The 258008-nt window shown below is 28.2% G+C and overlaps 24 protein-coding genes, 1 non-coding gene and 1 pseudogene across 33 annotated transcripts; 12 read left to right on the forward strand and 14 right to left on the reverse strand.

Moving 5' to 3' along the window:
- The first annotated feature begins 4582 nt into the window (after positions 1–4582).
- Jef (major facilitator superfamily domain-containing protein 6 jef) lies at positions 4583–14465 on the forward strand. 3 transcript variants are annotated; one of them, XM_074239899.1, is made up of 11 exons: positions 4583–5523; positions 5764–6283; positions 6850–7353; positions 7419–7540; positions 7626–7851; positions 7970–8104; positions 8188–8457; positions 8524–8782; positions 9483–9773; positions 11692–11813; positions 13167–14465. In XM_074239899.1, the coding sequence occupies exons 1-11, from the start codon at positions 5093–5095 to the stop codon at positions 13281–13283; spliced, it is 2997 nt and encodes a 998-aa protein (XP_074096000.1). In that variant the 5' UTR covers positions 4583–5092; the 3' UTR covers positions 13284–14465. The 3 variants fall into 3 exon arrangements, with proteins under 3 accessions (XP_074096000.1, XP_074096001.1, XP_074096002.1); XM_074239900.1 differs by having other exon boundaries at positions 5785–6283; XM_074239901.1 differs by having other exon boundaries at positions 11692–11766; positions 13167–13293.
- A 3291-nt stretch (positions 14466–17756) lies between these two features.
- On the reverse strand, positions 17757–27370 carry LOC141525632 (adipocyte plasma membrane-associated protein Hemomucin-like). The gene is made up of 5 exons (XM_074240185.1): positions 27291–27370; positions 23345–23480; positions 23060–23262; positions 22221–22506; positions 17757–20944 (listed from the first exon to the last, which is right to left on the reverse strand). The coding sequence occupies exons 2-5, from the start codon at positions 23452–23454 to the stop codon at positions 20224–20226; spliced, it is 1320 nt and encodes a 439-aa protein (XP_074096286.1). The 5' UTR covers positions 23455–23480; positions 27291–27370; the 3' UTR covers positions 17757–20223.
- A 6154-nt stretch (positions 27371–33524) lies between these two features.
- Adar (adenosine deaminase acting on RNA) lies at positions 33525–57845 on the reverse strand. Of its 3 annotated transcripts, none has more exons than XR_012478879.1 (9): positions 57331–57845; positions 56868–56899; positions 52550–52604; positions 49355–50182; positions 47622–48010; positions 46678–46972; positions 46325–46515; positions 44715–44934; positions 33525–37509 (listed from the first exon to the last, which is right to left on the reverse strand). XR_012478879.1 is itself a non-coding variant. In XM_074240184.1 (8 exons), exons 1-8 carry the CDS (start codon positions 57380–57382, stop codon positions 44836–44838), a joined length of 1941 nt encoding a protein of 646 aa, XP_074096285.1. In that variant the 5' UTR covers positions 57383–57845; the 3' UTR covers positions 44088–44835. The 3 variants fall into 3 exon arrangements, 1 of the variants encoding a protein (XP_074096285.1); XR_012478878.1 differs by having other exon boundaries at positions 33525–37556; XM_074240184.1 differs by lacking the exon at positions 33525–37509 and having other exon boundaries at positions 44088–44934.
- LOC141525451 (uncharacterized) lies at positions 52753–55544 on the reverse strand. The gene is made up of 6 exons (XM_074239965.1): positions 55534–55544; positions 55326–55438; positions 54800–55252; positions 54411–54731; positions 54066–54341; positions 52753–53948 (listed from the first exon to the last, which is right to left on the reverse strand). The coding sequence occupies exons 1-6, from the start codon at positions 55542–55544 to the stop codon at positions 53392–53394; spliced, it is 1731 nt and encodes a 576-aa protein (XP_074096066.1). The 3' UTR covers positions 52753–53391.
- A 590-nt stretch (positions 57846–58435) lies between the features above and the next one.
- On the forward strand, positions 58436–60187 carry LOC141525319 (uncharacterized). The gene is made up of 3 exons (XM_074239755.1): positions 58436–58739; positions 58897–59015; positions 59837–60187. Exons 1-3 carry the CDS (start codon positions 58570–58572, stop codon positions 59986–59988), a joined length of 441 nt encoding a protein of 146 aa, XP_074095856.1. The 5' UTR covers positions 58436–58569; the 3' UTR covers positions 59989–60187.
- A 13860-nt stretch (positions 60188–74047) lies between these two features.
- On the reverse strand, positions 74048–78468 carry Rtp (MORN repeat-containing protein retinophilin). The gene is made up of 4 exons (XM_074239966.1): positions 78459–78468; positions 78131–78314; positions 74639–74748; positions 74048–74551 (listed from the first exon to the last, which is right to left on the reverse strand). Exons 1-4 carry the CDS (start codon positions 78466–78468, stop codon positions 74403–74405), a joined length of 453 nt encoding a protein of 150 aa, XP_074096067.1. The 3' UTR covers positions 74048–74402.
- A 51-nt stretch (positions 78469–78519) lies between these two features.
- On the reverse strand, positions 78520–87316 carry Mms19 (MMS19 nucleotide excision repair protein). Its single transcript, XM_074239626.1, has 7 exons — positions 86703–87316; positions 86384–86622; positions 83534–83866; positions 82826–83420; positions 80713–81965; positions 80475–80639; positions 78520–78867 (listed from the first exon to the last, which is right to left on the reverse strand). The coding sequence occupies exons 1-7, from the start codon at positions 86809–86811 to the stop codon at positions 78673–78675; spliced, it is 2889 nt and encodes a 962-aa protein (XP_074095727.1). The 5' UTR covers positions 86812–87316; the 3' UTR covers positions 78520–78672.
- Positions 87317–87497: 181 nt separating this feature from the next.
- LOC141525235 (ubiquitin domain-containing protein 1) lies at positions 87498–96683 on the forward strand. 2 transcript variants are annotated; one of them, XM_074239628.1, is made up of 5 exons: positions 87498–87606; positions 87693–87807; positions 90448–90807; positions 93020–93138; positions 94128–96683. In XM_074239628.1, exons 2-5 carry the CDS (start codon positions 87726–87728, stop codon positions 94284–94286), a joined length of 720 nt encoding a protein of 239 aa, XP_074095729.1. In that variant the 5' UTR covers positions 87498–87606; positions 87693–87725; the 3' UTR covers positions 94287–96683. The 2 variants fall into 2 exon arrangements, with proteins under 2 accessions (XP_074095729.1, XP_074095728.1); XM_074239627.1 differs by having other exon boundaries at positions 87506–87807.
- An 885-nt stretch (positions 96684–97568) lies between these two features.
- LOC141525453 (heme A synthase COX15) lies at positions 97569–100013 on the reverse strand (the record flags this gene model as incomplete). The annotated part of the gene is given in 6 exon segments (XM_074239967.1): positions 97569–97890; positions 97965–98434; positions 98437–98603; positions 99578–99644; positions 99647–99709; positions 99866–100013. Coding segments are annotated over 6 exon segments (1170 nt in total), but the record flags the coding sequence as incomplete, so codon positions are not given.
- Positions 100014–103341: 3328 nt separating this feature from the next.
- Positions 103342–106948, forward strand: LOC141525347 (8-oxo-dGDP phosphatase NUDT18-like). Of its 2 annotated transcripts, XM_074239802.1 has the most exons (5): positions 103342–103534; positions 103651–103866; positions 105549–106092; positions 106167–106272; positions 106366–106948. In XM_074239802.1, the coding sequence occupies exons 2-5, from the start codon at positions 103758–103760 to the stop codon at positions 106603–106605; spliced, it is 999 nt and encodes a 332-aa protein (XP_074095903.1). In that variant the 5' UTR covers positions 103342–103534; positions 103651–103757; the 3' UTR covers positions 106606–106948. The 2 variants fall into 2 exon arrangements, with proteins under 2 accessions (XP_074095903.1, XP_074095902.1); XM_074239801.1 differs by having other exon boundaries at positions 103342–103866.
- LOC141525346 (transmembrane protein 39A) lies at positions 106719–109824 on the reverse strand. Of its 2 annotated transcripts, none has more exons than XM_074239799.1 (7): positions 109323–109824; positions 109092–109231; positions 108506–108604; positions 108323–108432; positions 107958–108210; positions 107301–107508; positions 106719–107187 (listed from the first exon to the last, which is right to left on the reverse strand). In XM_074239799.1, exons 1-7 carry the CDS (start codon positions 109680–109682, stop codon positions 106936–106938), a joined length of 1422 nt encoding a protein of 473 aa, XP_074095900.1. In that variant the 5' UTR covers positions 109683–109824; the 3' UTR covers positions 106719–106935. The 2 variants fall into 2 exon arrangements, with proteins under 2 accessions (XP_074095900.1, XP_074095901.1); XM_074239800.1 differs by having other exon boundaries at positions 108323–108429; positions 109323–109822.
- Positions 109825–112252: 2428 nt separating this feature from the next.
- LOC141525322 (leucine-rich repeat-containing protein 47) lies at positions 112253–114913 on the forward strand. The gene is made up of 4 exons (XM_074239757.1): positions 112253–113019; positions 113082–113570; positions 113657–113981; positions 114232–114913. Exons 1-4 carry the CDS (start codon positions 112434–112436, stop codon positions 114425–114427), a joined length of 1596 nt encoding a protein of 531 aa, XP_074095858.1. The 5' UTR covers positions 112253–112433; the 3' UTR covers positions 114428–114913.
- Positions 114914–116220: 1307 nt separating this feature from the next.
- On the forward strand, positions 116221–124587 carry Sln (monocarboxylic acid transporter silnoon). Its single transcript, XM_074239756.1, has 4 exons — positions 116221–117246; positions 118749–119805; positions 122410–122630; positions 122715–124587. The coding sequence occupies exons 1-4, from the start codon at positions 116622–116624 to the stop codon at positions 122894–122896; spliced, it is 2085 nt and encodes a 694-aa protein (XP_074095857.1). The 5' UTR covers positions 116221–116621; the 3' UTR covers positions 122897–124587.
- Positions 124588–129611: 5024 nt separating this feature from the next.
- LOC141525454 (uncharacterized) lies at positions 129612–135821 on the reverse strand. The gene is made up of 2 exons (XM_074239968.1): positions 135402–135821; positions 129612–131003 (listed from the first exon to the last, which is right to left on the reverse strand). Exons 1-2 carry the CDS (start codon positions 135708–135710, stop codon positions 129612–129614), a joined length of 1701 nt encoding a protein of 566 aa, XP_074096069.1. The 5' UTR covers positions 135711–135821.
- Positions 135822–136096: 275 nt separating this feature from the next.
- On the forward strand, positions 136097–139008 carry LOC141525455 (uncharacterized). Its single transcript, XM_074239969.1, has 8 exons — positions 136097–136226; positions 136328–137257; positions 137396–137499; positions 137582–137834; positions 137938–138081; positions 138189–138289; positions 138368–138620; positions 138887–139008. The coding sequence occupies exons 2-8, from the start codon at positions 136396–136398 to the stop codon at positions 139006–139008; spliced, it is 1839 nt and encodes a 612-aa protein (XP_074096070.1). The 5' UTR covers positions 136097–136226; positions 136328–136395.
- Positions 139009–147351: 8343 nt separating this feature from the next.
- On the forward strand, positions 147352–148215 carry LOC141525318 (uncharacterized). The gene is made up of 2 exons (XM_074239754.1): positions 147352–147770; positions 147898–148215. Exons 1-2 carry the CDS (start codon positions 147460–147462, stop codon positions 148184–148186), a joined length of 600 nt encoding a protein of 199 aa, XP_074095855.1. The 5' UTR covers positions 147352–147459; the 3' UTR covers positions 148187–148215.
- A 1315-nt stretch (positions 148216–149530) lies between these two features.
- Positions 149531–151185, reverse strand: LOC141525456 (uncharacterized). The gene is made up of 3 exons (XM_074239970.1): positions 151174–151185; positions 150959–151085; positions 149531–150868 (listed from the first exon to the last, which is right to left on the reverse strand). The coding sequence occupies exons 1-3, from the start codon at positions 151183–151185 to the stop codon at positions 149616–149618; spliced, it is 1392 nt and encodes a 463-aa protein (XP_074096071.1). The 3' UTR covers positions 149531–149615.
- A 3832-nt stretch (positions 151186–155017) lies between these two features.
- On the forward strand, positions 155018–162849 carry LOC141525602 (serine hydrolase-like protein). Its single transcript, XM_074240153.1, has 3 exons — positions 155018–155136; positions 155247–155338; positions 156801–162849. Exon 3 carries the CDS (start codon positions 156808–156810, stop codon positions 157702–157704), a length of 897 nt encoding a protein of 298 aa, XP_074096254.1. The 5' UTR covers positions 155018–155136; positions 155247–155338; positions 156801–156807; the 3' UTR covers positions 157705–162849.
- Positions 155042–168878, forward strand: Gip (hydroxypyruvate isomerase-like protein Gip). 2 transcript variants are annotated; one of them, XM_074240155.1, is made up of 6 exons: positions 155042–155189; positions 162831–163059; positions 163145–163256; positions 163325–163497; positions 163567–163686; positions 165484–168878. In XM_074240155.1, exons 2-6 carry the CDS (start codon positions 162864–162866, stop codon positions 165669–165671), a joined length of 789 nt encoding a protein of 262 aa, XP_074096256.1. In that variant the 5' UTR covers positions 155042–155189; positions 162831–162863; the 3' UTR covers positions 165672–168878. The 2 variants fall into 2 exon arrangements, with proteins under 2 accessions (XP_074096256.1, XP_074096255.1); XM_074240154.1 differs by having other exon boundaries at positions 155050–155189; positions 162845–163059.
- A 1571-nt stretch (positions 168879–170449) lies between these two features.
- On the reverse strand, positions 170450–189740 carry LOC141525484 (palmitoyltransferase ZDHHC15B; the record flags this gene model as incomplete). Its single annotated transcript, XM_074239999.1, is given in 13 exon segments — positions 170450–171234; positions 171446–171502; positions 182594–182677; positions 187418–187448; positions 187451–187543; positions 187627–187671; positions 187674–187755; positions 188190–188413; positions 188643–188763; positions 189065–189144; positions 189147–189158; positions 189526–189552; positions 189632–189740. Coding segments are annotated over 13 exon segments (1032 nt in total), but the record flags the coding sequence as incomplete, so codon positions are not given.
- On the reverse strand, positions 186685–186756 carry Trnae-uuc (transfer RNA glutamic acid (anticodon UUC)). The gene has a single exon. It is a non-coding gene; the product is annotated as a tRNA-Glu (tRNA).
- Positions 189741–194638: 4898 nt separating the features above from the next.
- Positions 194639–197186, forward strand: LOC141525207 (annexin B9). The gene is made up of 5 exons (XM_074239599.1): positions 194639–195048; positions 195555–195707; positions 196318–196491; positions 196661–196842; positions 196915–197186. The coding sequence occupies exons 1-5, from the start codon at positions 194700–194702 to the stop codon at positions 196966–196968; spliced, it is 912 nt and encodes a 303-aa protein (XP_074095700.1). The 5' UTR covers positions 194639–194699; the 3' UTR covers positions 196969–197186.
- Positions 196919–200969, reverse strand: Ast (single-strand DNA endonuclease protein asteroid). Its single transcript, XM_074239592.1, is given in 6 exon segments — positions 196919–198310; positions 198539–198953; positions 198956–199201; positions 199204–200166; positions 200169–200600; positions 200603–200969. Coding segments are annotated over 6 exon segments (2328 nt in total). The 5' UTR covers positions 200856–200969; the 3' UTR covers positions 196919–198291.
- On the reverse strand, positions 196919–209399 carry LOC141525212 (uncharacterized; annotated as a pseudogene).
- Positions 209400–211094: 1695 nt separating this feature from the next.
- Positions 211095–212671, forward strand: LOC141525342 (uncharacterized). The gene is made up of 3 exons (XM_074239793.1): positions 211095–211784; positions 212244–212352; positions 212427–212671. The coding sequence occupies exons 1-3, from the start codon at positions 211528–211530 to the stop codon at positions 212655–212657; spliced, it is 597 nt and encodes a 198-aa protein (XP_074095894.1). The 5' UTR covers positions 211095–211527; the 3' UTR covers positions 212658–212671.
- A 15848-nt stretch (positions 212672–228519) lies between these two features.
- On the reverse strand, positions 228520–232222 carry Cyp4g15 (Cytochrome P450 4g15). The gene is made up of 8 exons (XM_074239594.1): positions 232099–232222; positions 231702–231962; positions 231421–231618; positions 230132–230384; positions 229794–229998; positions 229522–229710; positions 229195–229432; positions 228520–229093 (listed from the first exon to the last, which is right to left on the reverse strand). The coding sequence occupies exons 2-8, from the start codon at positions 231931–231933 to the stop codon at positions 228729–228731; spliced, it is 1680 nt and encodes a 559-aa protein (XP_074095695.1). The 5' UTR covers positions 231934–231962; positions 232099–232222; the 3' UTR covers positions 228520–228728.
- Between the last annotated feature and the right edge of the window lie 25786 nt (positions 232223–258008).

The following is a 258008-nucleotide window of genomic DNA, read 5'->3' on the forward strand; positions in this document are numbered from 1 at the left end:
CAATAGAAATATTAATGAAAATTTAATATCAAGATATTTAATTTTTTGGAGCAAGAGAAAAATTTTCTCCAGGCAAGAAAGTTTACTTCCATCAAGAACAAAATTTTTTGGAGCAAGAGGTTGAATTATCTCAAAACAAGATTTTCTTGACTTAAATAAATTTTCTTGGATCAAGATACGTATTTCTTAAAGCAAGAGAATTAATTTGTCAGAATAAGTGAAATTTCTTGTGTCAAAAAAAAATTTTTTTTTCTCAAGAATATAATTAGGAAGAAAGATATTTTCTTGGCTTAAGTGAACCTTTTTTTCTGTGTAAAAATCATCGTTTTAAAATAAACGCGTTTAAAGTTTTTGAAGCCAATTTGTCGAGCCATTTCAAAGATATTCAAAAAATTAAAACCAAAAATAAAATTTTTTTGAAGTTTTTTCAAAATAACTCAAAATATTTGACTAATCAACTTCAGTATTCATATTCAGAGACAATTATCGTTTTTTTTTTTTATACAAATTTTGAATTTTTGCGCTCGGAGAGGGAAAGAAGGAAATTATTGAACCAAGAATAACATTTTTAAAAATTTATGACCGTCTTAAATCAAGTAAAATTTACTTGAACCAAGAACAATTTTGTCGATCAAGCGTTTTTCTACTTGACTGAAGATGACCAAAATCTTTAATTGTTCTATTAATGATATTGTTGGTCCAAGAATTTTTCTCTTGAATTGTTTTATCAGTGTATAAGCTAACTTCTTCACAAGGGTGACAAAAAAAACTGAATAATAAGAATTAAACGCAAAATTAAACTATTTTTGCTTTGAATATTTTTTCCTCGTTATTCTAAAATCTTTCTAAAATTCTAATAATTTTTTCAACTTTTCCAGATGTTGATTGGTGGTGCAGTCAGTTACGTAGCTGGTAAACAAGCAGCAAGAACAGTTTATTGGCGTACACTGAACAATGGACGTTTGTTGAAAACAGCTAAAACATGTATGTTCCAAGGACCGCTAAAACCAGCACCATCGTCTACCTCAGCACTAGTTTCACCATCCGTTCAATCGACTATTGATGTTCTACCTAAATCAATCTTCAAATTGTAGACATTGTTTTTGAATCATGTAAATAATAAATGCAATTTTTTTTATCTTATACATAGTTATTTTTTGTAATTAATGAATATTAAAAGAAAATTTGTAACTGAAACGAATAAAATTTGAGTACCAAAGAATTGAAAGTTTTTTATTGGTCTAGTCATAAGTTATTAGAAATTGTTGGCCACTTTACGTCATCATCAAATTTTTCGCTATTTTCAAGCTCGAAATATATTAATCGGTAATGCAGATTTCTGGTGGTTGTTGAGCGCTTTAAAGTAACACTCATAAACTTTTACATGTTCTGATATACCCTGTTAGCACAAATGAAACGAAGTTCGCGTAAACCTACAGCCGGAATTTGACGTAAAGTTTTCGCTACACGGAAAAAAAATTTAACTTGAATCAAGATGAAAATTCTTGAACCAAGAAAATAAATTTGAAGCGTTGTCTTGAATTAAGACGAAAAATTCTTGAATTAAGTAAAATTGACTCTAAGAAAAACTTCTTAATTTAAGAATTTTTATTTTCAAACCAAAAAAACCAAGTTCTCCAAAATAATTTAATTGATTCAAGTTAATTTTTTTTTCTGTGTAACAGTAGAGCAACAGTTGTACTTATGACTGTTGACGTAAAGTTAACGTTAATTTTCTGCAACTTCGTATTAACTTTAAGCGAATCTTTCGAAAAAATCCGGCAGTAGTTTTACGCTAACTTGATGCGTAAGTTGAAGTCAAGTTCGGGGAAATTGTTGCAAATGCAAAGGTTGACGCGAAGTTAACGTAAAGTTGATGTAAACCATGGAACATCAACTTAGTTGATGGTCAACCCGTGCTAACTGGGATTATAGCCACACACAAAAAATAAATTTCTTGCGCCAAGAAAATTTTAAGGAAAATAAAAGTTATTTTGGAGCAAGAAGAAATTTTGTTGGCTCAAAAAATTTATCGTCTCAAGAGACTTTGACTTCATTCAAGAAATTTTCAATCTTCCTTGATATTTTCTTGAGCCAAGAAAGTTTACACTCCAGTCAAGAATTTTTTTTTTTCAGTGCAGCACGTTCTCAGAAAGGAGTTGACTTCCAGTTACGGTTAACTTAACATCAAGTTGATGGTAAATTCTTTACTAAATAACAGTTGCAAGCGAATTGACGATAATCTATGGCCGTAACTTGAATGCAAATTAACAATCAAACTCGTAGTTAAATTTCCGTTCAACTTTTCTACAATTTGACTGAAATACTTGTACAGCAAGCTTTGACGTCTATTTGTAGAGTAACTTATAGGTAATCGCTTGCTTTGCCAACTCATTCCATCAAGTTGGCTTCAAATTGCGGTCGTAGATTGAAAGTAAGTTATAGGTAAGGTGGTTATCATCAGGTTAGTCTTTTAATTTTTTTGTACCTCATGTATTCTTTCCATATTTCAGAATTTTGGTAAAAGTATAAAAATACATGTTATTTGATTTTATTTTAACAAGAGATTGATAAGTGTGAATTAATAGTATTCGATGCAGTTTTTCAAGCACAAGATAAGATTACATCTTCGCGAATTAGCTCTAATTAAACAGATATTAAAAAATCGAGAAGTTACTAAGATTTTAATGTGTTTTTATGAAATTCGAAAATTTACGAAACTTGCTGGAAATTTTAAATCATTCGATTAAATAGTTCAGAAATGAAAGAAAAAAAAATATTCAATCATAAAATATGAACAAAAAATCTAAACTTCTGTAAAATCTGGACCTTATTAGGTTTTGTTGTTTTCCCAATAAGAATCTGAGTGGGACCTAAAAGCGATAACGAGTTAAAGAGAGTTTTCCCTCTATACTGTTAATACATCGATGGGTTTTCTTAATTGGAATCAAAATAGAACCCAATTAAAATCACTCAACTTGAAAATAATATATATATATGAAGTAACAGTAGTTTTTATTTTTATTTGAGATCTATTAAAAAACTTGGAAGAATTTTTAAATTCAGCTAATCGTTTACATGAAAATTTATATGAAAATTTTTGAGCTTACGCATTGACCGCTTTTCAAAACTGTTCCCAGATTTTTCGTTGCTCGAATTTTAACCAAACATACACTTTTTTTGCTTTAAAAAGTGCGTAGAATTCCGCAAAATTCATAAAAACTTGTCCAAAAGACATCACAGTTAAAAAATAATAAGATAACCGTTTCCTTCAACTAACTGCCATATTTCTGAGTTAAAAAAGCTCAATATTACTAAGAAGAGTGTTTTGCACTCGAAAATAGTCGGAAGTTTTATGAACGACTCGCAGTATCAACAGTGCGTCTTCCGACATTTTTTTTTAATTATATTTTGAAAATATATTAGAAATACTGTGGAAACGTAGTAAAATTGCTATGGAATTACTGCACGGCGAAAAAAACATAGGGATTTTTCCTATTTTTCCAATGTTAAAATGGGAATTTTTTCTTTATCAACATGATAGAAATATCCATGTGACATAGGAAAAATTCATTTATTCCTAAAATTTATGTAACTTAATTTAAGAATTACAAATTTACATAATAATTTAAAAGTAAAACAGTGATATACAGTCGGTTTGTGATAAAAAAATTCGAGGAAATTTTTTTCAAATTTTGCTTTACATTTCGAAAAAATTAAAAATCCAGCAGATTATGGACGGTGTGGCTTAAATTGCCATAACTTTTTCAAAAATGGACTTATTGGGAGGTTGTTTTTTCCAAAATTTTTTTTATTAAATGATTTTTTTGGGAAAAAAATAGAAAAAAATTATTCGAACCTATCTTTATCGTTATTTTTTAGATTTTCCGAAAAAACTCCGAATCTCTCGATGATAAACATTATTAATTTCTTTTTTCTTTCTTTCATATGAAACTTTGACATTTTCTACAAATATCCTGAAAATTTCAGAATGGTGTTTTTTCGATTTTTATTTTTTTTCAATTGAAAAAAAAATTTTCTTTCATGTCATAAATGAATTTTTCCTATGTCACATGTCATATGTTAACATTGGAAAAATTCCTATGTTAATATTGGAAAAATTCCTATGCCAACATAGAAAAAATTCCTATGTCAACATAGGAATTTTTCCTATGCAAAAATAGGAAAAATCCCTATGTTTTTTTCGCCGTGTGTGGATTCATCGTGTAAAAATGGAACAAATCCACGGTGTTTCCACAGTGCATTAATGGTGAGTCTGTAGAGTTTTCACGATGACGTCAAGATTGCGAGGGAATTAATTTAAATCATTCGAAGTGACTTATTAGTGATTTATAAAGAAATTGAAATAACAAGAAAATTTCTGTGGAATCAAAAAAAAAGTCCTATAACAAAATCACTAAGAGATGTAAAAATTTGAAGAAATTAATAATTTAGAAATTGCGAAGATTTTTCGAATTTTATTTTTTTTCAATGACATTCTCTTTTTTTCTAGAAATGAAAATGCATAAATAAATTCAAAAAGTTACGTTAAAATAATTTCAAAATTAAATAAAAAATTTAAGTCACTTTAAATGAACAATAGCAATCACGCGTACAAAACATCAATATAATAGGAAATCGGTTTGTGATCATTATTATTGCGGAAATACTTGTCATAAGTTGTAATTTCCACCTGTCTATTATATCGACAATAGCTTTTGTGAATTGTAGATGTCAGTAGTAAGTTATTTCGGTAGTATACTTTATCTCTTGATGTATGAAATTCAAATTAGTATAACACTCGTTCGATAGGTTGGGGTGAAGTTACGATTCGGCGCAAACGCTTATCTATCGATTTCTTCCTTCCGACTAAAGAAAACCGTGGCATATTCGGTCATCGATTTGACACAAAGCTTAAAGAGATTTTGTGTAGTGACGAGGTCATTTGAGTCTTCCACAGCCTTTGAGAAAAAAAATTGCTGTAAAAGTTTTGAAGTTTACAAAACATTAAATTTAAAAATAAATCCGTATCCGTACACGGAACAAGAATTTTGACGTAAATATTCTAAATTAAAAAAGAGAACAAAACAAAATGCAAAATTTTGGCCACGAAGACTATAACTACGGTGGCGGTGGTGGTGATGGTGGTCGAGGTTTTAATGACGGAATGGGAACTAATGAAGGAAGATCATTACCACAAGTACCAGGTGCAAGACCAATGGTTGATCCAGAAGCACTTGGTGAAGTGGATCCGTCGGTTTATGGTGCCCCTAAAGAAGCAACACACAAAATACGTGGAAAAAATGATTTTTTAGAATATCTATTTGGTACTGTTGACCAAGAACTCTTAACTGTGAAAACATTTTACTTTTTCTTTTACTCGGCATTTGGATCATTATTTCCACTCATGGGTGTTTACTTTAAGCAAATGGGTATGAATGCAGGACAGTGTGGTCTATTAATTGGATTGAGACCATTTATCGAATTTTTAAGCGCACCATTTTGGGGTTCACTCGCTGATAGGTAAGTTTTATATTTAAACACTTTTATCGATTAATAACTGTATATATACAGTCTTTTAAGAATATTATAGTTTGTCTTTGAAATACTTTCATTGAAAAACAACTATCCTATTCCTTTTTCCTATTTCTTTTTGTTCATTGTTTAAAAATCTGGGTTGGCTATTTCTTCTTCGCATGTGAGTGTTAGAAATTAGTTACAATGATGTAGAAGTAGTGGAACATGTTCTTTGGGTCCGACCAGAGAACCATTTAAATTTTACAGGTGGCAGAAAGGCAAAATTATTTTGTTGGTGTCATTGGCATGCTGGATTATATTTACGTTACCTCTGGGTTTTGCACAACCGCCAGCTACGTCATGCATTGTTGAAAAAAATGGTACATGGAGATTGGAAGTGCCTGAAGTACCTGGCCGCAGCAAAAGATCCGTTGATAATAAGGATTATCATCAGGAAAATAATCATGAAAATGAGGAAGAAAACCTTGAAGTTGCTGCTAATGTAGTTTTTGAAAGGTTGAGACGAAGTGCTGATGATGATAAAGTTATCAAGAAATTACATACCCGAAGTAATAGAATGAGAAGAGATTCAAACGCTGCGAGTAGTACTACTAGTGGTAGTGGTGACAATACTGATTTGAAGTACAAACAATTTGTCCCGCAAGATGCACCGGAAAATGATCCTATGGCTAAGGAAATCGATTTTCGTGTTATTGCAAAGCAAAATCGTCCAGCTGATGTTCTTGAGTACAAACGATTTTTGAAAGTAAGTAGTCATAGAGTTCATAGCAGAATGCCGCAAAAAATCGACTAATATGTCAATTTATCATATTTTGAAAGAATACTTTGAAGATCAGCTCGATAAAAGGTTGTTCAACATTTTTAAAAGTTTCGAAAATCATCAAAAACTGAATTTTTATTTTATTCATCTATTTTCTAGTCACTCTGTGATTTTTTAGGTCAAATATTATTTATATTTTGAGAAGCTTGAATCGAAATTTTGATTTATAGAGGTCATATAAAATTTTAAAAATAATTTGAACAATCCATGATATTAAAAGAATATATAATAAGTAGAAAAAAAACGAATTAAAATATCAATTGTAAAACAATTACGGTTTATGTAACTGATAAAAAATGTATTATTTTAAAAATTTTAAAAACATACTACTTAAACAATTTAAATAGAGCTTTTTTAAGCCACGATAAACTAACATATTTTTATAAAAGATTTGAAAGAAAAAATAGTCCTTTTTTTGCGTACCGTTAGAAATCATAGAGTAGATACTACGATAAACAAGTATTACTAATGAAAATTTTTGACTTTTTAAGAATGAACCACTCGACGAATCAAGGCCGCCAAAAAAAGCTCACACCAGAACAAAAACTCGGTCAAAACCAGTTCGTCCTAAAGTCATGGTAAAACGGCAAATCGAATTACAAGATGATTTCTTCACTGGGAACCAGGATAAGCCTTACGAGACTGACAATCACGTGAACATAAAAGTTAGAAAATATTCTAAAGCGCCAGTCTACCCGGATGACAGTGGTAAGCACGAAAAATTGAACGACGAAGACGAAGACGAAGAAGAACAGCAACGAGAAAGAGAAATTGAGGAAGAAGAACAAGAAGACGACGATGATGATGAACTAGATGAGGATTCTGATGAAGAAGAAGTTGACGTTCCACTGATTCGTAGGCGTAGAAGTTTACGTTTTCCTCATTTGCCTTTGGGTCGCAGTCCCTTGCCTATAAACTTCGCTGTCAACTATGATGAAAAAGAAAACAAGGATTGGGTTAAGCCACAATTTAGTTCAATTGTCTACCGACTACCGGTAAGCATCAACAACTTCGGTCTATTTAACGACCATCATTTTCTCTGACACGATTACTTTTACAGGACATTCAAAAAACCTTCTTTCTTCTGCTGCTTTTGGTTATCGTTGGTGAATTTTTCTCCGCACCCGCAATAACTTTGGCGGATTCTGCCGTAATTACTCTTCTCGGTGAAGATGCTGATCGGTAAGTACTTTCAAATATCAAAGCATGAATCATTCAGTGCTTATGAACTCTTGAACTCAATCATGTAACTAGTCATTAATCATAGATACGGACATCAGCGAATGTTTGGAAGTTTGGGCTGGGGATTAGCCATGTTCTTTGTTGGTATTGCATTGGACCACAGTACATCGTTTCCAGAACACCCTTGTGGTCCCGGGCCAAAAGAGAAAAACTATACAATATGTTTTGCGATATTCAGCGTGTTGATGGGTGCTGCGTTAATAACAGCTACTCAGATAAATTTTAAATATGAATTTATTGCTACTGAGCCTGTGAGTCTCTTTAGAAATTAGTTTCATTTGTTCAAAAGGTCAAGAGACTATTGGACAGTCTCATTAAAATACGTTTCTACTCGTAGGTTATTGATTAATCGAATTTCATTCATTTCAGGAGGTGGACAAAGGACCGGCAGAACCAACTCGTGAAGAGCAGCTGCAAAGTCAACTATCTCAACAATTAAATCTTCCAGGATTACAGGATTCATCAGCGCAACCATTACCGAAACCTCAACCACCTGAGGGAAAAGTTAGTATTAACGATTGAAAAAGAAAAAAAAATCCTGTTGATTACTTACCAGACTCGAGTAATTCAATGATAATTATTTACAGACTAAAATGTTTGCTCAAACAACTCGAGAAATACCAGAATGGGTCACAGTTATAAAACAGTTCAAAGATCTCAAGTGCGCCTCATTTTTATTCGTCGCTTGGTTCATGGGTTTTGGAATTGGATTAATATTCACATTTTTATTTTGGCATCTCCAAGATTACGGTGGCACACCGACACTCTTCGGAGTTGCTTCAGTTATCAATCACATTTCAGAAATTTTTGCTTATTTCTTCAGTTTCAAATTAATCCGCCAAATCGGACATGTTAAGGTTAGCTTCTTAATAAGTTGCAAACATAATAGCGCGGGATAAAAATGAAGTTTCCTTAATTTCCAGGTGCTTTGTCTTGGCCTAGGTGGTAATATCATACGATTTCTGTACATATCCTGGTTGAAGAACCCATGGTGGGTACTACCGTTTGAATTCATGCAAGGAATAACTCATGCTGCAGTTTGGGCAGCTTGTTGCAGTTATATCGCTCATAACACTCCCCCACAGTTGCGATCTAGTGCCCAAGGTGTTTTGCAAGGACTTCACCATGGCTTGGGACGTGGTTGTGGTGCGGTTATTGGTGGAATGTTTGTCGCCAGCTACGGTAATTTACTTTTATAGAAACGTAATACATTTGTTAACCCTCTATGGTGACTAAACGTTTCCCCTTTTTGTTCTGATCCGCGAGGCAAGAAGAGTGCACTATACTATCCCTGGCGAATCTGAAATATTGTAGAATTACGGTATTGTACGGTAAAAATACGGCCGATATACCGTATGACCACCGTAAATTACAGTAGCATTCTACTTGCACAGTAGAAACGGTAAAACACCGTAACGTACAGTAAAGAACGTTGAAAATACGGTATAAAACGGTAAAATTACGGTAGCGTACGGTGAAAATACGGTAGAATATATACTTCTGAACTTTTCGCATTACCGTACTCCAATGGTAACCTACTGTCAAATATACCCTATTTTAGCGATAAGTTACCGTACAATAACAGTAAATTACTGTACAATCGCGGTACTTTGCCGTAAAATTTCCGTAATTTACGGTGTCATACTGTATTACGGTAAATCACTGTATGTACCGTACTCTACCGTAAATTTGCCGTACATTACCGTACGCTACCGCATTTTGGATCCGTCAGGGATTCAATCGAGTAGTAGACGTATGCCGGCATATCCGACGGATTATCCTTACCCCGCCAACAGAAGTATGATTCAGGCTGACTTTCACATGAGAGGGTTAAATGCATTAAATTAAATGATTGATTGATTTATTGATTATTGGGTTACAGGAACAACTGCGACATTTCGTGCCTATGGTCTCATTTGTGCTCTTGTACTTGCTGCCTTCATCTTCATTAATTTCTACAGAAAAGATACAGGATTTGTTGCGGACTTACCACAGACTGAAGATCCACACCAGGTTGCTGAGGCAACACATTTGGCACCACATGGTGTACCCAGTAATGCAATACCACGAGCTTTAAGCTCGAGTAGACTTCATGAACTTGCTCAGGATCCTGGTTATGGTGCAACTTATCAGACTACTGGAGGAAATCTCAATGTACCGGGTGGCAATGGCGGTAAGTTTTTACAAAGTGGTAATTTTACCTACGAGAGATGTTTCAATAATATTGTTGATGCTAGTAACAATTTTTGTCAAACTTTAACCAAAAGCTTTTGGATCAAGAATTTTGATTAAGTAAGTTACTTTGCATCCAGATTTCGACGGTTCTAACGCAAGATACTCAAGACAGATTCTTACTCAAGAATTGTTGAAGAAATGCTTCGGCAAATCTTAAGCAACAAAACGGCAAGAAATCTGATGCTCCGTATAATACTACGAAACTTTGAGGTTTTCTCATAAAAGTAGGGATTCTCATTCTACGTAAAGTATAAATCGTACTTGTTGATCGAACTGTGAACAAGATACCAAATAAGAACCACTGGAGTGTTATATATTCGATATTTTAGTGAGACATGCGCGCTTCTGAACTCTTGCGTTTTTCGCGCAAGAGTAGGTCAAGATTCTTATCAAATTCTTGTTGCAATTCTTGTTGCAGGCTTGATAAAGTACTACTGAAATCTTTGTTTCTAAAATTTTGCTCAAATCTGACGCTAGTCTGGCTATGAAATCTTGATTAACTATTTTGCTCGAGAACTGTCCGGTTCGTTACAAAGAATTTTGCTCAGCACTCTGGTCACGAAACTCGTACAAGATAAATGTTACTGAAAGTAATGATCTGGGCAAAATTTCAGCGCGATTTAAAAATAACTTTTAAGTTATTACGCTCGTTGATTTGAAAAATATAGTTTTGAAAAAAATGTGTTTTATATTTATGATGGGGCTTGGACATAATATACTGCAGGAAAAATTTTGCAATTTATAACATTAGAAATACGCTGAATTAAGTTTTGAAAATTCGCTGACATATTTTTCAAGTTTTATACTAACATTATGAGAAAAAAATTGATTTTTTGAAAATTTTACTTTCATTTCTCCCCTAAATGAATGTTAATGTAAAAAATTAGTATAAACGTTTAAGCTGTGGACTTTTCAATTTTCCAAGTTTGTTTTTTTCCTCTATGAAGAAATCTATTTTTTATATTTCCATAAAAATTTTTTATTTCTACTGTAGCCAAATTGATTTTAAGGAAAATATATAAAATTCTGTTGTTTCTTAAAGGGGAACATGACTGTGACAATCGAAAAAAAGAGATGATTTTCGGGAATTTTTTTGAAAGGAAAAATAAAGGAATTCGGGGATCGGATTTTTTTTATATTATTAAGGGTACATTGAAGATTATTACTCTAAATTTTTATTCACAAATATTTAATTATTACCAAGTTATTAACAATTTCGTAGAGCACTAGAAAAAATTTCCCCCTCCATGGTCGGTTCGATAACTCAAAAACGGATCATCTGAAAATAAAAACCCAAATAGCTTTTTAATCAGTTAGAATGTAGTTATCGTCACCCGTATGGAATTTTGAAAATTTTTATTTAAAAAAAAATGGCGACTGATTGAAAAATTTTCTCACTATTCTTACTGTTTTTTTTTTTTATTTTAACCCCGCTAAAAAAATATTTAAATAAAAAATTTTTAATCTTTAGATTAAAAAGCAATTTAATTTTTTATTTTCAGATGATTCCTTTTTGAGCTATCGAACCGACTATGGAAAGGAAAATTTTTTCTAGTGCTCTTACGAAATTGTTAATAACTTTGTAACAATTAAATATTTTCTAATGAAAATTTAGGGTAATAATCTTCAATGTACCTTTAATAAAATAAAAAAAATCCGATCCTCAAATTCTTTTATTTTCCCTGTCAAAAAAATTCCCGAAAATCACCTCTTTTTTTCGATTGTCACAGTGGTGTTCCCCCTTAATTTTAGATGCCTAATACTTCAACAGTGTCGAACCTTTAAACTATTGATGTTTCTCGAGGGCAGATTTTCAATTTTTCTTTATTGTGTACTAATATTAACTTTTCTTTCAGGCTCGAATCCAACGAATCCATTTTTGGGCGGCGGGGGTAATACAGGTGGAAATGTTGGCGGAAATTACAATTACGGTAGGACCGGTAAAGGAGAGGACGAGTTCATTCGTAGGAGCTTCCAGGTATAAATAACAATTAAAACTGGAAGTCAATACTTGTGTTCAAATAAGAAATAAAATTTTGTTGAAATGAAAGAAAAAAAAATTAATACTTTGAATTTCAAACGAGGTAGACTTTGTCCTCTACTTACCAAAAATAGAATATTTTTAGTTATAAGTAAATAGAAAAAGAAGTTTCATTTGATATTTGCAACTCTTCAAAAATTTTCGCACTTTTTTACGTATAAATATGTTCAGAATATTTCCAGCTCATCAAAGTAGATAAAACACCATTTAGATAATTTGTCGGTGGTTATTTCTACCATAATCTACAAAAAATTTATTGATAAATAAATAGAAACAAAAATTTATCCCAGTGACGTCAATTAACAACTCGTTATTAAGGAATACAGTAGCTGTTGGCAAACATTAGTAATTGGTCCCATTGTTTTTTTAATAGGTTCACAATTATTCGAAAATAATTATGAACCTATTAAAATGAGCTTTACAAAAAAATAACATTTTAATTTAAATAATTTCTTTTTTTTATACAGTTAATTATAATTTATTTTATTATCGTATATTAAAAACTTACTGAATATTTTAGATTATCTTATGGATTAATAACTAGCTGCAGTCATTATGTGACTATTTCTTGCTCCAAAAAATTTAGCTCTTGATAGAAGTAAATTTTCTTGCCTTGAGAAAATTTCTCTCTTGCTCCAAAAAATTAAATATCTTGATAGAAGTAAATTTTTATTAATATTTTTATTGATTAACATGTCAAACGGGAAGATCAAATAATATTGAATCATTTTTTTTCATTTAATATATATAATTGCACGCTAAAATAATATAAAATGGTTATCAAATATTCAAGAGAAAAATTTTCTCAGGGTGAGAAAATTTTTTTCTCAGCTGAAGTAGGTGGCGCTGTTTCCCTAAAGTATCTAAAAATTTTGATCAAATATAAAAATTTATTGTATCAAGTATTTATGATAATTTGAATTAAGAAAAAATTACTTCCACCAAGAATAGAATTTCAAGAAAAATTTTTACTTCGGCCAATACAACTTCGGTCTTCCTTCAGGCGCCCGAAAATTTTCTTGAGCCAAGAATTTTGTTCTCCGCAGTCAAGAAATTTTTTTTTCTGTGTAGGATTGCACATTAATTTTTTTTTCTTTTTTGTTAACAATGATTAATATTTTTTTTTGTTGTCTACTATAACACACTAGCAGGATGCTATTCTGGATTTTCCAACTTTTTTTTTACTAAAACTAATAAAAATCATTTCATCTTTTAAAAAGTCATTTTTGCGAATAAAAAACAATATCTAAATATTTTTACAATAAACAATATTTTTATTTATTCTTACAGATTTACAGTGAAGTAGTAGGTAATGAGTTGGATGTAATAAAACCACCTGCAATTACATCTCACCACCATCAGCAACCTTGTACTAATCCATTTCACCAACACGATTACGAATGGTAACCATCACAATTTATAAAAATGGTTTTAAAAAAATTATCAATAATAAAATAGAATTTATAGTTACATTATATTATTACTTGAACTATTTTATTAACAAAAAAAAAATTTTATTCCATTATAATTATTACTATTTGAAAAAATTTTAACTGTTCAATGATTAGTTAAATCCAATTCATTTTTTTAATAAAAATAGAGTTTTTATAACTCCATTATTAAGAAAAAAAGTTATATAAATGAATAAGTGAATAATAGAAGAAACAAATCGATGGAAGGGACTAATTTTTATAGTTTCACACATTTTTTCATTTGATTTAGTCGCTTTCGTCTTATCATTGATAAAAATAATTTTCATTGAAAATTAAACAAAGTATCAACTAAGTACATTGTAATAGTCCATATTATAACGAATCTAATGAAGAAATGCCATCCGTATTGTGGAATAATACAAAGTAAAGGAAGAAATAAATAAATTTATTATTTATAACACAGTCAACATTACTGATGAAAGTTTAAATTACTTAATTCACAAAAAAGTTGTTTATGATTATGCAATGTAGTTCATTTAATCAATGAAAGTTATACTTAATCTGCGTTACATTGAATTTTTTCGAGCTCGTTTATGTAAAAAAGTATTGATTCACTAATCACTAAGATGGCGCAAAAATACCGAAAATTTTTATCATTCTCATTAGAAAAATAGTTGAAACTGAAATATTTATTTTAACAAATTTGATTCGACTAAATTTTATTTATTTTTTAGTCGATTAACTAACTTGAAAGAAAATATTCGATTTTCTTGCGCGATTTTAGTGTAGATCAATAAAAGATTTGTAAATAATCGGAAAAAATTTTTTATTCAAAGAATTGAATTTCTAATTTTTTCGATGAATATCAATGAATATGGAACATAAAAACGATTAATAAGTTTTTAAAAAAAATGACTATATTTGCCAATTTATTGTTAGTTTTGTGTTAAAAAAATATCATAAAAGCGTGATTGTAAATAACAATAATACAAGATATAGCATAAAAATAAAAATTTATAATAAGAAGAAGAAAGATAATAAAAGAAAGGATTAATAGAAAAAAGTAAAAAAACGAATTGGATAATCTTTACAACAATACGCCTACAAATTATTGATTACTAAATAATTTATTTAAGGGTAAACAATAAAAACTGATTATTAATTATTGTACTTAATAACTAAATTATTATCAAAAAATAATAATATTATAATTATAAATATATATATATATATATATATATATATATATATATATATATATATATATATATATTATGTATATTATAAATGACGTATTAATAGTAATTAGATATCAATATTAATGAGCTGTTTCTTATTTAAAAACAAGTTTGTTAATTATTTGTTAATTGACTATTATTATAAATTATATTAATTCTGTAATTTATTGAGGGTGATGAGTCAGTAAAAAAAAGAGCCTTCGCACTTCTAAAGGCACAAAAAATTCAAGTTATTACTAACAAATATATCATTCAATAACATTTATTTTCATTTCTTTTCATAATTGTGGTAAGATTGAGTGTTTTAATGGATTGAAGATAATTTTTAAACCATAATAAATAAAATCTAAAATTGAAAAAATTTTTAAAAATAAAAAAAAACCATATATTTTGTTGCAATTTGGTCTTAATGAAGTATAAATTATAATTTGTTGGGAAAAATATTTTAATGTTTGTTAAAGGTAATATATTACATTCTTATAACCACTCGACGCTGTAAAGATAAATAAATCGAGCAAGTTGAGGCTATTTTTTGGCAAAAATTTTTTATTTAAATTATTACAAAAAGTAAAGCTAGATGTTTTTTTTTGTCGTTTTTCACGCGTATCAATCACATGTGTTTAATTATGTTGTTTAAAGTATACAATACTCAAAATTCAACTGAAATTGAAGTAAAAATTTACAGTTAAATGTTACTTCTTATAAGAAATTGAGATTGTTGGTCACATTTTTTAATTAGGTATAGTTTTTTAAAATGTTTAATAACTGACGACTAAAGAGTTTTAAACAAAAAAAGAAAATAAAGTTAAAAATTTTGTTTTATAAATCACATAATTTCATTAAGCGCATTAATTATTGCCATCTTTACTACTAAAAAGTGTTTGAAAAGATTAAATTTCGCAATGGTCACCGTTACTATGCTAACTACGGCTATAATAAATATTGTCATGATAACCGTTTTTATAGTAACAGTTGCTAAGGTCTTTTTAAATATTTTTTCGTAATTACGGTGTGTTTAAATCAGTAAAATATGTTTTTGCGATAATTAAGCAAATGTTAGCAGAACACGGGCATTAATTTAGAATTTTTCTTAAATTTTCAGATTTTTCAAGCAAAATTTTATGGAAGAAAAAGTTTTTTCAACTCTTTAATTAAAAATTGTTTTACGGAAAAAAATTCATCACATCTACGAATATTTTCATGTTAATTTTAATAGATTTCTTCAAAATTCGAAGAAAAATATATTTTTTCAAATTTGAGATCACTGTGATATTGAATTAATTTTTTTTTGTAGTTTAATAGCAATATTTTTTCAAAATTCCGAGTTTAAATTGTGTCCAGTGATCGGAAAATTATAAGCAATAAAATTTTTTTTAATTCTATTGATAATTGAAGAAAAATATGCTGTAAACAATTTTTTTTCATGCAAAAATTTTCAAATTATGGTTGAATTAAATTTGATTCATTTTTCTTCATAAAATTTGCTGAAATCTTTTTAAATCCATCATTTATTTACCAAATGTTGAAAAAAATTTTGATTTCATCTCACGTGTGATTAAAAGTATCTAAAAAATACATAAACACCTAGCGAACGATCGATACATATCAATTAGCAATTAAGTTTAAGCTTTAATTGTCATGATGTAAAAAGGTAAAATAATGATTGAGTAACAAATTAAAAAAATAATAACACCTTAATATTATGTGTTTATTGTCATTATAGATAATTTTCAGTATTTATTATCTGATAGTGCAAGACAATAGTTAAAATTGCATGTACATGTGTTGATTAAGACCGAAGAATTCCTGATCGATGTCCCCATCAATTCCGGTTGACAAATTGTAATAATCCAAAAAAATTTTATCTTGGTACCTGAGGTGTAAAATGAATAAAATTCTCATTTTCTTCCCACTTCTATCTTTTAAAAATATAAAACATTCACTAATTTTCTTTGATTGTGTTAAGAAGATAAAAAAAAAATAGTAAGAAAAAGAGCAAATTGTCTTATCGTGCAGTAACATATGTTATTCAAATTTTTCAAAATCCATCATCAAGATCTTTCATTAATTAACTACTTTATTTCTTACTTATAGAATATTTATTGCTTAAGATTTTATAACTAAATATACATCAACTGTGATTTTAATTAACAACATTTTTATAAATATTGGATTCTATCAAACCATAATAATATAATATCAAATCTATTCACGCGTCATGATTTCACAGGGAAAAATTTTTAAATCTATGCATAGAAAAAAAAATCAATTTGATTTGAGTAGAAAAAATCTTAAACTAAGAAATTTTTTTTGATTTAAGTAAATTTTACTTTTTCAACAATTTTTCGTCTTGATTCAAGACAATGAAACTCTTCAAAATTGTTTTCTTAGTTTAAGAATTTTTCCTTGATTCAAGTTAATTTTTTTTTTTTGATTGTATTTTTACGGATGAAAAATTTTTCTTATATGCACAGTACAAAATTTTATAAAAATTAATTTAGCAGATATTTGATAATTTTAAGAATTTTTTAACAAATAAATTATGACAAAAAAAATTGACATTTAAAAATTTTTAAAAATTAAAAATGCAATTTTTCAAAAATAATTTTTTGAACAAATTTATTTACTAAAAAAAAACTACAAAATAATCAAGTGACTGCTAACTTTAGTGTCATAAAATTTTCTGTAAAACCAGTACAATTTTTGTATCAAATATGATCGACACACACTTGATACAAAGTAACACACTTCATCTTATTTCAACACAAGCTTTGTTGTTTTAACACAAAAAATTTTTACCACAGACCGTATTCTCCACAAGTACAAGATTTTTTACGGTGGTATATGACTATAGTCATATATATCCGAACAAAAACAGTTTCACTGTAAAAAAATCGCGCCAAGTCCACGTTCATAAGACTATTAAGAAAAAAAAATTTTATTTTCTTACAAAAAGATATAAAATAAAAAATTAAAAAATCCAAGTAACCGATATGGTTGTATATGATTTTCGAAAATTAAAAAAAATTTTTTTGTAAATTTAAAAATTAAAAGAAACAATTTTGGAACGTATTTAGTGTGCGTAGTTACGAAATATTTCACTTTTTATGAAATTCCTAAAATGTATCTGCTAGGACACTTAAAAAAAATTCAAGTACACAATAACGCACACCAAGTACGTTCCAAAATTGTTTCTTTTAATTTTTAAATTTACAAAAAAATTTTTTTTAATTTTCGAAAATCATATACAACCATATCGGTTACTTGGATTTTTTAATTTTTTATTTTATATCTTTTTGTAAGAAAATAAAATTTTTTTTTCTTAATAGTCTTATGAACGTGGACTTGGCGCGATTTTTTTACAGTGAAACTGTTTTTGTTCGGATTTCAGTTTTTTTTTGTAATTATAATAAAAATTGACAATTTTAATTTAATACATTTCCGGTGACAAACTATCCCCTTTAAGCTATAGTTCATGTAAAAGTTATTCTTGCGCTGCCTGGCGTGTGTAATTGCAAGCTGTCAAATATCTTTTTTTCACTGTAGTTTCCTATCTATCATAAGATTAGCATGCATCGTTATATTATTTAGTCTCTGGCCGTCCGCTTTTTACATAAGAAAAAAGTTAAAATCTAAAAATCTGGGTCGCTATAGTTTGTGCTGATTATTTTTAATAATTTTAAATAGAAATTATAAAGATAATTGATAATAATCAAGTAATACGCGTAATAAAAAGCATGAACTACTATTATAAAATATCATATAAAAAAAAAAATCAAATTAAATTTGAAAAAAAACTTGTAACCTCAAAAAACCGTTCTGCTTACGGTATATACACACTCGGTAGTCTGGCTTGAGAACGGAACTTGGCGCCAGATTCTACCGAATCTGTTGATCCATTTACAATTTTTTAATTTAATTTAGTGTTGAAAGCCTTCGGAAGAGGGCCCATGATCGCTAAATCATCTCCTTACAAGATAGTTCATTCTAAGCTGCTAACAGAGTTGTTTCATCAAATGCATTTCTTTAGTAATTTTTTCCGCACAATATTGTTATCAAACAACAAATGGTCACATCATAATATAGAACTAACATAATACGGAACAAAAAAGTATCTTTTATCAATAAATATTTGGATCAATTAATTTTCATATTATAATATGACCATTCATTTTTTTTTACCACGATATTGTGTGAAATATTGTATTAATTACGTTAATTAATTACATTTATTTATGCAAAAATTGAGCGTAAGAGATTTCAGCCTTGGTAAAAATTTTTCGGACTTTTCTCTCAAAAACTCTGAAGAAGTCTTTAAAAATCTTTTAGAACTTAAGATGTCTTTTTTAAAGTTTTTCAGAGAAAAGTCTGAAAAATTTTTACAAGGGAGGCACTCGTGTGCCTGATGCAAGCAATCCAAATACCAAATAACATCTTAGATAGCCTTTCAACACAATTAAATATATTGTTCTCAGATATTGTGAACAGGCGGCCGCCTGATAAAACAAAAGGATTCAAAAGAATTAGAAATAACTTGATTTTTAATGATTTCTAATCCTTCCAATTCTTTCTCTTATGGGCGTTTAACACGGAGAAATTCTTTTTAATTCTTTTTTTTAATCAGAGGGTACATTTTTATGAAAAACATTTTTACTCATTTTTAATAAAATCTAAGTAAGGTAAAAGCTCCAGTACCTGCTCATTCCATGTATTTATATATTTATATTCATAAATGCAGATATATAAATACATGCACAGAAAAAAAAAATTTACTTGAATCAAGTAAATAATTTTGAAGAATTTCATCTTCTTAATTTGAGTAAAAAAATTCTTAAACTAAGAAATTTTTCTTGGTTTAAGTAAATTTTATTTAGTTCAAGAATTTTTTGTCTTGATTCAAGAAAATGAAACTCTTCAAAATTATTTTCTTCGTTCAAGAATTTTTCTCTTGATTCAAGTTAATTTTTTTTTCAGTGTAGAGTAAGCAGATACTCTTACCTTAGATCTAAAAACTTTTTCCTGACATGTACTGTGCATAAATACATACATTAGTACTTAATTCAACTATTATTATCCATAGCTACCATTCACATCTATATTTTATATTAAAAATAACAAATAAAAAATCTAACGTAAACTCGACGGCTGTTCCATTTCAAAACACAAAATTTAACTGTAAAATTTTTACACCTGTTTTTTTTTTTTGGTATTGTTAGATTTTTTCGTACCTTAAGTTAACAATCTGATGTTTTTTATTACTGATATTCTTGTTAATACACTTTATGTGAGTAAATTGGATTCCTTATCATTTTAAAAAGTGTACATTTTTTTATATCAGGCAAATTTCAAAATATCTAACAATGTCAATTATACACAGAAAGAAAGAAAGTCTTGAGTCAAGCGTAAATTTTCTTAAATCAAGAAAATCTTAAGGAAGATTGAAAATTTCTTGAATGAAGTTAAATTTTTTTAAGCTAAGAAAATTTCTTCTTGCTCCAAAATAACTTCGATCTTCCTTACAGTTTTCTTGGATCAAGAAATTTTTTTTTTCTTCTGTGTAGTGTTTCGAAATGAGGCAGCCGTTTAAATTTATTAAATAAGGTCATTTAGTGTAAACTAAAGTAATAGCATTATCTTTTCCAGATTCCATTTTCACAATTCCACTTTTTTAGAATTCTATAATTCTACCTTAACTTTTGATTCTTTTTTTGAATTTGGTTTTACTTGTTGCGTGTTAGACTTTTGGGAAGGTTTTTTATCAACCTTATTTTTTAGATCGGGTAATATTTCATCGATATGAACTCTGGCTAGATAATCATTAAACGGACTTCCAAGCCACATATAATCATTCAAGAAAAAAGCAGAACTTATACTGGAAATCTGACTGTTGCTAGTCGCCATCGCATTGAGAATTTTTCCATTAGCGTCGATTCTCAGGACAATTGCGTCCATCGGAACTATCATTGGAGAGTTTTGGAATGATCCGACCCAATAATGAATTCGCTTGCAATAATCATTCGGATAAATTTTATCGAATAATTTGAATGGAAGTTCCAATAAAGATAAAAACCGGACACACATTTTGCGTATATTCGGGTGAGGTAATAGAGATTGAATAAGATGGGGGTTTTCTTCATCCGCGATGAGAACTAAACTTATTAGGAAATTTCCGTGGTTATCTGAATGAATGTTATCGGGAAATCCTGGTAAGCCCTCAATTATGATTTCACTTTGTCCAGTTTTTGGTCCCTTTAAATGATACTTGATTACTCGCGACATTACCAGTTCATTAACAAGTACAAAACTTTCATCGTCGCTGAGTTTTACACCATTAGCGCATCCCAGATTATCTAATAGAACTTTGTTTTTCTTTGTTTTTGCATCGAAATGTATTAACCTGAAATGCAAATACATTGAGTCTGTTTCTAATAAAAACCAAAATCGAAATCTCCAACGTTATTCCAAATTTTTTCAAAATGGGATTCCTTTATTTAATATCTTTAACTTCCCGCTAAGAAAATTAAAAATTTTCAAAAATCGGGAAGTTATTGGTTCCACCTTGTTTTTTAAAAATTGAGTTATCATCAGATCTTTACGCATTGAGGTCCTAGGAAGCTAATTTGACTTTTTCAAAGTGTTGTTGTATTTTATTTAAAATTGTCGGTTGTATGAATGTAATTTTTTTAACAAAGAGATTGAATTATAAATCAATTCATGACTTAGGTTCCAATAATTAATTATTAAATGTGATTTCAAGTTCGTTTTTTTTTTTTTTTTTTTTTTGTATAAAAAGAAAATAATATTACGTCAAACAAGTGCACACAAAAAACAAATTTCTTGCGCCAAGAAAATTTTAAGGAAAACGAAAATTATTTTGGAGCAAGAAAAAATTTTCTTGGCTAAAGAAAATTTTCTTGACTCAAGAAACTTTAACTTCAATAAAGTTAGCAAACTTTAACTTTAATAAGGTTAGCAGTCAGAGTAGGTTCCTAGGACCTCAAAACGTAAAGATATGATAACTCAATTTTCAAAAAACAGGGTGGAACCAATAACTTCCCGATTTTTGAAAATTTTCAATTTTCTTAATGGAAAGTTAAAAATATTAAATGAAGAAATCCCACTTTGAAAAAATTTGGAAGGGATCGGGTTCAAAGGTGGTCGATTTGACGTGGAATGATCACATACATCACTATACATTATATAAATTTTTTGTCTTCTATGTCTAGATATATTTTTATATTTATTTATTTTATATTCCCGAGTCAGAATAATGAACCTATATGAGCCTACAGGACAATTTTTGATTGTTATGATCGATATTTTTATCTTTAATTGTTTTGATTGATCAATGCAACCTCACAAAATACACTCATACTAATATCGAATAGTACAATAAAAATAAATTTAAAAAGTAACTAAAAAACTATTAATAGAAGAACTTAAAAATTTAAATTATGAATTGAATAATATCAATCAAAAACAATTGAAAATTGTTCTGTCGGCTCATGTAGGTTCATTATTCTGACTCGGGTTTATTTATCTGCAAAGTTCAAAACATTGAATTAACGCTTGTAACGTTGGAAACGTTGGAATCACGTTTGAGACGTTGGAATAACGTTGGAGATTTTGACTCGGGAATCTACCTTTTTTTTCAGTAAAGTAAAAAGACTTACCGTCCACTAGGATCACTTAATATTGAAAATATTCCGTCATTGAGTTTATAATCAGAACTCATATCAGTCCAATAAAGATCACCATTTTTAGCAACGTCAACGCTGTTAGGAGTCTTTGGTAGATTGCCTTCGATAGGCTGGGATGCGTCGATAACTTTTTCATAACTTCCTTTCTTCACGTCAACTTTATAAATACCATGATTTGTGTCGACGACGTACAGAGTTCCTTTTTTATCGAATTTTAAACCTAGTGGGTGGCTACACAAATCTTTTTCCAACTTGTTTTCTACAATATAAATTTTGTTACAATTTTTTAAAAGAAAGTGAATTGTTTTTAACTTCCCGCTATGAAAATCAATGATATTCTCAAAGAAAAAATTTCGATTTTTTTCTACGAGTATCAAGGTATGACTTTTCAAGAACATTCATAATTTTTTTGTTCTTTAAATGTTAAGTAGTATAGAGTAAAGGCTCCAATTATTAATCAGTTTAGACAAAATTAACATAAATACATAACTTTTAAATTTCGCATTACTAATGCCAAAAAAATTAAATCAAAAAATTTCACAGGTGAAAATTAATAAAGATCACCAGTGAAAATTTTCAGAAGCATTTTTTTATTGTAATTAATTTATTAAAAAAATTTTTAAAATTAACAGCTGCCGGCTAACTTCAGTGTTATTAATTACGTACTGAATATGAAATGAAATTACTAAATTTTTTAAAATTAAGTTGTTATCCTGCTTGGTCAATATTCAGAGCCTGATCAATATTTGGTTCCTTTACTCTAGTTCCTTATTTACCTTTAGAAATTATTTAATGTAATATTTTATACTCACTACAAGTCTCTTTGAACTTGACAACTTCTTTCAATTCATCACCAATAATTTTATGAACAGCACCATCGGCTGTTGTGAAGTATAAAATACCATCATAAGAATCAAAAGATTCAGGACCACGTACTTTTCCTTGATAAAGTTTTTCCGCTTTGTTTAGATTTTCATTCAGAAGTTCCTTTGGAATTTTTTTCGGCAACGTCAGACTAAAAAATAGATAACAAAAATTAAAAAATACTTTGAACAACTAAAAAAGTTGTAAAGTAAGATCTTAGAAAATTTTTATACTTATGGGCAGTGAAGTCGACGTTGGGTGGCAATCCAGGGATAAAAGTAATGATTGCTAAAAATGTGCAAATCCATACAAATGAAGTAGCAAGAGATTTTAAGTATCCCATGTTATCAACACCGTTTATGATTTAATCTGAAATGAAGGAAAAAAAAATTTATAAATCTGATTATTCTCTGTGAAAAATAATTCTTAAAATACTTGGATAACCGACAATTTTGCACTATAGAAAATTCACACTCGAATTAAATTCGATGATTTAATAATTTCATTCAGGGGAAGAATAATTAATTTAGTTTTTTAAAAAAAAAATTATTTTAGTTATTATAGGTGGATTTATAAGATCAATATTTGAAATTTTTGATTTATTGAAGTATTGCAATAGCACGTTAGTTAAACGAGCGTTAAAAAAAAATGCCATCATTAAATTTTATATCATACGTATTTTAAAATCAAAGAAATGCAACTTCTTTTTAATTCCATACCTAAGCGCTTAAAATTTCACATGACGTTTTTAAGCTCTTCTTAAGCTCTTAAAAAATTTTATCATGCAAGAATTGCATTGTGTTATTAATTAATTTCTATTATCCATACAATAAGGTAAAAGCTCAAATTATTGACAGAGGTCTAAATATTGACACCCTAAATTATTTTTAAATATCATATAAATTTTTATTAAATTCTAATTAATTAAAAAATTGAAAAAAATTACTGCCAATTCAAAATATTAAATATTAATTATTAAAAAAAAATAAAGTTAGCACCAGTTCATCAAACCAGCTTACGAGCGTCTATTTTCTTAACAACTTTGGTTAGAAAAGCATTTTTTTAAATGTCGAGTTTAAATTAATTTCTTCATCTAATTATGTGATCTTTTTTTTTTTTTTAATTAACAATATATGAAAAATTTATAAAATTGAATAATCGAAATTAATTGTATGCTTTATAATATTTAAATAATGGGTGTCAATAACTAGTTCATAATTTTTAAGTTGAATCTCATATTGACAGCCAGTCGACAGCGCTATGACGCCTTTTTTTTACTTAAACCTAAAAAATTTACTGTAAGAGTTTGAAATCTTCTGATTAAATAAATTATTTTTAAATTAATTTTTATATTTTTAAAAGTAATTAATCATTTATGGAAATTATTATTAATAAACTTTAATAATATTGATTACTTAATAATAAGTTTCGATAAATAAGAATAAGCAGATGATTCGACGCATGCGCAGTATAGGTGTCAATAATTGGGGCTAAGGTATGTCAATAATTAGATCAATCAGTTTTTTAAGCTGTCAATAATTGGTGTATCCGGATAATCTATTTAACTATTTAAAATTAATGAGTAAATATCAGTGATTATCATTTTAAAAAAAGAAATTGATTAGTAAAAACATTACTTGAGACATTACCACAAACAAAATTCAACGATATTGATATTTGATTGCTTAAAAAAAATGAAATCATAATTTTGTCTCTTGTAGTGTCAATAATTGGGGCTTTTACCTTAACTCTTTTAAAAGTTATTCAAGATTAAAGTACAATTCAAGAAAAATTTTCCGTTTCTTCATTTTTGAAACAAATTTTTAATCAAAACGAATAAAACAATTTGACTTTTTGTTTCTGAAATATTCTTCTAAATTTTCAGGTTCACGAAAGAATTAGAAAAAATTATCAGCTCGAATTAAAGATAAAAGTTATTTCTTTATAATTAATGAAATTTTAATTTTTATAAACAAATGAATAAATTTTTTAAACAGCTAAAGTTCTGAATTTTATTAATTCTATTTATTTTCCAAATTGATTCAGATATTTGTTTATAGAATTCTTTCATAATTAATTTTTTTGAACACATTTTTCTGCTATTAAAAATCACATAATTAATAAATGATAATTAATTAATTAATTAATTATTAAATAATTAATAAATGACACCTTGGTTACAGAAGAATTTAAAACAATCGACAATATTAATTCTTCAAAAGAGAAGAAATATAAAAATATTGAAAATATTCAGAAGTATTGAAAAGAATTCAAATTTCGTTACTTCCAACACTTTTTAATTCATTATTTTTTTTAGGGTAGTATTGAGTAGTTTTTTTTTGTCTCCGTCAATTACACAATTATATTAGGATCAGTTGAGAACTGTCAGTGTAATTTATCTTACATACCGCGTTATATTGCATACACATATATCAATATAAAAGTGTATTATGAAAAAATGTTCTACAAATTGCGATAAAGAAATTAACTAAATTTATTTTCGCATTTATAACAATTTTTAATCACTAAATTTTGTTAAAGTTAATTGGTTGTTTTATTTTCTTATCATCAAAAACTTTAATTTTAAATATTTAAGTAAAAACGTTTATTATTTACACTTTTAGAGAAATTGCCAGGCATTTTTTTCTGACATACTTAAAATTCTAGTGCAATTTTTATAATATTATATTAAATAGTCTTTTAACGTAAAAATTCATAACATTTTATGGTAATTTCTCAAATTTAATAATTTATTTCAACTGATGGACTCAACCACCCGAATACACCAATTATCTAACTAGTAATAATAACGTTCTACCAATTATTTACACTAAAGTCCATAATAACCAAAAGTCATTAATTTACTCAACTGCACAGAAAAAAAAATTTCTTGACTGCGGAGAACAAAATTCTTGGCTCAAGAAAATTTTCGGGCGCCTGAAGGAAGACCGAAGTTGTATTGGCCGAAGTAAAAATTTTTCTTGAAATTCTATTCTTGGTGGAAGTAATTTTTTCTTAATTCAAATTATCATAAATACTTGATACAACAAATTTTTATATTCGATCAAGATTTTTAGATACTTTAGAAAAGCAGCACCACTTACTTTAGCTAAGAAAAAAATTTTCTCACCTTGAGAAAATTTTTCTCTTGAATATTTGATACCCATTTTATATTATTTTAACGTGCAATTATACATATTGAATGGAAAAAAATGATTCAATTTTATTTGATCTTCCCATTTATCATGTTAATCAATAAAAATATTAATGAAAATTTACTTCTATCGAGATATTTAATTTTTTGGAGCAAGAGAGAAATTTTCTCAAGACAAGAAAATTTACCTCTATCAAGAACTAAATTTTTAGGAGCAAGAGGCTGAATTTTCTCAAAACAAGAAACTTTTCTTGACTTAAATAAATTTTCTTGGATCAAGATACGTATTTTTTAAAGCAAGAAAATTAATTTTGTTGGAATAAGTGAAATTTCTTATGTCAAAAAAAAAAAATTATTTTTTCGCTCAAGAAAATAATTAGGAAGAAAAATATTTTTTTGACTCAAGTGAACCTTTTTTTCTGTGTGACTTTAACAAGATAATAAATATTTTTAAAATAGATCTATAAAATAATAATAAAAGGTTGCGGCGCTGTTTAAATTTATACCTGTCAGTATGACCCAGCTTAAATTTTATCGACCAATTATTAACACTCATTATTTAAAAATTGATAGCCGTTAAATAGAATTTATATATTTAAAATTTTTAATTTTTCAATACTTTATTTATTTATAAAGAAAAAAAAACTAATATTTTTCACAAATATAATGTAATTGAATAAATTATGAAATAAAATAGGGTGTCAATAACTGGACCCGATCAATAATTAGTGCGTTTATCTTAAAATTATTCTAGAAGAATATTTTATATGCTCATAAGTAGAATTATTAGATCGATTCCCAGTTTTTGACAGATTTTTTTTTATCATTCTTTGGTCTATAAACTGTGAAGACAATTACTTGGATATTTTATTATCATTTTAAAAGTAACAAAAACGATACAGTTTATCGTTCATGACCACTTTTAAGTTACAACTGTATTTTTACTAACAAAAAACCGTTTACTCGTATAAAAATGAGTTCGCATAATCTTTAAACAGTAATAAATATAACAATGATAAACTTACCCGGTTAATAATTTAAAAGTCTTTAGAGTCTTAGCTTCACAGTAGTTTTAAATGAAACAATTTAGATTACTTGATTTATAATTATTTATTAAAAAAATTATTGTGGAACTACTTGTTTAAAATAATATTTGCAATGATGAAAATCGATGGAGAGTCTTATGAAAGACATGAAATACCGAGTAACAGACAACAGCGTATGTAATACTCGTCTTAACTAACGGTTATTTCTGGTTCCCTGGCAACCGGCGATTTCAATGAGACTTCTAGATAAAGCAACTATCGCAACAACGAGAAAAGTAATAAACGATTATTTTTTTATCTTTTTATTGATTTAAATATCATTATTTAAAAATTACGATAATAAAATTTCTTGTTATATAAATTATTTTTTTAAATAACAAATATTATAAGTTTGAGAGTAAGAAAAATTAAAAAATTTACAAGAGAATAATTAACATACTACTTAGTACTTAAATTTTTATAGCTCAGAAATGAAATCTTAGAAAATATCTAGGTACTCGCTTGAAAATAAACAAAATCAATTTAATCACATGCTGACGGAAGAAAATTTAAAGGTGTAGCTCATGGAATCTAACAGAAATTTTGAATATTCTTTCTGGAAATTCAAAAAAAAAAATTTAGCTATTTTAGTTGTCAAACAGAAAAAAAGTATCGATAGATCTTGGTCCTTTAAAATGGGCGGAAATAAAAATAATGTATGTAGATAGTGGTGTTTGAGTTTTGGTGGCCGAGTCGCGGGCAGGTGATAAAGAAACTTTTACTGTCTAATATAATTGAGTTTGATAGAGATTAGAATAGCTTTTTTTGTCTTTTTTTCTTTTTTTAAGAAACTGTCCGTGAAAATTTATTCTGATCAGACTTGATATGTCCTGATATGGCCAATGGCCATATCAAAATTTTTGATAGGTCCTGATATGACCTGATATGAAAATTGGCCATATCAGACCTGATATAGCTTGATCAGACTTGATTTGTCCCTATATAATTTGATAAATGTTCTGATATGATTTTATCAGACCGGATCTGATTTAATAGTATCAAATAAAGCCAAATATGAGTGATAGTTTTTTTGTACTGAAGGATTTTTAATAAGAATCGGCAAATTTAGGTTTTTAACTTTTTTTAATTAAAATATTTTATGGCAGATTTACGGTATAAATTATAAAAATGGTAAAATGTATAAATTGAAAAATAAAATTTCAAAGTTACTCTAAGAACTCTTTAATTAATTCTTTACTATTCAATTTTTTCACAAAATATTTTTTAATTGAGAAATTGATATTTTAGAATTTTTTATTTACAAAATTGATTTTTTGATTAATTTAGTAAAAATAAATAAATTTTAAATATTTTTTGAATTACTTAATATTTTCAAGAAATTTTTATAAGAAAGAAAATTACTGTTGTCGTAGAATCAATCGGTTACCGTTTTTTATCCGGTTTAAAATTTACAAAAAGTAAAATTGTATTTTTAATTTTATAAATACAATATGAAATTGATAATATTATTCTTTTTCATGCAGTATTATGCCAAATGAAAAAATCTTCTGTGTATGATTTATATATTCATCATGAAATGTAATTTTCAGGTATTTATTCATGTATTATTAAAATTATTTGAAAATTTTGGAAAAAATTTAAATAATCAATGAAATATTTATAAATCGAACAACATATGCACTGCCGAAACTAGTATTAAAAGCCGCGGAATTGTTCCTTTTCTAGATACTTGACTTGAAAGTGTTAATTTCCAGAAAGAGTAAGATTTTCGTCCTCTATTACAGAGTGTATCTGATTTAAGGGGGATAGCCACTGTGACGCTGGAAAAAATAGGCAATTTTCGGGAATTTTTTTTACTAGGATAATAAAGGAATTTGGGGATCGGGTTTTTTTTGTTTTATAAAGTATATGTTGAGGATAATTCTCCTAAATTTTTATTCAAAAATATTTTGTTATCACAAAGTTATAAACATTTTTGTAGAGCACCCAAAAAATTTCCCCCTCCATTGCCGGTACTGTAACTCAAAAACGGATTATCTGAAACAAAAAAACCAAACGGCATTTTAATCTATAGGAATGTCGCTATCGTCGCACGTAGGGGATTTTGAAAATTTTGATTTGAGAAAAAATGGCGCCATATTGAAAATTTTTTCGTCTTTTTCCTCATTTTTTTGGACTCAAACAGCCTTAAAAAATCTTAAAAATTAAAATTTTCAAAATCCCCTACGTGCGACGATAGCCACTAAGTAGACGAATACGAGGAAACAAAAAAATTGAGAATCGGTTCATATTTACGAAAGTTACAGCACCGGAAAGTTTGAAAAAGTCGTTTTGAGAAAAACGCGAGTAAAGTTTTAAGAAGATTCTCGCAACTTTAAAATCTAGTCTTTCACAAAATATTCATACTCACATCAAACTATCAAGTCCTGGGCCATATGAGGGTTCTTCCTCCTTATCTTTAGTATTGACCTTGACTTTTTTATTTTTTACTGGCCGTTTCCATGCGGCTTTCAGCAGCTTTAACCCGAGTAGCGTCGCGCTCAGCGCAGTATGAGTAGAGTGTTGGTCCTACTTTAACATCGAGATTCTCTAATATCTTCAGAGTTGCTAGAGCCCCATCATTGAATGTAATTGTTGAAATATATAAAGCTATTTCAACAATAAGGGAATAAGAAGAATTTGTTTTTGGGGCGAGCTGCCACACTAATGCATTGAAGCTTTCATTATTATTTTGTGTAAACCCACCGACACATCGTTCCAATAACTCTGGATTCGATAGATCTTCATAAATCGGTATTAAAGCTTCCGCAATATCTGCAGGAAGTGGTGGTTTTTCAACTAATGAGTCCAAAGTATTTGTTGCCACAGCTTTTTGAAATTGACACCACGAATTTGCACCTTCAGGACAAAGAAAATGCTGCGGATCTTCGGGTGATGAAAACTTGTGATAAAATGTTTGCCAAATAGCATTATACATCTCATCAACATCATTAGAATGACGTCTGATTGCTAAACCATAATACTTTGTAAATTCATTAATTGCTTTGTCCGTTAATCGACCTTTCCCACCTAAACTTTTCTGTGTATTTTCTTCTTTTCCTGTTTTTGTCTTCTTGTTAGTTCGTTGCTTCTTCAAAGCCCTTAGTCGACTGCCCATTCGTTTTTGCACGTGATTAATACATTCCTTTTTTTTATCTTCACCATGTCCCCATACGGTTTAGCATCACAAATATTTTTATACGTTTTAGTGTCACCATCACCTATATAGTTTACATACTTAACGTTATGTAATAACTCTGATCGCATAAACATCTCTTTTATTCCATCTACCTCCATTTGTCCAGAAGAATTTTCATGGTTTATTGGACAGTCTAGAGCATGGTCTTGCATAAATTGATCGTATTCAGCTGTTCCTTTTTTGAGCTCATTAGCGCACACATCTTACAATAACTGGATTTCATACTTACATCTACGATTTTGCCAGTGAAGTAACCAATTAGAGAAGATATACCAAATGAAGATTTAAACCCTCTTTTCTTCCAACTACCGTCACCGGAGACAGAAATTCCAGGAATGTCATTGGATTTTAAATGCTTGCAGGTTTCTTGGATTTCTTCTTTAGCAGCTTTTTTCAACACTAAATCACAACAGTTTCTAGCTGCATTTCTGATTTGTGTGACCAGACGATCGTAAAAGCTATGGAACATTGGTCGTGGTAAATCCATGAAAGCACAAAATCTTTCAGCTCCAGATAACCCAATACTAATTATCCGCATTGCAAAGATGAAACGGCGATTAATTTCATACGCATTCTTGATGAGTGGACATGAATTTATCAAAACTGGATCACATTTTTGCAATTCACAACTAGTTTAAAACCTAATTCTCGAATACTTGTCTCAGTAAAGTTTACATCACGACCACACTTTTACACGATACACAGCCACTTAGTAAATTAAATATCGAAAAAAATTTATAATTTTGTAGCTAATACTCGAATCAATTGTACAATCAGATTTTTGTGATAATTTCCTCTTGGAAGCACTATCACGTCGTTGAGAGCCAGTATTTTTTCAGTTTCATATCTGTTGAGCGGTCGATTAAATTTTTCCTGTCGTTTGGCAGTTTTCTTTCGTTTTTAATAACTTTACTTTGTTTACGATCCATTATTTAACAAATTTTTTTGTTAAATAAACAAAAAAAAAAAGATCAGAAGATTTAAAAAAATAAGTAAGTAAACAATAACGAGTACACTAAGAAACTCAATAAATTAAAGAACGAGTGTGTATTCATACAAAACAACTAAACTATGAGGTACAGTATCTCAACAATAAGAAAAAATATACGTTAAAAGTCAAATAATTGTAACGGTTGACAATCGTGAGGGAAAACAATCGCCAACCCGTACGAATCAAAGACGGAGCGAGCAGGCGACGTTTTCGTCGAAGCGCCGCGCGTAAAACGGTCAATCGACGCGCTCTTATAAAAATGACTATAACTCGAAAACTATTCGGAATTTTTCTATAAAATTTGAAATACATAATTTTGAATATATAAACTTCAGTTTAATGAAAAAAAAAAAAAAATTTTTTTTCCGAAATTTTACAGTGGCTATCCCCCTTAAATAAATTTATACAAACAACAAAAATAAATTTTGTATCAACTACAAAGTAGTGCCATTCATATTTTCTACCCAACAGAATAAAATCGTAAATGATAAATTTTTTATATGTTTCAGATTTGTCTACATCTTGATATGGCCATATCGCCCCTGATCAGACCATATCAAGTCTGATATGACTAATTTCCATATCAGACCTGATATGAACGGTCCATATCAGGCCATATCAGGTCTGATCGAATAGTTTTTCACGGGCATGCTTTCTAGATTTCGAGCTCAAATTAAAAGATCAAATCAAAAATGTATAAAAGTTAAATAGATGAGCTCAGGGAGCTCAAAACTTTTCGTAGTAAGATATTTTTTGGACTTGAAAATAACGGAGTTCCAGGGAAGGTCTGCATATTTGGACAATCATTTCTTAGACTTTTTTTTCTGTAAAAACTGCTTTAGTAATATTGTACACGAAAAAAATACAACAGGATTTTTTTATGGGAGCTCAAAATTGAAATTTTTCTTAAGTTCGAATGTTTTTTTAAAATTTGAATTTCTCTTCAAAATTTGATTTTATTATAAATTTAGTTATTTTTTCAAATTTGAATATATTTTTAATCCTGCCGAATTCACTCCCGATCAGTGTGGCCAGATCGTGCGATTTTTTTACCCCCACTTTGTACCGCTTTCAATGTAGTCAGATGAGAGTGTCCTACAAAGTGGGAGTAAGAAAAGAGCACGTTCTGGCCACACTGCTCCCGATTTTGTCGAATCTAGAATTGCGAAAAATCAATGTTATTTAAAATTTTTGATTTTATCCTGTATTTCCTACAGGAAAAATTCTGTTACTGCAACAGGATTTTGTCATCCTGTTCGAACAGGAAAAGTCCAGTTGCAGCGCTCATTTTCTTCCATTTAATATGCTAATTAATAACTACTTGAAACAAATTTTAGATTATAAACTTGTGATAAATATATTTATTACACGATAAATATATTTCCAAACGTCGATAAATTTATTTTACTCTAAAAAAATTATATTTCTCAGGTGTTATAAATAATAAAAATTAATTTGAAAAAATACAAATAGTAGTTTTTTTCTGTTTGAAAAAACTTACAATTTCGAAAAATTGCGAAAAGTACTAATGACTGGAGGTTTTCTTTGGAATTTTTTCCGGGACTACTTTTTCCAATTACCTTTTTCTTGATTTTAAAGCATTTTTCTAAACAATGCAAATTTTAAAACCATTCATCAGTTGAACTTTTTTTTTTTCGAGTCTTCACAGTCTTATAGAATAAAATTGTCAATTAATATTAATTAAGATGAAAAAAAATTTTTCCGTTTTTTTTTTTTTTTTTTTAAATTTGAAATATAATATTGAAGTTATTCAAGAAAAATTGGAAAATGGTTAACCCTAGACGTCATTTAGGAATGAGCAAATATTAATCATTATTTGTTGAAGAGACAAAAATTTTTTAGGTAATTGATTTATAAGAACTTATGAATAAATTAAATCATCACATAAGAAGGACAAAGGAAAGGGGAAAATTGCAACAAATATAATCTACATAAAAAATAGTAATTTCATTTGATATTTACTAGTAAATAAAACATTTTATTAATAATTACTTAATTATTATTACTTTAAAATTGTCATAATAATTTTAAAGTGAAGTTTTTTTTATTTTTTATTAAATTTTTTTTTTTTCATGATTTTTTCTTTTTTTATTAATCGAAGTACGTCTAGAGGCACTATCGAAGCTTATATTACTAGCAGCGATTTTGTTGCCTAGATTACAGTTTTTATATTTATTTCATTCAATAATTTTTTCAAACATCAATTTTTACAATAAATCATTTAATAATTATTAATGTAAGCAGTGAATTTCACCGATATCGATAAATGTTTTTACGAACGAATTGATGTTTACAAATTTTGTAGTTTGTTTTCCAATTAATCACTTATTTATTAATTCGTTATGATTTCAATTACCAAACTCCTAATTCAAAAAAATTATTGCTAAATATACGCAAGTCTTTCCAAAAATTTAAATGGAAGAACTCTAAATTCTAAAATTCTAGATTTTAAATATTTTTCGACATTTTTACACTTTAATTTATTGTGAATAATAATTATCATTATTATTATGATCAGTTGAGCAGTGCTTTATTATTTAATTAACAAAGATTTACTAATTGTAAGTTTTTATTGATTTCAGTGATATCAATTAAAAATTTTTTTTATTTTTAAACGTGTCAAAAATTTTCTTCAATATTTTGACTAAATCAAAATGTTTATTGAAATAATCTACAGCGCTATTACTTTCATTAATGGATAATGATAACAACAGTTTTTCGTGGTACTAGACAACACTGAAAATTTATTTGATTTATTGGTCATGTCTTAATTAGATTATTAAATATGCTTCTATTTTTCAAAAAGGATATTTTCAACGGTTACATGAATTATTTAATTGAAACTTTAGATTCTGTTTGCAATAATAAAAACGCAGAATTAATATTTAAAAATTATAATTGGTACTTGATTACACTAGCAATTCGATGGAACATTGTTATATTGTTAAGCATATTAAAATTTTTCAAAAGATATTTTTTTCACATAGAATCTAAAATTATTGTTTTGATATGGTATCTACGACTTGAAAAATAATTTTCTTTTTAAAAGAAAATTTTAGTGTGTTGATAAAAGGATTCACTAGAACATGTGAAAATTTTAATCAACCATCTAGACGTTTTCCGGTTTTAAATTTAAGGGATATTTTATGTCGTTATTAAGTTGATATGACATTATAATTGTTTATTGAGATCGAGAATAATTTTGCTGGTGTTCGATAACTAATTTTTTGGAATAAAAATCGCATAAACGGATAAGAAGAAAATAATAACAATCAGATACAATTTTAGAAAAAAAAAAAATACTTTCTTTCTTCAGATTTCATTTTCTTTTATTAAGAAAATTATTTTTTACAAAACCTATGTCTTAATTCTACAGACAAGAGTACTAGATTAACAATTTTTCGGCAAGGTAATATCTACAATTCTATGAACGGTATTATTCAAAAGCTTATATTTATCAAAGAAGGCAAGATTTTATAGTAGTACACTTAAAAAAGAAATGTTTTTGTCATTTTTGTCATTTTTGTCAAAAGAAGTTTTTGTCATTGATTAAAATTGCTTGCAAAATAATCTATAACATTAATTTTATTTTGATTAAAATTTCTTCAATGTAAATCACATGATTTATTAAATTTAAAAAAAATAAATTTCAATAATAAAAATATTACAAAAAACTTTAAATAAATTAAAGAGTCATTCTGGTTTGTAGCTTTAAAAAAAAATTTTTTTTTTTTTTAATTTTTCGAAAGTAAAAAAGTAAAATATAAATATATTTAAATGTATTGTGTTAAAATTTTTGGTGTTCGGACTACTGCAACTATATTATTTTACAACGTTTAAGCTTCGCTGATTGCCTTTAGGTCAATTTTTTGAATGAAAAAAATTTTTTGAAGCCTTTAGACCTTTTTTGAGACGAGAAAAAATTTGGAAAATTTTTTTTTGTAGTTTTTTTTAGGATTTCTCAAGATCCAAACATGAAAAAAAAAAAATTCTTATGGTCGTATCTGAAAACTAGACGCTTGGAGCTACAATTTTCTTTATTTTTTATTTTGCTGTACGATCATTTTCCTCGGAGTAAAATTTTTTTTATATTTCTTAATTTTTGTGACTAGTGGCATTTTTTGATATGAAATTAATGGAATTTTACTCATGAAAATGGTTGATCTTATTAAAAAATTTTATCAAGTTATTTAGAACTACTAATTCTATAAAATTAATGATTTCTCAACCGAAGATCAATCATTTTACGAACTTGACATGTCAATTTTTCTTTTCTTATACGTAAAATCTTCAGAAAAATGATTAAAAAAAATGTGAAAAGCATGCAATTACTCAAATATTCAAACTATTCGAACTATTCCAACAATTCGAATATTCGGATCGAATCTCAACTCAAATAATTCGATTTGATTCGCTTCAAATAATTCGAAATCTCGAATATTCGCACACCTCTAAAAAAAAAAAAGGCTCATCTTTCAGTTTTTTTTTTTTTTTAATGCCCAGAATTTTGTTATTTATCAATAAATCTTCATCAATTTTAAAAATTTTAATAACAAATCAATTACAATAAAAAAATGCTTCTAAAAATTTTTACTTGTAATTTATATTAATTTTCACCTGTGAAATTTTTTAATTTAATTTTTTTTTATAATAATTGCATTATTATTAAATTTAAAAATAATTTTTAATGTCTGCTAACTTCAGTGTCACTACTTATATATTGATGGTAAATAATTTTGGTTTTTGTGTTATAGATCAACTGTTATCAAGTTATCATGTACGTTAATGACATACCAACGTTTTAGAGAAGCTCCCTTCACCCGCCGTTTATTCGTATAAAAAATAAAAAAAAATAAATTTAGATATTTGATGTGTTATTCAAAAGTGTATTTATTGTGCTGAGTAAATTTTATATTAATTTTTGTTTAAAAAAATCATAAATATTGGCTTTTTTTGAGCGCTAGAACCAGAATGACCCTTCGAAATTAATCACACTTGTTATAGTATTGATTTTGTCTGATATTATATTACAATTTTATATACTAAATCTTTAACAAGGAAGAAATCGCTATATGCAATCATAGTTGTAAATTATCCTATGTTATCACAATATTAAAAAGAGATTCTATGCCAGAAAATTATTGTTTATTAATACTGTTGTACAGAACACTTTTAATTTTAACGTTAAAATTTTCAATAAAAAATATTTATTACTTTCTATGGAATTTTAAATTAGTTACTCTATACGTAGCCAACTACCGAGTTAAATTGAATTATTCTTTATCTTAGTTTATTTTTGTTGAAAATTTTTTTCAGCGCTTTTGCTTAATACCGTCCATACTCATATACAATGAGCTAAAACATTAAATACGATGTAATTATTGTTAACTCTAGCCTGAATTAAAAAACTAATAACATTATAACAACAAAATGACTTTTTAAATACAAATGGTTTGAGTGATCGTGAGAATAAATTTATGATAAAGATAATTATTGACTTATAAAAAAATAAAAAATATGTAATAAATGAATGATACATCAAAGCACTGAAATATCAATTACTTAATAATTTTTAGATTATTTAATTTTTTTATAGCCAATAATTTACAAATAAAAGTTGTTCAAATAAGTAACAAATTGTTCGATCAAATTTTGTTCACTCGCTGCTTATTTTTTTATACTATTGATAATTAATAAATAACAATAATCATGTGCGCAATTAATAATAGATAGTTGTATAATTTCTACATTTTTTTCTAAATAAAAGTAGTTTGAAAGGCTACTCTTTAGATTTATCAATCGTTAATCCTCTTCTAAAAAGTTGATGGCCGGATGTCGTATCGTTTTACGTCACTTCTGTGACTATTTTATTCGGTTGTTGATTTGTCGACTGAGATAGTGGTGGGATTTTTAAAAGAATGAAGGCGAGCGAAGCGAGCGTGTTAAGTCTAGTTGCAGTAAAACTTTGATTTATTTCCGCAGATTGTGTTTTAGACTTTTTGTTTGTGATATGAAAAAATTGAGTTATAATTACTGCATCTAAATCGAAATATTTTACTGTATGACTTAAATAACTATCATCATTGTTTATTATTGAACATTAAATACTAATTATTGATTCGTAGTGTTTATTACAATGATTGATTATGGAAGCAAATTCAAAAAGGCAAGAACTATTTTCATGTCATTCAACAATTAATGAGTTTTTTTATTTTCTGATTTTAACCCATCTCACATAATTTTAACGTTTTTTTTTTTTTTTTTTTTTTATTATTTACGAATTTTCTAAAAAATCAACTTATTCTCTGTTTTAAAACAAAAATTTGGAAAAATTCAAGGTTTAAAAAATAAAAAGTTGTAAAATGGTCGAGGAATGTATTACATATCCAAACAATGATAATTCTAAAATTAAACGATTTAGTTTGAAAAAATTTCACAGCGGCTGAGCACAAACAAATTTTTTTTCTGGCGATATAAGCATGTGCAAAAATTTTTTAATGGAAATGTTGACGGGTTAATAACAAAAGTATTCTTAGTTATTATTCGTGAGTTATTAATTGTAAAGATAATTAATATTATTCACAATACAATTATCAATTGATTAAACTTAATTGTTAAATTACTCTTGAGTGTCTTCAACTTTTGTGTTTTGTAATTTTAATTCTATGAGTTATGAGCTCGTCATAATAAAAGTTGTAGATACTCAATTGTCTTTTTCAACTCACCGTTGAGCGAAAAAAAAATACATAATTATAAAATAAAGATTATTTTAATTTTGTTTTAATTAACAAAACTAACATTGGCACAAAAATTCTGAATTAAAATAAAATAATTAAAAAAATAAAAATTAATTTTAATTGTAAGTTGATTTTATTTTAATTCTTAATAATTTGTTAACGATTAATTAATTTTTGATATTGCGTTAAGTCAAATAATATTATTGACATATTCTTTGTTTCATAAATAATACTTGTAGGCAGTTATATTTTTCTAAGGTAAATAAATAAATTAACTCAATGATACAAAAACTGGATAGACATCGGGCAGTGTATCACTAACGGCAGAGTTAATCCACAAATTATTTATAATCATTTTACTCAACAAACTCTTAGTTTTGTGAAACATAATTAATTAATCAAGTACATCTAAGTAGAGCATAGTGAGGCAATGATCTTAAGATTCACAGAAGTTAATTATTATCATTATTAATATCAATTGGTCAACTATTCTAAGTTAAAAACTTTCGTAAATTCATTATGTATTTTCGATAGTATTTTTAAAAATACAACTAGATAACTATTAATTCTATTTTACTAATAACTTAAGGTAGTTGTCATGGTGCAATATTGTCAAAAAATCCATAATTTTTACGCAAGATTGTACCCGTGGAGACGCAACCCATACAATTGTTTCTGTCCGATTTCGTAGATATATATTTTTTCATAAATTGTTAAACTTTAATCCGTTATTTATAAACAATTAGACGGTCAAAAATTTTTTTTCATTTTTTTTTTAAACTCACAATAAATACATCAAAAGACTGTCAGTTTTTTGAAAGTTTTTTGACAGTTTTTTTTTTTTTTTTTATAACTAAAAAACTGGTACAGAATTGCAGAGTGCGTATGCAATTAATGTTAAATATCAAATTTTTAATTGAATTCATCTCGGCTTATAGAGAGTCAATCGACTTAAAATTTTTGGGGTAATTGTATCATTATGTTCTTGATAAGTACATAGAAATTTAGAATTTTCTGATGGTATATCTTAACCACGACAACTACCTTAAACAAAAAATTGTGCGTGTGCCTACACGCACGACAGAAGTGAAATTTTTTCGTCATTATAGTTGTCACGTAAGCGTTACAGAATCAGTCAATTAGTCCATGATTGTTACTATGGCAACATTTACTGTAGTAATAATTATAATAGCAATGATTATCATGAAAACAGTTACCATAGTAGCGGCAATCATAATTTTTCGTAACGCTTGAAAATTTCACATCCGTCAGCAAAGAAATTTCATTTAAATAAAAACAAAACATTACTACTTTTAACTATTGTTTATAAAAATTTCGATTTTTTCAATTTCAACTTGAGGTCACAGCCTTGAAATGATGCAATACGTTGATAAAATACATCAGTTATTATAAGCAAATTATGCATAGAATACCTTGTTTATTATTAATAATTATTATGCTACGATACTTGGTAGTGACTTATTAAAATTTTTAAAATTTGATATTCATAGAAAACAATATGTAGTTAAGCCAAATAATTTTATTGGTAATTAATGTTTTCAGCAATTCGTTCCCTTTTTATATAAGCTTTGTAATTTTATTTTAATCAAAATCGAGATTATAAGCAAAAAACATTCTTTAAAAACTCCTATAACGTAATAAAAAGTTCAAACATTATTAATAATGATGGAGAGATTTTTTTATTTTTTCGTATCGACAGCAACCGAAAAAATAACTCGGATTTTAGTAACTTTAGTCAAAATAGTTTAAGTGAAAATGTGCCGCAACTTTACTTATATTTTTATTTTACGAAGCAATAGAAGGAAGAATACATCAATAACAAAAAACTATTAATTAAAACAACACTAAATTGTCCAAATACTCATATGATACAATTTTAAACTTTTTTTTTTTTTTTATGATGAAAATTTCATTTAGAAAAATTTTTCAGAAAAAAAGTTCTTTTGTGAGAAAAACAGATAGAGACAATTTTAGATAGTTTTTTTAACTTTCCGCTAAGAAAATTAAAAATTTTCGAAAAAAAGGGAAGTTATTGATTTCGGTCCGATTCTCGAAAGTCAAGTTTTCATCAGATCTCCACGTTTTGAGGTCCTAGGAAGCTTCTCTGACTATTTCCGCAATAGTGTGTGTGTATCGTATGGATTCTCAAAAACGAATCAACCGATTAAATTCTACGATACGACTTTCGAAAGGATTTCAAGATTTAGATCTGATTAGATTTGAGAGTTAATCTAAAAAAAAATTTTTTTTTTGGTATTTTTTCAAGTTAATACTTAAATTTCTTAACCAAACGATATTTGCCCGTACATACACTTTTTTTACTTTAAAAACAGAATTTTTAACTTTAAAGTAATATTCCCGAAATCAAAGATTGAAAATATAGATAGGTACATTTTGAACTTGAAATCTTAAAATGTGAATAAAATTCTAAAGAGTGTAAAAAACTATATGTTGAACTAGAAGAATTTAAAACTTTATGAAAGATCAAGTTTTTTACCTTTAATTATTCAAAGTATTCAATTTTTTATTTCTCCTCGTTATGAACTTCACGCTAAGAAAATTGAAATCGTTGAAAAATTAGAAAATTATTGGTTTCACCCCGAATTCCAAAAATGGAGTTTTCATCAGATTTCTACGTTTTGAGGTCCTAGAAAGCGATTCCAACCATTTTCCCGATGATGTTACTGTGTCCGTATATATGTGTATTAGGGTGGTCCTTATGTTGGGTTTTTTGAAATTTTTTTTCACGATAGTTCAAAATCGGTTCAAAATCTATAAAAAAAAAATCATGCCAAGTTATAGCTCTTAATTTTAATATTAACCCGCGCCCCCCGACGGTCAAAGTTTTAAAGGAAAATAACATGGGAAAAGTTATATATTTACTTTGGAATTTTTTACGTCATAAACTAACCAACAAATCACATCAAAAAATATTTTTTCTAATGCAAAATTTAACGGTCTACAAAAAAGGTCTCTTATCATTTTTTGATAATTCTAACGGTTTTGAAGTTATTCGAGGTCTAAATTGAAACTATAATCTTTTTCATAGTTTTTTCTGGTCATTTAATAATTTAACAATCATAGACGGGTTATTATTCATATTAGATTAATTTTTTTACTTGTGCATATAATTTTGAACTATAATTTACGTGAAAAGTATTAATCAATTAATGAAGTGTATTATTAATATTTTAATGAATCGAAAATGTACAAACATTACCATTTTTATTTTTAATTACAGATACTTTCATGAAGTTTTTACATTAGTTTTTTTAAGTGCGTCAGGAAACATTTGACGATGATCTTTAACCAATTGTAACACGTATTGCATTTGTTTTTCATCCTTAGTATAACGATTACAAAAATCTTGCACTAGTTTAACTCCTCTTTCAGCACAGTCATTCACAACCGATAGTTTTTTAGCGAATCGTAATGCAGTTTTATAGTGTTCATTATGAGCCCATTCAGAAGGATGAATCTTTGAAAATTCTGTTTGTAACTCGAATCTATTGAAAAAATTGATCGATTCTGCAGTTACGAAAAAGTCAATATCATTATATAATAATTCAGTTATGCTCTTAATTTGAAAGCGTTTAACACTACATTTTTCACTAGTATAATCCAAGTCTTCTTCCGGAATATCATCAATCACAATTGTTTCTTCTTCTTTACGCAGCTTAGCGACAATTTTTAATTTTGTTTCTTGTGAAACTTCCTCATCAAAAATAGCCATGATTGCTAATTCTGGTGATAAATACCACAAGTGATTCATAAATCTACTAATTGCCACAGTAGCAAGATTACTGTTGATTGCCTTAAAGTTGTTGAGTTCTTTTATGAACTGAAGATCATGGTACGGAGCTTTGACACTATTTGACGACGAAAACCAAGCTTTAACATAAACCATTGTCACAAAAACACATATTTGCCGTAGTTTATTATCTTCACCTTTTTCAATGACAATTGCTCCCGAAGCATGTACATTTTCAATATATAAATAGCTTTTGCCATCCATCGTGCAATAATTTCATCAATCACTGCAGCAACACTATCTGTGATAGTATTATTTAAAATACGTGTATAAAAAAATAACACTTTCAAAGCTTGCAATTTCGATGGTAATTTGTTACCTACGATTTGAACGTTAACATCACCAATCAAAAAAATGTTTTGACGTAAACGTGATAACTCCATATTTAACTGATTACTTAAATATCGGATAAATGAACTCAAAAAATTTATTTATATATCAAAAAGGCATCAGTACTAGTAATTGAACGATTTTGATCAAGCTGAGAAATAAATGTAGGTTATGAGTAATCTGAGAATTAATTTTAGTGTTAGAGATTGAAGTAAAATCTAATAGATGGCGGCATGATCGGTTTCTAAAATGTTTTTAACCAGAAATCAAAATTTGAAATTGGAGTTTGTTGATATTTGTACCAATAACAATAAAAATCGAGACAATAGGTCCCGAATTTCTTTTGTATCCAAAAAAAGTTAAAAATCTTTAAAATGTTCGACAGTTCAGGCTAAAAAATGAATTGGTGTTACTATTATTCCAACGTTACAGTTACTTTGAAAATTTTCTAAACAAAAAAATCCAATGAGATTATAAAGAATAACCGGTTCATGATTTATGAACTATTAAATGACCAAAAAAACAGAAAAAACTATGAAAAAGATTATAGTTTCAATTTAGACCTCGAATAACTTCAAAACCGTTAGAATTATCAAAAATGATAAGAGACCTTTTTTGTAGACCGTTAAATTTTGCATTAGAAAAAATATTTTTTGATGTGATTTGTTGGTTAGTTTATGACGTAAAAAATTCCAAAGTAAATATATAACTTTTCCCATGTTATTTTCCTTTAAAACTTTGACCGTCGGGGGGCGCGGGTTAATATTAAAATTAAGAGCTATAACTTGGCATGATTTTTTTTTTATAGATTTTGAACCGATTTTGAACTATCGTGAAAAAAAATTTCAAAAAACCCAACATAAGGACCACCCTAATGTGTATGTATGTATGTATGTAACTCTCTCATAACTTTTGAACGGTTTATCTGATTTGATCGCTGTTGACGCAATTTGAAAGGGTTGACCGAATTTAGACTTTTAATACAATTTGGACCGATTCGGACCGGTATATTCTAAGAAATATTAAAAAAAATTAGGAAAAAAATTTTTTCAAATGTGGTTTTTTTGGAATAACTTTTAAACGGCTTTACTGATTATACCGATTATACCGTGCCTAACCAGTTTGGAGACCGGGTCAGTAAAATGCCTATATCTCCGAAAATAATTCGAATTTTCAAAAATCCTTTCGTACACATATTCTTAGATAGTTAAACTTTGAAAACATGAAAAAAAAATCGATTTTTTTGAAATTCTAGACTAGAATACCCCCTCCCTTAAACATTTCAAATTTATTAAAAAATACCCATGTCAGCAATTGAATTTCTTTTTTTTTTTTTTTTTTAAAGCAATCGATTTTTTATCGATTTTTAAAAACTTACAATTTCATAGAGCTTTACCTAAAAAAAGAACGAATTACAATAAGTTCGAACTATGCACTTCTATTTTTTAATAAATGTAATCCAGTATTACACTATTAATTATCAATATATTAACTATGAATTTTAAAATTTATTTAATTGTTTATTTTAATAGTAGTGAAAGATTATTTTAAAAATTAAAATATTGAAACTTTTAATTTCTAATTTTTTACAATCCGATTACTAGAAAATTTTTTATTTAACTCTACATATGCTTGATACAATGCAAACGATTATTCATTAGATTGTTACTTAGTTAAGTAATTAATTATATCTAATTATTATATGTATTGCTATACATATTGAACAAACGATATGTTAATATAATTTTTACGCGAATTTTATATTAATGGCTATTATTGTTACGAGTTATTACTCATTTTTTATCATGATGAAATTTAAAAAATTTTAATTCTAATTTATCAATCGTTAAACAATAGTTTAATAAAATTCTAATGGTGCTATATGTTTTTACTGTTTTTGATTAACGTTGAAAGAATATGATTTAAAATTTTTCATTATTAAATTTTCATAAAACATTTAATTTAAAATTATTAGAAAAAACAATATTTTACGATAGTTTTTACAATTTCAAAACAATTTTAAATCTTTTTACTGTAAAAACATATATTTGAATAAATAAATAAGAAAACATGAAAAATGTCAATTTTTAATTAATAACTAATTAAGTGCGAGTTCCTACGATTAATGCTTTACTAACGCCAAACTCTGCCGTGTCGTGACACGCCGAACGTGCGATCTAGTTTGCATTATGAGCTAAATACTGATACTGATAATATTTATGAGGCCTTTCATTATTAATATCAATATAATCACCTGTATAGTTAAATGCCGGTAGGTTATTACTGTTGTTATCAGAAGTATTGTTATTGTTATTATTGTTGCTGCTGTTAGTATTATTTCCGCTGAAATTATCACTGTTGTCATTATTAATTAGTCAGATATCAACTTCGAACATGTCTTGCTCAATTGGTTTCTTCACCCAATTGCCTAATTGTGCTCGCACAAATGCTTCCTTTAATTGACGTTTAGCGTGCTAAATAAAAATGAACAAAAAAAAAAAAAATATTAAAATGATATACGTGCAAGGTTTGAAGTTGTTAATAAAATAGTTTTAAAAAAATACAGAAGAATTGCGAAATTTGTTTTCTAGATTTGATAAATTAAGAATATATGATGATTCCATGACAAACTTTGTCTAATAATCTGTCTTTTTTTTTTTTTTTTTTTTTTTTTTTTAAATCAAAAAGATAATCGTTTTATACCTATGTAACCAAAAGCTTTAAAAATTCAATAGTATACGATTCATGAAGCTCATTTAATTTTTCATAAAAAATAAATTATAATACTGATTCATAAAATTACTTAAAAAGAAATAAAATTTATTATTGTCGAGAATTTACGAAATTTTTATTTCTAACGCTGGATGGTATTTTTTTTTACAAAATTGAGCATGTTGTGTAACTGTTCTGGATTTTATGTTCAGGCGTGTTGTGATAAAAATTAACCAATTTATCTAGATTTATAAACTAGATTTTTTTCATACCTCATAATCAACCGAATATATCAAATTCTAGAGAAATACTAAGAGCGCTCTTAATTAGTTTATGAATTTTAGGTAAATAGAAAAAATGTAAGTTTTGAAAAAAAAAATTCTCTCCTATAAAAATAAAATTTTCAACAAACGTTTTGAACAAATAGGTCTAGAAAACTGAAAAACTATCCGTTTGCTTTAAAGTTTTTAACCACTTATTCGTATCATAAAGACGAACTAATTGACTAACTAGTGAAGGCTTGGCAAAATTGTTTTTTGAAGTCAAAGACTTTATTTTTGGAAGCAGAAAACATGTTTAGACTTTGAATTCAGAAAAAAGTTGTTAATAAATCAAAAAAAATTTCTAACGCGAACAAAAAATATGATTCGGAAAGGATAGCAATTCTTTATGAGAACTATCTTAGCAACAATTTGGAATAAGCTTCGTAGAAGTCTGGGTCAAGATTCTTGGTCAAATATTTACACGCAGATTTCAAATTCTAACTCAAGATTCTTTTGACACATTTTTGCTCGAGAATCGTCAAAGAATTGCTGCAGAAACTTGACCAAGATTTTCGGAGAAGACTTGAACGAAAATATTCTTTATTCCTCAGTATCAAAAAAAGAAGAAATAAGCGGATTTGATCAAGTACTATTCAACACGGCTCGAAAATATTGTCTAATTTTGTTGCTAGTATAGGTATAGAATTTTTGTAAACTGTTACAATCAAGAGTTGTCTAATTATGTATTAAAATTGTGTTCAAGTATCTTGTTTAAATTCAATGCTACTGGAGAATAAAGTACTCGTTCGTGTCATGCTTTCGCATTATTAGTCGTGTAATAACAATATCCTTATAAACTTAATTAATAAAACATTAAATTATCAATTACCGAATAATCTTGAACTGTAGATTTAGCATCAAGGTATTGATGGCATATATCACGATCTACATCATCAATTGTACTTATCTTTCCCAATAAATTAAAAAACATACGAAATAGACCCTGTTTTGAGATTCTTGATGGTTTCCCCAATTCATCTTTTCCCGTTGTGCAATTGATTACTTCAGCTTCAGTTTGTCCTATAAAATAAAACAAGTTAAAATGGAAGGTAATAAATGAATATCAGTAAGTATTAATTATTTAATTTTAAATTCAACTTACGTTATAATTTATGAACTAATAATTATACTAATAGATATATGTAATAAGTAATAAGTAAAAATGAATAAATAAATGCTGACCTGTTGTCCAATTGACACTGTAATTAGGCGCCTTACCCGGCTGTCTAACTTCGGAAGACGTAATTAAACTCATAAGTGGTTTATTTAATCGATATGGTGGCGGCAATCCTTGAATTGTATTTTCAATTCTGCCGCACACCGCACGATACATATGACTAGGATTTAATAGGCTGCCGAGAACGATGCTGTGGAAGTAAATAGGCTCGATGAAGTGGCTGAGTAATGCACCTTGCACACCTAGTACGTTCCATCGAGCTATTTTATCCGAACACGACATCGTCAGCAGTCTTTGTCCCTAATGAAAAAAAAAATTTTTAGAAATAAAAAAAAAAACAAAACCCTATAAGACAATTGTTGAGAGCGCTGAAAAATGAAATATCGTTATTTGTTTGTGAATTTATTGCAAATTATGCTAGAAATAATAGTTGATAAATCATTTGTATGATAGTATAGTTTTTTTTTTTTTTTTTTTTTTTTTTTTTTCAATCTATTTTTATCGATTGGAAATAGTTTAAACATTTTTACGCAGAAAAATTCTCGTGAAATGATCATTTGATAATAAAACACTCCCTAGCGTTCACGCTAGTAGTGTGCAAAATCAAATTAACATTTATAATTAAATAATGGTAAAAAATTTGATTATTGAATAATTAAAAAAGAAAAGTTTCAATTTAGACTTTATAAGAGGAAAAGATGTTGGATTGTAAAAAAAAAAAAAAAAAATAGATATCTCATTTTTTAGCGGCTTTATATATCTACAGTGGAATCTTGATAATTTGAATTTTTGTAAGAAATCTATATTATTCATAGTAAAACTTTTTTTTAGTTAAATTTAAATTATTTATAATTTAATAATAAGACCATAAAGTTTTTAAATAATACTTCCAACAATCAAGTTTCCGCTTTGTACATTATTAATTACTGTAATAAATATAAAAATTTACCATAAGTACACCGTCCCATGTTTGAATTCCTTCGCTACTTTTAACAGGAATAGTACCTTCACCGGATTCTATTTTTGTTCTCAACTGCCCGCGAGCACGTCTATTAGGATGTTTGTCAACAGACTCATTTTCTTCATGTGGCGAAAATATTCTAGCATCCCCACAGGGTGCTGTATTTATATATAAGTGGAATTGTATACCCTGTTTTAGTTTGAATCCTTTTTTATTTTTTTCTTCCAATATAGATTCTTCGCTACGGTTTTCTGTATGAAGTTTCAATTGTTGATACAAGTATTCACACAAACAACGTCGTGCCACTACTTCAGCGTGACAGTCATTCAATGCTCCACCTGTTACACTTAAATGTTCTCCAGATATACATTTTGTACCTTGAAGAATAAGACTTGTTAAAATTGGTCTATTACTATTTTTATATTGTAATATTCTTGCGTGCATGCATGTAATCTGACATTGACTATTAATGTTAACCGTTTATAATAAACGTATAACTATTAAATTTAATGAATGGGCCATAAATTCTGCTTTTACGATTTAATAACATACAAAAAATTTACTAATGAATTATTGATTAATTTGGATTATATGTTCAAATACTCAGTTATGTTAATAGCCACCAAACAATTTAATTTAATTGGAATAATTTACTGGAAGAATAAATATTCGAATGATAAATTGAAATAACTTTTGCAATAAGTAATATAAATTTTATCAGTCTTAAACGGTTGAATTAAAAAACATTGATTTTTTGGTTCTATAACAATTTAACACAATTAAATAGTTAATTTAACAATTTTTAAACCCTCTTTAGACAGCCAAACAGATTAAAATTTTCACGGTTGAACTGTCATTCGGTTGAAATTTTCACGGTTGAACTCTAATCCGGTTGAAATGTCCGCAATTGAACTGTTACAGTTTGTGTCGCGGTCGAAATATCGTCGGTTGACTAACCGATTTTCTAACAGACTAGGAATTCAAGAAAAGTAAATTTTAACTGAGTTAAAACTTTTTGTTGTGAACACAGCAAAAATTTACTCTCTCAAAAATTAGCTCTTCTCACTAAATTTTAAGGATTTATTCCGACTCGTTCAAAAAATCATATTTTTCTTTGTTTTTTCGCTCATAATTTTTTTAATAATGAACATAATTAAAAAAAAATTTTTTTTTCATATACTTTTCAGAAAAATATGCAAAAAATTATTCTAAAAATTTCAAGTTTCAAAATTTTAAAGTTTAAATCTTTTTTTAAACGCAACGTTTAGTTTTTTTTTTTAATTTTTTATCACAAACTACTATATTTTTAACAGCTTTTGGCTTCTAAAATTTTTAAAAATTCGAGAACAATTTTCATTGCTCTATGATCTGTTTTATGTTATTCTGAAATAAATGTCTATCAATAACAGTTGTTCAAAATCAATCATCAATTTTTGAAGACATTTGGAAACACTTACAACAAAAGTTTTTATCTATCTGTAAATGAAAGTTAAAAAAATTTAGGAAATCAAAAATAAAAGTTTTTTAAACCATCCGATTAAGTCTAATATTGAACGGAATTTAACTATCTAACAGTTATTATTAACTTATGTAGTTTATCATTAAGATTTTCACTGAAACGTTAGTTATGTGTTATTAAGTGACCCTATTACTAGATTATGGATCTTTGGATAAGTAATTCTAGTCATAAATTGCTTAGTACTGAAAATAAAAGTATTTACCTGTAGTAACACAAATTAATTCAGCGTCATTGCCCTTTGTTTGTACGATCCCGGCTAGTACTTTGCGTCTAGCATGCTGAGGTTTATTTTGCATCAATTCAGTAAACTTTGAATTAACCATCTTGCCAATCTTATCAGCTAACATTTGTGGCAGACTCATTGACTCGTGAGTTGATGAAAAGTTTGAAAAATTAGGTAGTACACGTACAGGCAAAGGTATACAAAATGTTGAACTGTGAACATTGCGTAATTTAGCTAAAGCGGCTTTACTGGCAGCAGCTTTAGCCAATTTTTTACTTGGTCCAGTCCCTTCGAATGTTTCACCATCAATCGTTACAGCAATCGTAAATTTAGCATAACTTTCACCATTGTCTGAGACACAATTATAAATAACACCGGGATACAATTCATTGATAAGCGCAACTGGACCTTTGTCAATAAATTTTGATGGGTTTTTAGGTTCTTGTAATAATGGTTTGAATGCATTAACAAGATGATTGTCCTTTTCTGTAACGTCAGATGTAAAATCCGGTTCGACTGTTGTCAATGCCTGGCAGCCAATTGCTTGGTGAATTTCAGGTGTATTACGAAATTGAACAATATTCCGTAATGCCAATTCAGCAGCAGCGTGTTTAGCCATTTTTTTTGTGCGACCTTTGCCCTCGTACAATTGACCGTCTATTTGCACGGCTATTGTAAATATTGGAGCGTGAGTTGGTCCTGTTTGTGATACCACTTTATACACAGCACCGGTCTTTAATTCGTTCAATGCACAGACTGCGTTCTTGGGTTGCGGATTTTTGTGACGTTTCTTTGGTATTGGTGCGCCTGTTATTCAATGATTATTTTTATTATTATTCGAGTTGATAGATTACGGAAAATATTTGACTTGATTAAATTATCACTTTAGGATTTCCCGGATTCATTTTATCTTTTAGTTAGAGAGAAGAGATGATAATTTAATTTTTTACTGATAATTTTTAATGAATATCAAGATCAAAATATTTTTTTTTTTTTTTTTTTTTTTAATTACTTTACAAATTTAACAACTTTACGGATCAATTAGAAAATTTAATTAGTTCTCTTCTTTACTAGCCGCATCGATTGCCGCAAATGAAATAAAAGTTAATTGATTCGTTTGAGTTATTGTATGAAAAAAATTAAGAAAACGATTGACCCTAAAGGCCATCCCTGCAACTTTCCGCTACTTGCGTAATTGAGTGCTCAAAATTGAACTTATTAAGTTTTTAAGCTCTTCGAGTTCAAAAATACCTATTATGTGTTATTTTGAGCTCTCCGAGCTGGTGCCTGTGTGTGTTACTCGCTTTTAACTTTTGAACGACTAAACCGATCGGAAGCTACTAAACGGCGTTCTAAAGAGTTCCCTCAAACTTAAATTGCTTGAGAATTTGAACCGGTTCGGACCGATAGATTTTGAAAAATCTCAAAATTAATAAGAAAAAAGGTTTTTTTGAAAGTGATTTTTTTCGAATAACTTTTAAACGGCTTTATCGATCACTTTCAAAAACTAATCCACCCTTAAGCTTGAAAAACCACGTCAATCGCCGCTAATCCGGTCAAAATCGGTCGATTCATTCGCGAGATATTGTGAACGAAAGAAAACCGAAAAAATTGTTTTTTCGGAGTTATGCTGAAATTTCTAGTTTGATCAATTTAAACTCAAAAATTTGTTATGAGACTGAAAAAACTGCCTCGAATGCCGTCAACCGCATGGAAATCGGTTGATTCATTCAAAAGTTATTGCGGTTTGAAAATTCGAAAAATAGTGTTCTATGAAACTTCTATCAGACTTTTGAGCTCGGAGAGCCCAAAATAACACATAAATTGTATTTTTGAGCTTGAAGAGCTCAAAAACATCATCAGTGGAATTTTAAACGCCTTGGTATGGATTTAGCGGGAAGTTGCAGGGATATCTATAATGGTTAACCGTTTTCTTAATTTTTTTATTGTAATTTTCATCGAAATAGAACTTTATGACGATTACAGATGATTAAAATGCGATTGATTATATCTGACAAAAATATGGAATGTTTTGTTTTTTATATATAATAAATAACAATCTTCAACATTATTTTTATAAAATTTAATTCAGATAAACATCGTTTTTTCATAAAATTTCTTTGATCAGGTTTCTTCTCCTGCACATTTAACAATTTACCCGTTTATCTTAAGAATAAATGATAAAAATATTTAAAATTAGAAAAAATAGTATAATGGTGATCGTAAATCTTTGTAGTCGCCACTATTTAATATTTTTAACAAAAAATATTGATAAATAACAAACATTTATTTTGTAGCAGTGAAATTGTTGTTGTTAACAAAAATTCAGACAATCATATTTGTTAAGCAGTTTTTAAAAATCAATAATGTTTACAATTTTCTATCTCAGAACTCTACAAGACCTGTAATACAATTAAATTTTTTAGTTCAGTTGCCATTACGTTAAATTTAATTGTATGGTTAAATGATTTTAATCTGATCGTATTCACGTAATCAAATATAATCTGTTCCGTATTATAGTCAGATAAGTCAGAATTAAATTATGAATTATGTTGTTCGAATGTAATATAATAATAATAATAAAAAAAATAGTTGAGACCTAATACATTGCTAAAAAAATTCAACAATATTGATTCTAACTGTGTAAAAACATTATAATCCTAGATATGTCTCTGACGGCGATTGTTGCGTATATTTTATAAATTATCGAAAATAAAATCGATATGTATTAAATAATCATGGAAATATTTTTTTATATTGCATATTTACAAAAATAAAGGATTAGTAGAAAAATTATATTTCGTGTAATGACGATGCAAAAAGAAGTAATTATATTAGTTTTCAATGTAATAATAAAGCTCCAGAATTTTCGTTTTAATGGAATGAATATTAAAATTTTTAAAATTTTTTTCATTATTTGTTGGAACTCCAATTTTAATAACATGTATATTTTCTATTCACGAGTCAAAATTTTAAATAATTTGCATTTAGTCTTTTTTTAATTGTCACTGGTAAATTTTTTTTTTTAATTTTTTCTATACGAATTTACTTTTCATACAAATCCCAATAATTTTCAAATGTTGATTAACATTAACGAAGACTGAAAAATTTTGATAATATTTACTGACAATCTAAAGTTTAAGTATCTTGACATAAAAAAATTATCAAATTTACCTTCGATGATTGGGTCACCCGGTCTTTTAGTTCCAGAATTATTCTTTTGCTCCATCTAAAAATAAAAACTAAATAAAATGAACTGCATATGGGGTATTCCATGCCAAATCGACCACTTTTAACCCCGACCCTTTTCGATTTGGCCGAAAGTTTTCCATCCTTTTCTACCCTATAAAAAACGGTTCAGAATTTTTTTGAATTTTTTTACCTAACTCCAAAAAAGTTATGAATTTTTCAAAAAAATGGCTTTTTTATTTTCAAATAGCCATAACTTTTTCAAAACTAAACATTTAGGTACCTTTTTTTTTTTTAAATTTTTGTTTTTAGATGTACTTTCCGATAAAAAATATTAAAAAATTTTTGTAAGTCAATACATATGGAATTTTTCAGTTTTTTGACAAAAATCAATGATTTTTCGAAGTTCGACATTTTTTTTTTTAATTTTTTTTTCTAAAATAAACTTTAATCAATTCCACAGTTATCCCTGTAGAACCCAGATTGGGCCGATTTCTCTTTCTATTTTTTTTATTCAATTGAAAAAATATTGTTAAATTTTCAAAAATGGAAAAAAAATTTTTTTTCATAAATTTTATTTATATAATGAGATAAATACAATTCAACGATTTTACGGCATTACATTCACAATTTAGAGGCTTCATCGATGACTGTAATTAGTAAGATCAATAATTGAGCAGCTAAAATTAATTACTTTTCTCTCTGTCGTTTAAATATTTTACAAATTCTGTGTTCATTCGAATTCGAAAAGTTTTTAACTAGTAAACAACCATTTTTGTCCGGAATTATACAATGTAGTTGTTGAGTTCCTGTAATCGGTTTCGTTTTCAAAATCGATCATTTAAATCATTTACTGCTGTGTCATAATCTTCTTCTGGGGAAAACTTCACTATAATATTCGGCAAGTTATCCGGTGCAGAAGCCCATTCAAAAAGTTCTTCTGGTGTCGTTATTTGTTTGTCTACCGCGAGTTGGAGACTTGCTTTCGCTGCAAGTCGTTTGAGAATACCACCGATTCCATCACACGGACCTTTCCCATGGGCAGTCGCAAAAAAATGCCATTCAGCAGGAATATCAAAATCATCTTCGTGGTAATATAAATTTACAAAGTTTTTAAAGTTTTTAAATTGTTGAGGAGCTCCATCAGAAAAATAATAAATCTTGTTACAACGTTCAGGAAGACTTTTCACGTAATCAGTTATTATTTCGATGAAAACATGAACAGCAACGGCATCATGTTTATTAGAATCTGAGATAATTACTAAACTTTTGTGTTCAAGTTTGTTATTTACTGTATAATAAATAACGACTGGAAAAACTGTTGCCTGATTATTATTCCAGTGAAAACCAGCTGCCGCATTTTGTACTACGAAGGCATAATTTTCTGCAAAATCACAAATAATAACGTATTCGTTTGGTTTCAATGTTTCTTTCAATGTCTTCAAGAATTGGGCTTGCTCCTTAGCAATGAACAAATGAGGTAGAAGAATTTCTAACTCACTACAAAATTTTTCCACAAATTCTTCTGTAGGCTTAATAATAGTTTCTAAACTACTTCTCGGTTTTGATATCCAATATTTATATGTAATATTCTCGATTTCCCGGTCCTCAAAACATTTTAGTAAAATTTTACTCAACTCATCGACCCCAGGACAGTTTTTAAATCCACCTAAATAACACTGAAAAGATGGATTTTCACATATAATCATGCTCAAGTAATCGTTGTAGTGTTTAATGGGCTTTTCTGTGTTCCTTGTCAAAGAATAAATATTTGCACCTAAAATAACAGTAATTTAGTAAACTTAAAATTCACGCATTTATAATTATTAATTAATTTAATAATTACCAAGCATCATTAACTTCACGTTTTGATGAATCGTACACACGCAGATGGTGTGTGTTCCACTTGCCCCTGCTAACACACAATGTTTTGGTCGCAAAGAAGCGAATTTTGAAAATCCAATTCTCTCAGTAGGATTTATTTCACAGAAACATTGGTATAATTCTTTTAAGTTAGACAGGATAAGTCTTTTTTGGACGTGTATCCGATTACCATCATCACTTCGAATTGATACAAAGTCTTTCATACCGGGAATTTGAGCACTATATTCATCATCGTTGTAAAAATTTTCAACTTTTAATTTTACCTGATCAGTAATTGTCCTCCCTATACAAAAATGTTGAGTAATTTAGTTTTCAAGTGTATTTAAAACATCGATTTTACGCTACCCATACCTAATTTCGATTCAGGTGTAGAAAGTAAACCCGTTTCTTCAACCAAATTTTTTGCTACTCTTGACAAATGTCTTGATGTATTCATAGTTTCACAAATACGTCTCTCACTCCATTTTACAGGTAATAATGTTAAAATTTGTATTTTCAAAGACTTATCAGTTTCTTTATCGTTGAATTTATCATACAACATTTTAATTAGAGAGCGAAAATTTTCACCATCGTCATCAATCGATTCTTCATCTGAAGAAGAAAGCAAAACTTTTTTCAAGCTGTCGGATACCCGATTTATTTTATTGTTCAAAAATTGATTATCATTCAATTTCTTCGATGGAATCGGTGATTGATTTAACAATTCTAATGCATGGTTTATTACGGGTAATTGAGTTGCAGCGCTAACTTGGGATCCTGAGCTTGATTGTGATGCTTTGGGTTCACTATCAAATGACATGGAACCTTAAAAATAATAGTGAAACATATAGCTACTAGAAATGTATTCAAGTAACGTATAAATAATTAAAAAACTTACGGAATGATAAGGATAATGGGAGATCCATGGCAGTTGTATTACTATCATTATCAGCCTGATCATTGTTGTCATTATTGTCACTATAGTTGTCTTCACGGTCACTTACATCAGCACTAGGATCATTACGAGCATTTGTTTGTTACTTCACTAACTCTGAAGCTTTTTTCGACATGAACTGCATAATAAATAATTATCATCTAATCCTAACGTTACTTTCATAATATCAGTCGCCGGACGTAAACCAATTTTTTAAAATGAGATTCCAACTCAAAAGGATTACAACACCGATCAAATACCTTTTTTGACGCCATAAAGACAAATTAAAAAAGCGCTTATAAACTAGAGAAATTATTTATTTATACAACAAATGTAATGACAATCTTTTATAAAACACTAGATTGCACAAAAGATTTATAGGTTATGTTTTAGATCTCAAAATGAAAAAGCCGCACTTTTAATCAAAACATACTAGCTTATAGCATCTAGTTTACTGGCTATAGGTAAGTCGATAATTGTTATCCCTAGTTTATCGATCTAATTGATTTATTAAAATTTGAATCTTACTACCCTGATAGCCACCTTATCTATAACTTACTGTCAATCTACGTCCGCAATTTGAAGCAAACTTGACGGAAAGAGTTGGCAAAGCGAGCGATTACCTATTAGTTACCTATAACTTACTCTGCAAATAGACGTCAAAACTTGCTGTACAAGTATTTCCTTCAAATTGTAGTAAAGTTGAAAAGAAATTTAACTACAAGTTTGATTGTTAACTTGTATTCAAGTTGCGGCCGTAGATTTCCGTCAATTTGCTTACAACTGTTGTTGAGAGAAGAATTACCGCCAACTTGATGTATAAATTAACCGTAACTGCTGGAAGTCAACACTTACTGAGAAAGCGCTGGCTATCAGGGTAAATACAGTCATCGATGAAGCCTCTAAATTGTGAATATAATGCCGTAAAATCGTTGAATTGTATTTATCTCATTATATAAATAAAATTTATGAAAAAAAATTTTTTTTCCATTTTTGAAAATTTAACAATATTTTTTCAATTGAATAAAAAAAATAGAAAGAGAAATCGGCCCAATCTGGGTTCTCCAGGGATTACTGTGGAATTGATTAAAGTTTATTTTAGAAAAAAAAAATTAAAAAAAAAAATGTCGAACTTCGAAAAATCATTGATTTTTGTCAAAAACTGAAAAATTCCATATGTATTGACTTACAAAAATTTTTTAATATTTTTATCGGAAAGTACATCTAAAAACAAAAATTTAAAAGAAAAAAGGTACCTAAATGTTTAGTTTTGAAAAAGTTATGGCTATTTGAAAATAAAAAAGCCATTTTTTTGAAAAATTCATAACTTTTTTGGAGTTAGGTAAAAAAATTCAAAAAAATTCTGAGAACCGTTTTTTATAGGGTAGAAAAGGATGGAAAACTTTCGGCCAAATCGAAAAGGGTCGGGGTCAAAAGTGGTCGATTTGGCATGGAATACCCCATATATAAATAGCAAATAGTTTGAAAAAATAAATAAATACGTACATTTTTTGCTTGTCGCCTCGCAGACTGCGATCCTGAAACATAAATGATAATTATTATTCAAATTTATCAATTTTTATAAAATTCTTACTATTAAAATTTCAAAATTTCTACCAATTATGAGAATGTGTAGAAAGCATATCTTTTATTTTTGAAACAATCTTTTAAAAAAAAATTTAGTAAATGCTCAATAAATTATTCAAATTTAAAAATTATCATCAAACTTAAAAAATTTTCACAAAGGAACCTAATTGTTTGTTATTTGATAAAAAAAATACTTTTTTATGAGTATCGATGAGAACTTATCTATTATCTACCGTTTTTTTTTAAATGTAAAACAAAAATAAAGTGGCTCAAATATGCAGTTAAAAAAATCAGTGATTGATTTATTGAATGAATTAAAATTACTGAAAATAGCTTCGATAAATTCTAAACATTCTTATATATTATTTAATATAGTAATTACCTTTTTTTATTTGCGACTGATTATTATTTAAAACTTGCACCCCGTTAGACATTTTGAACTTAAAAAAATTACAATATTAAAAATTTTTATTTTTAATCAAATTCTATTATCACTAATATTGACAATAGTAATAATAATAATAATTATGTTAAGAAGGGTGCATTAAGCATCTGCAAAGCAACCCCCAAAAAGTACTGCACTAATGCATTGATTTTGATTATATTTTACTCAACACAACCAGCGCCACTGACGTTATTTTATTCCATTTTTTTATAATAATCCTCAAGAAAACTAATCCGAATGTAGATGTATATACATATTTGCTATAGATGCAATTCTAACCTTATTTTGAAACAGTAAGAAATTAAAAAAATATATAATTTACTTTCAAAGAAAGTTGGTGTAATAATTTATGAAATTTAATATTAATGAAAAATAAATTTTGTACGAAGAATTGATTGATTTAAGTATGTCACTTTACTTAAGGATTGTATAAATAATATTTTTAAAATCAAGTATGAAATAAAAGCGCTACAGTAGCGTAACAATGATACTTTTGTTATTATTATTATTATTATTACAATTGGCTCTGGGAGATTACCCATTCGGGATACTTTTGTTGCAAGAGAAAGTGCGCAATGCAGCTTGTTGTTGTTTTTGATTGGTTGATCTTGGTTGGTAATGTAGAGAAACTTACTTGTCTGTATTTTTATTTAACTAGAATTTGAATTTGCGCGCGCCTGAATATAGAGTTTGCATATGTTTTCAGGCTTATGATATATTCGACCAATCACATCACGAATTAATTGATGCCATATACATTTTATCTTAATTTTATATTAAGGAATAAGGAAATATAGTTAATATTTATTTTCTAACGATTGATATTCTTAATTACGATTATCAGTTGTTCGATTTCCTAAAACTAAGAATGAAATTTTGCGTACTATGACTACTGGATTGTTATGTCGCAATAACTATAATGCTTTGGGTTGCATCTGGCAGGTGACACTACTTGTCAGATAAAACAGAATTTGAATGAAGACACGTGTCTTCGAAAGAGAAACTTTAATCTCAAGAAAATAATACAAAGGAATATAGTATAGGGATTGAGAAAGATGACCTTGACGCCACCTGCCGGGAAAAATGTAAAGCAAAGTGGTGGCAAGTGCTATACAAAACAATAACAAATTTATTAAATAAATTTTTTTTTTAATCTAATTGAAATAAATTTTGATAATGTCTTCGTCAAAAGTTTCTTGCTGTATCCGTGGTTGTTCCAATATGCCATATAAAAACAAAAATCAAAATACAAGTGTTAAATTTTATCGTTTCCCTGCAAGTACTCTGAACTCAGCGTGGATAACCCTTAAACGTCAACAATGGATAAATGCAGTGAAAAACTATGTGTAAGTAAATTATTTTAATGAAAAAAATTAAATTAATCACGATCAAATTTAAAAGGCCAAGTAATATGAAATAGAATATTAAATTATACAATGATTATTTTGTAAAGTAAATAAAAATGTACTAAGGAAAAATGAAATTTAAAATAATTTTTTTCAGGAAATATCCAAATGATTGGGAACCAACTCAAAATACTCGGATTTGTAGTGCTCATTTTGTTAATAATCAAAAGTCAGAACATCCTCGGCATCCTTCATACATACCAACAATTTTTCCTGGTAAAGTAAATATCAAAAAAATCTACTCAAGCATTTGAACGTTTCGAACGATTGCGACAACGAAATTTACGAAGTGAAATGAATATCATTAATAATAAAATTAATAATACTAGTAATAATATTATAAGTAATAATATAAATAATCTGTCAAGTTTTTTTATTTCATTAAAAACTGGAATAAAATTTACTTCTATACTTCGAAACTTTTATGAAAATTAATTTAGCAGATATCTTATAATTTTAAGAATTTTGTGAATAAATAAATTAAATCAAAGAACATGAGAAAAAAATTGACGTTTAGAAAATTAAAAAAATAAAAAATCAAATTTTTTAGAAATAATTTTTGGAACAAATTTATTTATTAAAAAAATTAAAAAATGGTTAAGTGACTGCTAACTTTAATGTCATAAACTTTTTACTAGGTTTATATTTAATTATAAATTTTGTAAATTTATGAACATTAAAAATAATTTTAAATAAGCTTCGATGTAGCCAGATTTGTCATATTTTTAATATTGTATAAAATAATTGTTAGAATAATTAGTAACTAACATGAATTTTTATATTGTACACCTCGGAAACTTTGGTTTGAGCGACAACTGAGCAGGTTATGGTTGAGTGTTTATTTAAATCTTCTGTTTCCACAACGTTTAAAACGTGTCCTGACTCAAATAATTTTTACCCTTGATGTCATTTTGACCCCTAATAAGGGTATTTTTGACCGGCAAGAACCCGAATTTAATTATTTTTGCATTCTTAATGTCAACTAATACTGATTATTACATTGTGTACATCACTAAGCTTTATATTTATAACACCAGGGCGCTCCACTTTCAGCAGTAGTGCTGCCTCTACAGTTCTCTCTCAATCCCTATTAGGTTCTGAATTCTGGAGGGTAAGAGGTAAGGAGAACCATCTCTATATATCAAAAAGTGTCCACGGAAAACAGCAAATTAAGATGACGCCACTGTAGCAAGTGGAAAGTATTTAAAAATACTTAACACAAATAATTAGAGTAGGATACTAGATTAAAAAAGGAAAAAAAGACTTCCTCTTTGTAACCGCGCTTTTTACAAAAATGTTCATTATTTACATTAAAATCAATCAGGAATAAAATAAAATTAATAATTAATTCAAATAAACCAATTTGTTACCCAAAAGCCCTGTCGATAAAGAAAATGGAAACGTATTTGATATAATTCAACGAAAAAATTTATGAATCCATTTGAATGATTTTTTTAATCAGGGATTTTATAACAAGATAAAAGTCATTTATTGATTAATTTTTAACATTATATAACATATAGTATAACATTTTTTCTTTAAAAATAAGTCGTACATTCAAGAAATTAATTTTGCATTTTTTCTATTCATTTTTGTTTTCGTTTTTGCTGCGTCGTAGCGCTTATTTTCTGATTTCGCTAAAAAATGCGCTCGCATTACAATATAAATGTCAATAATCTTCCCTGGTTAAAAATATTGATTGAAAAGGATTGAAAATGATGAAATTAGAATACTTTTGAATAATTTCAATTCTTTTTCATGTATATATAGATATACAGTTCACATAGGGTGACTGATTCCCAATACTTTTCAATCAATATTTTTAATCAGGGTTAACAGTTAATTCTTTTTCATGAATAAAGCACCCAACTTTTATCAAGTACTCTTTTTTAAGTTCATCTGATATTTGAGTAATGGTTTCTAGATTTGTCAAATTTTTGCTTACAGCTCTTAAAACACACTTCTCTAATTGTTTGGTCAGTTCAAATAACTCTTCGCTAGGATAAATAAGCCCACCATATAAATCCATTTTTAGAATTACATCGTTTCTATGTAATCGTTGGCCATCTCTTGGATTCATATGAATATTTTGTAAGCAATCTGAACACTTCACAATTTTTTGCAATTTATGTAATTTACTTATGTAACCCGCAATGTATGATTGCACCGCATCACTGGTTACTGCCTCATTATAATCATGATCTTCATCAATTGAAGAATTTTCCACTTGCGGTTCAGAATTTTGTAGCATGTCATCAATATCTTGAAGCCATAGCTGTCGCTCTAAATTTGAAGAAATTGACAATTCAGGTTCGATTAAACTTCTCAAAAGATTTTCCCCAGAAACATTACATCCTTTCGGAGGACGTATGAGTGAAAATGTAGAAGCCAATCTGTAAACTTGAGCAAACATTTTCGAATCAGGGTGATCATTTCCTCCACATGAATGTCGCATGACAGAAAAAAATCTCTGAAATAAAATATCAATGATAATTTTTAACATGTTATAATAAATATAGTCAATAATAATTATATACAATTACCTCTAAAGGATCTTGTGATAACGTTGCTGTCATTAAATATTTAAATCCACATTCGGTTTTAAGCATATCTAGGATTTCAAGGGTAGCTCGCAACGTCACTTTCAAACCAAGTAAAGTGCTCTTCGATATGGGAATTTTTTTTTCTAAATTTTCCCAATTTTGCAAAAACTGCAGGAATTCTAAAATTGATTAAAAAATTTGAGAGAGATGATTTAAAACGTAATTACGTAGAATGGCAAAGATTAATTGTACAAAGTTATTAATCTGTATCATCATTTATTGCCATTAGAGGCAGTTCACATGCTAAGAAAAATCTTTGTAGTTTTGACTTCACGGTGGAAATATTGTTTACGCGGAAGCATTCTAAAATAACTGTTTAAAAGATATGTACTAATTGAAAATATCCACTGTTATATTTATCACGATTCCAATGTCTCCACTGTGTTTTTACTATGAAGTCAAGATCACAATGATAAATAAACTGGACCACAAATGCAATCACAACAAAACAAAAATCAAGAATGAATCTAAAAATATTTTTTACTTAAGAAATCAACGATAAAACATTATTTTATTAGCCCATGTACATGAAGTAATCATAATGTATGAAGTACCTTACAGTTTTGTAATAGAGAAGTATTCTTTGTCATTCCGGTATATGTTTTTTTCAACTTTCAAATTTTTTATGAAACCTACAAAGTTAAAATTTTAAATTATTATATTTTACTAAATAATTCTTACCTGTTTTTGACGACAATCTTCTCTTGCATACAGGGCATCTCTAGGTATGCGAGAAGTCATAGCTTGGATTAAATTAAAAACAAGATATATGAACTTTTGTGTCGGAGTTGAATCTTTCAACTTCCCTGGTTAAAAATATTGATTGAAAAGGATTGACAATGATGAAATTAGAATACTTTTGAATAATTTCAATTCTTTTTCATGTATATATAGATATACAGTTCACATAGGGTGACTGATTCCCAATACTTTTCAATCAATATTTTTAATCAGGGTTATCACACATAGGTTGGTAATGAGCCATCGCGACAGATACCTCATGACCAAAAACCTATAACTAAAATAATAAAAAAATTATTGTAAATCTATTGAGAATAAAATTTTTAAAGTGTCTGAATATTTATCTTATTAGTTTATCAATCGAAAATAGTATGTAATAACATATTCAAGTATACATACTTCAGTTGCAAGAGGTACATTCATTACTTGAAAACCTTTTGGTTTCAAATGTGCAGGTGTTAATTTATAAGCTATTTTCATATTTGGTTGACGATAGTTTTCTTCCTCTAGAAGAGCTTCCCAATGTTTTTTTTTAACGATTCCATAGGGCGTCTGAAAAATGTATAGCCTTAGTTAATTATATTATTCTGGATTGTCGGAAATAAACTTATATTTGAACGTTACCATAAATTCGTTAATCTTTTCATCCAAAGTTGATGTTCGGAAACATTTTACTAAATGATTAAAATCAGAAATCATCCACAAACGTCGTGAACTATCTGAAGGGTGTTCACAGCTTATGTTATTTTCGTTCACTCCTAATATTTTCCATACCCCTCGGTTCCATGATGCACCGTCCATGACAACTGCGTCTATAACAAAATAGGAAATTGCATTTGTTTCTGTAACCTAAATCGTTAACATTCTATAATTTATATATTTTAGATATAAAATATATCTTTCTTACAATAATACATATATATTTTAAATAAAAAGAACACTTGCTTAAAAAATATTAATTAAAGAAATGCTAATCCACCGGAGGCTAATTTTTTGAAGAATTTGAATAAAAATCTTCAGTAAATTCCATGCTCTTCTTTCTCTTTCTCGATGGTTCTGAGGTAGATTTACTTTTTACTCTCTTTCGAGAATTTGCTGCCTTCAGTGCACTTTTTAAGGCTTCATGATATTGTTGCACACTCAAAGTAGGGTACATCACTCTTAAAGCCGCTGAAATGATGTGAAATAATAATGAATGAAGTAAATATTAATTCAAAAAATTATAAGAAAATAAAAATTTCATAATACTTACTGAGAAAATCACGATCGAACGTGGAACCAGCCAAAGTGTTAGGTTTCCCTTTACTTGGTTCAAAGTAATTGTATGTGATTAACAACTCCTTCATAATAAGTAAATTGTTTTTCAAAATATAACGCACGTTGTCCATTACAGATCTTCCTCCTCTGAAAGCACTAATGTAATTTCTCTGTAAAAATAAGTAATATCAATTATGAGCTATTTATTAACTGTTTATAAGTATCGAATTCTTACATTATTATGTTAGCACTGTAATTAAAATCCGTTAATATTTTATTTTTCAAGATCATATACTATTTATAATCTTATACTTACTAATTGAGTTCTATCTTCTTCTGAAGCATTATTATATTCATTAACTCCCGCCACAGTACAGAACGGTATAAAATCAGGTTTGGCTATTGACGAGGCAATCCTTCGATTCCAACGCTGATCAACTATTTCCGACAGTTTAAATAATTGCTCGCCTTGCTCATTCATTTTTTTTGATAGTTCTCTGAAATCATAATAATCATATTAAATTTTTATTACTTAAAATATATCTTTTAACGGAATTTTTTTTTTACCTGTACCTTGCGGCAGTAGATTGGTCTTCTTTTTCTCAGAAACTTGTGGCCAACTTGATGCCAACGATTGCAAATTCCGAATCTGACCGCAAGTTGTCGCTAAGTTGGCGGCAACTATCTGACACCAACTTAGTTGGCACGGAGGCTAGATATAAGGAGGACGATCGACATAGGTAAATGTACAGTTAGTGCGTCCGGAAAACTGAGGATAGATCATTTTCAAAAAGAAGCCGCTAGGGCGTCACTACGTTCGCTAATGTCCGGATCATGGCGTCCGTTTGTTATTGTTTATTAATAACACCAAATTGACATTCAGTTAGTTAATTAGTTTTTTAATTAATAATCAAAGTGATAATAGTTTAAAATGGTAAATAAATGTATAGTTGATGGGTGTTTGAGTGGCCGGATAAAAGATCGTAATAAAAATTAAAATTAAATAGTCGAAACACGTCTTTATTTATTGTGCCACAGGTAATATAACCTAACTTAGTATTTTTGTAAGAAATAATTTTTATACTAATTAAATTTATATTAATTAAATGATTATAAAAAAATTTTACCTATAGAAATTAAAGGAAATTATAAGTGCTCTTTTTCAAAATATTTTTTTAAATAATTTATGTTACAAGAGTCCCAAAAATTTTTATATCAGTAGATTTTAGTATCATTTTTGATCAAATTAAAAAAGAAATTGTAAAAAGGTATAACGTAATTTTTTTCTTCTTAGAATTAGTTTTAAAAAATTGCATCGTTACCATTTTTTTGGAGCTAACGTTTTACTCAAAGTAACTTATTAAAATTATTTCCAAATATAACTTCATGTCAATTTTTTGTTTGTTTATTCAAGTGTCCAGACTTGTTAAAATTGTGGTACTGTGGATTAAAGCAAGATCTCACCCCAAAAAAAGATTATGTCTGTGAATTACATTTTAATGATCAAGATATTATTAAAACTGATAAAATATTATTGACTACTGGAATTTATGAAGAATTACCTCGAAAAAGATACTCGCTAAAGCCTGATGCTATTCCGACGTTGAATCCGAACCGTGTAAACAAAGCTTGCAACAATGAAAATAACGAAGCTCAGTATATGCAATGCCATTTATTAATTACAAATGACCATAAAACTAACTCACCACAAAACCAAGAACCAATAATTAGTAATGATCTCATAAACATAATTAATTGTGAGTCACCAAAACGCATTGACGTATTTGAAAATTTTGAAGAAAATGATAATTGTGAGAACGAAATGCAGGTAAGAAAAATTAAAATTTCGAATTATTACTCTGCAACTTAAGATAAAAGCACAAACAATTAGGAGGCCTAATTACTCTTGTTTGTTAGAATATTTATTTAAGTACTTGAGATATTGAGAAAGTGAAGCTCCCTGCCTTCGTGGAGCAAAAAAATAGTATACACTCTACGGGAAGAAATAAAAAGCCTCAGATCACATATTTGTCAACCTCGGCTTCGCCTCGGCCGACAATTACATGTGATCTGAGACATTTCTTACTTTTCTTCCGTAGGTGTGTAATATACTATTATAAATAATAAGAAACATTCACTATAAAAATTATCAAGTTTACTCTGAATTTATTATAGCAGTGTATGAGAGTTAAATTTGAAAAATATTGTTATAAAACAAATAGTCTTTCGAAAAGAAATTATTAATTATTTTTTTTTCATATTCACGTTCTTTTCTCTATTCAATTCTTTAAAACAAAAGTAAATGAAATAATTAAAGAATCATGTTATAAGATATTTCAATAAGTCAAACAATCTGAATTATGAATATGTTAAAAAAGTTAAGTCTTTAGACATGTCTCTTATATCGTCTCCTATAAATTTAGAACTATTATTACAAAAAAATAATCATTAATTTTTGTTTATTTAATCATTTCAAGCCACGTGAGTTATCTACTCCTGAATTACGTCTTGAGAAATGTTCTTTATTAACAATTATCAACGTGTTGAAATTCAATGCTTTGCCACAAAATTGGAGTTGGACAACAGATTTAGTTAATCCAAAAATATAGTTTTATGTCATTTAGATAAAGTATCCATGAATTTAAAATTTCGTATAAAAATAAGTGAAGACTTCAATATATCAGTAAGAATTTTTAGATCTTGTAATTTATTTTTCACAGTATAAACATAAAGTTCCGAACGTTGGTTGCTAACGAATGTTCAAATTTCTTCGAAGCGAACATTACACAGAAATATATCAGTTCTCAAAGTTATTTTCTCGATTTTTTTCGCGTATTTTTGAAGATTTTGATAGAATAGCTTTCAAGAATTTTGAAAATTCATAAGAATCTAATGTTCGAACGTCAGTTTTTTTTTTTGTGGTAATGTTAACATTATACTTTTGATTAGTTACTTAACTTGAAAACGCAAGAGTCGGTAGAATTCAATACCAATTTTTCCCAAATATCTGATTTTTGGGAGTTTTTGAAGGAATTGGAAAACTGTGAGTTATGTGAAGGGACTGGATTACTTTTCCATTTTTTGGCTACGGACATTAATTTTTTGTTATTAATAAATTTAAAAAATTTGCTATCGATTTTCCATGTTTAAAAAATCGATTACCAAACTTAATAATTATTGTGTATCTTAAGTACGGAGCACATTAGTATACTCTACAATTGCCTAAAAATGATAATTCTAAGGTTTTTATTACTTGTTAAATGAACTTTACTAGTATCATTTCTCATTAATAATAGATGTTCATCGGCGTGTTCTGGTGTGTCATTGCCTGACGAACAATATAAGAAACAAATGAATCTTTTTCGATGCTTTGCTTGTCGGCAATTGAGACGGAAATTGCAAAATCGATCGTACAAAGTCAAACCCGACATTAAAAGTTCGTACACTGACTTGAAGTACCAGGAGAGCCTGAAAACTAAACAAATTCAGCGCCTCAAACGTAAAGTAGGTATTTACTTATTTATCGTTTCTTCATGTATACTTGATTATTTACAGGTTGTGAGTGTTTAAGATCAATATTCTTTTATTTTTTTCAATAAACTTAAAAGTTTGATACAATGCTCGTTACATTACATTATCATTTCGTCAATACGGTTTAGTTTGTGAATACAAATTTAATCAACTACAATCTGAGAACTTAAATTAAATCACCTGTAAATGCCTATTTAACTATTTAACCCTTTACAGAATGAATCACTCATCAAAATTATAGAAACGCAACGACTTAATTGTATGGCAATTAAAGATGAAGCTCTAAGAGCGGAAATTTCTATTTTGCCTCCCGTGCAACAACTAGCAATTCGTGCTTGTTTTAATGCAGTAAAAGCTAAAAATGCCAAACAACGAAGATATACGGTTGAGTGGGTTTATGAATGTTTGCTACTTGGTATAAAAAATGCTGCGGTATATGAACGACTCAGAGAACGTCAAATCCTCCCTCTTCCCTGCAAAGACACCCTTAACAAATATATCCAGAAGTTGGATAGCGCTTTTGGTTTCCCTAAAGCCATATTCGACACTCTTCGTATTAAAAGTTCACGTATGGAACCACATGAAAAACGGGGTATCCATGCACCATTCCTGTCACACTTTACTACTAACTGCAAATCTTAAAAATGCAAATCTTAAAAACGCAACCATTTTAACTATATCTAACAACTCTACTTAGCTATCGAGTATGATTATATTAACAAATCCGAGCGCATAAGTTTTTAGCTGAAAAAGTAATTCGTATTTGATATTTTTAAATAACTCTTTTAAAAGCTTCATTAACTTTTAACAGTAGCTGGCTATTATTGTTAGACTACATCTGATTCACATTTATTTCATTCTAACAATTTTTTATTTTTTCTCCTAGGTACCCTTTTAATAGATGAAGTAGCTTTAAGTGAAGCCGTGAAGCTAAATCGGAGAACTATGCAGCTTGATGGTTTTGTAGACTTGGGGGCACATACTCCGGAAAATTTAATCAACAGTCGGGCTGATCATGCCTTAGTCTTCATGTACCAACCTTTTCAGGGTAACTGGGTGCAAGTAGTTGGTAGCTTCCTGAGCAGAAATTCTGTCACGAGTGCCATTCTTCACAAATTACTCATTGAATGCATCGTATTACTGGAGAATGCTGGGTTTTATGTTGATGTCGTTACTTCTGATGCAGCTCAATGGAACAGAGGAGCATGGACACTTTTCGGTGTCAAAGATGGACAATGTAGCTGTGATCATCCATGCAATTTTGACCGCAGACTTTGGTTTATTTCGGATTTTCCACACTTAATAAAATGTTTCAGGAACAAAATTATGAAACGATTGTTTTTTTGGGTAAGCTTCTCTTATAATATGATTTTTAACACCAGTGTACTGTTATTCACGATTGAATTTTCAATTTAGTTAGCATTGGAATGAATATATTCATAAGTGACCTATTTAATTTTACAACTATCAAATTTTTCAATGATTGTATTTAATTATTTATGAAAATGTTATTTATTTTTAGACTCCAGATGGTTTTTGTAAGAAAAAGTCATTAGGAAGCTTTATTATTGCATGAAATTTATCTGAAAGCCAATCTAAAAATAGCTTATCAACTAACTCCCCAGCATTTAAATCCAGAAGGATATCAAAAGATGAATGTCCCGTTGGCTTATCAGGTAATTATAATTATAAAGCTGCGAGAGTAAGTTAAAATGAATTTAAGATTATCATTAACATCGAGGTAACTGGCCTAATATTTATCTTTAATTTCTAACAATTCATATTATAAATAGCTGATTCAGTTAAAATAAATAATAAGATGTATTTATTCTTATTTTGATAAAAAATTAATTTTTATAAATTTTCAATCATAACAACTGCTTATCTAATTTTAATGAGAAAAATTAAAACTTTTTGTTTTTAGCTTTTTTCGAAAAATATACAAGTTGCAATGGCGACTTATAAGAACGCTACTCCTGAGCTCAGTGATTGCGATCCAACAGTGGTTTTTATTAAAAGAGTAAATGATTTAATTGAAGCCATGAGTTCACGTACTCCTTTGAATGCTTTACGTTTAAATGATAATTGTCCCCGAAAAAGGTAATTTTTAATATATACATTAGGTCTTTTGATAGCTTCATACAATTTTTTCGCAATAATAAAGCGAAAATTATAGTTCTAAACGGAGAACCATTGTCAACATAAAACCATCATTATACCATGTGTACATGATCACATATTATAACCAATATTGGAAAATATTTATAAAGTATATATATGTAAGTATATAACTATAAAAATAATTTAAGACACTCCAATCTTATCATGACATTATTCCTACTAATGTTTGCACATAATCCAGTCTCGCAAGTTTACTTACATTTTCAATATGAAACTTATTAAACGAAACTTCAAATGATAGTCAAATTCAATGAATTTGAGTTTATTAGTTGCGGAAGTTCCTAATCTTTATCATAGCTGATATTCTCTTGGACTATGTATCCTATTTTCTGAAACATGCATTTTTCTAGAGTAATTTCTACTACCATAAGATAGAGGATAAATAAGTAATGCTATTTATTTTTGCTAGGTAATAAGTGATTTTATTGATTATCTGAAGATTTGGGAAGCCAAAGCTAATGAAGAAAGAGAACTTTATAAAAAGAAGAAGAAAGGCAAAAACAAAAATCAAAAAATGAAAATGAAGTTGATGATAAATTTTTTTCGCAATTACTCCTAGTACTCTTACTGGATTAAAAATTACGTTACAGGCTACTTTAGAGCTAAGTGAATTTTTGCAAAAAGAATGTAATTTTGAGTACTTGATGACATCGCGGCTTAATCAAGATCAATTAGAAGTATGTATTAATCGTTGGATTTTTATCAAATGAATAATTAAAAATTGTTATAGTAAATATTCTTTTTTTTTTTTTAATATTTGAATCTTATTTAATTTATAGAAGTTCTTCGGTATAATGCGGAGTGTTTGTCGTTGCAACGATCATCCGGATACAATCCTTTTCGGGCAAGTTTTTCGATTATTGTGTTCATATTCATTAGTCACGCCGCCGAAAGGGTCCAATGTCACAGCTGGTGAATTACTACAATCTTTAATGCAGTCCAAAGATTCTCTGGCTACAGCTAATGCATTAAAAAAATTGGCTGAATGAAATTGACGCTATTGTTGAAAATGGTATTTCTAGTAATAATTATTCGTCTAGTGATGATAATAATAATACATTTTCTCATCCAAATACCTCTGTGGCTAAAAACCCTTTGAAAGCTTGTTAGACGAAGATAGTGATGACGATAATGATGATACTATACCGTCATTTATTAGAAAACCATTCGAAAGTTTATTAGACGAAGATAGTGAGGATGATATAGAGGACGATGATGATTTGTATCACGATAATCATTATCCGTTCGAAAATTTAACTGAGGTTGACGATTCTTCTACTGAAAACAACATTAATCATCATAATCAAAATAAAATTAATATTGATTCAAATGAAAACTTTTTACAAAGTGAAAATGATTGGGAAGGAAGTAATAGTTTTCGTGATGACCAGCATTACCATCATGATTATGATGTTGTTTCCACCAGTGATGGTATAGTTGCTTATATTGCTGGATATGTTGCGAGAAAATTTCAGCGAATGACTTCTTGCTGTGAATGTATTGAAACATTACGCTCTGCGAATTCCTCTGAACGTGATCGGGTCATATAATTAATGAGCAATGGTGGATTAATTTTTCCCAGTGAAAATTTATTCAGACTAATTAAAAAATTGGAACAAATAGTTTTAACCGTAGTTGGTACTAAAACTGTTAAAATAAATACTATGCACCAAGTGCTAGAGAAAATAGCAAAAGCTAAATGCCTCCCCATCCTAGGATGTGATGAACACAAAAAGGAGCTTACGGCTAAAATATTGAATAATTTTGTAATTATGAGAGGTAATTTTTAGCTAATCTTATCAACCGAACTCTTAACGAACGAAAGATGATGGCCAAGAAACATCGTAAAATTTCTAAACTAGCTTAACTTATTAAACTCTTCAGTAATATTCTACTTTCAACATATATACGCTTATTAATTAAGAATAAAATTACCTAAACTATTTGAATACTTTATTATTATTATTATTATTATTATTATTATTATTATTATTATTATTATTATTATTACTATTACTATTATTATTATCCCAATTCGCAACTAAAAATGAAATTTTAATGTTTTCTTTTGATAAATGTGATTGTACATTGCATTCCGCGTCATTTATTTAAAAACCTGACATTAGAGACACTTGCGCACTCTAGTGGTGAAAGATCTGTCCTCCAATTTTCGGACGCTTGTAATACATTACGATCGTCCTCCTTATATCTAGCCTCCGTGGAAATACCTTAGAAAAAATATGAATTTTTAAGTAAAATGCAGGTTATGTGACTCGTGCAATTTTACAGGTGTGGATTACAGCTACGTCATAATGGATACTTTTGTAGAACATTTAATCCAGAGTAAATTGCACTTTCGTACAATATGATAGCAGAAAAAGCTGCTGGGTTATATACATTCAAAAAGACACTAAAAAGAATCAAAGATTTCGTGTGATTTGAATAGAGAATCTTTTCATGATCGTAAAAACTACTAAATAGTGCGATCAAATTTTCAGGGATTTTTTTTTTTTTTATCATTCTAAACAAAATATTCAGTCGGGAGTAAAAAGAAAATAGTCGTAAAAAAAAACTATGCTATGTATTTTTTTAATTAAAAATATCGGAATATCAAGGAAAAGTTTTTTTTTTTTTTTTTTTAAATTGAAATTTATAATTTTCCGCAGCTACATATTGATTACAGGCTACTACTAAATTATTATTTTTTTTTAACTTCATGTTTCGAAAATTAATAACTTTAAAGAATAGGAAGTTATTGATTATTGATTTCGATGCGATTAATTGTTTAATAATATTCTTTACAACTTATTACGAATCGAATCAACTATTAAGGTTAATAGTATATTGTACATCTAATGCGATAAGCTATCGCATATATTGTCCCTAAAAACAAATAAGAAATTAAAAAATAAGAAGGAACAAATATTAATTAGCAAAAAATAAATTTATTTGAAACAATCAAGACAAAAAATTAAACAGCTCAATTTTAATTAATTATTTTTGACTTCGTTAAAAATATGAACTTTGTAATGTCAATCTCACTTCTTTAATATTAAAAGTTAGATTGTGTGCTCTTTGTTATTTACTTTAATTTTAGAAATTTTCACAGTCAATTTGCGTGCGATAGGATATTTTGCGTGTGCCAAGTATAATTTTCATTTAAGTTTAATTTTCATTAATAAGAGTTTCATTAGAGAAAAAAACCCACACGTAATTTAAAATTGGGCAAACACCTTTTTTTTAACCGCAAAAGCGAGCGCTAAGATATTATTTATTCAAGATATTACTTTATTACAAATTACAAAACACATTTAATTTAAAAAATTTTTGAACGATTGAATTTTCTGATAATAAAATACTCAACTAAAAATTATCAGTTACTAAAAAATATTTAATTATTTTAAGAAAAGCTTCAACTTCAATAACTAAGATTGTCTAAAACAAAAAAAAATTTTTTTCATTTTTTTGCCGTAAATTATTTATATTACATTTCTTTATTGTTAAACCCACTCATATAATTTAAATAAAAAATATGAAATTATATCATGTGAGAAAACTATTCGTAATGTGATTGGTCAACTGTTATTCAAATATTAGTCAAATATTGGTCAAATAATAGCACAAGCATGAAAATATATACAAACCCTGCGCGCGCAAATTTGAATTTAATCTCTATGAAGTTTTCAATGTTACCGAATCAATCTAATTTCATTAGCCGGTTAAGCTGTTAGCTCAAAAGTTAAAGCCTTAATAATTACATTGAGAAAAAAAAACAGAATTAGTTGATAAAGAAAAAAGTTAATGATTAAAAATGACAACAGGATTCCTCATGGAGTCTTAGGACTAGGAACGAGATGGTAATTACTCATGTGCCGACGGCGGTTCAAAGCACACCCCTTAACGGTATGGAAGCTGCATTACTTCTTCCCCGATAAGGGCCCACCTCCCCGAGGCTGTTGAGTTTCAATCCGCTAGAGTACCCCATTTACTCGTAATTGAAATCTCAATTGCATCGTCGAGCCTTTACAGGTTTCCAACCATGACTTGTTGGACCGCCTTGAGGGTCCCTGGTGTCAATTCTTATATATTGAAACTACCCTATGCATAAGCACATGCGAGAAACTTCTACTGTGGCGCCACCCGTCTTCGTTAATGGTCACTACAATAACTATTAGATTGTGCAGTATTTACTTATGCACTAATTCGCATGCTTTTGAAATTCTACTATTCAACAATGTGTATTTGTACAAGTAAACAATATATATGAGTCATTCCATGAAAGATACAGCCTGTTAAAAATTATATCCCAACAAACGGAAACGGATAGAAACGGATTTGACTTTCTATCCGTTCCAATCCGAATAAATCTTTTTTTTGAGGGCGCTGTTTTTTAATTCGTTTAAATTCGTTTCCATACGATTCAATCCGATAAGCAAGTTGATAAATAATCCTTCTATACCGACGGTAACATTTAGACAATTTCAAAGATTCAAACACGAATTTTCATCACATATAAATTTTAAAATAATTATATTGTTAGTGTTAGTTCTGAATTAAATGACAGATAACTACTCTGAAAAAGAAAATTTGATCGTGTTCAATGAAAATAATTAATCGGACTTAAGAATGATTTTCATTGTTATTATTATTTACTTAAAAGAATGATTGTTTGATTATATAAGTACCTATTCTTTAGTAAAACTTGAATTTAATAAGCCTTTTATTCATTAATGTAGTAAAAATATTTTTCATCGAATTTTTATTTTCTATTTTACACGTATAAAACCCTTATTACATCCGTTATATTTTATTATTTTTTTTTTTAATAAGGAAATAATTTAAATCGCAATAATAACTTTAATATTTAATTTTTCACTACTTCATTTAAATTTAAATAGAAGAAGAGGTTTATAGTCTTTAGCATGAAGTGTTTCATAGTATAAAATTCGGAAGGAAAATATTGAAATTATCAATTTTTTGACGAAATGCTTTACCAACAACGCTACTAGATTTTTAAGCTCGAAGATTTACATTTCTCTTAAGGTAGAAAACTAAAAGTTCAGAGTGGAGCAGCAAGAAAAACCATTGTGTAAATTACGGACACCCTACTATATAGGCAACTAAATTTTTCCGAAATCACCGGTTTTTACAACAACATATTTATTAATATTTAATACAATACTATCACAATATGACTGAATCAAAAATTTGGATTGATGTCATTCATAGACAAGAATAATGTTTCTTATTAGGGTATATATTATAATAGATGACTATTTTTTTAATGTATTCAAGATGCTTGAGCTCGTGCTATCATAGATATTTTCTGAGCTTTTAAAATAACTTCTGGACATCGGCGTCGTCGGACTAAGCGACAATCTTGGAAAAATCCTTCGTTTCTCGGAAAACCATGCGTTCCATCAGAATATGTAACAAGTCCTACAACAAAAGAATTTCGTTATCACTTAAAGAACATTAAAACGGATAAAAATATCACAAAAAATCAAAATTGGAAACTTTTTATACCTAAACCCCAAATCCTTCCACCACGAAATTCACCTTCAAATTTCATACCATCAGAACGCCAAAATACGCCATGGCCATGAAACCAACCTTGCATAAATTCTCCTTCGTACCTTACAACAATTAATTAAAAAATCTAATAAAGTAATGAAATATTCGGTTATTATTGAAAAACACATAGATATGATGGAGATAATTTTAAGAACTAAAAAACTACCACGAATGTATTTCGACATTTTAATTAGCTTGTTTTCATTAAAAATATTTGGCTGCTAATATTATTAATCCAAGTTATAATTTTATTGATGCGCTATTTTTGAAAAGTATGGGAGAAGGAGGTCAATTGAACCACGGGGCAATTGAAACATTCGAATTTAAAAATCGAAAAAATTGAAAAAACGCTTCATGCTCTTAGAATTAGATTCTAATATGTTAAACTCGGACATGATCAAAATTTGAAATAATTGCGATTAATATATTTTGAAAAATTGGGATTTTTTTATTTTTAAGCATGTAACTTTTTTTTTTGGCTGGTCACAAATTGTTTAATAATATTTCAATTTTTGAATTAATTGATAAAGTTTGAATTGTAGTCGTTGTGTATAATTATATTTTATAATCCTCAGCTTTGTTTATAGTGATATAATAGTTTTTTTATTTATCATTTACTATTAATTGTTATAAAATTATATGGGGTCAATTGAACCAGCAGTCCCGGGGACCATTGAACCATACAGAGAAGCATGGGACATGCGTGCGCTTCTTGACTCTACGTGAAAAACTCAGGAAAATAACTTAACAATTTGATGAACTGAATTTATAATGAAAATTATTTTTAAATTGATTTTTAAGGTAGAACCCTCGCGACTTCCGTAGTCAAAAGTTTATGTTAGAGTGTACGGTACATATATTTGAGAGTCATTATTGAAAAGCCTAAAACTTTTTGCTGTTTATGTACTTATTTTAGCCAATTACGAACGAGAAACTGATCGTTTGAAAAGTCTGGCAACACTGCATGAACGTTAAGATATTTTATGGTAATTACACTCAAGTGTTTTGGACCAGCTATAAACGAATCTCTGTTTTGATACATGCGTTTATTTATTTATTTACATACATTTATTCGGAAATATAATTACAATGTCTGAAAAAAAATAATTGACAGTATTGTTTTGTTTTTTCAGAAAAATCAGTAATTAAATTTTTTGTGTTGATGTATTAACTGATTTTGAATTTTACTGTTTTCTATTATTTCATCTGACTATTATTTTTATGACTTATGAAAGATTAATATATATTATTAAATTAAAATTGTTTATTCTTTTGAATTTTTAATAAATATAGAAAAATACTTATTTTTATAAAATAATCATTGTTATTTCTTTTTTTAAATAAATAAAATTAATAACTATAATATTCCACATAACGCACATTAAACTTTTCAAATTTTTCAGCGCTAGCGCGTCTCATACTTTTTCCGCGGCTCACAAAATTTGCGTTGTTGCCATAGCTTTATTAACGTATCCCTTCCTCGGCTAAAGTCTGGTAAATTTTTCATTACTTATTACTAAATATCTCTGAAACTATGAAGCAATTATCAATGAAATTATTTTTAAGAAAATGTTTAGTTGTTAATTAACGTTGCTCTAGTTTTTTAAAAAGATCCTAAGAAAAGTTTCTGAGATATAAAAATATTTGTAGGTAAACTTTTGGATGTCCCGTATACCGTAATGTATAAGAGCGTTCAAAACTCAAACTTTGAAATTAAATATCTCTGAAACGAGGTGGTCAAAAATTTTCAAATTGCGCCAATCGATGCAGAATTATATGAACATTAATCTGCCAAAATTAAAAAAAAATCCTAAGAAAACAACTCTGGGGAGGATACTACCTTAATTTATTTAATATAATATCTTTACATTAAAACGGTGCAACAGTAATATTAACAAGTAACAATTGATATATTGTTATTATTTATTAAAAGTTCGGGGTTAAGTTTTAAATATTATTGGTTCAATTGACCTCAAGCAGTGGTTCAATTGCCCCCGAGCGGAGGTCAATTGAATCATTCGACGCGTTTGGATAAATTAATAATTTTTAAAAATTCACGTTGCTTATTGACTAATTTATGTATTGATAATGATAGTAGACATAATAAACCAGCATTCCAAGAAAAAAAAATTATTATTTAGTTTTAATTCGAATAGTAAAAAATTACTAAACTTTTTTTGGTTCAATTGACTCCCTTCTCCTCTACTGAAAACTGAGGAATATTTTTTAAAGATTATTGAGATTTCGGATTCGGAAATAAGGTAAAAACCCTAATTATTGACATTGGTCTAAATATTGACACTCTAAATTATTTGTAAATATATTTAATTATCTGTAATAAGAATAACTATCATATAAATTTTTATTAAATTCTAATTAACTAAAAAATTGAAAAAAATTACTGTCAGTTCAAAATATTAAATATTAATTATTAAAAAAAAAATAAAGTCAGCACCAGTTTATCAGACCAGCTTACAAGCGTCTATTTTCTTAACAACTTTGGTTAGAAAAGCATTTTTTTTAAATGCCGAGTTTAAATTAATTTCTTCATCTAATTATATGATCTTTTTTTTTTTTTTTAATTAACAATATATGAAAAATTTATAAAATTGAGTAATCGAAATTAATTGTATGCTTTATAATATTTAAATGATGGATGTCAATAACTAGTTCATAATTTTTAAGTTGAATCTCATATTGACAGCCAGTTGACAGCGCTATGACGCTTTTTTTTTTTTTACTTTAAACTAAAAAATTTACTGTAAGAGTTTGAAATCTTCTAATTAAATAAATTATTTTTAAATTAATTTTTATATTTTTAATAGAAATTAATCATGTGTGGAAATTATTATTAATAAACTTTAATAATATTGATTACTTAATAATAAGTTTCGATAAATAAGAATAAGCAGATGATTCGACGCATGCGCAGTATAGGTGTCAATAATTGGGGCTAAGGTATGTCAATAATTAGATCAATCAGTTTTTTAAGCTGTCAATAATTGGTATATCCGGATAATCTATTTAATTATTTAAAATTAATTAGTAAACATCACTGATTATTATTTAAAAAAAAAAATTTATTCGTTAAACCATTACTTGAGACATTACCGCACAAACAAAATTCAACGATATTGATATTTGATTGCTTAAAAAAAATTAAATCATAATTTTGATTCTTATAGTGTCAATAATGGGGGCTTTTACCTTACTGTTTTCTCCGAAAAAACTCTTGAAATTAAAATGTTCTTTGTTCTGTAATTTTTTGATTTAAATATTCGTAATTATGTTCAATTATAGTTCAATAGTTACCGTGATAAAAACATATAAATAGTTATATTTAATTCTATAATATTTTTTTTATAATTTTATGAATACATGTAATGATTAATCTTACATAAAATATTTTTCAAGATTATACAACATTGTAAACTCAATACTCACTTAGCGCCATCAGGAAAAATAAGAACTCCGAGACCAGAACACAAACCGTTTTGGAAACCTCCCTCGTATCGAGTTCCATCAGCTAATACCATAGAACCCGCACCATGTTTCAATCCTCGTGCATTCCAATCTCCATAATATTTCGTTCCATCTTCGTATGTGTACCCTCCTCTTTTTACTACCCCTTAAATAAATATACAATTATTTTAGTTGTAGCAAGTTGATAAAATTAAACAATAATCAATAATTTTACAAAAGTCATCTCTAATGTAGAATAAATTATTCTTTTTATATTTTAACAAAAAAAAAAAAAAAAAAACGTTTTTACCTTGAGCCATTGTGATAACCAACTAACTACAACTACTCTTAACAGTATTAAAATCACGTAATTCAATTATTAAAATCAATATTTCTTTATTGAATTTTCCAATTACATGTTATCATTTTTATTATAAACTATACAATACAAAGAATAACTGTAAAAAAATTTAATAGATAAAGACAATATTTTTTGAACTTTTTTTTATTATAAAAAGCTCTCATTATTCAGGTTCACCGAGTGATCCAACTAAAAACCATCGAGTTCGTGCCTTTACAGATGCTTGCCGTACTAAGCGTTTGTTGTCGTCAATTGTCTCTGATAATTTTTCCAAAACATCCTCGCGGTATGGTTTAATGTCAATTGTAGAATAGTTACAATAACTATGTAAACAATTATGCGCTGCTATTTTAATGTTCTAAAAGTCATGAAATAAAATTCAATTAAAAATAAAGCTTTTGTTTATTTTATGACTAATTACAAATTTGCACTCAATTTTTATTAAAAAAAAAAAAAATGAAGTCTGGGTCAAGTGCGTACGGAAAGAGTTCCGTACTGTTCTTTTCTTCTATAAAAAATGATTTTTATTTTAATTATAAATATAATTATTATGAAAAAAATATATATATAAACATAATTGCAGATTTTAATATGAAAATACAGAAAAATAATTTCAACACAATCCGCGGATCTGCACTTACTAAAAATTTTGAGAAATTTAGTTCGGAAATTTTAAACTTGATTTGTCTTAGAATTAATTCATGAATCTTTTTATTAAATTTTGAACTAAAATGTGTATTTGATTTCGTATAAATTTAACAGTAAAAATGCATCAATTTTCTTGAATAATAAAAACACTATTTTTAAAATTAATATATAATTTGTTTAATTTAAAAACCTTGTTAGTAATAAAACCTAAGGTAGTTGTCGTGGTTAAGGCATAGCGTCAGAAAATTATGAAATTTTTTTTTATCGAATTTTCCGAAAGTTAACTTCACGTCAACAGTTATAAGAATAAGGGGGATAGCTACTGTGAGGATCGAAAAAAATAGATGATTTTTGGGAATTTTTTTGACTGGGATAATAAAGGAATTTGGAGATCGGGATTTTTTGTTTCATAAAGTAGACATTGAAAATCATTCTTCTAAATTTGGATTAAAAACATCATGTTGTTACAAAGTTATAAGCATTTTTGTGGAGCACCAAAAAAATTTCCCAGCCACGGTGGGATCTCTAACTCAAAAACGGATTATCTCCAACAAAGAAACCAAACTGAGTTGTAATCTGCATGCATGTGGTTATCGTTCCAAGTAGGAGATTTTGAAAATTTGGATTTAAAAAAAAATGGCGAAATAAATTTTTTTTCATTTTTTGGATTCAAACAGCCCTAAAAAATCTTAAAAATCAAAATTTTAAAAATCCCCTACGTACAACTATAGCTACTGAATAGACGAATGCGGAAAAAAGTTGTAAATCGATTCATATTTATACAAATTATAAATCCCACCAATTCAAAAAAGTAGTTTCGAAAAAAACGAGTTTTTGTCGGAGCGCCGCGCGTGCAATGATCATTTGACACGCTGTCACAAAAATGTCTATAAGTCAAAAATATTCGGAATTTTTATAAAACTCTAGATATATCTTTTTTTATGTATAAACTTTAATTTAATAAAATTTTTTTTTTTTTTTTTAAATTTCACAGTGGCTATCCCCTTTAATTACTTAAAAACGGTGTGGTGAATTGACCTACAATTTTGGTGGTGAATTATTAAAATATTTATCTTTCAATAAAAAAAATTTCATAATTTTCTAACGCTATGCCTTAACCTCGACAACTACCTTAAAGAATAAATTCGAATATTTCAAACTCCGTAATAATTTTTTTTTTTTTTTTTGAAATTCAAATTTCAAAATCATTCTATTAAATAACTTAGTTAAGGACAATCATGTACTTCAAAATTTGGTTAACTAACTATCGATGGAATATTAAAACAAAATTATTATAAAAAAAACTTGATTAATTACCATGTCTGGATATGTTGTCAATTTCAAACACGCAGTTATAAAACTTTGGATTTGTTCAACAAAAGCCACATTTTTAGTATCTAATAAATCCTTTAAAATTTTTAACGTAAATAATATTACTTCTTTATTCCCCAACGAAAGAGACTCAATAAGTAGAGGTAGCACCTGAAAAAAAAAAAGTTATAAAAATTTTCGGTTTTTAAATACTCGACTGACATAAAATATAACTTTAACAAACCTTAGATAAATGCATCAATAGAATGTCTCGTGGAATTTCTTCGAGTAAAAAAGTAAAAGCAATTAAATAGTTTTGTCGTGATTCACCATCAAATAATGAATTTTGCTGAATAACATTTTGGAAAATTCTTTGTTTGTAAAATAATTTTATAATACAATAATTATCAACATGTAATGTATCATCAGAACTATCAACGAGTATTCGAAAATGATTTGCCGTATATTCACCAACTGAATGATTTTTAAGAATATTTAACTGACAATCGATAAAATCTTGTGCTGCTTTGCTTCCACGAGTTACTAAAGTTTTAGTTACCCAAATATTCAGTAGAACAGCAGATTTTTTAGCCATCAAACTGTAATTATCTGATTCTAAAGTTTCAACTATTAATTCACGTATAAAATTTAGTAACTTTTCTAAACAATATTCATTATCAATTTTATTTACTAACGTCGACACTATTTTACAACAAGATAATTGAATATTTTCGTCTAAATTCTTAGTCGAAACTTCTATCAAGCTTTTTATTAAATCAATAAAACGATTATCATTACTATTAATAATACACGGCATTAAAGGAATTAAAACACCTTCTAATCTTTCAATGTTTTCACTCAATCTGTCAAAATATTTATTAATAATTTCTCGCTGTTCTTCAGCACTCAACTTTTGTACTATTAACCGTAATATACTTGATACCATTTTTCTGTCATGGTAACCGTTCAATTTTGTTTCTAGTAATTGAAAAACAATATCACACTGTTTGTATAAAAATATATGAATATTAAATTCACAATTATTCATCAACAATATTTTGTGTATACAATATAGCGACATGTTTATCATGTCATTATCAACTGATACTGCAATTTGAACTAAAATTGGCAGAATAGTTTTTCCAATATTTGAAATGGTCGAAATTTCTGCTAAAGCACGAAGTCGATTTTTTCGAATTTCCAAAGATTCTTCATCATTAACTTTTAGTTTATTATCCATTAATCCAAGTATTTCATTTGCATACAACTTCGCTAAAATTTTCATTATGTTATAACACGAAGTTATTAAATTTTCACTTTGATTTTTATCAATCTCACTTGATATTTTGTCATAAATTAAGTGACGTTGATTTTCTGATAATGATAATTTTTGCATTGCCAAACCGTCAATTAGTTTTGATTTCAGTATTATTTCTTCAATTACTAATTCATTTAGATACAAACCGGGTATATCTGCCCATGTTAGTTCAGGAATGTCTGCAATAAAAAGATTTTTCTTTAAACTATTTTGAAAATTAATAAAAGTTAAGATTTTTTATTGATTTTGTAAGTTGAAAAAAACGCTTACTCCAACTTTTTCTAACAAATCAACTATTTAAATTAAACTTTTTAAGATGTCAATGGTAAACAATTGACAAATATTTCGGGAAATTTTTATTTCAAAATTTAAAAAATTTTGGCAGCTATTGAGACCTGATTTTCTGTGACCCTTCAGAATAGAGTTCCCTTGGCATTTTCAAGTCGTGATAAATTTATCTGACATGAAAATATATAATTATTTCTACTAATAGATATATTTTAAAGTAAAAAACTTCAAAAAATACTTGTCGAATGTTTTTCTTTGATATATTGAAAAGTTTGAATAAAATGTTTCACTTATTATACAGTCGGACCTCATTAAAAAACTACACAATATAAGACTCTTTTCTACTACTTGTTGAAACTCGCTTAAAATCTTTCCTTCACCAACTACTGAATAAAAGTTTTGCACCGAAACCTCACTATAAGTCTATGAACTGAAAAGTAAAAATATACAAGTAAACAGTACATATTATGAATATATATGTTGATAAAAACACTTTTTAATTGAACTAAAGAAACAATTATGATTTTTATTAATAAATACTATTTATTTGTATATTTTAACTTTTTATTTGATAGTTTTATAGCGAGGTTTCTGTGCAAAAGACAAGAGTATACTATAGAAGAAGAAACTTTTCCCAGAAATTTTTTCCCCTGAATTCCGAACTAGTCTTATAACGAAGTCTGACTGTATATTACATGCTTAACAAAGTGTCATCACTTAATTTATTATAAAAAGATATTGTTGAATTTACCTGATACTCTCATTCCTAAATTGTCCAAAGTATGTAAAAAAATATTCATCGTCTCAATTAAATGAATTTTATCATTAATAGTTGTTTTTGTTCCGTATTGTCCTAAACAAAGTGGTACAATAAGCTTCAGAACGTAAATAGCAGCATCAATATGAGCTTGTGCAATAGTTTCTAATACTTTTATTGACGGCCAATATAAGCTTAACTGTACATCACCCAAACTTGACTTTAAATCAACTATAACTCGACTTATAAATTTTTCTAAATTTATTTTATCATCACTAAGTACTTGTGTAATTTGGGTAATTACATCGTAGTTCTTTAATTTCAGCTCGTTATCGTTTCCTGGCAATACATCACGTCTTATTAGTGGCCACAGTTCATCGACATGTTTTGCCAATACTTCGGATTTGTAAATTTTCGAACCACGAATTAATAAGTTTAAAGCATCTAGCCGGGCAGTTTTTAAATTAGAATCAAGTTTTTCAAGTACTAACGGTAAAACAAATTCACCAAATTCGGGAACTTGTATTAAACAATTTTCTAATCCGTGTGCCAAATCTTCTCGGGTTATTTGTTGAGCATCTTTACCAGCCTATAATTAAAAAAATAAAAATAAATAGTTTAATATTAATACAGTAGTAACAATATATATCATTTTATGAATAAAATATATTCATGAATAAATAAATAATAATATAAATTTACCGAATTGAAATCGACAGGAAAATAACAAGCCAAAACTTCAAACATCTCTTCAGTCAAATGACCCAATGAAAATTCTCGTAAAAAGGTTGGTAATGTATCAAATAAAATCATCAAATTACGAGGATCACTTTCTCCGTCCATCGATGATATCACCCCATATATAAAATCTGGACCCATTTTTTTCAAATTCTCCAAATCGCGCGATAACGCTATTTTTAATATAAAAAATATATTCCTGCGCGTCGCTTGCAATTCAGATTGACAACGTAAATCATTATAGAGACCATGAAATATTTTCGGTAGACATGTTTTCGGTAAATTTTTCATTTGTATCTGAAAATAATTCATCATTTTTAGTATTCATTATTTATGATATATTTTGAAAAATGTATCTTTTAAAAATCAGGATATAAACAATAATTTCCTATATTGAAACTGGTACGTCAATATTCATCTTACTTTGGATATTTCCGGCCAAATTTTGAAATTTCAGCGGAAATGCACAAACAAAGCTCATATTAAAAAGTTCTCTGAAAATCAAATAAATCCCTTACGCTCAAAATATGTCAGAAAATGCCCTAACACAACTATTAAAAACGAAACTCAAAATTCCAATTTTAAGAGGTCCATCACGGAAGTTACATTTTGACATACCTTAGTGAATATTCTATATGAAAGAGAATTTTTTATAGGCATACTAAATAGTTATCATTTTTCTACGTATTCAAATTGCCAAAATTTTTTATTAAACTGGATCTGATATAATTAAGCAAAGTTTCAGGATTTCAATGATATTCCACCATTTAAAGTTTCTAAAAACTTGAAAATATTTATATACAAATTTTTAACATTTAAAATTCAAAAGTTGATGCTTTCCTTGAAAAAGTTATTAAAAATGATTTCGTTATAATAAGCATAAAGCTATTCTTTACATAAATCTTAACATTCACACATCTGATGAGATCGACATAGGTGTTGACATTTTGTTTCAATTGAATCGTTAACATTCTTAAAATATTTTTACTTTTTAACTCATTTTCTGGCCTGATCATTTATATTATTTAAACACAATCAATTTTTCTGCAGTATGCATCAAAATATGTAAATTGATTTCCTCTTTTAAATCATCAAGAAGTCCACATTTCATTTCGAAATAATAATTAAAAAAAAAAAATATAAAATATTTTTAAACTTCCCGCTAAAAAAATTGAAAGTTTTTGAAAATCGGGAAGTTATTGTGTGTGTGTCATCACGTCGATCGTCACCAGTTCGGTCGGAATTGGTTGATTCGTTCGTGAGTTATCGTTGAAAAAAATCGAAAAAAAGTGATTTTTTCAAATTAGTCCGAAATTTTTGGTCAAATTAATTTGTGTTTAAAAGCCAATCATAGGATTCAAACAACTGCGTTGAAAGCTAGCAACCGCGTTAAAAATCAGTTTATTCATTTAAAAGTAATTGCAGTTTGAAAATTTAAAGAATAGGATTTTATTAAACTTTTATCAGACTCTTAAGCTCGAAGAGCTCAAAAGCAGAGAATCTAACTCTGTGAGCTCGAAAAACTCAAAATGACACATAAAAAGGAAAAAAAAAAATGTGGTTTTTTTGGAATAATTTTTAAACGGCTTTATCGATCAACTCAAAAACCAATTAGCTCTTAACATTGAAATACCATGTCGATCGCCGCCAAGCCGGTCAAAATCAGTTGATCTGTTTGAGAGATATCGTGAATTCGTTCGATTAATTGAAATTTAAAGATCCTTTATGAGACTTTAACAACTGCATCGAATGCCGCTAGCCGCGTGGAAACCGGTTCATTCATTCAAAAGTTATTGCAATTTGAAAATTCAAAAAATGGTGTTTTATCAAGCTTCTATCAGGCTTTTGAGCTCGAAGAGTTATGCTTCAAAATCATATAACAGCTAACTCTTTGAGCTCGGAGAACTCAAAATAACACATAAATTATAATTTTGAGCTCGAAGAGCTCAAAAACATTATAAGTGAAATTTTAAGCGTTTAGGTATGAAATTAGCGGAAAGTTACAGGGATGGCCTTTAGGGTCAACCGTCTTCCTAATTTTTCTTTAATCGATATCAAACTCAATTTCTTTAGCAGTCTAATAGCTTGTGCTTTGCTCTGTGCTATAATTTTTGTAAAGTATTTATTATTTAATTTATTGTTATTATAGAATCATTTAATGTATAATTATAATATAGCAGTTATAATATTGTATAATTAATGTATAACAATGATCTAAATGGGAAAGTGTTATTGCTTTAGAAATAAGATATTTAACGTAGTTGCTAACAAAAAATCTGAGTCTTCACAACAGATTAATTTTATGCCTTAATAAAAAATTAAGTTGATTCAAGCAAAAACCCTGAACTAAAAGAATCATTATAAAAAATTTTACTGTATTTAATAAAGCAAAAAAATTATTGAGCCATATAAAATTTCTTGGTTCAAGAATGGACTTTTTTTTAATTAATTTATGCTAGCATTAATAGATATGTTTACCACATTACTGTTAAACATTTAGGCTATGATCAACTATAACCAGCTATCGTTAAAATTGTATTAATTTCTACGAAATTGAATAAAACTTCGTCTAATCATATGTAATTGCAGTTTATTCTGTATAATTACCTAGTCAATTTTTACATAAAATTGTGTATCAATGATATTTAATCACATGTTATCTGTTGTTACTCGAGGTTGGAAAACTTGACCGGGTAAAATTAATTCTCGAAAGTCCCTTAGATCAAAGTTGTAAATTTGTTCTTAATCTTAAAGAAGTATTTAATTTTTACCTATCTTAATTAGTATTATATATAATAATTACCAGTAACTTACGATTGATAAGATTCCTTGAACAACAACTGGAATAATACTATGATGATCTTTAAACCGTTCGCAATAGAACGTCGATAGTAACTCAACTTCTTGTTCATTTAAATAATTTTTATCAATATTATCGAGAATCAGTGACAAAGTCTTTATTCCATTTTCTCGTGTGTGTACATCTGTATTTGTTAAAAATACACCCAAGTGTTCAATTATTTGAAATAATTTAATTTGTCCATTCTCGATATCTGTAAATAAAAAAAAAAAAATTCTTATTCGTTATTAAATATGAGAAAACATAAGAAGATATTAATTAATTATCACTTACCATTAACGATATCAACACACAACTTGTTCAATTTATTTTTCTCGCAATCATTATCAAAAATAGTTTTTAATTTTTCAACAAAAAAATCATTTGTTTTAGTAGGCGTCATTCTTGATTTTTGAAATAAATATTTGACCGAAAAATAAATCAATAAATAATCTTTATTACAGCTAATATATTATTGATTTAAAACTTTTTTGCCGTATTTAAGAGGTTATTACAAAATGTGTTGTATGTTTCTATTTTCCATTAAGAATAATGAGCACGCTGGCCATATGTAATAGCTTGACTTTGGCTATCAAGAAATCTTATCTATCTTATCAAGTTAACTTATCAAAAGTTGATAGTGTAAGTGATGACATTACCAATTAAAATAGAAACGACCCTGATAGCCACCTTACCTATAACTTAATGAAAAAGTTGGCAAAGCGAGCGATTACCTATTAGTTACCTATAACTTACTCTGCAAATAGACGTCAAAACTTGCTGTACAAGTATTTCCTTCAAATTTTAGTAAAGTTGAAAGGAAATTTAACTACAAGTTTGATTGTTAACTTGTATTCAAGTTGCGGTCGTAGATTTCCGTCAATTTGCTTACAACTGTTATTGAGAGAAGAATTACCGCCAACTTGATGTATAAATTAACCGTAACTGCTGGAAGTCAACACTTACTGAGAAAGCGCTGGCTGTCAGGGGAGAAAGTAGCGCCATCAAGTGGGACAGCGGGATAACTCATGAAACTAAAAAGAGAAAAAAGATGATAAACTTGGTAGAATATAAAGAATCGAACAATCATCACCCTGCGTGAATATTAAATGTTATACATATATTTCATTTATTTATATCGTGATAATTACCATTATTTATTGATTAAACAGCAAAACTGTAATTAAATGATCAAGAAGTAAAATCTTAAGTATAAAAAATCCAAATATGGATAAAAATGGAAAAATTTGTGATAAAATTATTATTATTATTATTGAATTACAGTAGTGAAATGTTTGGTTATTTTGATCGTGTAGAATGGGTGGTTGCATTGGAATAACGAGGGCAAGGACTGCCTCTGTAGATGATACATCAGCTAATTCAACTAGAACACAATCAGGTAATTATTATATTTTATTATTTATTTACAATAATCATTGTAATAATATATAAACATTAATAATTCATCCAGTAAAAAATTTATAAGGCGACAAAGATTTTTTTAAAAATTATTTGGTTTTTTTCATTCACACGACAAAATGAAGTGAATACTTTTTTTTTTTTTTATTTTAAGATAAAAACATTTTGCAGAATATTATTATTGATAAATTTTTTAAATCGTTTTTGCAATTAAATCATGTCAAAATTTACAAACTATTAAAATATAGACATTCAGACAATTTTGAACGGTTATCTTAACTAACCCCTCAAAACAGTAAAATTTTGTAATAAAACTATATAACAATTGTTTTCGTAAAATTTATTATCATGTCAAAGATAAGAAACATATATATGCTATAATGTTTTTATCCTCGGGCAACTAAATTAAATATTGAAATGATAAAAATTATATTAAAATTAACAGACATCTGAGAATTTTTAAGACAAGTTTTAAATAAATAAATTGTTTAAAAAAAATTCTTTGTGAAGGAACTGAAAAAAATATGAATGCAAATTTTTTAAAATTTTGTTTTAGATCTAATGTAATGGATAAACAGGACCAAAATATAATCATAACTCCAGTAATTACAGTATCATTGATAAAAATCTTTACATGCCAAATCAAAAAAAAAAAAATTCTGTAACATCTTTATTTTTCTACTCTGAAATAACTTTACTCTGCAAGTTGATCACTTTGAAATAATATCTTCTTAAATTTCATTGTAAAATTAAAAATATCTTTTATTGTAATATTTTTGGTTAAAATCTGTGGGGACGTCTTGATGAGAGCAAAGTTTAATATTTCTTTTACGTTACATCTTTCCGAAACTTTTTCCGCTAATACGAAGTAAATAAAAATTTTCATTGGTTCATGCGTTTTTGGAGTATGTATTTTTGAAACACAAAAAAAATGGGTTTTTATTTCCCAAAAGTTATTTTTATCATTTTTTTTTTGTTTGACAGCCTTTGTATATATATTCTCAAATATTTTGTTTTTATTACCAAACTATTCATTAAATACACCACAAAATTTTTTTTTTTATTTTTTAAACACGTTAAGCATTTTTAAGGTCACGACTTTTTGCAATTAAAACTTTTTGATGATGATCTTGCACTGTTATTCAAAACTTAAACGCAAGATTATTAAGTAATCTCATATTATAGTAAACTAATAATAAATTATATGATTAGTGTTCAAGATTCAGTTCGTTTTAATCATTATGAGTAAATTAAAAATTGTTTTAATTCTATCCTTAATTTTCTCGGTGATTCTCAAACGGATAAAGTTAGTCTTAAAAATCCAAATCCGCTAAACTTTAAATATTATTACAATAAAACTATTACTGAATAAATGAAATTTTACTATTTTTATGGCCACTGTAATCAAGCTAATTTAAAAATAGTATTTAACTCTGTAATCAAGTTTAATAAGAATGAACTTCAGTTTGACAACTTTTAAAATTTAGATTCGATGTACATGAGCCGTGAAAATGAAGTATGCAGTACAAGATGAAACTCAACTCAACGAAAGGTTTTATTAGATGTAGAGGGATTTACCTAATTGTTGTAGATGGATAAATTAATTTATTTTATCAAGATAATATTTGCATAAAATTTTAAATTAATTCTTACTACAAATTTTATTTTTTTTTTTTTTTCTTAATGAATTCAACAAAACGTTTTTTGACTTCTTATATTTTAATATTTAACTTTCAAAAAAGTAATTTTTTTTAAGCTTATATATTAATTTCTATTACATATTAATTTATATATTAATTATCGACCTCTAAAAACTTTGGGTCGATAATTTTTTTAATTAACTTTTACAATCATATTTTAATCATATAAAATTAATTTATCTTTTAGTAAAAGTACGATTATAACTTTATCAATAATTAATTGAGATTTATTATTTAAATCTTTTAACTTTAATTCTAATTCTAATTATAACTTACAGATGAAAGTAATGCATTGATAGAAAATTTAACACTAGGTTGAACTTCTTAGTTGGAAAGAAAAAATTAGGACGTAAAATTTTCTGAATATATCATAATAAAATTTCATGCTTTTTCCATAAAAAATAAAAAATGGCACAAATTACTCTTTTTTTTTTTTAACATTTTTTATGTAGCCCTGTGTGGTTAATACTCTTATAAAATTTACTTATCATTTGAAGACCTCATTTAAAAAAAAAAAAAATTCGAAAATATTACAGAGGTATATTTGTTTTACAATTTTGGTAATTTGTGTCGCATTATTTTACCACACTTGACAAAAATCGTTTGAATCTCTATCACACTCTATTAAGTAATTTTTAAGCGAAATAAAGTATTTCACTTAATATATTCAAATTGTGTGACATCTATCTTTTTTATAAAAATTGCAGACTTATGATTTCATTCAGATTTATCCAAAACTTTATCGTCAAAATTTAGAATTCTAACAATTTGTTATCGTTTATCGATTCCAAGACTGGATCTTTCAACATTAAATTGTTTTTTCATACAATTATTTTGCTTTTAGTTGTAAGATAATAATACGTTAAATCTATTGATTTCATAATAGACCTAAATTAAATCAATTTAACTTATTTTTTCAGGTAATTCTCGCAAAAATCATCCACTTTGCCATGAAATAATCAGATGGAAATCAGATGTACCATTAACTGAAGGACAATTACGCAGTAAGCGTGATGAATTTTGGGATACAGCACCAGCATTTGATGGTAGAAAAGAAATATGGGATGCATTAAGGGCCGGTGCAACCGCTGCAGAAGCAGCAGATTATCAATTAGCACAAGCCATACTTGATGGCGCAAATATATCCGTACCAAATGGATTTTTAACAGAATGTTATGATGAACTAGGAACTAGATATCAAGTACCAATTTACTGTTTATCATATCCGATAAATATTGTCAAAGAAGATAGCGGTAGAGATTCACCAGCTGATTGTTCAGGTAAAATATACACTGTTATTAACCTTATTTTTGTTTTCAATGTCATATTGGTTATGATAATTAATATCTTTGCTAAGTATTATTAATATTCTGATGATAAATATCATTTTTACAGAATTAAAAAAAAAGTTAATACTGAGTAAAAACACATTTAATGTATTATCGAATTTGTTTTGATAAATTATATTTGAATTTTCATAAATCATTCTTTGCATTTAGTTGGAAATAACTAATAACTTTTTATTTTCGCATAACGTTTCTTTTGAAAAATTACGCATTTTAGATTGTTGATTGAACAAATAAATTTTTGTAATCTTATAAAAGTGTAATTCTCTGATAGAAAAAAATTATATATTTATAATTTATAACAGTTATTAAAGTAGCGGAAAAAACCAGCTATTTTTTCTGATTTTCTAGAAATATATTAGTTTATTGTTAAAAACTCTCCCGATTTCAGCTCAATTAAAAATTTTTAAAGATCACTCAAGATTTAAAAATTTTTAAAATCGTCAAAAATAGATTGTTTTTTGGTGATTCTATTCTACCATTCTCTACGTTAAAAAAATAATCTATACGTTACAAATTTAAAGTCGATATTCCGATTTCTAAGGGTCGTTCAAGAAATGAAATACAAGATATCATTAAAAGAACAAATAATACTCCTACGTTTTAATAAACAAACATTTAAATATTTGTTTATTTAAGTACCCATACTAAATCAAAAACTTTTCTTGATACATGAATTTATAAAATTCACTTAAATTAATAGTAAATATTCATTAATTTTTAGTGGAAAAGAAACCTTAGTTATTCAATTCTTAGTTCAATCACGTCAGAAAATCCTTAATTCTCTATATTTTTTTATACTAAAATTTGAACAAGTTATTGCATTCAGTTTAAAAAACTAAGTTGAACTTTGTTTACTTGAAAATATGTTAAGTACACAAAAATCGTCAACAGCCTCTAAAAATTTGATATAAATAATTATTATAAGACAATGCTAAAAATTTTATTCAATTTCATTAAAACAATTTATTTATTTATTTATTTATTTAAACGTCAATCAGCTTTGTACATATTAGTAATACAAAATGTTTATTTTTATTTTGAGAGAATATAATATGAATAGAATTATAAAAGAAAACAAGACTAATCTACATAAGGATAAAGGATTGAAGCATTTCGGAAATTACAAGATTTCTTTTAATTTAGCTAAGAATGTTATATAGGAACCATCGATAAAATTTATGTCAGTGTGATATCTATTAATGAGAGCTGATATTCTGTTTTTCGGACAGTTGATGACATAGTTTTTACTGAACTTCGTTGTTTTCAGTATACGATTATGCCTGAGGTTGAGATTTTTGTCGGTGAAGCAGGTTAGTAAGTCCGGGGCCTCAATTAAGCCTGTGAAAAGTTTGAAGAAGATAAAGCAGTCAGAGATCTGTCTGCATTTTTCAAAAGAATCTAATTTTTAGTGTTTTAATGCATCGTCTGGTGTCCGTATTTCTCGGCAAACTTGTATGCCAGGATTTTGGAGAACTTATGACGGACTCTTTTTACTTTATTGATTAATGAGGCAATAGAGGGTGATGACCATATGACAGATCCGTAGTCGAACAGAGGAGATATGTGCGAGGAAAAGATACGCACTAAAGTGAGTGGGTCAGTGAAGTCTCGGCTGGTCCTGGTTATGAAACCAAGAAGTTTGAAAGTTCGTAGACTAATATTGTCAATATGTTTGGAGAAGGAAAGTTTGTTATCAATAGTGATGCCTAGGTCCTTGACTTCTGTTTGCGATTTAATCCTATGGTCCTCAAGTAAATAGTTTGCAGCCATATGAGAATTGGAGCGGGAGTAAAATACTGCAAAACATTTCTTTGCGTTCAGATTTAGCTTGTTAGTGTCACACCATTCAGAAAGCTCATCAATATCATTTTGAAGTGTAGCTGAGTCCAATGCATTAGATATTATTCTATAGATCTTAAGATCATCTGTGTAGAGGAGAAAATTAGATTTAAAGTCATCACTGATGTCATTTACGAATATATTAAAAAAAGAATTTAAATAAGGATATGTTTTATTAAATTCATTTTTATAGCTAACAGTGCAGTTAACACATTAACTGATGGTTATTTTAAATTATTATTTTTCATTTATTTATACATTATAGTATACATATACTCAATAACTTTTTTTTTTTTTTTTTCAGAACCTGTTGATGGTGGTATAGAAATTACATTAAAATTGAGACTGTCAACGACTCTTGCAGACGTTAAACTTCCGGTTTACAGTAAAGATACTATTGGAATTGCTAAAAAAAAGCTACAGGTAATTTTTATTCGACTAATTAACAATAGTTTTTTTTATGATAGAACTAGAGTCAAAATATTTATTTAGTGAAAATACACTGTCAAAAAAATTTATTCAAAAATTTTGATTAAATATAATTGTTTATTACTTATCACATTACTATCCACATTGCGCTTTTAAAAATCAAAGAATTATAAAAAAATTTTATTTATTCTTTAATTTCAAATCGGTCATTCAAAACGCATACACGAAAAGAACAAGATGACACTGGATATCATCCCAGATTATACTGAGTGAAAAAAATTTTCAGATAGTAGCTAGTATAATCCAGATTATGATGAATATAATCCAGATATCGGCCAGTATAATCCAGATTACAATGAGTATAATCCAGATATATCACCCAGTATAATCTGGATTATACTAGCTACTATCTGAAATTTTTTTCACCACGGATATCACTGAGTATAATCTGGGATGATATCCAGTGTCATCTTGTTCTTTCCATGTAGAATCGTAAAAAAATTTTTTTAAATAATTTTCAAGTTCAAAATATGTTGAATAATAAATGGATAAAAAAATGTCTCCCTGTAACATTAAAAATTTTTAAATGACTTACAGATAAATAATTTAAAGCTTATTCTCTTCTAGCTTAGAAAATTTTTTATACTGTCAGAAAAAAAAAAAAAGGTAGACCATAATTAACAAGAATAAAATACAAATTTTACGTTATTTTAGCTAAAAAAAAAAAAAAAAAAAAAAAAAAACACTTTGTAGTTAAGAAAGTTTAAAATTTAAAACTCGCGCTTTTTTTTCATTACGGATTTTTTTTGTGTCAGGTATTTTAAGATAATAGATTATTTCGATGTAAATAAAAAACAACAATGGCAGCTTGAGTTAATAGGTTGCATTTAATTCATTATTTTTATATTAGTAGAAAAATATTATAATAAACAAATAATTGGTTTTTATCAATAACAATAATAATAAATTTATAAATATTATAGAGTCAAGAAGGACTAGAACCTTCAAAGCAAAGATGGTTCTTTGGAGGCAAATTACTTGGTGATAAAATGCATATAGAAGAAGCTAAAATACAACCTGGATACGTTATTCAAGTAATTGTTAATGCTGAAAAAGATGAGAGTCCTACGAGGAATAGTTGAAAGATAATGTTAAAATTAACAAGAAAATAATTTAATTAACTTTATTTTTTACTAATAAATTTATTAAGTGAAGTATATAAAATGAAACAAATTCAACACTTAATGAAGGATTATATGATATACAAATTAATAGAAACGGATTACAGCATATGTATTTTAGTTTTTAATTATAATGTTATAAACAGCCATGAATTGAGAAACAAAATCCATATATATATATTATATACAGCGTCCTTAATAATATGGGAATAATTAATAGTAGTGTACAGTACAATGGACTGAAAATTTTTAATTATAATAAAGTAATATTTCTATAAATAAATAAAAAAAAAAAAAAACAATTTTTTTATATTTTTTTTAAAGAAGAAATATATCTATTAAATAATACAGACGGAGACAAAAAATTTGAATAAAAATATCATTTTTTTAATGTAAAAAGGATATATGCACATATTTTTCTGTTTTATAACTATTACTATTATTATCATTTAAAGAAAAAATAATCAATTCAACGTTTTGAAAATGTAAAGAAAAATATTTTTATTATAAAAATATTGTACGTAGATTATACATTAATTATTAGATTTAGATGATAAATTTATTATTAACAATAAAATTTATAACTATACTATATTGTATTTTATAAGTGCAATTTTTAATAGTAAAATAAAATTGAATAGTCGAATTAATGATTTATTATCAAACTAAAATAAATTTAAATAATACTACAAAAAATAATATTAACGACTAAGGAATGTGTTAAGTGATTTTATCTTGACTTAATTTAAATTATTTATGCTTCAACTCTGAATTATTAAAATTTATCGAACGACCCGTTTAAAAACTATGAATACATTTATTTGAATAGAAAATAAAATCATGAATTTACTGTATGCGAGTGCAAACACTTATGTAATTATAATTTTAAATCATGATTATTTTCTAAATTACAAATTTTCTACGTAAATACCATTCGAATTCACTGTATAATACCCGCGTTTAATAAGACCCGTTGTCAGATATTTGTAATGAAAAGAAAAAAAAATTTCTTTAAATTTTGATTAATCATTATTTGAGGACATTTTTTAAAAAATGTAAACAAAATGTGGTAATTTTCACTATAAACTTAAATAAAATTTATTTTCCGTCTAGTCAGAAAATAAGGTCTATGAATTTAGCATATCTACTGAAATAATTAAATTATACTTAATATGTTTAGTATTTGAGATCAATAATCATAGTTATTTTTAAATAATACTACGATTATTGATTGATCTTAAATACTATAGATGATTAAAATGCAGTTAAACTATTTAATTATGTTAAAGTAGGACTTATAATCTGACTACAGGGAGTAAGGTATAATTATAAGTTTTTTTAAGGTATTTAATTTTATTTCTGTTCAAGATAGAGGTTACTATATTTTTTTCTATATTTGAAAGACGTAAGTGCTTAAATAATGATTAATATTATAAATAGTTGATTAAACTGGATATTTTTCATTTCATCACAAATATCCTGTAGCAAAACCTTGTTATTACTCGTCGGTACCTTAATTATATTATTGTGTGTACGAAAATAATCGTGTTTTTTTCCATCATAGTAGCAACAATAGCCATGGCTATTTTTTCATAAATTGTATAAAATTGTATTCCAAAATATTTATTTGCAAAAAATAAGTGAAAAGAACTATGTTAAATTTTTTTATTATCTTGTGGTTTTAAAATTCACACAAATTTTTTTATAAAACAAAAGTTTACAAAATTTAAACAAAAACAATGATAATAATAGTAATAGCAGTCAATCAATAATACAAAATGAAAATTTTAGTAAATAAATTGTGACTGATTGGAAAATGACTGCCAGTAATAATTAATTTAGTAATCAAATCAAAAGTGAACTAGTTTGACCCTTCAGCAGTCACGTTATCAACATTTCGCTTACGCTCATTTAAAAACGCTAACAATCTTATCTTTCAAAGGGAACCAATAACTTAAACTTTTTCTATTTTTACATAATTTATATATTTTCAATTTACAAAGTCTAGATGGTTTATTTTGTCTAAAATTTATTAAAAAAATATTTTCAACACACTCCTCAAGAAATGTGATTTTTTTCCTCATTTCGAGATAAAGAATTACTTAATAGTTAACGTGAGTGCTAAGGGTTAAAAAAATAATTAATAAAAATAATAATCATAATAATAATAATAACAAAAATATTAATGATAGGAATATCGACCTTTAATGATAATCAATTAAACAAAATACAACAAATTGAATAAATATCGTCTATCCAATCACGCCCGAACATAATATAAATGAAAAAACTTTTGTACACTTTTAACATGTGAAAAATTTCCTCACGAATTATTTAATATATAAAAAACGAAAAATACTCAAATTGGTCGATTTTTTTACCTGTCTTTTGTAAATATTAATTACACTTCAAGAAATAATAAATTTTCTGTTAGCATAAATTAAAAAAAAAAAAGTTTCTAGAACAAAACTACTTATTATGTGTATTATTAATTAAAAAAATTAAGTTTTTTTTTTTATACGTGAAAAATAATATTGCTATTATATTTTTATAAACCCTGATATGAGATTTTACTATATTAATAAAAACTACTTTTATGGATTTATACTATATTTATCAGAGCGAAATCTAACCGTGTACTAAAAATAAAGTATCTTATAAGCTCATTCAAGGTAGGTGATCACGTTGTAAATTAAAAACAATTGATAAAAATCAATTGTTGCTGCATTTTCTCCATCCTTATACTCTTTTAGTTACCTCTAAAAATTCGAAATCTAACATAGTGAAACTTGTGAAAGTGCGAGCTCTACAGAGCTCTTATATATAATAGCAAGTAAAAAACTTTAAACCCGTTTTTCTCTAAACTACTTTTTTCAAATGGCGGACACTTGATCTCTAAAACTACTCAACCGATTTCAATGCTTTTGTTTTTAGTCTTGTTTTGTTTAGTGTGGTCAAAATCGGTTGATTCGTTCATGAGTTATCGTTGTCGAAAAAATTCGTAAAAAGTGAATTTTTTTAATTTCTCCAAAATTCGATCTGATCAATTTGTATTCAAAAGTAAAACTTAAAATTCGAAAAAATGCGTCTTTAATTCAGTTTTAATCTCAATTCTTTTAAAATTTTTCTTAATTCTGTTAAATTATAGCATTTTATAAAGTTAAAATTGTTTAAAATAATAAACCTTTTTTCCATAATTTCATAATAATTATACTATAAATCTAAATACATAACACTTGATAGTAAATTTTTAAAATTTTATTTACAATTATAAATATTTATCAATTAAAAATAAATAAACAAATTAACTTTACTTTGGTAGTCGATGAACAAATTTTAACTCATGACAAAGCCAAACTATCGAACTGAGTAGTAATAAGCTGCCAGATTGATGAGACGCTGCTAAAGGAATGGGGACATAATTTAATAACGTAGTAATGCCCAATAAAACTTGTAAATAACCAAAAGCAACCAGGGCTACTACTGCTTTGGAACCACGACCTGGAATAGACAATTTTCTTGACATGCAACCTACTAATGTGATCATTGTTAAAGTTGTAATTCCCTAAAAAAGAAAACAAAATAATTAATACCTAATGTATTTTTATAATAACTGCATCTAAAAAAAACATCACTTACCAAAATTCTATGGTCAAATTGAACAGTAGTTGGGTTTTCTGTAAAGTTCCGCAAAAAAGGATAAAATGCAAGAATATCATCTGGAATCCATTTATCGGCCATTTTCGGAAAACTGTTATAGATTAATCCAGCATCTAAGCCAGCTACAAAAGCTCCTGAGAGTGCCGTTAAAAAAATTAATCCTTTGGTAGCATAAACAAAATTTTTCAATCTGGCTAATTTTGAAGCTAGTAATGAAAATTTTGATAATATGTTATGTTCTCGAAATAAATTAATTGGCATCGATTTAGCAGGTACTAAGTAATCCAATGCATTGTAAAAGAATCCAGCATAAATTCCTAATGCCAAACCTAAATGCGCGGCCAACCGATACTGTGAAACACGAGGAACATCTCCAGGACCATCGAAACGATCTTCTAATCCTGATTTAACCATGTACCACCCTATTAATCCTTGCAAACCAATTAAGCCCCTAACACTAAAACTTTTAATTTCATTCTTGGACTAAGCATTCCTTTCAGCCAAAAATATGAGGCCGGGACTATAAATGTTACTCCAATCAATCTTCCCCACATTCGATGAATATATTCCATCCACCAAATTCGTTTGAAATCTTCTAATGTCATATCTTTATTAAGGCTGCAACAAATGAAATTAATTACATAATTTATGGGGAATACTTATTAATCATTGTGTACCATATCAATAAAATTTAAGTTGAAAATTAAAGAAATGAATATTTTTAAACAAAAAATTAAAAATGACTAATCAGAAAAATTTATTAGTATTTTTATAGAAAATTAATAAAAAAAAAAAAGTATTACTAAATTATTCAAAAAATTAGTAATTAAGAAAAAAGTATCTAGTTTCTTTATAAATTCGCAATTCAAAAAATTTTGATTTCTGAAACTTTATCGCATTGAAATTTTTTTAAATAAAAAAAAAAAAAATTCATATTTTTCAAATTTTTAAAGATTAAAAGGTAAAAATTTAGAGGTAAGCTTTTTTTATTATTTCTTTATTTATTTAAATCTTCAATTTAACCGTATGCCATGGCAAAAACCGAACGGCAAAGATACATAACAGTTCTATAGTCACATGAGTACTATGACATATGTAATTATATAAAGTTTATTTAATAAATTTGAAAACACAAAAATCAATGAATAAATTTCAATACATTATTTAGAATAATCAAACAAAGATAATATTTACTATTTTTAAGATCATTTGAATTAAATTTATAAAATTTGATATGGATTTTGATAATTAATAATTAATTTATTTATTTGTATGTAAGCTTAATGACAATTGTTTATTTGATGGTTTAAGAAAAACTTGAACGCTTACTTTTAAAATTTTTAAGCGAAACTTTCGTTTTTTTTAACATTTACAAATTTTTTTTATTGCATTAAAAAAATTACAAAAAAATAACTAAAAAAAAAAAAAATGATTTTATAAGGAGACAATAAAGTATAAAAATAATTTCAGATTTAAGATAAAAATTTTCAAAGAGCCTTCAGCAGCTTAAAAAATCAGTTTGATAAAATATCCGGGGAATATAAGTAGGTAATTTTATTTTAGTAAAAAATTATGAAAAAATATTGACTTACATTTTAAATTCAGGATACTGTTGATATTTTTCAAATTCTTCTTTCCATTGCTGTTGAGTTAATGGCATTTTTCCCCTAAAAAACGCCAGTTTACCATTGATAATCCTGATTCAGTTAGTCTAGTTATACCTCCTAAAAAAAATTGTAATTTTTTAACAAAATATAGTAAAATAACAAGAATTTTTTTTATAACAATTCAATAAACAGTTTATTTTCCATAAGTTTTCTCAATTATTTCTAATAATACATTTTTGATAACTTCAAAAAGTGAAAAATAAAAAATAGTACCCAGTGATACTGCAACAAATACCATTCCGCTGCATAATAATAACCAAGATCCAACCAATTTTTTAGATTTTTTACATTGTGTTGATGAAAATCGTACTGCGATAGTTTGATTTGATCGAGTTGCATTTTTTAAAAATGTCAGTTGATTTTTTTTTCAAAGTATTTGTAAATAGTTTTAGACTTGCAGATAAGCTTCTATTATTGGACGGTAACTTACAGAAAGTATGTGTGTTTAATACCAATAATTTTGAGGTTATTCTGTTTTTTATTCCTGAAGTGCACAATTTTGATAATACTAACATTCTGAAAGTAATAAATAAAATTTTAGCAAGAGAAAAAAATAACTTCAAGTTATCATCTTTTAAATTTTAGTTATAATATAGTTTTTTACTTGGTAGATGTCCCGCTAGAAAATTATAAAATATTTTTGCATTTATCAGTTAATAAATGATTTTTGTTAATACATAAAGTAACTTATTGCTTATAATAATTATTAATATCACTGTTGTAATCAATTAATTATTTTTAAGAGTAATTATAATTATTAACTCTTATGATATTCTACAAAACAAATTAAATTGCGGTACATAGATTTTAACTCTATTTCACATGAGCATATTATACTTGGAGCTGCAAGTTGTTGCACACGCGCAAAACGATCGAGTAATATGATGAAATATTACGAAAATTAGACTGCATGGCAATAATTTAACTTTTTAATTCAATTTCTAATCAATCTATTAAAAAATTTGAAAAAGAGCTCGTTATAAAGTAAAATCATTTTTAAATATTAATAAAATTAAAAAATTATTTTTAGAGCAACAATAACAACTTACTAAATAATAATCTTCAATTATCGGAGAAAACTGTATTTTTCAAAAATTGTCATTCAAAAAATTTATACTTGAACAAAAAATATTTATTTATGTGTTTTTAACGCGTAGAATGCAAACATTACAAAATGTGAATTAGAAAAAAACTGTTAGTTATTTAGTAGATAACAGTTAATTAACGTTACTCTAAGTATATATATGTACGCATATAATTATAATAATCAAACATATTTACAAAATTCATGACAAAAAAAATTGAACAAAATTCAGTGTAAATAGTTAAGTAAAATAAAAATTTTATAGTACAATTTGTTGACCATGAGTATGACAAATTTTACAATAAGTATATTTAATTAATAACAGTAGTTTATAAAAGAAAATTAGGATCAGAAAAAATACATGAAGCTTCCAATCGAAGCACACAGAAAAAAAGGTTCACTTGAGCTAAGAAAGTATTTTTCTTCCTAATTATTTTCTTGAGCGCAAAAAAAAAAAAAAATTTGTTTTTGACATAAGAAATTTCACTTATTCCAATAAAATTAATTCTCTTGCTTTAAGAAATACGTATCTTGATCCAAGAAAATTTATTTAAATCAAGAAAATCTTCTTTTAAAAAAATTCAGCCTCTTGCTCCAAAAAATTAAATATCTCGATAGAAATAAATTTTCATTAATATTTTTATTAATAAACATGTCAAATGGGAAGATCAAATAATATTGAATCATTTTTTTTTATTCAATATGATTAATTGCACGCCAAAATAATATAAAATGGGTATCAAATATTCAAGAGAAAAATTTTCTCAAGGTGAGAAAATTTTTTTCTCAGCTAAAATAGGTGGTTTCCCTAAAGTGTCTAAAAATCTTGATAAAATATTAAAATTTATTATATCAAGTATTTATGATAATTTGAATTAAGAAAAAATTACTTCCACCAAGAATAGAATTTCATGAGAAATTTTTACTTCGGCCAACACAACTTCGGTCTTTCTTCAGGTACCCGAAAATTTTCTTGAGCCAAGAATTTTGTTCTCCAGTCAAGAAATTTTTCTTTTTGTGCAGTACACATTATTATATGCACAATATTCACTAAAATTATACATACAAAAATTTTTGATATTCAGAAGTAGATAACAAAGAGTGCAAAAGTTGAATAATTAAATCACGGTTATATTATCATCTATATGTATATAGACGACTTTCTATAGATATAGTCACTCATCACGATATCTCAGGAACTATAAGACCTAGAGACACTTAAAATTTGGCAAGAATATTCTTTTTGCCGAGTAGAGGTCAACTAAGAACGGATTTTACACCCAAAAGGGGGGTTGCGAGGGCGTTAACAATGAAAAATTCCCGTTTTTAAACTGTAGCTCTTATCGACTCCAAATTTGGTAGGAATTTTCTGTAAGAGATGCAGAAAAAGTCTATGGGCAAATTTTACAATAGCTCATCTCACAGGAGTTTGGGAAGGTGGGTGTTAACATTAAAAATTTTTAATTTTCAAGCTATAGCTCCTATAAACTCCAAATTCTCGATTCAAATTTTTTTCTTCGTGTCAATTATTATTCATTTTTCAAAAAAAAGCCACTCAAACATTATAATGATTGCATATTGAAAGTTACAATGAATATTAGCTGGAATAATTACATGGATATGCTAATTCGATGAAATTTGGAATTTGTGAAAGTCAAAACAATATTCTAATTAAATTTCAAATTTAGATCTAAAAATATAATTCTATAAAATGCCCAGCGAAGCGAGCGGGTAACAGCTAGTACATAATATAATTCAATAGTTAATAGTATGATTAATATAAATCTATTTATTAATAGCGGGTAAAAAAAGGTACTTTTCGGTGGACACGAAAACTCATTACTGGATGATTTGAAATTACAAAATAAAAAAAAAACTTTTATTATTTCATTTTTAGATTTTGAGTAGCGCTTAGTTTTTTTTCTGATTGACTTTGAACGTTTATCTAACAAATTTTTGAAAAATAAAAAAAGATACTTTACAATATTTATCGTATCTGATATAGATATTCTTTCATGAGTCGTATTACCTTTCCTTACAATAGCAAATTTATACATCTATATTTTTATGTTTATATTGTAACATAAATAATTAATAATTATAATAAAATTCAAGCTAATTTATTGCGATATAATTTGGTGCTTTTACAGAAAATAATTCAATAGTTAAATATATTGTCTAAATTTAAACTTTCATAAAATTATAATTGATAAACAATTTTAGTTTCTTATTATCTGAAATTCAAATACTCCCGCTCTTCATATGTTAATAAATGATAATGCTGAAGTTAGCCGTCAGCTGTCAATTTTAAAAATTTTAATAACAAATCGATTACAATAAAAAAATGCTTCTAAAAATTTTCACTTGTAATTTTTATTAATTTTCAGATGCGGAATTCTTTGATTAATTTTTTTTTTTAATAATTGCATTATTATAAAATTTTAAAATAATTTTTAATGTCTGCTAACTTCAGTGTCATTAATAAATGGCATCTAAAAATTAAAAATAAAGCACCGTTGGAAATCGTGTTTACATATTATGTATAAACTTACTGAAAAATATAAAATTTATCAGTCATGCGTATTTAAGTATTTATGTATCATGTATAAGATGTATTTAGATAGATTGAATGTATCTTATGCATGAATGCTGAATGTGATGACCTAGAATGCAGGCAAACCTAAAAAAAGGCATGAAACTATGAGTTTACCTTACACCGATCTACACCCATGAGCATATAACTGTATTTATGCATTATAAATTAATTTATCCATCTCTACGTGTCGGTTGAATTTTAAGTAAGAAGAGCCGAAATATGTGTAATATAATATCCATCCTGATCAATAATATTATTAGACATTTGTCAAGCTGAACTTATATTAACTCAATTTTAAATTTTTATTGTTTAAAGTAGATGTTTATTATTGAGTGAGTGCTGTAACATTCTTCAAGAAGCTAAACAAAAATTTTTTGTTCCAATGGTTTATTTTTTAAATAATAATTAAAAAAAAAGAAGATAAAATGCCTGACAGTATTGAAGAAAACATACGACAAGTTCTAGACGGATTAAAACTAGATGAAGATGAAAAATTTTGTGACTTTTCTCTAGCACAACAAAACGAGTCTAATGGTAATTATTTTTATTTATTTATTTTCATATCTAATATGCAAGAATACGTTTCATGATTTGATGAAAAAACTAAAATATTCCACTATAGTCAGTTGTAAGTGACATCAACTCATCTTTGATGGCAATTTTAAATTTGAAAGGTTGTTAGACAGTTAAATTAGAGTTTATTTTACACTCAAATTGATGTAAATAATCAATTTTATAATTGCTATGAATTACACAAACAAACGTGAAGTAGACGAGTAATTTTTTATGATACACATTATAATGTTATTATGAATAAATAAAACACATGATATAACCTCGAATTTCTTATATACTTTTAAAATAACGTCAGAACGATTGTAAAAGCAGAAGTTAATAAGGACCAGTTTTTCAATCTGGAATAAAATTTTATCTTGGATTGAACAACTAGCCCTTACTGAGGCTCAATTTTTTAATAATAGCTCAAAAATTACCATCGGTAGCAGACACTAGAAAAAAATTATTACAGAAGAAGAAGTAGACAAAATTCTCTATAAAATAACTTAAAAAATACTGATATTCAAGAAAATCCATCAAATAATTTTTAAAACAATGTGTTATCGATCTATTATGTTTTTAAATAATAGAATGCGCCAAATTTGCTTTACAAAAAAGCCACCACCACCGAAAAGTGGATTTATTAAGTCAGAAGTTATAAACAACTAGCTGTTACCTGTCCGCTTCGCTGGGCACTTTATAGAATTGTATTCTTAGATCTAAACTTGAAATTTAATTAGAGTATTGTTTTGACTTTCACAAATTCCAAATTTCATCGAATTAGCATATACCTTTTATCCATGTAATTATTTCAGCTAATATTCATTGTAACTTTCAATATACAATCATAATAATGTTTGAGTGGCTTTTTTTTGAAAAATGAATAATAATTGACACGAAGAAAAAAATTTGAAATGAGAATTTGGAGTCAATAGAAGCTATAGTTTGGAAATTAAAAATTTTTAATGTTAACACCCACCTTCCCAAACCTCTGTAAGATGAGATATCGCAAAATTTGCACATTGACTTTTTCTACATTTCTTACAGAAGATTCTAACCAAATTTGTAGTCGATAGGAGCTATAGTTTAAAAACGGAAATTTTTCATTGTTAACGCCCCCGCAACCCCCCTTGTGGGTAGAATTTAGTAAAATCCGTTCTTAGCTCACCTCTACTCAGTGAAAAGAATATTCCTGCCAAATTTCAAGTCTCTAGGTCTTATAGTTCCAGAGATATCGTGATGAGTGACTATATCTATAGAAAGTCTCCTATATATATATTGAACATAAAAATACAATAATATTAAAACCAATGGCCATGTCTGCAAAAAATAAAAATAATTACAAACAACTACTTTTAAAATCGATTTATCCATCTGCACAAAAATTAAGGGAGCGAAAAAAATTTTTAGAATCTCATTACTATTTTTTTTCAATGTAACTTGTTAAAACAAACTAAAACCTTTTTTTTTTTTGCTCCCCAAATTTTTGCAAAGAATGTATCAACATATTATCAATGTCGTTCAAGTTGTTCAGAAGTTTTAATAGTAATAAGTTGATAATAAAGTTGAATGTTCCCATAGAACTTTTGATTTATGTAGTAAAAAAATGCTAAAAGTTATTGGATATCTATTATTTTTTGTATTATTAATACAAATTACAGAAGCTAAGGGTATAAAATCAACATCCAGCTCCAACTATTTACCAATCTGTCAGAAAACAGTAACATATATAGTTGCAGCAGTAATAATAAATGAGAAAAATGAAGTGCTCATGATTCAAGAAGCAAAAGCATCATGTGCTGGCAAGTGGTATTTGCCGGCTGGTCGTGTTGAACCAAATGAAACTTTAATAAATGCAGTAAAACGTGAAGTATTAGAAGAAACTGGTCTGGCAATGGAACCAAAGTCATTGATAATGGTAGAATGTGCCAGTGGTTCATGGTTTAGATTTGTTATGGTGGGAGAAATTACTGGTGGAGTACTGAAGACTCCTGATCAAGCTAATGAAGAATCCCTGCAAGCATCATGGATTAGTAACGTTAATGATTTATCACTCAGATCTTCTGATATTTTACCACTCATACAGCGTGCAAGGGATCGTAAAATTGCTAGTAACCCACCGTGGCATTCACCATTGCTACCAGTTGAGAATTCATGGAACAAACTTTTTATACGGCTTATTGTTTGTATAAAAAAAAAAGCAACGTATGTTTTTTTTTTAATTATTGAAAATGATTGTTTTTATTTTTTGGTATTAAATAATTATATTATAATTATAGGAATCGAATGCATGTTCTTATATCAGAAAAATCTTGTTTGCATCTACCGATATGTGAAATAAATCCAAATAAAAATTTACATTCAACTTTACATAAATTCATGGTTGTAAGTACCAATTGAATTTACTCATATTATTATAATTATTTTTTATTATTCGTTTAACTACTTATAATGTTATTATTTATTTATTGTTAAAAGGAAATTTTTGGTAACGATGTGCCTCAACACCGACCACACGGACTTTTGTCAGTAGAGTACAGCGGTGAAGAGTCGGGCGATGGAATTTGTTTTACAATATTAGTATTATTTCGTCCAGCTTTAGAAGAAGTAACAATTATGGGTAAATATATTTGGCATGAAATGAGTAAAAATATTACTGATTCAATTGGTACGCGCTTACCTCGTAACATGACTATACCATTGAATGTTGTTCGATAATCTAACTATTACTTAATTCATACATTAAGAATGTTTATTCATAATTCATAATATTTAATATTGTGAAAGAAGAAATTACTGCTGTTTTTTATAATAATAATAATTATTATAAATATATTTGAACTTTTATATTTTGTCTACGTATATAATACAAGATTAATCATGAAAGAAAAGTTTTAGACAACAGTTATTTTGTTTATAGTTTTAAATAAATTATTTATTAACAAAAATAACATGACACTCAACTAAAACAAAAATAAATAAAAATAATCCACCGAAGTTTTTGTAATAATTGTAACAATATTTCAATACATTAAATCAAATAATATTTTATTGATTAGTACTTATGGCAGTTTGTGCTTTTTCCTGTATTATCTGTTCCGTACGATAAACTTTCCAACACACTAGAAAATCTCGTGCTAATTTGAAAAGAGTATAGTAGTTTGTTATTAATAATAATGTCATTGACAGAATTTGATACCATTCAACAGCACGTAACAATATCAATATTTGTACCGATACTAATAACAATTGTAATCCTAACAATGAACACAAAAGCATTGTTGGATTATTAAAAAGTGTCTGAAATATAAAGTTATTGTTTTTAAATTGTTAAACTAATTGATATCTATGTTTATGACAACCCTAATTATAAAGTAACTTATTAAAAATAAAATTTTTAAATTAATACTTACATAAAATCGACAATGACTTGAATTACCAGGTTCAGCAGTCGTACAAAGACCTTTTGAACGATAAAATTCTCTATTATGTTTAACTATTGATCCATGAGGCCAAAGTGTATTTTCATTCCATAATTGTGCTACTAAATGAACATTACGGCTGTCTATTTTTGACCATTTACCTAGGTGTAATGCAGCGCGATGTAATACATCGCAATATCTGTAAAGAAATATTATTATATGATTTTAAGAAATATATATTGTGTTAAATTCATTTATAATGTTTGTACATATTGTTAATTTTAATTTTTTTCAACTAATGTAATTCATTTTAAGTAATTTATCTAATAAAATATTTTTTTCACTTTTGTAACTCTGGTAAGTATTTATTAAAACTAAAAATGATATTGATGTGTATTACTAAATTTGAAAGATAATAATTTGGGGACTCTATCAATTTTAAAAGATTTCTTTTTTTTTTAATTTTGTACATATCTTTTTTTTTTTTTTTTTTTTGGCTTCTCATAAAATTTCAAGACCATACGTATTTTATTTTTTTTTTTTAATTTTCAATTTTACTAAAATTTCTTTAAAATCCAAATGGTATATAAGCTCTTGCATAATAAACTTTAATCATTTAAATTACAAAAATAAATTTTATACATTTACCTGACTGGATACGCTTGAGCAAAATGTGCACTTAATCTTCCAAGCCAAAAAAGAACAATATGTTGAATAATCCAGGATATATTAAAATGAAGATATTGAGGAACAAAAATAATTGGTGCTATTCCACAAACATAAGCACTACCAGATGATGCAAAAAGAGCGCGTTTCAATCGGCGATTAAAGTCTGATCGTAAGTTTGATACTTCTGCTCTTATTGCTGATGCGTTCAATGAACAATTATGTAAAGGTTTATCTAGAAAAAATTTGTCACATTAATATAATAAATTAAAAATAAATGTTTTATGACATTGATTTTTTTTATTACTAAAATTATATGTATTCATATATTAAAATTTTTACATTACCTAATAAAAACTTAGTTTTCCGATCTTCTTTAACGTATAATGGTGGACTTGTTATGTCGAAAAATGGATCAATACTCATACCAAACATGAAAAAATACACTGATATACTTCTAGTGCATAATAAAAATAATTTTAGTAAGCAGCAATGAAATAAAATTGTAATTAAGAAAAAACAATACTTACGGATAACAAAGATAAAAAACTTTCATAGAATTGTGACGTTCATTAATTAAATAAAGACAAAATACAAGTATTGCTAGTATAACTACAAGTAAGACGATCCTAAAACAATAAGTTTTAATTATTAAATATTCTTGTTAGCTCAACAAATTGAACAAAATTGTTTCAAAGTAGGGAACATTTTATGTTTGATCATCAAAATTGAAAAGTAAACAATTTCGGAATTTTTTTTTTTTAATTATTCGTTTTTATGATGTGTTTAAAATAAGAATCATAAAAGGAGTCAATATTTAATTTTTCAATTAGTTTTACAGTTTTTAATGTTAAAAAAAATTTTTTAAAAATGGTTAATAAAATTTATCTAGATCAGTAAAACGATTTCTGATTTTTTTTTTTTTTTTTTTCATTTTACATTCAAAAACAAACATTGAGAAAAAAAAACATAATTTTACGTAGAAAAACTGACATGTAAAAAAAATAAGTTAGTGTTGAAATAAATTTAATCCTATTTATTTTATGAGCAGCAATAATGTAACCTTCCCTTAAAACACAATCAACAAAATAATTCACTTGGATTGATGTAATATACCTCATTACTTTTTGTGCCATAGGTATCCATCTAGCTGGACTTAAGGAATCAACAACTCGCCTTAACAATGCATAAATAAATCGCCTTGTTATTATTGTTATGATAAAAATGATAAAATAAGGATCTATAAGATAAAAATTCTGGAAAAAAACAAAATAAATGAAGATTATAGCTTAGAAATTTAATTAAATTCTATTTTTAATAAAAATAAATTCATAAAAAATGGATTACTATGCTATTGTCATTGTAAGATTGTGGTAACCACCAGACAGTACGATATAAATTGAGCAACTGTAAGCATGCAGCGATGACAGATATACCAAGTGAAATAGCTTCAAATGTAAGCTGTCCATCAACTGGTACCGTTGGTATTGGTACATGTTTAGGTGCTAAAAGTCGGTTTACGTTATTTACATTGTCACTATATTTTTTTTCATCATTTAATAATGATGAATTTGTTGATATATTTGGGGTTATGTTTGTTGTTGTAACTGTTGTTGACAGTGATGACTGAGAAGATGGTACTTGGTAAATATTTAATGGTACTCGGGCATTAAAATTACGATTAGAATTACGTCTAGCACTAGGCATACCGAGCAAGTATGAATTTTATATTTTCGTTCATTTATGAATTTAAAAATAATATTCTTGTATACAGAAATACACGTAACATGTATATTAAATCCAAAGAATACAGAACAGGTATATAGAGTGGAGAAGCAAAAATATTATCGTCAGTGACATCTGAATTTTGCGGCAGCCAACAACAGTGTGATGGCCTTTTGCGGGGAGGGGAGGGGGGGGGGCACGACATACAAGGATTTTTTAAATATTTTGATATTTACCCTTGAGTTAGTAACCGTTGTTTTGATCTGTTAAAACACAATAGTTAAAAAATTAATAATTTTATAATTAAAAAAAAAAAAAAAAAAACATATGGGTTGTTGTGTGAAAAGTTGCACAAAATCACAGCCAAATCTAAAAGTTGTTCGTTTTTCAATTAGCTAATAATCATTAACCATAATGATGTACTTAAGTATATTTCAGTTAAGTTAAATAATAATCACACTGAAGTTAGCAGACGTCTGAAAATTTTTAATTTTTTTTATTAATTAAATTACAACTTAAAAGATATTTAAAAAAAAATTACACTTATAGTTTTTCAAGTTTTTTACAGGTGACATTTTGTTTTTTAATTATTTCATTGAAAGTTTTTCAATAAAAAATTTTGAATTGTCAGTTAACTTCATTTTCATAAATAATACTGAAGTTAGCGGTCAGCTGTCAATTTTAAAAATTTTTTTTAACAAATCGATAATAATAAAAAAATGCTTCTAAAAATTTTCAATTGTAATTTTTATTAATTTTCACATGTGAAACGTTTCAATAAAAATTTTTTTTTATTATTGAATTGCTACAAAATTCTAAAAAAATTTTTAATGTCTGTCAACTTCAGTGTTATGAAATTAACTTTATATTAATTAATATAAACAATATGTAATTAGCGATGCATTCAATTTTATTATTCAATATTTTTTTAGAAGTTGAAAAAACAAAAAATACTCGTTCAGCTTTAGTTAAAATATATTATATTATATGTTATATGTCAATAGTATTATTCGGAACACTGCTTTCATGCCTACGTATACACAGTCAGTTTATTTACTAATTTATATGATTATTGTAACAGGTATAAAATGTTGTGGTCAAAATTGACTGTAAATTAAAATGAAAATGAAGTTAGCCGACATTTCAAAATTAAAAACAATTTTTTGTTGAAAAAATTTCAATTAAACAATTAAAAAAAAAAAAAAAATGTCACATGTAAAAAACTTGAAAACCTGTAAGTGCAATTTTTTTAGAAATATCTTTTAAATTGTAATTTAATTAATAAAAACACTCAAAAATTTTTAGACGTCTGCTAATATCAGTGTCATAAATTAAAGCACTTAAAAAACAAAAATGTTGTAGTGTGATTACAAATACAGTGTCATTGAATGTTAACAACAACTGTATTCCTCAAAATTCATCAAACCTTTTTTACTAATGACGAAAAAAAAAGTTTAAATATTAATTCTAACAAACTTGTCATTCAAATTAAATTATTCGCTTTGTTTATTTTATATTTATAATATATTTCTATCGATATTTGATGACTTTCTTATAATTGTTATTACCATACAGAGAATTTATTTTATGATAACTAATAAGAGATGTATATTATTATTATTTATTTATTTATTTATTTATTTACATTTAGGCCCAACAGCAATTGCCATTAACAGGGCCACTAACAATAATTTTAATTGCAATGAGTTTTACACAAGAGAGACACATAAATATAGTTAACACAGATAAATATTGTTAAATTAACATAATATATTCATTAAAATGTAATCTGATTCATTAATTACTGTGCTGTTATTAAAAATTTATTTTGAATTAATTGCGCAAGTTTACTAGAATAGATGCTAGGTCATTAGTAGTTAATATTTGAGTAAATTCTAGTAAGTCGCATTCATAGACGCTATTTTTTACAATTAAATAATTAAAACAGTATAAATATAAATGAAAGAGATAATACAGGTTTAGATAATAATTTATGTAATGATAATTCGTTGAGTTTACAGTGCGTATAAATGAAAAATAGAAAAATTGTTAAATTTAAGTGACACTAAAGTTGACAGATGTTAAAAATTTTTTTAGAATTTTATAGCAATTAAATTATTATGAAAAAAATTTAACTGAAAAGTTCCACATGTGAAAATTAATAAAAATTACAAGTAAAAGTTTTTAGAAGCATTTTTTTATTGTAATTAATTTGTTAAAAACATTTTTAAAATTGATAGCTGACGTAAAAAACTTCATTTTTTACGAGTAAAATTTATAAGCTTTCCACAGTTTTTGATAAATAATAATTAAAAAATGAATTGATCATATTTTTTTATTTTAATTAAATAATTTTTTAAATTGAATTTTGGCGCTGATTTCGAATTTTCTTGAAAACAAGTTTTATTTGGTAGAGGCGCTAGTAGTCATGTGACTGGTTTCAGAGACCTCTATGTATACACATGTAAGAAATTTAAATTGATTTAAATACATACATAAAAATATGTAAAAGGAATATAACCATATAATTCGAGTTGAGAACACCCTGATTAAATTGTACTTGATAAATTCTGCGTAGCAAATCATATGGTCAAAATTTAACCTAGAATACCGGTTTGAAAATTAATTTATCGAAACACATTTAACTATCATACATATGATAACAATCGTTATATTGAATTAGTAGATTGTTGATTAAACTTTTGAATTGTTTTTAATTTGAAAATTTTAAAAATGAGTGCCGAAAATTGGAATGAAATAGAACAAGTCAAAAAAGAAAGACGCCATGAATTAATTTTGTCTGGTGTTTCAATATCAGAAAAAATTCAATCTTTTGGTTTAAGTGACGAATTATTTAATTGTAAAACATTAAATTACTTGAATATTAATCAAACATGCCTTGAATCAATATCTAATGAAATTGGAAAATTATCAAATTTAACAACACTGGTATTGCATTCAAATAAATTGAAACAAATACCTGTAACAATTGAAAATTTAACAAAATTAAAAATTTTTGACTGTTCATTTAATGAATTGACAACAATATCTTTCGAAATAAGTTCATTGACAGAATTGACAACGATTAATTTAAATTCTAATTTATTGACTAAAGTACCGTGTCTGAGCGCAAATGTTAAATTAAGCTCTTTGGATTTATCAAATAATAAATTTCAAGTATTTCCTGATGTTTGCTACAGTAATTTGAATCATCTAGCTGAAATTAAAGTCAGCAAAAATAGTATCAATGAAATACCAGCGGCTATATCTGTATTACCATCATTGAAACATCTTGATCTTTCTGATAATTGTATTAAAGGTAAGTTTTTCTTTCGATTCCAAATTATCTGGTCCACTAATAAACTAATTTATTATTCACAGGAGTACCCGGTGAACTAGCTGATTGTCAAAAATTGAAAGAACTCAATTTAAAGGGTAATAAATTGAATGACAAACGCCTCGAGAAACTGATTGATCAATGTAGAACAAAACAAATAATCGATTACATCAATCAACATTGCCAAAAATCGAGTAAAAATCAAGGATCAAGCGGAAAAGATAATAAAAATAAGAATAAGAAAAATAATAAAAATAATGGATCTAATAAAAATACTGATGATGATGCAATTGACAATATAACACACAAATTGAAAATAATTCACGTTAATAACGATAATCCTGTTATTAAAATAACTGAAAACATTAAACAAGTGCGTCCTTACATTGTTGGCTGTATTGTCAGGAATATTTCATTCAATGAAGAAAATTTTAAGAAATTTATACAGCTGCAAACTAAATTACATGATGGTATTTGTGAGAAAAGAAATGCTGCCACTATTGCTACACATGATTATGATTTAATTGCCCCAGGTATTAATTAATTAATGATTGAATTTTTATTATTTTACTAAGCTCAAATCGTCACGTATTTTTAATTGTTTCGTTTCAAATTGCAGGTGATATAACATTTACGGCAAAGGTTCCCACTGAAATTGAAATAAAACCATTGGGCCGTGCCAAAATGTTTACAGCAGCAGAATTATTCAAACGTCTTCAAGTAGAAGCTGATAATTTGCGACGTGAAAAGAAACGAAACGTTTATTCTGGAATTTACAAATATCTCTATTTAATTGAAGGAAAACCGTTATTTCCGTGTGTAATTGATTCAAATAATCAAGTAATATCATTTCCACCAATTACTAACAGCGATATTACAAAAATGAGTGTTAACACTAAGAATATGTTTATTGAAGTAACTGGTCTCTCCCGACAAGTTTGCAGGTAAATATTTAGTTTATAAAAAATGAAATATTTTTTCATTAATTTTGAAGTAGGTTGAACAAATATTTTTTGTGATACATGATTAATGAAAGCAGAAATTTGTTAAGAATAATTTTAATCTAAAAAATGGGTCATAATATCATTGTCTTGTTTAAAATGTTATAAATACTGACAATTTCAAGAATCTCTATTTTGTAAAAATGAATAATTTATAATATTCTATCATTTTATTTCAATTTTATGTTTACAGGGATGTGATGGATGAGTTGTTAAAAGAATTAATTACCCAAGGGCTGTGCACATCAACGGAAAATTCAAATCAAAGTGGTCATAATTTAGAAGTGGAACAAGTCAAAGTCGTCGATATGGAGGGAAATTTAAAACATATTTATCCATCACGAGTTGATTTAAATTTTGATGATAAAATAAAAGTTATAAGAGATTAATTTACGATCGAGATGATCTTTTTTCAACCACTGGAGCTTAAAGTAAAATTATTTTTTTCTATCACTACTTTTTAAAGTCTAATTAAACACTTATATTATATATTAACTTGTTGTGTATTGTTAAAACGTAAGTAACAAACTGTACGTTTAATTAAATTTCATGATTAAGCTATATTAAAAATATCATTTAGTAATCAATGATCACTAGATATGTTTGTAAATTTGATATTTTTTAATAGAGTATTTCTTTATGATTATATAAATCATTCCAAGTTATGATTGTATAATTTTTCAACTTTTTACGAAGAAAATTTTGAATTTTCAAAAATTTTTTATTGATTTTCTGTTATTTTTTTTTTTTTTTTTAAATATCTGATACAACTTTTTTTAATTTAAATTTTCAAAAATACAATATGGAATAAATTCTTCCAAAGTTTACAAGTTTTATTAAACTTTTAAATATGACTGTAAGATAAAATGTACAAGTAGAAAAAAACTTCAATTATTTTAATTTAGTTACTTATTAATTTAAATAAAGAATTTATAAATTTAAATATACTTATGTTTTTATAATGTTATTGAATATTTATGGACTAGCTAGCTGTAACTAAGCAGTATAATAAGAAAGTAAAAATAACAATTATTGACACTATTTCAAAGTAACAATTATTTGACCTACTATGAGATTAATTATTTTAATATAAAATGGGATTTTTTAACAAACCAATTTGTAATTCTTTTCTTGATTTTATCTAATTAAAAAAAAAAAAAAATCTCCAGTGGTAGTCTAGAATATTATCACCAGAAAGTGTATGTATTAACCATATACTATAAACTTGCTAAAGAATTAACCAATATTTTTATTATATTTTTTTATTTATACTTTAAGTGTCAATTAATGCTTTCATCTTAATCTCAATTATTTATAATTTTAAATATTTTATTAAAAATATTTAATAGACGGCAAAAATCAGTTATCTTTTTTTCATAAGATACATCGAAAATATTGTGCAAGATAATGAAAAAAATATTGTAAAAGTTTGATCTCGCAACAGTTCTATTCTCACAATTTTCTGTTTTTATTTCGATTGAAAATTTAATGGACTATAAAAATAGTCTGCAAATTTATGTCAGTCATAATCGTCTCCACGATACTGTGAGTTGAACATGGATCTACTTTTTAAAACTTTATTCTTCAACTGTGGAATTTCATAACTAGTTTGATTTGATTCAGCGAATCAATCTTTAAAGAATATAATTTATATTTTGTAAGAAAACCAGATTTTTTATAAAAAAATTCCTTAATTTATATTTTATAAATTGAATTTCTAAGATTTTTTTCAAGTAGGATGTTTATTGTGATATCTATTTTTACCTTGAATAACATAAAAATTAAAATTTTAAATGCCACTGAGCTATAGAAATTTAAAGATAAAAAGATTAAAGTTTCTGTGTTTTTTTAATGGGAAATCTTTATACGCCTTGGTCGAGGACTTAATATTAATATTAAGGGCCCAAACTTTCAGGGAATTTTTTTTTTTTTGGGTACTTGCAAAAAAATTTCACGATGAGACCAAAAAAAAAAAAAAAAGTATTTGAACAAAAAAAAAGCACCCTCATATATATAAATATATATGTACGCTCTTTGATGGCGAGTGAAGTATGTAAAAATCTGAATCTGTATACATTTTCATAAATTTTCGAATATTTCACCAAATTATTCCGATTGTTTATTTATTTTTTTTGTTTGTGAATTTCCAGTCGCATCATATAGTCTATCCACACAGAATAGACAATCGATTTTTTGCTCAATATGGCTAAAGAGCAATGATTACGCCTGCGTGAGAGTTTATTTTTACCTATATTTTACCACTTGTCTTCAGTCATTCATTAGAATTCAAAGTGTTTAGTTTGTTATTAAATAAAAATTATAATAAATAAAAAAAAAAAAAATTATTTTATACAAGATTTTAAGTCAACAACAATCAGAAAGAAGAACATCCAGTAAAGTATAATTGTTGAAACGATAATAAAATCAAAAAATTTGAAAGCATCAGTAATATATAAACGAGTTTAGTATTAATAATTTATTATTTAATAAATAGATTATCGGCATTATTTAATAAAGTTAAAGCTAAAAAAGCCCATAAGCTCCAATGTATAACGGTCGCCGTTTCGAGGCGAGAACGAAAGTATGTCGTTACCCCGTGAGTGGAGCTTCCTTCAACAGGAAGCGAGATCCTCAGTGGATGTACGACATTTTAAAATGGGATCACAGGAGTATAATATCAGTGGCAGTACATCGGCAGTGGTCAACGACGAAAATTTGAATCAAAACTTATTGGGATCATTGTTTTCAATTCATTCAGCGCCAGTTTATGATTTAAATACCCATAAAGTTTCACCAACTCGGCCATCTGCATCATTAGTTCAAGCGACAGCTATATCGACGCCAGTTGTTCCACCGCATTTGAGTCCCGACGTTGATGATGAAGATAATGACAATTTATTAACCATTTCAAGTCTCACAGCACGACCTCTAATTGCCAAATCTCGTGAAATACGATCCTCCAAAAAATCTGCCAATAGAAAAAAATCCAAAGACCATAAAAGACCTAATAATGCTACTTTGGTTCCCTTGGATGGTGGTTACGGCTGGGTTGTTGTCGGAGGAGCTTTTTTCGTTCAATTTTGGGTCGCTGGACTTGTTAAATCTTATGGTGTTTTATACGTCGAAGTAATGGAAACCTTCAAAGATTCAACAGCTGCAGTCGCCTCATGGATTCCCGCTATTCTCTCTTGTCTTTGTCTTGCTCTAGGTGGGTTTCATTAATTAATAAAACTATTAACGGAATACTAGTTATACACAGAAAAAAAAAATTTCTTGATCCAAGAAAATTATAAGAAAGATTGAAGTTATTTTGGAGCAAGAAGAAATTTTCTTAGCTTAAAAAAATTTAACTTCGTTCAAGAAATTTTAACTTTATTCAAAAAATTTTCACTCTTCCTTAAGATTTTTTTGATTTAAGAAAATTTACGCTTGACTCAAGACTTTTTTTCTTTCTGTGTATAAAAAAATAAAATAACTTATTACATTTTCAAAAACTTTTCATTTTTCACCTTAGATTATTTTGATCAAGGTCAAGGTTCTGTAACCAATGATTTGCGTTTAATTTTCTGGCATTGAAGCTCTCGCCGCGCATGAGTCTTCATTAAATACGTCATGCATGTCATGTTCTTTATACTTCATTGATTATTCGTTGCTTTACAAAAATTTTATTTTATTCGATTTTATACATTTTATACATTTATGTCATACCACAATATTTAAATGTTCCGAATTACTAGCTTCACTAATCTAATTAAGATAATTGAGTGATTTCGTATGATAAAACAATCTTCTACGATATTAAACAAATTTGTCCTTAAAAAAATAAAATTTTATCAAGTTAATAAACTTTTCCAGCACTAATGTTCTGTAAAGTCGTATTATTCAAAACTCGGTAAAATTTAATTATACTCTACTCCACTGAAAATTAAATCAAGTTTTATTTTACAATTTTCCAGTACTAAAACAAGTATTTAATAAAGCAAGAATTTTAGGAAGATTTTTTTTCACTCAACAAGTTAATAAATTTTTTAATTATTTTTTAAATATATTTTCTATCGATGTTTAAAACTTTTAGGCGGTAAGAAAAATATATCTAAAAAATGATTAACTTTGTAAGCCATCCCTATAACTTTCCGTTACTTTCACGCTTAAAACGTTTAAAAATATATCTGGTTATATTTACACAGGAAAAAAAAATTAATTTGAATCAAGGGAAAAATTCTTGAATGAAGTAAAATTTATTTAAACCAATAAAAATTTTTTAGCTTAAGAATTTTTCTATGCAAATCAAGAAGATGAAATTCTTCAAAATTATTTACTTGATTCAAATAAATTTTTTTTCTGTGTAAAAGCTATAAAACTCTTGAGGTCAAATAAATTAGACTTTTTCTGCATTTTAAAATCTTTATATTGAAAACTTCTACAGTGGAAAATCGATATTGCGAATTTATGCTTAGTAAAAAACTTCCTACTGTTAGATTATTTTTTTTTTTGTACTCTACGTAAATTGTATTGTATACAGCAAAAAATTTTTCATTATAATATCAGAAAAATTTTGCGCTAAATTTTGAGCTATATTATTCTAAGTTTAGATTTATTAAAAAAAGCTCCTTATTAATTTCTTTCGTTCAAAATTTTTTTTAAATTAGTAGATTTATTTTTATATAAAGATTCTTAAAATGTTTAATAATTTGAATTTTTGTGTTACAGCTCCAGTAACCAGCATACTATGCCAAAAATACAGTTGCCGTTTAGTTGTCTTTATAGGTGGTTTATTCTGCGCTCTCGGATTAATAATAACATACTTTGCTACAAGTCTAATCCATTTATTTTTTACATTTGGAGTATTAACTGGAATCGGAGGTGGTTTATCAACAACTCCTGGAATAATAATAGTTTCACAATATTTTGACAAGCATCGTGCATTGGCAAATGGAATTTGTGTTTCTGGTACAGCTGCTGGAAGCTTCGTATTTCCATTGCTGATTGAAACACTTGTGGCTAATTTTGGATTCCATGGTACTATTTTATTACTGGGTGGTTGCATGCTCCACGTTTGTGTGTCGGCAACACTATATCGCCCATTGGAAGATAATCCATCTGCAATAGTTAAATCAAAAAATTTTGAAATAAAAGAAGAATCAATCGCCGTTACAATGCCAAAACAACAAAAACTTGAACTGATTTTTGCAAATGAAAAAATAGAAAAAAATTTATTGAATGATTTATTTCATCAAAATGTTAATTCTGTTGAGTTAACAGACAGTGAAGAAGAAAAAGATATACTGGGTGAAGGTCTAAAAATGAAGCCAATATCAAAAATACGAAGTTCTAGTATTTTGCACAGCGTTGAAGATTTATCAACAGATTCAACGTGTGTGTATAAAGCCCGAGTATCATTAAAATCTTTGAAGTTATCATCTGCTCCTATTGTGAATTCACCATGTACTAAGGAACCACCAGTTACTGATGATAAAATCATCGAACACAATAGTAAATTATATCGAAAAATAATGAGATATTTGGACATCAGTCTGTTGAAGAATCCACAATTTATAATGATGTGTCTCTCTGTTAGTTTAATGAGTACTGGAAGTCCGTATATGTTATATTACTTGCCAGCTTATGTGCATGCTGCAGGATATACTAAATCAGAAGCTGGATATTTAGTTGCTATTTCTGCAGCGCTCGATCTTTGCGGGCGCTTAGGGCTTGGTTGGTTGTCCGATTTACAACTTTTTGACCGAAGAAAAGGTTACATTGGAAGGTAAATATGGAAAATATAATAACAATTTATTGAATTAGAAGTTCTCATTAAAAAAAAGAATTAGAAAGAATTCAAAATGATTTGATTTTTAATGAATACTTCCTAATCCTTTAAATCCTTTTTAATACCATCTCTTATGGGCATTTAACATGTGAGATCATTTTTAATTCTTTTTTTTAATAAGAGAGTTGCTGATTTTAAATTGCAATAGTTTTTAACGTTCCACGCTTAACTTAATTACAATTTAGTTCTTACACAGAAAAAAAGGTTCACTTGAGCCAAGAAAATATTTTTCTTCCTAATTATTTTCTTGAGCAAAAAAAAAATTTTTCACTTATTCTAACAAAATTAATTCTCTTGCTTTAAAAAATACGTAACTTGATCCAAGAAAATTTAATTAAGTTAAGAAAATCTTCTTGTTTTGAGAAAATTCAGCCTCTTGCTCCAAAAAATTAAATATCTTGATAGAAGTAAATTTTCATTAATATTTTTAGTGATTAACATGTCAAATGAAAAGATCAAAGAATATTGAATCGTTTTTTTTTCATTCAATATGTATAATTGCACGCTAAAATAATTTAAAATGTGTATCAAATATTCAAGAGAAAAATTTTCTCAAGGTGAGAAAATTTTTTTCTCAGCTAAAGTAGGCAGCGCTGCTTCCCTAAAGTGTCTAAAAATCTTGATCAAATATAAAAATTTATTGTATCAAGTATTTATGATAATTTGAATTAAGAAAAAATTACTTCTACCAAAAATAGAATTTCAAGAAAAATGTTTACTTCGGCCAACACAACTTCGGTCTTCCTTCAGGCACCCGAAAATTTTTTTGAGCCAAGAATTTTATTCTCTAGTCAAGACAATTTTCTTTCTGTGTACGGATTATTTAAAATATCTTTCAAAGTATTCAAAGTCTACTCTAATTTTTTATAAATTTGAAGAGCTCGTTATATAAATCTTTTGTAAATTAAATATTTTCTTATAGAGCGTGTTTTTGCATGACTAATGTTTAAAATTGATCAATTTCAAAGAAATCTTATCAGGTTCGAAAAAATTCCCATTATGTAGCCCCTTCCCTTTTCCCTTTATTTTTTTGTCTATATTTTCCCTAAAATCACTATTTAAATTATTCGTAGAACATTTTCAGCTTTTATCATTTATTTATAAATGCTTGTCAATTTAAATGTGTACATTAGGGTGTGTCAAAATTCAATTTCCGTGAAAAACCTTTTCAAATTGGAATTTTGAGTTCCGCTTTTAGCAGGAGCTGTGTTTACGCATTTCCCAAGATATTTTGAGGTGAGACGATTTATTTGATTTTCATAGAATTTTTAACAGGAGATTTAGTTCGGCACTTCCGGCCAAAATTTGAAATTTTAGCGGAAATACCGCCATTTTCTATAAAAATCAAATAAATCGTCTCACTCCAAAATATCTTAGGAAATGCCCAAACACAGCTCCTGCCAAAAGCGGAACTCAAAATTCTAATTTTAAAAGGTTCTTCATGAAAATTGAATTTTGGTACACCCTAGTGTACATACAGCAATTATACACTATCCTTTATTCTATATTCAATTAACTTAACGTTGCTAACATACTAGTTATGTTCGTATATTTATTTATACTTAGTTCATTTCATCAAGCTCATCAAGCTCATCAAGCTTATTTTTACTGAAATTCAACATTGATAAGTTAGAGTAGCCAAAATATAGCGCAATAGCTGTTTTATATATGGTATTTTTTGCATAACATGACACCGTATGGTAATACCTAGTCTATACGTAACATTTAATTCCCTAACAACTTTTCTAGAAATTACGTCAGTATATTCATATAATACCCAATAATGTAATGTTTGGATCATTCTACAGGAATTTATTAACTTCGCGTAATATATCCATAACAATATTTAATTTTTAAAAATATCCATTTTTAGGTAAAGTTTATCATTTTAGTGTACAGAAGTTAAATGGTAAATTTATCCGAGGACTGAAATTTACGCTTGTTTTCGAATATTCGCGTCACAATCATTAAAGAGAATATCGAAAAAAAGTCGTTGTCAAAATTGCCACTTAACGGCCGAATGACATACAATATTTGTTGTTATTATCGCTCCATAAGTTTAACTTTTGAGAGATAGAAGGCAAATAATGACATTTAAATTTTATGAAGTTTCACAAGAGCAACAAAACTTCATTTTATATTAATTATCTTTTTATTAACATTTATTTATGGCGTAAAAAAGAAGTTTACATGCTTAAAAATAAAAAAATCTCAATTTTTCAAAATTTATTAATTGCAATGATTTCAAATTTTGGTCATATCCGAGTTTAGTATATTCTAATCTAATTTCAAGAGCATGAAGCGTTTTCTCAATTTTTTCGATTTTTTAATTCGAATGGTTCAATTGTCCTGTGGTTCAATTGACCCCCTTCTCCCTTAATCATAAAATACTCAATTTCGAACTTTAAATGAGTCAGTCTCAGCTAACAGCTTAGACAGACTTAGCTTTATGTAGTTTTTCTCTTGTTATATAAATAAATTGTATTGTATTGTCGGATTTCAGATATAAAAAAAAATTTGTTTTTTTTTTCTTTTTTTTAGCATTGTTGGTGCAGGAGTTGCTGTATTGGCAATTCCAATGGCACATTCGTTTTACGTACTAGCTTGTTCAGTGGGAATGTACGGATTATGTCTTGGATGTTGGTTTTTATTGGTACCTGTTCTTCTTGCCGATCAATATGGTACCGACAAAATATCTTCAAGCTATGGGCTTGTTAGAATGTTTCAAAGTGTTGGAGCAATTTCAGTTCCACCACTTGCTGGTAACAAACATTATCAATTTTTATTTTTAATTTCATGATAACAGTTTTATTATAATTTTTTTTAATGAATATTTTTCTTAACAGGTTATCTTCGAGATGTTACTGGAAGTTATAGCGTTTGTTTTTTCTGCATGGGCACTTGTATGGTACTTGGTGGTTTACCTTTATTACTTGTGCCTGTTGATACTCAAAAACTGAGTAAATTAAAAGTAAATGCCCCGTCGAATATTAAAACTACACAAATAAATCAAGATCAAGACAACTAATATTCATTTTTCATATTGATTGATTTAAATATAAGTGGGAGAAAGATGTCTTATTATCAATTTCATTATTTCAATGTTGATTTTATCATTCGAAAACTGAATAGGAAGGTTTGAAATATGAAAAAATTACTGGCAGTTAAGTTACTTTGCTTAAAAATTTTATAATTTGTTGTTTGACAACAAAAATAATCGATTTAAAAACGATTACACGATTAACCGTCAATGGCATTTTCAAACATTCATTTCAAGCCACTCCAATCAAAGCTAAGAAGTTTTTAGTTCACGAATATTTTACTGATATTCACGTTATTTCTTTCTTTTAAATTATTTTATTTACTTCGAGCTCAACTCGTCGTACATTTATCTTTAACGTGTGTATCTGTGATCGATTATAAAGTTCCGCCTTTTTAGGCTGCGAATACTGGAGTAGTATGGTGGCACAAAAAACCGACTATTTTTTTTGTCTCTGATGAAAATGTTTACCGTGTATTGAGGATTCTCATAAAAAGTCAGCTTGATTGAATAGTTTTTAGAGACCAGTAAAAATTTAAAACATTTAAACTCTAAAAAATTTTTAACCAAGCTGAATTTTTGAGAGTGCTTTTTAAGTATAATAAATAAACATATTTTTTACAGAAGACTCGAAAATAGTCATTTTTTGCACCTAACGAGTAGTAAAATGCTACTTAGATACTTGTAAATAACAAAATTGTTAACTTGAATTCAAATTAATATGAAAAAATCGATATTCATTAATTTAAAATTTTTAGTATTTATCATCTATTCTGAAAATTTGAATTTAATAGTTGTAGCAATAAATAATTATTTTTTTATGAAATTATGTTAGAACTGTATAGAAATTGAAATTTTTTTGTTACAATATTTTGCAAATTTTCTGTAATGTAACTTTGAAGTTATTTGTTTGTAAGCAAAAAATGTAATAAAAAAAAAATTATTTAGAGCAGTGCAAAGCACACAATTGAAAATGCCATATAAGTTATTAAATTAGTCAATAGATTCATGGAAATTTATAGAAAATCATATATTTTTTAGTTGTGCAAACGAATAAAATAAAAAGAATTAATAAGTTAACGATATTAATGAAAAATAATGATTTCTCTTGTTGATTTAAACAATGAAAATATTATTTCATTATTCGTTATATACTTTTGAATTGTAGAAATTGAGGAGGATTCAAGAAAGATAAGTTATATTTGTAAATTAAACAGTTAACCATTTATCGTGAAAAATATGAATGAATGCACGAAAGTTAGGGTGAAAAACAATAAAATAATTATATTAAATTAGTAAATAGAACCTAAAGAAATGCTGAGAAATTTTTTTTTTTTATTTTGCTAAGTTATTTAATACCAGTTTTTTTTTTATAAATTTATTTTTTAATTTCAATTTACAAGTAGACTAAGTTTTTATTTATTAAAAAAAAATTAAAAAAAAAAAAATTAAAAAAAAGTGATTCACTACAAGACTCATAACAACACGAAATTGTTTTTTTCGATTATAAACGATTGTGAACTTTTTTTCGAATTTGATAAATATATATTTATGTTAGCCGTAAATCATATACTATTAAACATAAACAATAATTGTATAAAAAAGTAAATGGTCAATCGCACGACAGACTGTGATTGAGACATATAATATAAATAATAAATAAGAAATTAATAAAGTAATACGTGAACATTTTTATTTTAACGTAGTTCCAGCGTGGTATCAGTATTGCCGATGGGTGAAATCTCGATTACCCTTTCTTCAAAGTCTGATTACCCGTTTTTACCCAATACTGCTACCAACTCTATTTATATGAAAATTTATTTATAATCTTATACTCTTACAGTATTGACAATATAAAATGAATAAAATTATTAATTATTAAATAAAATTCTTTATTTCATATGAAAGTTTTATAATGTTTGTAGCAACATTATTCTAAATTTAACATTGAAAATTTTTATAAAAGTCATAACGTAACATACATAAATATTCCAATATTTAAACGTCTTTCTTATCCCAAATGTTAGTAATTTAACATTTCTTCATTTAGTTCAAAGTTAATAATATCACTGCCTTGGGATAAAAAGTTTTTAGTAATTTAAATAGACTTTAATGTATCAGTTGATAAGTTATTTCTATGATCAGATTTACATTTTTAATATCACTGAAAATTCTCTCAACGGTTACATTTGAAAATGGTCAAACTAGCAGAAAGTGTATAACTATTTTTAGATTCTTAAACAATAGTTCACCATTAGTTTTTTTTATATTAAAGATTTCTCTCCAATAATCTTCTAAATTTATATCAATATTGAAATCAGTCAAATCCAACAACTCGTATCGCTTCCATTCATTGTCTAACTCTTGCAATACAATATTTTTACAATATTCCATCTTGATTAAGGGGGATAGCCACTGTGACGCTGGAAAAAATAGGCAATTTTCGGGAATTTTTTTTACTAGGATAATAAAGGAATTTGGGGATCGGGTTTTTTTTGTTTTATAAAGTATATGTTGAGGATAATTCTCCTAAATTTTTATTCAAAAATATTTTGTTATCACAAAGTTATAAACATTTTTGTAGAGCACCAAAAAAATTTCCCCCTCCATTGCCGGTACTGTAACTCAAAAACGGATTATCTGAAACAAAAAAACCAAACGGCATTTTAATCTATAGGAATGTCGCTATCGTCGCACGTAGGGGATTTTGAAAATTTTGATTTGAGAAAAAATGGCGCCATATTGAAAATTTTTTCGTCTTTTTCCTCATTTTTTGGACTCAAACAGCCTTAAAAAATCTTAAAAATTAAAATTTTCAAAATCCCCTACGTGCGACGATAGCCACTAAGTAGACGAATACGGGGAAACAAAAAAATTGAGAATCGGTTCATATTTACGAAAGTTACAGTACCGGAAAGTTTGAAAAAAGTCGTTTTGAGAAAAACGCGAGTAAAGTTTTAAGAAGATTCTCGCAACTTTAAAATCTAGTCTTTCACAAAATATTCATACTCACATCAAACTATCAAGTCCTGGGCCATATGAGGGTTCTTCCTCCTTATCTTTAGTATTGACCTTGACTTTTTTTATTTTTTTACTGGCCGTTTCCATGCGGCTTTCAGCAGCTTTAACCCGAGTAGCGTCGCGCTCAGCGCAGTATGAGTAGAGTGTTGGTCCTACTTTAACATCGAGATTCTCTAATATCTTCAGAGTTGCTAGAGCCCCATCATTGAATGTAATTGTTGAAATATATAAAGCTATTTCAACAATAAGGGAATAAGAAGAATTTGTTTTTGGGGCGAGCTGCCACACTAATGCATTGAAGCTTTCATTATTATTTTGTGTAAACCCACCGACACATCGTTCCAATAACTCTGGATTCGATAGATCTTCATAAATCGGTATTAAAGCTTCCGCAATATCTGCAGGAAGTGGTGGTTTTTCAACTAATGAGTCCAAAGTATTTGTTGCCACAGCTTTTGAAATTGACACCACGAATTTGCACCTTCAGGACAAAGAAAATGCTGCGGATCTTCGGGTGATGAAAACTTGTGATAAAATGTTTGCCAAATAGCATTATACATCTCATCAACATCATTAGAATGACGTCTGATTGCTAAACCATAATACTTTGTAAATTCATTAATTGCTTTGTCCGTTAATCGACCTTTCCCACCTAAACTTTTCTGTGTATTTTCTTCTTTTCCTGTTTTTGTCTTCTTGTTAGTTCGTTGCTTCTTCAAAGCCCTTAGTCGACTGCCCATTCGTTTTTGCACGTGATTAATACATTCCTTTTTTTTTATCTTCACCATGTCCCCATACGGTTTAGCATCACAAATATTTTTATACGTTTTAGTGTCACCATCACCTATATAGTTTACATACTTAACGTTATGTAATAACTCTGATCGCATAAACATCTCTTTTATTCCATCTACCTCCATTTGTCCAGAAGAATTTTCATGGTTTATTGGACAGTCTAGAGCATGGTCTTGCATAAATTGATCGTATTCAGCTGTTCCTTTTTTTGAGCTCATTAGCGCACACATCTTACAATAACTGGATTTCATACTTACATCTACGATTTTGCCAGTGAAGTAACCAATTAGAGAAGATATACCAAATGAAGATTTAAACCCTCTTTTCTTCCAACTACCGTCACCGGAGACAGAAATTCCAGGAATTCCACAAAATCTTTCAGCTCCAGATAACCCAATACTAATTATCCGCATTGCAAAGATGAAACGGCGATTAATTTCATACGCATTCTTGATGAGTGGACATGAATTTATCAAAACTGGATCACATTTTTTGCAATTCACAACTAGTTTAAAACCTAATTCTCGAATACTTGTCTCAGTAAAGTTTACATCACCACCACACTTTTTACACGATACACAGCCACTTAGTAAATTAAATATCGAAAAAAAATTTATAATTTTGTAGCTAATACTCGAATCAATTGTACAATCAGATTTTTGTGATAATTTCCTCTTGGAAGCACTATCACGTCGTTGAGAGCCAGTATTTTTTTCAGTTTCATATCTGTTGAGCGGTCGATTAAATTTTTTCCTGTCGTTTGGCAGTTTTCTTTCGTTTTTAATAACTTTACTTTGTTTACGATCCATTATTTAACAAATTTTTTTGTTAAATAAACAAAAAAAAAAGATCAGAAGATTTAAAAAAATAAGTAAGTAAACAATAACGAGTACACTAAGAAACTCAATAAATTAAAGAACGAGTGTGTATTCATACAAAACAACTAAACTATGAGGTACAGTATCTCAACAATAAGAAAAAATATACGTTAAAAGTCAAATAATTGTAACGGTTGACAATCGTGAGGGAAAACAATCGTCAACCCGTACGAATCAAAGACGGAGCGAGCAGGCGACGTTTTCGTCGAAGCGCCGCGCGTAAAACGGTCAATCGACGCGCTCTTATAAAAATGACTATAACTCGAAAACTATTCGGAATTTTTCTATAAAATTTGAAATACATAATTTTGAATATATAAACTTCAGTTTAATGAAAAAAAAAAAAAAATTTTTTTTCGGAAATTTTACAGTGGCTATCCCCCTTAATAATTATTATTATTGTCATGAAAAAACTGAAAAAATTATTTTTTTTTAAATAAAACAAAATTGATTTGATAAAAAAAAACTATTTTTTAAATAAATTTAATATTCTTTAATTATTAAATTAATTAATTAATTATTTAATTAATTAATTAAAAAAATATATTGATATATTGTGAAAATTCAAGTTGATTTTGTTGAATTGAAAATTACTTTTTTTTAATCAAACTAATAATTTTTTTTTTTTACGTGATGCACACAAAAAATTGAGTGGATTTTTATTATCTGATGATCTTATATTAAACTATCAAAAATTATTTTCCAAATGAAAAAATATGCCCGTTTCAAAATTTTGATCATAATTTCAAAAAATTTGAACCTTTTTACTGAAAAAACACAAGAATTTTACGGAAAAAAAAACTTTACAAGGATTATTATTATTATTATTAAATTATAATAAAAAAAAATTAAATATTTCTTCAACAGAAATTTTAGTAGAAATATAATTTTATTAGCAAAATAATTTTGATTCTATTCAGTATTGTTAGAATTTACAGGCATCGCAATATACAAATTGTTGTCAATTTTCACTTCAAAACAAACGGCAATCAATTGGTCGATAGGAATAGACACAAAGTTTTCCACTCTTGAACATTTATAGATAAATGAAAATTCGTACTGTAAATCATGGTCACCTTTTGCGTTGAATGCTTTTTCACTTGATAACATTTGAATAATCGCCTGATGAGCAGGTGGATGATTCAAGCAATCATCAGGATTCAAACATTGACAGTAATCTAATTTTACGAAGCATATAATTGAACCCAAATGATACCCAGCATGATCTTTGTACAGAGTAAACGACGATGACATTTGTTTTGCTCGAGTGTATCGTTCAGACACATAAAGCTTCGAATCTTTTAATAAACGGAAATACTCTGCGATTTTTCGTACTGGCAATAAATTTCTTAGAGCTTGCTGAACACTCTCAGGAATTCTATGAGTCTCATTGAAAATTTTATAAGTGCCTACAGTATAACATCTGTCTTGTAGTCGATCACAAATTTTACTATTATGTTTTTGCTTAGTGCAAAAATCTTTCATTCTTCCTTCTGGTAGCTGCTCAAAAAATTTTTGAACCTTTAACTGCTGGTTATGAGATCTCACCACTTGTGAATCAATGTGACGTGTTCCGTGAATTACATTTAAATATTGACCGTTCAAATCTTCGTATCGAAAACAATCGTTAGCCCACAAAGGTCCAAGAGCAAGTACACATTTAGGTAGATGTATTAGAAGATGAACATTAATGGAACAATTTTTTAAACCATATAAATTTTCAAATTCACGTACAAATTTGTGTAGAAAGTTCGACGCCATATTTATATCAGCATTTGTAATAGAATCTAAATTTAAAAGCGCAATTCCAGCAACTAATAAAGAAAAATGTTCTAAATACTCTTGTTGCATGACTTCTTTCATGACTGGTAAAGCATAATAAAAGAACCAATTCTTAAGCTCAGATGCTTTCCAGTGTACGAGATCTTCCGTGGAGCGAGGCATACGATGAACAAAGCTGGGTGGTTTAATATTAATTAATCGGTTGTTAATGATATTTGACATATCAATTAATGAGTAACGTTCACCTCTATTGCTCGGGTCAAACCATAATGATAGTAGTTTTTAACCACACCACCAAAAACACAGTGCATTTGATCTATAGCAGTTCCAATGATGAAATCAGGCATTAATTTAGATAGAGCACAGGGTCCTTTGACACCCATATGAGGAGAATCATTATTTAATGCGAGTTGAGCAAAGGTAACACATTCTCTTGAAGTTCGCATTTGAGGATCCGGCGTGTACCGATAAATATGAGTATGAGAACTGCCATCAGGTGGCAAGTGATAAGTTTCGCCTGGCCATAAACATGATGGACAACCATAATTGCCCATAAAATAAGTGAAATTAAAAAATTGACACTTAGCTGGAAGGTCACAAGTTCCTATAAGTAATACTGCTTTGACTTCTATGATCTGATTATCAGCCAAAGTAATTTGAATACCTTCAGATAAATTTTTTAATTGTTTATAGAATTTATTGAAATAGTTATTAGCGTTAGGTTTCTCAGATCCAAACCACAATCCAAGTAGTAATAAATTTTCACGTTTTGTCCGCTCAGCAAAAGGTAACTCATTTATAGATAAATATACTGGCCACATGCTAACTTTAGAGGATTTGTAAACGGGTATCCCGTCGGTGTACCAAGTTAAAGAAATATTATTTCTGTCCGCTAAAAATCCAATTTCAATAAATTTTTGATACAAACTTCCTTTGTACACATCATCGATATGAGGATTACCATTATCTACATCAGGATGAAAACGTTGTTGCAAACATTCGTAAAATCCTGGTCTTCGATATAATTCTTTCAGCTGACTTTTAACAGGCAATTCGATGAAATAAGTAGTTTTAGTTGATTCGCAGTTGTCACATACTTCATTCTCTGTTTTTAAATTTTTTTGACAAATGGAGCAGTAAAAATGTTTTTTTTTCTTAATTTTTCCTTTTTTTGATAATGAAAAAAATTTGCGGAATTTATGGAGACTATTTTTGAAGCAATTATTATCGTTGTGATTACAGTGTAAATTGATGACAGTAATAATATCACCCAGACAAGTTTGGGTAACATTATGTCGGGTAAGTAAAGATAATATCAAAGTCATGCTTTGACTTACTGTCAACGGTGCTCCAGGATATAACAGTTGTTCATAGTCTAAATTTCTGAACTCATCATCTTCCTCCTCATCACTATCACTCTCCACTTCATCTTCACTGTCCTCATTTTCTTCATTCCTATTTAAAACTTCATCATCAATTTCATCTTGATCACTTTCCTCTATAATGTCATTTCTATTTAAAATTTCTTCATCAATTTCATCTTGATCACTTTCCTCTGGAATGTCACGTGCATCATGTATATTATCAGCTACTTCATCCACATTCTCTGCACCTTCAACCTATAGTGAAAAAATTCTTTTAATTACCTTTTAGTTAATGTACTTGATAAAATTATATTTTATGTTAAATTTTAATTATGTTTTAAAACTATGATATTGAAAATTGTGATATTGAAGTTAGCCATCAGCTGTCAACTTAAATTTTTATAACAAATCAATTACAATAAAAAAAAATGCTTCTAAAAATTTTCATTTGTAATTTTTATTAATTTTCACACGTTGAACTTTTTAATTAATTTTTTTTATTAATAATTTAATTATTATAAAATTATAAAAAAATTTTTAATATCTGTCAACTTCAGTGTCATTTTAAAATTTCATTTAATTTAAAAAAAAGTTAAATATTTATAACGATCAAATTTACAGCTTTATGTGCAATTAGCAATTACATAAATATCTAAAGATGTTACAACTTATTGGAGTATACGTCAGATCACATGACCTCAATAATTGTTCATAGCAAATCAATTGTTCATAGACTTGCATTGACAGTATATTTATGATTTTGAATTTAGCTGACAGCTATCAATTTTTTTAATTTTTATAAAATATAAATTACAATAAAAAAATGTTTTAAAAAATTTTCACTCATAATTTTTAATAATTTTATGAAGTTAGCCGACATCAATAAATTTTTATGATTTTTTTTATTAAAAAATTATGATAAAAACATTAAAAAAAAATTTTATCATTTGTTAAAAATTTCAAAAACTATAAGTGCAATTTAAAAAAAATTTTTTTTAGTTATAATTTAATAAATTAAGCAAAATAAAAAGATTAACAATGCTGGCTAACTATATTATTATTATAATTTTCACATGTAAAATTTTTAATGAAATTGTTTTCATAATAATTTAATTGGTATAAAATTATAAAAAAATTTCGAATGTCACTAAACTTTAGTATCATGTATATTTTCTTATTTCATGCATGTAATTTTCCGTTATTTTATTGGTAATTAACAATAAATATTAATATACACTACTGGAAAAAATTAAGGGATCAAAAAAAAATTCCAAATTTTTCGGTAGTTTTCAACAGGCCGTAACTTTGAGAGAAATAGTCGTACAGGAAATAAAACAAAAGGAAATAGTAGCTCCAAGTGTCTAGTTTTTGGATTAGAACTTCAAAATTTTGTAGCCTCCGCGGTTTCTGAGTAATCGTAGAGAAACCAGCAACAAAAAAATTCTCAAAATTTTTTTAGTTTTTTTTTTGGTCTACGGGCGTGGAAAAAATTTTTTTAGCTTAACCACCATAAGGATCGGATACTTTGTTCATTTAGCTTTAATTGCTTTTTTTAAACACCGTGATACGTCCACTCCTCGCTGAGATATCGGTCTTCAAATGGAAAAGGATCTTTTTGTCTTTGATTATCGATATCTCAGCAACCAATGATCGCACAGAAAGTTAAAGGTGGGTTTCAAGAACTTGAATGAATTCCCCTTAACGACTGTCCATTGTTTTTTCGAAAAAAATTTTTCTTTCCGTCACATGAATTTGAAAATGCAACAAAAAAGGGCTTTTAGTGGTTTTTGGAAAATCAAGCGCTGGATCGAAAATATTGAGGAAACCACTAATGTTAAGTGTGCCTTTTACAGTTCAATATGTCCACAAAAACCCTACAAAGAATCAAATTAATCCAGCGAGCCGTTTTTTTGTTTCACTTGATCGAATTTTTGAAAAAATTAAAGGATCACGTTTTTTGCTCTGAAAAGCTCATAATTTTTAAAAATGAGAAAAAAATTGTTTTTTCGAGCTTTTTCCACATTTTCGTTCCAAAAAGTGCTTAAATTTTCAAAAAAAAAAAAAAAAAAAAAATTTTTCGAAAAAAATTAAAAAAAAAAAATTTTTTGGAAAAATTTTTTTTTAACAAGTTAAGGAAACTCAAAAACCATCGCCCAATGATTTTTATCACCTTTCCACCGCTGCATTCCTTGATTCTACTGATCTCCTTTTAATTAAATTAATAAAAAAGTTAATACCCCCAATCGAATTTCGATTTTTTCATACGCTTTTCGGAGTTTTTTTTTCTTTTCTTTTTGTGAATCCTTAGAAAATCGCTTCATTCAACAGTTTTTTCAAAACTAATCCCTCTGCGCTAAAAAAATTTTTTTAATTTTTTGGTCAAAATTGAAAATTTCTGACTTTTGATTCTTAATCATGGTTAGACGACATTTATCGGAGGTGGAAGTCGCTCGGTTAGTGACTCTTATCGACGAAGGTTACACTCAACATGCAGTTGCTATCCGGATGGGTGTAAGTCAATCTGTCGTATCTCGAGCTTATACCAGATACCAAGAGACGAATCAATATCATCGTCGCCCCGGACAAGGTCCCCATCGAGTCACTAATGCCCGCGATGATCGGACAATTGTTAGAGAAGTTCGACGACAACCTTTCGTCAATGCGAATATTGTCGCTCGAAACTTCCCCAATCGTAGACAACAGCAACTACAACAGCAACAGCGACGACGGCATCAAGTGCGAAACATTTGCTCTCGAACAATCATCAACCGTCTTCGTGAAACTGGGTTACACGCACGACATCCTAATCGTGTACCCCTGTTGACAGCAAGACATCGTCGAGCTCGTTTAGCGCATGCTTACGATCATCGAAATTGGAACTTGAGGGAATGGACAAATGTTTTATTCACTGATGAGTCTCGTTTTAATCTGTATGGCAACGATCGACGTCCTCTCGTTTGGCGCCGTCGTGGAGAACGTTTTCGCCAGAACTTTGTCCGTCCAGTCGTTGCCTACGGCGGTGGATCAGTTATGGTGTGGGGCGGCGTTTCACGAAATTGGAGAACACCTTTGGTAATTGTACGCGAAAATTTGACAGCTAGACGTTACATCGACCAAATTTTAAGGCCCATTGTTCTGCGCAGACGACAACATCTGAGGTCGTTCATATTGATGCACGATAATGCACGTCCACACACAGCCAACATTACCCGGCGCTTCTTTGAGCGGCATGACATCACATTGTTGCGACACCCAGCAATGAGTCCAGATCTCAACCCCATAGAGCACGTTTGGGACATAATGGGCCGTCGGTTGCGCAGAGAGTATCCAAATTTGCAGAACTTAGCTGCTTTGGAGCGCGCGCTTCAGCACATTTGGAATACCATTCCGCAGCCTCAAATTACCGTCTGCATAAACATGGCTGAACGTTTGAGAGCCGTTATTGAAAACAGGGGTGGTAATACCCGGTATTGAACCAACAAAAACCTTCAGAGAATGAGTTTGGAGTCATTAAATACGGTGGAACTGACGAGCCACCGGGTCTCAATTCTCCTGAAATACCACACACACACACACACACACACACACACACACACACACACACACACACACACACACACACACACACACACACACACACACACACACACACACACACACACACACACACACACACACACACACACACACAAGCGTAAATCCGACCGCGCGACCTCCACGTGGTACGCTTTGGATAACGCTAATGCCGGCGGTAATTGTTTTCTTAAACTTTTCAGAAGAAAAATTTCAAAAAAATTTTTAAAAAATTTTTTTTTTTTTCAATTTAAGCACTTTCTGGAACAAAAATGTGGAAAAAGCTCGAAAAAACAATTTTTTTCTCATTTTTAAAAATTATGAGCTTTTCAGAGCAAAAAACGTGATCCTTTAATTTTTTCAAAAATTCGATCAAGTGAAACAAAAAAACGGCTCGCTGGATTAATTTGATTCTTTGTAGGGTTTTTGTGGACATATTGAACTGTAAAAGGCACACTTAACATTAGTGGTTTCCTCAATATTTTCGATCCAGCGCTTGATTTTCCAAAAAACCACTAAAAGCCCTTTTTTTGTTGCATTTTCAAATTCATGTGACGGAAAGAAAAAATTTTTTTTCGAAAAAACAATGGACAGTCGTTAAGGGGAATTCATTCAAGTTCTTGAAACCCACCTTTAACTTTCTGTGCGATCATTGGTTGCTGAGATATCGATAATCAAAGACAAAAAGATCCTTTTCCATTTGAAGACCGATATCTCAGCGAGGAGTGGACGTATCACGGTGTTTAAAAAAAGAAATTAAAGCTAAATGAACAAAGTATTCGATCCTTATGGTGGTTAAGCTAAAAAAATTTTTTTCACGCCCGTAGACCAAAAAAAAAAACCAAAAAAATTTTGAGAATTTTTTTGTTGCTGGTTTCTCTACGATTACTCAGAAACCGCGGAGGCTACAAAATTTTGAAGTTCTAATCCAAAAAGTAGACACTTGGAGCTACTATTTCCTTTTTTTTTATTTCCTGTACGACCATTTCTCTCAAAGTTACGGCCTGTTGAAAACTACCGAAAAATTTGGAATTTTTTTTTGATCCCTTAATTTTTTCCAGTAGTGTATATTAATTTTACCTCATAAGCATTGACTTGGTTGACTTGTTCATTTAACCTAACATTGTTTACATCGTTGTCATTGATTACATGATCTTCATTAACAATAAAGTTGTCCAATTGTCCATTTAACCTGTTTTCAATATCATCATTGTCATTGACTTCATTAATTACATTAACAATTTGGCGATCTAACTGATTATTGAATTCATTGTCATTATTTTCGTCATCACTGGTGTCATCATCATCATTGAGAATACTCCTCAAGCAATCAAGTTTTCTTTTTTTTGAGTAGTCATTATAACACTTTCTAGAATTCCTTCTCACCATTTTCAGTGTCGTATTTTCACTTTAATAATTTTTAATTATCGTTTTCCACTAAAAAATACTCTAAATCATATGTTTGTTGCACAACAAAATAAATAGTAATCAACAAAAGAGGTTGAGTGCGCAAGTATTAAAAAAAAGTATGGTAAGGTAATCTATCCTGTTACCGACAGTAATTCACGATTCTACGTTACCTAAAGGAAACTTAGTGGGGATTGGGGAAGTAGATCGTCAGTCCCCATTTTGAGATGTAGTTTTCGTTGTATTTACTTCGTCGAAGAAATTGTTAAAGAAAAAAAAGTTGAAATTAAATATTATTATGGCACCAAAACGACCGAAAAAAGTTAATAATAATAAATATGTCTTGATATGATGAATTGTCGAAGGTACAAAAACAATTACAGAAATTGTCAAAAATACCTAAAACGAAGCGGGAAAAAAATGTCAACATCAGAATTAGGTGGGAAGGAAGTGACGGAAAACGAAAATTTTATTTTGCAAAAATAATTGAATTTGGTGGTAAGTTATGGAAAGTATACATTCGATTTGATAAAAAATAACTCTAGGTAAAAATGATTAATATTTGAAAATTATAAAAACAAACTTTTCTATTTTAATAGCTACGATTGAACAGCTAGACCAAATCAAGTTAGATAATAAAGGCAATATTTGTGATGAGAACACGAAAATGTTCAGTGAAACTATTGTACAACAAAAAAAAGTAATAGATGTTTCAAAAAAAATTGAAAAAGAATTTGAAAAGAAAAACAAAAATGAAACAGAAAAAGAAATTGACAAACAAGCTCCTATTTTCTCGATTGATGATCCGCCATTTTTCACCAACCATGACAAAAAAATTAAGGTTAAAACTACGCAAAAAAACAAGACACGAGCTATTGAATATAATGACTCCAAGATCCAACCTTACATAGGATCTATTAAGAAAGACAATAGTCCTGTAAATGTTGATATTGATAAAAGTGATGATGTTAATACCCAATATGACGCTCAATTTTCTACAACTGCTTGTGAAAATCAATATTCAAATCTTTCAAGTGTTAAAAGATCAATAATTGATGAGACTGATTTGCAAGTTCCAACAGAAAATGGGTTAGGTTTATCTTCTATTTGGACTAACGATTATTTCAGTAACTGGGCAGTTCCAAATACTCCAGTTATCAAGGATTCTCATCCTTTAGTTGAGGAATCTAATATACCACCAGTTATGTCATCAGATCTATTGGAGTTGAAGAGTTCAAATGAAGATTGTAATAGTCCATTGCTGTCATATTCTGATCAAACACAAATCAATCGAAAAGAAAATGCTGGCATTTTCCGACCATGGAGTTTGTTATCCAATATTAGCACTACCTTTCACCCAATTACGGAGAATAAATCAACCAAAGAATTATACTTGGAGCCATCAGTACTTGCTAAGATTGACACGAGTGGAGATAAATCAAATGTTTTTGAGAGCACAGAGAAGAATTCGAATATTGGATCGATGGTTGCTTTTCTAAAAACGAAGGTTACTTTTAATTTTATTTATAGTGATTGGGTATTATTATTTTTAAAAATTAAAATAAAATAGTCGTAATCTATCAATAAATATTAATAATTTAATAGATGTTTGTAATAAATATTAAAAATATTGGTATATTTATTATTGTGATAATTTACACTTTCAGTACGGGAAACGGATGTAACTTTTATGCAAATGGTTGCAGAAGCCCTAACCCGGATTTATGAGTCGAATGAACGTTACAATAGACAGTCTTCTAAAGTTTTCGAAGTAAAAGAAATTAATTTTTATATTTAAAAATTACTTTTTTATTTTCTATATTTTCATAATTATATTTCTTTACTTGATACAGATTCCTGAATTTTATACTCAGCCTGGAGATGGTATGGTTGAAATAGCCAAAAACTCAACAATTTTCTTTCCATTACATGTAAAAAAAAGAATTGAAATGGCATGTCAAGGAAATGACGATTGGGAGACCATCGTCAAATCAGCTCTTTTAGAAATTTATGGTGATAATATTTCTAATTATTCAGCAAGGGGAACTCTTGTTAATGGTCATAGGCGTCCAAAAATTGATGATAGGCTGTATAATTCTATTTTTGGTATAATTGTTTTATTTGATTGTTATATAAAAATATTTATTATTTATATTTATTATTAATTAATTTTTATTCATGAATTAAAATTACTCTGATTTTTTTATAGATTGGATAAAAGAAAAAGTTGGGCCCAATATTATTATCACGAGTAAAATGTATAATACTACGATTAACAAATTGTCTTATAATAAAAGGGCTAATGTAACCATAATACCAAAGAATTTCAGCGATTCTCACCCACCAGATAGGAGTAAGTTGTCTAATTTCAAAAGAAAATTATTTTCATCTCTGTCATTGTGTGTACGTTAAGATTAAAACAACTAATAAAATTAAACTATTTAATTTCAAATTATTCAGTTAGTGAAGAAGATTTACTATTTTTCAAAAAAATGGTAAAAGTCGAGGTATCTTATGAGATTAAGAAGCGAGAATTATTACCTCAAAGACAAACGCATGAGGTATTATTTATCAATTTTTATTTGTCCATTTTCATTAATTCTTTTATGTTGTAAAATAATTTATTCAATAACTTTCAGATATTAAGTAAATATACTGAGCCCGCGAAATCAAAAATGAAAATAAGTCCAAATTATGAAATTTATCTTTCAAAAGGTACTTATGCTTATATAGAAAGAAAAAGTGAAATCATAAAAGGAAATTACGATTGGAAAACGTTGGTAAAAGAAACATTACTTGAGGTATACGGTGATGAATTGAGAAATTATTCTGCAAAAGGGACTCGTGGCGATTTTCCTGGTATCAACATTGAATTATATCGGGCCCTATATGGTAAGTCAAAAATTGTTTCTATTTTAATTTTTTTTTACACGGTCAAGAATTAAAAAATATTCAAGCCAGAAGATGATACATTTATAAATTTTATAATGAAAAAATTGCTATTTTAACGCTGATCATAAGTATAATATTAGTTGTAATTGACATGTATAATGCGATTAGCTAAATAAACTGAATGCTTAAATTTTGATATTGAGAATATAAAAAAAATAAAATGCTAAGTCAATAAATGAATATGTAATGAACTCAAATTATTTCAGATTGGGCATGTTCAATAAATAATTCTATAGTAATCCCGGATAACGATTTTGCAGAACATATCAATATACTTACAGCAAATAAAAGAAAAGGAAAAAAAATACCCAGCACAAAAACTTCTTAATATTATTTTTTTATTTACTATTATGATTATTATAATTATTCTTAATATAATTAATGTAATTCTTAATATAATCTTCAAGATAATTTAAAATTAAAAAATATGAATAAATGAAACATTTCAAATATAATAATTATAAAAAATTAAGATTTAACTCGCTGAATAAAAAATGAACATAAATATAACAATTTTTAATTGTCAACTTAGTTTTCAGAAAGTGTCAATAATAATAATAATAATAACAATAATAATAATAATAATAATAATAATAATAATAATAATAATAATAATAATAATAATAATAATAATAATAATAATAATAATAATAATAATAATGGATGATCTGAAGCTATATAGTGCTGATGAAGATCATCTACAAGCAGCCCTCAACATCGTAGCAGAGTACACACGAGATGTCGGAATGTCTTTTGGGTTGGACAAGTGTGCGGTCGTACATCTGGCGAGGGGTAAGTGCTCTGATACTGGTGATGATGTCGAATTAGTGGATGGGAGCGTCTTAAGCCAATTAGACACCGGGGAGTTGTATAGATATCTAGGAATGGAAGAGCACCGCATGCATGCGGTCTCTGAAGTCCGAACAACTCTCCAGAGCGAGTATGTTAGGAGACTCCGGAAAATTTGGTCCTCCGAACTTTCCGGCAAAAACAAAGTCTCAGCTACTAACATGCTCGCTGTCCCAGTCTTACTATACTCTTTCGGTGTCCTGAAATGGACCCGAAAGGATTTACGAGATCTCGACATCAAAACCCGTAAGATCATTAATATGAATCGGAGCATGCACCCCAATTCATCAGTCGCCAGATTATACCTCTCCCGGTCCATCGGTGGGAGAGGTTTGCAGAGTTTGGAGCGGCTTCACGACCGTTTGGTCCTGGGTTTAACTCACGAAGTTGTCAATTTCACTGCAGACGAGGATGACTTTCTTATGCAAATTGTACATAAACATGAAAATGCGCATAAGGGGTCATTCTTGTATAAGGCAGCAATATATGCGGCAAGAACCCTTGGTCTTGGAGAAATAAACGCTCTTATGGAACTCCGAAAGGAGGAATTTAAGAGCGTCATCAGGAACGCCGAGGAAAAACTACTCCTTGGCGAACTGATGGACAAGTCCATGCACAGCGTGTTCTTTAAACACGTGCGTGATCATGGCTTGTCCATCCAGCTGACGTTTTCCTTCTTAAAGTCAGCGGGCCTGATGTCCGAGACTGAAGGGTTCATATTTGCCTGCCAAGATGGTGTCATTAACACTCTTGAGTACCGTAGCAAGGTGCTCCAGGTGCAGCTTCCGGACACGTCCTGTAGGAGGTGTAGACAACATCCGGAGACGCTTATGCACCTTTTGTCGGCATGTCCAGTGCTGGCGAGAGGTGCATATATCCAGCGTCACAATGCTGCCCTGAGAGTACTGTACTACTATCTTCGTCATTGCTACGGTATTGACGTGACACCAGTGCTGCCTTATTTGCCAGGAGATATTCCCCAGGTTGTTGAGAATGACAGTTGCAAAATTTATTGGAACATGCCATTTGCAACAACCCGGCGGATAGATCACAACAAACCTGATATTGTGCTCTTCGACAAGGCCACTCGTGACATCTATGTCATTGAGTTCTCGGCCCCGGCTGAATACAACATCTCAGCCAAAGAAGAGCACAAAAGACAAATATATCAGGATCTCCTGTTTGAAATTGGCAAACTTTACCCAGGTTACCGTGTCAAGCTCGTCGTTTTGGTTGTCGGCGTCCTTGGAGGGATGAAACAGTCTTTTGTGTCTTCACTTGCGAAGATACCGGCTTGCAGTTCAGCAGCCGTGTCTCTAGCAGTGCGGATGCAAAAGGCTGTCATTTTGGGATCCCTGCGTCTACTTAGGCAAATGAATTTGGCCTGCTGCACTCACTAACCGCCTTGTTGTGTGGAGTGGTGCAGCAGTAATGGATGGCGCTCAGGCTGGGCCCTCGGAGAATCGGACTCCGGGGAAAACCCCCCTGAGCAATTAATAACAAATAATAATAATAATAATAATAATAATAATTATTATTATTATTATTATTATTATTATTATTATTATTATTAAAAAAAAATTCTGTTCCTAGTAGGGTTCGAACCTGCGTCCCTAGGCACGGTATAACAAAAATAATAATTATTATTTGAATTATTATTATTATTCAACACCTGATTTGACTGTAATTCTGTCAGAACGGGACAAAACTCCACTATTTACAGTCAAACCAGGTCTCCGGTTTATATAGCGTTTGATCGAGCAGAGTCTTCCCTGACCACTCAATTTTCTGAGAATTGCTGGAAAAAAATACATTTTAAACGGGTCTGAATTTTCGACTCGGGTTGCAGTCATTATGTGACTGCCGTGATATGTGAACTACACGGAGAAAAAAGAATAGAACTTATTCCTATGTAGAATGGTAACCATTACCAAGTTACATAGTAACGGAAATTTTTGCGAGAATCCTGTATGAATTTCCTAATAAAAATCTTAGAAATTGTGATAAAAATATGAACAATGCCTCATTCGATGTGGAATTAAATTCTGAAAATAATGTTGTTTTTTGATAAAAATTTCAAATTGCTATTAACAAAAAACATAAACAAAATAAAAAATCTCAGTTTTTTGTAAATAACTCAATAATTATTGGTGATATCAAAAATCGGAAAAAAGATCCTTAAAGAGGAGGAAATTTCTGAAAAAAAATTTCAACTCCCGGAATTCCAGCTTGAAAAACAATAATTTTTATTTAATATTGAAAACAGGATTCCGCGCAACTGTTGTCGTATTTTATAGAAGACTCCACCTGAATTTTCCGTCTGTAGGATCTACAATTTGAAAGTTAAAAATTTTCATTGTTAATATCCACCCCCGCAACCCCCCTGTGGAGCAAGCTATCGTAAAATTTCGTTCATAGATTATTTATATATCTCTTACGGAAAATTTCTAACAAATTTGGCAGTTATAGGAGCTATAGTTTACAAACGGGAATTATTCATTGTTAACGCCCCCGCAATCCCCTTTGAGGGAGGATTTTTCAAAAATTTTATTATATACAAACCTTCTCCTAAAAGTTCTGAAAACAAAAAAAAAATTTAGCCCAATCGGTCCAGCCGTTCTCAAGTGATGCGTGGACATACATGCGGCATTTTATTTTTATTTATATAGATAGAAGATGTTAAAACATTAAGTTCCAGGTCAAAACTTCAATGAGGGGGAACTTTTGAGATTGGAACTCGTTTTGAACTTTTTTGGGCTCAGCAGAATAATACACTTAAATATTGAAAATATTCATTGGTGTACGCCAGACTCGAACCCGGTCCAATGCATTTTGGAACGCAAGGGCCGGATCCGATAGGCTACTGCGTGCCTTACTGAAAATTATTCATTTAAATTCAAATAAAATTTTATAAGCTTAGCCAATTTTTTTGCTTATACAAGACAATAAAAGCTCTAATTAAAAAAAAAAAAAAAAAAAAATCGATGGATTTTCTGCGGAGTTACAGCTATTTGTTTATAAGCGCTCGAGCGGAAACGCGTTTGTTTTCATAAAAAAATTAATATCCCGTAAACTATTGGTCGTAGAGACATCGGGTTCAGTTCATTTTATTCCCTATTCAATTCTCTAAATTTCATACGCCACATGTCTCGACTACTTCTCTATTTTAATTTAAAGCTTAACGCTAAAACGCTGTTTTTTAAACAAAAAAAAAAAACAACACTTCCCACATACACACAAATGTTCAGAATATTTTTCTGAGTATTTGAAAAAAAAAAAAAAATCCAAAATCGGATCATTTCGTCGAAAAGTTTCTAACAAACCCCATTTTATTTCCACATCGTCTGGACTATAGAATTAACTTAAAAGAACTAAAAAGTTAAGTGCTTAAATATTATGACTTGAAAAATTGAAAATTGTTAGGATAATTTTACCTCGCTAAAATGACTAGATTAAAAATAAATGAAAGTAATTGAGGGGGAAAATTTTTTAACCAATAAAGCTTTTTAAAAAGTATAAGTGTATTAAATAAAGGTAAAAATATGTAAAAATTTAAAAAGTTCTACTTTAAATACTGCACAATTTAATAGTTATTGTAGTGACCATTGACGAAGACGGATGGCGCCACAGTAGAAGTTTCTCGCATGTGCTTATGCATAGGGTAGTTTCAATATATAAGAATTGACACCAGGGACCCTCAAGGCGGTCCAACAAGTCATGGTTGGAAACCTGTAAAGGCTCGACGATGCGATTGAGATTTCAATTACGAGTAAATGGGGTACTCTAACGGATTGAAACTCAACAGCCTCGGGGGGATGGGCCCTTATCGGGGAAGAAGTAATGCAGCTTCCATACCGTTAAGGGGTGTGCTTTGAACTGCCGTCGGCACATGAGTAATTACCATCTCGTTCCTAGTCCTAAGACTCCATGAGGAATCCTTTTGTCATTTTTAATTATTAACTTTTTTCTTTATCAACTAATTCTGTTTTTTTTTCTCAATGTAATTATTGAGGCTTTAACTTTTGAGCTAACGGCTTAACCGGCTAATGAAATTAGATTGATTGAATGACATTGAAAACTTCATAGAGATTAAATTCAAATTTGCGCGCATGCCTAAGTTTAGGGTTTGCATATATGTTCATGCTTGTGCTATATTTGACCAATCACGTTACGAATAGTTTGCTTACACGATATTATTTCATATTTTTCATCTAAATTATAAGAGTGGATTTAATAATAAATAAATGTAATAAAAATAATTTACGGCAAAAAAATGAAAAGAAATTTTTTTTTATAGACAATCTTAGTTACTGAAATTAAAGCTTTTCTTTAAATAATTAAATATTTCCCAGTAATTGATGATTTTTGGTTGCGTTTTTTATCATTAGAAAATCGAATCGCTCAACAATTTTTAAGATTAAATCTGTTTTGTAATTTGTAATAAGTAATATCTTGAATAAATAATATTTTAGCGCTCGCTTCTGCGATTAAAAAAAAAGCTGCCCAATTTAAAATTACGCGTGGGTTTTTGTCACAAATGAAACTGTTATTGATGAAAATTAAACTTATTAATAATTAATTAAAATTGAACTGTATGAGTTTTTGTCTTGATTGTTTCAAATAAATTTATATTCTGCTAATTAATATTAATTGATTTGTATTCATTATTTAAAATGTATTTGTTTATTTTTTTTTTTAATTTTTCATTTGTTTTTAGGGAAAATGTATGCGATAGCTTATAGCATTAGATTTTTATTTTAGAAGACTTCTAATGACAAATAATCTGACTTAATTCCCGAAAATAATGTTATTGTTCGGGGATTTTTGTTGAAATTTAATAACCTAGTATTAAAAAAACAGTGTTCCTTTGTGAGTAATTTTTTACTCGGAGAGATCAAAAACATCATTAGTGAAGTTTTTAGCGATTAGGTATAGAATTAGCAGGAAGTTACAGGGATGGCCTTCAGGGTCAACCGTTTTCCTAATTCTTTTTACTTACAATGATGATATACTGTTTTTTTTACTGAAAGTTCGGTTTACGATTTAGTTAATTTTGTCATGAAAAAATATCATCTATCGGCTATTTTTGACATGTCAACCTTGCAAGTTATTTATAATTGAAAAAACTTACAGAAATCAATTACTGTATCTTTGAATAATTATAACATGCACATATTACTCATAATAAATATTCGGATTTCTTGTTACAACAATTCGAAAAGTCTGTTCGAGTACTGGTCCCAATTTTATGTGTTCAAGTAATGGGTACTTTTGCTTAACTTGTTTGTTCCATTTTTTTTATTATATGGAAGTAAGTCTGTTCATAAAAAAATTATTAAAATATACTTCCGTTATATATACCTATTAATAGAAGTTTCACAGGGAAGTAGAATAGTATTGATCGTAATTATATATATTTAACTGTCATGAAGAGTATTGTCAAGGTAAAAATGATAGTACTAAAATAAGCATTCTCAGAAAGTTTAGTTTCAATTGTGAGGAAAAATACGCACGCAAGTTATAAAAAATTTTATACATCTATCCATTACTTTAAAATTTAAATTTTGTAATTTTTTTATTGATCAAATTATTTTATATTTTTTAAGAAAAAATTATGTTAAGAAGCTTAAAACTTTATTCAGAATTTTTTTAATGAAATTTAACAAGTTTTTATGATAGATATGTTGAATAATAAATAATTTAATTAACAATCTGATCAGTTTATTAACAATAAAAATTAACAATTTTAACAATTTAAGCGCTCACTCACACACTATGATTAACTTAGTATCTAACGAAGCGGAGAATAACTGCGAAATAACCGATATTTACAAACGAACCTTCCAAACGACGATACGATGACTAGACGGGCTTTTTCGAACAAACGGTCTCCCACACCTGGCGTAAAACTAAGCTTAAAATTACAAGTCCACCGGACTACCAAAACGAACTAACTCTACACACTTTGTAACTTAAAATTAAGTCCACCGGACTACCAAACTTAACACTATTAACACTCTCTATCACGCATAACCCGTACAATTCTTCACACACATAACCCACACTTCGCTTAATTGAATTTTACAATTTTAAATTGAAGCAAATGATTTTAATTTAATTACAATATTATTAATTTAAATTATTCAATCATTAGTATTTAATAGTAGGATAACTTTCAATTAACAACCAATTTCAATTAACTTTGAACTAATATCCAACTTTCAATTTCCGATTGTTAATTTTCTTTGAATTAAAATATTAAAACAGCTTAAAATTCCTAAGTCATTATTTCGAACGAGAGGCTTAACATCTTGAATTAACTTTTGTTGAATAAATTAATCACAATATAAATCTTTACAATCAAGTTCAAAATTATTAACACAAATTTAATTAACTAATTCTGACTAAGTTTTTACTGTGACAATTTTTGACTCAATAACTGATTCCTTGGACTTAATGTCTACGCCGATAATTATCAAATTCAGTAATTTTAATTTAACTACTTCACGGACTTAATTCCCAAAATTACTTAATTTCCACGTGACGACATAAATTAATTTCGATAATCTTCCACTATATATTATTTTCAATAATTAATTCTTAATAAAATATTATCAATAATTTTCTATTCGTTTTATCACTTATAAAAAATTCGGCACAAGTCGAAATATTCAAATTTTAATTGCTAGAATATTCGCTAGCTGTTTTGCTTGACCTTGGGTATTGGAATTTACTGCGACACAAAAATTGACGCTTGACCAAAATTCCACGAACAAAAGTTTGCCGATTTTTTTCAATGACAAAAATCAATCAATTTTACTAAGTTAATTGTTATAAAAATTACAACAATAAAATTAACGAAATTTTCGGATGTTAATTAATTGATTGATAATTTTTAGTTATTAAATTTTCCCGCAAGGTCGATTGAGAGATTTTCGGGTATAAGCCCCCATGAAAATCACTAAATCCAAAACTAGCAAATGTTCCACTATTAATTTATTAATAATCGTCGATTAAACGATCTATAATAATTAAATAGGAGAAGTAACTGGGTATTCGGTAAACCGCGGTCCACTTCTTTCCCACAGAGTAATAATTGATACCTTGACGAACAAAACGATGATCTAACTCACTCGTTGAGGATGAAGTCCTAGTTGTAATTGGCTTCCTTCGTCTCGTAACTACTCCGGGGATCGTTCCTTCTTGATTTCCGTGGTACTCAGTCTGGCGGTCACACTACTTCTCCCTTTTCCACTGCACGGCTCACCTATTTTAACCCAAACTCACCCCCTCCTATTCTCCCTTTAGGCCCGAAGATCGAGACGCGCCAGTGCTATGTCGAATAATTATCGATATCCGGTGACTTATCGATTAAGGGTAATTTTACCCTGTTACAAAGTCTAAATTATTATTTAAAATGTATTTTTAAGTTTTACTTTAATTGAAATCACTGCCATCATTCGATTAGTTATCCGGCAATTGCTTGTTTTAATTTAGCTTCATACTCGAAATTTAGTTTTTATATTATTTATTATTAAAATTTTATTTCACATCAAATTGAACATCATTGAATAAAGAAATGTTCATTCAAATAAATAATAAATCAATATTTAAATTTTTATTTTCATTTCAAATGAATGACAAATTAGAAATTTACAATGGAATTGTTTTCGGGTGAAGACTAGTGCCAGAGGTGACAGTTTTAAGAACTTAGCTCTCAATCAATTTCATATAATTTTCTATAAGACACGACTTTTTCATAAAAAGCTTATTGAATTGTATTGGGAAATCAGCCGGGGGCGTGGCTTCTCCTTGTGGCAGAAGCAGTTACTACTGTAAGACGCATTTTTAAATCAAGTGTCGGGTGTTTACGTTTGTGTTTAAGTAAGAGTTTGATTAAATTAAAATTTTTAATTGTATTTATAATAAAATGAGGATTTCTATCCAAGAAGTTTGTAATTTCGCATGTGCTGAGCCTAGCCATAAAAGTTTTGTAGGTGGAGAGAGTATACTTGAAGCAGGACATCTCATTAAATGTGGGTTACAATCATCAGCCAGCAGTGATGATGTGTACAATATAATTGCATTTTGTTTACAAACATCTCACTTAAAAGATGATCCACATGACATCGTGGGAGCAATTTCCAAGGATGGACAAATTCTAGGAATGTCATGCTCATGTAAGGCTGGTTTGAGTGGAGCATGCAAGCATGTAGTTGCTACGCTTTTATTTTGTAATAGGTGAGTTTCTATTTACAAACATATTTATGTCAAATATTACTGAAAAATAATAATAATAATAATAATAATAATAATAATAATAATAATAACACAACTGATGTTCTTAAGCTTGTTTTTTTGCTTTCAGAAATGATGTTGATAAGTTGTCAATTATTACGTGCACTGATAAAAAGTGCATTTGGAGTGCTCCTCACAAAGCAGCACTTGAAAAGTATGAGCCTAATCCTTTAGGACAGCACAGCTGCTATGAGTTGAAGAAACAAAAAAATTTAGAAGCTTCCACTAAAAAGCATAAGAAAACTGAATCTCAGGTAGAAAAGGATTATCAACCGATAATACTTACTCAAGAAAATAATGATAAATTATTAAGTATCATGGTGTCAAACATGCATTTTAGTGCATTGTATGGAGGGTAGAGATATATATCTCTACCCTCCATAGTGCATTGGCAGAACACATGTAATTCACTACATAATAATAAAATTGCCTTTAAAAAATTTTTTTTATTTTTTTTTTTTTCAATTTACTGTTTGCCTTATATGTACAATGTAATAAAGTAGACTAACTTGTGATTATTTATTCTGTTTAGAGCTGGAAGGCATGACGTTATTGAAGAAATTAATAATAATTCTACAAGTGATCCTATTAAGATAAATGCTATTTTTCAAAACCAACGTTCTTCTAAATTTCTAAACGAGCTCGAGCAAGTAAAAGTTAATCCTCTCAAAGAATGCTGCCAAAAAATAATTTCAAATTTAAGTGGTGACGTAGTTGATGTCTGCTTAAAAACTATGGAGTTCCACTCTACGTGGCTTAAAGAAAGACAATTAAGAATAACTGGCAGTGATTCTTATCAACTCTTTACATACAATAATAATAAAAACCCTGATTGGCGTAAAAAATCAATCAAATATTTTTATTCAGAGTCGGTTGTTAATTGCTACACTCAGCATGGTTTAAAAAATGAACCATTAGCGCGTAATCTCTATGACGAGTCAGAGCCATCTTACACCGTAATAGAATGTGGTCTTGTTGTCTCACAATAATTCGTGGCTTGGTTTTTCACCTGATGGTGTAGTATTTGATAGTAATAATATTCCTGTCAAATTAATAGAAATTAAATGTCCTTATGAAGGAAAGAAAAATAATTTTCAAGAAACCTTGCAAAAAGTCAAATGGTTAGTTATTGAAAATGGTCAAATTACTCTAAAAAAAAAACATTTGTACTATGCGCAAATCCAAATAGGAATGGCTGTTTTAAATTTACCTGAAACTGATTTCATTATTTACACTTCATCTGATAACAGTTTAGTTGTATTAAACATTAAATTTGATGAGACTTACGCTAAAGAACTACTACACATTCTTTGAAAGCTATTTATTTTAAGCATATGATTCATAACATATGTGAAGTTCAAGCTTCAGATGATGTTAATAATAATAATTAAAAACATTTTCTTTTAATCAAAATATTTAAATAAATATTCTTATAAATATAAGAAGTTTTAACTATTGTTTTTTTATGATTGAAAAATTTAAAGCTTAATATCACTATTTTATTTATTTAAAAAATGTTTAAATAATTGTAACTTAGATTTTTGTGATTACTAAAAGACTTTTAATTTAAGAACTCAGATAATATATGTAAAACTTGAGACTGTAAGTGTAATATTAACAAATTAAAATAATTCTTTGCTGTGATTATAAAAATATTTATATTTGTTAAAAAAATACAAATACATGTCTTTATAAAAAATATTTTAAAGTTTGAGTAGTTCTTCATGATGATTCTTCGTTATGATTTCTAAACTATCAAATTTTTTCAACTGAAAAACTTGTCTTTCTTCAAAATTGAGCACTCAAATTTACTACAGCACAAATAATTGTAAATATTTCTTCAGCTTTATTTATTAAACACCCAGGCATAGTTGAACCAAGAACCTCAAAAGATTTTAAACGTTGATTACTTCGTTCTACATGAACACGAGCTTTAGCGACGTACCGGTTCATATTAGCTTCTGACTGAGAAAACTGTCGTTTATCTCTAAGAAAAAATGGTGTGCAAAGCGTGACATCATATTTTTTACAATAGTCATGCATGGTGAATCCTTTGTCAGCTAATACAATGTCTTTTTTATCCATCATAGTAATTATTTTACTTTGTTCAAATATTATGTTGTCTGATACACGTCCACCGTAAGCAGGACTAATAAATGAAATCAAGCCAGCTGGTGTTACACCTGTCATAAATTTCACAGTATAAGTGCTTTTATAATATGAGTATGTTTGTAATTGGCAGCAGAGCTTCGAAGGTTTTTGAATTTTAATTTCGGTGCAATCAACCACGACTCGAACTCCTTCGAAATTTTTAAAACATAAAGGAATATTTTTTAAAATATTCTCCTTTGTGGGCCAATAAATACTTGGTTTTAAAGCCATACACAAGACATCTATCATTTTCCAAATTTGTTCCTTACAAGATTGTTTGGAAAAATTGAAAAAAATTGCTAAAATAGCATAAGACATGTTCTGTTTCAATTTCATAAATGTCATTACTATTAATTCTCGTAAATCAAATTTAATTGAGGTATGAGACATATTATAAGTCGATTGAACTTGGATCACCAATTTTTCGATTGTGTTCAGTAAATTGAAATTTGATAAGCCGGTCAATGTACTGAGCTGTTGATCATTTTTGATGAAACTTGAAAATTTCGGAGTTAAAAAATCACTTTCTACTTGGATAGCAACATCTTGAAAATCTTTGACTCCATACGTGATATTTTTGTTGCTCAATTTCATTTCATTTTCACCAGAAACTTCCACAGATGATAAGTCCTCAGCAGCAAATTCAGCACGAGATTTATCTTCATTAAATTCATTTTCTACCTTGTCATCATCATTAGATATAACAGCTGTCTCAGACCTACTCATAAAGGCAGAAGATTGTTTTTGGAAAGATCTTCTCCGTCGTCTCTCTTCTCTGCTGTGAATTTGACTCAAGTTTGGCTGGTTAAATGATGACAATGACGTTTCAGGCACATTGCATGAAGGAACACTAACTTTCTTCAAATGAATACGTTGTCGATTAGGATTAGCTGCAATAAAAAATTAAATTATTGTTTTTTATAATTATTTCATTGTTTTAAAATGTATTTAATCACAATAAAGACGTATTGGCAACTTACCTGATGGTAAAAAATCATCTTTGGTGAAATGTAATGAGCACACGCGTTTAGATTGAGTGATTTCATTTCCTATTTTTAACTGTTTTATCCAGGCTAATCGGCGGTCTATCACTTCGTCTTCGCCAAACTTAAGTTTGGCGAAGACGAAGTGATAGACCGCCGATTAGCCTGGATAAAACAGTTAAAAATAGGAAATGAAATCACTCAATCTAAACGCGTGTGCTCATTACCCTGATAGCCACCTTACCTGTAACTTACTGTCAAACTACGTCCGCAATTTGAAGCTAACTTGACGGAAAGAGTTGGTAAAGCAAGCGATTAACTATTAGTTACCTATAACTTACTCTGCAAACAGACGTCAAGACTTGCTGTACAAGTATTTCTGTCAAATTGTAATAAAGTTGAACGGAAATTTAACTACAAGTTTGATTGTTAACTTGTATTCAAGTTGCGGCCGTAGATTTCCGTCAATTTGCTTACAACTGTTGTCATGTAAAAAATTACCGCTAACTCGATGTCAAGTTAACCGTAACTGCTAGAAGCCAACTACTTACTGAGAAAGCGCTGGCTATCAGGGTTATTTTTTATAGTAACAAAATTGCTATTAGCTGTAGGAAAACTATAAAATCGAACTGTGTCATCCCGACAAGACTTGCTACTGCATCCGAACACACAACACGAAGTTTTGTTTTTATTATGTCGAGAAGGAAACTCCATAATAAAAAAATCAAAATGAAATTTAAAATCTGAATAATTATATAACTGATGTAATTATATAAAATTATTCTATTAATTTTAAAACGTACAATAATCTTTCACGTGTAATAAACACCAGCTGTTTTAATAGCGACCTGCTTAGACTAGTTTATATTTTATCCAGCAGGTGGAGTATCGAAGGGGAAGACTTCCCAATATATTTTTTTAATTGATCAAGCATTTTACATTTATTTTAACGTTAATAACTATATTCTAAAATTTTTGCTCTACATACAATTCGTTGTTATTTGTAAATAATTATGGTAATGACAACATTGTAATTATAAGTATAAATAAACAAATAATATTTAAGAGACATAATTACATTCTTTGTTTTCTTCTTCAACAAACTGAATTTCATTTTTAATTCATGCTGTTAAATTAAATTAGATAAGACCTCGATGAAAATAATCTATTTTTTCTGCTTCAGAACTAAGAATTAATACGTACAGTAGGTTTATAATTTTTAATCATTGTTTCATATAAATGCTGCCATTTTGTATTTGTTCTGTGCACTATGCAACCAGTGGCATAGATTACATTTTCTGGATTTTAATGCTTAATAGATGGCGTTTAATTTTCTGTAGTCTTAATCTTTGTTTAAAGTTTCAATAATTTCAAAAGAATATAAATATTTTTTAATTTTTTACAGTTTTATTTTTAAATATTAAATTTTGATTTCTTCCAAGTAACTAATGAAGAAAATCGTAAAGTTTTTTTGGCTAAATTGGTCGCTTTTGTGGAGACAAACGAAAAATTTTTAATTTGAAAAAAAAAAAAAAACCTATTAAAAATTGCAATTGAATTAATTATTATCATAGGCCAGTGTAACTTTTATAGATGTGACAACAAATTAATTAATAGTTTAAAAATGCGAAGAAATTGATATTTTTAATCGTTTTCTTATATTCATCTAAAAGATTTCGTATCGCCCTGGTGGAAATAAAATTCTGTCAGTATAAGTCGTCTGAATCATTATTGTGGGACTCTAAATCTCTCTGAAAATATTATAATAAATATTAGAGTCGGTAAGTTGCATAAAAGCAGATAGTATGAGTGACATTACCCTGATAGCCAGCGCTTTCTCAGTAAGTGTTGACTCCCAGCAGTTACGGTTAAGTTATACATCAAGTGGGCGGTAATTCTTCTTTCAACAACACTTGTAAGCAAATTGACGGAAATCTACGGCCGCAACTTGAATACAAGTTAACAATCAAACTTGTAGTTAAATTTCCTTTCAACTTTATTACAATTTGAAGGAAATACTTGTATAGCAAGTTTTGACGTCTATTTGCAGAGTAAGTTATAGGTAACTAATAGGTAATCGCTCGCTTTGCCAACTCTTTCCGTCAAGTTTGCTTCAAATTGCGGACGTAGATTGACAGTAAGTTATGGGTAAGGTGGCTATCAGGGTAATTTATCCCTCTTCGTATTGCTTTTGTATTATTGGAAATCATTGTTGCCGATGGGTGAAATCTTGATTACCCTTTCCTCAAAGTCTGATTACCCGTTTATACCCAACACTGTTACGAACTCCATTTATATGAAAACTAGAATTTAATTTGTGCGCGGTCAAAAATGATGAAATTTTAGGAATTCATAAATAAAACTATTTTAAACCCATGAAAAAAATTTCAACCGAATCTATTTCATGCTGGAACTACCTTAAAAACCGTAAGATAAAATCAATGGAATAGTATACTTGCTATTTCAATAATATACTCATTGCCGTAAATTTTGGATTTCCCGGCTCTAGTTACTAACGCCGAATTGAATGCGAAACATGGTTGCGGCAAATTTTAAATTCCGAAAATTTTGAATATTTTACATCGAAGATAAAAACAATTATTACGTCTATAAGCTATCTATTTAAGACCCATGATAATGGTAATAAGAAAAAGAGTCTGTAATAGAAAGTTCCTCAATGCTTTAATTAATTAATTAATTAATAATTAATAATTAATAATAGTTAATAGAATTATAATCATAATCATGCACAGATATTATTTAAAATTAGGTTGCATATATGACCAGTGTCAAGATCCATTCAGCATTGAGTTATGGTAGTCGTTGTGCGATAAGCATTTCAACAGAAAATTGAGATATAGAGAAGATTTCATGCTAACTTCATAATCTCTCTATACCTCTACATGTAAAAGATGCAATTTCGAAAATTAATTACTCAAAAATGGCGCGGTCAATTGATCTGAAATTTTGGTAGTGAATTATCAATATATTTATCTTTCGATAAAAAAACTTTTGTAATTTTTCTGTTGAAATGTTTATCACGCAACAACTATCTTAAGTACTATAGTTTGAATATTAGAAAATTTTTGTGATGCTGAAGTTAACTGACAACTATCAGTTTTTTTTTAATTTTTATTAGGAATTCAAATTGCGCGCGTACGCGCGCGCTTTAATCCTAACCAATAAGGAGTCAGTGACCATTCTTTCGAGATTTTCGATACTAAACTAACTTCAGTTCAATCATCAATTTTATATTATAGGATAGGATAGGATAACAAATCTTTTAAAATAAAAAAAAAAGCTTCTAAAATTTTTTACTCATAATTTTTTTATGGCAATAAAGTCAGCAATCACTTGATAATTTTTTAATTTTATTTAATAAATGAATTTTTTCTGAAAAATTATTTTAGAAAATTGCATTTATTTTACAAAATTTCTACTCGTCGATTTTTTTTGCCATAATTTATTTGGTAAAAAAATTCTAAAAATGATCAAATATCTGCTAAATTAACTTTCATAATTTTCTTTCATTTTTACAAGTGGAGCTTTATTTTTATTAAACTTTTTTCATAATAATTTCATTGCTATAAAATTCTAAAAAAAATTTCTGTCAATTTCAGTGTCAGAAATATTTTTATGGCAAAAAAATGAAAAATAAAAGAAAAACAGTAATTTTGATTGATCAATCAAAATAAATTCATCAAGAATCGAATTTAAGATAACAAGTTTTGATAATGCTGTCATCTCATGAACACGAGATGAGAATTGACACCTGAGATTTATTCAAGTCAGTATTTAAATAAAATTAATTAGTTATTAAGTAAGGTGATATTATCAGACATTCAGACAGATGATATTAGCACAAGTCAAATACTAAGAATCGATTCTTGATCAACTTTTAAAACTAAAAGTCGATTTTCAATAAATCATTTTGATGTCAATAGTTATTGCGTTGATTCTGAAGTGAAATCGGATTTGACTTTGCCACCCGACAGTGAGACAGCATTGTAGTTTGTGAAATAACCACACTTTGTGAATGAACCATGTTCTAGTTGAGTGAATTGTTACAAGTCAAATGAAACAACAATTAATAGAGTAAACAACTTACATATTTAGTGTCAAACTGACCGATGGACTTTCATTTTTTGCATGATAACACTGTTTTGGAATAAGAAGTAATTTATTCTCTAAGTTCACATAAATTCACCATCAATTAACTCAAGTGAAGGTGAAAAAATAATATTATAAAATTTTACTATAAATTATTTTGTAATTATAAATTTAGTTTTTATGAGAATTCCCATCGAACTAAGCCAGAGTAAACAAGTGAAATTCTATTGAATTATTTGTTATTTATTGTTCTCTGAATTTCTAACCGTTAGTATTCTATAATTTAACATAAGGTAAAAGCATCAATTATTGACACTATAAAAGACGTGGCTAAAATTACAATTTTTTAAACATATTTCAAATTAACATCCAGCTCAAGTTTTATGTCACAACTATTGACACCCGTTATTTTAAAATTAATAATCATTAACTTGATTGTAAATGTCTAATATTGTTGATTTTTCATTCTTTATTTATTCATAAAAAATAGAATGTGAATAAATGAAAAAATAGTTAAAAATTAACTGTTTAAACGAGTGCTTGATAAACAAAATAGTTTAAGAAATTTTATGCTTAAGAGCTATTTCAATAGAGTCAAATAATCTTTTTTTTATCAGTGAATATTTAATATTTTTTACAAACATTAAGTTTATCTAAACACTTCAAGAGAGCATTCTACTGTACGGCCACAAATTTTACATAATTTGTCAAGTTCAATATAAAAAAAAATTTCAAGTATTTTCACTGCTCTTTTTTTTTTTTTTTATATTTTTCGAATTATCTCATAATTTTTTGTAATTTTTTTTTCGATATCTCACAATAAAATTTTTTTAAGTTTAATTATAAAATTTCAATAAACATACACAGAAAGAAAAATTTCTTGACTGGAAAACAAAATTCTTAGCTCAAGATGATTTTCGGGTGCCTGAAGGAAGATTGAAGTTTTGTTGGCCGAAGTAAAAATTTTTTTTGAAAAATTCCATTCTTGGTAGAAGTAATTTTTTCTTAATTCAAATTATCATACATATTTAATACAATAAATTTTTATATTTGATCAAGATTTTTAGATACTTTAGGGAAGCAGCGCTATCTACTTTAGCTGAGAAAAAAATTTTCTCACCTTGAGAAAATTTTTCTCTTGAATATTTGATACCCATTTTATATTATTTTGGCGTGCAATTAATCATATTGAATAAAAAAAATGATTTAATATTATTTGATCTTTCCATTTGACATGATAATCACTAAAAATATTAATGAAAATTTACTTCTATCGAGATATTTAATTTTTTGGAGCAAGAGAAAAATTTTCTCAAGACAAGAAAATTTACTTCTATCAAGAACTGAATTTTTTGGAGCAAGAGGCTGAATTTTCTTAAAACAAGAAGATTTTCTTGACTTAAATAGATGTTCTTGGATCAAGATACGTATTTTTTAAAGCAAGAAAATTAATTTTGTTGGAATAAGTGAAATTTCTTGTGTCAAAAAAAATTTTTTTTTTCACTCAAGAAAATAATTAGGAAAAAAAATATTTGTTTGGCTCTAGTAAACCTTTTTTCATGTGTATGTTAAGAAATTGATCTTGAAAATCTTCTTTATTTTTTTTTTTATAGAGCTCAAAAATACGCCTAAAATATAATGCCTCTATAATAAGACTTCTGTCATTTATTGGTGCTTTTACCTTATTGAGATAAATCTAACTTTAAATAAAAATATTAAAATTTTTTAGAATAAAAATGGGCAAAAAATGTACAGAATTGGAACTGAAAATGCCTTGGGGTCAAATATCAGCCAAAGCTTGGGGATCACCTGAGAATAAACGTGTTCTAGTAGTTCACGGAACTTTGGATAACGCTGGATCATTTACTAGACTTATTCAATTATTACCGGATAATTATTACTTTGTTGCAATAGATTTACCGGGCCATGGATTGTCTAGTCACTTTCCAGCAGGAATGAATTTAGACTTTTTTAATTTTATTCTTGCTATCAAATTCGCATTAGATGAATTAAATTGGAAAAAATGTTTATACATTGGTCATAGTTTTGGAGGACAATTAGGGATAATTTTCAGTATATTATTCCCAGACATACTGGAGAGAATTATAAGTTTCGATGCCTTGCTGCCGCGAGTTCTTGATGATGAATTTTTGCTACCAAGAATCAAACAGACTTACGAAGCAACTTTATCAGATTTACACAAGAAATTACCGGCTCGTTTGTATACAAAAGATCAGGTATTAGATGCTTTGCAAAATCGACGTCAATTTCCTTTGAATAGAGAAGCTGCTCAGGCATTGTTTGATCGAGCGGTCACTCAAATTGGTGATAAGTATCAATATAATCGCGACATTAGAATTAAGCCAATGTGTTTTCCTAATTTTAATCGAGATCAATACATTGAGTTGACGAAATTTCTTAAAGTACCAACAATGATCATTATATCCAGTGAATCTTGGTTTCACTTATCACAAGACAATCTTAAGAATTTAGAATTTTTTAAAAAACTTGTTCCAGCCACTTGGATTTTCAAAGTTGTTGAAGGAAATCATGATCTGCATAATAATAATCCTGAAAGAGTATCGACGATTGTATCGCCATTTTTAGATAGCAATATAAAAAGTAAACTTTAAACAGTATTGAAAATTTTTAAATAAACAATGATTATATGTAATAGTGAATATCGAGTCTACAAATATTTAGGAGAGAGAACACTTTTGATTGTAAAAAAATAAAAGGTTTTTTATATTAGTGCGAATTAAAATTCAATTCATAAAATTTTGAACCATTCGTAAAATTTTAGAGTTTTTTACTTTTTAATCACGAGTTTATACGGGCTGTAGAGGTCAAAAAAGTGATTTTCAAAAATGTATTCTTTTGTTTATTAAGCGTCTATGAGCGAGGGCATGCAAAAATTGTGAATTCTGATGACTAAGAATAAGTTAGGATGGTTTTGGGGCCAAAACTCAAAAATTCACATTTTGGAAATTAAAAAAAAAAAAAAACAAAAACACTTTAGAAAATTTCAAAATATGTTAAGATCATTTAAAGATATTAAAAAATTTAATTTCGAACGCCAATTTTGACAACTTTTCAACATTTAAAATTCTTAAAATTTTTTATTATTTTTTCAAAACATATTTTTTCTACAATTCCAAATATTCTCCTTAAAACAAACAAAATTTATTTCTGTATCTACAATAGTTTTCGAAAGTTGAAAAAACACATCTTCAGAATTCTTCGTTTTATGATGAAAGAAAAACTTTTGACCAAATTTCTTTCAAATTGAAAGGGGTCGATTTCAACTATTAGTCAATTTAGTATGAAATAATTCATTTGCACGGAAAAAAGTAAATTTATAATAAGTAATGATCAACTGCTAAAAATGACCATTTCATACAGTAAAATCGTGATTTTAATAACCACTATGTAATATTTATCATTTAAATGCTACAATTTATTCTTTACATGGAAGAAAATACAATTTCAAACAGTAATATTCACGACGTGAATGTCTGAAATGTTAAAGTATAATGATTAAGAATTTTGACTTTGATATTTATCATTTTGTACCTAAAAAATGATCGCATGATATATAAAAAGTACAAAATACAGTTACTAAATTTCTAATACAAGCAACGTCAATATTTACAAAGTAAAATGGTAAATTTTAAACGCAACGTTTAAAATGAAACTATAATTATAATAATTGACTTGCTTGGACTGGTAAAATGTTTATTTTAAAATTTTTACTGTTTGAAACTGTAATTTTTTAAGATGAGAGAGTCGTTATTTACTATAAAGACAGCTACTAATCACTTATTTTCGATATTAAATTGTAAATTATGGCTTTTACATTTTCTACATCAAGTTCTGTAATATTCATATTTTTGCGACCCCGATGCCCACTTTACTCTTTGAAACTATAAAAATTAACCAGAATCCGAGTAAATTTTACAGTTTACTTGTTTCCGTGTGTTAATTTATGATCACAACTACTTGACTTATGATCACTTGACTACTTGAGTTATACGTGATACATGACTTTAAAATATAAACGGTTATTGTGAAATTTTGCCAGTTAATTAATTGAAGCAAATTTTAGACAGAAAAAAATTTTTAGTCCCCTTTTAATCAAAAATTATTGTTACGCTCGTACATCTTTAACATGAAAATTTAATACCTTATTGTGATAATTTTCGAACTTTAGTTTAAAATTCTTTTTATTAATGATTATTCAACCCGCTGAAGTAGATTTGTAGGTCTTGTAAAAAAAAAATATGTTATTTATTATTGATCTGAAATAGATATTAGTGGGACAATTTGGTCAAAGTACAGGAGAGTTGATAATTTTAAAGATTCATTAATTTGATTAATAAGTTTTAATTTATGTTGGTGGTGAATAATTAAGTTCATTTTTCTTTAAGCAAACAGTAAAATAGGTCTCGGGATTTCTTAATTAGATTGAAGGAAATCTGATAATTTTATGACATTATGTGGTTAAAAATAAAGTACACAGAAAAAAAAATTTACTTGGATCAAGTAAATAAATTTAAAGAATTTCATCATTTTGGTTTGAGTTGAAAAATTCTTAAGCTAAGAAATTTCACTTGATTTAAGTAAATTTTATTTAATTCAAGAATTTTTTGTCTTGATTCAAGTTAATTTTTTTCAGTGTAATATTAACGATATCATAATTATATTGCGTCCAATCAACCCCCAGATTTGTCAATATGGTTTTATTTTTTATTTATACCATAATTTAAACTAATGATTTTTTTTTTTTTTAACAAGATATATTATAAAAGATAAATATCTTAAGTATTCATTGGGGGAAAAAAAGTTTTAATAATTTCAGAATACTTAAAGTAATGAAAAAATAAATAAATTACGTCCAAAGGAATCGCCTCTCTGCTATTGTATTAAGAGTATATATTGATAATTTATACAAACTTTTTATGGTAAATATAATATATTTAGAAATTGAAAGGAATAGGGAACAAAAATTAGATATAATTGTAGAGTAAATAGTTATGGTGGTGATAAAGAGTATAATTGTTAACATATCAAATACGGGAAATAAAAAAAAATCTCTTTTTTGTGTAAGATTTTGTTCAATAACTAATAAATAATTTATTTTACAAATGTACTTATTAAATTTTTAAAAATATATTGTATTATTTTTTCAATAACTCATATTTTTTATACATTGTTAATGTTAGATTTCTTTATATAGGACTATAGTTTTATTGTAATCAGCTACTACTATATTTACGGTGTTGTTAGATTTTTAGTTTGATGCTAATTGAAAATTCAACAATAAAATTATGTTTAATTTATTAAAATTAAGTTCACAAATATGAACAAAATGGGAAAGAAAATTTTGAGAAAGATGAAAATTATCTTGGATAAAATGAAATTTCTTCTTGCTCCAAAACAACTTCGGTCTTCTTCAATAATTTTATTTATTCAAGAAAATCTTTCTTTAATGGGTGTCACTGAATTTTAGAATATCGTAATCTGATCATTGTAATTGTCACGTAAAGTTTTTTAACGACAATTTGTTCGGAAGTTATTTGGTTGTGTTAATGTTTCCTTTAATTCATTTTAATTTAAAGATTAACGAAAATATGTTAATTTAATTTTCTTTATTGACAAAAACAAATGAAGATTAACTAATTCACAAATTAATACACAAAATAGTAAAATTGAATTTAAAGTTTGGGAGCAAGAAATTCGTGGAGACGTTGTATATGTATGTATGATCTGTTTTACGGTTACCGGTAGACTGACTGTAATTTGTCAAAGTTTAAGTTTGTTTCTTACTGTCTAAGTCACTGCGTTTAGAAAGGATGTTTTTACGTTATTTGATTGATTAAGAAAAGTTTTAGGCGTTTTAAACGGTGTTGTCAATATGAGGATAGTATAAATTTACTAAAAACCAAAGCAATGGTATTAGGTTTAAATAATAAGATAAAATCTCTTCTACGTGATGGTATTCCGCAGCTTGTAATTGATGGTGTAGCTCTCCTTTATGTAGAATCAACCAAGTGCCTTGAACTTCACCTAATGTATAATTTATCTTGGAACTTACACATCTCAAAAATAATAAGTAAAATCAACTCGGCATTATACAGTTTGAAATTACGTAGAAACATTTACACCTCCTCAATTAAAAAATTACTTGTATCGGAAACTATTCTACCATTAATTGATTACTGTTCCATTGTATTATTAAATTCAACTTATGATAATGACTGTAAACTCTAACGTTCCTTAAATTCAGCAATTCGTTTCATATTTAATTTAAAGCGTGATGAACATGTTTCGCCTTATAGACGTAAATTGGGATGGCTGTCAATAAAGGGTTGTCGTATTTATTATGCTTCTTGCTATTTTTATAAACTATTAGAAATTGGTAAACCCTGTTATTTGCGTTAGTTATTCCAAGAAGATCTTAATATAAGACGCTGTGAACGACTAGCAGCGAAGAAAAATAATATCCTCTTTAAACTACCGAACTTCAGTACAACTCAATATGAATATTCCTTCGTTGTCACAGTGATACGATTATGGGAAGAATTACTAGAGGATATTATAAAATCATCTAGCTTGGAAATTTTCAAAAACAAGATGTTTGATTATTTATTTAATCTTGATGTATGATCCTAAACTAGTAGTCAATTCTCTTGTTTTTTTTTTTTTTTTTATAATTCTAACTCTCTTATCTGTTTACTTTCTTCTCTATGATTCTTAAATTTGTTTGTTAATTCTTTATAAAATCTTAAAATTGTTAGTTAATTTTTTATAAATTCAAATCTTTCTTGAAATTTAATGGGTATCAGGCTTATTGATCCCTGGACAAAATATCCCCGACAAGTTATCCTTCGGATTCGTTATAATTTTCGAAAGTTAAAAAAAAAAATTATTCAAGGGCACAGCATGGTTAAAAGTGTATGTGTTTGTCTAATATCGAATAAACGGTATCAATTGTTGGGGATATTTTGTCCGGGGATATTTTGTCCAAGGATATTTTGTCCAGGGATCAATTATCATGGAACCAATCAATGTACTAAATTTAATTTAAAATGCACAATAATGTAAATAATGTAAATATTCTTTTGTATATTTTGTCTTTGCCATTTGGCATCAGCCTTGGCACAATTATTAATAAACTAAACTAAAACTAAATAAAATAAAAATATTTTTGGAAACAGTAAAATACTTGTAAAATTATAAATTTGAGAGCGTGAGAGAACGTTCTTGTACAGTTGTTTTGCAGATGTTCTAAAAGTTATAAAAATTTTGTATTTAACAAACTTTTTATTTTACCGTACGTATTGTTAGTTATTTGTGTCGGTCTCGAACAGTAATAAATGTCAATCTGTTTAACTATCAAGAGAAGAATACATCATCAGCAGTAGTTGTTGATTTTTTACTCAGAAGTTTCCTCGTTTTTCTTTTCTAGCTATAATATCCTTTTTTTACAGTGAGGTAACTCCGCTTACTTCTCTCCATCAAACATTCGATAAATGATTACTTATATAATACACGTTTTATTGTAAACAATCATATCTTATATTCTTGATAAACAGAATTTTAAATTGTTTATCACTGAGAAAACATTGAAAGTCAAATGATAAGTTTTTACTTCAATCTAGTGGGGTTAAGATATTTATTATCGTATAATAAAAAATAAAATATTAATAGTTTTATAAAATAACACGACTAATAAGCATCGATTATTTTTTTAAATAAGCCTTTTTTCTGTAGACAAGAAGAGTATTTAAAAATGGCATTTAAATTAGCCGCAAATCTTAGTTTTATGTTCACTGAATCTCCAAACTTGATGACTCGTTATCGATTAGCCAAAGAATCAGGATTTCTTGCAGTAGAAAGTGGATTTCCTTTTGGGTATACTGTTCAACAAGTTCAAAAAGCTAAAAATGATGCTAATATTGATCAAGTTTTGATAAATGTTTTCACCGGTAAACTTTATAACTATTATGATTAAATAATTAATTTTATTTAATAGTTCGTCCGGATAATAAACTATAAATTGTTAAATTTTAGGAGATGTTACTAAAGGCGAGCTAGGTTTTGCTGCTATACCTGGTGATGAAGATAAATTTAAAAATAGTATTACACTTACTATTGATTATGCCAAAGCATTGAATTGCAAAAAGTTGGTAAAACCTATTTATACATATTTAAGGATTGCGAATTTTGACTAAATTTGCATACCTTGTTTAGAATTCACGTTATGGCAGGAATTGTTGAAAATCCGACAGCAGCAAATGACACAGTTTATGAGTCCAACTTACGTTATGCTGTTGATCAATTTCAGAAAGAAGGAATTATTGGTATTATTGAACCTATAAACCCTTACTCGGTGCCAAATTATTATTTAAATTGTTTTGATAAAGGTAGAGATTGTTTATTTGAACTAAAATAATTAAATGTAACTTGTTAATTTAATATTTATCTCTAACTAGGAATTGAAGTTGTCAAAAAAATTAACAGTCCACATTTGAAAATAATGTGTGATATTTTTCATCTTCAACATATTAAAGGAAATGTTACAAATGTTCTGAAGGATTATTCTCAATATATTGGTAATTAATTTTCGAAACACAATATTATTTAAAAAACTACAATTTTATCAAATTTCATGCAAAACGATTTATCAATTTTACTACACGGCGAAAAAAACATAAGGATTTTTCCTATTTTTGCATAAAAGAAATTCCTATGTTGACATAGGAATTTTTCCAATGTTAACATAGTAATTTTTCCAATGGTAACTTGGGAATTTTTTTTATTAACATGACAGAAATATCCATGTGACGTAGGAAAAATTCATTTATGACTTATTTTTTCAATTGAAAAAAATTTGGAAAACGGTTGACCCTAAAGGCCATCCCTTTAACTTCCCGCTAAGTTCAGTTATCACGCGCTTGCAATTTTGCCGCTTTTACGATGTTTTTGAGCTCTTCGAGTTCAAAAATTTATTGTCATATTTTGAGCTCTCCAAGCTAAAAAATAAGCTGTTTGATACTTTTGAGCTCTTTGAGCCCAAACGTCTAATAAAAGTTTGATGAAAAACGATTTTTTTTATTTTTAAACTGCTATAACTTTTAATTTAGTAACCCGATTTTGATATGGTTTGCAGCAAACTGAAAAAAATTTTTTTTGCAGTTTTTTTTAGATTTATTGGAATCTACCCGTCCGAACCGGTTCAAATTTTCAGGAAATCTAAGTTTGGTGGAACCTAATCGAATGCCACCAACCGCGTTTCGATCGGTCAAGCCGTTCAAAAGTCACACACACACACACACACACACGCGCGGTGACACCCTCCCGGGAATCCTCGAAATGGCTTCCTAGGACCTAAAAACGTCGAGATCTGTTGAAAACTCGATTTTTACAAAACGGGGTAAAACCAATAACTTCCCGATTTTTGAAAATTTTTAATTTTCTTAGCGGGAAGTTAAAAAATAGAAATCGAAAAAACACCATTCTGAAATTTTCTGGATATTTGTTGAAAATGTTAAAGTTTCATATGAAAGAAAGAAAAAAGAAATTAAAAATGTTTATCATCAAGAAATTCGGAATTTTTTCGGAAAATCTAAAAAATAACGATGAAGATAAGTTCGAATAATTTTTTTCTATTTTTTCTCAAAAAGAACATTTATTCAAAAAAATTTTGGAAAAAAAAACGTCCCAATAAGACAGTTTTTGAAAAAGTTATTGCAATTCAAGCCACACCGCCCATAATCTGCTGGATTTTTAATTTTTTCGAAATGTAAAGCAAAATTTGAAAAAAATTTCCTCGAATTTTTTTATCACAAACCGACTGTATATCATTGTTTTACTTTTAAATTATCTGAAATTACTCGAATGAGAAAATTGTTATGTAAATTTGTAGTTATTAAATTAAGTTACATAAATTTAAGTGATAAATGAGTTTTCCCTACGTCACATGGATATTTCTATTATGTTAATAAAGAAAAAATTCCCATGTTAACATTGGAAAAATTTCTATGCAAAAATAGGAAAAATCCCTATGTTTTTTTCGCCGTGTACTTAATTTTTGTTTACGATTTGTAATTTTTTATTAAAGCCAATGTATTTCAAAACAGTTAAATTTTTTAGACGTAGGGTTTTAAATATTTCCTATTTCTACACACAGGAAAAAATAATATGCAAGGATAAAATTTTTCAAAATAGTAAATCCTTACATTTTTTTAAAATATTTTCTTCTGAAATTATTTTTTTCTCAAGAAACTTAAAAAAATATGATTTTTAAATAAAAATTCTACTTATCATTTATATAGGTTCAAATATTGTGGATCCTACTTCTAAAAAATCATCATAATCCATAATATATTTATTTATAATTACATTTTTAGGACACATACAAATTGCGCAAGTACCTCACAGAAATGAGCCTAATACAGAGGGAGAGTTGAATTATAAATATATTTTCTCAGTGATAAAAGATATTGGATACAGCGGTTACATAGGTTTAGAATACAAACCCAAAACAACAACAATAGAAGGATTAAAGTGGATAGAAAATTTTGGTTATAAGCAATAAAAAAAAAAAATATTGTTATTCTGTATTTTTTCTGTAAACATATATATTTTATAAAATTATAAATTTTTATAAAAACAAAATAATTAAATACATTTGACATAAGTGATAATCATAATTTCCATTTTTACATTGAAATCGATGAAATGGCAGTAAAGAATAAAAAGAAAATATATTTTCAAAATATTTATGTTTAATTTGTGATAATTTGTCACAGTGCGCGCTTTTTTTTTGCATTTCTCATATTATTTTAACAAAGAATAAATGAATTAGTGAAAAAATTCTTGTAAGACAGAAATCTTTCTAAGGTACTGAATATTAAGAGTGTTAAAGTTTAATATTTTATAAGGAAGCATTATAAAAAAATGTAATCAAAACTTGTAAGTATTTAGCCAATAAAACGCAGATAGATGTTACATTATAACTTGTCTACTTTCTTTTTTTTTTACTTCAATTTTTAATTTAAAAACTATATTTAATTAATTCACAATTAATTTTAAATTATTATTTTACCTTGTTTAGCGCTTTAATTATCGTATTAGCATAAAAATTTGAATCTTTAATGCAAATATTAGATTAGATGAAACATCATACATAATCTGTGTTAAGAACAAAGTATCAGTTTTATTGAATAAGACGGCAGCTTCTGTAGAAAAATTTCTGATCTGGCCTAATCAACTATGGTTTCATATAATGGTTATATAAAAAAATTAAATAAAAATTGATGTGACATTCATATTTTCTTTACATAACATACTATGACTGAAATAGCTTGATTGAGCTTATACTCTGACATTATTGTACACACTAAATAATAACAATAACTTATTGATTAATAAGTAACTAGAATTCAAATTTGCGCGCGCATGAATTTAGGATTTGCATATATTTTTATGCTTTGATATATTTGACCTATCACGTTACGAATAGTTTGCTTACATGATATATTTTCATATATTTTTCATCTAAATTATAAGAGTTGATGGCTACTTTTTATTAATATTTCAAAAAGATTATTTTATTTAAAAAACTATCAATTAATTATGTAAATAAAAATTTTACCAAGTAAAGTATGATAATAATTTTTTCTTTATAATTTTAGCTATTAGCTATTAAATTTGCTATTAAACCAATTAAACGGTTAATTGATTAATCGATTAATGCAGATTAGCTAGCAGACTGACAAATTAATTTACCAAGTTAAATTATAAAGTCTTTCAATTCAGACAAATTGTACAGCGCTACTGTTTATGCTCGTATATTTCTTTACACTTAGTACAAATTACGCAGTATGATTATGATGTTTTTTCGAACCTCATCAAATTTATTTGAAAATGTAACGCAATGGCTGTCTTATGTATAATTTTTTTGGTATAACATGACACTGTATTTAATCATTAGTTAAGTTATATAAAGAAAACCTCAAGAGAAATAATCTTGAATCAAGAAACTTACATTGAAGACAACCGGTGGTCGCGCTTCACGAATTTTTTATCTTGAACTAGAATTCAAATTTGCGCGCGCATGAATTTAGGGTTTGCATATATTTTTATGTTTTGATATATTTGACCAATCACGTTACGAATAGTTTGCTTACATGATATATTTTCATATTTTTCATCTAAATTATAAGAGTGGATCTCTTCATCTTGGCTTAACAACCGGTCCCTACAGTTGCAGCTTTGTAGTTCTTTTCTAAACATAGAAGAATTTAAAAAAAAAAAAACGCTCTAGATTTTTTAATTGTCTGTTTCGTAGCAGAGCGTTTATTTTTTTAAATTCTCATTTGCTTAGAAGAAAAACGTAAAACTGCAATAGCTTTATAATCATGAGTGCAACAAGGATAGCACCATTTCTTGCAGTAAGCACTTTATATTCTTGATTCAAGAAAAAGTTTATTTATTCGAGATAGCAAAAAAATATCTTCACAAAAATGAAATTTTTGTAAAATATACAAATTTTAAATGCTAATATTTCAAAATTCAATGCCGCAAGGACTATTTAAAAAAATTCCTGCGTATCGAGGATACTTATGAGTATAGGAGTACTCAAAATTTCAAAAAAATTTTAAGAAAACGGTTTTTTATCGGAACGTCCTTAATTATAGTCAAAAATATTTTTAATTTATTTCTTTGATGATAAAATAGATATTTATGTCATAAGGCCGGGAAGTGGCAGTTTTTTGACAGCGACGATATTTCGGAAATTTACGCTCGTTTTCGAACATTCGCGTCACAAACATTAAAGCGAATATCGAAAAAAAATCGTTGTTAAAATCGCCACTAAACGGCCGAATGAATTACAATATTTTTTATTATTGTCGCTCCATAAGTTCAATTTTTGAGGGATAGGAGGCAAACAATGACATATTTAAATTTTATCAAGTTTTACAAGAGCAACAAAACTTAATTTTATATTAATTATCTTTTTATTAATATTTATTTATGGCGTGGTTGTTATTTTATTAACATTAGGTCCACTTCATAATAAACTACCAGCAGAGAAATAATTAGCGCCACTCAATAGTAACTGTTTAAAATTAACTAAATAAACGTATTTGATCCTACTTTTAATATATAGAAAGATGTAATTATTAGTTCAAATTAGTGTTTTTTACGAAAATATAAACGATTTTGAATTGATTAAAGAGCAAAATAACGCAAATAATTGAATAATTATATTTTTACAACGTTTTTAAGATAGACTATGAAAGAAGTAGTAGTTGAACGATCAATTCTGACAAGCCGCAGTTGTTGAACACTCCGGGAGCAGTAGTTGAACAAATAAAATATATGGCAATGGGCCCACCATAAATTATCAACGTTTCATTGAAATATCAAAAGAATTATAACATATTATTGATTAATATGAAAAATAACGCTGAGAATATTTGATATATTGATTTTAAAATGAGAAATATTTGTATTTAATTTTTTAATGACATTTTTTATGAATAACAAAGCAAATTTTCAATTATAAATAAAAAACACTCAATTCAAAACATTCAATAATTTTTAACTACATTTATTTTTAGCTATAAAACTTATTTAATTTGCAATAATTGATATAAATCACAATGCTGATCACTAGTCTATAAACCTATTAGAGGTTAGAGTGCGGTTAAAATTATACGGCCTCAGCTTGTTCAACTTCTAGGTACCGTTTGGAAAATTTGGAGGTGTAGTTGAACGCTAAAATTTAATATAAAAATTTTAGTTTATGTCTTTGCAAAAAATATTTAATATTAAGAAAAAACTATTTTATTGGGTGGTACAATTTTTTTTACTTAAAATGATGAAGTACCGTTTTTTTTTTCTAATTGTTCGGTTTACGGTTTAGTACCTTTTTCATGAAAAAAAAATAGCATCTATCGGCTATTCTCAATATGTCAACTTTAAAGTTAAAAAAAATATAATTTTTTTGATTTATAATTGAAAAAACTCATAGAAATCAATTACTGTATCATTGAATAATTATAACATGTGAATATTACTCATAATATATACATGGATTTTCTATAACAACAATTCTAAAAGTCTGTTCAACTGCTGGTCCCATTTTTAGAAGTGTTTAAGTACTAGGTACTTTACCTTAGAATGTGACTTTTTTTGTAGGGGAGGAGGGGGTCAATTGAGCCAAAAAAAGTTTAGCAATTTTTTTATCACTAAATTAAAACTAAATATTAACTTTTTTTCTCTTAGAAAGGTAGTTTGTTAAGTCTACTATCATTATCAATTCATAAATTAGACAATAAATAATGAGAATTTTTTAAAATTATTAATTTACGCAAATGCGTCAAATGGTTCAATTGACCCCCGCTCAGGGGCAATTGAGCCACTGCTTGGGGTCAATTGGACCATCAATATTTTAAGTATGAAATCGAACTTTCAATAAATAATATATTAATTATTAATTCTGCAGCTACTACAATAATTATGCAGTTACTACAATTCACACTTTATATAATACTCAAAAAGTGTAAATTTTATTAAATAATTTCTTACATGGAAAAAAGTAAACTGTAATATTCACTCGGATTCCGGTTAGTTTTTATAGTTTCAAACAGTAAAGCGGACATCGGGGTGGCAAAAATGTAAATATTACAGAACTTAATGTAGAAAGTATAAAAGCCACAATTTATAATTTAATATCCAAAATAAGTAATTAGTAGTTGTCACTATAGTAAATAACGACTCTTTTATCTTTAAAAATTACAGTTTCAAACAGTGAAATTTGCCATTTCAATATATAGTCCATATTATGAAGAGAAGGGAAACTCAGATGAAAGAGAAGGGGGTCTCACTCTGGGAGAATTTAATATTTCAAACAGTAAAAATTATATTTTTAAAATATACATTTTACCAATCTAAGCAAGTCAATAATTACAGTTTAATTTTTAGCGTTGCGTTTAAAATTTACCATTTTACTTTGTAAATATTGACTTTAACATTTTACTTTAACATTTTAGACATTTACATGGCGAATATTACTGTTTGAAATAGTATTTTCTTTCATGTAAAGAGTAAATTGTAAGGTTTAAATTGTAAATATTACAATGTGAATAGTAAAATCATGATTATACTGTTTGAAGTGGTAATTTTTAGCAGTTGATCATTACTTATTATAAATCGACTGTTATTTATTACAGTTTACTTTTTTTCCGGGTACCAGCCGAAAAAAATTTGCATACCTAAAAATACAAAAGTCTCAATTTTTCAAAATTTATTGATTGTAATGATTTCAAATTTTGATCAAAGTCGAGTGGCTCAATTGCCCCGTGGCTCAATTGAACCCCTTCTCCCCTGCAATCTCTCTCAATTTCGTCTAAGTGTACTCGAAAAGTTTGTAAAAAAAAAGAGGGGGTAAAACTTCACGGTCTAGGTCGGGAAAAAAAGACGGTATGGTAGAGTCTCTAGAAAGGAATCCCTTTACGGACGCCACCCAGCGCTAAAAAATTGAACTTTTGGAGCGAGTATAACAAAAATTCAATTTATAACTAGTTTTTTACTTACCGTAACTAATTGCAGAGCGTATAAGGCAGTTAATGTCGGTCTTTCGGTCATTAATTCGTGTTTTTGAATCCAGAAAAGAGCGTTTCAGAGATATTTAAGTGTTTATTTATAAATAAACATAAGGATTTGAAATATAAAAAAGTGAAATAAGAAATCCACTTATTATACGCGGCGAAGTAATCGATTTGAAAAGATCTTTAGTAATGCTTGTTTATATAGTTATCGAATATTACTTTCGAGTTATAATATTTAAAAGTAGTTTGACTTTACTCTACAAGCCTAATTTGGCTAACTTTCATATCAGGCCTGATCAGAAAATTTTTCTTATGACTATGTTACTAATTTGAAATTTCCTGTTCAAATCCGATTCGTTTTATTATTATTTTTCACAATGTATTGTTCATTTACAGCATTATTAAAATACAAATGTAAATTTGTTTTAAAAATAAAATTTAATGTTTTCGTGATAGTTTATTTGAAATAAATATCAGAGTATTTCGACTGAATTCACCAAAGGTTCACTGGCTTCCACAATAGGTCCTACAACAGCAGTGCTAAAAAATTTTTAATAATTAGTAAGTTACATTTAATTTCTTTAGTTGATAAATTTACCTTTGTTATACTTGATTTTATTTTATTGTATTAATATAGTAACGGTAACAAAAAGTGGTTATCTTAAATTTGAATGAAAATATTAATACATAATGTATTGCCAGTAAAATAAAAGAAAAAAAAAGTGCTAAAGATAAAATTAATATTAGTTACCCAGCACCAAGTGCAATAATAGTTCCTCCTTCTATCAAATTCATCTCAAGGCCACACCTATGATAAAAAGATACGTAGAAGTGCGCGTTTTAGTCGTGAAAAAGAAAATTAATTTGAAAAAATAAATTTTAAAAAAGTAAGAATAAATTGAAAAAAAGAAAATCATCAATGGATTAGTATTTTTTATTAGTTCACTTTGAAAAGTACATAATTAATTTGGATCTACTAGCTTGATGCTTTGTTAGACTTTAATGCTGATTTTAATTTAAGAGTTAAAATTTCGAAGGATAAAAAATTAAATTTTGACATTAAGTTTTAGATTTTTAATTTTCAACGAAGCAATAATTCACAGTTTGATTAAATAAGTTCTATTTATTTCAACATGTGACTAATTATCCGTAAAAATTAACTATAAAGCAAGGTACTTTGTGTAAAAACTAAAACTGACCATTATTTTTTTTTTTTTAATCATCAATATAGATTCTTAATTAGTACTCGAATGGGATGGGTTATTACTTATTACTAAAAATATTTTCTTTTTTTTTTATATTTATGTATTATTCATTTTTTTGTTTTTATGAAAATTAATCTAAACAAGAAGTTAACATTGTTTGACTTTTTAGTAATTTAGTTGATAAAAATATATAATTCACCATTTTTATTATAGTTGAAACTGAGTGAACTTTTAAATTTAAATTTATTTTATTGGTTGTACCAATATAACATACTATAATGTTTTCTTTAAGTTATTTCTCGGTATGTTTTTAGGTAATTCAAACTTATATAGTATACTGTCTAACGAAATGTTTATATGAAATTAAAGAGTTGAGACAATACTGTTGATTTCAGAATTACACAGAAAAAAAAGTTCACTTGAGCCAAGAAAATATTTTTCTTCCTAATTATTTTCTTGAGCAAAAAAAAATTTTTTTTGACACAAGAAATTTCACTTATTCTAACAAAATTAATTCTCTTGCTTTAAGAAATACGTATCTTGATCCAAGAAAATTTATTTAAGTCAAGAAAATCTTCTTGTTTTGAGAAAATTCAGCCTCTTGCTCCAAAAAATTAAATATCTCGATAGAAGTAAATTGTCATTGTTATTTTTATTAATATTTTCATAGTATTTTTATATTAATATTAATATTAAAATTTTCATTAATATTTTTATAATAATATAAAATGGGTATCAAATATTCAAGAAAAAAATTTTCTCAAGCTGAGAAAATTTTTTTCTCAGCTGAAGTAGGTGGCGCTGCTTCCCTAAAGTATCTAAAAATCTTGATCAAATATAAAAATCTATTGGATCAAGTATTTGTGGTAATTTGAATTAAGAAAAAATTATTTCCACCAAGAATAGAATTTCAAGAGAAACTAGAAATTAGAATAGCGCGCTACGCGCGCGCCTAAATTTTAACCAATAATGAATCGTGGCCCGATTTTTGCGAGTTTCGACCTTTGACTAACTTGAAGACTATCATCCTCTAAATTAAAATACATGATGATAGTCTTGAATTTAGTCAAAGGTCGAAACTCGCAAAAAACGGGCTACGATTCATTATTGGTTAAAATTTAGGCGCGCGCATAGCGCGCTATTCAAATTTCTAGTGTATTTTAATTTACAGGATTTTTACTTCGGCCAACACAACTTCGGTCTTCCTTCAGGCATCCGAAAATTTTCTCGAACCAAGAATTTTGTTCTCCAGTCAAGAAATTTTTCTTTCTGTGTACTGTTTGTAATTCAACTAATTTTGGCATGTTAAATATCAGAGTAGTGTAAAAAAACGACTTCATTTTTTTTTTAATTAAAAAAATAAAAATAAAACCAGTTTTTGACGATTAGATTTTTTAATTTGACTTTCGCAATGTTGACAGTACTACCTCAACTAATAGTGAATTGGTTAATTATGTGAATCTAATACTAAGTATTCAAAAATTACATATTTATTTAAAAATTTCAACAAAAGTACTTCAATAGCTGATGTATTTATGATATATTTATTTATACCAGATTCGATATGCAAATATACATAAAATTTTAATGTTATTTACTTACACTATTTACATTAATAAATCAATAATATAACTCTTTTTTTTTTTTTAACAGTCATTACATCTAAAATGCAAGTATCAAGTCTGTCTAACTTTTTTAGACGAGTAATTTTTAAATTAATGTACGTACAACTTTGAATGTATGTCAGGACTATGAGTATTATATTTTTTATTTTAAATTAATTGGTTTTAACTAATTAAGTAAGATTAAAGTTTTATAATTGATACCTACATCACAACTTTAATTTTTGATAATTGCGGATAATTATTAGATTAATTTTAATGAAAAAAAATTTGACAACCAATAAGTAGCTCCGCCATTGTAAATGAGTGGCAAAAGATAGTCCAAATGCTGTTTGATAATTTAATTCAATACTTTTTCTATTTGATGTAAGAAGATATAAACAATTTCTTTCTAAATTAATGTCTTATTTACTGTAAATATATTCTTATTAAATTTAAAATTTTAGTCGCCAAATGTTGCTGAATCTAATTGCTAAAATCATAACTTTTTATTCTTAAATCAAAATATTATTTTTATTACAGTTGTGAGGATTATTTTTTATCCCACTGAAAAAAATGTTTAAGTCCTATCGCAATACGTTTAAGCGTATAGTTTTATACAGATGGCACATTTAACACGCGTATAAGTTAGGGTAATGACACCAATAGATAGACACCCCCCAATAAATGAACAAGTCTCATTATCAAAAGCAATTACATTAAATTTAGGAACAAAAATGTAAAGTCATAATTTTTTTAATAACTACAAATAGTTTTGAGAGTGAAAAATAATTCTTTTGATTTTTTTATCGAAAATAATAGTTGAAAAAAATTTCTTTAATTTGACATGTCGAATTTTTGTTTCGAGAGCGCCACCACTAGTAAGCATGTGACAGATAGCCGGTGGACGTTATTTGTTATAATTATTGAAAATAATCAAAAAACTAAGGTATGTATATTTGATTATACTTATATTTCACTAAAAAAGTTATAAATATAGTGAATAAATAATAAAATCGAAAAAAAAAAAAAAAAAAACGAAAATTGAGTGTTTATCTATCGGTGAAAAATTTCTAACGTCTACCCAATAGATACACATTGTGTTTACATGGTGAATTTTCTTACTTTTTTTAAAAAGCTTTAAAACAAAAAATCAAGAAAGAAGAAGACGAAAAGAAGAAACAGGAAAATAAAAAATACGAGAAATGAAGAAAATAGAAAGAGAAAGAATAAAGGAAGAGAAATTAAAAATTAGATATTTTTACATGAATATCATTTGTTTTATTACAATTTATATTTTACTAAAAAAACATGAAAGTTTGTTTAACCGTTCATCTATTGTGCATTAACCGTTCATCATTGATTGGTGCATTTACCCTATCGCGATAGGACTTAAAATTTTTTTTTTCAGTGCAGTATTTAAAATAATGAAATATTTGAGGTAAATAAATTTATTTTTTAAGTTTTCATTTTTTTTTTTAGTGTACATTTGTTTAGCTATTGTGAAATTAGTTATCTAATAAATATCCCCTAGGGATATTTATAAATTCCCCTAATTTTAAAAAGTCAATTATGTATGTAGTCAACTACTTATATGGTATTATTAATAGCAACTCATGACCTGAGACACATGTTATAAGTTACCTATACATTAATCTTAAAATAGCTCTTACCAGGTTAATAATTATTGAAACTTAAAGCATTGATGCGAGGAATTGTAAAAAATATCTTGATCATAATTAAATGCGACTGCATAGAGGTGATATATATTAAAATATCTTTCGTTGGTACATAAATTATTATTTAAATATAATGGAATGTATTGATTTTTTTTTCAATTAGTCGCTTTATCATTATTTTATTTTAATTTTCTACATAAAATTTTTTATCAATTGACGATGCATATACTTTTATTTTCACTATGCACATAATAACGAATAGAAAAAAATACCTTTCTTATATTACAATTTCGTCTTTTATTTTTTTAGTTTATTTAACTGTTAAGTGCTATGTGATTTAATCATTATTGTCTTTATCAATGGATTAAATTAACGAATACTTTATGAACGAAATATATTGAAACTGAAAACTGATATGAATGAGCGCTTGAACGTACAAATTTGAATTTATTACTGTAAATAACTAGTTATAATATCGCAATAATTTTTTATATTTAATAATTATATTTTTAAACTTTCAGTTTCAAATATTATCTAGCATATAAAATTTTAATTTTTTTGAATAACAATCAGAGCGATAAGTTAAAATGACTTTTTTTTTTGTCAAATAAACGGCACTAAATGTAATAGAATACCTGAGTACGCAAGACTTGAGTGAAATAAAAAAAGATAAAATATATATTTTGTAATTACACTCTTGTTCCAATATTCAATCTCTTTATGATTTTTAAGGCCCATTATCACCAAGTAGATTGTGAGTGTCTTCATCGTAAGTCCTCTCAGGGAAGCTGATCCCATCACCGAAACTGTAATCCCGAACATTCAAAACCGATTTTTCATTTCATTTTCTAACTACTTTTATCAAATTATATTTTTTTAGTTTTCTATATATTTTTTTATTTAAAAACTTTATTAACAAATTTTATGCGCACGATATGAATAAATGTAAAATTATATTAATTTGAATACATTTATTTTAAACTATTTAAGAAAAACAAAAATGATTTCAAGAATTTTATTTTCATTGGATTATTAATAAACTTTTTAATCAATTTGCTGAATAATTAAAAAATTAAATAGTTTCATTTTCTTAGCACTCACACTTTAAATAATTTGCTTACGCTCATTTTAAAACCTTTTGTTTATTTTTTATTTTCTGTTGAAACGGAAGCTTCCTTGAATTGAACTAGTGGAATTTCTTTGGTTCTCATGTCAAACTTTACTGATTCGGTCGAGAAAACTGATGGCCATTTTGGTTCACTGATTCAACCAGTGAAATTTTAAACGACTGTTATATCAACTGTAGGTGTCATCTGTGAACTATGGTATGTGTTTAAGTTAGCTGATTTTCTATTCACGAAAATTTCATCGATAATAGACATTCACAACTAAAGTTATTTCATTTCAGTAAATATTAAAACTTGAATACACTATCAATGACATTTTCGTAGATTATAAGACTAAAAAAGCCGAATTAAATGCTGTAACGATTAAAATATTTGAATTTAGAAATGAATTAGTTAAATAAAAAAAAATAATATATTAATATATACATTAATATTTTTGATGTTAATAATTATATTTTTCAGTGAAAATAATTCAGAAGAATAAAGAAATTCAATTTTACATTAAAATTGACTAACGTGACTCGATATTAAAAATAAATTGAAAATAAATTAGTAAACATTTTTTTTTATTAGAAGTTATTGAATTTCCTACTTTGGTGAAAGCTTAACAATTTTGTTTTTGAATGTTGGATTTTAAAAAAAAATCTAAAGTGTTCCACAGAAAGAAAATCAATTTTTTTTTTTAAGCTATAAAGCATTGCAAATCCTTTTTTCTTAAAATTTTGAAAATTTTATTTAAAAAAGATGACGTCTCACAAAGTTAGAATATATTGATTCTAGTAAAAATTACAATTACTTTAAGAATATCTCTATATATTAAAAAAATAAATAATAATCAGAAGATCGCCGACAAAATGTCGCTACACGGAAAAAAGTAAACTGTAAAATTTACTCGGATTCTGGTTATTTTTTATAATTTCAAAGAGTAAAGTGGGCATCGGGGTCGCAAAAATATAAATATTACAGAACTTGATGTAGAAAATGTAAAAGCCATAATTTATAATTTAATATCGAAAATAAGTGATTAGTAGCTGTCTTTATAGTAAATAACGACTCTCTCATCTTAAAAAATTACAGTTTCAAACAGTGAAAATTGCCGTTTCAATATATATAGTCTATACTATGAGGAGAAGGAGAACTCAGATAAGGAGCAGGGGTCTCACTCAGGGAAAATTTAACATTTGAACTTGTAAAAATTCTACTTTTAAAATAAACATTTTACCAGTCCAAGCAAGTCAATTATTATAATAATAGTTTCATTTTTAACGTTGCGTTTAAAATTTACCATTTTACTTTGTAAATATTGACGTTGCTTGTATTAGAAATTTAGTAACTGTATTTTATACTTTTTATATATCATGCGATCATTTTTTAGGTACAAAATGATAAATATCAATGTCAAAATTCTTAATTATTATACTTTAGCATTTCAGACATTCACGTAGCAAATATTACTGTTTGAAATAGTATTTTCTTCCATGTAAAGAATAAATTGTAGCATTTAAATGATAAATATTACATAGTGGTTATTAAAATCACGATTTTACTGTTTGAAATGGTCATTTTTAGCAGTTGATCATTACTTATTACAAATCGACTATTATTTATTACAGTTGACTTTTTTCCGTGTAAACGAACATTTATTTATTTATTTATCAAATTTTTAGACCCTGAAGCCTTAGCTTCCCAAGGGCCTTACATATAAATGAATACATAGTAATAATAATAATAGTAATCCAACAGTAATGGAAATGATAATTATTATCATTTTATAAAACAGTATAAAAAAAAAAAAGAAAATTAAGAAAAATAACAAAAGTAACGTTGTCTCCAAGCAAAGTCTATCTAAGTTATATAAGTTATCATTTAATGACTTTAGCTAATAAAACCAAAACTAGAAATAATGAGAATTTAAATATGTAGTATTTGCAATAATTAATCATCTTTATCTAGAAAAAACTTATAGCATTTAACTCAAAATTCATTGTAATCAATATGGAATTTACCTATGTTTTATTTACTCGCACATTTTCGCTAAATACAAAATTTAACAGTACTCCAAAAAAAAAAAAAAAAATACGATGGCATGATCTGTATTCACTGTCCAGATCAATGAATTCAAGTGACCGTCAGCCTTACTAATTGATTCAGTAAAGTTTCACAGCAAAACTATCGAGACTCCCCGATTTCTTACTCCTCAGAAAATGTGAGTATTTCGCTAATTACGAGTCCTATGGTGTAGATATAAAAATTGAAAGATTGATTCCTTATATCAAAGACTGTTGTGTATTTTTAATATAGTATGAAAGTAGAGTATTAGCAAATTGCCCGTGACTTATTACGGTGAAGATTACCGAAAAGTTGATGTGAGTGCTAAAGAGTTGAATTTTTAAATTTTATTTTAAAGTGGAGAACCAGATGCACAATACCTATCAAATTCTGATTTGAAACAAAGACGTTCACTGACAAACTACTTTATTTTGCATTTTTTTAACATAATAATATTAATAATAATTTACAGTAATACATACATGCATCACAATATTTTTATATATAGGTATATATTCTACTTAATTGGTAAACTTTTTTTACGCTGTAGTTATTTAAAAATAAAAAAATAGATATAAAGATTACAGAATGAGACAACTAAGAATTAAATTGAATTACCTACACTCTTTGACAAGGAAATTAAATAAATTTTAATTGATGATTAATGATTAAAATTCTCCATAAGTGTAATAGAGGCCGTATAAATTTTAATACACTATAACGATAGGAAATGAATGTCTACTTCTCATTTCTAAATTTAAAAATTTTTTTTTTTAACTTTTATAATTGTCTAACAGAAAAGTTTTACACTGAAGGATTTTTAAATAAAAAAAAAAAATAACTTTAGAAGAACGCGAAGCATTTTAAGTATAAATTTAACACTCATTAAATTTGGTTCTATAAATCATGCTCATGCATATCAGATAATTTACCCAGTTTCTGATTTTTTTAAGCTTGAGAGTTCAGGTTTTGTTAGAACAAATTTTCAAAATTTAACTTGAAATAAAAATTGATAGTTCTGTCCATTTATTTCGTAATGATTAAAAATGTAAATGAATTGAGTGAAATTAATAATTTGAACATCGATGTTTACTGAACAAAGATCCAGTTTTTGATCCTCAAAAATTTTAATGTAATTTTCGATTTTTAAATGGTCTATTAAGTGACCATAAATAATAACAACGAAACTAATAAATATAACAGAGGATTAATAAAGTAATTTGTAATAACTGTTATTAATAAAATATGAAATAAAGTATTTGTGTAATTTATTAAGTAGTTCAGAATAAAACTGAGAGCCAGAAACTGAACCGTGTTTAATCACTCGATTTTTTGTACTAATTTATTTATTTACAATAGAATAATATAAAGTTATTCTACAGCAAAAAAATCAACTTGAGCTTGACTTCTCGATTATTCTAATTTTTTTAAATGTCTTAATTTAAAATCTCTTCATTTTGATGTTTATAACACCAATCTTTGAAAGTTAGTTAGACAATTGAAATTCAAAAGTACTTCTATATTTTTCTATTTCACTCCTTGGCAATGGTTTACTGAAGATTTTTTAATTATTCTCAAACGTTTTTAATTTATTTTACTATTTAATAAAAGTATTATTAAGGTAGCTGTAACATCGGGTTCATTTTATTGATATTTTATTAAAATTCATGCAAATTATTTTTCTATAATTCTGCACCAAACAGTGAAAAATAAAATTTATGAATAATGGATTTTTGGAAAATTTTTATTTCAAAATTCTAGTTCTTCAGACTCTTATTGTACTACACGGGATATCAAAAAATTCACTTTCATATTTAAATATCATTAAGAAGCCCTTTTTAAGATTGTCATTAGAAACGAAACAAACGTTTAACTTATAAATGGAACTGAGTAAAAGATAGTCAGTGAAAAATTAAAAATTGTATAAACTATATCAAAATTAGTTTATGTGATACAATACATAACGAAAGAAACTTGGTTATAATTAATTATCCTATCTAACTCCTCTCTTATTTTCGTTTAATTTAAAATTTCGTTAATTTAAAAATCGTTCAAATGAATTAGGCCAGTGAAATTCATAAAAGTAGCTAATTTTGGTACGTTCTGCACAGAAAAAAGTTTACTTGAACCAAGAAAACAATTTTCTTCCTATTTATTTTCTTGAGCGAAAAAAACAATTTTTTTTTGACATAAGAAATTTTACTTACTCCAAAAAAATTCTCTTGCTTTAAGAAATACGTATTTTGATCCAAGAAAATTTATTTAAGTCAAGAAAATTTTCTTGTTTTGAGAAAATTCAGCCTCTTGCTCCAAAAAAATTTAGTTTTTGATAAAAGTAAATGATCTTGTCTTGAGAAAATTTCTCTCTTACTCCAAAAAATTAAATATCTCAATAGAAGTAAATTTTCATTAATATTTTTATTGATTAACATGTCAAATGGAAAGATCAAATAATATTGAATCATTTTTTTCCATTCAATATGTATAATTGCACGCTAAAACAATATAAAATAGGTATCAAATATTCAAGAGAAAAATTTTCTCAAGATGAGAAAATTTTTTTCTCAGCTGAAGTAAGTGGCGCTACTTTCCTAAAGTATTAAAAATCTTGATCAAATAGAAAAATTTATTGTATCAAATATTTATGATAATTTGAATTGAGAAAAATTACTTCCACCAAGAATAGAATTTCAAGAAAAATTTTTACTCCGGTCAACACAACTTCGGTCTTTCTTCAGGCACCCGAAAATTTTCTTGAGCCAAGAATTTTGTTTTCCAGTCAAGAAATTTTTCTTTCTGTGTGGGTATTCAATCAGGAACAATTTTTATTTTTTTTCATTCTTTAAATATTTAAATATCGACCCAAACCTCAATAATATAGTAGATAATTAAATTAGCTCAATTAAAAAGTTTCCCTTGAAATGTTTTGTTGTCTGTTGGTATTTTTTTTAATTAATAGAATATTCATCATAGAGTGGTATGACTATGCTTTATAGTATTTGTAGTATTTTCTTTCCAAGTCAACTTTAGTTGGTGTAATAAGCTTTGTGATTCGCACATTTTTAATACCAACTCACTGTAACAGTGTTTATAGCATGAAGATAAGCGTTGGTCGTAAACAAACAGGTATTTGGAGACAAATAGCTCTAGAGCTAGATTTATGATATGTTCATTGATACTCATTCAAAGATAATCTTAATTTTTTTATTGTAAAATTTTTCGACCCAAATATACGGTCATAAGAATTAAAAATTTGAAGAAATTCAAGTTTTTTGACAGTTATTTGGCTATTGAAGAAATTTTCAATCTTTACAGGTTGAATGGAGTGACCGTTTCTCAATTCTTTTCAATCAGTATTCTTAACCAGGGGTAGCTGTCATTACATGTTCGGAATTGTTCATCATATTCAAACGTGTTAGAAGAATATTTATATACTGTCTCAATTTAACTTTCAATGATTAGTGTTACTCGAAATTACAGAGTTCTTAGTTAAATAATCATCAGTCTCCATGCAATAATTTCTAACTTAATTATTTTTATAGGTTACAAAGTATTGTATAAATCGCGTTCTTTAATTCAAATCAGTTTCTATGTAGAGATTTATGACCATCCTTATAACTTTGGAGGTTTGTAAAATCTAAAACTGGAAAATTTTTAATTTAGCTGTTTATAAAAAAAAGTAAACGTAAAAAATGATAATATTAAAATAATAAAAATATAAATTATGTTTAAAGTAAATTAAGCGAGTAGGAAAACATGCAAATAGAAAAGACAGTCAACTGTAAAAATGAAAAATCTCTCAATAAATTCAATTGTAAAATCAGAAATTAAAAAAAAAAAAAAGAGAATTTTTTTAATTTCACAAGTCTGAAAATTACCGAAGAAAAAAAAGGAAATAAAAGAAAAATTTGAACATCGAAAATAACGGAGTATTAATAAAGAGGTTATTAGTTTAGTCAAGAAGTTGATTTCCTGCGAAAAATAGTTGTCAGTCCCCTTACAAACCTCCAAATTGAGGGATGGTCATAAATCTCTAAAGGTCTATAAACATAAAAACTGACTCGAATTAATGAACGCGATTGTATTTAATGTTATGTGTAATAGCTTTTGGATTGCTGTCAGTATTAAGCTTTTTAATTTTAATTTGTTAATAACACAGAAAAAATTTTTATTCAAAAACACAACATAAACAAAACCAAAGAGCGCGGGTTATTTTTTTGTTTATAAATTATGCTAACCTGTTTTGCGTATTTCCCATTGAGTTGTATGTACTCGGACCTTGATGTTGCGCGCGTACTGGATATACCACTCCATTTCCAAGACTAGAATTTAATTTCCAAAGTTTTTCTTTTCTACTTCTACCCGAGGCAAAAATTTTAAACATGAATTGAAACTGTTCAAGTTGAATTGAGCTTTACGTTAATCTTTTGAAATTGAATTAAACTTCATAAACAACGAACCAAGCAGTTTTGCAGCCTAATTAAAACTAGATTTATAAGTTGAAAGTTATTGGGCAATTTCTGTACATAATTTAGACCAAACGGCTTTAATTTGTAATTTTAGAACCTTCTGATGTTTAAATGAGGCATTCTATGCCAAATTATTCTACTGTTAAATTGTAAACTCAGCTGATGGCTGGCTATCATTTTTTACTTCTTGAAAAAGATATCGATAATTTTTTTTTTTTTTTTTTTAACAACCGATCATGAAAAACAAATTTTTAGAAAATTAATCTGATTTGAAACTTTATTTTTAATTGTGCAAGCTTTAAAATTGTACAAGCAAACTTTTAATATTTTAAAATATTTGAAAAAAAATTTTTTGTGGCGTATGCACTTTTTCGGAGATAGAAACTCTTGAGTTGTTAAAGAAATGCAAAATTTCCCTTAGGGAAATTTTTCACTTACTTCCACACAGAAAAAAAAAAATTAATTTAAATCAAGAGAAAAATTCTTAAACCAAGAAAATAATTTTGAAGAGTTTCATTGTCTTGAATCAAGTAAAATTAATTTAAACCAATAAAAATTTCGTAGTTTAAAAATTTTTCTACTCAAATCAAGAAGATTAAATTCTTCAAAATTATTTATTTGATTCAAGTAAATTTTTTTTTCTGTGCACTCACGTAAAATATCGAAAGTCACTCACATCAAACACTTTCTATAAAAAAAAAAAAAAAAAATGAATACCGCTCATTTATATTATTTTGATAAAAAATATTTGTTATATTTTCAATTAATGATTCTCAGTTTTTAAAACAATCCCGAAAAAAGTACAATTGACATTTGACAAAACGTTCGCTTAAACGTCGGTCAACATAGGGTTTGGAAGTAAAATATACAAATTTTAAATGTTAATATTTCAAAATTTAGTGCTGCAAGAACCATTTAATAAAATTCCTGCGTATAGAGGATACTTATGAGTATAAGTACTCAAAATTTCAAAAAAATTTTAAGAAAATGGTTTTTTCTCTGAGCGTCCTTAAGATACACTTAATTCTAATCAAACCGTTTCAGAACTTTCAAGTATAATTCAATTTCAATTTTGAAAATATGTTTTTAAACTACATGATTTTTAAGATCGCAAAATTTATTGTTAACAGATTTAGCAGTTTTATTCCAGCTTCAAACTTTTCGCCTCGGGATTCGTCGTAACAGTTCAATTTCACATATTTAACAAACTATTTAATATAATCATTGTTATTTTTAAGTAAAATGAAAAATTTCGTTTTCATGAAAACAATTAACAACGAATTTTATCTCATATCTTTCGTCTTCTTCTCCAGAATTTTATTTTATGGCCCTTGTGAACTTGATCGTTGCGAGTTTAAATTTAATCACGATGCGTTTAATTCAAACTCAGTAGTGAGCTTCGAAAGCCATTTGTTTGAACTTATTGGCGATCATTTGATTACACCAACCATGTGGTTATAGATTACTTTTAGTGAACATTGTCTCACCCCTTGTCAGTTTTATTTCTTAAGTATTCAATGAACTAATTGTAGTTCAAATGTCCAATGATCTTGAATGTATCTTGACATTTTATAACTAAGCCAGCAATAAGTTTTTGTTATAGTTTTAAGTTAAACCGAAAATTAAAAAAATAAAAAATCTAAAAAATAGAAAATGTCAAAGATATCTTTACATATTGTATCTAATAAATAAGTTATAATTGCCGAAAGCTGTTTAAAAATAAATAAATAAAACAACGGATAATTCTACTAAATTCAATTTTTAATTTTTAACTTATCTGAAAAACCTGAAATATTTTTATACCGATTTTTCTACATTTCAGATAAAAAAATTATTATTTGCAATTCTGAACAATTACTCAGTCAAATAGTAATAGTAATAGCATTATATTGAAAATAAAAATTTATCTTTCTATAAATGGTTATTGTTTTAACAATTAATATTTTGTATGAAAGGGTATTGTGCAATTGGCTCGAATAAATTATTTAATAAATTAAAATTTTTATTTCTACTTAAAAATTGTTTATTTTCAGCTAGAATTTCTTCATCACCCATATGAAAAGAAATATTCTATGTTGATGTATTTTTATTTTAACAAAAACTTAATATGATATTGTATGTACTTACTAAATAAAAACAAATCATATCTATGACGAAGATTTAAGAACTATATTATTTATAAATCTTATTTACATATTTTTGTGCAAACGAATCATAAATTGGATGTTAAGAAATGAAACATTTCGTACTATACGCTATTAATATTTTTCATATTACTTATGAAAATTACGTGTGCAATGTTTACAACCAATCAAACTGAGATACATAATACCGGAAGAAGATCTATTATCAAGTTATTTATTTTAAAATTCATACAAAACAAATCTGATTAACGAAGCAAAATTAATTTATTCAGAAATTATGTGATACAGCTGACAAAAATTAACGAGTTTTTTTCATAAGAAAAATCTAATCTGTCTTTGTCAGCAAAAATTTACATTGGTGTAAAATTATCTTATTTTGGTGACGGCTAAATAGACATTGAAACCCGAAATTTCGATACAGGTGATATAAAAAAAGTATTTTTTTTTTTTTTTAATCTCACAGAAAAAGTATTACGTATTATTTTTGTAATAAATTTCACGGCTCTATTATTAAATCTTTATTTACCATTGACTGTAAAAAAAAAGGTTTAATTATGCTTTGAATGTTCAGTAGAAGAAATTTTAATAGTTAAGCAACAGATAAAACATTAATATAAGTCAAAACGGTTAATAAGGACTGAAACGGACAGTTGAATTGCAGTCATTTTAAGCTGTTACATAGGTTTAATGATTTTCATATTTTTCGGGACCAATCTAAAATTGAGATAATTTTAATGCATCTGACATCTCACAAGAAGGTATTTAAGGATGCCATAATACTGCAATTCCAATAAATTCGATTTATTTTCTTATTACATTCTTAAGAAAATTAAAAAGAAAAAACGTTCTTTATGTTATGTGCATTTCAATTTCACACTTCTTTTTTAAAACAAAGACTGAAAATCAACCGAAAACTCTTTGATAGCATTCCAAATGTTATGAATTTTCTAAAAAATTTTTCAATTTATCGTTTAAATGCTTCAACCAAACATCTTTTTGTATTAAGTAAAAATACATATGTACTTATGAATTATGTGGTATCTGAATTAAGATTAAAAAACTTTAATTGATGATACAAAATTACAAGTGAAGTATCAAGTTTTATATACAACAAAAAACGATGAACCCGAAATTTTATTTGTAATCTTATAATTAGTAATGTTAATTTATTTTTTCATTAACTTAAAATGTTTAAAAATAGTTAGCAAGAGTTCGTTTGTGAAAGATTATTATCATGACGTTATTTGTTTTTCTATTTTAAAAATACGATTTTTATTCTACATCTAAATTCAAAAACTTGAATTTAATAATTTGAAAATCTGTTATAATGATTATCGAATGAATATTTTTTCAATTATTTTATATACCCTAATCTAATGAAATGTATATCTTATTTGAAAGCAAATTTTTATGAAAAATCGAAATTATTTGTTATGACTTAGTACAGTAAAACTCCTATGAGTTCGATGTCAAAAAGAGAGAGGGAAAGCTATTATTATCGTTTTCTTTACTTGTTTATCAGTACACAATTAAAGGAAAACGAGAATAGCCTTCCCTTACTATATTTAGACTTCGAACACATAGGAGTTTTGATGTAGTTAATTTTAACGGAATTCGATTATTTTTATAATTAAAAGTTAATAAAATATTTCTTTATTGATCGATAGTGTTTGAACAAAATCAATTTTTATACTTCTACAAGTATAAAAAAAAAGTTTCCGATACCGGGAATCGAACCCGGATCTTCTGGGTGAAAGCCAGATATGCTAACCAGTACACCATATCGGAGATATTGTAAATAAAATGAAATTATAGTTAAAAGGATAAAATTAGTCTACTGTGAAACTTTAAAAAATCAATATCCTCTTTCAATTTTCCAAAAGCTAATATTTTCAAAAATATTCTCTGAATATTCTTAACATTTTTAACCTTAAAGGAGCTGATTCTTAAAAACTACAGAACCGATCGTTTTTAAATTTTAATCACATTACTAAAATGCAGAAGTTTGTCTTGAACTATAATCACCTCATAATTTAATTTTTATTATATTTTTGCTGTAATAAAAGCTACGAAAAAATGTAAAAATAGCCATTTTTACGTCTAAAGTACTCTAATTCCTCAAATTAATGAAAGAGCTAAAGCTCACTGAAAGAATTCTAATTTTTTTCAAATAAACAATTTCATTTAAAATTTATTTTGACTAACTTTACAACTTGTAGTAATTAAATATAGCAAGTAGTTTAGTTTAAAAAATTTCATTCATTTATTTTTTTTTTCAAATCAATTTTTACAGTCAATAGTTTTTCTCTACTAAATTTTATTATTTTTGCGTGAGATTAAAAAAATTCATTAATATTTTAGCCTGTCTCATTACAAACGTTTTATTAAACAAATTAGCTGAAATATCGATTAAAAAGCGTAAAAATATAATAATAAAAACAAAACATACCTTGTAAAAATAGGAAGAAACCAAAGTTTTTGTTTTCACCAAACACTTCTTGGAAGTTGTTATATTTTCCAATATTAAATCCATCTTTATCTTTTCCCATTCGGAACATGGGTGGTCGAAATGCTTCTGTAATAGTAATGAATAATTGATAATAAAAGTAAAAATTTATGTATTATATTATATGTTAAAAAGAAAAAGATTCAATTTACCTAATGTTGATCGATTATGTAAAATAAGGTAACAATGGTAAAAAACAAAGAATTCAGACTGACGGCAAACATAAGAGCGATGAAGAACAAAAATAATATGTGGAACTTTCCCATACCATCTAATTCACCCTATAAACAAAATAATATCGGTTAATTCTTTAGAAGTAATATAATATTGTTGAAATAATTAATGACAATATATTTAAATTTATGAGCGTGTTTCATTTTTGAAATGACTATTTTTTTTCGCCGAAACTGAGTAGTATTGTTCTAAAAAAGCATGTATATCAATTTTCTTTTTTTTTTTTTTTTTTTTTTCTACAATTTTGCCCGGTTCCCCTTGAACTATCATATTGACGGAAACTGTTATTCATAATAAATTTAACGCTCTTCAAAAGAGCCTCTAACAATCTTACTCCAACTCACATGAAGCCCTTAAAATTAAAATTACAGGTCGAAATTTTTACAGAATTTTGTTTCGATGTTCAGAACAACGTTTAACAGCAGCGAAAAATAAAAATTGTCATTTCAAATGAATCCTATCATATTATCTATAAAATTACCTTCCAAAAGTGTATAAAATATTGCAACGTCGTACTGGCAATAAATACACAATAAATTAACGCATACCCCAAAAATAATATGAAAAATTTATAATTGTGGTAGGCTACGCAATTGTTAACCCAAGGACAATGATGATCCATTTTTAATACACATGCGCGGCATACGCTACAATGATGAGCACGATCAGGTTTTATTAACTGGCACTTGTCGCAAAAGCGAATTGCTGTAATCATAAATTTAATGATTATTATTTTATTATTGAGATTTCACATTGATAAACAAGAAAATCTCTTGGAAAAATTTTCAGTTTTAAGTTAAACAGATAAATTTTTGAACCAAATAAAATTTATTTAAACCAAGGAAAGTTTCTTGATTCAAGATAAACAAACTCTATACAAATGATACTTTGAGTACTTTTTTAAATAAATAAATATTTCTAATTTCAAATTTACCTCCTCTAATTGTTCGATTAGAAACGGGTAGGTTTTGTCCGAGTCTTTCAAGTATTGCACATTGCGCTTCTTCACTTTGTGCTTGTTGTAGCTTCTCTACTTCTGACAGAACGACTTTAAACTGTAATTAAAAAAATAAATAATAATAATTGGTTTGTACTGATTTTTGTGAAGACGTAACATATAATGGTATTATGACAAAAACCCCACAAAAAAAAATACCCGCAATGATGTAAAGGAGAGAAAAAATTTTTTTTTCAAATAACGATGGTAGATTCTTTTAGATAATTTGTAGTAGTTTTTGAAACCACCTTTTAATTTTTCTGCAATAATTAGTTGCTGAAGTATTGATGTTTGGGTATTTTGTCTGAGGACATTATGTTACGTTACTCATATAATACAATAAATGTTTTTGGAATTACCACTTCAGGAACAGAGATTAGATCTGTAAAGACTGTTTTCCAATAAGACCACAAAAACATCGCGATGAATATATGAAAAATATCAGGTATAAAGCTGAAATAAAAGATAAAGATCAAGTTAACATAAAAATTAAATATTAAATTGATTGATTAATGATTAAAATCTTAGACTTTGTAATTGATTTAACTTAAAATATTGAGTCGCTTATGAGTCTAATTTTTATTAAAAAAACATGTCTTATTTGAGACTGAAAACTTTCAACTAAAAAAGTAAATAATAACTTATCATATTTGTTATCAGTTTATTAGTTCAAATTGTTGAATGTTAAATTTATTTTTGTATTGCTTTTAATTTGTTTCATAACAAATAAAATTAGGAATATTCGACTTTATTTATATATGTCTAACGAAAAAATTTCAAGCAAATCATTACAAAGTATTTTTTATTTTGTATTACTTACTCTTTTGAATGTAACTATCAATAGTATCTAAAAAAAAAGAGAAACAAATAAATATATCATTTATATTATTTTAATTTATATTTAATATGAATACTAAAATACTCACAATAACACAACTGTACTACATACGCATAATAAGACCAGAACACAATTGTAAGAATAAAAATAACTGGTACCCATTTAAATGCTTTAACACACCACCAACATGACCCATTTGTTTACCCATTATTATTAAATTATTATATATATTTTACAATAAATATAAGGTATACAATAACAATTATGTATAGACTATTTCATTTAAAATCAAGTCCACCCTTCTGTCATTTTGTGACTTAAATGTTCATAACACTATCACAGAATCATATTTCAATATTTTATCCAAACTTTAATTCAATTAAAATTCAAATAAATTAATATTATTATAAAATTACGTTCTATATATAAAAATATTATATACACATGTACAATCATATGTATTAATAAATTATACATAAAATAAATTTTATTGGTTATTTTGATTTACGCTGTATTGTTATTTTATTATAAGAGATATGTTTATATGATTTATTTATATAAATATATCATAATTTTATTATTTTGTCTACTGACACGAAATTATATTATTCAAGTTAACTATTGACACTTGTTTGATAAATAATAAATATCAATTCACTACTACTTAAATACATTCCAAGATGGTGAATTGCTGGACAAAACTTTAACGAGTCAGGGAAAATATATAAAAAAACTAGTAATTTCTATAGAATATAAATGTACATTCAAAGCGCATGCGTGACAGTGGCTATAGTGGCTTAATGGCTGATAAAAATTATAACTGTTACCTTTTATCAGGTATCAAATAAAAATTAAAGAATAATTAAAAGTAAAATCTCTCTCTAAAGAAAAAACAAAAATTTTTTTAAAATGTTTTTTCATTATAAATAAATAATCATTTTTGTGAAATGAAATTATTTATAACAATTGATTGTTTCGAAAATGTTTTTGTATAACAGCGGTTTGCACTTTTCTTCTCTTGCTTTCTATTGAACAAATGGAGATATTTCTGTCACACTTGTACAATAAATGGAATCGTAAAATGCATCTTAAGCATTAACCCTTCGTTGGTCGCGCTAAAAAGCAAATCGCCGGCTAAAAACTACTCAACCTATAAGAGACTTGCTGTAGTGCGAGCGAGAAATTAAAAAAGACGCGCCAATGAAGGGTTAATAAATGAAAATTTTTAAAAAAGAGCTTTGTTCGTACGACATTAAAGTTAGCAGTCACTTGATCCATTTAAAATTTTTTAACAAACAAATTTGTTCCAAAAAATTATTTAAAAAAAATGGATTTTAATTTTTTTTTTTAATTTCTTCATGCCAATTTCTTTTTTTATTTAAATTTATAATTAACAATTTAACTTTAATAATTTTAAATGATGTAAGTTTGTCTATAATTGTTATAAGTGTTATGCATTTTAGTAGATTTCATAAAAATCTAACTATTGCAGCCGTCCGTTTCAGAATTATTGACTGTATTATAGTGTTAATATGGTATGTATTTTCTTATCATGAGATTAATCAGTTTTTCGTGTAATGTCGTGTGGTTGGAAAAAAATAAATGATTAAAAAAATAGATGTAATCAATTACAGAAATTGACAATAAAAAAACATATTTTTTATTATCATATATATTTTATCAGTATTATTTTATAACATTAGTTCATATTGAATTTTATTTTATGTAGTTTTTATCATTTCGATTCTAAATATTTTCTAAAATTGAAAATATTATATTTTGTTGTCCATTTGATGCCGGTTTGATTACTTCTTATAAGTTGCGAGAGAGAAGTTATGAAATCTACTTCCATTTCGGTTGCCGAATGGCCTTTTTTTTCAAATTGTTTTCTATTTTTTATTTAAAATTTAAAATTTGTCTATTAGATTATTCATATTGATGGATGTCGAGCTAAAGAAGGAAACGATTATACAAAATCTCAATTCAAAGAATATGAGCTTGTTATAGAAAATAATACTATTGTGAACAATTTGGGAATTTTGAATTAGAAGATCAATTTGATGTGTCAGATTTAAAATTAATCAAAATTAATGAAATTTCAAACTATTATGAGAATAATAAACTACCTAAATTTTTAGTAAGTTACTAACATATAATTATAAAGTAAAAACATTTTTTCATGCTTGATTTTGTTTACAGAAGTGCAAGGTTATATTGAGACTGTTTTCGTTGTTAAAGAAAACTACAACTATAATTTTCAAGGTTGTGGAACAATTACAAATGGGACCTTTCAGTTAAATGTTCTAATACATACATTTAAAAAACACATAAATGAAAAAGGAGACCATGTCGAATTGTATGGTTCATTTATGGTACAAGGTGATTGTACTATTTATAATATTTTTTAATTAAAATCTATCGCATTTATTTATATATAATTGTATTAATCTAACGGTTTATACTATTTTTAGGATCTACTTTTTATTTCACTCTAAATAAAATTGAAAATATCAATAAAATAGACAATAAAAACAATTAATTAATTGGCTTCTGAAAGGATCAACGAAAATCTGTATAAATTAAATGAAAATTTTATCAGTTGTTATAAAAATGATTTTCGACGCTTAAATTTATAATTTATATTTATTATTTGTAATATTTGTAATTTCTTCAAATAAAATTTTAATTTACTGCGAACACTACGTGTATTATATGCGGTTGCAAATATATTACGCGCGCGAAGCGCGCGGTGTATGCTAGTATTTAAAAAAATTGGATTTTTAATTTTTTAAATTTCTTCATGCCAATTTTTTTTTAATTTTTTTGTCATAATTTATTTGTTAAAAAATTCTAAAAATTCTAAAATATCTGCTAAATTAATTTACATTTTGTTCGTAGATATATAATTAAATTATCTATTAAAAAATGAAGCGTTTTTTTCGAAATTTTAATTTTTACATTAGCAAAACACTTTTAAAATTAATCATAAACCGTTCGTAAGTAAAAATACTAAATTTTCGAATTTTTTTCGATTCTTATCTAATTTTACAATTTTTTCATGGACTTATAGAATAAAAATATGTAATTTAATAATACAATTATCCTAATTTTTGATATAATAAGATGTTTGAAGTGTTTGAAAAAGTCATTTAATAAACGTTGTATTTCCTAACAATCGAATGCAAAGCAAATTGACAGCAACTGTCAACATTCTGTTTTATCAATGAAGCAAGGATAAAATAACATCGACATGTTTTTATAAATAATTTGTGTATTAAAAAATTAATTATGTTTATTGTCTAATTTAAAAATTCATTGCTATTTGTTCATTCCATTATTATTGTGGGTTGAAGTGAAAAAAAAGGATAGTGATTGAGAAATGGACAATATATACTCATCAAAGATGAATATACTTAGGTGTGACACAAACTATACAACTATACATTGCATAGAAATCATTTACTGTCTATAAACTCAAGTGGAATCAGACGTATAAAATATATTGGGTGTGGTTGACTTTATTGCTGATTACTCATTACCTTTATTTTGCTGTCAAAGTCGAAATTAAATCATTGAGTCATTTACAGCCACAGAGGTAAGTTTACTGAATTAATATAATTTTTATTTTAATTTTATCAAGTTACAAAAGTTAAATTTTATAATTTGTACAGTAATAAACTTAGAAGATAATATAATTGTTTATTTAATTAAAGTTTTGTCGGAAATTTATAAATCATTTTGATCATTTACATTGAATCAATAAAACTATAAAAGAATCTATTAAAAAACATTCGGTGTCAAATTATCTCACTATTTATAAGTATCTGTTACGAAAATTAACCATAAATGTTTTTATAATTTCTTTTACAGGTCTATCAATAGAGTTATAAATAAAAATCAAAATGTCTCAACAATACTATCCATTTAAGGTAAATATATTTATTTTACAGTCGATTGTTATTAAAAATTTTTTGAGCTTGACAATAACAGCCCAGGTTTGTTTGGGTTACATTATTATTCACACATTGAAACACTCTATACAGCGTAATAGAAGCTATCAATAGAAAAATAATCGGCTTCGAATACGGTAATTAATTCAGAGTCGTAAACATTTCGTACCGATCATGAATTTCAGGAGTTTTGGATCATTAAAGATTTTTATTATCTAAATTATCAGAGGCTTTTTTTTTTTTTTTTTTTTTTTTTTAAATACTTGTTTGTTAAATTGTATTATTTTTCTTTACTCTGTGTGTAACGAAAACTTTTGATAGAGAAAGAAATTACCTAGTTCTTTTAATTTCACTATATTGATCCACTGCAGTTGTTGATGAAAATGAAGTTAGCCGACATTTCAAAATTTTTAGAAATTTTTATTTAAAAATTTGAATTAAACAATTAAAAAAAAATGTCAAATGTAAAAAACTTGAAAAATATAAGTGCAATTTTTATAAATATCTTTTTAGGTGTAATTTAATTAAAAAAAATCAAAAATTTTTAGACGTCTACTAACTTCAGTTTCATCAGTTGTTGAGAGAAAAAATTAAAAATTCATATAATATTAGCTAACATAGTTATCAATATCGTTTTACTCTTTAATAACTATTTTAATTATACTATTATAATGACAATATGGTAGGTCAGCTATTCTACCCTGATTAAAATTATTGATTGAAAAAAGTTTGAATTGATTTTAAGTTTTTACATAAAATAGAAAAATATTGACTGAAATTGAAACGTTCGAGAATTGAATTTTTCAATCAATAATTATAAGCCAAATAAGAAACTATTCAAAAAATTCAGACTTCTTTAAATTCAATTGCTTTGAATTCCGAGCATCGAATTGAAAAATATTCAAAACAATTCAAACAAAAAAATTGAATCTTTCTTAACATTTACTAGTAAAATTGAAAATTATTGAAAAATGATTAAAATTTTATCGTTCTAATTATTTTGAATACTGAGTGAATGTGAATTTTCAGTTCCATGATTTTATGAATAATTCAAACAAATTTAAACAAACTCAAAAAAATAATCTTAAATTCATGATAATCATAAAAATGAATTTTTTTATTAGTTTTGAATATTCGTCCGTCATGTTATTTTAAATCAAAAAATTTTTTTAGTGCACCCGACTGTTTATCCTGCGGAGCCATTTGATGCAAAACGCAGATGCAGCTATTCTTCGTAAAGCTATGAAAGGTTTTGGTACCGACGAAAAAACAATAATTGATGTTTTAACTAAACGAGGAATAGTTCAACGTTTGGAAATAGCTGAAAGTTACAAGACACTTTATGGCAAAGATTTGATAAATGATTTAAAAAGTGAACTGTCGGGAAAATTTGAAGATTTTATCATTGCATTGATGACACCATTGCCTCATTACTATGCTAAAGAACTTCATGACGCCGTTTCTGGGCTTGGTACTGATGAAGAAGCTATAGTAGAAATTTTATGTACATTAAGTAATTATGGAATCCGAACTATTGCTGCATTTTATGAAAATCGTGAGTATTTACTAAAATATTTTTTACAACATTAATGAGTTATTTAATTGAAAATTAAAATTAATGCTTGTTGTAAAAAATTTTTATTACTAATTTTATAATACTTACTTGAGAATTAAATTTTGTTAAGAAAATTGTCTATTTTTTTAAATTTATCAAGTCAGGCTAAGTAGTTTTTGGTTAAAGATATTAAATTTCATAAAAAAAAAAAAAAAAACTTTTATTTTTTTAATTACTCATAAAAATTAGGCCATCAGTGAAGATAAAAGTTTTATAGTTTTGATAGGCGATAATAATAACCTGAATTCTATAAATGAAAAATGACTTCATACTTGAATGTATATGATGTCATCATTGGCCTTCAATAAAATTTTCATGTATATCAGTCATATTATTATAACTCATAATATACATAATTTAATTTCTCATGCTAACATGACATAAATTTAATGATCATTAATATTGTTATTATTATTTTCCCTACAATGTATGTCATTTGTTCACAGTTTATGGCAAAAGCTTGGAAGCTGATTTAAAAGACGATACGTCAGGTCATTTCAAAAGATTATTAGTTTCACTTTGTCAAGCTAATCGAGATGAAAATCAAGGTGTTGACTATGCGCAAGCACAAGCTGACGCACAAGCTCTATTTGACGCAGGTATTTATGTTTCATTTGTTGTATTAATTTATCAATAAATTATCGATCAAATCAATTTTTATTGCACTGATAGATCCAAAGAATTCCGGCCGTAAGTTTTTATAAGATATGAATTATATTCTGTAATAATATCTTTATACATTAAATTTAGTTAAAACATAAATTTCACTTAGTTTCTATTCATGTACGACAGCTGAAAGTACTTCTTAGAATTACATGGAACGAATTTTGCATATTAAGTCAGGCAAGAAATTAATATCGAGATAAGAAAAAATTTTTGATAGAAAAATCTGCTAGTATTTTTGAATATTCAGATTGATATGGATTTTTTTCTTTTTCGCGGCATTTCTTGTCTGATCTATAGTTTAAAGATGCACATTTAATTAAGAAAAAATTCTTTTTTTTTTTTTTTTTTTTTTTTCAATAGTTATAGAGCTTGAAAGAATTAACAATTTTAAATTTAATAACATTTTTTTCCACGCTCGATAATATTGTGCTACATATTACTATAATAGATTGTTTATTATTATTAGTTACCATTTTTCTAATAAAGCTTACTAAACTAAAAAATTTAAATATTTTTCTTTACTTATTTGTTTATTTATTAAAGGTGAGAAACAATGGGGAACAGAAGAATCTCAATTTAACATGATACTAGTAACTCGCAGTTACCAACAATTACGTCAAACCTTTTTGGAGTATGAAAAAATATCAGGACATGACATTGAAGTGGCTATTAAAAAAGAATTCTCTGGAAGCATCGAAAAGGGACTTTTAGGAATTGGTATGTCATTCAAATTATTCAATATTCTGTAGATTTTTAGATAAAACAAAAAGAAACCTCAAAGTATCTTTTTATACAAAACATAATTATCGAAAAGAAGATATTGTTTTTAAACCTATTTTTTAAAATTTAATAGTTAAGAAAATAATGAAATATTTTTTTTTCTCAGTGAAATGTGTAAAATCTAAGGTCGGTTTCTTTGCTGAAAGATTGCATGCTGCAATGCAAGGCATTGGTACTAAAGATCGCACATTAATACGTATTATCGTGTCAAGAAGTGAGATTGATCTTGGAGATATTAAGAAAGCATTTGAAGAACGATTTGGTAAATCATTGGAAAGCTGGATTGCTGTAAGTTAATTTTTAATTAATTATCATTATAATCTTTTTGAAATTAAATAAATTTTTTTATTTTAATTTTAGGGTGACACTTCTGGTGACTATAAGAAAGCTTTATTGTCTTTGGTGTCAACGTAATTGAAAATCGTGAAATTTATGAATTATAAAAATACTATTCATGCTTACATTTGAAAACGAAGAATTCACAATTATATTATGATTTTTATTAAAGATTGTAATACTCTACACAAATGTGTTCCAAGCTTTCGAGACTAAAATATTGCTTTCCTCTTATGCCTTAGTGTGAATACAAAATTTGTTATGAAAGCAAAAATAAAACTTATATTTATAATTAAGACGTGATCTTGAAAGTTTTAACACTATAAATCAATTTATTAGATAGGACTTTTTGCAAATAATATATTTATATTTTGCATCTGCAAAGTTTGTACACAATATTAAAGTTTATTATTTTATACAAATATATATTTTTATGCTGTTCGAGCAATTTTATGCAAAAAAACAATATTATAATTATGTAACGAAAGAAATATTTTTTTGAATTTGGAAAAAAATTTACTGCTTAAATTCTTATAATATTACATTACAATAATGTTAATAAATGATTGGATCATGAAAAATGCTGAGTTAATTCATTTTTCTGATGTTCAAACCAAGTCACGTATTCCATCAGTATCAATCTAACAAGGAGTAGAAAATTAATATAATTATAATTATAAAATTTTTTTAATACTTAATATACCAGCTATAATCATAGCATAACTTAAAAAAAAAAAAGTTAATGATTAAATTGTTGAGTAGTTAGAGACTTACACTAAATGGGACTGTAATTTGCTCCATTGTAGATGATTTGAGCAATTTTCCGGCGAATTTTGAACACGCGGTTCTAGTTAATTGTAACCGTTTAAAAAAACGACTTGACACAGATTGACCACCAGCACTATCAAAAATTATTTTACCTTTGAGATTTATTTGTGTCACCAACTCATTAACAACAATCACCTTAAAAATTAATAAAAGTTTATGAAATAAAATAATTAAATCAAAAATTATTAAATTTAAATATTAGAAACTTAAGCATAATCATCTAGTTTGGTAATTACCGCGATATTATATTTAGATGCTAATTTTTGTAACTCTTCCAATATATTTAAATAAAGTCGTGTTCGTAGAGATGGGTCCTCAACTGACATTATTAAAAAGACAAACTGTCAATTACAATTAATCGAATCTTAAATAAAAAGAAGGTTATTTTAATATTATTGGTTTAATAATATTGAATATTGAAATAGAAATTACCAAACTATTTTTAGTTTGATTTCCTAAAGTATTTTTCAGCATTTCAATAGTAGTTGACAATTCCTCTAGTTTTCCTGGTGTTGCAATTTGAATGTTTTGAGTCATCAAATCATTGCTTATTTTGAGTCTTGGATATAGTTTTTATATCCTTCTATTAAATCTGAAATTAAGTTACTTGTTAATATTATAAATAATCGATTGAAATTTTTCTTTATGGTTAGTTAATAAGAACAACTATAAGGTATTCTTAAGACACTGAAAAAAATCTTGTTTATTTTTAAAAACTTTACATTTATATTCAATATTGTCTTTAAAAAAATTGTGATTCAATCAATCAAAATCAGTACGTTGAAAAATTTTTAAACAAAATATAATTTTTGAAAATTACGTTTTAAGTAATGAAAATGGATTGTTAGGATCATAAAAATCATCGTTTTCATCATCATCATTATCATCGGTTTTTAAACAATCTGTATCAATATCATCGGTTGAATTATTTTTTTTATTTCTTCGTCTTTTTCTTCTTGCACATTTCACACCTTCGTTGATTTTAACTTCACAACTATTTAAAATGTCAATAATTTTTTTTCTTAATAATTGGAAAATTTTTAAAAGATTTGGAGCGTCTTTTAGTCTTGTTGAAATATAAGCTTCAATGTCATTACGCGTTTTGAAATTATTATAAAAATTGTACAGTAATGTACCATTGAAGAAATCACCTATCGATGGTGTCTCATAAATTAATCCTACCAGTGCATTTAAATGCATTATATGTCGCAGGCAACTTTGAAATTGTGAAAAACGTGGACTATACCAGAGTCAAATTTATCAGGATACATTCTCAGATCTTTACCAATCTGAAGATGTTCCAAAAAAAAATGGTAACGAAGCAATACAATCTTCTTTACTGGTTTCATTAATCAAGTTCGCTAAAATTGATGATCCTTCTTCAGTTGGTAACTTTTTTAATCTTCTTGTTTTTGTAAGCGTGCCAAATCATCGGCAAATTTCCTTTGAAATTTATCTTTCGACCGTTGATACCCTATTTTTTATCAATAATTCCCAGCAACATCGATACTAACAAACAATCTAAATGTAACTGAGTCCTTTGCGGCTCATTATTTTGCCTCATCCAGTATAAGATCACAGCAATATACAGTTTCCATGATGACGGCACTTCTTCTAAATGGTACATCTCTTCAATTTCAGCTGTTTCATCGATTATCTTTTTTCTTACTACATCACTCGCCATACCTAAATTTTCCAATGTTACACTCGACTTGGGAACACTTAAGTGAACTTTAGCCATCTCATCATTCTCACGCGTAATCAACTCCATAACTACGTTTTCTTTTTGATTAACATTACTTTTCATCGTTGTCAGTAAACTGCAGATTTTGGTAATTATCGGCATGCTTATTTCATGTGCTGATGGATAATACATACTTTCTATTTGTACCGGTAATACGTACACATGATGAGAAATAATATTGATAAAATATAATGGAAATTTACCATTTGAATGATCTTTCATAAACCATTTTGGTACGGAATCTGTAAAAATCTCGTCTGGAATAATCGGTAGTTTACAAGTTTGGTCGTCATCATTATTTATATCTTCATCTTCTTCACAATTAGTTTCGATATTGTCATCTTCATAAGTATCATCTTCTTCTATATACTTATTATTCAAGCTATTGAGATTATGATTATCCAATTCTTTTACTTTTTGTTTTTGAAATTTATAAATTGAGGTATTTTTTACAATATTATCAATAAATTGCTGGTCAAAACCCAAAGGAGCTAGCATGTGTGTTGAAATATTCAAGTACGTGTTAATAATAGTTTGCATTTTTTCAACAACACTTTGATATTGATTTTTACTTACATGTTTAACAATTTTATTCATTGCATCATTCAAAGTATAATTTTTTAACCAATTGAAAATACGATCAATTTTTAATTGTTGATAATTATTAATGCGTTGCTTTGATATTCTCAATTCTGAAAAAAATTATTAAATACTTTGCTATTGATGTAATCGTTTCCAAGAAGAATTGAAGCTAAAGGCAGCAATGTGATGTCAAGGCCCTTGAATTTATTTAATAGTTTTTCTATCCGATATATTTTACATCTTTTAATGTATCCTTTAGCATATCGTACAATATAAGGATCTAATGTATTAAAAGGAATATACATTACACCATAAATATAAAAATCGGAATCATAACTTAAAACTGGACAATTTAAAACTCTTGCAATTGCGGCCGCTGATTCATCAGCTTCGAAGGTACACATGTAGTACTTTATTTCCATTTTATTCATAACATCAACAAATACATCAGGCAAGAGCATAGGAAAAAGAAATGTTCGATGATTATTGTCGAAATTAATTATAGAAGCTGAGTTTAACCGGTCTTCGAACCGGTCGATTAGAGTTTGATATTTTTACTTTCCCAACCTCCATCTATTATGACTAGTGGTTCGACGTTGCATCGTAACAAGTCTTCAAAAAATCGCGTTATACAATGAGCAATTTGATCATAATCACCGCTAAATATACTATCACTGTAAGTTCTATTGCAATATAACTGCGCATTAAGACTCGCTCCGTCAATTACTAATTTAGTATTTGCCAGTTCATATGCTTCAAAATAATAATCTGAACGATTTTGAATATATGTTGTCAATCCACGTATACCCATTTTTTCACTTCAGTAAAAAAAAAACTATTTGTTTATTTATAAAAATTAAAAAAAAAAAAAAACGATTTAGTTAACTTTGTTTTAATACATGCACATATTCAGTGTTGTTTTTTTACTGTAGATACATAAATACAGACTTTACATTCTATATATAACGTCCGATGATTTTTAAATTGACATCAGGTTGACTCAAGTTTCTAACTTTCTAGCAGTTGGTTGTAAATTCAACTATACTCGAGCGCAATCTGGAGTCGAATAGAGTAAGTGGGTAATACGGCGGCTATACATATAGAACTTTAAAAACATTTTTACAAAATTTATTAGGGTAAATGCACCAATAGATGAACGATTAAGCAAACATTCATGTTTTTTTAGTAAAATATAAATCAATTGTAATAAAACAAATGATATTCATGTAAAAATATCTAATTAACTAAAAAAAAAAAAAGTAAAACTTGGTAAAATTTTGTAATAATGAACAAAAAAGAAAAATTTAAGAAAGAGACCAAAACTCCAATAGATGAACAAAATCTCCAGTAGATAAACAGCTGATACCAATAGATGAACACTGCTGACAAACGATATTTCAACTTTATTACTTGTATGAAAAATGATAAATTCATTAATTTTATCTCCGAAAAACTGAAACTATAGAATTAGAAAGGAAGATGCCAAATTGAATAATGATTTGCAAAATATATAAGAAAGTAATTTAATTATTTTTTGAACACGTCGTACTCTCTTGTGCAAGACAACATAAAATATATATTAATATAATTTGAATATTAATTAATAATCTATATAAATTTATAAAACACAACGTTTAAAATATATTACCTTAACTTCTTTTTCTTTTTTTGAACAGGCCGTTTTTCTTTTGCTTTTAAATTTTCTTGTTTCAATTCACAGATTCGGTAGAATCTGGCGCCAAATTCCGTTCAAAAATTCCGTTGTAAACGGAGCGCCAGACTACCGACTGTGTTTACTGTAAGCAGAATGGTATTTCGAGGTTGCAAAATTTTATTTAATTATATGGTACTCCTTTTTCCAAAATGATATATCATAAAAGTAAGTCATACTCTATTTTACTGATATTAATTAATTATAATCAATTATAACATTTAATTCACTTAAAATTATTAAATTTTATCAGCACAAACTATAGTAAGCCCAGAAATTTCGATCCTGACTTTTTTTCATGGAGAAAAGGAGAAAAGTCACCGCCACAGACTAGATAAAATAAAAATGTGTAGTAATCTTACTATAGATACGCAACTACACTGAAAAAAGTTAATTTACAGCTTGCATCTACAACCACCAGAGTGCACTGGAATTATTTCTACATAAACTGTAGATTCAACGGGATAGCACACTGAAGTCAGAACCCCAAATTTTTTTTTCTTTTAATTTTTGATTTTTTTTTCTATCACGTTTTCAGCTTTTTGTTTGTTCTTTATTATTCACTCTCAACATTTGATCGTTCTCCATTTATTTATTTTAAAAAAATTTATTAATAATGTACCTTTAAGTTAGCCCCCCTGTCGCATTTTTTAATATTTTGGTAGCAATTTGGGTCATCAAGCCTCTATTTTTGATTGTTCATGTATATTTAACATTTGTTCCTACTTCACATTTTTTATTTGTTGTTTAATTAACATTTTTAATTAGCTTTATGTATGCATTCTAAATATTTGCACTGCGCATGCGTCAACTTTACGTATATAGACTTTTAGCGCGGTCTTTTGAAAATTATAGTGACAAGCACATCTCATGTGTAAAAAATTAAAAAATTTACGAGTGTAATTTTTTAGGAATTACTATTTAATTAATTCAAATAATTAAAAAAATTGTTAGACGTCAGCCAATATCAATGTCATTAAGTAAATAAATAAATAACTAATAAATATTCATTTCATTCTAAATTTTTAAAAATATCGAGAGAATTGTTAATCAATGCATGTACATTTTTTTTTTTATTTTCATCAATTCTATTTTCATGAATACTACGAACTATTAAAAAAAAAAAAAAAAAAATCCATAACAATTAACAAAAAATTTCAATACTTTATTAAAATAAAACTTATTATGAAATTATTAAAAACTACACGTTGCCCTTTTGTCCTGTGACCTTTATAATTGAAATTACAAGAAAAATACACTTACTCTAATCACTGTGCTGGTCAATATAATTTTCAAAAGTCCGCGCTGAAAGTCTAAACGTAAAGTTGACGCATGCGCAGTGCAAATATTTAGAATACAAATATTCAGCTTATTAAAAATGTTAATTAAACAAGAAATAAACAATTTGAAGTTGGAACAAAGGTTTTTGTACATGAACAATCATAATCAGAGGTTATTCCCATTGGATAGTGTACCATTCTATGATTTTGTGGTCGTTGCCGATAGGTTGCATTGTTATCCAATCAAGTGGATTTCAAATAATTGTAATCTTTAGGTGAAAAGTCTTACAATTATGCGCATGGTGTATTGTGTCATTTACTTACAACAATGTCATAATAACAATAACACTAATAATAAAAATTATGAGACTGAAATTAATTATATCGGTAATACCAAATTGAGGTTAAAAATATCATTATCATTATTATTACTGAATGAATTATTGTTATTATTAAATTAATGTGTATTAGAGTATTAAATCCAAATCAACAACTTTTTTAATTCAAAAAAATGTTAAAATTTTTAGTGTATATAAATAAAAATGTAAAATCCCTATTAATAAGATAGTTCATCGCTTTTAACCGCGGAGTTTACGCGGATCAGTCACGTTAAGTTTTTTAATGCTACTAGCTACTATGAGAGAAACAGAATTTCAATTTTTTTATTAGGATTTGATTATCAAAATTAATGAATAAACAACCTATCATATTAGAATAGCTTTGCCTGCATTAATTTATTCATTTATGAATTTTCAATTTTGCGTGGGAAAAATTTAATTTTGAAATTAAGAATGTTAAAATACTTTATAAATACAAAATTTCTAGAACAAACTATCAAACAACTTCATATGTGGATAGTTTTCAAACCTATTCTTTCTATTGAATTTCATTTATTAACTAGACTAAATACACAACAGGCTAAAGATTGTTTGAGTTTTACTTTCTTCCTTCAGGCCAGCAGTTCAAGATTTAGGCAATTCTCATTGGATAGTGTACACATTCTACGACTTTGTAGTCGTTGCCTGTAGGTGGCATTGTTATTCAATCGATCGGATTTCAAATAATTGTAATTTTTAGGCCATAGGTATTACAATTATGCGTATGATGCATTGTCCCCTTTATTAACAATAATGTCATTGTAACAATAACAATAATAATCATTATAAAAATGAAATTTATTATATCGGTAATGATAAATTGATGTTAAAAGTATCATTATCATTGTTTATCATTACCAAAATAATTATTGTTATTGTTAAATTAATGTGTAGTAGAGCATTAAATCTAGATTAACAACTTTTTTAATTCAAAAAAATGTTAAACTTTAACTATATATACATAAAAAATTTAAAATCCCCATTGATAAGCTAGTTAATTGATTGAAACCGAAGAGTTTACACGGGTCAGTCACGTCAAGTTTTTTAATGCAACTAGCTACTATGAGAGAAACAGAATTTTAATTTTTTTGTGAGAATTTGATTTTCAAAATTAACGAACAAATAACCTTTTATATGATAATAGCTTTACCTGCATTAATTAATTTATTTACATATTTATAATTTTGCGCGGGAAAAGTTCAATTTTAAAATTAAGAATGTATTAAGAGGCGAGCAAAAAATTACACTTAACAAAAAGATATGAAATCCGAACAAAAACAGTTTCACTGTTAAAAATTGCGCCAAGTCCACGTTCATAAAACTCATCTCAATAACATCTGCACTTTGCAAAAAAAAATAAGACTCGTTACAATAATTTTCATTCTATACAAAAAAAAGTTAAATACAAAAAAATACCAAGAAACCGTCATAATGTTGAAAAAATTGAAAAAAATTTGTTGAAAATTTAAAAATTAAGAAAAAATTTTTTTATCGTACTTGGCGCGCGTCATTGAGTACCCCAAATTTTTTCGGACGAATTTCAACCCGAGAAAAAACGATTTCGCTTGAATTTATGTAATGTAAATATGTATAATTATATAATATATGATTTCATACATTGTTATGTTTATAGATTCACATCATTGAAGTATACTCAATGAATTAAAAACACTGCTTACTGGATTAATATCAGTTTCAGTGAAAAAATCCGTTTCGAAAATTTTTTTCAGATTTTTAGTGAAAATAACTGTCAATATGGTAGCCTGGTGAAGATATCTGAAATAACACAAAATTTTTTAATTCAATTTTTTTCAGTTCCGTCATTAAGCTTTCATGAAGAAACTTGATCGTGCTCCATTTAATTGTAATTAACACATTTTGATTGGCAATCACACCGCATTTTCTCAATTTAGTCGGCCATACGTTTTATTTTTTAATCAACTCAATTTTCGCAGTGATTCCACGACAGAGTCAACGTATGCAGGCGTATTCACTTGTAAGCAAATTGCATAACCGAACAGGAGAGGGCGTTTTATTGAAATCATAAACGATGTGCGGAGAATTTAAAAATTTCAAATAAAATACGTATGCCATGTTGATTTTACCTAACTTTTGTTAAACGTATCATAAAATAATATTTCATTAATTACATTTATGCATTTCATAGGTTGACTTACTTATAAATGTTGAAACATTAAAAGGATGTTCATGTATCCTGAAAAAATTTGGGGTACTCAATGACGCGCGCCAAGTACGATAAAAAAATTTTTCTTAATTTTTAAATTTTCAACAAATTTTTTCAATTTTTTCAACATTATGACGGTTTCTTGGTATTTTTTTGTATTTAACTTTTTTTTTTGTATAGAATGAAAATTATTGTAACGAGTCTTATTTTTTTTGCAAAGTGCAGATGTTATTGAGATGAGTTTTATGAACGTGGACTTGGCGCAATTTTTAACAGTGAAACTGTTTTTGTTCGGATTTCCTTTTACGTTCAGCTTTTTCTTCCTTCTCTTTTAATTTTTCTTCCTTTATTCTTTCTCTTTCTATTTTCTTCATTTCTCTTATTTTTTATTTTCTTGTTTCTTCTTTTTTGATTTTTTGTTTTAAAGCTTTTTAAAAAAAGTAAGAAAATTCACCATGTAAACACAATGTGTATCTATTGGGTAGAAGTTAGAAATTTTTCATCGATAGATAAACACTCAATTTTCGTTTTTTTTTTTTTTTCCGATTTTATTATTTATTCACTATATTTATAACTTTTTCAGTGAAATATAAGTATAATCAAATATACATACCTTAGTTTTTTGATTATTTTCAATAATTATAACAAATAACGTCCACCGGCTATCTGTCACATGCTTACTAGTGGTGGCGCTCTCGAAGCAAAAATTCGACATGTCAAATTAAAGAAATTTTTTTCAACTATTATTTTCGATAAAAAAAATTAAAAGAATTATTTTTCACTCTCAAAACTATTTGTAGTTATTAAAAAAAATTATGACTTTACATTTTTGTTCCTAAATTTAATGTAATTGCTTTTGATAAAGAGACTTGTTCATTTATTGGGGGGTGTCCATCTATTGGTGTCATTGCCCTATCAATATATTTTTTTCATATCAGTTTCACTAATTTTGAATTTCCAAAATAAAAATTAATTTTGTCGTTAAAATTTTTGTTTATGACCTACGAAACTTTGTATCGTGAGCTAATTTCTACTCAATTACACTATGTTCTATTCAAATTTCTTTTACTGATTTAGATAAACAAAAATACATTCGTGTTCAAACTTGCATGAAAAATTTTAAACTACAATTTTATGATTGAACAATAATTTTATTTTGATCAATTAAAGACTTACCATGAATACGTTGTAAGGAAAATGCATTTTTAGTGTCAATGTATAAGGCTCTACCATTTAAACCACCAAGGTCTCGAGACAACTGTACATGGAGACAAGCTTGAAAACTAAAATGTGTATTATAAAATACAAAATTATCTGTTTTCAGTATCAAAACAAATGATAATTTTTATGTTATTTACCAGATTTGAGTCTTTCCTGATCCTTGAGCACCACATAGCTCTGTAATTGTTCCACATTGAAATCCACCATCAAGGATTTTATCTAACAATTTACTTGATGAAGATAATTTTTGATACTCTAATTCTGCCTATTGGCGTAACAGAAAAAAAATCATAAGCAGTATTGTTGAAGTTATTCTTGTCATCTACATAAAATACAATATTCCATAAAACACGGAAAATTTCTTAAGGTAATGTCACAGATACTATAAGTGTCAAATGTTCCATACAAAGCTTTATTTGATTTACTCACACAGAAAGAAAAATTTCCCGACTGGAGAACAAAATTCTTGGCTCAAGAAAATTTTCGGATATCTGAAGGAAGACCGAAGTTGTGTTGGCCGAAGTAAAAATTTTTCTTAAAATTCTATTCTTGGTAGAAGTAATTTTTTCTTAATTCAAATTACTATAAATACTTGATACAATAAATTTTTCTATTTCATCAAAATTTTTAGATACTTTAGGGAAGTAGCGCCACCTACTTAAGCTAAGAAAAAAATTTTCTCAAGGTGAGAAAATTTTTCTATTGAATATTTGATACCCGTTTTATAATATTTTACCGTGCAATTTTATATATTAAATGAAAAAAATGATTCAATATCATTTGATCTTCCAATTTGACATGTTAGTCAATAAAAATATTAATTAAAATTTACTATCGAGAAATTTAATTTTTTGGAGCAAGAGAGAAATTTTCCCAAGACATGAAAATTTACTTCTATCGAGAACTAAATTTTTTAGAGTGAGGCTAAATTTTCTGAAGACAAGAAGATTTTCTTGACGTAAATAAATTTTCTTGGATCAAGATACGTATTTCTTAAAGCAAGAGAATTAATTTTGTTCAAACAAGTGAAATTTTTTGTGTCAAAAAAAAAATTTTTTTTCGCTCAAGAAAATAATTGGGAAGAAAAATATTTTCTTGACTCAAGTGAACTTTTTTTTCTGTGTGGGCATTAAAAACAATTTTTTTTTTCTGAAAAGCGATCTAACAAAAAATATAAAAGTTATTCGAAAAAAATATTTTTTTTTGAAAATTTTCATTCGCGATATCTTCCGAACCGGGATAAAATCAATAACTTTTAATCACAAATTTTTTGGTAGATTTTATTTAACAAGAAGTCAAAAATCAATAATTGTGAAATTAAATCCAACAAATATTACCAAAAAAAAATTTTGTGCTGCTTGGGTTACTGCGGAAAGTTTTGTTTCGCAAAAAAAGCGATTTTTTTAAATTCGATATCTTTTAGATTGGTAAAAAAAATCCTAAAATTTGTCAGGAAGGGGTTTTGATGGGTAGAAAAAGAAAATTTTTACCCCATTTACACATGACACTGAAGTTAGCAGACGTCTAAAAATTTTTGATTTTTTTTATTAATTAAATTACAACTAAAAAGATATTATTTAAAAATTGCACTTGTAGTTTTTCAAGTTTTTTACATGTGAAACTTTTTTTTAATTGTTTAATTGAAATTTTTTCAATTAAAACTTTCTAAAAATTTTAAAATGTCAGGTAACTTCATTTTCATATTTACACAACTAAGTAAAAATGATCAGGGAATGTATTCTAATAAAATATTCTGTAAATTAAAAAAAAATGAAAAATAAGTATACAGTATGTTATCATCGGTCATCATAATTATTGAAAAAAAAAAAAAAAAATAAATAAATAAATATCAGCTAACCTGCCAATGGTCTAAAGCAAGCAATGTTAGTGGAGGTATCATAAAATTTTTCATAACTTTAACATTGACAAATCTTTCGATGATTTCTGTAAATAATTATAGAAAAAAATAATCACTGTAAGTACCGGTTGTTGAATCCAAAATATGATTTTTTATATGCTGAAAATATTAGTTTAATTTTAGAATCTAACAACGAGCCCTAATAATATTTTCATTTTTTTACTGTCATATTATAAGTTATAACACCAGCGAATTAATTTACCTGGCGAATTATCGATGTCTTCTACAAAAAAATAACCATTTTTATGAAAATTATCTATTGTTTCTTCTGAGAAATTATGTAAACTTGCCAAAGGTCGTAACATGATCAACTTTTCTCGAACACAGTAAAAAATTTTGGTTATGTTTTGTTTCTGCAAGCTGCAAGTAGGGTAATGACACCCAGACAGTGTGGCCAGATCGTGCTCTTTTCTTACCCCCACTTTGTAGGACACTCTCATCTGACTACATTGAAAGCGGTACAAAGTGGGGGTAAAAAAATCGCACGATCTGGCCACACTGCACCCGGAGTGTCTATTAACACCATCCACGGACAGGTCCGTGGCTGTAATTAGAGACCCGGACACCTTTAAAAAACTATTCAAAATGATATATTTGTCCGGGACTCTAAGATTAAAGTCAGAAAGTAGCGTTTTTGCGGATTGAAAGTTTCAATTATGAATTTTAACCAAATTAATTACAAAAATTGAAAGCCTTACTTTGAATATATATTTATAATTTGTATTTATTGGATGTATATATAAACTGAATGCATGCGAAATGATGTCACATTTACAGATAAAATCGTAAAATACTCCATAGATGACAGTACTGTGAGTTTCTTTGTATTGAAAACTGACCAAACCTTACCGTAAATATATATTATTTTTATTATTCGGAGAGATAATTTCAAATGAAGAATAATTATAAATTTTATTAATTACGAAACCTTACATTATAATATCTTGAGAATGTATTGTTCAATCCAAGTCTGTTAGTAACGGACTTGCAAAGCTGCTGAACGTTATTGAGCTCTTGACTCCGGGTCTACTAGCAACGGATGTCCGGGTCTGTTATCCACGGACTTGCAGAGCTGCCAGGCTTATTTTGCTCTTGAGTCTATCAGCCACGGATGTCCGGGTGTACAATCCACGGACTTGTCAACTCGCTGCTTATTATACGATGTCGTCCAGTCCGGGTCCGTCAGCCACGGATGTTTTAAATTATAAGAATATATAATTTTAGATCTTGTTAATAAAATTGACAGGTAGGATGAGTGCACCAGTAATTAACCGGTTGAAACTTTTTTGTCATTGAATTGATAGTAAAATTTATTCCTATCAACTTTGAGAGAATACTGCATAATAGTGAATAGTTTATATTATTTATCAATAGGTATATTTCAGAAGTATATTATCAAAAATATATTAAAATTAATTTTAAAAAGTATATCAGTGGAAAAAAACAGTAGCTAACTTAGTGTTGATCGGTCAATGGTAGTAGAATCAATTATTTGATTAAATGTACATATTTATTTATATATATAAAAATTCCTTGTCAGCGTTTGTCCACGACCCTTATTAAAAAAATAGATTCAAAACTATTCAACCCATGCAAAATGTATATCTATATATTTGTCAAGTTGAATCGTTTTTAATCGCTTTGAGTCATTTCGAATCGTTTCAAATCATTTTTTCTAATCAAGGGATAGACTTCGAAATTACCGAGCCGATTTTAATAAATTTTTTTTCTATTTTGCTGGATTTGTTCCATCTTAGGACATAGGATAGATTTTATCTTAATAATTATAGTTCAATGCAATATTAAATCAATGTTTTATAAACTGAACTACAGCAACGCATGGCCGGGTCAGCTAGTTTAGTATAAAATCTTAAATATTTTCCGAATCCGTATATTTATTCATAATCCTCATAGGTTAGAGTTTTGTTAATAAAAACCGTATGAATGATATTTGAGTATATATCAGTCATTCTGTGTCAAATAAATCCATTTATAGACGGGCTAATTTTTATTCAGTAGATTTTTTAGAAGTCGTATAATTTTTGTTAACGATACATTGAAGACTTTGTCAAATCGTAAATAAAATATCTACAAATCGAAATATAGTTTATTCTAAAATATTTTAAATATATACTCGAAATTTAAATTGCGCGCTCTAATCTTAACCAATAAGGAATTAGGGTCCATTTTTTTTAGAAATTTTCAACACTAAGCTAACTTCCACTCAATCGTGAATTTTATATTATAGGATAGTTATTATAAGTAGAACTCTAAATTAAAAAAAAAATAAATCAATAAATAACAATAATAATAATTATAATAATAATATAAAAGAAAGTTCATAAATTAAATTGGTAATTATTATATCATATAAGTATGATAATGTAACATCGTGTGTGGATATTTTATTAATATAGTTATTGACTTCAGTTGATAAATTAACTTCCTGTAGTCGTTTTTACTTCTACAAAGTTGGTATGTTCACTTTACTATGGCGCTTTACTTCATTTTTTTTGACTTTATTAATTGGTTAATATCTGAGGTTCTAAATAATAATCATAGAGAGTGACATTTTTCTTTTCTCTGCTCCTCGAACATCATTCGATACTCGGTGTGCTCTAGAGACTCTTCTATTGGACTGGGTCTACCCAAAATATCACTCTCCTGCTTCATAGGAAAAGTTGTTAATATTCCTACAGCCGAATTAATATTATCTTTATTATAGTTCTTTATAATTTTTAAAGTCTACTTGATAATATATTTTAATTAATCATTTTTATGAACAATAAAAATGGCGGAATTATTTCATGTTAATCAAGAGTTCACGGTTTATCAAGACTTTCTCGATGTAATTTCTCAATACCAACAAACTACAGGGTATTCTTTAACTACGTATGATTGTCGTACTATGAATACTCATTGTGCTTCAAGAAAAAAAATACCAAATATTTACCCTGACTTCCCTTTTTACTATGCGTATTATCACTGCCCGAGATCGGGAACTTACGTTCCTAAAAAAAATGACGATGCCAAGCAACGTAATAACGGGTAAGTCAAATTTTATTATTTGATTATGATCAACATAAATTACTAATATTGTCTCAATATCAATTATATTAATAAACAATTACTAATATTATTATAATGACATAATGTATACAAATTGATATTTACATACAAATTTTATAGATTAAGTATTTATAATTATTATTATGTAAATATTTTTAATGATGATTATCAATGATACTGAAATCAGCAGACATTTGAGAATTTTTTAATTTTTTTCACGAATTAAATTACGGCTAGAAAAATATTTTTAAAAATTGCACTTATAGTTTTTCAAATTTTCTACAAGTGGAATTTTTGTTTTAATTTATTTGAAATAATTGTTTAACTTTAATAAGAATAATCCTAAAAATTGTTAAATGTCTGCTAATTTCATTTTCATACGATTATCATAATTAATTTTAATATGATTTTTCTTAACTAATATTTTGTATAATGTAGGACAATGAAGACTGGTTGTCCAGTAATATTGCAAGGGACAGTGAATCTTCAGAGAAAAGTTTTCCGTATAACCAAATGGATTTCAAGTCACAATCATTTGGCAGTTGAGGTAATTTTTTTTTATTCTTAAATTATTCAATTAAATATATTTACTTATTATTCTTTATTATTTTTTTTAAATAGGGAAAAGATACAAAAACAGTTGACAGTAATACTCAAATTAAACTTGTTAAGAAGAATCAGAACATTATTCAAAGAACAGAAGTTGTTAAAAATAAACAGATGGATAATTCAGTCACCGAAGGATTTTATGTAATCAATAATGAAGGTGATCTATTAGAAGACAATCAATTGATACATCTGTGGCCTATTAAAAATATTTTTACGGAATTAGAACGGAACATATTAGACTAGACATTACTTCAACAGCACAAATAAAGACAAATATGTTGAGTGAATTACTCAGGAAATTTTTTATCATTGACGAGGATAAAAAAAAGCAAGCAGCTGATATTTCACCGGTTCGTTCTACAGAACAACGATCTAGTCCGGGAGTTATACTTAATCAGACTTTGCAACAAGAGGAATCTCTAGCGATAAATTTACCATCTTGTTCTTCATGGCAAAAATTTGACTACCATGTCGTTCTCGCTGAGGTATTACAAGATGGGGAAATTTTGCCTCAGGGCGATTCACCTTCTCAGTCTCCACCGCAATTATCTGACCAATTAATCTCATTACCTTCTTTTACACCACTATCCGTTCAACAAGAAGCATCCAATGGCTTATCGCAGCCACTGACATTTATTCAGCCATCTTCAAATAATAACTCCGAGCCTGATGTACAGAATTTTAAAAACATCGTTGACAATGTAATACCTCGTGGACGTCCGAAACGTTCTAAAAGACCTGCCATCGGCGAAGAATATTTATCTTTTCCATCAAAATTATTAAAATCAAATAGAAATGATGATTTAATAAACTTTTTAAATCATTTAATACCCGAATCGAAAATAAAATCTGTAGTCAACAAAGATACATTGGTAACACTTGATGATATGAAAAATAAAATCATAATCCTGTATCCGACGCTGTACCAGGTGGATTTTTAAAAGTGAAAAGAATAAAAAATTACTTTGATGCTGCTGCTTACCAATGTTTGATCAACAAAATAAAGGAGAAAAATGATGATACTCAATCTTGGTCATGTAATGAATGTTTAAAAAAAATTAATGATGAGTTGCAAGATAGCATTGAGTGCGAAAAATGCTGATTTTGGTACCATTTTACTTGTGGTGGCATTACCTGTAAGCCTAAAGCTACTATCAAATGGTTTTGCCCTCATTGTTTAAATAAATCATAAGACTGATCGATCTTTTGAAATAACAAATAATTATTTTAATATAATAAGGTATGCTAATGATTAAAAAATTTATTAATGATCAATAAATGATTAGTTTTATACTGATAAGTCTTGTTAATAAAACTAAAAAATATTTGTTTCTTCTTAAAAAATCTCTTGAAACATTTTTAACAAATTGATTGATTAATACTCCCTTATAAATCCTTCCATCAGTGTAGTTAGTAGTCTAAGTATTTTAAGTTCAATTCTAATTCTCGTAGGCAAAATACCGGGTAGTAAATGAAGACTTGGCTCTTATAGCGAGATTTAATAGTGAGTAATGTCAAATCGGCCGCAAGAGGGCAAAACGAAAGGACGCGTCGAATTTTAGAGAGACTAGTTTAGAGAAAATCAGTTAAAAGAAAAACAGAAAAAATTGAAAAGTACACAAAAAAGAGAAAGGAAAAAATAAATAAGCAAGCTAAGCAAAAAGGCAACAGAAAAAAGTGAAGAAAGCAAGAAAAGAAAAGTAAGATCAAGCAAAGTGAAAAATTGGAGGTTAGGTATGAGTAAAAAAGGTGGGAAGTACTATAATACAAGAAGCAAGAGTCAAACAGATATTAGAGAATTCGGGAAAATGAATAAGGGCAGTGAAAAAGAAAAAGAATCAAAGAGTGACAATGAGGAAGAATTAAGTGATGGAGAGTTAGATATAACAATAAGACAGATAGACAATGATAGTGAAGGGGAAAATGAGGCGGGAAATATAACAGAGGCAAGGAAAAAAACGGACGTCACAACGGGAGAGGTGGGTAAAGAAGAAAATGGGTCAAAAGAAATACCGGCGGAGGAAAAGACAGGTAAAGAAAATAAAACAGTAACATACCCGGAAGAGAGGGCGACAAGATCAGAAAATGAGATAGAAATAATAACAAACATCATAATAAAAGAATTAAAGACAGAATTCAAAAAAAGAGAAAGAGAACTTGTAAAGATAATAAAAGAAAAAATGGAAAGAATGGCCGAAGAAAATAAAAAAGAAAGAGAAGAGATAATAAAAGAACTGGAAATGAAAATAAGAGAAGAAAATAACTTAAAACAGTTAAAATGCAGACAATGCGAGGATAATAAAGACAGAGAAAGAAATGTAAGACAAACCCTGAGGGAAGAGAAAAGGAAATGGGAAACAGAAAAGGAAGAACTATTACAAAGAAGCTACAGACATGACGATATACTAGAAGGCATGGAAAAGGAGCAAAGAAGACTAAAAAGAGTGATAAAAGAACAAGAGGAAATAATAAAAGAGAAAAGTAAATACAGAAACGAAGACTACATGTCGGAGGAAGTGTCAAGAGGAGTGGTAGAAATAAGAAAAAATAACGGAAAAGGAAGTGAAAAAAGAATAAATAGAGAAGATTACCGACAAAAAGGAGAAACAGAAAACCGAGACAGGACAAACGATGAGAAAGGAACCAAAGCAAAGAAGATCGACGGAAAGGAAGAAAATGGCGAAAAAGAAATAAAAGAGCCAAAAAAACTAACAGAGGAAGAATACAGAGAAGAAATGAAACAGAGGGAAAGGAGAAAAGATAGGATATATATAAAACACAACTGCATTAACAACAGAGAGGCGAGAAAAACGATAGAACAAAAAACAAGACAAAAAATAGAAGACCGAATGATAACCTACAGCAACGTTGGAATAATGGCAGTAAAAATGAGAAGCATTGAAGAAAAAGACGAACTAATGAAGAATAAAGCAAAGCTAATAGGAACCAGTATATACATAGAAAACGACGTAACGGAAAGAATAAAAGAGGTGCAAAAGTACTTGAGAGATTTGGAAAGAAGAGAAAATGGAAATGGAAAATCGGCAAAAGCAACATATATGAGAATATGTGTGGATTACCACTGGAGCTTCTGGGACGAAAGAAGAGGTTTAGTAGACGATTGGAAGAGAAATGAGAGAAATGAATGACGTAGAAAAGGTAAAGAAAAAAAAGAAGAAGAAAAGGAAAAAAACATGGAAAGAAAAAACTTAGATACACAGAGTGGAAGAGAAGAAAATACGAAAAATGAAAAATACAAAAAAAATTCAAAAAAAGAAAAATACAAAAAAAACTCAAAAAATGAAGAAAACAAAAATAGAAAAAAAAACAACAGAACTGAAGAACAGAAAAAAGAAGAAAAATGAAATAGAAAGGGGAATAAAAAAAAAAAAGATCAGAGAGAGGAAAAAACAAATAGATGCAAAATCATAAGCTGGAACATAGCAGGAAATAAAGACATCGGCGAAATAAATGAGTTTATAGAAAAGTATGAAATAGTGTCGCTACTGGAAACATAGGGGGAAGAAAAAGAAAAAGAAAAGATAATGAATAAATTAAGCAGGAAAATGAAATGGTGGTATAAGAGTGCAACAAGGAAGGAAGATAGTAAAAGAGGAAGAGCAAGTGGGGGACACTTACTAGGAATAAAAGAAGAAATCAAAGAAGAGTGGAATACAGAAGAATGGGAGCATGGATTTAAACTAATAAACAAGAAAGAAAGTGGAAAAAAAAATTAAAAAAATAGTCAATGAAAACATATACAAACTGGAAAAAATAATAATAATAGGGGATTTAAATGCAAGAATCGGAGAGTATAAGATAGAGGGATGTGATGAGAACAGAGTTAGAAAATCAAAGGACAAGAAAGTAAATGCAGAAGGAAAAAAACTGATAAAAATGTGCGAAGAAGTTGGAATAAAAATAATAAACGGAACTAAAAAAGGCGATAAAGAAGGAGAAGTAACGTTTATAGGAGGCAAAGACGAGAACCAATGCTCAGTATTAGATCTGGGGTTAGCGATAGACAGGGGAGGAGAAGATGGAGTAGAAAACTTCAGAATATTAAGAAGAATTGAATCGGACCACTTACCAATAGAACTAGAACTAAAAAGAACAGAAAAGAATGAAGAAAAAAAAGAGAAAGAAAAAGAAGAGACAGAAGGACTAATAAAATTAGAAGAAGACAAACTAAAATGGAAAAAAGAAAAAGCACAAGATTATAGTGAAATAGCATATGAATTATGGAGAGAAAAAAAAGAAGATAATAATGAATTTGAATGGAGTGATATCAAAGAAATAATAAAAGAGGCAGCAAAAAAAACAAAAATGTACATAAAAAACAAGAAAGGAAAAGGATGGAAAAGACAAAAAAAGAATGGTTCAATGAAAACTGCAAAAAAAAAAGGGAAGAAGTTTGGAGAGCACTAAAAGAAATGATGAGAAATTTAGAGAACAAAGAAAACAAGAAGAACCTGGCAAAAGCAAAAAGAGAGTATGGAGATGAAATAAAAAAAGCAAAAGAAGATTGGTGGGAGGAAAGAAAAAAAGAAATAGACAAAACGAGAGACATGGCAAAATGGTGGGAAGCAATAAACAGATTTAGAGAAAAGAAAAAGAACAAAAACAGGGGGGAAAAAATAAGTGGAGAAAAATGGGTAAATCACTTCACGAAAATACTAAATGGAAAGAAGTGTGAAGAACAAAAGGAAAAAGAAAATGAAAACAGAAATACGCAAGAAGAAGAAAGCGAAGACGGGAGAATGGATGAAGAGTTCGGAAGAATAGAAACAAATAATGCAATAAGAAGACTAGGCAACAATAAAGCTCCAGGAGAGGACGGGATAACATCAGAATTTATAAAGAACATGACAAGAGAAATGGTGGAAGAATTAAGAAAAATAATAAACAAAATGTGGAGAGAAACCAGACTACAGGAGGGATGGGATAAGGCAAGAATAATACCGATATATAAAAGTGGAGATGAGAAAGACACAGGAAATTACAGAGGAATATCACTGCTAGACATAGGATACAAATTATTAACTACAATGATGGCAGAAAGAATAATGTGTTGGACAGACAGAGAAGGAAAAATAAGGGAAAGCCAAGCAGGGTTCAGAAAAAAAAAAGGGGCAAGAGATCATATATTCACGTTAAACGCAATTATAAATAAAAAAATAGAAGAAAGAAAAAAACTATATGTGTGCTTTATTGACTTGGAAAAAGCATTTGACACTGTAGACAGAAAATTATTATTAGAAAAACTATGGAAAATTGGAATAAAAGGAAAAATGTACAAGATGATAGAAAGAATATACGAAAAGACAATGAATGAAGTAATAGTGAATGGAGCAAAATCAGAAGAATTCGAAGTAAATCAAGGTGTAAGACAAGGCTGTGCGTTAAGTGCAGTCTTGTTCAATATATTCATAGATGACATGGAAGAAAAAATTGAGAAAAAAAACATAGGAGGAACAGTAATAGGAAGAAAAAAAATCTTTATGATCAAGTACGCTGATGATGGAGCAGCTGTGGCTGATACTCCAGAAGGACTAAAAGAAATGATAAGAGAAATAGAAAAATACACAGATAAAAACAAAATAAAAGTGAATGCGAAGAAGACAAAGATAATGATATTTAGAAATGGGGGAAGAAAAATAGAAAAAGAATGGAAATACAAAGGAGAAAAATTGGAAGTAATAAACAGCTTCAAATATCTGGGATACAAATTCACCACAAAGAATAGTGCAAGTGAACACTTGAAAGATATGAAAAACAAAGCAAATAAAATAGCGAATGCAACATGGGGACTAATAAAAAGAACGGAAAGAAACAACATAAGAGACAGAATATATTTATACAACACCCTAGTGAGATCAGGATGTGTATATGGAGTAGAAACATGGGGAAATGAAAACATAAAAGAAGTAGAAATAATACAGAACAAATTGAACAGAATGGCAATAGGAGTAGGCAGAAATACTCCGAGTTGCATAGTAAATCAGGAAATTAAAAGTGACAGAATAGAAATGGTAATAAGAGAAAGATTTTGGCGATATATAATAGAAATAACAAGAATGGAAGAAGAAAGATGGCCGAGAATATGCTTAAGAGAAGAAATGCGAGGAATATTAAATAAAAAACCGACAAGATGGGGAAAAAAATGGAAGAACTAGCGAAGAAAATGAATTGCGAAAATGTGATAAAAAAGATATTCAACAGAGAAGACACAGAAGAAATAGAAACAGAAATAAAGAAAGGACTAGAAGAATTAAAAGAGCAGATAAAAAAAAAAGAACTAGAAAAAATAGAAAAGTCAAAATTCAGTGAAATATACAAAGAGATAATAGAAGATAACGAAACAGACAATTATTGGGAGGAAAAAGGAATAAAAAGTAACGAAAAAGAAGTGTGGGCAAGATGGAGATGTGGAAACTTCACGAGAGCGGGTAAAAAAGGAATAAAAGACTGGAAGTGTAGAATATGTAATGAAAAAGAAGAAAACATAGTACATATCCTAACTTGCAAAGAAATAATAAATAAATTAGGGGACGAAAATAAGGCGATATTAAGTGATCTGTGGGAAATAAATGAAAGTGAGAGTAAAGTGAAAGAAAAAATAATAGAAATATCAAAGGGTCAAATAAACAAGAATGTATGTAAAGTGCTGAAAGAAATAGAAAATATTATAAAAAAAGATAGAAAGAAAGAGAATGAGAGAAAGTGAAGGTAAATAAAAAGAAAGTGAAAATTAATAATATGGTGTAAAGCAAATAGCAATAAATATTGTAACATTAACATAAAATAATATATATTTTTTAATAAGATTTGTAACCATAAATGTATAAAAGAGATAAGAGAAATAAGCAAAATTCAAGGTTAATGTATAAAAATATGTAAGAAAGAAAAAATTAAGGGAATGAAATAAGTAAGTAAGACGAGGGAAAAATGAAAGTAAAAATAGAGATAAGAATTGGAAAAATATATATAGAATAAGAAAATAAAATGAAAGGAAGAAATGTATAAAATGTGTATAAAAACTTTGTAAAACACTATTTTAGTGATACAAATAAAAAGCTATCTATCTATCTAGTGAGTAATGCCACAAGCTAGTGCTCCGAGAAATAGCACTACTATACAAGGAATTTTTCAAGCTATAAAAAATTATTTCTGGTATTGCGTCGCGATGTAATTTCAAGAGTGATTGCGATAAACCATCGTAAAAAGTATTTGTCAGTAGAGCGAGTTACTCAGAACAAACACAGCGTGAAGAATCTGGTGTATTATTTTTATTTTTTTATTTCAAGCGGATCTAAAACTTCACCAGGAAGCAGTGAAATTATTCGGCGACGACGTACAGATCTTTTTCTTCTGACAACTTGGAACTCGTCTAGTCCAAGCATACTTTTATGTTACGTACTATATATAACATGCATTTACCCGGGAAAAAATAATTTTGTCTGATTATATGTATATGATCATATAGATCCAAAATTGGCCAGATCTAACAATATAATATTACATCTGTTCATACATGAACATATATGGTTATATATAATCATACGTAATCTTTTATATATGATCGATTGAATCTAACAATTAATAACCTCTAATTATTTTTAATTGTACCTATGTGTGTTTACGGATATTGAATTAATGTAGTCATACCTAATCAGATACAGTTGATTAATTTACAAAAAAAAGGCAACTACAAATAATTTTGTAGCTCATTATGTCTAACATTGATATAGCAAAGCACACGAAGTATCACATAAGCTTAGTATACATATATATGCATAAGTATATTAATTTCATCATTTACTTTTCTACTTTTATCAAATTACAATAAAATATGATATTTTTACAGAAATTAAGATATATGATAGCATAATTATTAGGAGGTAGCGAGGTAGACATATCACAAAAGAATTGTGGCGAATTTTTTGTTTTCAAATAATTTAAAAATAATGTAATTTCATAATTTTTGAAATTGCCAAAAAAAAAAAATTATTTCGAAATTTTTTTCAAAAATATAAAAAAAAATTTTTTTTTTAAATAACTTTTTACAAATTGTATTGCCCAATATCCAATTAAAAAAAAATTTTTATTAATAATAACTAAAAATTTTTATTACTCATGCGGGGAAAGTGCTATCTTCGCGCTTGCTTTTAGATTCGAAAAGATGCTAATTGCCCACTCACAATTACCACACGAATTTTGAGTAGATTTAATGTCAGTTTGAGTGCAACAAGTAAACTTCTCGCACTCAAATTTCCATTGGCGCACGCAAATTGACGAAAAACTTAAAAATTAAAATAAATAACAAAAAAAAAAAGACAGTTGTAGTGTCAATATCAAAGAAGTGAGGTTGGCATTTACATAAAAATAATTTATACTTGCGTTTTATTAAATTTAAATAAAAAAGTAAAATAAAGAAAGATGAGTAATAATCCCGACTGGATTCCGGAAACTGATGAAAGTGATAATGAGTATAATGATGAATCTATATCGCCTGATATTTTTAAAACAACAACACCAACAACAACAGCAAATGATGAATTGCTACCTCCTGAAATTCTTAAAAGAGCAAATGAGGGGATTAACAATCTTACTCCTGCAACATCACGGCTCAAGTATGAATCGGCATACAAACAATTTATGCAGTGGCGAGCAGCACAACGGATTACAAGCTTCTCTGAAGAGGTGTTTTTGACTTATTTTAGTGAGCTTTCCGAGACTCTTATGCCGTCAACTTTATGGGCGAAATATTCAATGTTGCGAAGCATGGTTGACATCAAGCATAACTTAAATATTCATGATTACTCAAGACTAATCGCTTTTTTAAAGCAGAATGGTAAAGGTTTTAAGAGTAAGAAAGCCCAAACATTAAGTGCTGAACAAGTAAACCAATTCCTACGTGAAGCTCCAGATAACGAATTCTTGGCTACAAAGGTTATTAAATTATCAATTAAATATTTGAATTATAATCTATGTATTAATTTTAATTGGAATTTTTTATTAACAGGTTGGTCTAATTTTTGGAGTGCAAGGTGCATGTAGGCGGAAAGAATTATGTGACGTACTGGTGGATCATATAGAAGATAAAGGCGACATGCTCTTGGTACAGATACCGGATACTAAAACTGGCAGACCTCGATCATTTGTAGTAACGAACGAATTTTACACCATTTACAAAAAATATGTCAAATTACGTCCTACGAAATTTGCAACGAAAAGATTTTTCATTGGTTATCGGAATGGTCAATGTACGACACAAAACATCGGCATCAATACCTTTGGTAGCATGCCACAAAAAGTAGCTAAGTTCTTGAAGTTAGCAAATCCAGAAACATATACCGGACATTCCTTTCGAAGAACTTCGACTACGTTGTTAGCTGATTCTGGTACCGATCTTTTGACTATCAAAAGACACGGAGGGTGGAAATCGAGTGCCGTTGCGGAAGGCTACATTGAGAATTCTGTGGGCAACAAAAAAAGAATTGGTCAACGAATCGCCAGTACTATCACTTCTAGACCGTCTACTTCAAAAGATCCAGAGCCAGAAATTGGTTTTAGTAATGAGTCAGCAAGAGAAGTACCAATTGATGTTGGAGCAAAAAACAACAAGGATTTAAATTTCGACATTTTAAATACGGCCTCATCAACAAACTCGAAGAATTTAAATATTACGTTCTCAAATTGTTCAAACTTAACAATTTATTTAAATGGTAGTAAAACTACTTAAATAATTTAGTTAACTTTGTACTTGATCGTTTTCAATTTGTGTTAATGTGTTTTTTTTTTAATGATAAAAATAAATTTGCTTGAAATTTTTCAAATTTTTCAGTTTTTCTTGAGGGTGCCCCCCCCGTCGGGGCTCTGCCCCGGACCCCGCCGGAGCTTCGCCCCTGGACCCCATATCCCCGCATTCGTAAAAAAAAATAGTATGTGCAACTCATGCGAAGCTGTCAATTGCCCACTCGAGCGAATGAGCGCACTCGCTTCGCTCGTGGGCAATTGACAACTTTTCGCACTAGTTGCACAATATACTATTTCACTACATATAACATCATATATATACAAATATCAATCATACCAAAACTCATGAAATATGTTAAACCAAAACTTAAACTAATCAGTATTAACTTATAAAATTATATTTACTATATATGTTCTTACTAGACATTGGACGATCAGCTCTATGTAATTAGATATAAAAAATGTATGAACTTTTAATTACGAAGCATGATAATAAAAATATTAAATGAATTAATAAATTAAATGACACGGTATTTTATTATTTTCTACGAGGAAAAAATCTAGTGGTTGTTTTTCGAGCCGATCTGGGACGCCCTACCAATATTTTTGATTTGGGTAAAATTACGCTTTGTAAGTTTGAGTTAGAACTTTCTGCACAATTATTTAGTTCGTGAGCTTGCTTGCAGCTTAACGCGATTTTTTTTAATTTTTCGTCAATCTGCTTAAATTCTTGCTCTGTTCCTTGCAAAGTATTTTCCACGATCATTTCGAAATGTTGTTGTAAGATTCGGCGTCTTTCATTTTCCAATGTTATTTTTGTACTATCTTCTTCAATAAAATCAGCAGCAATAGTGTCCTCAATAAATAATCCATCGTCTGTTTCAGGCAATTCAATTGCAGAAGTTCTAAAATGATCGCTAAAAACTGAATCAACTAAACAAACCTCGTGAAACTTTGCATCCAATTTCTGGACATTTGCAGCTTTTGACCATTTTGAATCGCATAATTCAGGACAAAAAAGATCGAGATCAAAATGTTTCCTTGCAACTAAAATATGTACACATGGTAACTTCAAGCTTGTATGAAAGTAGCATTGACAATCAGTTGTCGAAGATATTAACTGGTAACCATTTACATCCATACTACAAACTTTAGTCTCTTGACAGTACTTTGTAATGATTATGCTTGAATATTTATCCAATTGCTCTTTCAATTTATTAAAAGCTACTTTAGTTAAAAAATCAGCATAATCATTTACAAATGAACCTAGCTCGTGTTGTAAATTCAATCTTTTCATTGCATCCATGGCCATTAATAAATGAGATTCTTGTTTTGATGAACTCAATAACTGAAAAAAATTTCTCGCAAATTCACACAATGTGCTGTGATAATTGCAGATAATTTTTATCTGTTTATTTGTACTTTCAATAATATTATTTGTACTATTTCCATAATTGTAGGCAGCCATAGAAAATCTTACCCATTCTTCTTGAATAGGATGCCAGTTATGATTAAAATATTCGTAAACACATTCAGGTACACTACGACTGAGTTTTTCGTACGTACAGTCATAATTGTCTTGCGATTTAGCGTAAACTAATTTACGGAGAAGAACAAAACTTATAGATCGTTCTTCTTTACTTATTTTCAAATTCTGCAGTTTTCTCTGAAACGTCTTTAACGTGTGAAATAAACAAAGAAGAAATCGAGCGTTTGGGAAACTTTCCGCAAACGCTGATCTCTCGGTTAAATATTTATCCGTCATAATAGATTTCGTATCAGTGCAAGCCTCTTTATTAAATTCTGTGAATGTTTTGGCGACCCATTTCATTATATCTGATGTTTCTGTTGCTAATAATGACACTCCAACGATTTCCCCTCTGCTGCTTCCATTCTGGATCATTATTAGGTATAAGGTAAAACCTAAATTGAAGAGCTTGTACGTCCCATCAATGAATAACATTTCAGGCCAATTCTTCATGGACTTGTGCATCGACGCATTAGTAAAAAATAGAGCTTGAAAGTGTTGGTCGTGGCTTGTTTTTATTCTAGTAGTACAACCTAAAATTAAAAATTTACTTGAGAAAAAAGGATATATTAATAGTTCAAATACTTTAATAATTTCTTTTTATGTACAAAATAAATAATGATGCTGAAATGGACTATTCAACGGAACCAACCAGTATTACAAAGTTATAATTATGAGACGTAATAATACTACATATCGAAGTTCAACAGCGAAGTGACTACATTTTTTAAACAATAAAAATAACATCTACTGGATTAATTTTAAGAAACCAAATTTTTGAGAAATCATTAGAAGCTATATATTAATTTTATGGATGTAACAATGCAAGAATACTTATGTGAATACCAATTCAACCTCCAGTCAGGTACTAGATACATAAAAATAACATTTCTCCAGTAGACCGTATACAGATTACTATAAATTATTGCCTATAAAAAATAAGAATATCAATCATGTAACAAGTTTTTAATTAAAACTATTTTTTTAGGTAACGTGAATATATTTCGGTTAAAATTATAATTAAAAGTTTTTTTTATGATTTAAAAAAAATAAGTATTTGACGAATTTCGGTTTTTTTTAAGAGGCGTTACCAACTATCGTAGATTCGTTTCTTTTCGCTAAGCAGATAAAAAAGTCGAAAAAAATGCTCTTTTTGAAAATAGATTTTATACTTTTCAATCTTCTAGAAGAACGTATTTGCTGGGGCATTTATTTAGATACAGTTGTTTTTTATATTTCTTTTCTTAATTTAGTCTTGAAAAAAACACCAAAATAATATTAGATGTCGGCTGATTTCAGTAAAATGGTAGTTTCTTATTATTAGAAAAATTGTGAAATGAAAATATAATAGTAAAAATCAAAGCTTATCTAATTAGTTAAAAAATATAGCAATATGTTGAATACTGGCTGGTATTAAATATTTCATTATTGTTAGAATGTACACAGAAAAAAATAAATAAAATTTTATTATTTTTAAAAATTTTTATTTTTTTTATACGCAAACAAAAAAAATTTAACATTTGAAAGTTGTTCTGCCTAATTATAAAAATAAATTGTAATCTAAGTACTCCGTACTCGGATTTTTTCTGGATTAAAATTCAGATTCCCTCTAACTAAAAAAAACTCCGGATTCACACCGTACACGGAGTGTTTCATTTTTTCACTCCGGTACTCTAAGTGACAGGAGTGAATTTCACTCCGAGTTCACTCCCGATTTTTATAGTGTAACATGACAGTCTAGTTACCGTAACAAAGACAAATCATATGTTAGCCAACTAGCTAGACTGTGTCATGTGCTATTTATTTATTTTTTTTTTCGTGTATTTAAGAGTGGTGTAGTCCGACTCTTAGTCTTGATCTTAAAGCTGAGCTCAATTTTGCAAAAATATAACATAAATAATCAAGGTAATAAGACAAATACCAGTGACCAGATTGAAAAATAAACTTCTGTAAAAAAATAAATTCAAGAACTCAGGAAATTAAATCGTGGTTCAAAAATTAATTTCTTTTTTAGTTAATTTTATAATTAGGAAATAGAATGTTTTTACGGATATTCGAAAATTATTAGATTCTCATAAAATGAAAACACTTACCATACTTGGTATTCAAAAGCTTCACCAATGTTTGGATGTCGTTGCTGTTAGCAGGTCGTAATGATTGTCTTATATTTGATATATCTTTGGATGTAACAGCGATGTTGTGTTTAGTCGCTAATTCATATCGTAATTTCTTGTTACTACAACCAAGATTTAAATATTCTTTAACCTTTTCAAGCAGTTCAAGAGGTAACCTACGATTTTATGGAAACGCACGTACTAGGTCCTAAAAATAACATTAAACATTGAAAAATTTTTATTAAAAATTATTAATTAAGATATTATTAATAAAAAATATTCAAAACAATATGGCTATAATGTTAATTAAACTGTAGGTCAACGCATATTCTTCTTAGAAGTTGTTACGCGATATATATATATATATATATATATATACGTTGACATAAGATGTTGCTACATACATATCGAATTATATTTGACATTTAAATGAATAAAATACTTACCGCAGAGTTTGCTGGATGATTTGCATAGTTCAAATCAGAATCGGTGATTATTAATTTATAAATTTCTTGATTAATAACAGTTCGTTGTAACTTAATAAAAGCCGGACATTGAAAATTGTATGTGCTAACAAATGTAAAAAATAGAATTAATAGGCATCTTAAAAATTTTTAATATTTCATTCATTTAATCTTACCGAGTGACACGTATGACCGACTTTCTCGGTTTTGGAAGTTTACTTGGTGCACCAAGTTTACATTTTAAATTAGCATATTTATACACTAATTTACTAATAATTTCCCGTTTTTCGCTGTCACTTTTGTTTGAATTTTTTAAATCCGCAAGATATAGAGAAGAGGATCTACAAAAGTGGTAAAAAGTAACCCATTTTCAGTTGCAAATAACTTTAATCTTTCATAAAATTCATTCCATGAATCATATATAGTGCCAGCTTCAAATTCAAACGACTTTGTGGTTTCCATAATGATAATAAAAAAAAATTGATTAAAAAATGATGACGACTTATAATAAGAATAATATTAATTCGGCTGTAGGAATAATTAACAACTTTTCGTATGAAGCAGTATAATAATATTTTGGTTAGACCCAGTCAAATAGAAGATACTCTAGAGCACATAGAGCATCGAATGACGTTCGAGGAGCAGACAAGAGAAAAATGTCACTCTTTATGATTATTATTTAGAACCTCAGATATTAATCAATTAATAAAGTCGAAAAAAATGAAGTAAAGCGCCATAGTAGAGTGAACATACCAACTTTGTAGAAGTAAAAGCGACTACAGGAAGTTAATTTATCAACTGAAGTCAATAACTATATTAATGGGTGAGGCTTTTTTTCCCGAAGCCCAAAATCCCGACAAATCATTTACCATCCAAAACGGTGGGTAATACAGTTGCGCGGGTGAACGATAGATGGCGATAAGAGTATTAAAAAGGAGCCGCAAAGCATTTAAATGCGAGACAAAAAAATAGAAAAAGAAGAGAATACGGAGTAAAATACTACCCGTCAGATTTAATAAAATGACTTTGCGTTGAAACGAGAGTATAACGTACCCGTTAAAATTCGCACGGGTGATTTTGATATTGTTAAAAATAATAATAACAATAATCAGCTGGCTAAGGCGATTATAACTAGAAATAAATAATTATAAATTAAAAACTATAAAAGAAAATTATTTAAATAATAATAATAATACGTAATAACCAACGATTGCCAGCCCATATAATTTTAAACGAGTGACCGCACGGAAAATAATTGCAATAATCCGATTGTTAGGGGAATTAATATTACACAGTAAAAAATTTTCCGTGTCAAATATCTAACACTTTTTTATGTCAATTTAACATAATACAATTGTGTTATTAGTTCGCATTTTTTCTAACACAAAAAAAGTGTTATCTTATAAAAAAGTAACATTTCAAAACTGTCATTATAAAATCAACATTTAAGTTGTGTTGATTTTACATAAACATGTGTCAGAAACTGCTCTCTACTTTTTTAGGCGAGATAAACGCCGCCATCTTGTACATTCCACATCTCTCATACAAACATCAAAAAAATTTTGTTTTACAAAATTTTTATTTTTGTTAAAAGTATATTTTAAAAATATTCAAGTGATTGTTAAATTTAATGTTTTATTGGTGGAAAGTGATTTGAGTGTATCAACCGTAAATGTCAATTTAATTTAGTGTGAAATGTTTTTAATAAAAATAATTAACCTCCAAAGCCTTTATATTTTTTGTTTAACGTTTACTTTCTTCAAAATATAAAACAGTTTTTTAATTAAATATAATTATTTTACAATATTGTTTAGATGATATTGAAATTGGCAGATATCTATTTAGAAAAATTATGAAACTTACGAAAAAGAATTGGTTATTTTAATTGATTATTTCATGTAAATAATTATTTTACTATTTTATAATAAAACCGTAAAAAAATGTCCTGTTGCTACAATGTTTATTTCAACGAATTATCAATTAATCCCTTTATTGATACAAAAGTTCCACATATTTGATAACTTGAATATTTTTTATTGAAAATAATTGAGGTTAGTTATATATATATATATATATATATATATATATATATATATATATATATATATATATATATATATATATGGCAATAAAGCTAAAGTCGAATGATACTATAATCTTGACAGAAAAATAGTTTTTCGATGGGTAAAATGGTTAAATACATTACTTAAAAATAATTTATTTAATAAATATGAAAAATATATTTGAGAGGATTGTTTATTAATTTTATTATAAAGCAAATTGCAGTTGATTGCAATAATAATAAATATAAACGTTAATGATTAATGTATTTTCCTACATTACATTGCAATATTTGTGATAGTTAAAAATAATATTACAACAAAAGTAATAAATCAATAAAATATTAATTATTTTATGTATTTTTACAATATATACTACAATTTGTACCTTAAGCCGTAACGCCTACTTGTGTTCTTGATTCAAGATGCACTCTGAAACCTTCAGCTCTCTTAAGAATAATATCAGCTTGGAGCCTGAAATCACTTTCCTTAATATCTGACTTTACACGGAAGTTTCTCAATATCGTTGATAGAAGAATTTTAAGCTTGAGCATCGCATATTTACGACCAACGCATGAACGTGGTCCAGCTGAGAATGGTATAAATGCATAATAATGACGATTTGCTGTCTTTTCCGGCAAGAAGTTATCTGGGTTGAATGTGTCAGGATCCGGGTATAAGTGAGGTAAACGGTGCATCTTGAATGTACCAACTACGACTGTGCAACCACCGGGAACGGTGTAGTCTCCGGATGCTGAAAAAATCCGAGATGTATAGTAAATCTATACTGTGTGAAGCCACGAAGAAAAAACTAATTATTGTTATAATTATTGATAAAAAATTAAAAAAATATACCAAGTTTCAAATCTGTCTTGATTTGACGAGCAATGATAGGTACTGGTGGGTACAAACGCAATGTCTCCATCAAGCACCGTTCGAGATATTTCATCTCCAAAGTATCTTGGAAAGTGCAAGGTCTGTCACTGTCACCAAAGATCTGGTCCAGCTCTTGAATAACTTTTTCTTGGATGTCCGGGTGGCAACCCATCATTGACAAGAAGAAACTAGATCCCGCAGCGGTCGTATCGTGTCCCTAAAAAATGAGGCAAATTTTTATTAAAATGTGTTATAAATTCTGATATTATCCAGAGTTGTATTAGCCAAGTTTTTTGGATGATTTACCTCAAACATAATGGTGTCAACTTGTTCTTTGACTTCTTGTTCAGTAAGAACGGTTCCGTTTTGACCGGCTTCCATCAAAAGGTCCAAGAATGCCAATCTCTTCTTTTCACCAACGTCATTGTCATCAACATCAAGATCATCTTTTAATCCTGCTGATTGACCGAATGACAGACCTTCTACACTGGTCAACTGGAAAGATATATAAAATTATTAATATATATTGGATTTAAATCTTGTCAAAGTGAATAATTTATAAAAAAATAATATCTCACTTTCGCATCTTTGCTTTCAGTTGTCTTAATGAAATTACGTTTTCCCGTTTTGAAGTCTTCCTTCTTACGTTGGATAACCTTCTTAGTAAGACTGTGGATGACATCTAACAATTGAATTTGGTCTTTTCCGTACTTAGTCAGGTTGAAGAGCCAGTCAGGTCTTAACCAAACGCGAGTGTGACGCAAGTGGAGTATATCACACATTCTAAAAAAATAAAGTTAATATTAGTGTAATTTACGAGTATAATATTATTAGTATTAGTATGGAACATGTCTAATAGCATGACAACAATAATTTTGGATAAAACGAAGTCAGAAGGTTAGGTTTCTTTTCTTACTTCATTACGGCCATTGCGTATTCGTATCCACTGCGATCCTGAGTAGATTTCGACACACCCATAGCGGTTTCCAGAAGAATTTCAACAGTTGTTTCAGACATATAATCGTGGCAATCAAATTCTTTGGAACCTTCTTTACGCATTTTTTCTACAACTGCACGAGAGTTTGCGTTAAAGAGATCGATGAAACTCTTCAATACGTTCAAATGGAAAGTTGGAGCAATTAATTTACGGTGTACTCTCCATTTTTGACCTGAAATTTATTGATTTTTAAAAAATTTATAACTATCAAATTTTTGTTTCTTAATCGAAATTAAAACTACGAAATTTTTAACTTTCCGCTAAAAAAATTCAATGAGTAAGCTAATATTACTTTTGTTCAATTTTTGATACACGAATCTAAGAGATGTTAAATTTTCTGTATTCTTATAAAGTTTAAAAATGAAGATAAATCCTTGGTTTCCATTCGATTTTCAAAAATCTAGTTTTTATCAAATCTCGATATTTTAATAACTTACCAATTTTTAATCAATTGAGTTTGAATTCTGCATCTCTTTTTTCGTTTAAAAATTTGTGAATAAATACTTTTTAAAAATTAGTAAATTTTTTTTTTTTTGGTTTTGTATTATCAAAAAAGGTATATATTTCTTCGCGCTTCAAGCTAAGAAATAACGGAAAGTTTTGGAAGTAGCTTATTTAATCAACTATATTCAATTTTTTTTTTGTCTTTTGAAAAACTTATCAGCCAAAAATCACTACTTGTTCCTAAAATACCAGTAACGAAAATATTCCGAAAAGATTTCTCTGATTGAAAGTTAATTGCAAATAAAATAAATTTCTTTACACTTTGATTATACTATTTGCATGAGGAAATAACTTTACAAATACTTTAATTATTGAGGATATTACCTATTTATAGGGAATAATTTGATGGCTAATTTTATATCAGTTTATATAACAAACTGATTGGGACAAGAGAAAGCATGTTCTACTACAGTCAAGTTTTCTTCCTGCTCTAACTGCATTTTACTCTCTAACAGATTGCATCGCATTAGTCGCGGAAATTTACACTTATTTCCCTATACTGCATGTCTTTCATAACGAATATCAACTTGATTACGACTTAAAGCATTAACAAAAAAAAAAGTTTGGTCATGTAACAAGTGTTGAATGTTTTACTTAAAAAAACTTTACTTATTTTATACATTAAAATATTTTATCACTGACTGTGATGAAAAAATAATTTTTTTTTTAAGATGATTTTTTTTCGATTAAAATTATTTACTTACCGGTTGAAATGAGAAGACCGTTTCCGAGCCATGGCTGGAAGAATCGGTATTCTGCGGATTTGTCGATGTAAACATGACTGGAAAGAATAACTTCAACATCTCGTGGGTCTACCAAGAAAATTAACAATTTTGGACCGATCCAAAGTCTTATTACTTGATCGAATTCGTTTGAACGTTCCATTATATTACGGAAGATACCTAAAACATTGTTATTTTTAATTATTACCATAGTTTTAGGCCGAGTATCAAAAGTAAATTTAAAAAAATTTTTTAAAACTCACTATCTGAGCTTCCCATAAATTCCAATGCATTTCCAATAAGTGGATATCCTGGTGGACCGGGGATTTTTTCCGCAAGTTCAAGCACGTGTCGTTGTGAAACTCTGAAGTAAACATACCACAAAACAAGGGCCGGAACAAGAAGTGCCAAAAATACCGAAAACGCTGACATTCCAGCAGTAGCAGTAGTTGCTGCTACTGTGCCAGGAATGATCTCTGGTCCAGCTACTGACATCCTGATTTTTTAAAATTATTTTCTTATCTCTGTAAAATGAATAAAAATAAACAATTTCACTTTTACACTTCTATAAATAACATTTCGGGGAACAACAAATATCCAATTCTGTTAGAAGGGATGTTTCTTGTAAATAGGTCACAAAATAAATCCAAAATCACCCACCTAATTAAAACAGTTAGATCAATTTCATCCGATCAACAACCACCGAACTACTTTCCGAGTCGGGCGCTCCGGCATTTTATAAGTACGATACCCATACTATTACATATCTTCGTTCATACGTCTTTAGATTTACTCTTTCCCCACCAATTCTTCATCTAGGCCAGAGGTTGTCGATTGTAATTAATAGATATTCAATGATATGCATTTGCGAGTTTCCAAATACTTAATTAATATTCATTGTTGACATAACATCATATTTTTGATTATACATTATGATTTTTTTTTTTCACCATATATGTTTACAATCAAAATTAACTTTTGATATTTAATGATAAATTATGACTTTATTATTTATAAAAAACATTATTGTAGTCATTTTATAATTTTTTACGCGAAATTTATGTCACATTCGATTTTTCTTTGAAAAGGAATATTCTATAATTCAAAAGAAACCTTTTATTGTTAAATTTATTTAAATTAATCAATGAGTTTAAAATAAAAATCAGGAAAATGGTAAACTCTACAAGCCATTTTTAGAACTTGTTAATTTCAAGTTTAAAACGCTTGAAAATCTGACTATATACTACTAAGTTATTGAGCTCTGTGATTTTAAAAATATTGCTTTTTGGACGTTTTCAAATTCTGTAGGCTCTATATTTGTTAGACTTTTTCAGAAATTTTCAAATGCAGCGATTTGTTCGGAACAAGTCTTTCAACCTTAACTTACTTGGCAACATTCCAGCAGTTTTTCGAACAAAAAAGGATGATCATGTATCAAAAATATAAAAGGTTCTATAATAAATACGAATGTTAAAAAAAAATTTTTTTGCAAATTTTTCGTTTATGATCTCTTGAACGAATCAATCGACTTCTATGTATTTTACGGTATTTGATACAACATTTTAAAGAGAAGACCAAAAAATATTATGAACTCTATCAGTATAATAATTTAGGCGCTATTTCGAAAAAAAATTTTTTTTGAGATTTTTCAAAATCTACCAAGCTCAATTGATTCTAATTTTCACTAAATCATAAATCAGCCAGGCCGGTTGTTTTAATAAGAAGAAAAAATGCATTTATGTAAACACACGGTGAAAAACTTATGGCAATAATTATCATCAAATTATGGTAAAATCCAGAATACTGACAAAAAGGGGATCAAAAGGGTATCATCATCATTCTAATATATTAGGATTATTAACTATAGTTATAATCTTAGATATTAATGCAATATATCAATACTTACCATCGCGGATGAAAAATAAATAATGAAGCTGTACTTACCCATACCGGAAAATACAACGGGGCCAGATGTGGGCTACGCTTAGCGCAATGCTGTCTATCTCTGGCCCATGCTTGTAAGCCCGCTTTGGCCCAGCCTTGGTGAGAACTAAGAGGTCGTGCATGAGCCTGTATGAGGGAGTATGGCCCTGTATGACCATTCGACTGATTCAAAATAACTTTTTATTTATTTATTTTTTTTTTTTTTAGAGAGAGAATTGGATTTTCTATAAAAAAGTTAAGAGCAAAATTAAAAAAAAAAATATTATTCATGTAGTTATTTTAAAAATAAAAAAAAAAAGAAATTTTACAATGTTATTTAAATGGGAAAGGAGACCCCCCTTGCGCCAGCTCAATTTTTGAGATACTGAGCTCAAATTTTAGGAGGATTTTTTTTTCATGATAAAGAAATTTTTAAGATATGTTTAATCGAAAAAATAAAAAGTTATTTTGACTCAGTCTAATGACCATACAAGAATCTTGCTTGATCAATCGTGATCGTGCATAATTTAAGCTTGACTAAGTCAATCAGGTATGTGTAAAACAAACTGAACTTTTTCGTTGTACATAAAATCAAATAAGAATAACTTTTTTAGTACTTATACTTGAGGGAAGAGAGACTTGAAATTTAAGTCAATATATAAAAAATTATAACATGTTAATAATTTTCTTATCGAATTTTCAAACTTTCAGAACATTACAGATCAAATTCATAGTGATATCATATCTGGTATTGATTTTGATCACGAAAAAAGTTATCGTGCATGGCCACTCTTAGCTAAGCCCGATCATGAATGATCGTATAAAGCCATACGCAGTCAAGCAGGTTCATGCTTACTTATTCTATTCAATCACAAATGGTCATGCCTGATCGAATTTGGTTAAACATGAATTATGTATGACTGTTCAAGGGCACGTACGGTCGTGCATGATAGTCCCTTCTACGTTAAACGACTTTATGCATGATCAAGCTTGATTAAGTAAGTTTCTTGTATGGCCATACAAGGCTATACTCCGTGATGCAGATTCATGCGTGGCCTTTTAGTTCTCACGGTACACACCCTCATTAAAAAAAAAAATTAGAAAGAATTCAAAATAATTTGATTTTTAATCATTTTGAATACTTTCTACTCCTTCAAATCTTTTTTAATACTATCTCTTATGGGCATTTAACATGTGAGATCATTTTTAATTCTTTTTTTTAATAAGGGAAGTCATGCACAGTCGAATATGATCATGTATAGTCATGACAGGCCGTGCAAAATAACGCATGTTGAAAAGTACACGATTGAGTATTACCTAGCACACTCGTGCATGAACATACACGACTCATGTATTATCATGAACGATCATACATAGTTCGTGCATGATCATGCCTAATTCATGCTTGGTCAAGCATGATCATACATGCTGATTTTTTCCCGGAAAGGAAAAATTTGTTATCAAGTTATACATATATATTAATTTTTACACAATTTTGTAAAAATAAGATAGAGCATAGAAAAAAAGGTTCACTTGAGTCAAGAAAATATTTTTCTTCCTGATTATTTTCTTGAGTGAAAAGAAAATTTTTTTTTTGACACAGGAAATTTTACTTATTCTAACAAAATTAATTCTCTTGCTTTAAGAAATACGTATCTTGATCCAAGAAAATTTATTTAAGCCAAGAAAATCTTGTTTTGAGAAAATTCAGCCTCTTGCTCCAAAAAATTAAATATCTTGATAGTAAATTTTGATTAATATTAATATATCAAATGAGAAGATCAAATAATATGAAATCATTTTTTTACATTCAATGTGTATAATTACACGCTAATAGTATATTACATTACTAGGGCCGAAAGTTGAATTTTCGGTCCTGCGCGTCATGATGCCCGAGGCTTCGCCTCGGGCATCATGACGCGCAGGACCGAGATTTCAACTTTTGGCCTGTGTAGTGTATACGATTTTTCTTCATAGCCGGTCGAAAGTACGTTATCAATTTTACTTTTTTTAACTTCAAGTGCAGATAAGTATATCTTGATGCCTGCCCCGACATTTGCGGCACGAGCGAAGCGAGTGCTGCTGGTAGTGGGGGCAGTCATCAAATACATTCGAAGAGTCAAGTCTGGTCATATTTTTTAAAAATAAATTAATTTCATTTTTTCAAATGTATTTATTTTCATTAGTTTAACAAACTATATTAGTTATTATAAAATTTATCAAACAAAACATATTATAAACGAAAAACTCTTATTGCATTTTTTTTAATTGTTTCAATTTTCTCTTGAATGATCGCAATTATTAATAATCCTTCCATAAAATACACAGTTTTCAAACTTGATATTGGAGCAGTTAAAAATTATATCTCCACTGAGTATATAGTTTTGATAATTCATAACTTGATTATTCAAATTAAAATTTTTAGATGAGTATTCTGATGATAGTTTACTGGTAGGAACATTATTTTCAGAAATTTTTCTTATTTAACAGATGACAAAACAACATTGATAAATATTTTTAAGGTTAGAGGTAGCAATAGAAATTACAGCGGTTAAGAATTTGCTATAGTGACGGAATAAACAGTCCCTAGTTACAAGTGTAATTACGCATGAGAAATTCTTTCCTTCCGCCGTTACAGAGGGCGCGCGTGTACTTCTCACAGGGAGTTAATGTTAAACTTTCTTTCCTGCCATTAGAGAGGAAAGTACGTACTTTCGACCGAGGTATGAAGAAAAATAATATAAAATGGGTATCAAATATTCAAGAGAAAAATTTTCTCTGGACGAGAATAGTATATTACATACCTAGGCCAGTAAAATAATAAAAGTCTCAGATCACATGTAATTGTTGGCCGATGCGAAGCCGATGTTGACAAACCGAGGTTGACAAACATGTGGTCTGAGGCTTTACTTTTTACTGGCCAAGGTGTGTATACTATTATTCTGCTCGACGTAGCCGGAATGTGGCAATTTCGTTTAACGCAGCGGCCAGAAAGTTGCCACTTTCCGGCCGGAGGGCAGAAAAATTTTTTTTGCCCTCCAGGCGGAAAGTGGCAACTTTCGTCCCGCTGCGCTAAACAAAGTAGCCGCTTTCCGCCTTCGTCGGACAAAAAAATAGTATACAGCCCTTAGGAAGTAAAAAAGGAAACCTCAGATCACATGTTTGTTGACCTCGGCTTTTTTTCCTTATTTTCCTTCCCAAGGGGTGTAATATACTATTTCTCAGCTGAAGTAGGTGGCGCTGCTCCCCTAAAGTATCTAAAAATCTTGATCAAATATAAAAATTTATTGCATCAAGTATTTATGATAATTTGAATTAAGAAAAAATTACTTCCACCAAGAATAGAATTTCAACAAAAATTTTTACTTCGGCTAACAATTTTTACTTCGATCTTCCTTCAGGCACCCGACAATTTTTTTAAGCCAATAATTTTGTTCCACAGTCAAGAAATTTTTCTTTCTGCGTGATTTTAATAATCTACTTTGTAGATGTAATCCCTGATTCAGAAATATGATTTGAAAAGATTACCTTCATGTTAATTGTATATCTATATAGTATTCAAATCACATGTTTTTAAATTATTTCAAATTAGATTTCTTAATCAGGGATGTCTTGTTTATTGCTGTAAAATTGGTTCAAGTCAATCAGTTTGATAGAGATATTGTGAAAGTCATATTCTGCCAATCTATGTATACTACATATACGAGATCTCGTATGAATACGTAAATAAATATGTGTATGATATCTTTTCACGGAAGTGTATGAAAAATTAATTTATAGCTTCTTTATTTTTTTTTCTATATGTAAAGTTATGAATATAATAAATGGAAGAATCGATGGTTATTAATTCTCAAGAAAAAAAGTAAAGTCAGTTATGTATATATATATATCCGTAGGTCTATGCATGAAATGGTAATACCACAAAATATACGCGGTTTAAAAATTCATGATGATTATGAGTTTTTGTTCTGTCACTTTGAGTGCTGTGTGAAAAAAGAATTTCAAAATCGTGCTTTTGTCAAATCTCAACGTTTTGCGGCCCAATGTATTCTGATTATTTTTAAGACGTTGTGTTGTATGTGTTCAATCGATAGGAATGCAGTTGCGGCATTTCCGAGATTTCTAATAGACTTGGATTTTCTTGAAAGAGATTCCGGCCGATTGCAAGAAATCTCAGAAGTTAAATTAAAAAAAAAAATCTGAAAAACGGTTGACTTTGCAGATCATCCTTGATACTTTTCGCTATTTACAATCTCAAAACATTCAAAAAATTTTAATTACTAAGTTTTGAGCACTTTGAGCTTACAAATACAACTTTTATATATTTTCCAGGTCAAATGTTTGATATTTGTGCTGGGAGAGCACTCTTTTGCAAATCTTAAACTATAATATCTCCAAAACCATTGAACCGATTCTAACCCAATGTTCACGTAATTACACACAAACAAGTACAAGGATCTTATACACTACTGGAAAAAATTAAGGGATCAAAAAAAAATTCCAAATTTTTCGGTAGTTTTCAACAGGCCGTAACTTTGAGAGAAATGGTCGTACAGGAAATAAAAAAAAAGGAAATTGTAGCTCCAAGTGTCTAGTTTTTGGATTAGAACTTCAAAATTTAGTAGCCTCCGCGGTTTCTGAGTAATCATAGAAAAACCAGCAACAAAAAAATTCTCAAAATTTTTTTAGTTTTTTTTTTGGTCTACGGGCGTGGAAAAATTTTTTAGCTTAACCACCATAAGGATCGGATACTTTGTTCATTTAGCTTTAATTTCTTTCTTTAAACACCCTGATACGTCCACTCCTCGCTGAGATATCGGTCTTCAAATGGAAAAGGATCTTTTTGTCTTTGATTATCGATATCTCAGCAACCAATGATCGCACAGAAAGTTAAAGGTGGGTTTCAAGAACTTGAATGAATTCCCCTTAACGACTGTCCATTGTTTTTTCGAAAAAAAATTTTTTCTTTCCGTCACATGAATTTGAAAATGCAACAAAAAAAGGGCTTTTAGTGGTTTTTTGGAAAATCAAGCGCTGGATCGAAAATATTGAGGAAACCACTAATGTTAAGTGTGCCTTTTACAGTTCAATATGTCCACAAAAACCCTACAAAGAATCAAATTAATCCAGCCAGCCGTTTTTTTGTTTCACTTGATCGAATTTTTGAAAAAATTAAAGGATCACGTTTTTTGCTCTGAAAAGCTCATAATTTTTAAAAATGAGAAAAAAAATTGTTTTTTCGAGCTTTTTCCACATTTTTGTTCCAGAAAGTGCTTAAATTGAAAAAAAAAAAAAAATTCAAAAAAATTTTTTTGAAATTTTTTCTCTTGAAAAGTTTAAGAAAACAATTACCGCCGGCATTAGCGTTATCCAAAGCGTACCACGTGGAGGTCGCGCGGTCGGATTTACGCTGTGTGTGTGTGTGTGTGTGTGTGTGTGTGTGTGTGTGTGTGTGTGTGTGTGTGTGTGTGTGTGTGTGTGTGTGTGTGTGTGTGTGTGTGTGTGTGTGTGTGTGTGTGTGTGTGTGTGTGTGTGTGTGTGTGTGTGAGGTATTTCAGGAGAATTGAGACCCGGTGGCTCGTCAGTTCCACCGTATTTAATGAGTCCAAACTCATTCTCTGAAGGTTTTTGTTGGTTCAATACCGGGTATTACCACCCCTGTTTTCAATAACGGCTCTCAAACGTTCAGCCATGTTTATGCAGACGGTAATTTGACGCTGCGGAATGGTATTCCAAATGTGCTGAAGCGCACGCTCCAAAGCAGCTAAGTTCTGCAAATTTGGATACTCTCTGCGCAACCGACGGCCCATTATGTCCCAAACGTGCTCTATGGGGTTGAGATCTGGACTCATTGCTGGGTGTCGCAACAATGTGATGTCATGCCGCTCAAAGAAGCGCCGGGTAATGTTGGCTGTGAGATGTAACGTCTAGCTGTCAAATTTTCGCGTACAATTACCAAAGGTGTTCTCCAATTTCCTGAAACACCGCCCCACACCATAACTGATCCACCGCCGTAGGCAACGACTGGACGGACAAAGTTCTGGTGAAAACGTTCTCCACGACGGCGCCAAACGAGAGGACGTCGATCGTTGCCATACAGATTAAAACGAGACTCATCAGTGAATAAAACATTTGTCCATTCCCTCAAGTTCCAATTTCGATGATCGTAAGCATACGCTAAACGAGCTCGACGATGTCTTGCTGTCAACAGGGGTACACGATTAGGATGTCGTGCGTGTAACCCAGTTTCACGAAGACGGTTGATGATTGTTCGAGAGCAAATGTTTCGCACTTGATGCCGTCGTCGCTGTTGCTGTTGTTGTTGCTGTTGTCTGCGATTGGGGAAGTTTCGAGCGACAATATTCGCATTGACGAAAGGTTGTCGTCGAACTTCTCTAACAATTGTTCGATCATCGCGGGTATTAGTGACTCGATGGCGACCTTGTCCGGGGCGACGATGATATTGATTCGTCTCTAGGTATCTGGTATAAGCTGGAGATACGACAGATTGACTTACACCCATCCGGATAGCAACTGCATGTTGAGTGTAACCTTCGTCGATAAGAGTCACTAACCGAGCGACTTCCACCTCCGATAAATGTCGTCTAACCATGATTAAGAATCAAAAGTCAGAAATTTTCAATTTTGACCAAAAAATTAAAAAAAATTTTTTTTAGCGCAGAGGGATTAGTTTTGAAAAAAACTGTTGAATGAAGCGATTTGCTAAGGATTCACAAAAAGAAAAGAAAAAAAAAACTCCGAAAAGCGTATGAAAAAAATCGAAATTCGATTGGGGGTATTAACTTTTTTTATTAATTTAATTAAAAGGAGATCAGTAGAATCAAGGAATGCAGCGGTGGAAAGGTGATAAAAATCATTGGGCGATGGTTTTTTGAGTTTCCTTAACTTGTTAAAAAAAAAATTTTTCCAAAAAAAATTTTTTTTTTTAAATTTTTTTTCGAAAAAATTTTTTTTTTTTTAAAATTTTTTTTTTTTTTGATTTTTTTTTTTTTTTTCAATTTAAGCACTTTCTGGAACAAAAATGTGGAAAAAGCTCGAAAAAACAATTTTTTTCTCATTTTTAAAAATTATGAGCTTTTCAGAGCAAAAAACGTGATCCTTTAATTTTTTCAAAAATTCGATCAAGTGAAACAAAAAAAACGGCTGGCTGGATTAATTTGATTCTTTGTAGGGTTTTTGTGGACATATTGAACTGTAAAAGGCACACTTAACATTAGTGGTTTCCTCAATATTTTCGATCCAGCGCTTGATTTTCCAAAAACCACTAAAAGCCCTTTTTTGTTGCATTTTCAAATTCATGTGACGGAAAGAAAAAATTTTTTTCGAAAAAACAATGGACAGTCGTTAAGGGGAATTCATTCAAGTTCTTGAAACCCACCTTTAACTTTCTGTGCGATCATTGGTTGCTGAGATATCGATAATCAAAGACAAAAAGATCCTTTTCCATTTGAAGACCGATATCTCAGCGAGGAGTGGACGTATCAGGGTGTTTAAAGAAAGAAATTAAAGCTAAATGAACAAAGTATCCGATCCTTATGGTGGTTAAGCTAAAAAATTTTTTCCACGCCCGTAGACCAAAAAAAAAAACTAAAAAAATTTTGAGAATTTTTTTGTTGCTGGTTTTTCTACGATTACTCAGAAACCGCGGAGGCTACTAAATTTTGAAGTTCTAATCCAAAAACTAGACACTTGGAGCTACAATTTCCTTTTTTTTTATTTCCTGTACGACCATTTCTCTCAAAGTTACGGCCTGTTGAAAACTACCGAAAAATTTGGAATTTTTTTTTGATCCCTTAATTTTTTCCAGTAGTGTAGTTAATTTTCATCCAAACACAATATTAAATAACATAAATTATATAAATAATAAACCGTCACACTTGGTCACCATATAGATTTAGCTTATAAGAATGATGAGATGTGCATCAACTCACCGGTCGTATGGTGTAGAGGTTAGTCGTCGGTCTGGGAAGCGCACGGCTCGGGTTCGAATCTCGGTTAGAACGGACGCGATTTTCACTTTATTTCTATAATTTGCGAAAGTTAGATTTAAATCAAGAGTCACGGTCTGAATTTGCGCTAGCTCTACATCAAAATTAAAATAAAAAAATAACACTTACAAAATTCTTTTTTTATCATTTTTTATCAAATGGCATAAACCAGACTTGAAAATTAACTATTATCCAGTTCTGGTAACTAGGCATGGGCCAGTAGTGACAATCAAACGTGGCGCAGTTTTGATTACCTAGCCTGGGCCAAGATAGGTTGACAAGCTTGGGACAGCCTTGGTTAGCAAGCATGGCCCAGATTTGGCTACCACGCATGGACCAGCCTAGGCGATCATACCTGGGCCAATGATAACAACCAAGCCTGGCACCCTGTTATCATCCCAGACTTTTACCAAAGCTGGGCCAAAGCGGGTTTACGAGCATGGGCCAGAGATTGACAGCATTGCGCCAAGCGAGGCCCATACCTGGCCCCGTCGTATTTTCCTGTATGGGAGGCCGTGCACCCTTGATCACTGGGCTAACATCGCCGGTTGATACGTATTTTTGTTTTCATGAATAATTTGCATTAAATATTGTTTTTGTTCTTTTTTATGAGTTATAAAATGTGTATGTATTCTTGAGTTTATTGAAGCGCTCTTTCGGCGACATCGTTAACACTTGTAGATTATTAACAATGTCTAATCCTTCCAAACAATCAGTATTGATGGCCCATGTCTCAAAGTTAATCTGTAGCAATTCTGTATTTATGTTAAATCGAACAAAAAATTCGATCGAATATGAATTGTTAAAAATTAATTTATTTAATAAAAAAATTAATATCTTTTTTTTTGTAAATTGATAATTTCATTGTCTGAATCAACTCCATGGCGTTCAGGGAAATCAAAATCGAAATTTTCATTAGATTTTAATGCTTTCAGGTAGTTGGATCCTGCAAGGCATATTTGAAGAAAATTATGAAATTTTTTTTTTTGGAAAGATAAATTACATTTACACGCAGATATATAGAGAGATGGCGAAGTTAGTATGGAATTATTGGCTTACTCGAGTAGTATGCAAGATTTCATACTATGCCATATCTTTATACCTCTGCGTGTAAATGATGCAATTTCGCAAAAACAAATTACTCAAAAATGGTGTAGTGAATCGATCTGAAATTTTGGTGAATTATTAATATATTTATCTTTCGATAATAAAAATTTTATACTTTTCGTGAAATATGCCTTGCAGGACAAAACTGGCTTAATTATTCTTTGTTTTACGTGAAGTGAAATACTTAGATCGAAAAAAGCCAAAGCAAATTTTTCACCAGTTAAATACCACAGATGGTTTGTGAATTTGTGCCATACTACCTCAGAAATTTTTTTATCAGTCGTCTTGTATTGATAAAGTCTTTATATGATTTAAGTCTTGGCATGGAGCTGATGCTACAAGAGGTGTCACAAACCAAAATAACACAATAATAAATATCATGAATGAACAAATATCCAAAAGATTATAACGGGTACTTTTTGACTCATTTTACCCCCGGCCCGATTTAGCTCGCCGGAGTCTAGGATTCTAACGAGGGTGATTTTAATTTAGATCAAACTCGAAAATTCAATTAACATATTTAAACACAGAACCTCTTTATTTTAATTAACAAAACAATATACTTATACATTTTACAAAAGAAAACGGCGATTGCTTAAACAAACCCACACATACACGGCATTTACAACTTTAATTTACCGTCGTCGGTAAAATCATTCTCCCGTCGTACTTCTCAAAACGCGTCGCTAATTTCCCTCCGTCGGCTCTCTGGTGCCCAGCTCCTGACGGGTGGATAGTGCCGCCTCGCAGGCCCTATCCGCGATACCTCAAAGGGAGAGTGAATAAAAAATCCACCTCTCCCCCACCTACTCGGCTCCGGTTGCCACTTTTTGGCTAAAGGCCTCCAGGTGGAGAGTCGCCTTTGGCTTGTGGGTGGGAGACTTCACTTAGCAGAAGTCTCCAGACAAGAAATTAACCCAAAGAAAGGTTGCTCAACGACGGAAAACTTTTGGGCTTTATCAACCCAAAAGTTTTTACTAAAAGCGATAATTCTTGGCGAATTATTGTCATCTATCGCTCGCTGTCGAACTTCGGGAAATTCCCAAAAAGTTATAAATTTAAATTAAATTAAATATCAAATTCATCCAAACAATTTAACAAATTACATAAATTTCACATAAATTCCATTCCCATGCAATTTCAACTTTGGGACTTAAAAAAATAATTTTCAAATAAAATAATAAATTTTACCAAAATCATTTTCCACACTAATTTAATTTCTGGGACTTAGCAAAAATAATTAGATTGATATTTCGAGTTTATTCGAAATATTTTATTTAATTATTTTTTTCAAATAAATTAAATTAAATTTTAGTTTTTTAGAAGAACAAAAATTATCGCTACATTAATTCGGTTTTATCAGCTTGGCGATTTTTACTGCGAGCGAACAAACGACGAAACTATACGCCATCTATCGCGGCGATGGCGAACTATTCAAAATAACTTTAATCAAAAATAGTAAAGAAACCAATACTGTGATTATTCTTAATGAACGACGTGAATAACAAAATAATTATTAATAATTTTACATAAACAATTAATAATAATAATAATAATAATAATGAATAACAAACAACATAATTAACTTCCTGAACAAAATTAAACCTAAATACATAAATTTTCGCGGCATGACCATCGACGCAATCGCGGTAGCCTTCTTCACAAGATTTTGTTGCGTTTCAAGATCTAACTCGAAAATGTCCCGAAAAATATACATTTTCCGTGAATAAATCGCTTTTGACATCTAGCGTGTATGGTGAAATGCACCTGGAATGTGCATGGGTTATAGCCGTAGTGACAATTTTTTTGAAGAAAAGAAATTAATTGCAAAAAGTTTCAAATTCCCATGTTATTTAAATATTAAATGTAACTCGATTTCGGCACGGTTTAATTTAGTAATTAAGAGCTTACTTGTGTAAGATATTTTTTTTAGGCCAAGAACTAAAAATCCATGGAGCGATAGCGAAAAAAAATTAACTTGGGGAAATAAAGGATACTATAATGTATATATACACGATAGAACACGGATTGTCACGACGATATCATCAACAATTTATAAGGGATCCTAATGACACTCAACTTACTTTTTTTATAGACGATTACAAAGGTCAAGTTCAAATGTGAGCTTGTTCGGTCAAATAGTTTAGACATTGCAGCATTTTTAAATTTTATAAATCAAAACATATCCATCTTAGGATCATTTTAAAAAAAATTTTACTTTTGCAGTTGTTTAGTCCACAAAAATGAAAAAATTGAAATCTACTTCCATTTCGGATAGCCGAATGGCCTTTTTTTTTTAATTAAAATGTACCATAGAAACCTTTAAACCATGATTCTCTCAAGTACTTTGGATTGAAAGGAGCAAAGATTCAAAGGCTCGTTTGTAGCGCTAACTATTTTTAACATTTTTTCGTCAAAATTGAAAAATTTAATTTGATTGATGACTAATTGAAACGATTGATGAATTCTCTAATGACCTGCTATTTATTGATGTGTCATTAACATACAATATGTTTTTTACTTCTGAATCATTACAAATACTATCGTAAATGATGATAGTCATAGTTTTATGACGTTAAATGTATTTCCAAACGACTTTTACGTGTATTGAGTCATCACTTGCAAATCATATAAGTACGATAACATTAAATATTTAATATATGGGTGATTCTCTGTAAGGACGTCTTAAATTTGTACAAAATTGTCAGACCAAATTAATTTTGATTTCATGAAAAAAAAAAAAAAAAATTACCAAGGGCTACAAAACTATAAGGTTAATGATAATTAATACACAGCCAATTGAATTTTTTTTTTTTTTTCTTTAAGATCTTGGTATCTTTCCTAAAACTGGTGACATAACATAACATGACAGGGGACTGATGCCAAGGGGAATGTGTATTTTGATCAAATTGAGAAAAATCAACCTAATTGTTTCAATGCATTCAACTTTTCAAATTTTTAATGAATATTTACATTAATTAGTATGATATTAAAACTTATGGATCCAGTTTTATAAATAAATTATAACTAAAAATAATTACCAGGGGACTGAGTATCGAAGTGGCCCAGACACATATTTCCGACACAAACGATGTTTTGACACTAAATAAAATGGAGATAGAGCGCTAATAGTATAACGTTTATTACCTTAATGCTAATTAGGCCCTTATAAACCCTGCAGAATATAAAATAGCGCGCTGGATTTTTAACTTCCAGATAAGAAAAATTGAAAATCTTTTTAAATTCGGGAAGTTAATAGTCACAGGAAGCTTCTCATCAGGATATTTATTACAGGATATCTCACGAACCAATCAACTGATTTTCACGTTTTGGGTTGCAATCGGCGTTGTTTTTTTGGATCTCACAATTATTTAATTTCATTAAAAACGATCCGAAAAAAAATGCCAAAGTTACGTAAAAAAACACGTTTTTTTTAATTTTTCGTTCACTATATCTCTCGAACGGATCAACCGATTATGACCGAATTTACGGTGATCGGCGTGGTTTTTGAAGGTTAAGAGCTGATTAGTTTTTGGAGTTGATCGATTAAGCCGTTTAATAGCACAAATTGGGGAGATATTGTAGATACTCTGGAACACAAATTTGACGCAGAGCCAGAGAACCTCGCACCAGCCGACAACTACCTTGAAGGAAGAAAGCTAATAGCGGAAACTACGGAAGGCCCTCGAGAATATGCCATAACGGCTGGCGTGCCGCAAGGCTCAATAATGGGGCCCCCGACCTATGGAACGCGGGCTACGACGAGTTTTTTGAAATCTCGTTGCCAAAGCAAGTAGAGCTAACGGGCTTTGCAGACGACGTTGCGGCCACGATTACAGTAGACATTGTAGAAGAGGCCGAACTACTGGTCCAGGAAACTATTGACACCGTTGAAGCTTGGCTTGATAGTGCATGCAGGAAAGCCCGCAAGACGGTGTCTAACCTAGCAAGAATTATGACCAACACTATGGGAACAAGAATAAAAAAAAGAAGAGTTCTTCTAAAAGCAGTCCATTCGGTACTGCTTTATGAAGCGGAAATATGGGCAGGCATATTAAAACAGAAGACCTACTGGTGAAAAATGGCAACAGTGCAGCGTCGAGGCGCTCTCAGGGTTGCCTGCGCCTACCGCACGGTTTCCGAAGCGGCTGTATTGGTCATCGCGAGAGCCACGCCCATCGACCTACTTGCGTTCGAGAGAGCAAAACTCTATGACGCAAAAACCAGTGACGAAAACATGAAGGAGGTAAGAACGAGGATAAAGGCGGAAACGCAGCAAAAGTAGCAGGACCGATAGACATCGGGAGAGATGGGCAGATAGACAGCGCGTCTGATCCCAAACATCAACGTCTGGCTTTCTCGGAAGCACGGGGATACGGGCTTCTTCCTCACTCAGCTATTGACGGTACACGGACAGTTTAACGCCTATCTCTTAGAGATGAGGTTGCACCTCACACCGATGTGCAAGTACTGCCCGGACCAATTCGACGACGCCGAACATACTTTATTCGAGTATGTACGATGGAAGGACTAGGGAAGCAGCACCAAACTATTGGCACCACGCTCTCCCCGGAGAGATTGGTAACCTGCATGCTCAACAAAGAAGATAACTGGTCAGCTGTCGCAGCCTACGCGCAGCGCCCTTTAAAAGAAAAAACGGCAGAAAGGAACCAGTAACCAGGAGTAGGCGTCGTAAGACGCAACACGGACTAAATTGAAATAATGCTAACACGGTTCTGATTCAGTCATCTCCGTACCATCTACGGGGAAAGAGAGAGGAGTTTTTTTTTAGTGGGTAAAAATCCCACACTACCGACCATGATTTCTCAATGATAGCGGTTTCTTTGGAAGATTTTTTTTCGCTTCTTTATAAAAATTAATTACACACACACACACACACAGAGTTCCTGAGACTTTCAAACGTCGAGATCTGATGAAAACTCGATTTTCGCGAAACGAGGTAAAACCAATAACTTCCCGATTTTCTTAGCGGAAAGTTAAAAATTTTGTCATACAATATCTTCATGGAGAATCAAGTTTGACAATATTTTTTTTTAGCTTTTTTGAGATAACTTTCCAATTTTCTGACTAATCAACTCAAATTTTCGCATGAAGAAGATACCACAGTTCAAAAATTCAAAAAACAATGTTGTTTTGAATCAATGCCTATCAAGTAGAAGTTCGCGAATACTATTCGAATCTACAATGAATATTTGATTCGATTCGATTCGAATACTATTTGCACCCACTTACTATACAGGTTGAGGCTTGGATATTATTTAGCGAGTCTAAGAAGATTGCAGAGGATTGAATATGTTTTGTTTCAGAATAAATTCATTAGCTATGTATATTGTAATACTTTCTGATGAAAAAATAAATACGTAGTGGTTGCTATCGAATGTAACCAGTGTACGTCAAATCGTGAGCAATAGACCTCGATTCCAATTTTATTTTCTTCTGTGAATTTGGGTTCGTTTATGAAATGATAATTATGGTGTGTCTTGCTCCGATGGCTAAGCTTCATGGCTTAGTTCTATATTTTGTTTAATTCTTAGAGTTGGTCGTTTAAAGATGTGTTGAGGATATGACTGTCATAATGTTAATTTTTGTCTACGAGGACTATTATATGTTACACCCTATCTACTAATCGAAGAACCGGTTACTTTCGACGAATTCTTGCTCAAGAATTGTCGAAAAATTAATACACATACTTCGTCAAGATTCTTGGGTGTTTCGAGCCAGAATTCAGCTAGATAATAAGAAGAAATCTGATACTCCTCACAACCACACTTTGAAACTCCATAGCAAAAGCGAGTAAAAGTTTAAGTCAAAAAGGGGATCATTTCGAGTGAGAAAAAGAGTGAGGTGCGCTCTCATGGACTTTTGCTTTTTTCGTTTAAATCTAGGTCAAGATTCCTGACCAAGATTCTTGCCAAATTTTGGATGCATACTCGACGGATAGACTTAATGAAATATTGCTAAGCGCTATGCTTCCAAAATTTAGTTCAAGTCTGCTGCTATTCTGAGTACAGACTACACAATATTGTCTCTAGTCAGAATACAGAATCTTAATTAACTAGCTTGTCTAAGAATTATCTGATTTTTTACAAATGACTTTGCCAAATGCTTTGGTCAAGACTAATTCAAACTTGTTTAAAATCAATGTTATTAATGATGTCACTACTGTCTCTGACAGATTCAAAGTGCGGTAGAGTACGGTAATGTACGGCAAATTTACGGTAGGGTACGGTAGAGTACGGTACGTACAGTGATTTACCGTAATACAGTATGATACCGTAAATTACGGAGATTGTACGGCAAAGTATCGCGATTTACAGTAATTTACCGTTCTTTTACGGTAACTTATCGCTAAAATAGGGTATATTGGATGGTAGGTTACCATTGGAATACGATAATGCGAAAAGTTCAGAAGTATATATTCTACCGTATTTTCATCGTACGCTACCGTAATTTTACCGTTCTATACCGTATTTTCACCGTTCTTTACTGTACTTTACTGTACTTTACGGTGTTTTACAGTTTCTACTGTGCAAGTAGAATGCTACGGTAATATACGGTGGCCATACGATATATCGACCGTATTTTTACCGTACAGTACCGTAATTCTACGGTATTTCAGATTCGCCAGGGGTGCTTATTTTTAAATCGAGTACATGACACAGATTCTCAATGCTTATGTAATTTTCTCTTTTTCGAGTCTTACCACTCTTTCAAAACGTTTCAATTTCTCAAAGTTTGTGCATTGTCATTACTATAGCTAGATTCACTTTATCAGTAATGATACATCATTGCTTGTGTTCGGGCTAGATCTATTTGAGTTCCTTTATCAAACTTAAAAATTCAAATACCATCTTAAAGCTTATCCTAGGTTAGAAAAAAAAATTCAAAACGATAGACAATATTAATTCTCCATTAAAAAAGAAATTTAGAAGGATTGAAAATATTGAAAAGAATTCAAATTTCAATATTTCCGCAATAATCAGCAATTTTGGCACTTTCCATTATTTTATTCTGATCATATAACTTCGCATCTCTCAAATTAATTTATGAATAAAATTAGGAAAACGGTTGATCCTGAAGGCCATCCCTGCAACTTCCCGCTACTTTCGTAATTAAGCACTCAAAATTGTATTTATCACGTTTTTAAGCTCTTTGAGCTCAAAAATATTGTTTTCGTATAGTTTAGAGCTCTCCGAGCTCAAAAGTCTGATGTGAGTTTAATAAAATACAATTTTTTGAATTTTCAAACCGCAATAACTTTTGAATGAATAAAACGATTTTCACGCGGTTGGCGGCATTCGACGCAGTTTTTCAAATTCTATGATATATTTTCAAACACAAATTGATCGTTAAAAAGTTATTCCAAAAAAACCACATTTGAAAAAAGTTTTTTTGTAGTTTTTTTGAGATTTCACAAAATCTACTGGTCCGAATCGGTCCAAAGTATATTCAAAACCTAAGTTCAGTCAAGCCCTTTCGAATGGCATCAACCGCGATTAAATCGGTCAAGCCGTTCAAAATTTATGAGAGGTTTACATTCACACACACACACACACACACACACACACACACACACACACACACACACACACACACACACACACACACACACACACACACACACACACACACACACACACACACACACACACACACACACACACACACACACACACACACACACACACACACACACACACACACACACACACACACACACACACACACACACACACACACACACACACACACACACACACACACACACACACACACACACACACACACACACACACACACACACACACACGCATACACACATTGACATACAGATACTGACATACAGATACCATCGCGGGAATAGTCAGGGAAGCTTCCTAGGACCTCGAAACGTCGAGATCTGATGAAAACTCGATTTTCGAAAAACGGGGTGAAAATAATAACTTTCCGATTTTCTTAGCGGGAAGTTAAAAATCTGTAGCTAAAAAATCGATTAATTGTTACACGTGGAAAAAATTGTCAGTATTTTTTTTTATGTTGTTATTATAAGTACGTAAAATTATTTCTTTTTTTATTTTAAGTCGCATAAACTACTAAGGTCATGAGCGACTTACTATTAACATGAGTGGAACTTTTGAGATTGGAGCTCGTTTTAAACTTTTTTAGGCTCAGCAGAATAATACACTTAAATATTGAAAATATTCATTGGTGTACGTCGGACTCGAACCCGGTTCAATGCATTTTGAAAGGCAAGGGCCGGAACCAATAGGCTACTGCGCGCCTACGTAAAATTATTGTCTATCGGATATTATAGAAATATTATAGTCGTATTAATTTCCATAGAGTCTTTAGACTTAAAAATCTGAGCATTTTTTGGAAGCATTCAAAATAACATTTTTTTGGAATTTCAATACGGCAGTATCTTTCGTGTTTGATCATTTAATTAGCTGAAGAATTTGAAATTTATCTCAAAAAAGCTTAAAAAAATCATACTGTATTTAATTTACCATAAACCCTCTCAAACACCGTATCGCGTGTCTTAATCGGTTAATTCATTTTAAACATGTCTCATGACAAAATTTTATTTACAAACATACAGAGTCGGCCGGGTATCTAGTCGAGAATAGTCAGAATGGTCATGAATTCATGGACCTCAAGCATAAAGATTTAATAAGAACTTGAAATCTCAAAATCGAACTGGAATCAAAATTTCTTTATTATTGTTGAATCACTTCTATAGAAAAACCACTTTTGCTTCAAAAGCTTATGTAGTGTAGATCTGAAGTTTTGACTTAAAATGTAGTTTCACTCCAATAAATTTGAAAAGCAAGATTTGGAAAAAATGTACAGCACAGGTCGACACTATAATAGGTTTGTAAAAAGTTCGAATTATGTGAACTATTTGAAACATTTCAATAAATCGTCTCAATGAAGTCTCAAATTCGCATATTCGCACACCCTTAACTTATCAATTAAGATTTATTTTCTCTTAAGCAAAAGTAATTATCTGCTAAAGATGACTTTGACCTATAATTAAAATCTAAGTCAATCGTCCATTGTTATCCTGAATTAGATATGATGACAATAAAGTTAATAATAATAATAACAACTTTCAAATACCGTATCAATGACGATATAATGAAGTTGAGGTTCAAGACTGCTGTGACCTGGATATCCGGTGATTGTAATCATTCAATGCATGACACAAACGACATTCCCAAATGATCTTACACCGATACATTTTATATAAAGTGAATTTCATTAACGCACGTTTTATAACTACTTTTTACTCGACTAACAATATTTCATTTAGTTTTACGATGTCCCACGAAATGGAACTTTTTATTTAATACCGATATGAAAATAAATCAAATATATGCCACTAAAGAAACAAACGTTTTGAATTTTTGAAATAGTATTCACTATTTTGTATGTATATCACGTATAAAAATTTTTTTTTGTCAAAGTATACGGAAAAATAATTATACTAAAATATAGTAATCCCGAATCCGATTTTATATATCTTGAGTTTTATTATTTTACATTTTTAAATTTTATCTAAGCAAAGTTGCCGCTTTCCGCCGTCGTTGGACAAAAAAATAGTATACAGCCCTTAGGAAGTAAAAAAGAAAACCTCAGATCACATGTTTGTTGACCTCGGCTTCGCCTCGGCCAACAATTACATGTGATCTGAGGCTTTTCTTATTTTCCTTCTCAAAGGGTGTAATATACTATTAAAAATTCCGAAAATTGTTTCCAATAGGGTAGAGAAAGATACTAAAATTTTAGAAAAATCGATAAGGGTCGGAGTCAAAAGTGGTCGATTTGGCACACTGATAGAAAAACAATCTTGATTCAAAAAACTTTTTTTTTTTTTCAAAATTTGAACTCTTGAAATTAGATATAGATATATTTCTTTCAAGAATTTTTGTCTCTTGGTTCAAGATAGGCGATAATATTGATTCAAGATGTTACCGACTTGTGTTAAGAATGGCTTTTTTTTTGAGTCATTAATTTACTTATTTCCAAGAAATAATGTTTTTTCAGTATAACAATTAAAGACTATTTAGGTTTTGAAATATACTTTGATGAATTATTTTAAGTTTTTTAAACGATAATGTTATTTTGGTTGAAAAACTAAATGTATCGATTGAAGATAATATAGCTCTTAAGCCAAGAAAATCTAAATCAAGACAAGAAATTCTTAAAGCAAAATTATCATTTGTCTTCCAAAATAAATTCTTAGATCAAGAAAATATCTCTTGAGTCATCATAAATTTTCTATCAGTGTATGGAATGCCCTATATATATCAGAGAGGCAGGAGTTTTTGTTGGAGATTCAGTATTTTGTGATTCACCCATTGTTATTATTACAATTAATTAATATTTACAATTACAACAAGATCAATTATTAAGAATTAGTAGATAAACTCGTACAAGGTTAACTTAATTTAGAATGCAAACAATATTAATAATATCTTGCGATAGACCGAGACTTAGGAAATAACGAATTCGCGATCACCAGGACGTCCTTTCGATCTCAATCTCAAAGCATGACTGTCTTTTCCAAAACTATTCTCAAATAGTCTGCTTGTGGCACATTTCTCTTTTTCTTATTAATTTTATGATATCCTTATCGTCCTGGAATCCCGACTACGTTGACAACCATGTGCCGACCTAGGCCTAAGCCTACCGCAATAAAAAAATTTAGTTAAATCTTATTTTACAAAATATTAAGGTAACAGTACATTTCTTAACATTAATAAAAATAGAAATATCCTAAAGAATATTCTCATCACTTCGTCAGAAAATATTCCACTGTACTTTACTCTCCGACAACGGTGCGAATCTGGATATTTTGAAGAACAGGATTACTAAGCGGATTTGAAGTGTTTTAGACTTTAATAACACATGTAGATTCATTTTAACATTGTATTTGTAATCTGAATATAAGGATGACTGACTCTCATGTTACGTGGTTGAATAGTTGAAGAGCAAAATTTTTGAATGAAGAATTTTCTGCTCTTCATTCAATAGTTTTTATTATTTTATTCAAAAATGAACTTTTCGACTTAAAGAAAGAAAATATCTTGAAGTAAAAAGGGAATTTTGAAAAAAAACATATTTTTCTTCACACCAGTTGTTTTTTTTTTTTACCTGGGCTCATAACCTGTTTTATCATAAAATGTCAGAAACGAAGTAGTGGTTAAATAATTATTTAACTAATTATAATTTTTAATTAAATTTTTGTTACAATTAATAATAACTAATATTATTAACACTAATTCTAATTATGAAGGAGGACACCTGTATTTTTTGTCGGTAAACTGCATAAGAATCACCAGATATGTAAACGTTGATCGGGCGATCTAGATACAAGAAAAACGTTATTAAATAAAACTAATCTGATAACACGTTATTTTTACCGAAGTGACTAGTGAACCATCTATCGTAAAAAGCCCAAAGACAGAATTTGGTATCCTTCTGTGCAGAATTTCAACCGAAAACTGTTCCAACTAAAAAACAAAAATTTTTTTATTATTCTTGGGATCCATTGTGGATTTGACGTCATTGTAAATTAGCGCTGAATTAGATATAAAAAACCTGTAAATTGACGAATACGGTATATCAACGGTTTTATAACAAGAAATTCATCGGTAAAACAATTGTGAATATTCGAAAATAGTCTTCTGAAAATAGATTTTATATTTATTCGGCATAGACGATTAGTTGATTCGTAGTCAATAGATAAATATTTAAACATAAAATAACATCAGGGAATTGACAATTTCAGTTCACAGTATAATTTAAATTCAATTTACTTTTTATTCACATTCAATTTATGTTCGATTCATAATCGATTTAGAGTATACACTTCTCACAAAAATTAGGGGAACAAAAAAAAATCAAAATTTTTGGGGGATTTCCAACAGGCTGTAACTTATACAAAAAAAAAAAAGCAAATTGTAGCTCTAAGTATCTAGTTTTTGGATCTGAGTTTGAAATTTTTTGAAAATTAAGAATACCACCGAAAAGAAATTTTCGAAAATTGTTTGGTTTTTTTTTTTTAATCTACGGACGTGAAAAATTTTTCTTTGACTTAACCTTTGTATGGACTGGATAGCTTAGTTATTCAGCTTTAATTTGGTTTTTTAAAAATCTCAATACGAGCATTTCTCACTGAGATATTGGTGTTTAAATGGAAAAAGATCATTTTGTCTATGATTACCAATATCTCAGTAACCAATTATCGCACAGAAATTTTAAGGTTGGTTTTAAAAACTTGAATAAATTCTCTACAAGGATTGGCTATTGATTTTTGAAAAAAAATTTTTTTTTTCAATCATTACATGAATTTGAAAAAACAACCAAAAATGGGCTTTTTGTGGTTTTTTGGAAAATCAAGCGCCCAATCAAAAATATTGCGGAAACCACTAATGTTAAGTGCGCGTTTTACTGTTCAATATACCCACAAAAACCCTACGAAGTTTCAATTTAATTCAGCCAACCGTTTTTTTTTCCGCTTGATTAAATTTTTGAAAAAATTAAAGGTGCAAAAATTTGGCTCTGAAAAAGTCATGATTTTTATCAAAAATGGAAAAAAAAATTTTTTTTCATTTTTCTCTTCATTCTATATTAGTGACTTAGTAAATTTGAGAAAAAAAAATCGAAATTTTTTGAAAAAGAAATTGAAAAATTTTTGAAAAAAATTGAAAAATTTTTTTTTAAAAAAAAAATAGATGCAAAAAATATTCAATTACCTCAGATTGTATCCCTCCGTGCATAGAGTAAACGTCCATGATTTTGTAAATAATCTCCCCCGTTTTCTGGATCTAGAAAAATCAGAACACATGAATTGAACAAGATAAGTCAGTGATCGAGAAAAATTTTTCCCAGGTAGGACTGAAAGTAAAATTTTACCAACCTCGAACGTGAATTGACTCATATGATGTGCCAAAACAATAATAACAAATATTTCTTTCGCCAAAGTTACAGGTTGGCCAATCACTGTCATAAAATTGATTTTCGTGGGACAGATAAACATTCTTTTCGCAAACTCGAATGAATATAGAATTAATCTCACACAAAACAATACAATGGCTAGCAAAATTGGCCAGGAAAAAAAATTGGACACATCTTTACACACTCGGTACAACATGCGTTGCTGTTTTCTTATTAAAATTAAAGTTTTGAGAGTCATTTCATTCTGTGAGGAACTTGTCAAAAAAGTTAGATCAGTTTTTTGATCTCTAAAAATCAAAGTCAGAAGCATCTCGTTGATGAAATCGAATCGTTTGGTTATGAAATTAATTAGCAGCGCGTACAAGAGAATTAAATTATTGATCATGAAACCCGAAATTATGATTACAAACAACCCGTAACTTCTTAATCTAACGATAATATACGTGGTATGAATCACTGAAAACAATATTTGCGGAATGAACAATGAAATTTCGTAATTGATGTTCTTGTGCTTCCGAGAAACGGAACGGTTGAAGCTGTCAATCAAGTCGTATTCTATTTCTACTAGTTTGCCGAGTATTTTGATTGATTTTCGTTGGTTGAAGCAAAAGTACAGCAAAATTACAGGAGTCACCCATAGAATAGTGAGGGCAATCCACAATCCTAACAATCCTTTCGGTGAGTATTCACTAAACTTTACAATGCAGGTTACTAATTCTATGATCATAGGAAGTAACAAAACAAAATTGTAAATTGTGCCTTTCCATGAGTGATGAAAACTAATTCTTGGCTTTCCGAGGTATCGCTTTTGCCGAAAGGATACTCTAAAAGGCGCGAGGCCGGATATCTTAAAAAACGCAGCTATGAAAAACATTGAGGTGATTTTTGTTTTCGGAAATTTACGGGAGTTCATTGTCACGTTTGTGGTGAGAAGCGCTGTGACTGACTGTTTCTTCGAGCGTAAATATTATTGAAAGGGAAAGGGGTGCTTTCGTTTGGTACGCTTAGGGATAAGTTATAAAGGTCAAATTTAATGGTGTTGTTTGTCACAAATAAATAAATATAATAAAGAATTAATATACCCTAAGTAATAATGTAATTTTTCAGAGTGCAGGACTATTTTCCATTTTTTTAATTGAATTTTCTATGATATATTTTGAATTGAAAGAAAAAATTATTAGGTAAATTTTCTCGTAATCAATGAGTATTAAATTTTTCTTCATGGAGGTACATTCATTTAATTTTGCTGTCATATAACCTAACTATTAATTCACTAATTAACTGCTGTATTAAGTAACTCAAAAACCTTGCTTTATTGTTTTTTTTTTTTTTTTTAATTAGTTATTGTTTAGAGTCGGTTTTAACTGCTGTAGTCATATCGCCGACTTTAACTGTTGGGAGTGGTACTACGTTGGGGTCTTTTTGGGTTGTGAAAATCTTAAATCTACGCGGCAAAGGTCGAATATCAACCAAGATGGTTTCTAAGACCAGCTTGGGATTCGAACCCACGCCTGGCCGGTGAGCCAGTCCGAGTGCTCTATAGGCCTTGCGCCTTAGACCACTCGGCTAACATCACCGGTTGCTTTATTGTTATTCCGTTATTAAACTAAAAGTATTATTATCGTTATATTTTAATGCTGTGTACTTATATATGCATATAAAAATGTATATATGTATATAAATATATTTAACTAACTAACTAACTAACTAACTAGTTAAATAAGTCTCGAAAATAAAAATATCAGTGGCTGAAAAATTCACGAAGCACGTGAGGCTGTCCTTTACACTCGACTTGTCAAGATTAAGTAGTTTTGTGATTTTCGAGTGCCTCTATCGCAATCAACCATATGGCACTTATACAATAATATAAGTAGACGTACAGCGAGAGAACACTTAAATCAAAGCATCTTGTACTTTCTAAAATCATTTTATGTTGCTATAGTGGAAAAAAAAGGAAAAAAAAATTGTTTGAAAAAAATTGTACGTGGACAAAAGTTTGACAGAAACAAAGTCTGAAACCTTGTTGGATATGGCTAGGTGTTTGCTATTGCAGTCCGGTATGGCAGCTTCTTTCTGGTCAGAAGCTATTGATATTGCCTGCCATGTCTGAAATAGATGTCTTACTAGCAGTTTAGCTGGTCAGATTCAATTCGAAAAATGGTTTGAACAAGAAGTGAGGTTACGACACCTTTGATTGTTTGGGTCAAAAATACACGTACTAGATAAAAATCCTAACAAGAATAAGCTCGTTCCAAGGGCCAATGAAAGTGTCTTCGTGGGATACCCTCGAGAAAACAAGGGATTTAGGGTTTGGATTCCAAGGACATGATAAATAATCGTGGCCCGAGATGTAAAGTTCCTAGAAGAGTCTGGGAAGAAGGCATGTGATGATACATGCATTTTTGATGAACTAATTGATGTGGCAGATTTGAAAACAGAGATTGGTGGTCGTTCGATGATCGAAGTTTCGCCTCTTCCACTCAACACCACGAAGATTGGAAATCAATCTGTAATGACATGGAAGACGCAGGGGTCGATTGAGCCAAT

Source organism: Cotesia typhae, unplaced genomic scaffold, assembly GCF_013202065.1.
Source record: "Cotesia typhae breed Kobodo isofemale line unplaced genomic scaffold, CoteBio_Ctyphae contig_26, whole genome shotgun sequence".
NCBI classification, from domain to species: domain Eukaryota; kingdom Metazoa; phylum Arthropoda; class Insecta; order Hymenoptera; family Braconidae; genus Cotesia; species Cotesia typhae.

Bases quoted from the DNA above. Each gene is read 5' to 3' on its own strand.
- Gip (XM_074240155.1), top strand. From the start codon at position 162,864: ATGGCATTTAAATTAGCCGCAAATCTTAGTTTTATGTTCACTGAATCT. The intron at 163,060-163,144 runs GTAAACTTTATA...GTTAAATTTTAG, and splicing joins TTTGATAAATGTTTTCACCG to GAGATGTTACTAAAGGCGAG. The intron at 163,687-165,483 runs GTAATTAATTTT...TTACATTTTTAG, and splicing joins GGATTATTCTCAATATATTG to GACACATACAAATTGCGCAA.
- LOC141525235 (XM_074239628.1), top strand. From the start codon at position 87,726: ATGGGTGGTTGCATTGGAATAACGAGGGCAAGGACTGCCTCTGTAGAT. The intron at 87,808-90,447 runs GTAATTATTATA...TTATTTTTTCAG, and splicing joins TTCAACTAGAACACAATCAG to GTAATTCTCGCAAAAATCAT. The intron at 93,139-94,127 runs GTAATTTTTATT...TAAATATTATAG, and splicing joins TTGCTAAAAAAAAGCTACAG to AGTCAAGAAGGACTAGAACC.
- LOC141525451 (XM_074239965.1), bottom strand. The intron at 55,253-55,325 runs GTAAGTTTTTTA...ATTATTTTTAAG, and splicing joins CCCATTATCCTTATCATTCC to GTTCCATGTCATTTGATAGT. The intron at 54,732-54,799 runs GTATGGGTAGCG...ATTTTTGTATAG, and splicing joins TACACCTGAATCGAAATTAG to GGAGGACAATTACTGATCAG.
- LOC141525347 (XM_074239801.1), top strand. From the start codon at position 103,758: ATGCCTGACAGTATTGAAGAAAACATACGACAAGTTCTAGACGGATTA. The intron at 103,867-105,548 runs GTAATTATTTTT...TACAAATTACAG, and splicing joins ACAACAAAACGAGTCTAATG to AAGCTAAGGGTATAAAATCA. The intron at 106,273-106,365 runs GTAAGTACCAAT...TATTGTTAAAAG, and splicing joins CTTTACATAAATTCATGGTT to GAAATTTTTGGTAACGATGT.
- Jef (XM_074239899.1), top strand. From the start codon at position 5,093: ATGCAAAATTTTGGCCACGAAGACTATAACTACGGTGGCGGTGGTGGT. The intron at 7,852-7,969 runs GTGAGTCTCTTT...CATTCATTTCAG, and splicing joins AATTTATTGCTACTGAGCCT to GAGGTGGACAAAGGACCGGC. The intron at 8,458-8,523 runs GTTAGCTTCTTA...CTTAATTTCCAG, and splicing joins GCCAAATCGGACATGTTAAG to GTGCTTTGTCTTGGCCTAGG.
- Adar (XM_074240184.1), bottom strand. From the start codon at position 57,382: ATGTCTAACGGGGTGCAAGTTTTAAATAATAATCAGTCGCAAATAAAA. The intron at 52,605-56,867 runs GTACGTATTTAT...TTTTATTTTTAG, and splicing joins CGAGGCGACAAGCAAAAAAT to ATGGAGCAAAAGAATAATTC. The intron at 46,516-46,677 runs GTCAGCATTTAT...TTTATTTTATAG, and splicing joins CAGTGTCAATTGGACAACAG to GACAAACTGAAGCTGAAGTA.
- LOC141525207 (XM_074239599.1), top strand. From the start codon at position 194,700: ATGCAAAACGCAGATGCAGCTATTCTTCGTAAAGCTATGAAAGGTTTT. The intron at 195,049-195,554 runs GTGAGTATTTAC...ATTTGTTCACAG, and splicing joins TGCTGCATTTTATGAAAATC to TTTATGGCAAAAGCTTGGAA. The intron at 196,492-196,660 runs GTATGTCATTCA...TTTTTTTCTCAG, and splicing joins AAAGGGACTTTTAGGAATTG to TGAAATGTGTAAAATCTAAG.
- LOC141525456 (XM_074239970.1), bottom strand. The intron at 150,869-150,958 runs GTAAGTTGCCAA...TTTTTATTGCAG, and splicing joins AGATGATTTTTTACCATCAG to CTAATCCTAATCGACAACGT.
- Mms19 (XM_074239626.1), bottom strand. From the start codon at position 86,811: ATGACGCCTACTAAAACAAATGATTTTTTTGTTGAAAAATTAAAAACT. The intron at 83,421-83,533 runs GTAAATTTATAT...TTTTAATTATAG, and splicing joins TTCCTGTCGATTTCAATTCG to GCTGGTAAAGATGCTCAACA. The intron at 81,966-82,825 runs GTAAATTCAACA...TTTTTATTGCAG, and splicing joins TTTAGGAATGAGAGTATCAG to ACATTCCTGAACTAACATGG.
- Cyp4g15 (XM_074239594.1), bottom strand. From the start codon at position 231,933: ATGTCAGTAGCTGGACCAGAGATCATTCCTGGCACAGTAGCAGCAACT. The intron at 230,385-231,420 runs GTAAGTAAATAA...AATAAATTTCAG, and splicing joins CGGTCTTCTCATTTCAACCG to GTCAAAAATGGAGAGTACAC. The intron at 229,711-229,793 runs GTGAGATATTAT...ATATCTTTCCAG, and splicing joins CTGAAAGCAAAGATGCGAAA to TTGACCAGTGTAGAAGGTCT.
- Sln (XM_074239756.1), top strand. From the start codon at position 116,622: ATGTCGTTACCCCGTGAGTGGAGCTTCCTTCAACAGGAAGCGAGATCC. The intron at 117,247-118,748 runs GTGGGTTTCATT...TTTGTGTTACAG, and splicing joins TTGTCTTTGTCTTGCTCTAG to CTCCAGTAACCAGCATACTA. The intron at 119,806-122,409 runs GTAAATATGGAA...TCTTTTTTTTAG, and splicing joins AGAAAAGGTTACATTGGAAG to CATTGTTGGTGCAGGAGTTG.
- LOC141525455 (XM_074239969.1), top strand. From the start codon at position 136,396: ATGTTCAGTGAAACTATTGTACAACAAAAAAAAGTAATAGATGTTTCA. The intron at 138,290-138,367 runs GTATTATTTATC...AATAACTTTCAG, and splicing joins CTCAAAGACAAACGCATGAG to ATATTAAGTAAATATACTGA. The intron at 138,621-138,886 runs GTAAGTCAAAAA...AAATTATTTCAG, and splicing joins ATTATATCGGGCCCTATATG to ATTGGGCATGTTCAATAAAT.
- Rtp (XM_074239966.1), bottom strand. The intron at 74,749-78,130 runs GTGAGTATTGAG...AATTGTTGTAAG, and splicing joins ATTTTTCCTGATGGCGCTAA to GTACGAAGGAGAATTTATGC. The intron at 74,552-74,638 runs GTATAAAAAGTT...CTTTTGTTGTAG, and splicing joins TGGAAGGATTTGGGGTTTAG to GACTTGTTACATATTCTGAT.
- LOC141525346 (XM_074239799.1), bottom strand. From the start codon at position 109,682: ATGCCTAGTGCTAGACGTAATTCTAATCGTAATTTTAATGCCCGAGTA. The intron at 108,433-108,505 runs GTAAGTATTGTT...ATTATGCACTAG, and splicing joins GTTTTTTATCTTTGTTATCC to AAGTATATCAGTGTATTTTT. The intron at 107,188-107,300 runs GTAAGTATTAAT...TTTATATTTCAG, and splicing joins CAAGTCATTGTCGATTTTAT to ACACTTTTTAATAATCCAAC.
- LOC141525454 (XM_074239968.1), bottom strand. From the start codon at position 135,710: ATGGTGAGAAGGAATTCTAGAAAGTGTTATAATGACTACTCAAAAAAA. The intron at 131,004-135,401 runs GTAAAATTAATA...TTTTCACTATAG, and splicing joins ACCAAGTCAATGCTTATGAG to GTTGAAGGTGCAGAGAATGT.
- LOC141525632 (XM_074240185.1), bottom strand. From the start codon at position 23,454: ATGGGATACTTAAAATCTCTTGCTACTTCATTTGTATGGATTTGCACA. The intron at 22,507-23,059 runs GTGAGTATAAAA...TTTATATTGTAG, and splicing joins CAAGTTCAAAGAGACTTGTA to AAAACAAGTTGGAAAAAGAT. The intron at 20,945-22,220 runs GTAAGTCTTTTT...TTTGCATTTCAG, and splicing joins TTAAGTGATCCTAGTGGACG to GTTAATACATTTCGATGCAA.
- LOC141525319 (XM_074239755.1), top strand. From the start codon at position 58,570: ATGTCTTCGTCAAAAGTTTCTTGCTGTATCCGTGGTTGTTCCAATATG. The intron at 58,740-58,896 runs GTAAGTAAATTA...AATTTTTTTCAG, and splicing joins AATGCAGTGAAAAACTATGT to GAAATATCCAAATGATTGGG. The intron at 59,016-59,836 runs GTAAAGTAAATA...TTATAACACCAG, and splicing joins CATACCAACAATTTTTCCTG to GGCGCTCCACTTTCAGCAGT.
- LOC141525342 (XM_074239793.1), top strand. From the start codon at position 211,528: ATGGCGGAATTATTTCATGTTAATCAAGAGTTCACGGTTTATCAAGAC. The intron at 211,785-212,243 runs GTAAGTCAAATT...TGTATAATGTAG, and splicing joins GCCAAGCAACGTAATAACGG to GACAATGAAGACTGGTTGTC. The intron at 212,353-212,426 runs GTAATTTTTTTT...TTTTTTAAATAG, and splicing joins ACAATCATTTGGCAGTTGAG to GGAAAAGATACAAAAACAGT.
- LOC141525318 (XM_074239754.1), top strand. From the start codon at position 147,460: ATGAGGATTTCTATCCAAGAAGTTTGTAATTTCGCATGTGCTGAGCCT. The intron at 147,771-147,897 runs GTGAGTTTCTAT...TTTTGCTTTCAG, and splicing joins ACGCTTTTATTTTGTAATAG to AAATGATGTTGATAAGTTGT.
- LOC141525322 (XM_074239757.1), top strand. From the start codon at position 112,434: ATGAGTGCCGAAAATTGGAATGAAATAGAACAAGTCAAAAAAGAAAGA. The intron at 113,020-113,081 runs GTAAGTTTTTCT...TATTATTCACAG, and splicing joins TTCTGATAATTGTATTAAAG to GAGTACCCGGTGAACTAGCT. The intron at 113,571-113,656 runs GTATTAATTAAT...TTCAAATTGCAG, and splicing joins TTATGATTTAATTGCCCCAG to GTGATATAACATTTACGGCA.
- LOC141525602 (XM_074240153.1), top strand. From the start codon at position 156,808: ATGGGCAAAAAATGTACAGAATTGGAACTGAAAATGCCTTGGGGTCAA.